Below are 267,462 nucleotides of genomic sequence, written 5' to 3' on the forward strand. Positions count from 1 at the left end.
ACATTAGTCATCTGCTGATTTCATTACCCATAAGCAAAACCTGGAATTGTGCTTGCAGCTAGAGCAGTAATATAAGGAGATTTTATAGCACAGAACAAATAATGCAGTATTGAACTACAAGTATTTTTACCAAGAACTTTTTAGAACAAGAGCCAAAGCTGAGAAAACTCGCTTGAAACCAAGTACTGACGGCAGACTGATGAGCACATCAACATTGCGAGTGTCTGTGCCAGCAATATTGTACTGCCTTGGAGTGTCTCACACAACAGCGTCAGCCTTTCAGCCCCAAAATTATCCATACAATGTTCACGTGTGTACACATTTCTGTACTTCTTGGCAGTGCTCAGAAGCTACCTATTTTGTGTTTTTACTACACCAGGGTAACACTGGGGAGGACAAAAAGACCTTGGATTTTGTTCTGTAGCAGGTTATGTATGGGTTCCTCTGGGAGCAATAGATACTTTCACATCCCTCCGAATGGGCCACCTGCTCCCTTTCCCTATGTGTGGAGCAATGTCCTACTGCTACTTAACGTGTGGCTTTGCCATACAGCTTTGCAATGCAAAGAACAGTTTTTAAGTTCAACATTTTGTGGGTTCAAGTTCCAATAGCCTCAGACTGATGTCACTCTGGGCAGCTCATCAGTGTGCTGAAGGCCCTGTTCACAGCCATAGGGGGAAGATGCTTCTTTCCCCTCTGAAATGCTATGGTGGCAACTGTCACCAAAAAACAAACCAGAGGGAAAGTGTATAAACATCAAAATGAAGTTCCAGCTCTCCCTAGTCACTTGCAAGTCTACATAAATCAGTATATTACTGCTTCCTCTTACACTTGAATCTAATGGTTTCATGCCCACCATATTATTAACTTTAGTCCTGCTAGCAGCTCTAAATGAGCTGAGCTGGGACAGAATGCAAACATGCACAAATTACTGTTTCAAAGCAATAAAACTAGCCTTCAGATGAAGGATGTGCATCTATTATACTACGAGAAATCAGAAAGCAAAACCAGAAATCCACAGTACAGTCAGACACTTTAAAATGAAATGACTGGTAATTTAGTGAGTTCATAAAACTTAGGTGTTTTTTCATATGAAGGATGATTTATCAGAAGACAATAAAATATCTTTGTTCTTTTTAATACTCCTGTTATCACCTTATTGAAGTAGTATCATATGTCATCTTGCCTTATAAGAAAAATGAGTGCTTTGACACCAGCTTTGCAAAGCGTGTAGCCGAAAGATATACAGGTGTTTACATAGGTGTAATAGAAAATAATTTATTATAATTAAAAATCTGTTTTCCCTGTGAATTTGGAAAGACAGGGAAACAGGAAAATGAGTGAGATCTTTCTAGGCCTGCTAGAATATTCTATGATTAGAGTGAAGATGGTGAAGATGGTCCAGGGCTTAAGGTCTTGGATATCTTTATCAGGAACATTTTCCATGAAAACATCCCAGTTTTAGTAGCACTGGCCTTGTTCTCCATTGCTTTTCTCTTTATGCACTTTGTGTAGATGTTTAAAATGTTACAGTCCACCCATGAAACTCCAGTGCATTTCTTTTACACAGAACAAAGTAAGACAGGAACATCCATCTGAACAGGGCAATTCAATATAAGACGTGACAACTTTCTAAGCAATATAAACTGTACTGTTTCTGGACATAAGCTGCATTCTAAGTGAAAGACTTGAAAGAGAAGTTTCCAACATAAGCAGATTATTTCAGTTATTCAGGCAGTCTTCTCTAAGCCATCTTGCACCAGTTGCTCCCAGATACAGATCTGAATACATCATTCATCTGGTCCAGCATTATCTTCTTTTCTCCCCATAAAGACAAATGAAAATCCTAGTTGTATATTCTGGGATTTTTTTGGAGGGTGGGTGTGTGGAATGAGACAAGGAGTTGGAGGATTTATGGTTTTGAAGATTTTACCTCAAGATGCTCCATACCACCTCTTAACTTCAAATGCATTACATTTATAATAGAAATAGTTTAACTGCACTGCAGGGGAAAAAAAAGATAAAATAATCAGCAAGTCCAAAGCATTTCCACCCTTAAAAGTATTGGAATTTGGAATTTAGGTACAGCAAAAGAAAAGAAAATTATTACATTGTGATAACATTTTCCCTACGCAAGTCTTGACATACTTTAAAATATGGATTCTGAAAGGCATTATTTTAAAAGAGAGTCTGACATGACAACAGATTTTGGATCCAGACACACTTATGTTGGAATTGGATGGGATCATCACACCCAGGATGCCTTTATACGGCTTAATTGAGTTGCAACAGAGCCAGAGCTATGACAGGCACCAGCACTAGCTGCACAAGCCTGCCAGAAAACTTTGATGTTAACTCCTACATCTAGGGCATACCACAATGTTTATATCAAAATTGTTATTCAGACTCAGTGGACTGAGGGGAAAGGGGGTCACTACAGTGACTGCAATGACAGCATTGGTAGCAGACTCTTTAAAGCTAAGCATATACTGCAACCATAGAAACTATAAGATTACTATCAAGGCTAGCCATAAGAGAGGGCTTTTTTATTGCTCAGCTGTGACCATTTGGCCAACACCTGAATTTTATGACTAAGACAATTAAAATGGGTATTTTTTTCTTGTCAATGTACTGCTCTGTTAAATTCCCATTACCTGGGAAGATAATTAAGGAAAAAAGTGAAGTACCAAGCAACAGATCACCATGATACCAGGAGCTGGCTGAGAAAAGACAGGCTCAGGAAGAGCATTCCCACCCAGACGGAGCTGTGCAGGGAGAAGACAAATGCAGCTGCAGAAGTGCCCAAATGGGCAATGAAGCTGGTGGGGCTGGAGGCTGCATATGGCAGATGGCGGCATTGCAGTATAATTTACAGATGGAAACATAACATTTAAGTCTGGCATAGCATCTTCCTAGTCCATACAGGGAGGGATAGAGAAAGGTTTGGAAGTTAGATGGTGAGAACAGAGCTGTGCAAAAGGGCTGTTGCAGATCTAGTCTGTAGTTGGCAAGGCCAGGGAAGGTTTCTTTAGTAGTTTTGCATAATCCCTATCTCAGTAAGTCCAAATGTTGTGGAAGGGTTTCCACATCCGTTATGAAATGTAGGCACAAATGTAGAGAATTTGAAGGAGAGAAGGTGTTGGCACATTCATCAATTGGAGCAAAATGGCACCGAAGCAGACAGCTGCTGCTGTTTCACCACAGTTAGCAGAAAAAGGTGTCTCCAAGTGACATCACAGAAGAAATGTTGTTGCGCAGTGAAAGAGATTTTCAAACTCACAGTTCCAAGTAGCCCGTGTTAACCATAGGCAGTGTAGCACTCACCACCATACTTCAGCTGCCTCTATATGAATGCACATTTGAAGAGTCCAATTAATTAATGGATATCCATAAGCAAGAGGAAGAGAGAAGCAACACTCTCCTTCTAAAACGTTTATCTGAGAAGCAAATGAATGATTTTGTAAGAGATGGAAGTACCTTCTCCCCTTATAGGCCCCATTTTATAATCATCACAGCCAAACTGCTCTCTGAAGGCTGAATGTACCATTGTGTCTTTTTCGCTAGACTCAAATAATTCTAGCCAAGAAAATATTCAGCTGAGTCACTTGAGATTGATGAGATTTCTGAGTCTTGTCAGGAAGAGATGTACCTGCTATACTTGGTGAACAGAAATTGCAGGGTCTTACTTTGATAAACAAAGATGGTCCAGGCTTCTGGGGAAAAAAATGTAACTTCCATCTCATTGGCTTCAAAACACTTCATTAATAAATACAGTTTTGAATGTAACTTGTTTCACATACAGAAGAGATGGCTTGGCAAGGCCTGAGGATGTTTAACCAGCTCCTGTCTTTGCAACAACATTTGCACTGGTGTAATGATTAGCACAGAGCCACTTGACTGTTTCAAGTTCTGATCCTTGATGACATGACCTTTACATTTAATGTGTTAGGATATTCCTCTTTCTTCTCCACAACCCAACATCTAGAAACTTGTCTAGCATCCCTACCTATAGTCTATGTTCAGTATGTCTGTTAGACCTAAGTTTGATCTAACTTCTCTTCAGAAGGACCAGTTTGTTGTCTTGAATGACTCCCTACCAAATACAAGCACAAGCCACTCCAGAGAAACACCAATAAGTATGATGTAAATGCAAAACACTTAATATACTTTATTTGTGTATGGATGTAACCCATTACTGTGCATGGCTAAATTTAATTCTCCTTCCTGAGATGAGTGAGGAAAAGTGCACTGGAAGCCAATGTTCTCTGAATAGATTCATCAAGGTAATCGCTAGTGACAACAAAAGAGAGGTTTCTTAAATACAGCAGGGAACCACCTGCACTGTGGTACTTTATTAAAGCAAGTGCTAATAAGGTGTCTAAACCAACTCATCAAGAGGCAGAATATCTATAAATTACCTTGCAGCTTTGTGATATATTCTCGGAATCTTAGAGCTATTATAGATCAAGGCTATTTTAACAAAATGTGTGCTTAAAGTAGTGCTACTTTAGGGTTAATTGTGCAAGTACAATAAGTGTCCGGTTATATACTTAATGGCCAGATACAGGTATTCTTTTAATATTGGAAAGCGTATTTGGCTTGCTTTTACATTTTTGCTGCAAGTGGAATTGCTCAACTTTGTGCTATATTGCTAAAGCTGGAGCAAAGTTATACTCCTATTGCTTGAACAAAATGTAACCACTTTCGAAATAGGATGATCAGATTTTTGTTTGCTGTCACTGAGAAATTTCAGATGACCGTGACATGCTGCATGGTGATAACCACAAAGTGCTAGGTGGACTTAGATTTGTTAAAAGGCTTACAGTTAAATGAAATTGTCATCCCTTTTCCTACTACAGATAGTTCTGTTACTTCTATCTCCAGGAGATGAAATGGTAGACTAAGTAACTTTAAGTATTTTTACCATAAAACTTGTTGGCTACCAAATTGTTAAGAGGCAAACAATTCTGAAAGTTGAGAGGAGAGCTGCAGAGCAGTAAGAACAGTGAACACGTGAAAAAGGATTATGCAATGTGAACATATGAAGATTTGTTTAGAGCTAATATAAGGCACAAACATACATACAAGAGAAGAATCATGCAATTTTCAGAAGAAGTTTGGCTGAATATGCCTCTGGGATCATAGAATCATTTAGGTTGGAAAACATCTTTAAGATCATTGATGCATCTCAGTCATTCCTCTTGCACAGTCTGAGCTATGATCTTATACAGGAATTTCAGTTCAGCCTCATTTCTTAAACTGCTACAGATATGATATGAAAAAGCATTACCTCGCACAGCACTGCTGTTTAATCTATTTAGTATTATCATTCTCTTAACATTTGGCTAACATCCCAGAAAAAGCACATAGATAAGGGAAACATTTGCAAAATGAAGGAGAAACCTTGGAGGACTTAATTCAAAAAGCTAAACTGTATTTTTTTCTGCAGGAATCTTAGAAAATCCACTTCCATAAATTCAAGCAACTTTAACATTAGGAACAAGCTGATGTTTTTACTGTAGGTATGACAGTAGCATGTGCAAATAATAGCATGTGCTAGTTTTTAATTAAATCATCTATCTGGACAACAATGGCAATGAAAACACATTAACCCTTAAACACATTAGCAGATTGCCTGTGCATACGGCAATTGCATTGGCAGAATCCCTGGGTGCATTGTGCTCTAGTTCTCAGCTCACAATAAACCCCAGACTGCCAGATCTTTACTCTGTTGTTTTCCCTACTGCAGTCATGCCTGAAACTTCTTATCTGAACACACTTGAGATCTCCTCAGTGTTGTTACTTTTACAGTGACTTCCTCTTGGAAGTCACTATAAAACTGCCATAGGAAAAATATCCATGGTTTTGAACTGTGTGCTTATAGACTTGCAAAGATGTGCGCTCCAGAACTGCATAGACATCCTCACTCATAAAACTGGCAACTCTGGAGAAAAATACTAGACTTTTGTCTAAGGCAAAAGACTTTAGGTAAAATGACATGACTCAATATAATTTTTTCCTGTGGCTGTTCCTGGAGAAGACAGAATGAAGTATTCTGTATTTTCTGCAAATAAAGAATGGAAAAGAGAAACATGTTTCCTTGTTCTTTTGAGGTTATCTGTCCTATCACAAATTCTATTTAAACAGGCTACAAGAACCCTGGTATAATAATCAGGGAGAAATGGAACCTTCAATCATCTCCTTTTCAATCAAACATTTTAATTTAGAAGCAGAAGACTGCAGTGCAGGAAGATATGGAAACTCGTTCTGCTCTGGCATATCAGATAATTAATTCATAAGGCTGCTACATCTGCTATATGCGGGGGAAAGAGGGAGTGGCATAAATGCAGAGTAAACTGCCAGCGTACTAAGTAGCAAATTTCCATGAGTGTCCACAGATTTCTATCAATCTGCATATGTAGACTTCCTCTGCACACAGCTTCTGACATTCAGATAAAAAATAAGTCAAGAGAGGTAAATGAGACCTCTTACATTTATTTTCATCAGCATCAAGTGGTTTTAAATTATCACAGTGACACTGGCATGGTATGAAAACTTCTGAGTCAATCAGGAAGTAACAGGAAGTAATCAGTAAATTGTGGGAGTCTTAAAAGTAAAAAAGAGGACAAGTTTAGCAGGAAAGTCCATGAAACTTGACATGAAGGACAACTGTCCCCTCAGCTGTGCTCAGTATTGGTAAGGACAAATGCATTGTCAAAAGTTAATCTACTTGGCTACCCCTTAGACCTCTTAGAGTAAGAACAAGGCTTTCAGACATGATGAGACAGAGCAGAAGACATACAAAGTGAAAAAAGCAATCCAAAATCTGCCTTACTACTTCATTAGGACTATACTAATAAGCACTAAGAGAAACCAGTCACCCAATAAATGTCAGAAGTAACACTTTTAATTGGAAACAAATGGCAGAACCTGTGTTTATTTCATCTGAAGACTGAGATTCTTAGAACTCAAAAACTGGGAAAAAAACCCAAACAACAAAAGAGGTTACTCACTAAAGGAATACAAGTTAGAATGCAAACAAAGAGTACAAACCCCATTTCATAGCCTCTTCTATTATCTTCCATTATCATGCTAGTTCACTGGCCCTGTCCAAAGATCTAATCTTTTGGACAGGCTTTCAATACCGACTCTAAAGTTCACTGGAATTGATGAAGATTCAGTGCCTGGAAGGCAGGATCCTACACTTGGGATTTGAACATACCAAAAAGATTAAAGGGGCAGAGCAGGAATCTTCAATAGCTTAGCTTCCCAGAAGTTCCTCATCTCATTAGCACTGATATGAAGGAAGGGTTATATCAGGTAATGACAAGCTGGTGTCACGTACTCAAAGCTATTAACATCAAACAAGTCTGCTGTTCACAGTGTAAAGCACAACGCATTTCTAACAGAGTACTTGTTGGTTGGTATCAATTGCACTGGAAATGAGAAACAGGGAGAGGAAATGAAAATAATATTAAGTTCAAAGGTAGTGACAGCCAATGAATAAAGAACAACCAGATTCACACCGACATTTATATGTGTTTGTCCTGTCTCAGCTTGGGAAGTACTTATCAGGCCTGCTGCATCACCAGTCCATTGTGCCATAGACAATGTGCTACAGTCAAGATGAAAATGGTGGGTTGTTTTTTTTTCTCAGCTAGCATAGCAGAGTCCTTCACCACCCCAGCTATTCACTAAAATAGATCACACAGAATTTTATGCCTTAGGACAAACTCTGTCTTGGTAAAAAAAAAAAAAAAAAAAAAAAAAAAAAAAGACAGTGGAGTAATGTCTACTGTGACATTAGTTATTGCCTTTCCTCTCTATAATTGTGCTAGGAAGATAGAGAAATTGAGGATGTGAAACATGCCAACCACAGTCTACAGGACTGAGTTCTCCCAAAACCTGTGCTGCAGCTCTGGTAGCTCTGGGCCCCTAGCTTTCCCTGGCTGTGCATCTGTTTCACATCCAGAGACTGGGTTTGAGTCCTACACTTACCTCCAAGTTTCCTTTAAAAGGAAGCAGTGGCACAAGTGAAGGGGGTGATTTGAGCTGCTCTCCAACAAGCCTCCAGCAAAGCTTGGTGTGGAGGAAAGGGCAACCTGAACAGTGGGACATACTAGGGAGAGCTCTTGTCCCACCATGTAGACTCAGCCTCAACAAGGATCACAGCAGTATCACAGAGGTTAGTTTTCACATAAGTACCTGGAAGCACCCTTCCTTCACAGACCTTTTCCTCACCAGTTTGCCTAATTCTCCTTTGAAATAATTTTAAAATTTTTCTCACTTACTAATTGGAGAACTTTTCAGGCTTGCAGTAACATTTTGCTAGAACAGATATAACCCAAAGAAAGTAATCCATGATCCTGTGACTGAGACACTAACCTGAGATATAGGAGTCTGGTCTTTAGAAGAATAAAAATCAGGTCTGTTCATTTATTTCCAGCAGGGATTTCAACATGAATGTTTTTCCTCCACTTAGACAAAGCCAATGCATCTTCCTGCAGCATTTGTTATCTTATACCAAGCAAAGCAGGAGGAGAGGCCTTCAGGAATCTGTAAAACACAAACCCTAGGTTATGCTCTGAGAATAACATCATTTACTTCCCATATGAGAACTGAGTTCTCACTCACCACTGATACTGTATTTGACAGAGCACAAACTCAGCCACAAGAATAGCTTTCAGAAAAAATAGAATTGAAGACATAAAAATCGTCTTAATTATAGCAACTGAGTTTCAATGAACAGAAACATCTGCCTTTTGGCAGACAGCATGCCCAGGAGCTGTCGGCGCTGATTTGATACATCACATTAGGAGGGACAAGTGTCTAATTTAGCTGTTTGCTGAGACCATGAGAGCATTTTGACAAGCTGTGCTAACATACTAATAGACTGGGTTCGAGACACTTTTGCACAAAATGGCCCAAGTCCGTGACGGGCAAATTAAATTAGAGAGCATTTAACTGACAGACTCTCGCCTCGGCAGTGAGCGCTGACTGTTTCTCCTGTCACGGGACATGGCGGGGCCTCACAGCGCTGCAAGGCAGCAGCCAGCTCCTGCCAAGCAAATGGCTGCTGCGGTCTGGGGGATCACTGGTAGGGTTTATCTGGGGAACCGAAACTGAGCTGAAGCAAACCACAAACCCTGTCATGACCTTGCTGCCCTTTGAGAAGTTCCTGCCTAAAATGGCTGCTTCTTACCTCTGCCAGCTGACAGACCCATGCTTGGGGGCAGCCATGGCCACCTGAGCTGGAGCTCTCACCCTCACCAGAGCAAACCGCGCATGAGTCAGGGCGCTGAGGGCCCCGCCGGCCCTGCCCGGCCTCTCGCACCCTGCCCATGGCCCAGAGGCCTGCAGCGGGCTGGTCGCCGGCTCCCCCTGCCCTGCCCACATCCCGGCCTCGCCTTGGCCTGTCCCCATCCCCACAGCACTGCCCAGCCATCCCAGGGCCGTGTCTGATCCCGGCTCCCTTCAGCAGGGTCTCACCCAGACCCACCTCACCCTCGGCAGGTCTCGGGCAGGTCTGTCGCAGTGCCTCGCACTTGTGCTTCTCCCCAGCCCTCCTCACTGAGCGTAGCCCTGTGGGGGACAGGCCAAGGCATACTGTTCCCCTGAGGGACTGACTAACCGCTGGCTTTGCTCCAGAGCATCAGGGGGTTGCCTGGTGCCACCCCAAAGCACCTGGAAGCTGGGGGACACACCAGGGCCTGCTTTGGGGGCTGCTGTGGGGGCCAGGCTGCATCCCCATCATAGGGTGGGAGCAACAAAAAGGCCTCTCACTTGGACATCTTGTAATCTGTGCTCATACAGCAGCTTTCTGACTTGTGCAAACACTTTTTGTGTGGTGCCAAATCCTACTCTCGCCACAAACCACCAGCCGTACATTTCTGTGCCTTGTAGCAGGGCCGCTCATCCTGCCCTTACACACTCTGAACAAGTGTTTGGAAAAAACCCAGCATGTTTCCTGATGTCTGCTGCTTTGTAGTGTTAAGCAAGTAGTCATTTTGGTCAATGCTACCTGAAAAAAAATTAATCCACGCACATATGGTAACATTGCTGTCTTTTATTGAATAGAAAAATACCAGTATCTTAATTTTCAAATAACTTGCAAACCATTTCTGGACATGAAAATAAATGGATTGCATGCTATTAATATTCTCATAGCTTCTCATTTGCAGGAGCCAAACTTGGTGACGACAGTGCTTTTTTAGGGACGGATTTTCTACTTATTGCTTTCAGCAGGCTCTACCAATCTTCATAATAGCTGGTCAATAATTGAATATCTCTCAATGAGAAAGTGTCAACAAATGAATACCTAATTAAAAAAATAGTGGGAAAATCACTTTGAAAGACTTGAATCTCATAAAATGTGAGTTTTGAATGATACATTATCACTGTTGCCTATCTTCATGGAACATTACCCTAATCCCTGATGCTAAGCTTATGTACCAATATATGCAAAAAGCAAATAGCTGTTAAAGTAGAATAAGATGATGAAATACAACACTTAAAATACAAGCTAAAAGATTCATACAGCTACATATATTAGCCACACTAGTAGTCATTTCCTTACAGGTCTTTTAATGTAAATTATTCTAATATCTAATTGCTGCAAAAATCAGAAATGTGGGCACTCCAGAAGGCTTTGAACAGAGCAGTCCATTATTTTAGTGGGAAGGAGCTGGGTGAATATTTAGGCCCCACAGTACCGAAGGCTAAATCCTTCTTTGGTGTAAATCCATCAGTTTACCCCCACCTGAAAATCTGTTTGTATAACTGCTTTGCCCTTAAACAGTCCTCAGCATTTACCAAAGCTGGAAAGGAACTTGGTAGTTTACATCAATTTGTAACAAACTTGTTGATTTCCTGAGCATTTGGCAGTGGAGAAGAAAATCTTTAAATGTTATGATATGGTTGCAGTGTATAAAAACATACATTTTGCTTTTTCAATAATTATTTTTTTATGGGATCCATGCTGCTATTAGCACGGATATATTTTCAAAGTAAATTCACTTTGTTCAAGTACTTCCTGAGCAGTTTAGTTACATGGGAACTGCAGAGGCTTATTGGTCTGGTTACCAGTCCTTAATGCAAACTGCTAAAGAGAAAACTTTCACCTACACTTCTTAGAAAAATTTATGTTTTCCAGGAGAGGGAAATTTTTTCTTAACATTATCTGCCTGGAAGAATGATAATTCTGAAGCATTACTTTATATCAGATAGCACAATTATTATTTATGTAGACATCCATTTTTTAAATTCTACTGCATTTTTACATTATTATTGTTCTGCTTTAACTAAACACAATCTTAAAAGTGCACTTTTTTCCCTTTTACTTGCCCTTTTTTGGCATTTTATTCCAATTCAATCCTTTTTAATGCTTTCAGTGAAGATAACCAGAAGGGTCCCAATATTTATCTGTTCTGTTCCTTTTATTCTGCAAGTGGTCATTCTGCTGGCCACCCTGGGACTTGAGTTAGACGTGTGAGCCTTGCTCCTGTTGTACCTGCACACAAGGGAACAGTTGCCCTCCTGAGCACCTGGTGAAGCTCATGCTGAAGGACTGGCTTTTCTCAGTCACGCCCTGTGCCCCTTGGGTTCCCTCTTCTCTCCAGCCACGGTGTAAGCAAGACTCACAATTATTTCATGATTCATCTGCAACTAGTCCTGACTTTTTGTTTTCCTATGTGTGTGCCTCAGAAGTAAGCATTTGGGGACCTCTAATTTGGATTTTTTTAATTGCTTTTCCTTAGGCTTTTTTTTTTATTTTTTACTTTTACTAATCATCTTGTTGTCAAGCTATTACAATAAAACCAGGATGAGGACATCTAATCTATATAGTACAATAACACATCTTAATACGGTTTAACATGCTACTTCTTTTTCAGTTGCTTTGTACCTTGAGCAGATGTCATCATTGAGCTGCCTTTGGAGATACAGGCAGTAGCTTTTTTACTTGCTTCTATAAATATTGCTTAGAACCCATCTCGTGCACTTTAATGTTTTCTCTTTAAAACAGAATATACTCAAGTACTTTGTGGTATTACATCTGGTAATAACACAATGTTGCTGGAGTGCCTCCGAGTTATTTCTAGCTCTATGAATGTGAAGTATTATTCTTCAGGTTTTCCACTGTCCCTGAAATATTCTGATATTGTTCCTGGAATACCCTAGTTCTAATTAGTTATTAGAGCATTTGTGCTGGCAGTTGGACTAAGTCAGATGCAGATTCCTTTCCCCCATCACAATACCTATTTAGTATTAGAGCTGTGTCATGGCTACAGCCTCCTGCTCACAGTTTTTGATGGTAATGAGCTGGTAACGCAACTGTTGGGACTCTTTGAAAGCATTTGAACCTCTCGGTTATTTTTGACCACATTTGATACAGGGGTAGAAATATGAAATATATTAAATTTCTACAAATTTTGTGAAGGTAATGCCTAGAAGAGAAGTGTGCCTGAGGGAAGGGCAGGGCAAGCTGCTACCTGGCCTGTTAGCAGCCTGCCCAGGCACTGCCAGCTTAGGATGAGCTGGCCAGGGAGCAGGGGGCAACACAGGAGACGGGTATTAAACATGTGGAAAACAGGATAACATGGTGGGCTTGCTATGGCTACAGGAGGGAGCTGAGACTATCTGAATATTTGATATCCAGTGGAGTATTGGATTAGGGTGTCATTGGGAATAGAAGGAAAGGGGCTGGATTTGTTTGCTGATGATATAGGGAATACGAGGATGTTACAGTCTTTACAGGGAACAAGTATGGGTGACATAAATTTGTATGACACAGGCATTATTAGTTCTGCTGCTCACTTAAAAAACTTGTTTATGGTGATCTTTAATAGCTATATTAGTGGAGAGGCTTTTAAAGTAAAGGAACACCTGAGCAGAATCTTACAATTTCATCCTTAAGCTCTTCCAAAACTGCCCATCCCTGTGAGCACCTGCCCCAGCAATGTGCAGGGGGTCAGGGCACTTGACCTGCTGGCTGGGCAGCGAAACCTCCATCGGAGGCCGGGCAGCCAGCTGAGGTGCAGCATTTTCTGCCACAGCAGTGCATGGACGCAGGGCTGCAGGTGGGTGCCCTGGAACGTGGTGCCTGGGAGGTTACCTGGCTGGCAAGCCCGCTCCCTGGGAAAATCACCGCTGGATAACTGTGAAAACAAACAGCAAGAGTGGGGAAATCCCTTGCTACTGCAATCACAGCAGCCTTTGTGGTATGGGGCTGTGTGTACCTTCACCCCTGCAAGTCGCAGAGGGTCCCCAGCACAGTGAGTGGGAAGCAGGTGGTGGCTGTGTTCATGTCAAAGGTGTTTGGGGTGACATGACCACACTGTGCAGCAGGCTGGTGTTGGAAACATAGACACTGTTTTAAAGTCGCCCTTAGAACGTGACTGAAAATAACTCTAATTTCAGGTTCAGGCACCTAAATAATTTAGATCTTTTGGAGATTTTATTTGGGAGGAACCCAGTCTATGAAGATACTTCAGTCCTTCGGAAGAATACTCTGTTCCTGTAATAACAACTCAGACATGCTTTGATTATCACGTATCCTCCTGCTGCAGCTTACTACAGCACCAGAATTATCAGGATACTGCATGCAGCAGGCTCATTTGCTTACACACTTAAGGACAACTTCTGGAAAAAGCAGCCCTAAAAATCTCCCACACTACCGTCCACCTGAAAGGAGACCAGTGCTTCCCGTTTAAAAGTCCCAGCTTACATCTAGTCCTCATCAACATCCAATGTCACTTTTAGTGAGTTCTCCTCACTTTCTTCTCTGTGGTGCTGTTCTACACTGTCTCTGTTGTTTACTAATACTATTAACTTATATTTGCTCCCAGAGGCCCTGTGCTGTTCTGTGCTGGAAATTGCAGTTATGACTGTTGCCAAACAATTGTGATACAACTCCTCTCATGTTGCCAAACAGTTGTGATACAACTCCTCTCATGAGCCCATTCAAAGTTTATCAAAATCAAGAGAGTGATGTCTTTACTGTATTGACCTATTTCCCACAAAGCGGATTTTGTATATTTAATATATAACTCTCCAGAGTTCAGAAAGGGAGCAGCATGACTTCTCTCCAGCAAACCTTAGCTCAGACCAGCTTCCCTGCAAGGAAGATTTCCTTACAATGAGTATCTGATGGGAACACAAAGTACATTTTACACCTTTTTTGGTTTTTTTGCTGTCAGACAAGCATTGCCAGTGGACCATAAGCCAAGATGCCTTAGGCAAACAAATAATTAACTCCCTCACATTCAGCCTATTCATTATCAATCCACAAGGTTTGTTTTGGGGATTGAAGCAAGAAAGTTTCTGTGATATGCTGGTCACACAGCTCTATTCCTGCTCTCCTCCTGCTGTTTCAAAAAGATAATCAACAGCCTCACACATCAAGGGAAAATTGTTCTTGAAAAACCTTTCACTTTTAGCCACTCAGGATGAATATTTCTAGCATAATATCACCTAAAATAGGATTTGATGTACAAACTTAAATTAAAATTGAACTCATATTTATAGAATAATATTCCGTGGTGATGTTTGATTTTTTAAATGGATTTTAATCAGTAAAACAGAAATACATGACATGGAGGGAAAAACCCAACCCAAGTCCTACTGTGTTATTGCCAAAGTACTTTTGTATTTTTCAGACTGAATTCTTCCAGGTAGTCTTTCAAGTAGTTTCACCCACTTCTGTAGCTCTGGGAACACAATTTTTTTATAAGATGTGACTGTAAAAGGACAGAGCAGGGGTTTATGCTGGAGGCTTGGCAAATCAATATTTACTTTTGTTTGATTTTAAATTTTAACTATTCATTCCCCTACTAAACACTTGTGCAAATTCATTCAGGGATCTGAAAGCTATTTCTGGCTCATATTTCACAACCTGGAATAAAAATATTGCAACTGCAGCTTACTGTCATTTACGTTTGATGAAACTAGCATGAGATGAGTGCAAAATTGATTGGGAAACATTATTTGAACAGCAGCATTTGCAGAGTGATAGTTTAGTTTCAAACTGGAGGAAGGTATCTGCTGGGTTTTGCAAAACTTTCCCTGGGTCAATATTTTTATTAATAACTTGGATGATGGAATAGAGAACACAATTTTTAAGTCTGAAGATGATCTCAGACAGTCATATATAGAGGAATGAAGCTGGGTTTATTAATATTGATAACATAAAGCTGTGGGCTGGCTTCAGGGGTGGTGGGTTGGCTGATGTAGATAAGGTGCTGCTGTGGCTGGTTCTGTTCAGTGGTGGGGCAGCCAATGAAGAGAGAGAAGCTGAGGAAGAGAGAGGAGGAAGAAGCAGAGAGAAGAGAAAGAACATGTACCCTGGATGAGAAGAGACTAGGAGAAGGCAGCAGAGGGGCTGGCATAAAGAGTATGCTGGTATGAGATGGTAAAAGACCTTATTGCAGCTGGCTAGCTTTGAGAGTGCTGTGACAGTCAGGGCTGTCAAAGATGCTGAGGACTAGAATTCAAACCCAAATGGCTATGGAAAAGTGATCTGAAAAACTAGAAGCAATTCAACAATAATGTAAGATGGTACACAGGAATAATCACCTATGTAGACTAGAGGCACTACAGTGTAGGTAACAGTTTTGCCAAAAATAATTTGATGCTAATAGCATATGACAAATTGAAGATCAATCAACAGTACTTTAAAATAGCAAGCAACAGCCCAGAACCTAAATGAACAGGTTGTTGTAAGAAAGATGTGGAAAATAATCATGCTGCTCCATGTTCCGTTAATAAAATATTTTCTGAGTCACTGTATCTGATTTTGAGCACCATATGTCAAAGGGGAAAAAAGTGGATCTAGCAGATAGTCTGGAGTACAGTAGAGCAACTATAGGAGATGTCACACGTGGAAGGGGATTTTTCTAGTCAGAGATAGTGAAGACTGAATGGAGATATTGTGAAAAATCACTTCTTTTGGAAAAGGAAGGGAATATTCTAATCTCCGTATTCAGCATGGCTAGAATGCAACCGATGCACTTTGGCTGTAGCTAGGGAAAGTGAAATTAAGCATTTAGAAATTTTTTTTTTTTAAAAATTTGCAATAGGTTGCCTGGGACAACTGTAGAATCTCTAACACTGGAAATGCATGAAAAGCACAACAAAGTTCTCTGATTTCTTGTTGTCATGAACTGTGGTCTGTGGATACTACTTGCTGTTGCACAGATCCGTGCATGGTGTCAAACATGGACCAAATCTTTTGCAGATAAGGTGACACATTTCTGTAGTTTCAGTGGTTTAAGCACAGGGCATCCAAGGAAGGTAACAGAGCTCAGGGTAGGGACTGAGCTATAAATAAAAAAGTTAAAATCTTGGCAGATTAAAGAGATCTTTTTTTTAGTGATGCTAAAGTATCGCAACACTCACTGTTCTCCCTTGGGATCTGTGCTGCATGTCTGAGGAGGTGTAAGCTCTCTTTGACACCTTCTCGGCTGACAGGATATTCAGAACATCATTCTCTTTGTGCATCTCACTGTTTTTCCCTCCTGACCTGTTTTGTGTGGCTTTTCTTGTATCTGACAGGTTGCGAGCCTGCTTCTCAGACTTTTTCTCAGGTGAGGTGCTAACATTTATGAAAACTTCCAGGATGTCAATTCTGTGTGAGACTTCTCCCCCTTTGGCATTTTTTTTTTTTAAATTGGTCCATGTTTAAAACAGAGCGGAGGCACACAGACACATATGCACAGTCTGATCACATGCAATTTGTTTCCATGAGGTTTCACGCAAAAATGCTTTAAGAACATCTTATTACTGCCTCTGGTACTGGTGCAAGAAATTGCACTCAAATGCCAGTGAAGTCATGGCTGAGAAGATGATGAGATGAAAGTCTTTAGCCTCTATGCCATGGTTGTGTTTTATAGCAGCCATGAAGATTAGTCCTCAGGGAAGAAAGTTAAAGTCAAGACTATTGCTTCCCTAATACGTGGGGAAGTCTGGAGTGTTACTGATTGTTGCTGTGCTCAATGAGCAACACAGACCCATTCGTTTATTAAAATGTGGTAAGCCGAAAGTAATAATGACTCTACCAATCAACTCAGCCTCTACTGAAGGCATCATTCGATAGTATATAAGTGTGTGCAAATTGCAGGCCAAATGGATGTACAAAAAGAAGCAGAATATCCCTTCCAGCTGCCATGGCATCAAAGTGACTTCTGCTCCTCTCCATCCCAAGTACCTGCATGTGATACTTGTATTCCAACTCCCTAAAAACTGTCTTACTACTCTCAGTGAAAGCAGGAATGAAAAATAATAAAAACACATCTTTATGATTACATTTAATGGATGAGGTAGGGCTCTGAATCTACATTGAATAAAGAGGTGTTTGTTTTATGACAATCTTTTTTTGACAATGAGTCCACTTCCAAGTGCAATGTTCAACAGAGGCAAACCCCATCGTATATTTGGCTGGGAGAAGGATTTGATGAACTGACAGAAAGATGAAGGGGGGGGGGGGGGGGGAGAAGGCAAGAGGTTCTTGCAGGTGTGGACTGAGGGAAGAAAGCTGAGGGAAAGAACAAGGTGATACAGGCAGTAAGCACAGAGCGAGACCTGTCCTTGCAGAACTGAAGGAAGTTTCAGGGAAAATGAGAAATTTGTCAGAGTTCTCCAGCTGAGGAAATGAGTGACTACTAAACAATTCTTAGATATAATAATCTGGATACTTTCAATTATAAGTAAGTCTTCCTTATAAGTAGATTATTATTTTGTAGACCAAATAATGGTCCCTGGGTAATAAGCTGGTGCAGAACTCAGTATTGCATGAGTAGAAATAGTATTTGCACAGCTGGAGGTAAAAGCAAAGCTAAAGGCTAATCAACATTTCTTTGGATTATTTTGTAAAGTGAAATTAATTCTTGTGAAAAATGTCAGATAAAGAGCCCAGTAGCAAAGTCTCCATTGATTTCAGTGGAGAAGAATCAGTTCCTGAGCCAAGAACGGAGCAAAATCCAACATGCAGAGCTAAGCCAAGATGCCATGGCTTTCTTGCCAAAGGGTAATACCCTGCCTAGAAGCCTGGGGCTGATAGACTAACTGGCCTTTTCATATAGTGCCATCTGTAATAACACCACCAACCATAATGATATCTAAGGATCAAAATACCCATCTGCTATGTATTAGGCTGAGAAAAGCAGCTGCCTAGATGCTATTTACAAAGAAATGTGTAAGCTAAGTATTTGCCCAAATGCAATAGCTGCAGAGGAAAGGCATTTTCTCTTGGTATGGGGGGCTGGCCAGTATTTCATGAGAGAAGGGCACTCCCAGCACACCGCAAGAGTGCTACACACAGCAGCAGCAGCACCCAGCAAATTACAGATATTTGCACTCATGGGCAGGAACTAGCTGGACCTGCTTTGGAAAATGGTTTGGAGACTAGATGGCATCCAGAGGCCTCTTCCAGAGTAAATTATTCTGTGAATTTCTGAACTGGTGGTTCTGGAAAGCATTATCTCTTGTTTACTTCTGGCCCAGTACACTAGATGCAGACAATACGACGCCCAGAGGTTAATAGCCAGCAATTGCTGCTGCAGCAGCAGTATGGACTTTACTGGTCACACAGCATCTCCCTGACCATTGCAGAGATGACAGCAATGGTGATTCCAGCCTTTTTAAGTCTAACAGACTTAGCACAATACCCACTATTCAGACCATCAGCTCATTTCTAGCATGTAGAACAGATGAACAAATGCAACTTTAAGGTTCTTTGATTGTATTTGTTCATCAGTGACCTGGATGAAGGGACTGAGGGTACCCTCAGCCAGTTTGCTGATGACACAAACTGGGAAGAGTGGCTGATTCACCAGCAGGCTGCGCTGCCATTCAGCGAGACCTGGGCAGGCTGGAGAGCTGGGCAGAGAGGAACCCAATGAAGTTCAGGAAAGGCGAGTGCAGGGTCCTGCACCAAGGGAGGAACAACCCCACGCACCAGTACAGGCTGGGGGCTGGCCTGCTGGAAGGCAGCTCTGCAGAGAAGGACCTGGAAGTGCTGGTGGACAGCAAGTTGTCCATGAGCCAGCAGTGTGCCCTGGTGGCCAAGAAGGCCAGTGGGATCCTGGGGGGCATTAGGAGGAGCGTGGCCAGCAGGTCGAGGGAGGTGATCCTCCCCCCTCTATTCTGCCCTGGTGAGGCCACACCTGGAGTGCTGTGTCCAGTGCTGGGCTCCCCAGTTCCAGAGAGATGGCAAAGTACTGGGGAGGGTCCAGTGGAGGGCTATGAAGATGACTTGGGGACTGGAGCATGTCCCTTGTGAGGAAAGGCTGAGAGAGCTGGGCCTCTTTAGCCTGGAGAAGAGAACACTGAGAGGGATCTTATCAGTGTCTACAAACATCTTAAGGGCGGGTGCCAAGAGGATGGGGCCAGGCTCTTTTCAGTGGTGCCCAGTGACAGGACAAGGGGCAATGGGCACAAACTGCAACACAAGAAGTTTCATCTCAGTGTGAGGAAGAACTTTACTCTGAGGGTGCCAGAGCACCGCAACAGGCTGCCCAGAGCAGTTGTGGAGCCTCCTTCTCTGGAGACTTTACAAACCCACCTGGATGTGATCCTGTGCAACCAGCTCTGGGTGAACCTGCTTTAGCAGGAGGTTGAACTAGATGATCTCCAGAGGTCCCTTCCAACCCCAGCCATTCTGTGATTCTAACGGTTGGACTTGATGATTTTAAAGGTCTTTTCTAATTAAATGATTTTATGATTCTGCAATTTGAACTGTGACTATTCACTAATAAGACCAAACCACTTCAGTGAGCTGGATGCAAACCTAGTTAGCAAAAAAAGGAGGATTTCTGCAGCCTCAAGCAGTACATGTAAAGGTTATGTAAGGTTATTTTCATTTTTATTCATGTGCATCTTTTTCTTCTAAAGGTATCAAAAAGCAAGGTTATGTTTTCTCAGGTAAGACCACAAACAGAAAACACTGACAGTGTTCTAATGCTTTGAAAGGGGAAATAGATCTGAAAGATATTTAAAAAGATAATTGAAAATTAGGCCATCTTTCCTCTCTCTGGGAGCTTCTGCGTGAACACCTAATAGAAAACCCATTTGGAATCCAGAAACTGGCACACTTGCTTGGAAAGGAAGCTCGTTGATTCTACTTTTATTTAAACTTTCCCTTTCTAAAAAGCTAAGTGACCTGAGGAAAAGGATATTTAATTTTAAACAAGTCTCACAATTGTGCTCTCAAAATCTTTGCAAATTTATATTCTTTATTCTATTATCACAAATAATTTCAAATAATGAAAACGGAAGGCAAATATTAGAGTGGAACTGTAGAAAACCAAAATATACATTAATGTATCCATCCCAAAAGGTTGTCCTTACATTTACTAATGACTTTAAAAAGCTGCAGTGTTGGAGTTTTTCTCTGGTCTGACATGAAACAGCTTTATAAACATGGGCCATATCAAAAAGCTTCTGACTACTTGGACCTGAAGCGTCATTCTTTGTGTTCACACTGTGTTTCTCTTAAATCTAATAAAGAATAGGATTGTGTTAGTCCACCTTGATAAGAAATGGCTTTAATTTTCCTAGTGAAATGTGACCTTTTAAACGGTAAGCACAGAGTACTGTGTGGGCATTGTTGCCAAGATATGTTTGGAAGATAGGGAAGAGGGAAGGGATTGTATTCTTACTTCCTAGGTTAAGCAAAAAACTGCTGTGAAAGTTCTCAAATAGACAGATTGTACTCGTATATTTGGCAGTATTTTCTGCCCAGGGCAAAGACAACACTTGGTTCCACAGCTTGTAAATTAAATTGGAACAAAATAACTTTGCTAGTTCTTAAAGAGCGCAAGAAATTATGGTATTATCCAAATGTTAGCAACTGAAATCAAAACAACAAAAGATGCAAACTTTATTGATTGAAATGCTGACCCTTCTCTCAGCTAAGGCTTGCTGAGCTGCTGTTCCCAGAGTGGGGACATCAGTGGGTCATATCAAATGGCTCCATTTCCGCAGCTGTTGGGAGAGGAGTCATCCAAACCACTTAATACCCTCCACCTCCTGAGGAACTTTATTCAAATATAATGTTAATCAGAAAGCTCTTTCCCCAACCTGATCTCTTTCTCTTGATTAATTCCATCTGAGAAATGAAGCTAGTTTGGTTTTCATGTCCAGCCCAACCTTCTCTTTTTTATTCAATTTGTAAATGTGTCAAATATAATTAAAACTGGCAGAGGCCAAGATTAAGTCAAACAAACTGTAAACATTGCTTGTGCTATTTGGTTGATGCAAAGAGTTTACCATAAAAGGCTTTTAAATAAATGAATTCAGCTATTACTGTCCAGCAGCACTGAAACCTTGCTGCAAGTGTTTGAACTTTTCAGGGACACTGTCAGGTCAGCTTAAATTCAAAACCTAATACACAGTCGGGACTCTGAAATTGCCTAAGGGAATTAGGTACTTGGTTTCTACTGAAAGTCAAGGTGAATTGAATTTCAGCAGGAATTAGATGCCTTCAAAAAGCCTGTTTGTGTCCTTGTAAAGAGAGGACCGTGTCCTTCATGGAGATGAATGTAGCTTTCTTTACAGCTACATAGCCAGCAAAGCATCTGCAAAACCTGACTAGCCAGAAAACCCTAAGGACTACCTTTACTCATTTGATGGTATTTTGGTTAGCACTAAATATTTCCTTTCAATGTGCAATAATTGTTTTGTACAATAATAATATTATTAAGGTGTGGCATAACTATAAGCCCAACTTCCAGATTACTCCATTAAGGACTTTCAGTTTCAGTCTGCCAGGCTGCAACTTGCAGTTTAACCCACTGATTTTAGTGGTACTCCTGACCTGTTAAGTGCAGATTCAGAGCATCAGTACATCCAGGGTTTTCCTTAAAACATTTTTTCAATAAAAACCCCATACCCATATCTCATTAGCCATCATGCAAATTCATAGCAGGCAATAGGGAAACTCAGTACTTTTGAAAGCAGGCTTCTGTCTTGTTGAGTGAGATTTTAGTGCTAAGCAATACAGCATTAAAATTTAGATTGCACAGCTTTGAAAATAGATCCCTGGCTATTTGACACCATTTCCTTTAATTCCTGATCACTACTTTAAAAAGTAATGCAAGAAATGTGATGTTGTCTGTATTTTTATTGTAACTAACATGATGCTAAATTATGAAGTGAGCTTTTTGGGATTTCTCTGTCCAATGCCTTTAACAAAACCCACTGTAGTAGCACCATTGGACTGGAGTCAGAATGTCTCTTTCCAATCTTAAATGTCTTCTTATTTATCTCCAGATGTTCTCTACGAATTCTAATGGTCTCCTAGGTAAAGCCACCTCACTCAGCATTCAGTGTGGCTGCTACAGAGGGAACTCAATGACAAAGTCAGAGGTCTTCTGGGGACAGGATGACACCATAATACAAGATGGCACAGTCACAGAATGTACTGGTCCATCTCTGGAATAGCAATTCACATCTGAATAGAGACGATGAGATGAAATTAGTGCACTTATTCCCTCTTTATCTTCAGTGGACATGAAATCAGACCACTGCAGAGAGATTTACAACTGGCAGACTCGGGTCATGGGGAAGCCAGTGCTTGAGATCAGGACTGATCAATGAAGGCAGAGCTAGCAAACACCAAAGGTCTCATACAGCCTTGCCCAATCTATTTGATCAAGACTACATATTAGTCCCTTGATTTCATAACCACAGATGTTTTCAGATCTGTTGAAAATAGGTGATAAAAGATTCCTCTGTGGTGACGAATAACTGAGGCTTGGTATCACAAAGAATGGAAAGGAGCAACGTAACTTCCTTATGTCTTGGGAGCAGCTGAAATCGTCTGAAGACTGTCCTAATGATTTGCTACTAGAATGTGTCATATTCTATAAGTTAAATAATCCCTGTTGAATTGACTATACAGGATGTTTATCTCTTTCCCTCAATGTATACGATTTTCTCTCCTTCTATTTGCTTTCTCACCTTTTTGCTATGAATTTTGCTCTGTGTTTAGACTTCCAGAACCAAATTTTGAAAGCTAATTACATATGGAAGGATTTGAGTGAAAATCCTATATGGAAGCCAAATCCTTCATTAACAATGATACAGAACTATATAATAAAGAAACTTGCATGTTTTGTTTGTCTAAAATGAAAATGTGTATTGCCTCAATCATCTGGAAAAGGTAGCAGTGTTGAGTAACTTCTGCCTTTAGTGGTCAGCAGAATCTGATGATTATAACTTAAGAGTTAATGATCGGCATAAATGGAGAAGTTGCACTTTTCAAGACTGTGGCTGTTCTGCCTGGGATGAGAGCCCTGCTTAAGCAACAGGTAAAGTACTAAACAATTTCTGCTAGTTGGCAGCATGAGGAATACTTCTGTAACAAAGGTATCTTAGGTTTGCAGGCAGTGAACAAAGGTATTGCTGAATGAATTTGGAAAGAAGGCTTCAGAGCGGTACTTTTTTTATATCCAAGTATTTTTATTCAGTGAGGTTGAGACAAGGTCTTGGGAGAAGAAAAAAGGTGTAACAATAGAATAGATCTTGGGTACTATAATATCACCTAAAATAACTTAGTGGCAATTTTTGCTAATACATAACCCCCCTCCTCAAAAAAACAAGTCAGACTGCTTTTCTCACCAAAGTTGGGGTTTGGGAGCCAATTCAGATTTTACACGGATGCAAATGTGAAGGGATGCTCTTAGGGGTATTCCACTGCTACACAGCTGAGTTGATATCAAAATCTGGACTAATGGCTTCAGCTTGAAGCTCTCCTTGTAAGGACGGACAGCAGGATTAGACTTTTAATCAGGACATTTTAGCTGTAATATGTCAAAAGAGCTTGCAATTCTTTTCACTAGTTAAGTAATATCTGGTTTTACTTTATCATATGAAAGGATTCCAAGAGGTATGTTTTTGTTTTCAAATTCATATATTGCTTAAAATAAGTACTAAAATGTTATTCTAAAGCATTTGGAACCTAAATAAAATAACTTTTTGGCCAGAATGAAGAACAAGGATATGATATTAGTTCCTAATACAATTAAGCTGAAGAGGCTGTCTCCATCGTTCCATATGAGAGAAATTAAGAACTGCATAATGGTGTTTTAAATTCCCTAAACCTGTAGTATTCTGCAATATTTTCTAGCTGTGAGAAAACACTTGGTCCTGAGGCACGCAGTATTCTTTTCAGGGGGAACTGGGTCAGGTCTTTCATGACCAGTTCTGCTTATTTACACCCTCATATACTGTTTAGCTTTAATGAATTGCATGGTTAAAGAAGAATCAGGAATCCAGTCCAGTCTTCCTTAAATTCTTGCCAGACTTTGTTAATTTAATCCCTCATTTCTCCAGTTACCTAATAGAACGGATGATCTCATGGTCATTAAAGATCAGCTCTTTTCCTGTTTTCATGCTCTTGTTATTATTCTTCTCATTGAAATCTCCTTTCTAGTCATAATGAACGCTTGGAGCATTTCATTGAGAAAAATGAGGAGTTAAATATTTTCTATGTCCCTAATCAAGACCCTGCCATTACCATCACTGAAAACCAGAAAAGCAGCTGAAGAAGGACAGAATTACATAAAAGGTAAAAAGGACACTGCCAAAGTGATTTTGTGATCACAGTAACTTATAATAATACATTGAATGTTGGCATGGCAATCTAATTGCGTACTAAAGATTGTTGTGTAAACTCAGTTACTACTTGCATTTCATAATGCTGATTTTCAATTGCTTCAGTCACAATTGAGCAAAATATGAACTGGAATTTGGAAGTTTCTGATTATTCTTGTGGAACAATTCATACAACTCATCAGTGTGGCAGTTTTCAATGTCATTTAATATTTTTGAAACAGAAAGCCACAGTGATTTAGTTCTAGAAGAAAAAGTAGCCTAGAAAAAAAATCATTTGTTTTGCAAATGCAGAGAAGAAAACAAAAGTAGGATAAATTGTGACAGGGAAAATGAAGACTACATTAAATTCTAAAGGCCAAGGCCTCTTCTCACTCACATCACAATAGCTCCAGAATAGTCCTACCAACTTTCATATTATTTTCCATTAAATTAGATCTACAATATCACAGAGAAAGGCTGATTCCTCTTTTGGTCTCAGGTAAGCTACTTTCAGAAAACAGGTATGACGAGAATAAGACAGAAAGCTCAGAACAATCTTTGAATTAAGAATGTGTTCAGTAGACACACTTGGTTTCTTCCCATAGCACAGATTTCTTATCCTGAAATCTGTATTTCACATAAATTGGGGAGAACAGGACATGGAAAATTGATCTGAAGGCTAAATTAGATTTCTTTTGCAATGATCTGCTTGAGGAACAGAAGGAAGGAGAAGAAGGAGGGCTGAGACTGTGCAATTCAAAAAGACATTGACAGCCCCAAAAAAGTGTCAGAGGTCTTCCAGCAGGAGGTATGCCATTCATATCCATCCCACCCTCTTGTGACACTCTTTCCCTAGCTAATTCCACTTGATTCATGTTGTTTCTATGCTTGTTGAAATGGTTCACACTGTTTCACTATCACTGTAATTCTTTTACCTATCCACACTTGTCTCTGCCAGTCTGTTATTCATAATTGCTAGGGCTCCAACCCCACCAGAGAATCCATTTTGCTTTGAATTAGAGCTCATTTGCCTCGGATAGCCATTAGCAGTTTCCGACAGCTGTTTCTGCATGATGGCCAGTGAGACTTTATTGGAGGCCAGGAAGTCTTTCATGGAGATCATCTCGCCTGACAGCCGGCGTCCGTCTGTGTCACTCTCATTGACAACATCAGTCTCGATAGAGATGTTTCTCCGGCTGCGCACATTTCCCGGCATTACCACATTCCTCCGTGAACGAAATAATTTTCTTTGGCATCTGTGGCAGCACCTGCAGTCCAGCTTCTTTAATATCCAGTTTATGGATTGTTTGATGACAATAGAGATCACATTAAATAAGGAATAGATGCAGCACACCCCCATGAGTATGAAGACAAAATTGCCAAAGCGATAAAGACCTTGGCTCTCATAGTTGATGTTCTGGCTACTGACCAGATCACCGAAACCGATGGTGCTGAAGGCCACGAAGCAGAAGTAAAGTGAGTCAAAGTAACTCCACCCTTCTATCGGTGTGTACATTGCAGAGGCACAGCAGGAAATGATGAGTGATGCTACACATAAAATCAGCATGACATAGTACACGGAGGGCTTCCAGCCTGCCAGGCTGTCCACCTCAGATGTCCCTGAGCCCCGCCGGCTGTTGTGAGGGAGAACCCCTTTCCTCCTCAGCTGTCTTTCATGGCAGGACTTCATGACATAGGCTATGACAGTGATCAAGCGCTCCAGGAACAGGTTAAAGAACAAAATGGTCCCTGCACATCCTATAAGGCCGTAAAATATCAGAAAAATTTTGCCTCCAACGGTGGCTGGGGTGGTCATGCCAAACCCTGGAAGACAAAACAGAACAGTTGAAAAAAATAAACCTGTAGTTATCGTGTCAGGAGTTTTGTCACATGCAAGACCAACGAACTGGCAGCAAATCCCTGTAGTACAGCTCAGCTCTGGGAAAAAGCAGACACTCTCCACAGCTGTTACCCACTTGTGCTTGACTATGTCCCAGCACTAAGGGGAAGGAAATTCATGTCAGCATCTCCTCCAGAATCAGAATGAAACAAAAAGCAGAAGAAAACACAGAAAAGTGTTTTCAAAGAAAACATTTAGTGGAGGTCTGAATTTTGGTCTGATTGCTAGGCTTACTGCATCCCTCTTTGTGCCTTGGATCACATCCAGGCTTTGATGTTATCACATCCACTTCCTTCTCTCTGGTGCTGTTCTGCACCATGGGTCTGACCCAGAGGTGGCCCTGGCCTTGCAGGGGTCCATTCCCACCATGTTTTTTTAATGCAAGGTGAAATTTTTCTGACCATCACTTAGCTCCTGCTGTAAGTGCAGGTGGCATATCAGCCAGCACCAACACCCACCCCAGCCCAGCCAGGGAAGCCCAGTCTGGGAGCGCACACTAGAGGGTACAGCCCCTGGCAAGGTCAGCAGCCCCTTACAAGGGTCCCCAGCAGGCATTTGAGCTGCCCAGCATCTGACCCTGGTGTCTGTCACACATTATCAGGCCTTTTAAAATCAGCATTGTTGAAGTTTTCCAATTTCTCTGTGTCCCACTCCACAGCTCAAGACTGTATGTGAGTCTTAACAAAAGTCTCCTCTGGTCTCATTTCCTATCATGGGATTTCTCAGGCCAGAGGTGCTTCAGTCTTGTCTCAAGTCCCTCCCTTCCTAAAGCCGGCAAATAGTAATTTTGTTTTGGTTAAAACTACTCATAAGACAATCTTGCTTTAATAAGATATTACTAAAGAATAAAAAGCGTGTCCAGAACATCATTGAGGAAACCGGAGTAATTAATACTCATACATACATACAGATAAATGACTTTGCCACTGTTTTATTAGGATTAATAAGGGATTACATAAACGATCAATTAAGCCAAAACACTGGCTGAGAGGACAGAAAAATCATGTTGGACAAGAGACACAGTTATTTGTTTCCTTCTCTTTGTAACTGTGAGATGCTAATTATGAAATCAAGACATTAGGCTCTGGGAGATAAAGGAATCCTATTCAGCATGATACACTTGTGCTTGGGACACACACAACTGCAGTGTGAAGAGACCACGTTTCCAACAGCCTGAACCACACTCATCCCTTCCCCGGTAACCTGCTACCAGTGCAGGTTCCTCCCTAAGACTGCTCCTGCCTCACACAGCTCAGTGACAGCCCTCGCCCTCACCCTGCCGGCACAACCCACTCTGAACTGCAGACCCAAGAACGGGCTCTCGCGGGTCACTGCATCTGTGCCTGCAGCCAGAGCCAAACCGCGGTGTCTAGGGGACCTACAGGAGGCTCAAGCCTCCCCATGACATTTCTGTGATAGAGAGAGCTGGGCTGCAGCCCTGTGTTGTGGGGAACAGCATGACAAGAGACAAACGTTCTTTGTGACAAGAATTGTTTTGCTGTTGTGCCCCTTGGCACACAAATATTTCCACTTGCTTTCTTCCTTCCCCTTCTGCTCCATGACCTGATCCCCCCATAATCCTAGTTTTGATGCTCATTTTCTGTGCAGGCTGGCTTATATGCAAGTCATGACTTCCACCCTGTGGACAGACACATAAAGACCCATGGACAAGAGGAACCTTTGCAGCTTGTGGGATCTGCCCAAAGCAGCTGGTGGGGTGGGAGACGGGGGGCTGCCACATCCCTGGCCCACCTTGCTCATTGAAGAAGAGAAGCAGCTGCAGGCTGGGCAGAGATGGAAAGGTGAGGAGCCTCTGGCACTGGGTGAATGGCATGAGAGACTGGCATGCATCACTCATGGCATAAAGCAAATGCCCTGACACGAGAAATACAGTTATGGCTCACAAGCAAAAGCAGTATTTATCCCTTCTCTTCTGCTTCAGGTACTCTAGCAGGCAAGGGACTAAAAAATGTGGATTTCCTCCTTTGCTTGTAAAATGCCTTTTTTTCCTTCCATTATAGAAAAGGAAAATGGACTCTGGGGTGCCACTACAGGATTTAAACCCTGAAAGATTGCAGATTATTTATTTTTTTTGCAAAAATATAATATGAACAAATGCCTAGCAGGTCTCTGCATAGCAGCTGAGGCTTTCTCTGACATGCCACATGAGATGCTACCTACCTGACAAACTGAACCAGAGACGAACAGGATGGAGTGTATCTGAATTACTATTGATGTGTTTGATTAAGGCAGAATTTTTAATCCAAAATACTTAATTTTGCAGCTGAAAGATGTCAGTTTCAAGTCTTGGCAGAATGGTAGGACACCTGTTGCTCAGCCTGGTGTCTCTCTCCAGTCCTTGCAGCATCCCAGGAGAATTACACTTCCCCTGTTTCCTGGTGGGATACCCTAGAACTGGGCCAGCAGTCCCCATTTCCATGCCCATGACCTGTACAAGCAGAACTGCCCCTGAACCATCCTCTCTTCGTAACTGAGTACAGCCTTAAAACCAGCAGACGCTTTCTTTCCAATCCCTTAAAATGTTAACCAAAGGCAAAGTCCTTATAACTTCAATGATTCCTGGAGACGCTAGAGAAAGAGTGTGCATACAGATGTACTGGTTCATTTTTGCTGTCACCTTGAGGTAGCTGACAGTGTCACATGCAAGTATTTCTCCACCATAATTACAAGATCAGGTTTATTCACAAACTGGATCTACGTATCTTTTATAGCTGCATGTTTATCTGAAAATGTAGCTATTGGTATTGTCATTGTCAAATCAACCATCCAAATACATACTAGAGTTGTGCAACTAAGCCTTCCCAGGTGCTTGGCTTTTATTACAACAAAGAATAATGGGTTTAGAAGAAATTGCCATATTTTTGCTTGCCACCTACTGCAGGAGGTAGGCATCCATGTTCTGTGTGCCAGCTGAGGGGTGTCAGCTGCCCTGGGATTAGAGACTTCAGCAGGACCAAGCTGCAAGGACACAGTATCACCATAGTGGGTCAGACTGCTGCCCTTGACAGTGAAAGAATACAAGAAAGCGTGAAGAAAATATGAACAGAGTGGTCTTTCCCTGGGACATCCTCCCAGCTTGTGGAAATCGGCATTTTAGAGGCTTTGAGGACATCATATTTAATAACTCTATCATCAGTCTCGTCAAATAATTTTTCAAATCATTTATACTGTTGGTTTCCATTAAACCTGAGGCAGTAAGTTGCACAATGTAATTATAATTTGTGGAAAAGTCTTAGTCTAACCTGCTGCCTGACAATTCATTTCAGGCTTCCCACTTTTTGCAGATAGCTGTAGCACTCATCATTCTCTATGCACTTTCTTACTTCACCTTCCCTCTTCTGAATTTTATAGACCTCTATTATTTCCTTCTTTCTAATTTCTTCCCCAGTATAAGGAGATCTATAGCATTTAGTATCTAGTTTTCAGTCTGCCAAGACATACTCCTGACCAGCCCTGTTGTCTTTCTTGTTTCTTTTCTACCGTAGTACAGTCTTTCAGAGGTAAAGGAGCAGGACCAGAACTATATACAACACTTGCAATACAAAAGTACTTTGAATTCATGCAGGACATACTTATGTGTTGGGCTTTGCTCTCTTTTTCAAAGGAATTCCTATTTGTCTTTTTAGTTGCTATTGACCACTGAACTGATATTTTCAGCAACCTATCCACAGCGGATCTTAGCTCCCTTGCTCAACAAGTGATGGCTGTCTTGGAGCTCTTCAGTGTCTGGCAGGAGCTATGCATTACTTTGCATTTGTCACCACTGAATCTCATCTAAATTTTTTACTTAGTTATTCAGTAATATGAGATTAGTCTACAGTTCATTACAGTCAAGTTTATAGTTGACTATGCTGAATGCTCCTCTGTCCTAAGAAATGTTATTATCTTTTTATTTATCTCTTTTCTTACATTGTTTATGACGGTTGAAATGTGCAGGTGTCAGCAAAGACCCTCAGAGACCCTGTTATTAACCTGCTTCCATCTTTAAAACTGAATATTGATACCTAGACTTTTTTTTTCTGTTATTTTTAAACAGTTATTTATCAATGGTAAGACTCCACTGTTCAGCCCATTAGAGTTTTATTTCTTTAGAGGCTTTGGTGAAGATGTTTGTGAAAAAGCCTTTGGAATGTCAAGATACACTGTAATTTTTGTGAGACATTACTTTCCTCTGCAAAAGCTCTATTGCCTTTTTTTAAGTCCTGACTAATTGTACTCCTGTTTACACTTTACTAATATGCCTCTATGGAAGACAGACTTACTGGCCTATGGTTTCCAGGAATATCTCTGCAGCCTTTTCTACAAATCATTAAATTTGCTGTTTTTTCTTCTCCTTGCAGCAAACCTGATTTTAGGCTATAAACCACACTTAGTTAAGCAGCAGTCTCATGTTTGAGCTCTTTTGTAAGTCCTGCGTGGAAAACTTCAATCCTGGCAGTTTGAAAGAGATTTGTCAAATATGAGAAACAGGGGATAAACCAACAGTCTAATATATAGAAGGGAAATGACTTAGCGAGCAATTAGAGCAGCAGTATGATCCATACAGCATAACTCTGAAAGAGCAAGAAGTTAAATTGCAGACCGGCAAGCAAATACAGAATGAAATTATGAAATCACATGAAAGAGGAAATAAAAGCAGTTGCTGACACTGAGATTATTTGAAAATACAAGATAGCTTCTTGTGATGAAGAAGCAAAACCAGGAAACTGCAGAAAAACAATGCTAGTGATTTTTTTTTTTACAGTATGAGAGAACGCTGATGAAATTTAGTGAACTTTATGTTACAAGTTGGGTGACATTTCTTGAAAAATAGTTACTTCAAGAAATAGAGATTATAGTTAATCAAGTGGAAATTTCTGAGTTGGGAAAATTGAATGTTTTTAAGGTACTGAAAAGTGTTTCAATTGATTTGTTAGATATGTCTGCAGATATGGCACTATATTGTCACCACTGATAGATATGCATGAAAAATCCTAACTTTGCCAGCCCAGCACTGAAGGACTTCTTAGTAAAAATTTCAGATTTCTGTTCCGAGATGTGTATGATACCGACTTGCCTGTGTCCCATGATCCATTGACTACTGTAAACTCGTGTTACCTTTTCTAATGTTCAGCTGAACTGAGCAACTACATTGTACTACTTGTAGTTACTATTTGTAGCTTCAATTTTCGTTCAACTATTGTGGTTTGGTTTCTTTCACATAGTGCTTAAGCAAGAATTCAGATTTGTTTGCTGACTATTCATACTAATTCTGAATTTATCTGTGGAAAAGCTATATTTTCAGAAGTTGGAAGGAATTTAAACTCTAAGTTAAGTCAGTAAAAGTTTTCTAAAGCACTGCACACCGCCTACGCAAAGCAATTTTGCAGATTTTGTCTTGGCAGCAAAACTTCTGTTATGAAGACTGTTAATGCAAAGTGGTCTAAAAGCCACCTGTGTGTTCAGGCTATATGGTGTGCATATTCCAAGAAGATAAAGGTTACTTATAAAAAAGAACAATTCAAAAGTGTAAACACATTGATAGCATATTACAATAGTCCTTCAAGATTTCCTGAAGCAAGTACTGGGTATAACCAAAGAAAAGCAAGCACCTGTAATTCTTATCAATAGTCAGTTTGATAAGAATGACTGAGGTCCAACAAGAAGTTATCCTAAAGCAGAATCCTCTGACAGAAGGTAAATATTGGATGAAATTAAGCAAATAACGATCTCAGTCCAACAGTAGCATGCTTATATTGAAATCTAACAAGTGGAAACAGGCATCAACTTTCTATAACTAATTAACTCTACAAAAACAGTCTAGTTTATTTTCTTTCCTCAATACCTTGATTTATCAACCTCTGAAAATCTAGAAAAGCTGAATTAAAACGTGCCAGCCTCCAAAAGCCAGACCCCTGGGACAAGGCTGTGCATCAGTCCTGCCCAGCTGTTCTAGCTCTGCCCAGGTCCCCCAGCCCGATCACACCCTGTTCCTCAGACAGTCAAATGGGCACAGCCCAGGGGACTCCGCCACCCATGTCCTGGCATGTCACACATGACACACAGCCTCAGGGAATCCAGCTGCTTGCTCCAGGCCAGCACTAGGTCATTTCATCTTTTCTGTTCTAAACTACTCCAGCACTACCAGTTGCTATAGGTGTTTCTCCTGGATCATTACCCACGCTTATCTCCCTCTGCCTGGTGATACATGGTTTGGCATGTGTTTTAATTCTGGATGTCCTGACATTCACAGGTTACATTAATTAAACCTTCAGTTTTCATTTCCTGGTATGATTGATGCTGTGAAAGTATATGAGAAACAGTACATCAGTCCTAATCCCTCATGAATGAAGCCTGGAGTGCTGAATATAATGTGTGTGTAGGAAGACTAGGACAGACATATTGATTTTACAGTTAATTTTGGATCGCGAGATGGGGTCTCTTTTCTGAGAGGTTTCATTTCCTTTTTGAACGTGTGCAGTTCGCTGCTCCTGCCTTTCCCACAAAGAGGAAGTGGGTAGAAAGAGGGGGTAACACTGTAGCAACAACAATGAATCATTGTGATGTTAGAAATATAAATATCATCATGTAACAGCTTTCCAGTTTAGCCTACGATCAGTGCTCTTTGTCTGTGATATTGTGGTTGTACTCCTAATGCATTTTCTATTTATTTGATTAACTCTTTTCCTTGTTTTTCTCTATCAGTTCTACTTTGGTCATGACTCACTGGGGAAATTATGAATTTCATCAGTGGAACAGTCACTGGAAAATGATTGAGGATATCATGACAGGTGTGAATCAAGCTAAACAGGGTGAAGACTTCCAACTGCAGTGAAAAGATCATCAGTAAAATAGTAATTAGGAAAGAGGAATATAGAAAGTCTTAGATACCTGCAAAGATTCTGATCCTGCTTCCCTCAGACACATTCCGAACTGTCTACATAAGGATAATTTGTGCTTCTAAAAAGAGGCACAAGAAACAACTATAAGAGAAGCTGTACTTCAGAGACTTTATTGAGAAAATGTCCTGTGCTGCGCACTGTTCCTACGGTGTGCAGACACCAATAATTGGGCAAAATTCAATTCTGCCGCGATATTTTTGCTCTCCGAGCAGAATAAGTAGTTCTAGAAAACCTCTAGTTCTGCTGGAGTGATTGTTACCTGTAGGAACTCTTGTTGGAACAGCTAAGGCACTCTCAAATCATGTCACATCAGTCCCATTAGGACTCCGAGGTCAGCAAGCTTGTAACAGAGTCCTGTTCTAGAAAGGAATGAGGGCATTAAGTGCTTCATCCCAGGAAGAGAAGAAGATGACATTTCTGTGAAGACTTTCACTGTGTGAGCGGACACATCTATGGAAGCAGACACGGTGCTGTCACAGCTACCTGACAGCAGTAAACTTGGACTTGGATCTGATTTCTGATGAAAAAAAATGTCTAGCATGGTTCACGTTGCTAAGTGTGTGCAGAAAATCACACACACATGCATGTACACATCTCTGATTTCCCATCAGTGGAAGCTCGGCATCTGAACTGTGTGGCTGGCTGGCGAGATGTGTCTGTACATGTTGTCACGACCATTCATTTCAACATCTTGACCTTCTCTCTGACGAGGAGGGGAAAATGAGCCATCCATGTCCTCAAACTCTCCTCTACTGCAACAATTATTTGACAAATAATATTTTATCGGGGACAGCCTGGTGTGTGGTAGCATTTATTCCATCGGCAATGCTATTTGCTTGTGCAGATGGCTATGTGGTGAAGGGCTTAGCCTGCCCAGGAAGGCAAGGATATACAGCTGTAACAGCATTCCTTCATGCTATATGCTCTTCTGTTTCCAGATCTTCCTGCCTGAGTGAGCTCTGTGCCTCCCACCTGGGCATGCTGAGCATTCTGGAGCTGTAAAAGCTGGAAATGTCTCCAGGGCTATTAAGAGCTGAGTCATATCTACAGATATACTGCTATGCCAAGTGATGGCTCCTTGATGACCTGGGACCCTGCCTGGAGTGCCATTGCTCCTGCTTCCTTCTGTGCCCGTCTGCACCTGCAATGTTACGCTTAGGCAGGCTGAGAGAGATGCAACTATCTGCAGAGCTCCTAGCGGGGTTAAGTCCATCCCTAAAGGGCACTATTGATGTTGAAATTGCTGGTATAAGATGCTTTGATTAAGTTAATAAGTATAAATAATAAAATAAATAAGTAAATACATAAATAAAAAATAATCATGATAATAATAACAGGTACCCACGTACAATCTATACATCCCCACATATATTGAGATATTTTTCCTCTGACTTGCTCGGAGCGTTGGCAGACAGCACTCTCACCACTGTTTCAATGATGCTTAAAGACAGGAGGGAGATACTGCTTCAAGGACTGCACGAGTCCCCTGCTCAGTCTGTGCCACCATGGGAATATAAAAGACTGTGTAAGTGATTGTGCATAATGCTTCTTTGCCTCTGAGAAAAGCCTTCTGAAAACCTGATCTCATAATGCGGATGTAGGTTAGTGTCACACCAAGTGCCTGAATGGGACTTTGAGGGTAGAAATAGCAAAATCCTGGGCTTTCACAGATTATTTTTTTTTATAGCATAATAAAAAAATGGGGGTTTTTTGTTAACGTATGTAAGGCAATGTCTGTATTTAACACAGCAAAGTTCAGCTCACAGTGAGTCACTGTTAAAACCTGTCTCTCTCATTTCACATATATAAACCACACATTCTGCCTTGAGCAGAAACCTAGCATAAGAAAAGCTTCCAATGTTAAGAAATCTAAAAGACATAAGTAAAAAGAATGCTAAAGGGACAACGTTTGATGAAAAATATAACAAAAATTCAATTTTAATAGACATCTCTATGGACCCATAGAGATATGGGTCCATAGAGATATACCTCTGTTATAATATCTACCTAGTCTTTAAATAATACATGACTCTTCGGGAGAGAGAGCCTCTGTAATTTTCATTATTAAAAGTTTTTCAGGTAAGATAATTTATGGAAACCTTGCCATTATGCTTTGTATAATTAAGGTTATATTTTATTTAAGGTTCATTCCAGGTCTTGTGTGAGAAATGTACACAGCCTTGATACAGCTCCTTGTATTAATATTCCATGTACAAATATTTTACACCTATCTTCTGGTTTCCCTTTACAATTTTTACATAGTTTTTGAAACCTGAGGTGCTATGCCCAGTGCCTTTCCATCAACCCTAGACAGAATTGTAAGTCTATACACCTTCTGTATTACTATAGGGATAGAAAACAGGGCTTAGATTTGGAAATATATTCTGCTTTGTGAATTGAACAGTCATTTAAACATTTGTGTGCGTTTTGTTTAGTCTTAAAACATAGGAACATTTATCTAATGAAATATTCTAAATTTCATTAACAAGTTTGTATTTAATATTTAATACTAATTTTATTATGTCATCTGAAAAGGTCCTTAAGCCCTACATATAGGTGCAACACCATTTCTGGTCCAGCCTGCACACCCCTCAAAGGCAGCCATCAATAGTTCAGCAGGCTTGAAAAGGCAGAATAATATCGGTAACCCTGCCAGGGCTGCAGGAGCGTTCGAGCACTCTATCACATCTATAGCACCACTTCCCAGCCCCTGGGAAGGCAGTAAAGGTTCAGTGCCCACAGCTGTTTGCAAATGCACTGCAGACACCAGCTTCCACCTCTCTCCTCCACAAAAGCAACCTGCCCCAAAGGTGACACCAAGCCCAGTGCAGCAGGGCTCAGACACCTCTTTGGGTACAAACCTGCACCTGCGTGACCCCAAGATGGTGGGAAACTGTGCTGAAATGTGCGCAGCAGCTGTTCCCTTGGTATGGGTAATAACGACAAGGGTTAGTTCTGGGGACAAGTAGCATCAACTACAATTCAGCGAGTGGAGCTCTTTAGCACTCCTGCCCCGTCTCAGCCCCTGGCAGAGGCTGCAGCCCTAAGGCTGCTGGCGGAGTCTATTGGGAACCAGTGTTTTGCTACTTCTTTTTGGAGAAATGAAAGCCCTGCGTTTTACAATGAAAAAAAAAAAAAAAAGTTCTGTTTGATGCCTCCATAAAAGCAGGATGCTAAAGCAGTAGCATTTCTCTCATTCAAAATAAATAAATTAAAAATAATTAGATTGCTATGTGCTGGAAGGATGCTCAGCCTGTGCCTTGAGGGGAGAATGTGCCTGTTTGTCCAGCCCGACTGCACCAAACCCAGGGGACTCATCTGACCCTGTCACTACACCAATGCATCCTAGAAGTCCTCTCCCCGGGGTGGGTGCCAACACACCTCACAGAGTTTGGCAAACCTGCAGTAAATAAGTGTCTCAAATTCAAACTATAGCAAAGTGTTAGACCCCCCGCAGTGGGTCAGCAGATTGTTTAACACTAACTGGTTTTCCTTAAAATTATAATAGCCACAATATCCTAAACTCAAAATTACGCACAAATTTATGGAAGGAACAATAAGGAAATATGACAGAATGAACCAATACTTTCCCTGGTTAAAAAATGTCATGGCTGACCAGGCAGTTTATATAGTACAGCAAAAACCAGCAGTATCACCAGTTCCATTCCTGTTAAAAAACACCGTAAGAATAAAAGCAAATAAAATTTTAATCACAACAGAAATATATTCAATTTGAAAGCCAAAGGCATACACTTTTGGATTGAAGGTCATTGAGAAATGCATTAGCAGTCTGATTTGAGATGTATGTTTGGTTAACATTTAGCACTAAAAGAAGTCCCTGTAAATGCTTTAATAGGAGAAAATGCTTTAAAATATTGGCCTTCTCTTACTGATCCCAGAAGACTATGTTCAGAAGACAAGTATATATATTATTTACTCTGTATATATGAGGTGTCTGTGATGTGTTGAAGAATCAAAACCAGACCTAAAGATCTTAAAGTGTGACTGAAACAAGAATAAAAAAATATTTCTTTCTCTCAGTTCTTTACAGCAAAAGGAACTTAACACAAATATATTTATATATACGCAAAACTCAAAAATATATGTAAGTCTCAGAGAAGCATGTTTCTATGTGATGAATACATATACATGTATAGAAACCTCTTTTCTGTTTAATAATTTATCTTACTAACGATATGCAGTAACTTCAAGTCATAATTCATTTTGGCAGGATAATACTTTGAATTGTGAATGTAATTAACACTGTTTCGAGGTTTTGTTTTCAGTCAGTGTAAACATAGTAACTTCAGCTATTAAGGAACACGAACATAATGTTGTGTACTAATTAAGCTATAGGTTCATCTACACTAAATCTTTCCTTTTAAATAGTACAAATCTGTCTGTATTTTAAGTTTTCAAAGGTTAGCTTAAAATTGCTTATTGTGAATTTTATTCTTGGCATACACAACTTTGCTCTGGAGTAAAGCTTTAGTGTTTCTTCTCATTTAGGGGTAAAACTATGGGAACTAAGGCAGGTTTTTTGGTTTCCCCCAATGGAAAAATGTGAGCAACTGTGATGTCTATTTGAATCCTTTTGGCAACATGACCCTGGGGAAACACTGTTAGTGGCATACTGCTGAAGGAGATTTGGTAAAATTAAAGCTCTTCCTTGGCTTTAAATACCAACACAATCAGAGCAATTTTATGCAACTGCATCACTTTTAGTTCAACTAAAGCAGAAAGACCTTGGCTGTGAGCGTTAAGCTGAAAAAAAGTAAGGAGAAGAAAAAAAATCTCCAGCATTAGAGTCTGGAAGGAATCTGGACACAGATATGGAAAACTAACTTTTGGTAACATGAAGGAAGAGTATATGTGCGTGTGTGCTTGTGTGTGATTACATTTTCCTAACCTTTCAAGCCTTATCTTGATGATGGAGAGGGAGGTTGGGAGCCATTGCTACCAGAACCACCACGTGCCAGTGCCTCAGCATTGGCTCCAAGGAGAAGCAAACATCACCTAGAAAAGTAGGTTAGCCTGATGCTTGGATACATCAAACTAAAGGACAGATCAAAGGAGCATAACATAAAAACACTGCTTTAGTTCCTTAGAGACTGACAGAGAGCCCCCAAAAGCTAAGAATAAAGACGAAAAATCCACAGTTCCCAAGCAGGTGCTGCAGGGACTGCAAATGTAAAGCAAGGGCCGTGAGCTCACACCATATAGAAAAGGCTGCTGGCATGGTACATGTAAATATTCTGTATAAAAGCAGAAATTAATATTGTGATTAAAATAAAAACTGGCAGACAATGCTGACAGCAAACATTATGAGAGATTTCAGTGAATATTTATCACTGGAGAACTGGTGACAGAACTGAAAATTCTGGGAGCACTTGCAACGAGCACATGATGACGACCTTAAGACCTGTTTTATCAACTTTGAATTTATTACCCATTAATCTGTGTCTCATGAAGGGGAAAAAAGCTACTTCTCACCCTTTTTTGATATTTTGAAAGCAAAAATTTATGCTGGGGGCAATTATAGATGGACACTTGGGAATAAAACCTGAGTTTGTGAAGTAATCATGGAATCACCGAACAGTTGGGGTTGGAAGGAACCTTTAAAGATCATCTTGTCCAGCTCCCCTGCCATGGACAGGGACATCTTTCACTTGATCAGGTTGCTCAGCCTGAATCATGTCAGGCTACTCCAAAGAACACATCACTTACAAAAGAAATATTATTGCCACCAGGTGCAAAAATGTCAAGAAAAACTTAGAACATCATAGAGAACTAAAAAAAAAAAACCAAACAAATCAAAAAATATAAAAGCAATAGAAAGCACAGTGATTTTGGGTTTGGAGGAAAGAATAAGTTTTGCTTAAACAGTGTGCTGGCTTCTATGTGCACAATGACAAGATGTATAACTTTGTTTTCAAAATGCCTGGCTTTTTCAAAAGGCGAGGACTTGCTAAGTCCCTTGCTCATGGATGTCCTAACTGTAATGCATGTGTCCCTTCCTTGTGACGCCAGAGATGCTCCTTTAGTGACAGGTCTAAGTGGCATGTCTGTAAGAAAAACCTAAGTTCAGTGACCCAGCCTACTCAAATGATTTTACAGCTCCAAACATTTATGTAGAAATGATCTATATGTAAAAATAGGACGGGAAGGTTCACACTGCACTACTCCAAATCTTCCATAGCAAGTTTGGCTTGTTGTCAAAGTATTGTGCCATTGCAAATACTAAACTAACCCACAACAGAATACCTACTGCAAGGACTGATAACCCTTCTTGACTATCTGGATCATGACCATTCCTGCTCTCTGTGCATCAGGCATACTCAAAATCTCAGCATCAGATGCCTTACCCACACAAACAATTCAACAAGAAGACGACAAGCATGCAGAGCAGGGTAGAACTGAATGAGATTGTAACAATATGTTAAAGAGTGGTCAAAAGCTACAAAGCTGGGCATTTTCCAATATAACTGGACAAGCAATGTACTAAGGTCATCCCCAAATCAGAGGATGGCTGAGACTGGAAGGGGCCTCTGGAGATAGCCAGAGCAGCCCCCTGCTCAAAGATTTTTTTAACTTTTTTTTTTTTTTGGGGGGGGGGGCGGGGCGGGGGGGCTCCCATGCACAGCAGGTGTCCAGTCAGATCGGAATTCACTTCGAGGATAAAAGGGATGCCAGGCTTTCCAGTCAGTTATTTATAAATTTGTGAAAATAAAATCATACTGTAATGATGCCTGGAAACAGAGACACTCATATATGCAAAGATAAAACTGTAGTGAGTCCTTTCAGGAGTAAAATTGTGAAACTTTCTGAAACACTTTTGATAAAAGGATTAAAGCCCAAGAGCAGCCTTTGAGAGACCCACAGATTCTTTATTTGCTTTCTCTCTGCTTTGCGAGGCTTCCGTCTGCAAGTTTGTTAACTGAATCAACAGCTGTTGTTTGTGAGCAAAAAACGCGCTTCTGTTGGACATGCAACCTGTTCCAGGGGGCTCTGACCTCTGCCCACAGGTAGCACCAGCTACCTGGCTCAGCAAAGGAGATTCCTACCCGAATTCAGTACCTGTGAGCCTCCAGGAGAGGGAAGCTCTTCTCTGAGCCATTACTTGAAGAACGACAATCACTGAGTTGAAATCATAATGCCGAAAAATATAAGAATAAAAACTTGAGGGGGGGAACGCCTGGCTGAACTTACAAGACATTCCATGGAATTTGCAGTGCAACATACCAACTCACTTTCTCGAAGCCTGAAAGATCTAACCTAGGGCTATGTCCTGGCCTTCGTGCTAAGAAACAGTCACTTAAGAAATGCCCATCATTTCAAACAGTGTTAAATAAAGGAAAGACATTTTAAAAGGCACAGAGAATCATCCTAGAGATTTCAGGTTATTTTGGAAGATAGCTTTTCCTAGTCTTCTGGAAGCGGTTAAGCCTGGAAGCAGAGAGGTTTGGCTGTTGGCAGTTTGTGTACAGCACCCTGCTTTGTAAATACCTTTTTCACAGATGATCCTGTTCGTGCTGATCAGTTAGATAACTATGTTTAATGAAAATTATTTTTCACATTCTGCTTATGAAAACCGTGAAGCTGAGAAAACTTTTGCTACATATGTTTATCCCAGGAACTGGTGTCACCTATTTAGTTCATAAAGCATTCTGCCAGGGGAAGAAGAAATACATGAATAACTTGAAATACAATATACCTGGTTCATTTAAAAACCCTTGAAAAAATGACAAAGTCAAGTCCTGAATCTTTCTAGAAGTTTTGAAGATGTCACCTGTGCTGGTAATTGGTTTAAATGCTTCTAACCACATCACTCACAGAGCTGATTCCCCAGCTGAACAGCAAGTTCTACTTTGGAAAAAGAAGCAAATAATTAAATGACAGCATTTCTCAGGACTCTAAGTGACCAATGCCATGGCTAACTGTGTGAAAATAAATCTGAAAGTTTTAGAGGCCATTTACCAAGTCCTTTCTGCAATAAAAGGATTCTGCAGTCTTTTGTCTCTCTATAATGGCTTCCTGGAAGCCATGTCCAAACCCGTTTGCCATGAAAAGGAAATAGTGCTTTGATACAGCATATAATGTACATGCTGAAAAATAGGTGCAAAAGCCTGTGTCACAAAGGAATGTCTTTTAAAATAGGAAGCCTGTCAGTGGAGTAGTTGGAGAGAGGGACTTTATCAGACTTCCATTAGAGGATCATTTTCTTCTGAAAACAAGGCTTGTGAACTGCATAGGAGAAAAAAAATAATACCTTTTTTCCACCCAGACAGGAGCTGAAGAAATTAATGGTTTCAAAGTCACAGCAACTTTCTTGACAGGTAGAAAAATAAGTGATGCTCTCCAAAGGACAGTTTCAGATGAATGGGAAAAAATTAAGCTTTTACGTTTTTGTGTTTTCAAAAGTCTCAACACATATGATGCAGAATGATGTAGACAGAAAAATTAACCGTGTTGCAACAGAATAGGCAGACCATAACTGCTGAAATCCCACAAGTGCAAAACAAGGCAAAAAAATCCCAAAACTACAACAGGATGTTGCTAGGAGTATAGTATGATTTGAGTATGTAATAACATTAAAATGCTGAACGACAAAATTGGCTGGTCCAGTACAAAAATATTTTGTGAACTAACAAAAGGGAGCTGTAGACCAAAAATTAGTAATTATTCCAGTGCACTCTGCTTCACTGAAACTATTAGAGGTCCTGGGGTGCGGATGCTTTAAGGAAAACTATGGCTGACCTAGTGATGCTGCATTTTGCTGTGCACTGAGTATTGCTGCAGTCCCAAGAGCAATGTTTTACTTAGAGGCATGACAGTGACGTTCTTTACCAGATGCATGTCTGGGCTTGCTAAAACATGTTTTTAGATAATCTTAACATGCTCATGGCTTTATGATTTATCTTTTACAAAATGCACCACTAGAAGTCCTCTTTACAGAAGCACTGGAATAACAAGCTTTAAGTATATTCAAATGATAAATCCTCCTGGTTGAGGTAAGAAAAAAAGCATCCAATGCTGTCCATGACTAAGAGGTGTTTTAAGTATCCAGAGCAAAATATAACATAAAATGCACTCTTACTTGAAGATTTAATGACTATTCTGGGACAGTATATACAGTTCAGGGAAAGAGGAACGAAGACATCCTGACAAGTAAACAGCAAACTAAACTCCATCCATCTCTGTGAATGTGCATTGACGGATGAAGTTTAAGACACCCTGCCACCCCAAAGAAATTTTCGTTTGTGTAAGATCCGGTAGTTGCCCATGCACCAGCAACGGTAAGGTGTCATCACGCAGAAGATTTGATACATTCATGTAACCATTGGCTAGCAATGGCAGCTGCTTCATATGCATGTTATAGCTGATTCATGTTCTCGTCCTTGTATCTTCTGACCTCATATTATGGTTTTGAATATCAGGATCTTTTCAACACCCACTTATCAGTCTCACAACTGACAGAGTAACATTTAAAGCTGAAGATGTCTTAGCAGACTTTCTGCTGAAGACATAACTTCCAAAAAAACTGACACCTAGCTTAGACAACTACCTCAAGATTTGTATTGCTGGTAACTGGTCCAGCTGCTCGAACATCTGCGCATCTTTACTGTACAACCCATGCAATATTTACTAGTGAGGAGGCCTAGCAATACTTTCACCTCCTTCCCAAATCCTGGTGTGGGTGCAGTCTGTAATTTACCATGTTTGGTTAGATCCTCACTAAGCAAGCAGATGAGTTTATTGAAAGTCATAATAATTTCCCCTTCTATGTTATTAGTAAACTTTTCTTGAAAAAGACCTGGTGGCTCAGGTAACTTGAAAACTATTTTTCCCACTCTGGCAATGAGTTTTATGTATTTCTTAAGTCCTGTTTCCTATTGTCCACTTCTGCTGTTATGTGTCACCAGATATATTTATAAAATAGACAAACAGAAAATTGTTAGGTGAAATGCTGATGCTGAAGTTAAGCATCAGTCTTGGCATGAGCAGTAGAGGCCACAGAAAATTTCAGAAATGGAATAGCAATATTCTATTTAAAACCATATAATTTATGTAATTCCCAGGAATAAAAATGTCAAAAAGGATTCCTGATGAACATCTGTAGTGTTAGAAGGGAAATTATCTACTTATACTTGATGCTGGCCTGCCAGGCAGCAAACTGGCACAACCCATAGAGTCACGGGGCAAAACTACACAGGTGCTAAAGGTTTTTCTTTCATCCAGGAAGTTCCCTCTTTTGCCCAGGCATCCTCTTAGACTTTCCTTAATGGCAGGTATGACAGCTTAAAGAATTGAGAAAATCAGGGGTGTCAGCATCCTCTCAGCCCAGATCCTTCATCCTTCCCAGTCAAAAAAAAAAAACCTGGGCAAAGTGATGCACTAAATCCTCAGCTATTTTGGAGATGCTGATTTTTACATGGCTGCCACTTTCAAAAGAGCTATAACGCTGGCAGGAGGCATTGGATATTCCCACCAAACACACTGATTTCAGGCAGCACAGATGGAGGATGTGCTCAGCCTTTGCTTTGCATTAGCTCTTCATTTCTAGGATCTGGAGTCGAGGTTTTGAAGTCCTAGCACACTGCAGCAACTTTGCTAAAGCAAATGGGGATGTGTCACTTCTGCTCTTTTCTGAATGATCATCAGGTCAGGGTCACATTTATTTACAGATGCAATGCAGTTTGCCATAAGAGTCTGCATGCAGCCTGGTAATGTATTTATTATTTGTTCTTTAGAGGGTAGGCAATGCAGTAGGATATATATACAAAAAAATCCTCTATAAGTGGTTGTTACTTGATTGTGTACAGAAACAACAGTTTAAATCTGTAGTAATTTTTACTGAAGATGCTGGATAATCCCAATGGATAAAATCTACAGATAATACTAAACTATTAGCTAATAATCCACTTTATAGGAATCATCACAGGATTGGCATCTAACTTTATAATCCCTGGGTTTCCTTTTATATATAATAATGCAGTGTTGAAAGGCTTCCCCACAACTGTTGCATCTATTGGATCATCCAAAATAATTAATCATCCAAAGTAATTAATGAAGATGCACTTTTAAATGGCCTTTTCTTCTCAGCTGGAACATTTTAATCCCTGCCTATTTGGGGGCTAAGTAATCCTTTAGTCAGAAACAAGAACTGTTTTACAATATTTATACCTGTATTCAAGTCTCAATCTCTTGCTTAAGATACCATTCATGATGAACAGTTCAGCAGTAAACACCTGTTCACAACCCTTTCAAAGCCACCTTTGATTATGGAAGCGGGCTCAAATGATCTGCTTTCACAAATGGGGGGTTATAGACAGGGCAAACTGTCCCCATAGGCCCTTTCCATGCTCAGAAAATGTGTAGGAAAATGTTAGTACATCTGTGACAGACATTGGACAAATTTTGTGTTAAAAATCTTGAAACTCCAACAAAACTCTTCTTCACAAATGCTGCTGTGGATCAGGAAATGCTTCTACATCCTAGATATTAATCTTTGTTTTGTTTCTGTGATTGATGATGCAAAAGCTTTTAACAAATTGCTTCACAAGTTATGAAAAATATCCCCTCTCTGTTTAAAATTTTTGACCTGTATCATCTTCTGAAAAGGCTCTGAAGAACTGGGGTTCTTCAGCAACTCTTATCTTTCAGACCTAAGGACTGAGTTACTTAGAGAAAACGTTTAAAATTTCACTCAAAATTTCAAACTGTGCTTGATGACCTGCCACCACAGATGCTTGTCACTGAACCTCCTTGCCTGAAACGCTTCTCTTTTTAAGTGTGTTTAAGCTGGTGGTTACCTCCTGGCTTGGAAACCAAGCTGTTATCTGCCTGCTGTTTTAGTAAGTGCTTTTTGGCTGCTTGTAAAAAACATTCACTACTTCAAAATTCCTACTCCATCTGAGGAATGATACATTATCTTTAAAAATGCTTTCTGTATAAATGTATCTGGATCTGAAATGTTGTTGACTAGTGAAGACATATTGATTACATAGATTACAAAAATATTAAATACAAAAAAAATCTTTAATGAGGTGATACTATATAGTGGTTTACAGCTGTTTGATAAAAGCTACTCTTTCCCAAACTATTTTAATATGGTGTTTGAGATTATTTTCACATCATTTATTTCATACTCTGTCAGGCATGACCAGCCATGGAGGGTGAACAATATGTCGACTTCTGCAGGACTGCCAGCGTGTTATTTGTGAAAGGCTTTAAAAGTCATCATCCAGCTATTGAGAACGAAGAGAAGAAACAACAATTCATCACAGCTTCTGCATTTGGTGTAGCTGATCAGTGGCTCTCCTGGCTGCACGCTGCCTTTCATTTCTAGCCCCTTTTGCTGTTTGTTATCTATTTGCCCATGCAAATTTGCTCCTTGGTTCAAACCATTATATGGATTCACTGAAACATTTCTCCAACAAAAGTTCAGGCCAAGAGTGGTCTTTCCCCTTGCTGCCTGGAATGCTGTCACTGATCATTGGAGGTAAAGTGATGAATTATTATTTTTTTTTAAGAGCTGCTTTATAGACATCCATATTTCCATATCCCATTCCAACTCCTGGGGAGGAAAATCTGTCCTTCTGTTTGAAAACTGTTGCTTTGGAGCACAGCCCCAGCCCGAGCAGCTCATTGCCACTTTCTGTTCCAAGTGACCACAGAAGGAAGGGAAAGTTTGCCAATTGCAAAATGTTTATGTTCTTTTCCACAACTTACAAAAATGCATTTCCTCATCCTTATTCCTAGTCCTTATTCTTAGCTAAAAGACTGTACAAAGACAGAACAACACACTTTGTATTCCTACATCATTTCTTATCACTGCTTGTAAGGTCTCACACCCAAAGAGTTCTTATATTCTAGATAAAGAACATAATGTGATAGGTACATGCTTCCCAGATTTAATGTAACAGAAACATCAGTGTGATGGGAAAGATAAATGAATTAAATAGGAAGACAGAGCATGGGTCAATACAACTATATGCATATGCAAACCCTTCCCCAAAAACTAACTGGCAGTAAGAGAAGCTAGTTAAGTCTTTCATTTCAACAAGAAGCTTTGGCATTAGCAAATATTTGCCCTGTGTTAATCCAAACATCAAGGAGAATTCTGAACTACTAGTCATTATTTTCACATTTGCAGCACCTTCCTTAGTAAAGCACTTCCATATAAATTGTCCTTGCCATCTCCATCCCAACCTTGCAAGAAACACCCTTCCGTTTCAGTAGGATGAAATTCAGAGGGAGTTAATCAAAATGGATATAATCAGTTGAGGCTGAAAATGTTTCTTAAAATCATGTTAAATGCTTGAATTTTGTTGCTTATTGCTTTTATTTCCAGTAGGCAGGAAAATCCAGTTGACAAAGCAGTAATTACAGAGTAGTTCTAGTCAGATTTCCGTACCCTTAGCACATGACACAGTATCAGATAAATTCACTGGGCAATCAGATTTTGGCCTTGATACAAACCATATTCTACAAATTAGACATAAATCTATTAAGATTAATGTAATTACAGTAGTTTTGCAGCAATAAGTGAGGTAAAATTTGATCCACAGCCCTGGGATTTGTTGGGAGCTACCTATTTATAATAAAAATATCTTTGCAGATAGAAGCATAAATGCTAAAAATAGAATGGTTACTTCGGGCAGCATTTTATCTTGTCTAGAATTTGGGGGGTTGCCTGCTGCTATTGATGTGAAATTCCTGGAATTTGCTACTCACATCTTACAAAGTGAAGTTTTGCCATTAATTTTTGTGATGCGAGCAAGTATATTGCAAAAACAAACTGGAAAGCGAAGGAATAATGCACAGCAAGAACCATATATACTGATGTTGTGTGCTTGCTGTTCTTGCCTTTCCCTAGGTTTATATAAGCTTGCCCAAGATCATTCAGCTTCTTAAAACCTGACAGCTGATTCTGAGGAGTCAACAAAAAACCTACATGACATCCAATGATGATTCAAGGACTCTGCATAAAGCAAGGTTAAGTAAGTTCAAGGGTAAATTTCCAATTGTATAAAATTATCTGTCTCAGTATGTAGCAACTCAGCTCATGGCTGACCGATACCAACCTCCTCTCTGGAGTAAATAAAGAAACAGAATAAAACAAAGAAGAACTTGACTTCAATAACCAAATTCTGGGTAGCTGATGAAGATGCCAAGAAGAGTCTAAAGCCAGAAAATAATTATTTAATTCCTTTCCTTCTCAGGGAAAGAACAATATATTATCGCACATCTTGCAAAGGAACAAACAGAACTTTTTTAAAGAAAAAAAGTCAAAGGCTGTCAGCAGAAGAAAGGTCTTTAAGTCCCCAGAGAGCAGGAATTTCTGGGGAGCAGAAGGAGACATGTTTCTCTAGAGGAGACTCCACAAGGAAGAAAAGTCTAAATCAAAAGGGGGGGGGGGGGGGGGATACTGGAAAGATTGTGGGCCAGTTCATCTTAGCAAACAGATACTTTATCTCAGTTTGAGTATTTCTTCCTCTCTTCAGAGAAGGCTGTGGTTGATTTTGAACATTTGAAGAATTTATGTGGGATGTGCTTCACTGTGTGGTCCTGGAGAGGTAAACCACGTATCAGAGCTCCCTGGGGCCAGAGCTCTGGGAAGGGCGTGCGCTCACGCTGACAGGTTGTCTTATAGGATCAGTGTCAGCCCTGGAAGCCATACACTGAGATCCATGAAACAGAAAAAAATGAGTCCTCTCCTCAAAACATGCTAGACAGGCCAAAAAGGTTTTAAATTCAAACTCGGGAATGCCCAGGAAGTTGGGTGCAATCAAAGAGATTTGGTGAGAATGCAAAGGAGGTCACATAAAGATAGACTGTACAAACTGATGATTTTTCTTGATTAAAAAACCATCAAACCCAAAACCAAATAAAAAAAAGCACACAACTTTTTCATTAACATTCTCTGGAAATAAACACAGCTGGAAATTTACTTGCTGAAGTAAATACTCCTGCACCGTGAAGAGCACCTTGCAGTTGGATGTATGTCGAAGAACTATTGGCAGAAGACAAGAGGATATATTGACTGTAAAGTGCATCTTTAAATACTTACTGAAGACCAAAGCAAAAATAGTACATCAGCACCTAAAGTGTGCTTCATGAAAAATCTAGGTGACAAAGTTTAAGAAAGAGATGCACAGAACTCCAGGTATTGAAAGTCTGCAGGTAATTATCCTCCCTTCCTCAAAACTTCTCTAGATGCTTTGTTTTGCCATGTGACTATAGATGCTGCTGCCTCCACTAGCCTGAGCATTCCTGGATGCACAGGCGAGGTAGTCGTCCTGTTAAGCACCCTGCAGTGCTTAAACCACTGGCTGTACTAACCATGGCTAATGTGCAGCGGCAGGACTGGTTTTAGCACAACATACAACAGCTATTGCCACTTCCACTTAAAAACCTGGCTGGCGATGTCTGCCTGTTACAGAAGTTTGAGATTTGGATTCAGTCCTCTTGACATTGTTTGCTCGTGCAAAGCACCAGGGTGGAAGCAGTGTACACGGACCTTGTGTAAAACATGGAACGGGATGCCCCACTATGCTGGGAGGAGTGAAGCCAGTGTTAGGAGGCACGGCGTCCCAGTCCAGCTGCTTCCCAACACAGCTACTTTTAGCACCTCACAGCCAAAGCAGCTGATGCACAGCTGCAGCAACTTCTTCCTCTGCCTGCATGTCATCTCAGAGCACACACATACAGGGAACCCCTACTCATGATGCTCAGAAAAGGATTTGTGGAGTAGCTGCTGCAGGCAAACCGGAACATTCCTCCTGTGTGTTGCCAGCAACCGGTAATCAAATTCCACGGGTGTTGCTGGTGAGTGAATGCTGGCAGCGGAGACTTCTTTAGAGGAACTTGGCCCCTCGTGTTACCCACATTTAAACTGACCTTTACAGCACTATATGAAATGTGTCAGGCTCCCGACATCCTCTGAACATGTCTTGAGTAGAAGGTGCCATCAGATATACCTACACACCAACTAGATAGCTTTCGTGAAGAGTAGCATGCCAGGTATCTCCAGGGACTTTAGCACAAACCAAGAATAGGGAAAGGAATAAATCACAATTGTTTTAACAAAGTATGAGGTTGCACACCTGATTAGAGGACCAGAAAAATATTACCAAAAAAAAAAAAAATCAATCATCAAATATTTACTTGGAAATGTCTCTGCTCAGACTCAAGTTTTCACTTTAGGTGTCAGGACTATGGACAGAGCCTCATAAACATCCTTCTCTAAGAGTAACATTTTTTCTTCCTATATTCCTTCTTTACTAGATATCAGTGAGTCCACCTGAACTTTCAAAGTGAAGCTGGCTTAGTTCTTTATTTTTATTTTTATCATTACATCAGTGTCAGCAAAAATATAAAAGAGAGATTCTGTACACTGATATAGACAGGAGACCTTCTGAATGCACCGATTCCCCAGGGATCGGTATTGGAGCCAGTTCTATTTACCATCTTCACCAATGACCGGGAGAAGACAGTGCACTCCGAGATTCCCCAGGTTTGCGGGTGACACTAAGTTTGTTTGGGTAATCAAATGCCACTGATAGCAAGGAAGGATTTCACAGAACACAGTGAGTCTGCAGAAAGGTAGCAGATGAACTTCAGTGTAGTAATGTAGGGAAACTTAGCAAGGGAAAAATAACCTAAACCATGCCTATACAGTGCTGAACACACACCTGGACATTTCACCATGGGAAGATGATCTTGGAGTCACCATTGCCATTTCTGTGAAATTACCGGCTCAATGTGCAGCAGCACTCAGAGGAAAAAAACTCAGGAAAAAGCACTAAAAATAGTGCATCATTTGGCTGCTATAGAAGAATCTTGCTGTAAACATCTTGAACTGCATTCAGTTCTGGTCTCAAGAAGGAGAGTGGAGTTAAAGAAGATATAAAGAAGGATGACTAAAGTGATTAAGGGAATGGATAGCTTTTTTTACGAGGAAAGAACTTCTCCATTTAGAGACTAATGAGCTGAGGCTGGGTATGATTAAGGGTTGCAAAATTCTAAGCTGGGTCGGGGTATGGTATTTTCCAGATTCTGAAATACCAGAACTAGCACACCATTTAATGGAACAAATAAGAAACGGCTTTAAATCTTAAAGTTCTTTTTTACACAAAGAGTTCTGAATGTCTGGAATTTGCCTCCAATGGAGACCATACAGGCAGACAGCGTGAGCAAACTCAGAAAGGAATTTGACAAATTCATAGGGGAAGGGTCCGTGAGGAGAGAGTAATTGGATAGGGTCAGAACATATATTCTAACATCCACATCCAATGATTATAGATGCTGAGGGAGTACAAGGGGAACAGACCTGTGACTGGCCAGGCTCACATCCCCAAATGGCATCACGTCCTGTTGGTGTCAGAACATGACACAGGACTAAAGGGACCGTTGGTCTCGCTTTGTTGGGAATTTCTTGTGGTTTTACAGGAGCCTTGCTTCCCTGCTTGCCCAGTCAGGGATTGCATGTTACTCCAACTCTGCTGAAAATTTGAGAGGAAGGTTCCTTCTGTCCTTCCTCCCACCTTGTCCTTTAGTTTTGGATTAGTTGTCACATTTCTATTGTGTTCTGTGGCATATGAAGACATGGACCCCAAGTGAGATCCTTTATTGCACACAAGTGCTGGTTACATACAATCACTTATCCACCCAGGTTCTGCCCTGGAATATGCCTATGTGCAGCAAAGCACCTTTGCAGCCAGTTCACACTCCACCAAACTGTTTTCTCCCTCCATGCTCATCTGAGGATTTCTCTTCTTCCCTGGTACTTTGGGCACCCCCCTCATTGCAGACAGGTGTGCACAGAATGGATTTGCAGGTGAGCTCAGAGAACCAGATTTAGTTAGTTGTTTCCTCACTACATTTTAAGGCATAACCACTCTGCAGTGCAGCCTGGCACCCATACAATAAACAGAGCCTTTTCTCAGAAAGGGCCCTTACAATTCCCCCCTTTCTGTTTGTTAAATTGAATAAATTAAGACTGTGTGAATTTGAACCATCATAGCTTGATGGATAGCCCTCTGTATCACGGCTCATACCAGGTTCATCAAACACAGTAGACATAACAGTGGCCAAACCCCCTAGCAATATAACAAACCCACACATCAATATTTTTTGTATCACATCCTAACTTATTCAACATGGTTAAAGCTTGTCAGTGATGTCAAGTGCAAGGAAAGAAACAGGAAAATCCACATTATTCTGACTTGTTCTTTGGCTCATCGTTGGTAAGAGGTCTATGACCAGCTAGTCAAACAAGCTGAACAGGGATCCACCAAAGCCCTCGATCTAGATCTTTCATGTTCATTAAATTATCCATTGTCTGCACAGTAGCTCAGTCCCAGTACACCATTATCCAAACTGTACACTGCATAAAGTTGAGTCATATGACACAGCCCTTTGCAGTCATATTGGGTCATTACATATCCTTCTGCAATGGCAGTGTACAAGCTCATGGTAAATGCTGATTTGAGTCCAGAAAATCTTTAACTCAGCATCTGAGTTCTTTTACAGCTTCATATGGGAGCTGTTCTCACACAGCTGGTCACTGCCTGGTATCAGACAGGGAATGCACTGAATAACTCCACATCTCCCTTTTGCATAGCCTCCTTTCTGCACTGATCTAAGGCACTGTAGTATACTCTCTCTTGCTTTCAGAACTGCTTCAGCTTAAGTCTCTCTTCAGGTCTTTGTCAATAAAACTCATAGTACAATTTAAATCTACAGATCTAGTCACACTTGCAAAACAACACAGAAAAGATTCAGGTTTTTCTCTTACTCCTTGCTGCAAACACATGAATAAAATTCATACAGCCTCTACTGGACATGATATCTTACTGTTGCAAGAGGATAAACATGATTACCAAGGGAATGTTTGTTTCAAAAGACTAATCTCAGACAACTCACCAGAATGTGATAACCCAGTTGGCTTTGCCCAAAATGCAGAATCTGTGGGTGGGGGTGATTTCAGCTGTTTTGGTCCAAAACATCCTTATGATTTTTCTGTTCAATTTTTCTATTCCAATATTAATGATTGTCCCATGGCTCCCAGCTGCTCACCTACCATCCTGCAGTGGTGATGAGAGTGTTCACATGTCCATCTTCACATATCCATCTTCCCTGGCTCAGCTGGGCTATGCCACCATTTTGTTGGGGTTTTTTGTTGGGGTTTTTTTTCCCCTTTTTCCTCAAGTCCCTGTTCAGGCATCATTTGTGGCATATGAAGGCACAGACCCCAGGTGAGATCCTTTATTGAAGACATAAGTGCTGGTTATAAACAATTGCTTATCCACTCAAGTTCTGCCCTGGAATATGCCTACATGCAGCAAAACACTTTTGCAACTAGTCCACACTCCCTCCATACTCATCTGAGGAGGTCTCTTCTTCCCCGAACTTAAGCCATGGGAGGCTTTGGGCACCCCCTCATTGCAGACAGGTGTGCACAGAATTCATTTACAGGTGAGTTCAGAAAGCCAGATTTAGTGTTAGCTGTTTCCTCACTACATTGTAAGGCATAATCACTGTAGCCTGGCACCCAGACAATGAACAAAGCCTTTTTTCAGCAAGGGCCCTTACAGTGTTCCTTGGCAAAAGTATTAACTCAGGTTCAGGAAATCCTTTTTATCTTTTGTCATTACTTAATAAAGCACATATCTTAGAAAATAGATACTATGAAAACACCTTAAAAACACCTAATTAACCAGCTTCCAGCAATTCATAGAGATCAAACATGATATACTGACTGACACAATAAAACCCAACACTGAGACAAGAGAGGCTGGGTGACTGACATCATGCACATGATTAAATTTTGGGTACCTCCTCCCAAGCAGGTTTTGATGTGAGAACTAATCTGTTTTCACAAAATTATTAAGGGATATTAGCAAACCAGGATTACTTTACTGCATGTCAATTTAAATTTGAGTACAAGATTCTATGGCTAAAGACATATAATTTGAACTGTAAATCACTGTAGCATCTCCATACATTATTAAGGTACGTATTTCCCTTCAACACAGAATAATCATGACTACACATATTTCAGTTCTGTTCACAACTCAGTTATGAAAGTACACAGTGCTGTGCAGATTACCTCCTACGTCTCTTGCCACATCTGAGGCTTTGATGCTTGTGAGGAAGAGGATGTGCAGTTCTTGCACTCTGTCTTTCCACAGAATGTTCACAGCTTCAGTTGAAAACTTTGCTAGTTTCACCTTGGAACAATTGAATCTGAGGAGATCTCTGATGATTCAGGCAAAGACACCATTTGCTTTGCAGCCCATTCAGCATGAGGAATGGTAACTACTTTCTTTTTTCAAGGACTTTGCCCACTGCAGGTTTATTGAAGGCATTGATGCATATGATACTCTCTTACTTTGGTACATGACAAAAAGCAAATTAAAAACCCCAAACTGCCATGTTTTATATATCCCCATGAAAAGCTAATGATAAAAATCTGAGTTCATCCTTTTAAGGAGACTGTAGAGTTATAGGTCTTATACTACAAATAAGTATTGCTTTACTTTTCTACTCAGATTAGTAAATTCTGAGTCTCTATTATAGCATCCTCCAAGTAATGCTATTTTAAATAGGCTGAAGTGACTGTTTTTAAACTCAGCAGTCTGAGAGCAGTAATTCAGCATAGTCACAACTTAGTGATGTGAGCAGGTGTGAGGAAATTATGGAGTTATTCCAGCGCTGTATGAGTAGGCGCATGCTAGAGCAGCCTGCTCGAGGATCAGGTCTTCCACAGTATAACGATACTGACCGACAGGGTATGGACATCTTAAAAATGACACATCATTTACCACTTTGGCTTGTAAGATGCTAGTATATAATTTAAAAACCTCTGAATTCCCCATTTTACACAGCCTTTTTTTGCAGCAATGGTCTCTCTGGAATGAGACAAGGCATACAGCACTGCCTGTACTGATCCCCCGAGAGCTGCATCAGGCATACAAACAATTTTGCAGGCTGAACTAATTTAAACACTTAAAACATGAGTTGACTACTTTGAGTAGGAAGGTATCTGTAAGTATCTGAGCTTTTCTACCCACTGCACTGGCTAAGGAAAATCTAGGTTCCCACTGCCATAAGCTTCTCCTCCAGAATGTACACACCTACTGCGTATTTTCTAAGTGTCTCTAAAAGACATGCTTTACATAACAAATAGAAATTCACTTTCAGTCTGAAAAAACTATAATACGCTTCTATTTTGCCATGTTTATTGGAGATCTGCTACATAGACTTCATTTTGTATTTGTATTTGGACATAAGAAGAGCCATATCTGCAAGAACAGAAATAATAAACTCCCTCCTATTAAGATAATTTCAGTGTAATGCACACCAAATAAGAAAATGAAGGCATCATTAGCATTGATGAGAGGCAGGCTCAAGGACTTTGGAGCCCCAGTGCCCAGTTCTGAGCTGTACCACTATTCTGAGTTACAACATACTAACTTCAGCAGTTCTTACTCAGAGACCTCACTGCATCTGGCCTTGTTAAATGCTGCTGCAGTTTTGCTATTTCAGTAAATGGAACGTGTTTAATCTGATGGATTAAAAGGTACAGATCCATGGTTTCACGTAACTGGCAGGTGGTGGCATATGTTGGGGAAGCAATAAAGAAAAAGGATGCAGAAGGACCTTGGCGTAAGGATGAATGACCTGTTGAGAGCTTAGATCTGGGTCCAAACATCCCAACTTTAAGGTTGAAAAAGTCTGGGACTTGGATGTCCAGAAACACAGACTTGACAGATGCTGGCTCCTTATCAGCATTGGGCACCTTTTACCAAATCCTTTATATTCTCAGGTGATGGCAAATTTGGGTGCAGGACTCCAGGAGAAGTGAGTCCCACCTGCCAAGTTCTGTCTGAGCCCTGTTGCTGCAGTTACACCAACATTGGCAGCATAAATACGGTTGTCAGCTATACTGAAAAAACGTAGCTTTCTCAATTTACACTGAAGTTTGATAAGCATTTATGTCAGTGGCAACAGCAGCAGAGGCAGCTCTTGCCCACTTAGCCCTGGCGTTGGCTTTCCTGTCATGCCAGTGCAATTGTCTGTGGCTGCACATTGATCCAGAGGAGAAGGTAAAAAATAACACTTTTGTCAGAGTACTTTTAACCCGATGAGTTCTTTGACCCAGCTAATTGCACAGCCCCATGAGAAGCAGGTAGGTGGGAGAGAGGACGTGGTTCTGGGTGTTGGGTGTGGAAGGGCTCCAGGGCTACGGGGTGCAGCACTGCCTCTGAAGCAAGATGCGCAGCATTAGGAATATGGTCTTTTCACCAGACCAGCTCCTAGTGAGTGAGCGATTCATCAAATGCTTTTGGGTTTGGACATGCTGTCCTTTCATTCCTGGAAACCGTTGTTTTCTGGAGGTATGTTTCCTTTGATCCCTGCTCACCAGGGGAGGCTCAGAAAGCTAAGCTCTTCCAGTGCTGCTCCTCCAGAGGACTGGAGAGATAGCACTGGGGGCCTTTTCAAATGGATGTTGCTACGGGCAACTGTATATAGGAGAACGTAGGCAGAGGCAGAGAAAGCTAGGGGGATGCAGCAGAAACAACAGCCCAGCAGGATCAGTTCTCAGAGTGGGTATAAATGCTGATAAAATGGCAACTCAAGCAGTCTGCCAGCCATTGCAAAAAATCACCACCAATGCACCAGCAGGCTGAAAGTCATCCCTGCTGGCAGCAGATGTGAGTTTTTGTGCTTCCTAAAATGAGGGTGCAGAGGTGCCTGTTCCTCTGGGGATGGGGAGCAGATGGAGCGGTGCAGAGGCTCTGCAGAGCAGCAAGCCCTGCGCCTTCCTCTGCTGTCTTCCCTCCTCTCACGAACGATGAGGAGGAGCTGACATCTGTGTAGGGAGTGTTGTCCATCGTGATCAATTTACTACCTTCCTCATATCTAGCTGGGCACAGCTGTGGGGTTTTCTTAGTATTATTTTGGATCCATTAGGAAAACTAGTGTTTAGTTTCTCTAAAGACACTTACAGAGCATCTGACAGTCACTTGTACAAGTCAGTTTGAAGTGAGCAGTTTAGCTGCCCAGGAAAAGAGCAGATAACCTTCTATGCAACCCTCCGCTGAAGAAAAACATTAGTTCCTTCCATTAACACAGAAAGGAGCAGAAACAGCTATGATACACCTTAGTTTTAAAGCTGACTTTCACCTTCAGTTGCTTTGCCATTGCACTTCCGGGTCTAAGGTGGACAACTCCATGTGTGCTACAGCTTTGGTAACTTTCCCATATAACTGTATAGCACGAGGCCAGAAAGCACTGTGGAAACAGGCTATCAGGTACGTCAGTGCTACTACTGGAAACCAGCAACAGAACTTTTTTTCCTCTGCATCCTCCAGTTCACCGTTCTCTGCTTCCCTGGTCTCATCCTCAGATACCAGCCCAGGGGAGCCAGGAGTGCAGTACTGCAGCTGCCATCTCAAAGGCCACCTGGACAATCAAGTAATTGATTTTGCTTAATTTAATAGTGCATCCTGTTGCTGTTGCCTTTCTCTTCCCAGATCCAAGATAAAGTATTACCTTGCCTGCCTGTTTTACTTTTCCTTAGGCGCTTCGCTGACGGAGGTCCATCCGGCTCAGAGGAGGGGGCTGCACCATGACACACACAACTAGGCTCCTTTGGGGGACACTCATCCAGATTAGACTCCATCGAACTCTGTTTTATATGAAAGCGGTTCGGCTAAATCAACCTTTTTTTCAAACACAGCAAATTACTCACTTTTTAACACAGGCCAAGTAAAACTAAAGTCTCCTCGGCTCTCATTCAGCCAAACATTATTCATGCCCAGCTTTGAGTTTCACACATTATGACATTTGTTTCTAAGGCAAGAAATCAATTGCAGATATACAAGAACTTATCCTGAAATTTGCAAGCAGCTTTTTAATTTCATATAATTTATTTTAGTCTTCTATTTCCAAGAGGATAAAAGTAACCTCTGTGAAGAAGTGATAGTGAAATAGCCATTGCCAGATTATATTTCATTGCCATTTTTTCCAATGAACAATGATTTTATCCAAGCCCAACTTTAATAAAATGAAATAAATCATATCAGGAACTGTCACATCTTCACATCTACAATTATTTTCGAGCATCATTAAACAGGTATGTTAAGAAGTCTGCTAGAACCTCATGGACAAAAATGAGACTTCTTCTAATTAGGTGTGATTCTACCTGAACACAACCTCCAGCTTTCCTGACCCTGTTTTTCCTCTCATTCTTCTCACATTTGATACAGGCATAGTCTGCTAGAAATGAACAATCTCACATTCTTTTCAAGCTCACCTTCCCTGCTATTTATGTACATGTAAACTAACTGGAACATTGCAAAAGAGAATTAGAGCTTCATATAGGAAATACAGATGAGGACAAGATTTCACTTTAAAGGAGATGTACAGCACATGCGCATCCACAGATGAAGCACTGTGTTTTAGCACACTAGATAAGATGCAATTGTTGACACCAATAATTAACAAGTAATTTCTAATGTTTCCCACTGTAGGACAAGTGAACAATTCCATTAATACAAACTGAGTCTTGCCAATTTAAAGTAACAAGATGCAGAAAACTGCCATATTTGCTTTTACTGGGAAGTTAAGCATATCTCCATGGGTGATGGACACTTTCGAGTCTTGTTCCCATATGCTAAAACTTCTCTTTTTCTGACAAAGTCTTTTCTTGCCTTCCAGGATGAATCCTACTGAATGTCAATGAGCAATATTGAACTGCTATGAAAGGATGCTTCCTTTTAGCTTGACAGATAGAAATTAGAGCCTTGCAATGAAATGTGCACAGATGGCATGGGGCTTATGACTTGAAAAAAGTGAACTGGTGACAGGAAACAGGAACTTCAACTCTTTCAAAAAGAAAAACAGTTGTTGATGTCACATGCAGATTAAGTGAGCATGCAACGTGTGCAGTGACGCTGAGTCTCAAACACACAGACCTCTCCTTGAGTTCCTCACCGAAGGGTGAATGACTGAAAATATTGTCACTGCTTTCAAAAACTTGAAGTGCAGGGGTCTGTCTTTGAAAGACAGACGAATAAACTGATAGATGGCCATTCAATCCCACTGAAGATTTTTTAGTGTGCTTTCAGTTACAATGAATGGGTCTGCAATTTTCTTTCAGTGATACAGAAATCTGATGGTCTGTGCTTCTTTTTTTTTTTAATGGTTTAAGCTGATCCTGATAAAATCATTATTTGTTCTCCCAGAGATAAATTTTGTTTCTACAATTCAAATCAAAACCAACTCAAAAGTCAAGTATTTCTTTTTCTTCTTCAGTGTTAGTAAGACAGCCATAGACTACTGAAAGTGAGAACAACAACAACAGCAACAAAGCATTTCAGTAATTGTCCTCTGTGGCCCTTCTGAGGGGTTTTTCAGTGATTTTGCAGTTAGTGAAAACAGGTATGAGTTCTGCTTTTATATCTGGGCAGATTCTCAGGCAGCAATATACAATGCCATAATATTTTGGCTGCAGACACTACAGAAAATTATTATTTTTAAAAAATTTCTATTAAATAATCACCATGCCTGCCACAATAAAGTATTCATCAGCATATGGGGATTAAAGGCTAGAAGAAAACATTAAATTAGCTTTCTTTCTAGGATTTAGACTGTCCCTGGAGACAAATACCTTCCATAGAACGTCTTCTCTTGTATTTTGATAGAATGCAGAGAAATATGGGGGAGTCACTTTTTTTCCCATGTATGACACAAAGTTTGGAAAACATGCCAAATAAAAAAAGGAAAAACTGTTCCTGCCTCAAAGGGAACATATTATGTAAGATTGAAGATTATGTTTAAGACAATAAAATTATTTAGATTAAGAAAAATAACACATAGTCATTTACTTTCAGTTATATCAATATTCTTGCTGGCAATTCTTATTGACATGGGAAGGTAATAAAATCTTCAACAAGCAAAAAAATCCTTCTTCATAAATTCTGAATGAAAGAACCCCTAACTGTAAATGCTGATGGATGAATTCTGCCATAACTCCAGTAGCTAAAATCAAACACTGAAAGCCTGGGCTGGCCAAACCTTACAAACCAACCTGCTGGATTGGCTATTTCTAAAATAGGTTTTCTGTTCCTCATGTGGTCACAAAAGCACCACACACACCCCTTCCTTTGTCATAAATTAGAATGAAGTCAAGACTTTCTTTAGAAAACAAGTCTCTTCATACTCCACTGTTCCCGTGACTCTTTCCTAATATCTTCTCTCCCGAGTCTTTGTATGTAGTTTGAAGTAAGAAAGATAAAGCATAGCCTTGACCAAAGGACAGAAACCTGGAGAAGAATTTACTAATATATCTCAGGTGTCCTGTGGACAAAAAATAAGTTCAAAACCCCAAGCACCGAAGCAGGATATTAAAAAGAGTCTGTCATAATAAATGACTATCAGTGCCTCAACATTACTTAGTCTCAAATAAGGTGAGGCAATAGGCACAGAATTTGCAAAATATTTCTCTATAATTGTAAACGTGTATGGGGTAAGTTAAAGGAATCCTTCTGTTGCGTTAAATGTACAAAAAACTCCTGCACAGTGTAAAATCTCGGCTTGGCTGAAGTCAATGGCAAAGCATCACCTTGAAAACTGAAGAAGCTACTGAAAATTATGATTAACAAGGCTTTAACACTGGCATTTATTTGTACTTTTTGTAACTCATAAACTCAAATATTACATTCCGTTATGTATGTGATTAAACTGAATCTCGCTGAAGTTGTGTTAGATAATAAAGCATTTTTGCCTAATTTGGCAGATGTTTAAACTGAGGCAGAGGAGAGGCAAAGCCTGTCTATTAGTTAGTGGCAAAACTTCAAATAGATGCTAAAACCTTTTGACTTCTATTTCTTTGAAGAACTTGCAGCACTAAGCAGCTTCCCCATGAGTGTAAAATGAATGCTTATCAAGAAAACATAATAAGGTACTGAATGAAACAAAAAGACTGCACAACTAATTTCATCTAACAGATTAATCACAGTAGTGCAAGGCATCTCACGGTAGTGCACAGCTGACCTCTGACTTCCCACGGACAAGTTATTCTGCATTTGACTCCATGTACACTTCCATTGTTAAAACTTCAGTACATGGCTGCTGTGGCATAAAGGATGAACTGCAAAAGGCCACAAACAGCAACAGCCTCACATCTTTCTGGTCTGTATTCATACATCTGCTCCCCAACAAGGCAGCGTGTTAACTCTGCAGCACAGTCCAGATTTCTACCTGTCCTGTCCAGGTGTGGAGACCAGTCTTAGCATCTGCCTTCACCCTTGTGTGCTGTTCCCCCATGCTGGCATCACCCAATTACAGCAGTTTTCAAAGAGACTCAGACATCGATGTTAAGATACTCTGCCAGTTACACAGTGCGAGGCAATATGCTTAGCATGGGAGCCCTGCACTGGGTCATCACAAGCTGGAAAAGATTGCAAATGGCATTAAATAAAGGCAAGAGCATGTTTTTAAAATTGCATTTGCTTCACCACTCCTGTACTACTGTTCGGTTTCCTGAGGAATATAGATATGGCATCATGGTGTCTGCATGCCCAACACAGTGTATCCTGCCTCTGAAAATAACCAGGTAGTTAGTCTTCAGAAACGGAAGGACTGTAAGACTCTTACTGTATGACTATAAAACAAATCAGTCACAGAAAGTTTCCTTCTGTCTATGTCAGATAGAAAGCAGTTAAGACCTCAAAGCATACCTATGTACACAGCTCATAAAAAAAAAAACCCAGCCCTGAAAAATTGTTGCTATGTGTGTATATTCTCATTAGCCATGCACAGATATTCACATAGAAAAATTTTACACTAGCCAAAGCTTTTTGTCTAGTGCTATGTTACTCCTTTCTTATGCCTTTGTAACTCCATTAGAAAAAAAATCTGTTTACACTGGGGAAACACAATGATGAGTCAGACACCAAGATAGCAAATTCAGTGACATATAAATGTGGTGTGAACAGCAGATGTAAAACTTTGCACAAATGACTCAGTATCTAGCAAACAAAATAAATACTATCTGATAGGGATGACAAAGACTGGGGGGAAAAGCCATCAAAACCCCTAAATAATTTTAATAGCCTAGTTGAGTAATAAGTTACATAATATTTCAGCTACATTACTTTTCTGTTACACAGAAAAAAACTGAAAAGATTTAGGATTCTGAAAGCTACTTGTTGGGCATAGCTTTTCCATTAAAATAAAGTTACATGGTATTCCCAAGTTTAAAGTGGGATCCTTATTAAATCAAAACCTCCAGCCCACCGAAATTATTAAATGAGCTAAAATATATCTTGTAGTAGGACCTGCATAACTTCTAATAAAATGTTCCTCATCAGCTCATAACATGTTTGAAAATCTTTTCCTGTACAAGAACCACATCTTACTAGAAGAGATGTTTCATAGCTGCCTCTTCTACCTGTGACTGAACATGTCCTTTCCCTCAGCGTTTGCAGTCATGGTCTATCCCCATGCCCAGCTTGGCACAATTGCAAACTTGGAAGGAAAGAATAAGAAAAGATTCGCAAGACAATTGCTTCAAACACAACAAATGAAATAACTCGAACATCTAACAGCAAGCATCTTCTAGACCACTGCTGATTCAAAACCACAACCTGAGAGATAATGCCAAATAAAACTTCCAATTTTTCCCTAATATTCATCTTAAACTTTTTCTTGCTTAATTTTAGCCCATTACTATTAATCATATTATTTTTCATGCTAAGTAAATGTACTCCTCCCATAGTACCAAAAAACTTATGTTTACATTTCTAAATATTTTAATTGCCATCAGTTTATCCTGTACTGTCAAATATTTACAGGATGTTACGTAACTGCCTCTTACTGTGCAATTAATATTTGCTTTTTAAAATCCTCTCTCATCTATCCACACCTTGACCTGCTGGAAATCTGTGTGGCTCTCCCCTAGACTCCCTTTGTTCTGTAAAAATTTTGCTCAAAGTAGAAAAAAAAAAATTATCTCAAAGGTCAAAAAAGCTATGTATGTTTACCCAGACAAAGTTGTGAGTAAACACTTTGGAGCCCCGAAAGCCTCCTCCGCTTTGGCCAGGCATGTGGGGGGACTGGTTCAGTTGAGGAGCTGCCACAGCTCGGTGTCCACCATCCAGCGCTGTTTGCCTCTCCACTGCCTGGCCATGGACAAGGATGGTGGCAGGTGTGCAGCCCACCAACACCAAAATGAGTTTCTGGGAGGCATCAAGAGGCATCGGCCTGAGGGTTTTCTAGAGAGGCTCAGCGCTAGACAGACAGTACGAGAGCTGGCACTACCTTGCTACTGAAATAACGGAGGGTAAGAGGTGCTCTAGGCAGAGCTCCCGGCTGCAGGCATCTGCAGAGCATGAAGGACATCTTTCCTCTAGCTCCTTGTCACGTCCACAAAACCCAATGAATTGACCAAGCAGTAACTGAGTTTTCTAGTTTCTAGAAGTACAATGGAAAAAAGTTGCAAAAAACAATTGTATTTTCCTTGCCATTAAAAGCATTTATCATGAGGACGTGGTATTACTGATTTTAGTGTTGGTGACTCAGACAGGGAAGGGAACTTGGGTTGTTTTTTAAAGAAAATACTTCCTGGAATACTTTCTTAGTACAGGGAGGGTTTATTTTAAAAATTCTGTAAAATTCAGATTCCTCAAAGCTCTTTCAGAATTACTGAAATGTGTGAAATATTCATACCTACAACAATTACATGAATATATTTACTAGAAAATTCATGCTGTCTGCAGCCTAATACCATCGTTTGCTCTAAAACTCAGTTTCCACTGATGTTCGTGTTCTGAACAATGATCCACTAGCAAAGTAATTCAGGGCAGCTCTAACTACCACACAGGAGAAAAGTCTGTACGTAGGTCCCTGTTAAAGCCTGTGGTGACTTCAAAATGCAAACACAGCATCAGTGATAAAATGTACATTCAGCAGTAAATTTATCCCTCCAGGTGTCCTGTGCTTTAGATTAAGTGGCATTTTTTCAGTTTTTCTCTGAAGAAGACAGGCTCTGAATAAAATCTTTATTTCCAAGCATTGATTTAAAACCACCATTGACAGGTATGCACTACAACCACTATTAAGGGCTACTTTAATAGATTGCAGACTTTCTGATTTCATCACATAGCCTGGCCACAAGCAAAGTTAGAAGACATCCTAAGTGCTAAAATAGCAATATTACAAAGTATATAGAGGCTAAGTTAATTTTACCACTAGCAATTTCGCTGTTACTATGGTAAGTGTGAAAGCATTCCCGTTATTTAAGGCAGGATTTTGCAGTGCTGTAAGTCCTCATGCTGTTATCCTCCCAGTTCTGTAAGAACAAACCATCCCAGAGATACTTAAACCCCTTTTTCATATATGAATCACTTCTACATCTACCTCTGGCTTTTCCCTTGTGGAAAAACATTGCCAGCCCATGTCCTCATATGTCGGTTGCACCTCTGAGGCTTTCATGACAGCTTCAACACAGCATCTGGATCTGATCCTGTCTAAAACTCTGTGCATTACTGGCTCTCCTTCTGATTTCATCCTCAGCCAGAATGACCTCAACTGGGCCTTGAATTTTGCTGAGGGAGTAGCTCAGTAAAGAACCCCCCCAAAGAAACAGAAAACATCATCAGACTGCGGAAAAAATAGGAAAATATATACGGAAGAAGAGGCATAAACTAAAATAGAAAAAAAAGAATGGTTAATGAACTAAATCAGTCTAATACAAACCTGTCTAATACTAGTCAAACACACGCCTCTGGAATGAATGATGAGAGGACACAGCCTTCCACAATGAAAAGAGATGCTGATTTGCCACACCAACTTTTATAAGTAAAAAGATGTAGAGCCGAGTAACAATCAAAATAGCTAACAAATGCTAGAACATAAAGAACAGGAGTTTAATTTAAAATACAGTACAGGCTAAGGTACCATATATATAATTAAAGTTAAGCACTTAATGTAAATTGCTAGAGTTGGGTGTCACGAGCGTGCAGCACTGCAAAGCACTAGTCCACATCACTGGAGCGATCTCATCATGGTTACTACTTTCAAGCTGTGGACTTCTCTCAGCGTAGGAGAAAGAGGATTCGGGGTATTAACAATAATGATGAAAAGCACAGGAAAACTGCTGAACGAAAAGAGATTGAAAAGGCTCTGGCTGTTAAATATGAAGAGAAGATATACTAAGACAAACATTAAGATACTTCATGGTGTAAGGAAAATGAAACATACTTGCTTATGTTTTCTAATCCAAGAACAAGAGGTTGTTTCTTTAAATACCAATACTGCTGAAGAAGAGAAAATATTTTCACATTATACAAATCACCAGAGACAGGGGTTGGACTTTACCACACACTTGCAGAAAGCAGCCCAGAAGTGGGTATGAGAACTCTATGTACTACTGCAATTGAAATATGAATAAACCCAAAAGGTCATCTCATCTATTACCCCATCCAGAGCAAGCCTAAGTAAGGTTGTCTAATTGCTTAGTAAGATCCAAAAAGGCACTGAAATATATTTCTGCGGACACCTAGCCTGAATTCTTCTCAGTCCCCCTAGCCCACCTGGTCCTGCTCACTGGACAGAGAGCAGACTGCTCCCTCTGCCTTTGCAGGCTCCTTTCATGTAGTGGGAGATTCTTACCCCATTTTCCTTCCTCCTTTCTTCAGCACAGTCTTAAATCTTCACTTTTTGCTAACAGATGACGTTTCAAGGCTCTGATCATTCTCAGCCATCTCCTCAGGACTCTCTCCAACTTAGTTCCACTTCTTTCTGAGGGTGCAGCGCCCAGACCTGAGGAATACTCCAGCAACAGCAAACAGGGTCCAAACAGACGGCAGCGCTTGCTTTGCACACCTCACAAGCAATGTTCTTGCTCACATACCACAGAGGGAGACCTTCCTTTTTTTCCAGCAAGATACCTTTTCATGTTCAGTTCATGATCCTCTGTAACACCCAGGTGTTGTTACTGAAAAATTTCTACATGACCTGTTGTCCAGCTCCCATACTTGCACACTTGGTCATTCTCCAGTGCAGGATTTTGCAGTCCCATGTTATCAGATCTCACCCCATTCTTGCACATCTTACCTCTCATTTGTGTTCTCATCCTGCCATTCAAAAGGCTTGCACCCATTCTACCATTACGACAGCTGTGATTTCAATAAGTAAATTATCTCCTTTTTCATGAAAAGACCTCCAGCAAAAATATATATGTACACATATCTTATGTATCTCGTACGATAAACATATACATATATCATGCCTTAAAAGCATGTAAGCATTTTTTCTTTTTATTTGCATTATGTACCTGGCTGATTCATAAAATATATTCTCTGACAATCCCTGAACGTTTGGAGTACCATCTCAGGTGCACTCAGGTTTTTCCCCAGTGCAGAGCCAGACCCGGAGCCATGAATGGGAATCTCCGCCTGGTGCGCAGCCCAGCCACAGCCGTCCCATTTCCTCTGGGAGACTGACACAGTCCCCCGGTTCAGGTGGCCACTGCAGTACTGTGGTGATGATGGGCCGCATCAAGACCATAAAGGCAGGTACTCTCTTCATTTTTAGCAGAGATATGGGGCAAGGGGGATGCAGGGAACAAACCAATCTGAGAATAGTTCCTGCTTCTCACTTCTAGCAAAACACCCTGCGATGCCTGCTTAAATTTCTATAGCATTTTCTTTGTCATACTCATATTTGCCTCCCACTGACAGTGGACTTCAGCACTTTCTTCTCCTTAGTCTATTTAACCCTTTGGAATCCCACGGTAGCCAAATTTTACATTGAAAATTTCGTTTTGGCAGTATAAACAGGATATAATTACTGAATATTTTGGTACTCTCAAAATTTATAATTGAAGGATTGTTTTGATATTAAACTCAGATTTGTTCAGTTGCACATCAGCCCACAAAATATGAGCTAAGCTTAGCCCTTTTCTTTTCAATTATAATATTGCATGGCACAAATTCAATTTTCTTCCCTTCTCCTGCTCACATATGTGAGGACTGATCGTATGGTGCAGCATGCAAGATGGTATGGTATGGCCAGTTGACATTATATAGTAGCAAGGACAGCAATTTCTGAGCTGCACCATGTGACAGGCTCTCCTTTGTAGGTGATACAGTTAACAACATACTGTTGAAATAACACCAAATACATATACTCTTATTAACAAGGACATACTCTAGCAAGCTTTAAATGAGGCAGCAATGCAAAGTACAGTGTAGTGCGATGTCTGTGACAGTGAGTACAAGTTTCTCTTGCAGAATTTAACTGCTGTTCAGCTGACATATAGGAAGAGAAAGACATCAGAAAATCTTGGTTTGGAGAAGCACTAGCACAACTTTCCTATGTGATGTAGGTATACACAGGGCTTGGTTCTTTGCAAAGAAATCTTTAGGCAAACAAGATGTGGTCTTCCGGTGAAGTCAGTCAGCCTCTATTTCTGTTTCTATTTCGAAATATTCCTGCAAGGAAAGATGAGCAGCACTTATGTAAGGCCAGAAGGCAACAAATACTTCTCCTCAAGCTGAGATATTAAGCCAATGTTTCTTCTATTCATGTGTGGTTGCTGTGGAGGTGGGGTGTGAATATCCTACAGCATTTAAAAAGCATGGGGAAGTCCTGCAGCCCCAACCACACGCCCGTCTTTCCGTCTGCTGAGGCACCGATCACTTTCACTCTGAAAAGGGGAAGCCCTGAATATCACCACGGTATGAGATCAAATTTGGAAAGACAGAAAGATCTGCTGGAAAACATCACTTAGAGCTAACTAAACACTAACTTTCAACACCTTGCAAATCACACCTGACTTTATATAAAGGGGAACTCTTTTTTTTTTATACATAAAGGTATCGGAAATTGAGATCATAGCGTAGTCCACCTTAATTTTAATGTTCAAGACCATCAGTAACAGATTGACAGCAACACCTTGGCTGCCACATCTGTCCAAGTGTGAAAACTGATTTCAGGGTCTAGTTTCTTCCACTGAGATAACCAAGACCATATGGTCCAAAAGGACAATTTTATTCTAATTTTCTACTTAAAATACCTTGTCAAGGGAGGCACCTTTGCAAGATGACACTGCTTACAGTATCGTAAAGATCTCTGTCAGTTCATACCTTTGAGCACTACCTGGCAAGCATAGCTTGTGGATTTGTTGGCACATGTCCCATTCCAAAGCACTCAGCCAATCTTACAATAATCCAGGATTAAATACAAATCACTGCAACTAACACAACTGGATGCATCACCATGAAAACATGAAATTATCCATTCCTTAAAGACATTTCTTTCCTTCCAGATGACATACTTATTTTTAAGAACAAAGCACCACCTCTCAAGGAATATATCCAGTAATATAGAGTTTACAATAAAGAAAAAAATATGTAAACCAAACTTGCATAGGTGAGAAATTGATATAATTTCCTTTTCTTCCTTCTTTATTATGAATTGACTACCAAGAAATAAAAGTGATGCTGACTTTGCAAATTCAGGACTTTCTAGACTTAGGCAATTACCTCTAATCTCTAGGCTCTAATCTAAAACAGTAGACCTGTGGCTCAAAGCACATTCAGTTCCCAGCAATAATCAGTGGCACTGCCTCTATCAGTGAGAAACTAAAATAACCATTAACAGTGAGTTTCATATCCTAGTGTCCTAAGCAAGAACATTAGCATTGTAAAATGTGCAATCACCATTTTTTTCCTAATGGCAGAGCTACTCATTTCCTTGCTGTATTGCTCCTGAAGTGAGGACAGAAGTCTTAGGATGATTTGCATTTCAATATGGAACACAGAAGAACTTGAGAGCCAGCCTCATAAACTCATATTTCCATGGGTACAGGACTGCACTAGCAGTGGCATTTTCCTAGAAACTAACAAACATTATAAGAACAACAGGCTTTCTTGCCTATGCCTGCAATACTATTCTTTCTAGCTGGCACTGTACGTTGGTTCTAAATGATGGTATCCTATTTTAAAAGTTTTAAATACCTGGGTGAATCACTGAATTGTTTCCATTCTTTACATTTCAAGGCTGATTATTTGTCCTGGATTTTGCCTATTGGGTGCTGAGAACTCTGATAATTTATGAGCCCCAGGATTATACTGGCGGATGGAAGAGTGAAAATCTCCCCTGCAGAATTTTCCTCAACTGACTCAAAGGCTGCTTTCTCCAGTAACTCTTTTCTTATGGCTGCTGAAGAAGATCCATCGTGATCTTGATTTTCATTAAATGCAATCATGAGCAATGTGTAAGAGTCAAAAATGATTCACTGGATTTTAGGCAGGGAAATCACAGCTGTTACATTTTTACCCAGCAAATTCTTTCATAGTCCCATAGCAATGAGGAGAAATGGAATTTTTCAGCAGAAAAAAAGGTGGAGGTAACAGTAATGATGGCAGATGATACTGTCTGAAAGATTAAAGTTTTGTCTTACATATTTTCATATGCTGCTCAGGAGTTTCTGAAGTTTTAATCCAAGTGTGTGTGAACGTCCACAATCCATGTCTTTCCTGCTTATCCTTTACATTCTAGTTTATTTAGAGATTATTTACAAAGCAAAAATACTCTTAGGCAAAGATTACATTACTTTGTAAAGATTAGAACTCACAGGTTCCCTGCCTAATTCTGCTATGAGAAGCCCGCCATACCTGTGTTGAACCTATGTTATGTACACATAAAACATGTACATGCAAAAACATTCTTACTGTGCCTAGCCAGGAATTAACAAAAAAGCACTTACACCCACAGATATGTTGTGAAGCTCAAACCTTTTAGAAATCTGAAGAAAAGCTTGGCATAGGACAGTCCAGTAGTGATAGCAACAGTAAAAATAAGCATATATATCGTTTTAGGGCTATTTAGGGCTTTGCAATAAAATGGAGCTTACATACCCACCTGCCCATCTCTGATTACCTGTGAGTGATATTCTGCTTGAGTAATTTTTGGAGCCATTGACCAGTCTCTGTCAAATCTGAAACAGGGCTAGAAGTCTCCAAGATAATTACAATCCTACAGGTTTTCTGACAAGAGTTTGGATAACAGACAGAGATGCTAATTCATGTTATTCTAAAAGAAAAGCAGTCTGAAAAACCTTCTACATATTCTCTTTGACAGCAACTAGCATATCTGCATTGCCCAGCATTTAGCAGTGTAGCTCTTGATAAGACATAGTATGTGCATGTGCTTTAAGAAGAACAGAAGACATTTAACAGTTACTGTAGAGTGGGTTGCCTGAGGGAATAAAAGGAATAAATTGAAGGAAACTGAGTTCAAGTAAAAATTTAAAATTAAAAAAAATCAAATTAAGTTTCAATATATCCTCACAAGCATCTGGGCCACTTGGGATGCTATACACTCCCAGTTCAGCTGAAACCTAAGTTATAACCTCAGCTTTGTTTCTGAGGTTATTATCAGATGTCCAGATGTGTGAGTGCATCAGGTACAGACAGAACCATCTCCAAAACCATCCCTAAGCTCAGTTCCTCTGTGTGGATTTCACAATCACCACTGGTCTCCCCATGACTTCGATCAGACACACACATCTTGGTGTTCAGTACAGCAGTATTACTCCTGCATTCCAATTGCTTGCCAAATACAGAAGTCAGCCTAAAGATATATATGGTTTCTATATGAAAACATGCTTTCTGAAAACAGGAAAATCCCATATCAAACGCTGATAAATTTCAGGAGAACTTTGCAGGTTTGTTTCATTTCTATTTACTACTTCACTTGTTTGTGTCTAGGTGTGTAAATGAATACAGGTCTTCTGTGGTGTGGCATGTGTCAAATACACCTTCACACAGAGGTGTCCCAACAGCCTGGGCAGCCTTACTCTGTAACTTCTGCAAGGAAGATTCTGCAAGATTAGAAATCTTCACATCTAAGTGCTGATGCACTGAAAAAAAGTAATTTCTACCCAAGCCTAAGCTAATATCGGAGCCCTGCACTCACAGATTAGCACAGTTCATCAGCACGATGGCCCTGGCAGTCAGGCTCCTGGTGGCACATCAAGGCAGTTCTTGGCAGCGCAGCAGCTCATGCCCAGACCCAGTGACATCAGGGCAGAAAGCAAGCCACGCAGTTTAGGCTTCACCCTTCATGCATCCAGTTGACTAACGGCCACAAAACTTTTATCGCCATGGTTCACTATGTTATGTCTAAGGGGACAGTAACTGTTTTTCCAACAAAATGCTCTTAATTTAGTGAAACTAAACTGGTATCAATTACAATCCAGAAAGGTTCAAAGGAGATAAGCATCTCTCAGGTACTGCAGGGTTGTTATTTTTTATTGGTAATTTGTGCGTGTTTTGACAGTAATCACTGAACCCCTTGATGTTTCCAGAGGTTCCCATGGTGCTGCTGGTAGAAGTTTTGGCAGATTCTGCAGTCCTCAGATCAACAGCAGGAGGATTTATTCAATAGCAAGTATTGGGTTTATTCTTTTACTTCACACATCAGAGCTTCAAGCCTACATATTTTCATCATAATACCTTAAAAAGATAATTGTAAATGTAAAATTAAATGAATACTAAAAACTTGAAAACTAATTGATCTAAAAAATAGCTATCTTTTTATCTTTCTGAGATTGTTTGTGGCTTTACAGAAGACTTCACGTGCTCTTCTGTTTCACCTTGCTGTAAGAAATGCCAGTATGAAGAAAACTAGCTGTATTTCACTGTCCTGTGACGAAACAAATGGAGGAAAAAAAGCAAAAAAAGAAATTTCAGCTACATTAATTATATGTTTTTAATGTAATTGCAGAAGGAAAATTTTAAACTCATTTCTGCAGAGACCTGCTTATACATATTACTTGCCCAGAATAAGAAAGTAAGTAGTTTCATCACTTCAGGGTGATTACTGAGGATGTGTAAGATTAAGCAGCCACACAAATCTGGGTTGTTTTTCAGATACTGTCTACAGTACCATCTATTTTAGGCACATTTTCAACACAGAAATTTGAGTACTATTCAGAATATTTCCCCTCTGCAGATACCTGACTTGCAAAATTCCTAGAGCCTCATTGTTCCTCCACAAAGTACCCAAAGTTTCCTCCCAAAGTGCCATGAATACTCTACAGAGCCTGACTATCCAAACCTTGCGCTTGAGGAGTCAGGCAAAGAGATGTCTAAACTCTGCATCTCTTGACTTACATTTGTTAACTTTCCTAGGCACTGGCAATTATGAATTCTGTCCAAAGTCACTAGTGGTGGTGCCTAATTGTATTGCATATAATGAGCGGGCAATGACTGAAGTAACCAATCATCTGGGAAGTCAGCAGCTTCAAATCTAAGTCCTACTTGGCCACAGGGAGGTTTCAAGCATTGCTCTCGCTCCCCTGGAGCAGTATCTAAACCACCAACTTGAACACAAGGCTGGGACAGAGCCTCTTCTGTCCCTTCTTAGGGAACCTGTGCCACAGTGCCAACGATAACAGGAGGAGAAATGGAGCAGGGATGTAATGCTGCTAGGGAAGATAATGACCATGTTACCTCTGCTTTTTTATTTTACCAGTATAGCAAAGTCCTGACACTGACTGTCACCTCTTACAGATGCTGTTAAGAGGTCATCTTTCATCCTTGCCCTAGGAAATAAGATTCTTCAGAGGAATCTGCAGCCGGAAAAACTGCTCCTGGCAGCCCCTTAGCTTATCACACCTGGCAGCTGGCTCAGGTTAAGGGCCCCAGGGGCTTCTCCAGAGCTGTGTCCTAGAAGACAACTCTTCAAGAAAGACAAGATCCAGTCCAACACAGCCTGAAAGCCTCAGTCACGCCTGTGTTGTCATCAGGGGCAAGGCAACGGTCAGGAACAAATGAACAAGTAGACAATAAGGAAAAGAGGGAGGGAAAAAAGAAAAATCAGGTGCAAAGCCTGTGGTTGTTGAAAAAGATTTATATAGAGTGGAAAAAACATCTGAATGAAACCATTCATAGCAGTGTCTGTTGGACCTCTGCTGTCATCATACCCCACAGCTTTACAGAGTCCTGAAACAAAAAACAAGACCCAGAGAGGCTCTGAGGGGGATATACTTCACTGAATGGACCAGTTGTAAACACTACATTCTACATTTTAGAAATAAACTTCTGAAATTAAAAGTCCTACTGCTAGCACTTCTATTTAACCAAACTGAATTCATGATTTTAGAAAACAAAACCTAACCAGTTCATGGTATTTCAGGGTCTGACCCATCTTGTAGCACTAATTGTGCAGTGTTTAATTATGCATCTACTCTGCTGAGCATCTTTTTCTTCTACATTGCTTAGTTTTGTGGGATCTTGCATAGATTTATTTCTTTGGATGTCCTGAAAGGGCAAGTGCTAAAGAAAGTACATTGCTAGAAAATCAGTATTCGTATTGTTAAAAAATCTTTGCCCTTTCTTTTGAAATGGCTGTTATTCTAAGTACTTTAAAGTTGTATTTGTTGTAATTGAGGCTTTTGCTTCTATCTACAGGTTTTTGATCACCTCCTAATTTATGAAGTAATAACAACCAATGATATTTACATCTAACACAAAACATATCGTTAAAGTTTGTCATACCCACTTCACATTCCTTTCTTGCATGCTGACACTATGTTGTAACCTTAACATTTTCTGTCTTTCTGCCTTACTGCTGCTGGGAGCATTACTCAGTAAAGTTATTCCATTTTAACATTTTAATTAAGTGGCAATTAAATGCAAAGAGCTCAAATGTCTGCGTAACTCGTCTCTCAGGATGCTTCTTCCAAGCAAAGCCTACAAAAGACTTAAAATGCATTAGGATGTTGTTGTTTTGCTATGGACAAAGCCTCATTAAAGCCATGAAAGGGAGCTACACACCTCTCTGCAGGGCTAAATCTAAGTTTTATCACTGATTTGAGTTATCTGTTCTCTGAGTCAGAGCCTTGCAAGAGCACGAGCCTCAGAATAGGTGGGGAAGGCCAACTTCACTTTCTAATGTTCACATCCATAAGCACCGTTGGGTTTTTTGTAAAGGAGAATTTGAATTTGTCTCTGTGGCTAAGGCAGAGGTTTCTGACATCCTCTATGGAACAAAAATGTTTGTTTGTTTTCTTTGGATTCAAGTAAAACTCTGTTGGCCACCATAGATGATTCTTCACTGGGTAGAACAAACTGGCTTCTTACCAAGTCCCATAATAGTTACTTGACGTGAAGAAAAGCCCATGGTGCCAGATGTTTGATTCATTTCTAATTTTAAAAATAGAATATTTTTTTTAAAAAAATTAAAGCCAATTAAATTAAAAGTAAAGGGAACAAAGAAAGAAAGTTACTTATATTCTAATTGTTTCTGTGTAGTGGAATTAAGTAGGAATTTTCTAACAAAACATTTTTTCATGGGGAAATAACAAAGCATCAAACCCAAGTGGTTCACTGAAACATTTTGGTTTTGACATATTTTTCCCAAAACAGAAACAAGATTCTGACAATTAAGAAGCCTCTTCCTCAGTGGTCTGCTTAGAGGCCCGGCTTCCTTGCATGTGGCTGAGAGACAGCTCCGCTCTGTGGCTTGCCCAGTGGCAAGTAACTAGTAACCCCAAAACAGCCTGTCGCAGAGCCAAAGGTTCATGACAGCCCAGCCACACTGGCGGCTCTCAGATGCACAGCGCTCCTCAGGCTCCCTTCAGCATGGGAGAAACTACCATTATTCCAGGAAAAGATCTCCAACTGTCCCAATACCAGAAACTTTCCAGAAACCACTCTCCTTTTTATATTCAGCAAGTGGAGTCCTTGGCGCACTTGGCAGCCTGCAGAATCCTTGACATTACATATCTGGCTGCTCCACATTGCTTTGAAGGAGAAAAAAAAAAGTATTCCTGCAGACAACTTTTTGTGTATGATCTGTAGAAACTTCTGGAGTCTCTGTCCAAATGGTATCTTGAGCCTGAACTAGGTCCACCAGGTCACCTGCTTCCCCTAACTCACTCACTCCCCTGAGCGTGCTGCTGTTGCAAGCTGTCCTCTAGCAGCCAGACTGAGCACTAACCTGTGTCCTGGGACAGTTCCAGAGGTCAAGGGTTCGGTGGGCCAGTTACTACCTATCTCCTTTCTTAATAAAGCTGAGCAGCTGTTTTGTAAAACAGTTCTGCCAAGAAACACGTTTTCATTTTATAACTTGGTCTGTAATTCTGAATTATGCGGTAGCGCCGCAGAAATGGAATCACAGATACTCTGCAGCCCAACTTACCATTAAAGGGTATATAAAATGATGATGAACTGTTTGGATTTACAACAGCTCAGAAAGAGGAATACTCATTATTCCAGGTCATACCATGAAATTCAGACACAGTCAGGAGGAGACTGCCCCCTTAATACCCATCTCTTGGTAGCTGGTTATCTGCACATCATGACTTTCACCTTACAGCAGAATACAGGGCCAGGGCCCACTAGACATTACACAGAAAATAAGACTTGCAGAACAGAATGGAAGAATGAGGATGAAAATATTTTTGCCGAAAGCAAGTCCTTCCTCAGCTACAAGAAGCATAATCCCCCGGCAGCTGGGGAATAGTGGGCTGGATACTGTGGGCCAGTAAGACACATCCCGCATCCCTGGTTACAGGAGACTCCTACAGCAGCCAGCACTGGATAAACGCTTCTACACACTGCTTTGCTGGGAGCACCTTCCTTCTCACAAATCACAGGCATCAATCAAAGCACCAGGGTCCAGTTTTTCCAGTTCCATAATTTGGGCATGGCTCCAGTGAATAGATAGAAAAACAGCCAAAACAGCATGGGGGGGAGAAAAGCAGACTGCATTTGCAACCAAGACACTATTTAAGATGAAATGTAAATAAATGATGTGATTAGAATGTTTCAGCGCAATCAGACAAGTCTCCCCTGCTGTGGATGCTTAACTGTTTTCCCGTAAATTCATAGCCTTTTACACTTATTCCTTTCTTCCACAGCTGTCTGAACTTAGAGCTTAGTCACTCGACATTTCTGATATCACAGCAAGGCAAAAGCCGGCTTCTAGATGCCCGCAGCCTTCTTGCTGCAGACAGCTGCACCTCGGAGTGCCGGCCTGCGCTGGGAGCAAGTGCTGGGAAGTGCTTGTGGAAGTCAGAGCAGTGCTTCTTCTCACCCGTACTTCTTGCTTTGATTTTTCTCTATGCTGATCAGGTGCGGATTCTCTGTCAACTCTAAAATATCTTAAACTAATACTTAAATGTGTTTCACACTTTTTTTTTCCCCGATTACTCATTATGTCAGGAGTTGACATGATTTTGTCAGGATTGCAAACACTTGCCAATGCTCCCCCTTTAATCTGTCAGGGAGGCAATTCTGGGTATGAGACTGTTGTATCTCACAGCTCTAGCAGCAAATAAACACATCGGAAATGGAGCTGGTATTTTTGTATTCTTACGAGCTGCTCATTTTCATGCTAGATCTGGGCTATTCCCTATTACTTCCTTCTTGCACAACTTGTTCTGTCATGGAAAATAATGATCTGTTTGCAATTGAAAGTGCTGCTGATATAATGCACTGCTCTAAGGGAAAAAAATAGATGAAGAAACACAACTTTAAGTCATTTTTTCTAGTCAGCACTTGATTTACCCTTGCAGGATCACTCCAGGGACCCCACTGAATTGGAGTAGTCTTGAATTTCAGCTAGGATTGCACAATAGACTCTGAGAAAGGATGCCCTGAAAGTATGCAGAATCAGTGGCAGTTGACACACTTGTGCCCTTTCCTCATCAGCTTCAGCGACTGCTTAAATACCAATCTGACTGCATCAGAGCAACATGACTCCTTGTCCTGCAGGAGAATTTTCTGCCACCAAGGCAGTGTCTGTCAGCAGCACTCATGGAGCATCTATAGCAGTATGATCTAGCTCTCTGCAGCAAGGAATGTGCAGAAATCTGCACAAGTCTTTAAATCCTTAGGAAGGTTCCCAGCACACTGGGACAGCATGTGAGAGGGTTCTGAGCAGAACTGCCAGGCTGAATCTGAGATAGAGGGATGCAATGCATAGAGTGAGATTGTTTTTACTCTAATTAGGTTCCTGGTTCATGTTACTTCCTTATTCAGGAAATTCTTACAATGGTCACAGGCTAGATCCCATCCCTATCCATACACATAGATGAAGTTTAAACTTCTGTGCTCTTGATTAGGATGAGATTGTGCAAATTTTTAACCTTTCCCACAAATAAAAGAACACACCAACATACCCACCCCAAGTAACTATATTTTCTACAAATGCTCTAAATGATTAAAATGCTTCCCACTGAAGTGGTGAGAAGAAAAACAGGCATTCCCTGTGTGAAATAAATGGACAGGCACCATTAATGAACGGACCCTTTCATTATGTTAAAGGTCTTTCCTCTTCAGGAATTACAGATATGCCAGTTAGCAGCAAAGCCTCAAGCTCTAAGTCCTTAACGAAGAAATGAAATGTTGTAGGAACAAGCCCCCGTACAATGCTGTAATTATCATGTGTAAGGGATGAAATCTCTCTTAGGATTCATTAAAGTAAGCAGTCCAGAATACACAAGTCAAAAGATTTTGAGCATAGCTTTGCTGTTGAAAGGCAACTGCCTATATTTATAATGTTCTTTTGCTGGATCTGTGTCTTCAAAACATCTGGAATACCTGTGAGTGAGGGACAAAGGCATTTAGCCTGGATAATATTCAGTGGCACCAAAGACAGCTGTATCAGTTCAGTTTGAGCAAGCGGTAGTGAGTACCTGTGTACTTTTTTTTGAGTAATTTTTTTTTTAAATCCTTAGGAAGGTTCCCAGCACGCTGGGACAGCATGTGAGAGGGTTCTGAGCAGGACTGCCAGGCTGAATCTGAGACAGAGGGATGCAATGCATAGAGTGAGATAGTCATTTTGAGTCATGCCACTGTTTTCTTTAGAAGGTTGTATAAGACAACCTGCAGACAGGTTGTATAAGACATTGAATTTAGCCCCTTGAATGCTGGTAAGATAAAAAATTAATCTTAAAATTATCTGCCCTTCAGTGCAACAGCCTCTCCAAGATACAACACAAACTTTTAGACTAAATAAAATGGTATTTCAAAAAGAAGTATTTTGTCCTTGATTTGAGTAGCAAAACACTTTACAATCTGTGTAGAAGTACACTACAAAAGATGGCTTTTAAACTAATTGCAAACTCACATACCTTGTTATTTACATGCTCAACTTTAAATACCTCAGAAAACAATTCCAAAGTTTCTGCAATAAAATCTCATTCAGTTCATTTCTTTTCCAGCACCCTCCTGAACCAGACCTTGAAGCAGGACATAATTCATTCTGGGGGAGTGTCTGAGGAAAAACATTGCTAACAGGAGGATTTCTCCTTATAAAAGGACAATTTGCAAAGCAGTAACCAGCTCTTGCTGCATAAATCACAAAATATTTAGCACCTAGTTGTGACAAGCCTGTTACTTGCTACCTTCTATTGCTCTCCTCTTGCCAATTCCAGACAAAAAAAATTTAGAAGGAACAAATGTAGAGAACCTTGAAATTGTCACTAATGGCCTTCAAGAGTAAATGAGGGTGCTCAAGAGTAAATGTTTTATTTCTTTGCAATACTTCAATACTAGCAACTTGTGAAACACATTTCCTTCCAAAATTATATTTTTAGGACTGTATAGGGGTGTCTTGTCACTGGCACTGAACTATAGCAGTCCTGCCAGGAAACAAGGCTGTAATGTAACAGGGAACATAACCCCACGAGGTATCAGAGAATGGTGTCAGAATACACTGTCCAGCTGAAAATGTGGGCAGAATTCCTTTTATGTACCTGTACCAGGAACATCCCAATTAAAATACGGGCAAAGCTAAAGTCTTACTCTTACAGAGAGTGCCAAGACAGTTGTAATGATAAGGGGCTTTGGTTTACAGCTCATCTGAAAGGCAGTGTCTCTTTCAGCACTAGGATGTTTAAATTTGTGGTGAAGTAGCACTTCAGAGAAAGGAATAGTCAGTACTGCTCCCTAAAGCATGTAGGACAGTCTTAAGAATTTTCTCATTAAACCACAAACCCAGCTTGCACCTGCTTACTCAGTGAACTAGGAATATTGCAGCCTGAGACGGACAGTGCAGACTCTAGTTCTTTGGGCAGATGAAAATTCCCATTTAAAGCATTACACATAAAAGATGAAAGGAAGAAGGGCAGCCTGTATAACAAAATTAACTCCTACTTAGAAAAACGAGAGAAACTGTCCAGTACAAAATCTTTTTCTTACAATAAACAGCACCACAGCACCAGTGCAGAGCACAGGGAATGGAAAAAAGGTGTGATGTAGGAAGAAGACAAACGGAAGGAATTAAAAAAAAAAAGGAATTAATCTGCAATATGAAAGAAAAGTTGCATTTAAAGAGAAGTTTCTACTGTAACAGCATTATCCTATTTATATTTTTATAGAAATAACTTCAGAAAAAATCCAGTTTCTGCTTCTAACTGGACTATAACATTTCCTTATTCTCAAAATAATTAATGGACCATGGTGGTTTTGGTAACTACCTTTAAGATTTTTGAGCTCGACTACATAAACAACTTTATGCGTGTGCGTAAGAACACGGAATTCAGTACCATGCCTATTTGGTAAGCATTATCCTCTACCAGACAGAACCAGCAAAGCTCATCTGTCTGTACAGGCTACATCTACAACACTGGCATGAATAAGAGAATCAGAAAAACAGACGTACACAAGGAACAGTCTATTTTAGCAAGAAGGCTGGACAGCTGTTGCTGTGAAGTTCTAATTACTGCAAAATACCATTGCAGAAAAGTACAAAATGGATACAAATACATGCTTAAAATAGAAAACTTCTTTTAGTCTGCATCCTTAGTACATTTAAAATCACTTTTCCTACTTCTTTTTTTACAATGTTACAGTTTTACACTGAAGTAATATGCACTTTCCACTTTTTTAGTTTTTTTGGTAACTGAAGACTACCAGATTTTCAGCAGAACTGCTTCCTATTAAAAAGTGTTATGCTTAAAATACTTGCCGTTTCTTCCGTGTGAATAAAATCACATTTAGTGTCTTACTAACATTCTTACTATGAGAACAAAACCACCTCGAACTCAAAATTGGTTTGAGGCTACAAAAAGCCTAGGCTATATTTGCAATCAACAGAAACTTCTGATATATTGAATTTTCACATGTCAAGAAGACTGAAACACTTCCACAAGCTATATTCTTCCTTCAGGGATGGAAGTGTGAAATCAATGGAACTCTTTAGCCACATGAATGCTATAAAAATCCCAATATTATAACCCTAAATATTTTTCTTGGCATCTGAATTATATAAGAATATTACAAAGAATACCATTCATGTATAAACCCATTTTTTTTCATTTTCAATATTGAAACAATTCTGAAGTATTTTTTACTGTGCTAAAAAAAGGTTTAATGTATTAACTGTTGGTGCATCAATCACCTGAACAAATGCTTCATCTTAACAGCTGAAATAATTACAGTGAATAAACAGTTCTAGCCATGTAAATAAACATAAATGGTAACCAAAGCCTTTATTTTCAGTACTTTATATCTTGACTAAACTATTCTAACATTCAGTTAAGACAGTCAGCTAATATTGGGATTTAAGTTTGCAACCCTTCCCCCCTGCATTTATGATTTAATTAGCACAACTTTCCCATTTGTTTTATATGTGGGCTAATCCAAGTCAAAATAATTATTTTATATTAATAGCTAAAATATAAATCATTATTTGAACTGACTAGTTTTTAATCACTTAAGTCAATATAGTCTTTTTTTTTTTTAATGATCCCACTATTTGGGATCAGCCCCCTTCATTCCTAGAAGTCATTCACTGGACAAATTCAGACTGCTCCCACAACCAGCGATTAATTTGTTTAAATTAGTATTTTTCTTTGCTTTGTCCAATTTATCCCACTTTGTGGCATGTCTAATGTTCTCAGCCCTGATTAGGCTTTTGCTTTCAATTAAAAAAGTAATTTTCCCTCCAGGAAACAGGAGAACTTAGTACTGCATGTTACCACTCCAGTCAGAAAACTCTCATTTGCTGTGTGCTCCAGTACATTGAATTAACCTCTAGCTCAGCCTGCACCATGCTCCTCAGGAAACGTCTGGCTTGGAAAATTATAGGTGCCTTAGAAGTAAGTATTAGGCAGAAGTGGTAGAACGATAGCGGGGAGATCTTTTCACAAGGTGAGTAGGCTGGAGAGCGGCCTGTCTGGAGAACGGAGCTATCCTTCAGCTGGCCCATCTGGAGAAAGCCAACATCTACCTGAGCTTTCCTTGGCTGGTACTTGTATGCTCAGCCTTTGCCAGGGAGATGCTAAAGCAGCCGTGACCACGGTGCCTTTCCCAACCTGCTCACCTTTCTGCAACGGGCTGCAGCGTAAGCAGGGGACACTCCGGCTCTGCCTGCAGCGTTCCCTCCACCTTCACCTAGCGAACGCGCAGAGTTCCCTTCAGACACACAGACCTCCTGCGAAGGTCCTGCTGCACGTCACCTGAAGGACTACGTTCCATTTTCAGCAGTGTTTTGTGCAAAAAATGCCTTAGCTTGGGAGTATACGGACTTCTAGAAGCTTTAATTGTGTTAAATAACTCCTGAATATAGGATCTGGCCATCCAAATCATTTAGGCCTTCCAACAATTTCATATTCTAGGACTTATCTGCCTGTGATTGAAAAGTGGCATCCCACACAGTGGCCCCAGCCATGCCTGTACGTGTCAGCAAGGTCTGGGCATGCCCAGCCACCCTTCATTTCCACTCATCCCCTGGTGTCTGCAGGAAAACAACAAAACCATATTGCCCCAAAAATGAGCAATGGTTTCTTTTGCTAGGTCTCTCTTTTCAACATGTGGGAGATGAAGAGAGCAGTGGAGGGCACAGTGGAGAACATCCACCACTCAGTTTAAATGGAATTTCATTGCCTTCATTCTTCCCCTGTTGAATATGGGTAACTGCTTTCCTCATGCTCTTTTGTCTCGAAGTCACACCAGTACATGTAACAATTAATTACAGCTGCCAAAACAGAGACTTCCAGCAAAGTACTTGGCTCCTTACAGGACCAAGTTCTTGAAAGTAAAGGGTCTGTTTATTTTTAGCTGTCTTTTGATGAGTCTTTTTCCATTCAGGTTTTTTTTTTTTATTCCAGCAGCAGTAAAGACATTGTTATGTCTGATTTCACTGGTTTTAATTAAGTGCTTCTTAGTCCGTGATCAGTTCTATTTTAGGCTTTTTTTAAAGTTTATTTAATTTGAGATTTATACTAAGCAGGGTAACATAAGTGCACATGTTAAAGCTTCATCCTAATACTAAAATGTTGCTTTCATTTCCTGAAGGTTTAAAAAAAAAATCTATGAAGTCCCACGTAAACTTGTCACAAAATTCTTTTTATCGATACTTGAAAAATACAAGTGAAAAATTACCAAAGAACAAGATTCTATATGCAGTGTGCTGAACAACTTGCCTTTTTTTTTTTTTTATTTATTTAAGGATAACAGGGATAATGAATACATACTATGAGAGAACCTGGGGAAAAAAGCTCTGGCAGAGGCATCAAAAGGTCATCTAGTCCATTCACTGCCCAATGATGGAATTAAAGATTCCAGCGTCATTCTTCCGGGATGTCTGGTTAAGCTGAGTGTAAAGGTGATGAAGTGTCTATGGCATTCCTAGGGAGGCTGCACAACTGCTTCACTTTACTCAGTGTTAGGAAACTTTTTCTCATGTACGACCTGAATCTTCTTTGTTGCAATTTAAGCCCATTGATCATTGATCCTAGCTGCCATGCACTTAAAGAACAGTGTGTTTAATCCTTCCTGCATTGTATTTTCATACATCATACTCTCCTTCACTAATTCCGTTCTTTCAGCTGTGCAACTTCCTTAATTTTTTCAAATTTTTGCGCAAGTTCTGTTTTCTAAATGCCTCATCATACCAATCAGTTCCTTCTAGACTCTGCTTCCAGAGGCGAAGCAGCCGAGATCTGAAAACTGTATTCCAGGCAATGCTTCCCAGTGCAGCACACAGCGGAAATATTACGCTGCAGTCTTCCTCCTATATTTAAATGTGATCTTAAAAGAATTTTTTTTACAAAGGCATAGAAACAGTTCTGGACCGGAGACAGGTGGCAGGCCCCTGCAGAACCCCATCTGAGATACCCTTCTGTTCCGACAATGATCTGGTGAAAACTGGTCAATAAATACAATTTCCAGCTGGTCCCATTGCTAATTCATTGGAACCACATTTCCTCAGGTTGCTTATCCAACGTGAGGCAATGTCAAAAATCATGCTAAAGTCAAGCTATCTGATATCGGTTGCTTGTTTCTTATCCACAGGGTTAGCTACCTTATCATACAACAAAATAGACTGACTTTTATGAGATCTACATTTGGCAATTTCATGTTGATCATTACTTGACTCCTTGTTTCCATTTTAATGTTTACAAATAGTTGATCTGATTACCTACTCAAGCAATGTTCAGTGAATTAAGGTTGTTTGGGCTATAATTTTGTTTTTTAATTCCTTCCTGTCATCATCTTTTTTAAAGACTAGCAAAATATTTGCTATTTTAAGTTGCCTGGAATTTCAGCCCCTTCCATGAATTGCCGAAGGGCTCCTTATAGCTTTAGTAATTTGACTATAGAATGCAGTTGAGTTGGCTAAATGATTTGAAAAGATTTGACAATTTTAGGGATTCTAACCCATTCTTATACTTTCCCCTTTACTACAAGTATTAGTTGTACCACACATCAGTTCAGAGTTGACCTTTTCAGGAGACTGATGCAGAAAAAGGCAAAAAACATCAGCCCTCTTGCATCATTTGTTGAGATCTCTTCCTCTTTTCAAGGCAGACACGTCGTTTTCTCAACAGTATTGCGCTGATGAATGAGTTCACATCACCCTTGACACCCCTTGCTAATAGCATCATGTTTTGAGAGCTGGACTTCCTTTCTATTCTTGAATTTCCACATTATTCCTTTTATTTGTCTTCATTCTTGCGACTGAAACCAGTAACTAACTTAAATTTTGGACATACTGGTCTTTTATTACAGTACCTGTCCTCCTCCTACATTTGGATCACTTAAGTCAGTATCACTCATACCTTTTGTCCGAGAAACTGCTAGCCTGCCTTAAGTAATTTTTTCTTTAGTTTTGGTTCCTCTGAGATTGCACACTGCAGATCTCTGAGTTTATTACAAGTTTTGCTCTTGAAATCCCCTGGTTTTCTGTTCTTCCTCATTCTCCTTTAAAGAATAATGAGCTCTGCCACTCTGCAGTCACAGTTGTCTTCTACACTTTCATTGAAACTAGGCTAAAATCAAATCTGGTGTGCTGATTTGGTTCTGCTACTGCCTGGGTTCCCATCTTTAGATTGCTAGGGTGGGATTTAGAAGACCTAAATTTCAACTCCAATAGTATTAGTATCTACCTTTGCACTCAGCATCTCAGCTGTTTTTTTTCCAGGCAGGGAAGAGGAACAGACACGTTAGGGCATATTAATTTATCTGACCTGTATTAGTTATCTTCTGTAAAATTGGATAACTTGAAGACTCTGGCACTAACAAGAAAATTTACGGAGGAGAACTGACCTGGCCCTTCCCCTAACCTTGTGTGTTACAGCCACATGGTTTTCCTTGTGTTTTAACCAGTATCCAAGACAGAACATGCTAGGCTATCACACTTGTACCTTTTTAGATCTTGCTTGTAAAAGAAGTTCCAGGCTGATTTAATTTTATACTTCCTTTCTATGACATGGTTTGCTTTCTTTGAATATTTCAACTTTGTTCTGCAGATAGCAGAGGCTGGTGGCCATCCTGTCATTATAACCACTGTCGTCCTTTTCACATTTTTTCCTACATCTTTGCTTTATACAGATCTGTCATATATTACAGAAAGCTTTCAGTAAAAGTTACAGTGACCCATTTACTTGAGCATGTAAGTCTTTCAAAGGTGGGGAATGTTCTAGTTTATTAACAGATGCAGTCCTAGGTTGGTAGCAATTACAAGTTAAAGTGAGTTGACAACTACTTGGTAGTCTCTGTAAAGCAAGTAAATGGCCTCAGTTTACCTGCAACTTCCCTCAAGCATCAGCCTAAGCAGCCTTTATTGGCAAACACAGAACAAAGCAGGGCAGGGGGTGGCGATGAAGGATGGGAATGAGAAGTGAGGCGCCTTCTGCTCTAGAGAAGCCTCTGCTGAGGCACCCTCCCAAGCCAAGGGAAGGGAAACAGTCCCATCCTCCTCCCACAGCATATATATCTTTCAGGCTCTCAGGGCTGTCAATGCAGGAGTATTAGAATGCATTTTAAAGATGACCTATAATTAATGAAAGACTTTTTTATATACACTAGACAAAACTTTCTTCTCCAAATATCAAAACGAGAGAGGAACATTTTTGCCCAATTTGTTTGGTGGGGTTTTTTTCTTCACTGCCAGCTCCCTGCATGTCAAATAAATTTTGTTCTTCGCTGCCTCTAATTTCATTGTTTATGGCTGCTGTGTCCTCTTGTTGGCATCAGGCAAGTCTTGTTGTTCCTCTTTCTTTTGTAGCTCCAATTTTAAGACATATATTGGGTGAGACACTTTTTATCTTTAATTAAAATCCCCTTTGCAGTCCTCTTAATGCAAATGCTACACTATTTTGAAAAAAAAAACAAACCCTGTTTACTCAATGTAGGCCAGCAGGATTGTTTCAATACCTTCTGAAAAAAACAGCCTCCAAAGCAATCAGTGTAACTATTTTTCATTTTGTTTCTCATACATCTCTGAAATATTTCAAAGCAAGATCTTCTCTTCTAAACTTCATCTCCTTGTTCAATGTTAGTTACTCAGCCAAATGCACTTTTCACTTTTAAATTATCACAATGAAGTTGTTGATACATTAATTAGCACAATTACTTTTTTAAGAAGCTGTTTCTTGCATAATGTTTATGCTCATCAGAGTTTCTAGTTTTCTGCACTGAAACTATGAGATCTTTGAATATTTTTTCATCCTGGAAAAAAATTATCATTTTTAAAGTATGCCAAAAAGGAAAGGACAGCAGACGTGACATTCGGTAACCTGTACCCCATCTTTTCAGGGTGTAAGTGGACCACGCCTGTCAAGTCAGAGACTGCAGGATGTGGTAGATTCAAAGGAAAAAAGAGAATATGTGTCACACTAACTTAAGCAATCATGACCTGCACTGATATTTGGAGTATTCCTATCCTCCTGGTCACTCCACAATAGGAGAAAGCAGGGAAACCATCAATACATTACCTTCATCAGAGCTCGTTGGAACTAAATCTTTTATTTGTAAGTGGTTATCTTAAAGAGAATCTGAACAGCGTGGTGCAATCTTTGCACTTCTGCTGGTGAGTATGGCAAGATGACAGAAACTACTTTATATCCAGGAAAGGACTCAGAGGCTTAGTGGCTCGAGGAATGTAATCCAGTCCTTGCATGCTCTGGTACTGTACGTGGTACCAGGGAAAGGCAGGCAGCTCAGCAGGGTGTCTGAAACAGCCCCCATGATGAACAAGTTCTTCCTCATAGGAATGTCTCCATCACCGACAGCAGCCTTGGTGAAAAGCATCCTGGAATCAGTAAAGGATCCATAAAACTTAAAATTATGTACACATTGCCCTCCACTAAATGTAGCCTCTATCAAGAATAGGCAGAATGTGAGAGCTGTGGTCAAAGCAGGGACCTGAAACCCAAACTCCCCTTCTTGTGGCAGAACTTTAATCACTATGCTTTTATTCAACAGCTGCATGCCACTGTTTTTAAGGAAAAGATGGATCTCTTTAAAATCAAATCTATAGGGGGTTGCATTCAGGACAGGATTCAGGGTCTGATGCTGTCTTCCAAAGTTCGCAGCTAGGCAACTGACATTCAAGGACAAGAATGACAATAGACTTTATGGGCGTAACAATGAGCTTAGCCTCTCTCAGTCAAAGAATAGTTCTGTTCTCACTGCTGGCCTGGATAAAGTGAAGCAGCGAGATGACACGCTTTATTAATGAATGAGGGGTACAGCTTCAAGCACAACTAAAAGATTCTACTTGTATTGCTTTCCTCTAAATGGCAGGACACGCTTTCTGCACATGCACAACTTCCTTGAAGCATCAGCTCACCAAGAAGCAAGAGAAGACCAGAGTCTATGATTAGAAAAACCCAGAAACTGAATGAATCTACAAAAAAGGGAACACTAGCTCCTGTAAGCTTATCTCTTTGTCCCACCTGGGATTACGGAGCTGTGGTTATGGCTCAGTGGCTGAAGCAGGTCACTTGGAATCATTAGGTCTGCTTGCGCGTAAACAATACTTAAAGAAGAAAAACGTTAGCTAGGAGAACAAAGTACCTTGTGCTGTACAAGTTCAAATAGCTCAGTATGGTTAGGCAATGGCACATCCTTTGGTCTCTGTGACTCCAGGAGCAAGCCTGGTCCTTGGCCTCAGGTGGATCGTTCAGTGCAGTTGTGTTCACTCTACACATGGTAAAGACAGGGTAATCTCAAGGCTACAAGCAGTAGCCCAGCTCTCTGGTTTTAATGACCTTGGTGGTTTGCTGGGCATTATCCCCATGCACACTTTTCTCTTGCACAGCTGTAACTCCACTCAGTAGTAAGTACTGCAGTTACGCAGGTGAAAATGAGGAAACAGGTACTTACTCCGACATTGGTCAGCACTCCCTCCTTCATGCCATTACAGACTGCTCTAACAGGGCCAGTGCAGCTGCCTCACACCATGCAGATATCCCTGTCAGCAAACAATGCTCTTGTCAGCAACCCTCTCTAAGCTGCTTGAAGAAGATGCTGTGACTCCTTCTACCCCTTCTGTACAATAGGCTCTGTTGTTGCTTGTCACTCTGTGGTAAACACCTCACCTGTCACTCCAGGAGATTTTACCTCTTTGGCCTCAGGTAATGCATCAGTGGAGAAATCTCTTTTCTCACCTTGCAAGAAGACTTTACACCTCTGGCCCAACATGCTGCAGCTTCTTGCAGAGAAGAAGGATGCAAATTTTGACAATTTCTCCAGAAAATGTGCCTTGTTTTGTGAGGATGATGCAACTTCCTCCTTCACCTCACTGCTCGTGAACAGTTCACACAGAAAAAACACAAGAGGCAACAGGCACAAATTGAAAATACAGGCAATTCCATTTAACAGGAGAAAAACCCCCTCTTTTACTGCGAGGGTGGTTGAACACCGGCACAGGTTGTCCTGAGAGCTTATGGACTGTCCATGGAGATACCCAGACCCCAGGAGGACACATCCCTGCACAGCTGGCTGCAGCTGACCCCGCCTGGAGCACAGGCTGGACTAGAGCATCTGCAGAGGATCTGCAGAGACCCTCTCCAACCTCCATCACCCCGTGAAAAGGGCAGCTGTATCATACGCCAGTTTGAGGAGTTGCTTCAGGCTGTGCCTTTATGACAAGATACATTTTGTGCCATTTACAGTTAAAATAAACAGGTTTTAATCAAGATCATAATATGGGCTGGGGTGAGCATAGGTGGGGTTTTTTTAAAAGAAAAAGGAAACACAGTCCTTTCAACGTTCTTAAGTTATTCAAAGAAAAATAGCTGCTCATGAGATAAGGGTGTCTTGAGGCATTGACAAATCATTCATTTGACGCAACTGAAGTCAGTAACAGGTTTTTTCCAATGGTTTCAAAGAGCAGAGGAGGATCTAGATGCTGCAAATATCCCAGTATGCTAACCCTCTGTATTGCTCAGGGGTCGTAGTGTCCACCTATTTCCAGTGGAACTGAGGGTGCCCAGGTGTCTGTCACAAAAGGTAGGCAGTGATCCAATGCACTGATCTTCAGACACCTGGGCAGCAGCTCCCTACCTCTTGGAGGCACTACTGTCACAAGGTACCACAGAGGTCCTTCAGTATCAAGAGTGCCTGCTGATGACTGCAACCCTACAGTCTAATGCTGCTGAACACCCAGAGCCTACCAAATGCTGTACCCGCCTCTATAAACCAAATAAACATTCACTGAAGTGCAAATCAGGACTTAGCTTGTACTTTCTAGTCTGCAGAATATTTTATCAGTCTCTGCAAAGTAAATGAGTTTCAACAGAAAACACCGAGAATCCTGGCTTAAAAATATTCCCCAGACCGGTGGTAAGGGCACTCTGCTGAGACACGAGGATGTTGCTTCAAGTCCTTGCTGAGAAAGAAGTTGCTTTGATCTCTCGCGTCCTGAGCACTACTACCACCCAATTTCTAAGCAAAAGGGACACTACACTATGTGACAAAGGGCTGATCAGAAACCAAAGTGGGCTTATGGAGGAGCCCAATACACACCTGTGGTCTCCTTCTGCAGGTTAGACTTAGGCATCTGCCTTCATGGGATGGAGAGGCTTCGACCCCATCTTTTTCCTTGGGATCACCTCCTGGCTGGTCTACAGTGTCCCAGTAGGGCAGGTATTTGTCGCTACCTTCCTACATTTCTAATAGTAGCATTAATGCTGGGTCACACCTTCCAAAAATCATCAATTTGAGCATTAGTTAATAAGCAGACAGTGCATACGTGTCCCAGAGCACAATCGTTAGTTGCAATGTATTCTTCCCCTTTAGTTAGCTAGCAACCCTGGCACAACCCCTGCCACCACTCCTCAAAACAACATTAATAGTAATTACATGGGCAGTGTGTTTTATACTAAATAAAACAGAATAATAGATCACAGGATCATAGAATGTTTTGGGTTGGAAGGGACCTTAAAGATCATCTAGTTCCAACACCCTCCTCTAGACAAGGCTGCTCAAAGCCCCATCCAGCCTGGTCTGACCATGACAAACATGTGGCCTTTATTCCATAATGGCTTACACAGAGTCCAAAAGACATATTAAAATTTGGAGTTACAGGCTGAGTACTGATAGGAATAAACCCTTTTATGGAATGAACTCTAAATTAGTAAACTAAGAAAAGACAAACTATTTATTTCTTATTAGTTCAGCTCTGTTTAGCTTTGTTATTTTCTTGACAAATAAAATTAGGCTGGTTATATTTAGTTTTGACCTCTTGACTTGAAGCACTGACACCATGCTCTGATACCTATGTGAAAAACATTTCATGTGAATCTTAATTAAAAAGACAGTGTCATTCCCTTGGATATCGCAAAACTCTCTTCTTTCCTCTGAAACGCAAAAATACATGATGGTATTTCTAGCTAAAGTACAGGAAGCAGTAGATGCTACAGGTAACTTTTGAGTGATTCTTTAGCGGTATATCAAAGTGTCTAGGTTTGCATTATTGACTGCAGAAAAAATATATTTATGCTGGTGGAGTAGCAAAATAATTTCCTCTATGCCAAAGAGAAAAAAAGAAATTTACAAAAGAAATAAAAGATGACTGCTTTTACAACAATTTACCTGCTAAATCAAAAGCTCCTATACCAGCACATAGTGCTGAGTGTAGAAAGTTAGCTGATACTAGTAATATGCCATAAAAGCACCCATTCCTGAAAAAGTGCTTTTAGCTGAAGTCACAAAATTCTATTTAGCTGTAGAAATGTAGAAATGTAGAAATGTAGAAAAGCCACCAGAAGTATAGACTGAAAACCACATGGAATAATCCTTCCACTTTCCTCAGAACTAGCAAGGTCACAAGATGGAGTAATACATGAACTTTGGGGCACTATACTGGGGCATGAAAGATGTGGACCATTTGGGAAGGGCTGACAAGACAGCAAAAATCTTGATTTGAGATGCATAAAACAAACCCTATTGTTAGGACCCCAATACAGTTCATAAAAATGAGCGTGTGGTTGCAGAGCCTGCAGGAGAACCCTCCTGCATGGCACAGCTGAGGGGATCTGGCCAAAGCACAACAGTCTTGTGTACGTCTGGAGAGCACAGCCTGCAGCACAAGCTAAGATCAAGAGCTGAAACCCACAGTCTCACAAAGTAGCAATGCTACTGAGAAGATTAAGAAAGAGGGATGCCACTGATATGACTGAAAGAGTGCAATGCCACTGACGGGATTAAGAAAAAATGATGCAATTGATAAAACACACCCAGAAAGTGACACCATTGATAAGACTGAGAAAAAGCCATGCCAGTTCAAAAGAAGGGACAGGATGTAAATTGCCAACGTCTATAGAGCAGACACAATCTGAAGCAAAAGGGGTCTCAAGGATATTTTCTTCAGAAACATTGATGGAGCTCTAAATTGTGGGCTATGGAAATCAGCAAGCCTGAGAAACTACCAGAAAGTGTGAGTGGGTAAGTGGATGCTTGTGTTTGCAAGCAGCTACAGTTAGTAAGACCACAGATACCCCTCTCTCCTCTACAATCTCATTTATATATGATAAATATGAATGTTAAGAACTACCGGCATCAGTTAATATATGAGAAGTAACTGTATCACTGCAAAGCGGGGTTACAACATTGGGGTTTTCTGAATGAGAAGACTGAAAGGACACATGACAACGATCTTTGAGTACCTAAGAGGCCATTCTCTGGGTATGAAGGATGGTAAGACAGAAATGCAAGTCACTGAACTGCAGTAAGGTAGGCATCAGGAAAACCTTTTTTTCTAGTGAGGATAATAATGCACAAGGCTGGATTCCTTGTGGAAGTTGTGGGATCTCCAACAGTGCAGGTTCAAGATGGCAGCTTGGCCAAACTTCTATTAGGTAAAAAGAAGTCACATATAATTGTCCTCCTCTGGTAACAGAGGTGGACCAGGTGCACTTTGGAGACCTGGTCCCAGTTCTCTTTACTACGATTCTGTGACTGTAGCAAAGGTTAGTATCAACATGTATTTTGCTCATACAAGAAGCACACCTTACAGGAGATGTTACAATGCCAAACGGCTACAGCAGTTTGCAAAAATGGGTTTAACAACGTTAGAAGTTATTTTAAATTACCAGTTCAGCAGAACATTCAAGCATAGTTCTTGGTCTTACAGACAAGGTCTAAGGACACAAACACCCAAATCTTGATGCCCCGAGGAAATATAAAACTAGTGTGATGGCATCTTTCACGATAAAATTAACTGCAGACCTAAGAAACTCAGTGTTTAGGGACAGGCTGAGCAGAACCACCGGAAAGCATCAGGTATTCTACAGCCTGCAGCACAAACTCTCACATGTCCTGCATAAAGCAAGGCATCTCAAAACTCTGTCGGGGAACGAGTGTTAACGGAGATTTCCTGAAGAATTGCTGTTGGTAATTAACCAACCATTCCTCAGTGTGCATTTCAAACGTGGAGGAAGACTGATGTGCATTGGAGATAGCATTACCAAGATTTAGTGACTCCATTTGCCCTAGTGGTAAACACACACAACATCGCCTGTCTTTAGCTAAAGGTCTGTTTCTCCAGGCTTTCAGCTGCCCGCAGCTGCCCGAAGGAAGCCTTTCTGTTGACACCCATGGGCTCCCTGGGGTGCGTATGTCAGTGCCTGGTGCTGTCCCTTTGCATCTTGATGTACTCTCGTAAGCCCCCTCGGAATTTCTATTCAGTATCGCCTTCCTCCCGAAGGCTCCTTCAACCTGAATAAACTCGGGTTTATTCCCAAACGAAATAAGCAGCGCCCACCCACTGGTTGATTTTGTCTCTGAAAGCCGGAAGAGCAAAAAGCCAAGTGGTTTGGAACCCAACATTTCCAAGTTGCATGCTTTGTAGCTGGACGCTACAAACCCTATTTTATGGTTCTCATTAAGAACTAACTAGATCCTCAGAAAGGTCCCTTCCGAGCTCACAACCTACGAAGCCACCTACCTCCCGATCTGAGATTCGCTATAATAAGATTTCCCAGCATTTAAAGACATACAGCATTTGTTTAAAGCTTTCGGCTCTGGGCGCGACTGTTCTCCCACAAAATCTGCCACCGCATGCCAAGGCCAAGTTGCTCTGCTAGGCAAGCGAGCCCCGGGGAGGGGGGCTGCCGGCCGGGGAGCGGGGGTGCAGCCGGGAGGGGAGGGCGGACAACCGGCCGGAGCGGGGGGGGGGACAGCCAGCCGGGGTGGGGGACAGCTGGCCGGGGAGCGAGGGTACAGCCGGCAGGGGAGGGGGGACAGCCGGCCGGGGTGGGGGGCAGCTGGCCGGGGAGCGGGGAGGGCAGCCGGCCGCCGCACGCTCCGGGGGCCGTTGCCCGGGGCGCGTCTCATCTCCGCGGCGCGGTGCTTCCCCCCGCAGCGTCTCTTCGGTGGGCGGAGGGAACAAAGGAGCAGCGAGGGGACAGGACCCTGCCCGGCACGGGCACGAAGCCCGCTGAAGCCCGGGGAAGGGGAGAGGGGGCTGCGCATCCCCGCCCGCCCTCGCCCCGCCGCCGCTCACCGATAGTGGAAACGACGGTGCCCACGAAGTAGAAAGCGCCGGTGAAATCCCACCGGGGCCGGATGTCATCGACGCGGATGCCGGCCACGCTGGCCTCCTCGTACTCCCGAAGGAAGTGCCGGAGCTCGGCGCGGCTGAGGTTGTGGCGCCGGGTGAAGTTCTCCAGCCGCTCCTCCCAGCGCTCCTTGGCCTCCCGCTCCGTGGGCAGCTCGATGGCCGAGAAGACGGCGGCGCCGCACAGCATGTACAGCACGATCAGCACCGCCAGCAGGAGGAACCGCGCGTTGTCCGCGTTCAGGCGACCCGCGCTGGAGCAGCAGCCGCCGCGACACGCCATCCTCCGCCCCGCGGGACCGGGCTGCCTCGCCGCCACGCTACGTCGGGGCCCTCCCGCCGCCGCCGCCGCTGCCGCCGCCGCCGCCGGGCATCACGGCGCCGCCCGCCAGGCGTGCGCAGGGCCGCGGCCGCAAGCTCAGGGTGCCGCGGTGCCCGGCGGCGGCGGCGGCGAGTGGCGCTCCCGGGAGCCGTCCGGCACCTCCGCCCCGGGGGCAGGGCACTGCCCCACCGCGCACGGCACGGCCCCGCGGCGGACGGGCTGCGGGCTGCGGCGCATCCTGCGGGCGAGGGAGCCGCCCGTCCCGTCCCGTCCCGCCCCGTCCCGTCCCGTCGCGTCGCGCAGAGCCCCTCAGCCCCGCCGCGCCCCGCGCCGGGCTCCCGGCCCCGCCGGTTTCATATCCCCTTCCTTCCCCGCCCCAAGCACGTCGGAGCGGGGCGCAGGGACAGGCAACCGCCAGGCGCCTCCTGCCTGCCGCGGGGGGGGGCGAGGCGGGACCGGCGGCAGGTCGCCGGAGGGCAGCTCGCCCCGCCGCCCTCCCTCGCCGGCGCGGGGCTCCTCCGCCCCGGTCCGACGGAGGCGGCGGCCCCCAGCTCCGGGCTGGCCGCGCCGTGGCCGCGCCGCGCCGCGCCCCGGAGGGACGCTCCCCTCAGCAGAGGCGCGGCCGCCGCCTCGAGGGTCTCGCCGGCGCTGCGGGCAGGGCGGGCCGGGCCGGCACCTGGCGGGGCGGGCCCACGGAGGACGGCTGCCCCGCGGCCTCCGCCTCTCCGAGGGGCGGGGGGTGCCCCGCCAGCGGCCGCCGCCTTCCCGCCCGTCGGGGCTGCCGTCCGCCCCGTCCGCTGGGGTCGCCGCGGGCACGGGGCCTCTCACAGAGCCCCGGAGTAAACACCTGCGGCCGATGAGGTGCCCCTGCTATCGAAGCAACACAAATGACCCCCCTCTGCCAAAAGAGGGCACCTCTCGCTCGGCAGGGCTGGCCACCGCTTGCTGTCGCGACAGGTTGTGGCGTCTCCGTCCTCCAGAATCGGGCAGTCGGAGGGCCGCGGAAGGCAGAGGCAGCTCTCCAGCTGCGGTGTGGCTTCAAAACGCATCGTTCTCAGGGGCAAAGAGCTCGCGATCCAAACCTTCTGGAAAAATCCGTGTTACTATAAGGAAAAAAAGCTAAACTCTGCAATATCTGGCAATTACTACAGTGATGAATTCTACTTTAAAATCATTCAGAGCTAGAATTCAGCTCTGTAAAACATATTAGTATATAAACACTCTTTCTTTCTAGTGAAAGACAACTTTTAATTTTAGAAAGCAGGTTAATGAGGTATTACTACAACAACTACCTTTTTTTTTTTTCTTCCCCCCCAGTTAAATGCAGTTAAAAAGCAATGGGAGCTAACACTAAGGTCTTAGCAGTTAGAAATCTCCCTTTGCGGTGCACAATCATACACGCTCAGTGTAAGAGTCACTGGTGGTCTCTCAGCCTGAGGCGTATTCAGGTATCGGGTCAGAGCCCTGGGAGGGGGCTGCGGGCAACTCTGTGCCGGTGCTCGAGGGAGGATCACCAGCTGCGTGGCAGCGCATCTGCTTGGGCACCAGGCACAGAGGAAAGCTAAGTCACTTCCTCACATCGCACAGCAAAGCAACAGCCGAGGATGAATGAGACTCACGCTTCCCCTTTGTTTATTCCCATTGGTTTTATTTGTTTTATTCGTAGGTAATACAGAACACATCATGTTGCAGGATTTTATTCCTCTTTCATTAGTCTGCAGCATAGACTGACATATGGCAATTAAAATTAGCAGCAACACTGGAAGACATTACACAGCCAAAAAAAAGAGGAAGACAAGATGCCAGTCAAACTAACCACACTCTGTGCCAAGTGCTAAAGGTAACCACATGCTTCCATAAAAAATGCTGGTGTATCTTAAAAACTATTGATAGTTACTATTAGAGGAAAAAAAACACACCCCTGTATTTCCCTGCTTTGCCAGAAAGATGGCTCTCAGTGAGTGCTCTCGCAGCCAGCAGAGGCAGAACTGACTGAGCACCCTCAGTGCACACTGAGGTCTTCATCCATCAAAGTTGTCCTTGGGTGGCTTGGAATAGCACGGTGGGAACAGGAACTTTAACTGCCATTACAACATGTGATTATTGATCTGCTTTTTGAGGTGTGTTTGAGGTGTATCTGAGGTGTATCATCTTTGGCTAGTGTTGGATGCCTGTTTTGGAGAAGGATACATCAAAAAGGTTGGCAGTCTACTTCTATCATTTAAAAACCATGACATCAATGTGATTGCCCAAAGGAATGTGAACAACGATCACATTATCCCAAGAATTTTCCCGGGAAAATTATTCAAGGCTATTGAGCTCCTCCTATTATTTACATACTATTTTGTTAGTGAGGAAAAGTTATTCTTGTGTTGGTCTTGGGTGTAGGGGGAGCAGGTAAGAATTAATGCAGATAAGAACATCTGGCATGGTTTTGAATGACAATGAAGTGTACTAGTGTCACTGGATATCAAAAATGGCAACTTCCCTTAATTTGTCAAACCTGATCTTCACCAAACTAAAACACTGAAGGATGTGCTGTGATTTAACCTCTTGAGAAAGCAGCTTTTTAAGGACATGCTTACTGTTAAGGGATCAAGAAAGCGTGAGCTGATATTGACTGGAATCCTGAAGTGGAAAATGAGAAGGTGGCTGTCAAATATCACAGGTGTGGCACCTTTTATTGTTTTAAGCTCCTTTTCTTCCTTTACTTCCTCTGTTTTAATTAAGGTACTTATTCTAAAGAATACTTTCTTGTATAAAAGGTCATTAATTCCATTGTTGTTGGGTAGGTAGCTGGAAAAACTGGAGTGTGTGGAAAGCACAGACAGTGTAATGATGCAGTCACCCATTAAGAGCATTTAAGCAAGGCTGAATAAAGAAAAGCAATGTATTCACTGGCATTAGGAAAAAAAAATAGCTTTTCATTTCAGGTAAAAAAAAATGGTTAAACCTGTTGCTGATGTTTAACTCCAAACCAAAGTTAACACCTTGTGAGCACAAACACTGCATTGCCATTAACCTCAGTACAGTCCCTGGTGGCATCGTTATCAGGAAACCTGCTACATGTGCCCTACCTACCCCTCAGCACCAGCAGCACACAGCTCCCTAGTGTCTATGTGTGCAGGTATTTCGTGACAAAGAGACTGGTGGTGGTGAGGCTTAGCGTGATTGTAAATAATAGGAAAAAAAATCAGTGTCTTTACTAGTTCTGTTGATAATGGTAAATGAGAACCCTGTAATTAACATATTTACAAATATCTTAAGGGCGGGTGCCAAGAGCATGGGGCCAGTCTCATTTCAGTGGTGCCCAGTGACAGGACAAGGGGCAATGGGCACAAACTGCCACACAAGAAGTTCCATCTCAGTGTGCAGAAGAACTTTACTCTGAGGCTGCCCAGAGAGTCTGTGGAGCCTCCTTCTCTGGAGGCATTCAAAACCCACCTGGATGCAACTATGTGCAGCCTGCTCTAGGACAACCTGCTTTAGCAGGGGACTGGACTAGATGATCTCCAGAGGTCCCTTCCAACCCTCACAATTCCATGATTCTGGGATTCTGTAACAAAACTACAGTCACTGAGCACCCTAGTAACGATTACCAACAAATGTCTGGTCAGAACAGAGCTATTATTAATGCATCAGCAAATTACTTGGAAGCATCACACAGAGATTTACTCTCGTTCGTTGACAGTGTTGGTACTTTTTGATTAAACATCTCCTTTGGAAGTGATAAGGTGGTACATTTAAATAAAATACACTGCTTATCTATGAGCTGCTATAGGAGAGCTGCAATTTACTCCTGAGCAAATTTTATACATAATAAAACATATTGCTAGAGAGGCAAAGGAAGCAGCTTTCTGTTACCTTTGATGCTGAACAAATCTTCTTCTGGAACTTAATAACCTTGATGTTAACAAACTAAATTGGAAAAAAATTCCAAAACCTCATGAATGTGTAACACTTGGGGCATCTAGAATACGCTAAACTTTTCAACATCCCCATTGCTTTGCTAGGAGTTTCAAAGAGATTGTATCTCTGGGGGAGTCCTACTGAATGTGAAGTAAAAAATCATAGAATCATCTAGGTTGGAAAAGACCTTTAAGATCATCGAGTCCAACTGTTCACATAACACTGCCAAGTCCACCACTAAACATGTCCCTAAGTGCCACATCTACACATTTATTTTTTTTTAAATGCCTCTAGGCATGGCGATTCCACCGTGCCCCTGGGCAGCCTGTTCCAATGCTTGACAACCCTTTCACTGAAGAAATATTTCCTAATATCTCCCCTGGTGCAAATTGAGGCCATTTCATCTTGTCCTATCACTTGCTACTTGGGAGAAGAGACCCACACCCACCTCGCTGCAACCTCCTTGCAGGGAGCTGTAGAGAGTGATAAGGTCTCCCCTGAGTTTCCTTTTCTCCAGGCTAAACAGCCCCAGGTCCCTCAGCTGCTCCTCATGGGACTTGTGCTCCAGACCCTTCACCAGCCTCATTGCCCTTCCCTGGACACGCTCCAGCACCTCTACATCCTCCTGCAGTGAGGGGCCAAACCTGGACACAGGACTCAAGGTGCGGCCTCGCCAGTGCCGAGCACAGGGGGACCATCACTGCCCTAGTCCTGCTGGCCACACTGTTTCAGACACAAGCCAGGATGCTGTTGGCCTTCTTGGCCACCTGGGCACACCGCTGGCTCATGTTCAGCCAGAATGTTGCTTCTTGCCTTTATCTAGTGTGCACATCCCTCCCAAAGCAGAAGACACTTAGCAGTAAAGACAACTGAGCCTTGCTGTATAAAAGAGATTCTCAGGAATGAGAAATGTGAAAACTTTTTCCATATCTTTCACATCAGTTACTAAAGCGTGGCTGATAAAGATAATTGTATTCCAGTCTACCTGAGGAAGACAATATTTCATTTATACTTAGAGAATACCCTATAGGTGGGGTTTTTTTAAAATATATTTGGAAATTAAATTTTACAATTGGGAGAGTGAGGCAGATAGACAGGGCTTAAAAGCCCCTACAAGGGACTGCTCGAGAGCTGTCCTTAAGAACAACTTCCACTTTTGGAAGCCACTTTGCATTTGCATGCTGTTTATCTTTCAGCATTTCAGCAGGTAAGAAAAACCTGGTCGAGTTGATAGCTTAGTTTTCCAGACTGCATACCATCCAACCACAATTCAGAGCAAAGTTGTTTATTCATGCTAGAACTGTGTCCGGTAGTGATTTGCATGTTAAGCGAGAATCAGAGACACACAAATCAACTAGTGTGAAGTCAGAACAGAGTTAGTAAAAGAATCCAGGAGCCCGCTTGCAGTCCTCCGTTCTAAGCAATGGAAAATACTTTCAACTAAAGGATGAACTTTTTATTCTGATTAATACAATGGGGTCACAATACCTTGAAAGCACTGCAGCAACATTTAGAAAGCAGTACTGGGAAATAGTCTGAACAGAGATAAAATCTTGATAAGTGGAGAAGCAGAAAAGAGTATATTACAAAAAGAAAAAAAGCCAAGGATATAGAGACTGTTGATTAACATAGGAACTTATTTGTCTGAACTTTCACATCTCCCTTCAGTCTCCAGTGCTTTTTGCTGTGTTTCTTTCTTTTGCCCTTTAGGATGCCAGTTACAGTTGCTCAGATTAAAAGAAGCTCGGAGGTAAGAGAAAGGGAATGGTGTGACTACTGTCAGTGTTCTGCTAAATTTCTGACATCCTGGGTCACAGTGATTAATTCTGCAGCTGTAAAATGTCAGCAACTTTACCGATGTCAGTAAAAATACCTATGGGATTAGGTAGCATCTAGCATTATAAAGAACATTACATCTCCATTCTAGCTTTTTCAAATACACACGTTGGGTAGCCAGAGCATGTCACACTGAATATCTATATATGACATTGATCTACCGATTTCAATATTCAGTTCTTGGTATCACATCTCTCTAGTAATTATAATTTACCTGGATTTTTTGTGCAATTATTTCTGTTACTGTATTCATATTTGTTTACTGGAAGACAGTCTGGAATATCAAAACCATAGTAAGCCTTAGCAGAAGAAAGTACAAGGAATTAACATATCAGTAACTGCTGAAAAAAGCATGTTGAAACGTTTGGGAAGGTCACCAAATGACACAGTTATAATATCGTAGCACATTTGCACACCTAACATGGAACAAAATGCATGGTACCTTCTATGCCTTTTTACCTTCTGTGATGCTGGATTTAATCTCAAGTACGGTGAAAAGACTCTAAATAGATCACTGTATCATGGTCTTGAGCAAACCAAAATGAGATCATTGTTTTACTATGTGACTCCAATAAGAAACTGCAAATGCTACACTGCCCTTGACAGAAGATTTAACCTTTTCAGAATCATAAGCAACAACCAAGTTTCCTTCCTTTTTCCAGGAGGGAGTAAACTTTTATTATCCTATTATGTTAATGGCTACAGCAAAGCAGTCCAATATTGAAGTGCCATTGTGTAACCACATTTCTAGTCGTCCACCTTGATCTCTCCTACAGGGTGTATGGCAGCTCTGCAGAGTTCACTTCCCTTCCAGGTTGTGATGTTTGTGACGCATGGTTTATAACCCCAGTATGGGACCTTGTACAGCTGGGGCTTAGGAGTCAGCTGAGCTTTTACAAAACGTAAGCAATTATATTAGCCCTTAAAATTGGCTAGGGCTTGATCAAATTGTTTGAACGATTTAGGCACAGAAAAATGCACAACTTCCTTCTTTACAACCTAATTAGCAGCACTGCAGAAATGCATGCACATTGTTTGCACCAGCACATACTAATATATATTAACAATAAATTCTGAAAAGCACTTATTTTTGAAGGGGAACCAGAACAGATTCATTCTCAGCAACAACAAGAAAAATTAATCAGCAATTTATTGAGTAAAAAAGATGTTGTACTGAATAACAATTACTTGTATAATGCTATTGCTTTTTTCCTATTTTTTTTAAATTTTAACTACCTTTTAAAAATAAAGAAGCACACAGGTCTCACACCTAAATATCACTTTAACCAAAGATCCCAGAGTCAAATTCAGTTACATGTCAGACATTCTGCTGTGGCTTGGACTACTCTGTTTTCTCCTTCTCTTTATTCAGTTTCACTTCTAAATGCTAGGGACCCTGACATGAAATAATAAAAAATAAATATTAGGGTGGCATGAAAAATGGAATTTCAAAATATTCTGCACAAGAAAAAATTTAAAATTTTATTTGGACAGTTAAGAAGTATTCTTAGGTCTGTCCTGGCACCCAAGAGGCTGCACATCTAGAAAATTGTTATTAAATAGCATTTCCTGGCCAAAGGTTTTTCAAGACCCTTCTGTCCAGCTCAAGTATGTCATGAAGCCCAGCTGTGTTTGGGTTGCACAGGACTGACTGCAAAAGACTGTTGCCACCCTGGAGTTTTAGTTGTCTTCAGTTTCTTCAAAACAAGTTTTCCTTGCAGTTCTGGAAGAGCATTGCTTAGACAGTTAGAACTACACACGTTATCTGTTTCAACCAAACTCAACCTTGATTTGAACCATTAGTTTGCCCAACACCACATATTGTCCGGCAAACCAAACCCCCACCCTTCACTCTTACCTCCACCTCTGCCACCAGCAGTGCTCCACTTCCACGCTTATACCACAGTCCCAGTTGCCTTGGGTCATAGCTGTGTCGGAAAGATTTCCTGAATTTTCCTAGCAGAACTGATCACTTGGTTTATTGGTTCCCACCAATGGGCTTTGGAAGGACCTGCTGACACTACATTCATCTGAGCCCTGGAAAGCTGAAGTTAAATCATGCCAAGTTCCTGGAAACTGAAAAATTCCAGCTGGAATTTAAGCAGTAATGCCTCAGAGCTAGTCAAACCACTCTGTGGCAAAATCAGAAACACTCATATATGGAACACTAATAAATCACATTCTTCATAATTTAAAGATACATGTCCATTAATTGTTAGCTCACCTTCTGGAACTCTTAAAGCTTTCCTCCTATGAAGATATTTTACTACTTAGAACTTCTAATTCTCATAGAGTCAAAATAATTAAAGTGATAATACTCTGTTAACAAGAAAGTACAACAATGGCTGTGAAGTTGGTAACTCAGTTTTTAGAGCTCACTGCTCCATTTTCATGTTACCTTCCCTGATCCCTGTCTCTTCAGGCTCATCAGGGGCAGAATCAAAAAGTTTTTGTGTGTAGCACAAACAGTACAGATTCTGCATACAGAATCAAGGGAAGGTGAAAACAGGAAGCAATCTTCCTGTCTGTTCCGTGGACATCCCAGCAGCACTCTGACCCACACTCAGCTAACATTACTTGCAAAGTTCTCAAAACCAGGTGAAGCAATAACAAGGACTACTGGCCTTCTAAATTGCCAACATGAACTAAGAAATGAGCGACCTAAATACCTAAGTTCCTGGTATTTGCTGTGAGGAGCAAGTGTAAAATTTCTCTGTGTTATACGCAAGGCTATTTCGCTCTGTAGTTCCATTTACTCTTCGAGTAAGAGACTGTACAATAAATTCCCCAAAAACAACTCAAAGCTGTAACCTTTCCGATTTGAAAGACCATCTGCTAACTGCACCAGAGAACTTGAATGTAACTAGAGGGTAGAAAACAGGGAAAGGATATGAAAGATGGAAAAGTAGCAGAACTTGGAGTTTCTCTATGGATTGTTCTGTGACAGTGTAGGAAAAAGAGAACTTCTCCTTGGTAGGCAGACAGATGCCATGACCATTCCTAAACACACACCATTTCTATGGTGATTTTTGAATGAAACAGGGATAAACACTAGATAAACATTAGGAAGTAGCGCACTCCCAGCGTACTCTAAACCATCCTGGGGAATGACACTGCAAAATGAATGAGATAGTACGGGAACAGCTTCCCTGTCAGATTATTTGGGATCCAGAGGGAATTCTGAACAAAGCATCACACTATATTACAAGATTTCCAGGCTGCAGGACCAGTTGTTCATACATTCCACAGCACTACTTAAGACTACTCTTCAGTACCCAAGCCCATCCACTGCAAATTAGTGTTTTTGACAGTACTTGGATGTCTGCAAAGTGGCGTCGGGGGGGAAAAAAAGAGATTAGGAAATAACTGACAAGAAGCCAAATGCTGCAAAAAGCCAAAAAAACAAATATCAGAGTTTGCATTAGAAGTGATAATTACAAAGCAAAGTTTCAATCCAATTTGAAATGCACACACTTAGAAGAAGATGGAACAAAGGATATATAAACAAGATTGACTTTATTTTTATTTAAATTTTACATACAATAGCTTCTATTCCAGCTACTGGGGCCAAATAAGTCTTGCAGAACAGAACATTTTTAATTCATTACAGCTAAAAATGCAGAGAGAATCTCTGAGAACAGTCTACACCTGTTAACCTTGAAAAGTATATTAGGAACCACAGTAAGGAAGAAGCATATAAAAAGGTATTTTAAAACATGGGCTCATCTGTAATAATGTGGTTACAGATTCTCCAAAAATCCTCCCATTATCAACATTTTTATGCTTCTTTCAACTACAAATTACCCATTATAGCAGACAATATAGCTTAAAAAACAGAAATAAGCAGTCTTGCAAGTAGCTTGGCAGGGTCAGTGTCAGTAAGTGAAATGTCACAGAATACTGGAAACATTCATGATGGAACCCACATATTTCCATGCGTATCAGGGGCATTAGTGTAAGGAATATTCCAAATCCATGGCTGATCTGTAAACCAAAACAAAAACATGCTCACGATAAATTCAGTTATTAAATGTAAAATTTTGATCCTCTTCCTCCCCCACTCCCTTTGGAGGAAGAGGAAGGTCAAAATTCCCAGTGATTTTCACATAACCCCACGTGCAATTTCAGTTTACTGAAATTCTTATTCAGCTATTTTTTAAAAGGTTACAGTTTTCAAAGGGCTTTGCTTCCCCCCCAAGTATTATTTTAAATATAATTTTCATAACCCAACATACTCCCCCACCAGCTATAAAAGAATGGTATTTCAGACAGTATACAAAGAACAGTAATGCAGCCACATTTGGTTTGGCCCACAGGCAGCAAGTTTTGACTACGTATCTCTTAACCAAATGCAATTATAAATAAGTGCTGTAACGTATTAATATTTCTCACACGGACAGCAAGAATTCAGTATCTAAGAATGACATTGTCTGAACTCTGAAATGTTCAAATTCACACCTCACTTCTTCAAACATTACATCTTTAGATGAATAACACGTTTGCAGCTGACATTTCCCTCCCTCCACTTCTCAGAATACAGAAACTATTCCCACTTTTGGGAAGGAGAAAAGGCAATGCAGCACAAGACAACTGCTTGCTCTGCAACCTGCTCTAGGCTCTTCCTACCATGTACATCTTGCAGAAAAGCAGCTGGTCTATGAAGCCAAACTATTATTCTTCCAACCCAAACATTCTATGATTCTGTGATTCTCTCAGGCTATTCCTACTGGAATACAGAGAAAACTCCTTAAATTCTTTCAGTGATTTTTCTCCAATAAGTTTATATAAATCTAGCCTTGCTTCTTTTCTCCATCTACAAAATGAGCCCTGAAGGAAGACAGTGACATTAATCTGTACGATGCAGAGATTAAACCGAAAGTACTGAGGATGATGAGTTGTTCATTTATCAAAACCAAGCTACTCATCTACATGATACATGTATACATGTATACATGACACACTTGCTAAAGAAGATTTGCTACATGCTTGTCAATCGAAATTTTAGATAAGCTACTGATGATTACTGTTGTCCAATTTTAAGTTTACAGGATCCAATGCCAGCTCTCACAGTATATGAAGTGAGAATTACTGTAGCAAGAAGAGGAGAGTAAGAAAGTGACAGAAGCAGTAGTGAAGGGATGTACACACAAATTACACAACAGCGCACTACAAGTACCGCCAATTAAACATGGGGCAGGGAAAGCATTCCTACCAAGTCCTATTAACTTGCTAACAGAGTGCGTTTAATTCTAGTACTGTAGTTCCATATGTTGTACTGAAACATATCCCAACTATGCAAAAGTTGTACAAAAGTGTCTGTTCACAGTAGTAAGAGGGTAATAGGAAAATGCTTTAAATTACAACAAAAGTGAATCTGCTTGACTTGAAGAAAGACTTTCAGTTTAGAGTTTATGAAGGCTGATAGGGATTTTACAAGTCACAGGAATGTGATCACCAGAGAAAGAACAGCCTGTGCCACAAATGCCATCTTTCATATAATGTTATTGTAAGAGGACAATAAAAATAAACATCTGTGCTTTCCCCTGATCTAAAATCATCAGCTTCTAGGTGGAACAAGTAGTTGGCTAGCCTTTGGTTACAGTGAATTGGTGACCTCCAAGCGCAAAACAATAAAAGGCATCAGAAACTGGAAGAAACTATAGCACTTAACTCAGTGTACTGCCAAAAAATGTCTCTAGGTTTCTGGGTCAATTGCATGAATGATCTCTTAAAACCCAAACCAAAACAAAAAAAATGAGTAGCACCATTATTTTCCTAAGCTGCTCCTATCAGTCTCCTGCTTGACAGCCATGGGGTTTTTTTTTTTATTTTAGGTGGATACCTTACTGCATAGTAAACATTAACAGTTATAAGAATGGGTAAAGAATAGAGCAAGTGCTGGAAAAAGCATTGAGGATTTCGAGCACACATTGAGATTTGATCATTGACCTCCATCTATGACATCTGAATAAATCCAGTCCCACTGAAGCATTGGAATCTGTCGCTTGGAGTACATTATGCAGCTTGGACCTATCCATCTTTGTTACCATCTGCAGTAACCATTTAATTCAGCAAAACATACATACAGGCAGAGGAAGACGTGGATGTACAGGAATTATTTCAGTCAACCCTTAAAGCACTCTGAGAGGCTTCAATACTTACTTTAGTTCTTTTTTATTGTGGCTATCTTAATAAAATTTTTTAAGGTAGCTATTAACATACTTGGAACTTTGTTCTATTAATGGAAATGCTATTGTTTTTGTGAAACAGTGGATATTATTTTAATAAGATGTGTAAAACTATTGCTGAAACAAATTATAATTCAGTCATTTTTAAAGTGTCAGATGCATTTAAAAATTATTTATCACTTTTAATAGGAGCTATATCAGCAAAAGAAAGACAATGACTGTGTAAAAATACTGTATGAGCACAGCTACTTACTGTTGCACACTAAAATGATAGCCAAACATTTGAAAATTAAATCCTTGGGGGGGGGGGGGGGGGGGGTAACTTCCCTATTTAGAACCCTGCTATATGTATTTGTAAAGCATCCTCAATGTACCTATCCTCTACACATTTCAAATTCAGCTCCTCATTTCTGATAATGCTAATGCCAAGAAGATGCAGTTGAGACAAAATGTGGGTATCTAGTGACCCAGTACCACTGCTTCCTTCTTGCCTCATAAGCAGCAGAACTCTAGCACTAGTTAGCACACAGTAAAATGAACGGGGCCATTCCTACCCCATTGCTACTTTAAGTTTATCTGAAATCTCAGACAAAGCACTGTTTCAGTTATACTCTGGCAGACTTTTGAAGATTCTTCCACAACCGAATAGACTATCACATTTCATATAAAGATAAAGAAGCCCTGAAGAACAAGACAAGTTATTTTTCAAGTACACCTGATTAATCACTCAAAGAATGCCCCACATTTGGAGATCATGTTACAGAATATGAAATCATGAGCTGACAATGGTACAAGAAGGTTATTTTGCAAATTTTAACAATAGTATTTTATAAATGCAGTATATTGTGTAGGTCAAAAACACCCTAGCAAGCTATCTCAAAATTTCATGTTCTCGTAAGTATGACAGATGGCAGTATGGTATGTACAGCCAAAACCTGAAAAGGCTATGAATTACAGGAACATGCCACTGAATAGTAAAGTATAAAACACAATTAAAGCATCTCCGTGATCCTCTTCCTACAGTTTAAAATGCAAGTGTCTTTTGCATTGTGAGTGGAGATCTGGATGAGAGCTATTCCTGGCTGATTTCTAAACACGGACACTGGAGTCTTACATCATCTTTCACAATATTTCATGAGTCTCCCAAATGAAAAACAGCTTTGAAGTAAAAAGTGTTCACCTATATAGAAAGGTTACTCATGAATAACTGGAGTTCTTCAAGTCATTCTACATATACATTGTAATGCAGCAAACTTGCTGCCTGCTGCATGAGGCTGGAAAGCTCTCCCTTTCAGCGCTTGCAGAAGGTGCACACCATACTTCAGTCTCTTTTCTCCCCTCCCTTTGGATAAGCATGGCATATAGAAAGGAACTCATCTTGTTCCTCTCAATGCAAAAATCATACTTGAAAGATCTCAAAGAAAGGGGAAAGGCAGACAGGGTGTAAATGTAGGGTCTATAATAATATTCACAAACAAGGTCAGGACAACGACCACTTATTGGGGAAAAAAAAAAAAGAAAACAAAACCCAGTACTACAATTTAAAAGCAGCATTTGCTTTGTTTCTCAAAGCGTTGATATGATGACAAACACACACACACACACACAAAGACCTTTGCACTTTTCTGATGCCTTTCTCAAGCTGTTCTATAATACATTAGTACATCAAAGGGATTTTTTAAGTTTCAAGTTCCTCCCATATAGATGACTTCTGTATGGGAGCGTACAAAGCAGATGATTTCCTTTACAGTCAGTAAACTGTGTAATATTTAAACCACAATTTAAGTGATAATCCATGACTACAGCAAGCAGCTTGCACCTCTTCCTATGCAAAGGTGCAAAAAAAACCCAAAACCCTGGGGCTGTATCTCTTTGTGTAATGTAAGTCTGTTCTAAGAAACTTCTCAATAGGTTGAAACAAAAATGATAGGGGGAATCAGTTCTCCAAACACTCTAAAAAAAATACTGTGCTTTCATGAGAGGATCAGGTTTTTGATCTTTGCAATTAAATTATTTCCACACACTAAGGAACTGTTTTTCTTTCACTTTGTTACATTATACAATTCTGTAACATTAAGTGTGTCTGGTCCAAGATTTGAATTTGCATGTGTACAGGAAAAAACAGCGTATTTTGGTATACCTCAGTTCTACTTAGAACTTCAACATGGCAAATATATGGCCCTGCACCTGACCATCTATTCACCGTTCCACTTGCTTCTCTTCCCTCCTGCTCCTAATAGGATTTTTCTGATTATATGAAAGTGATGTGTACTTTGTTTTCCCATGGTTAGAGGATCTAAGTTCATGGAAAATCCCCCCGAGCCTTTTCTCCTTCAATTATAGGGATCAGTCAATATGGTTTCTTTAGGGAAAAGATAATTACTTGCATTTCTGCTTCTCAAGACTTTAAAAATACAGTTATCAACTACCAAAGTCTCTGGAGTGATATAAATAGGTTTATTTTGATAAAGACAGATTACAGATTATTTTATGAGTCCATCCCATAACATGGAAATTCTTTAAACAGCTTTTCCACCAGGAGACTGAGGAACTGAAGCAGAATATTCAGGAACGAGATGTGAAAAGGCACAGGGCAGCTGTCTTTGCTTCCATTGCCAAAGCCTAAACAACTTGAATTCTGACATTTGTTCCTATCATGGGAGAAAGCTGAGATCCAAAAGCTGAACTACAGACAAATGAGTTCTCTACAGAAGTAAGTTTTCCATGCAAATAGTGAAAAAACTTATTTGGAAAAAAATCTTAACATTTAGTTGAAACATGCATAAAACTCACTGCCACAGTAGGTTAAATGGAAGACAATGTATGTAACACATTTGAGAGTGCACATGGATTCTACTTTTTAATCATTGTTTTAAATTTTCAACAAATTTACGTATGAACTTTTAGAAGAGCCTTCCAAAAATCATCAGTCAACATTAGTTAACAAGCAGACAGTGCATACGTGTCCCAGAGCACAATTGTTAGTTGCAATGTATCCTTCCCCTTTAGTTAGCTAGCAACCCTGGCACAACCCCTGCCACCACTCCCCCAAACATAAACAGTACTTCAATGGGCAGTGTGTTTTATACTAAATAAAACAGTTTAATAGATCACAGAATCATAGAATGTTTTGGGTTGGAAGGGACCTTAAAGATCATCTACTCCCAACCCCCCGCCATGGGCAGGAACGTGTTTCACTAGATGCTGTTGCTCAAAGCCCCATCCAACCATACGATACATTTGATTGTATTATCATTCCTATATTGAGCCAGTATTTTTTCTCTGGGAAAACTGAAATAGCAGTTAAGAATTCTTTAGGTAAGTAGCAAGGTCTTAAAGCAGAAAAATCATCTTTGCAAGTTACAAAAGTAACATTTAACATATTGAACAAGTGAATGTCTGTATGCAGCCGGTGCTATACTCAAGGTCTGGCTTCTATAATCATGGATCTACCTGTGACAAGCCAGGTTTCTTGGGAGCTGATGGGATTCACCTGACACCAACTGGGGCAAGAGCCTCTTTGCCAACAAGCTGGTCAGACTTGTAAGTAAAGGTTTAATCTAGACTCCTCAGTGGTGGAAGGGGATGGAGTTTTAAGCAACACAGAAGGGCCAGGGGACTGCTGATGCCTTAGGAAACAACAGGGAAACACCTGTGAAATGCTGCAAAGGGATTATGGCTTGTTCCTCTAAAAGGGTGACACAGTCAACAGCCCAGCTGAAGGGCCTCTATATGAATGCCACAGCATGGATAACGAACAGGAGCTGGAAGCCACTGTGCAGCTAGAAAGCTGCAATGTAATCAATATCACTGAAACTTGGTGGGATGAATCACATGACTGGAGCACTGCAATCAATGGCTATAAACTGTTCAGAAGGGACAGGCAAGGAAGAAAGGGAGGGGGCTTGCTCTCAGTGTAGAAAAAAGTAAACTGACTGCACAGAGCTGTGTTTGAAAAACAGCGCTGGGTTGACAGCTTATGGGTAAAAAAATCATAGGACAAGCCAACAAAGAAAAACACATCATTATTTACTACAGGTCGCCTGACTAAAGAGGATGCTACTGAAACATTCTTACTTCAACTACAGGAAGCACCATGCTTGCAGACTCTGATCGTGCTGGGGGACTTCAGTCACCCTGAAATGATGTGTCTTTACTTTTATTTACTATATAAGACTCTATAAATAGTCTATTTACTTCACAGCTTTTAAAAATTCTTTCTCCCCACATCATTCGTTAGTTCAAAAATCTACAGAAAGATTTAAATTGCAATAAACACCATCTTTCCTGAACTCTTTGTTACTCTCTATTATTTCAAACTCTGCTGCAGATGACAACTTTTCTAGATCATGGCTTCTCGAAGAAGTTAGTTACAATCTTTTAGCATTACTCAGTGTATTTTTAGGTTTTCAAGCCTTAGGTTTTCATTACCTCATAGCAGCACTTACTTATCACTTTCCTGATCTGAATGTTCTAGAGTCTCAGAAGCTGAGAAGGTTGAAATTTTTACCATCTCAGCAAGTGTTATGAAATATATCCCCTCTGCCCCTCCAAGGAGGATTCTAACACAGATCTTCAAGAAAATGGAAGTCTGAAACTATGAAATACAGAATAGAACAAATAGAACTCTTCTTTCTTCTGATTTGCAGCAATTCTTTTACATTTGCTCTACAGTATTTCTTTCACACCCCATTTTTTCCTGACACCTGCTCTTTTCTAAACATTCCTCTTTCAACACTCCTTCCCCCATTAGTTCTGCTGAAGAATATTTTGATTCCATAAAGAATATCTATTTTCCTAATGCATACAAGAATCCCAGAAGAGGAATGAAAAAATATTTAGGTTGCTGACTCAAACCTTAAACAACAATACAGAAAAAATTTGAACCACAAGACTCTGTAGTTGCTTGCTTTGAAGTCACAAGCAGAACGTGGGACTGATATAATCTCAAATGGAGTCATGCCACAAAAATGTTAAAGCTTTGGAACATCGCAGTGTTCAAATGACTCAAGAGTTACTCAAATTAGTTTACTCCATATATAACACACCTACTTTTCTTCTGAAGTCATGCCTTACCTTTGCTTCCATACTGTTCTGGTGGCAGGTCATAAGGTACAGGAAAATATTTTGCTGAATCATTACTTTCTGAATGCATTTTCCCTCTCACATGAAAGTAACCTTTGTCCAATCCCTATGAAGGAAGTGAAACATACAGAAGACAGACTTATTAGTTTTTGAGGAAAAAGACAAACTTAATCCACAATAGATTCTTTCTCAGTAAGACTTACTTTAGTAAACAAAATGTTTTGGCTCTGTTACTTAGATTAGATACTTTAGCATCTTCCTGTCCTAAGAACTCAGCTTCTATTAGTGCTACTATTTTAGGCTCTTCTCTTTCTTTTACATTCATGTGTGTGGCCCCACAGTCCCACTGGATATACTTCGTTTTCTCTGTCCCTTACGCATATATCTATCTATTTACATGTTCAATAGGTAAACACACTTGTGACTTTGTGTAAGCAATTCTATATAAGCTGCACAAGTCTTTGCTAGTACAGTATGGGCAGCATATCTCGATACAACAAGATGTTGCTTCTTTTGCATAAACTCTTATGGATGTTGGAATCAAATTTTAATTATTAAACAAAACATTAATACCTTTGGTGTTTAATATTTAACTAAAGGGAAAAGCTTTAAAAAAATTCTCTTTGTTGTTCAGTTTCATCCTGACCATATTAGTTAGATATTCTGCATCTTTCATGAACTGAATTAAAACTCAACTTGTGATACAGACACATGACTTCAGACTTAAGCTTTTTAGATAACTTGGACAACACCATCCATGTACACTAAAAAAATTTAATGAGGATTTGACACTGCTTGAGTAAAGGTTTCAAAGACTACGCTCATATTGGAATGACAGTGAACTTCAAACAAGGTTAAGAACTACCAAAAAAAAGCTGTAATGCAAGGCAATACAAGGGAAGATAGACTTAAAGCTATTAAAATAACTTTGGCAGACGATATTGCTTAGCCACTTCTCCAGAGAAATTGGATCCCATTCATCAGTTGTAATGAGCTATATAAAAGCAAATCTCTAACACTGAGATTTCCAATGGCCTATTGTCAATCAAGTACAATTAGATTAGAATAAACTGAAAGTTTAAAGGCTATCAAGCTTTTATTATTTATTTCTAAGACATTACTGAACAACCATACTTTTCTTTCTAAATTCATAGAATCATACAATAGTTTGGGTTGGAAGGGACCCTTAAAGGTCATCTAGTACAAACCCCCTGCAATGAGCAGGGACATCTTCAACTACATCAGGTTGCTCAGAGCCCCATCCAACCTGACCTTGAACCTCTCCAGGGATGGAGCAGCTGCCACCTCTCTGGACAACCTGTGGCAGTGTTTCACCACCCTCATCATAAAAAAATTCTTCCTTATATCTAGTCTGAGTCTACCTCTTTTAGTTTAAGGCCATGACCCCTTGTCCTGTTGGTAACAGGCTCTGCTAAGAAGTCTTGTTCCCATCTTTTTTGTAAGGCCCCCTGAAGTCTTGAAAGGCTGCTCTAAGGTCTCCCTGGAACCCTCTCTTCCCCAGGCTGAACAACCCCACCTCTCTCAGCCTGTCCTCATAGAAGCGGTGCTCCAGCCCTCCAATCATTTTTTGCAGCCCTGCTCTGGACCCACTCCAACAGCTCCGCGTCTTTGTCGTACTGAGGTCCCCAGAGCTGGACACAGTAGTCCAGATGGGGTCTCACCAGAGCAGAGGGGCAGAATCACCTCTGTCAGCCTGCTGGCCACACTTCTTTTGGCCTTCTGGGCTGTGAGCGCACATTGCTGGCTCATACCCAAATATTAACTTATACTTTATCCCAGCTGTACGATCCATCAGTCCAAATTTTACTGGATTACTGTAGCACAAGCAAGCTTCTTATTCACCACTAAATAATCCCATTTGAATAAAACGGGATACACACTGGCTGAATTGATAGTCACATCTATATATGGTACTTTTACCATACTGTAAATTCTTCTTTATTGAAGTTTTACTTCATCAAATGCTAACACTGTAAGCTAGAGGAAGCAACATTCATATGACCACAAAAAGCACAGGTTACAAAGCAGCCTTACACTTACACCCTTTTCTTTCATGCCCAAGAAGCACAGTAACAGAAAATAGGCAGAGCTGCCAAAGACAACATCAAGCTGTATTACAGCAGTACTAGCAAGTCAGTTCAAGAAACTCCTTTAGAATATAGATGCTTCTTTTGTCTCATGACCCAAAGTAATGGGAAGCTACTGGTTATAATCTACGAAAAAATGTGTATTATATCAAAGACTAGGTAAAAGCCACTGCCTTTTAAATGAAAGAATAGGGGAAACAAACAAGGTCCATGCTAAAGGACTGTATGAATGAAAAGCCATTTTAAACTTCCCCTTCTTATGCCATTAAAGTCAGTGGAATTTTGATTAATTTATTAAAATCAAATCAGGCTACAATCTTCTGTAGAGCTTAGCCTTTAAGTAACAAGCAACATCTTCAAAACAAACCAATGCAAAGATAAGATTATTTTTAAAAGCTCATAAATATCTATGGGTTTGAAATTGACTGAATAGAAAGATAAAAAATTAATAACTTCAGGGAAAAATGGAACAATCTAGTTGTACAGCTTTACTTCCAATTAATTTGAACCACTGATAGAAATTTCATGTAAAAATGCAAATAACCACACTTATGTCTGTAGTGGAAAGAACATGAAATATGCCAAGGATACTACAGCTCAGAAAGAACTGAAACTGTGTAAGTGGTGGTAAGAACTTTCTTTGCAACTCATAGTAGTCAGGTTTCAGCTGGTGGAACGTCTGGGTGGTGTGCAGTCCTAGATACTACTCATAAGGTCATTTTTATGTTGCAGATAAAGTGGCTTGTATGAGGTTTGATAGCCCCAAGCACCTGTGAGCTTTTCCCTTGTTTTCCACATGCTGCTATGAGAGAAATGTGGAATGGTAAAGAAGGCTTCTCTGCTGTATTGAGTTGGTTCTTATTCCATTATGAACTTCATATGCATGCCTGATCAAGACCACCAAAGCTACACAGCTGTTACCTGGCACAATCTGAGTGAAATTTGTATAATCATTGCTATCAAAACACATAGTGTAGAACACCACCTACTCAGGCCTCTACATACATACATAGTAATCTCAGTTTAAGTATCAAGAACATGCATGCCGTTCTGAAGTTCATGGCAGTGGCTGATTTTCCACACAAGACAAAAAGAAAATCCCCACCACTTGTAGACATTTTCCATCTTATTTTCCTCCCTGTTATCCATCTTTTTTCCAGACCCATAATGTTTTCATTTCTGCTTCACTTCTTCTGTCCCCTGTTACTACTTCAGTGTATTTCTTTGCAGGCATTTTGCTTCCTTCTCTTGCCTTCCTCTTCCTTGTTCTTCCTCAGTAGCCACTAGTTATATTTTCCTCTTCTCTGAGCATATTATTTCTTTTCTGATGCTGTCCTCCAACCCCACTTGTCTCATCAATTGATCCCTAAACTGTTTTATTTGTCTGTCAGAATTTAACCTGTAGAGATCTTCCATTCAGGAAATGCTATTCTAAGATACTTAGTTTTCCTTAAAACATCCTGGAGTGAGAGTCTAGGTTATGAAATACGTTCTTTAATAAGGCCCTCCAAGGAGATTCACATGCTTTTAAAAATAACTCATGTCTCTATCTGCACACAGAAATTACAAGTCACACATTTTGCCTGTTTTGAGCATTTCCTAAGTGTTCACAGCTCTCATTGCTGTTTCCAAAAGCAAACCAGCAGGCTCTTGCCTAAAAAAAAAAAAAAAAAAAAAAAAAAAAAAAAAAAAAAAAAATTCTGCCTGCCTCAAATTTTCCTCAGCCTTATTCTATTCTTTCAGAATTTTTCCCTCTGCAGCTATATTTTGTTCTTTAACTGCTGCTCACAGCAATACGTTTTGAAATGTCGATACAAATTTCTCAGTTGGGAAAGTATATTTTTTTTTGTACTTATGAAACTTCAGATGCTGTTGTGGGTTCTATTAGTGCCTTAGCATCATACATTGTAAAAGCAGGCACTGGGAGGATGAATAGAAAAAGTAGAACAGCTTTTAAAATTCTGCTTTCCAACCATTTTTGCCCCAAACCAAGGCACACCGCAGACTATAGGAAAGCATCACACAAGAGAGGCAAGAATGGCTATCCCTACATCAGTGGGAATTAATACTGATATCACTACAGTATTTTGTTACTACTGAAGTAACTCCTATAGGAAGCAGCCAATAATTCCACTGGATGATTATGGGACTATCCTTTCCCATGCTAGTAAACATAAAAAAGCCTGCTCTTCAGCAAAACTATTTAAAAACTTAGTAGTTTAGGCAGTAAAGAATTAAGGATGCACACAAACTTTGCAGTGACCATGCTCTTCTGGCCAGGAGAGTATACAATGAAATCCTTCCTCAACATTGAGGCGCATTTATTCAGAACAGTTTTACTCAATTTTATCAGAGCATTTTTTAAAAATTTTTTTCTGCAAGCAGCCCACAGTGCCAAATTCAGGTATCTAAAGCCGAAGTTCCTTGGCATGGAAAATGTGTCTCTGGGTGTCTCTACCACTGGAGTTTGGAAACCTTGTGGCCGTTCTGTGAACACTAAAAGCAAGGTTTAACGTCCTAAAGTCCATACATAAACTCTTGGTTTGCCTACACTGTATTTATTTTCCCACCCACACTCCATCTCATACAGGATAGAAGACTTCACCTGAAACCAGAGAAACTGAAGAAAGTGGTACAAAGAAAAAAATTAATGTTACAAAGAGCTTAACCTATTTATTTCTGTTCTGGTCAGAGTTGAGCTATGACTGAAGGTACTCAGTTCAGTTGTTTGAACTCAGCAAAAAATTAAGCAGTTCAGTTCTAATGATCACACACATATACATTACAGCTAGCTGTTCTCTGAACAAGATTCAGCCCATACACCACCCCCATAGGCAAGTACATGAGTATTTTACTCATTACCAGTGAGTATACACCATCAAATACAGCATTTCAGAACTTTAAATACTATTAGTTGTCTGTGACTGATTATCTAGATATAATTGTAGCACTGATAGCACTAGGTAGGCAAGCATGGGTAAGTTCTCAGTTTAATAGCAGCTACTGTATTTCTCTGAGTTTATGTTACCAAAAGGTGACTGGCTAGTACCGTATTCTTCAACAGATCTTTAAAAAGATTTAAGAATTCCACAAGCTTTTATGTTGTTTTACAGGTCAAGTTGAGTTTGTTACAGCTTCATCAGACAAGGGCTGTGAGGAGGAACTATTTGTTTAAAAATCTTTTCATTAGACACTCCCAGGCTTTTTCAAATTACTGCAACATGCTTCCCAGAAGTTCATTATGTTAGGTGTTTTACATGTTAAAGATGTAACTTATTTCAGCCTCTGGAAAGGAATCCCCAGCAGCTGAACAAGCTGAACATGAGTAAGAGTGAAGATGTAGGAGGTGAGAAATAGAACTGGAGATAGAAAGGGAAATGCAGTTCAAACACAGGACACAATTTTTTTTATAAACATTATTTTTTAATCAAGGGAAGCTTGTGATCTGTCAGCATCAGCTAATTTCTCCCTAAACACTAAAACTGTAAATGATAACAGCTGCTGCTATGTTGAGAACAACCATTCAACACATTCCTGAGAGTCTGCATCAGCACATCAGGCCAAGACCCAACCACAAAGCACAAGTACTGGAAGCATTTTAAAAACCAGACAAAAAACTTGGCAGTCAACAGATGGCAAGTGAAGAACAATTAACTCCCGAATTTGTATTCCACAGAAAACAGAATGCACAAACTGCAGAGCTAGTGGCATTTTTAAGTTTAGGAATATTAAGTGTGTGCAATACCAGTGCAACAGGGTAGCGTGGCCGAGCGGTCTAAGGCGCTGGATTAAGGCTCCAGTCTCTCCGGGGGCGTGGGTTCGAATCCCACCGCTGCCAGAAATGTTTTCACTGTCCAACTCTATTCAAGGTCTTTTCCAACCTGAACGATCCTATGATTCAAAGCCTTAACTTCTACCAGAGTGTCATTAACTTTGTGATCACAATGTATGAAACAACCTGAAGAAACAGAACTATCAGAAATTGGCAGTATTAAATTGTCCGGCCAATAGCTAGAGCATGCTGTCTCTCGAAGTCTAAGAATGCTCAGTTATGTTTCAAAGCACTATCTAGTTTGTAGTCTATTTTTAATTGCAAACAAACTTCAGAAAATTCGGTTTCTAAAAATGTTAAGTCTATTCCCAGTCCTCCATTATTTTCATGTAAGACTAATATGCCACATAGGATGTTAAAACCACGCTGAACCAACAAAACCCCTGACAACTGGACCAAGTTATCAAAAAAGTAGTTTTAACGCAGAATTAACTGCAGGGCATATACACAAGATAAGCACTGCAAAATATCAGATGACTGCGTGCATATAAAACAAGTACTAATATTTGTGTCTCTGACTACCACCTAGTTATCAGGTGTCCCTGCAGTCACTTTGCAGTGTAATGAAAGACAGACACAGTCCCTTTCCCCACTTTGCTCCTATATACACCATATCATGTGACTACTGACAGGTGACTTTTTTTCTGGTTGCCAGCCTGCACAATTAAGCATCAATATTAAGGAAACAGAGAGGAAAAGAACTGAGTACTCTCTTCAAAAATATGTATTGCTACACATTATTCATGTAAGTTTTAGATGAGCTTCAATTAAGTTGTGTTCCAAGAGGTCTGAAGCTCAAACGTAAGACTGTCTCATACACACTGGCATATTTTACTACACCCACCTGTATATGAGCACGTATTTACATGCTTTCTATAAATTTACATAAGACAAAAGTTGTGAGGTCTGTAGAGAAAGCACTGTACTTACAGAAAGTATCTTTATATTGCATACATTGTCATTATGCCATTTGACAAAAATCAAACTAAATTATCACAACTTGCAACATTAGAATTGTTTCTCATGCTATACACTTCTGTCAATTCTGAATGAACAACTTCCTCATTCACTTGTTGAAAAACAACCTAACCTATTACGTACCGCTTTGTTAAAAAAAACCAAAAAACAAAACCACCAAACCAGCACGCCAGACTCAGTAGGTGAGAACATCATTTGTCACAGGTTTACATCTGGATCTGTTTCTCCATATTTATACTTGCATCTCATGTGTGCTTTTGTCCCTCCACTCACTACCCTCTCAACCCAAATGATACAGAAGAAAAATAGAGAACAGCAGTAAGAATGATCAAACAATCTCTACCCTAGGAGCAACAGGCTAAGGACTCTTCAGCCTAGAAACAGCTAAAGTCTGCAGAAAGAGTGGTGTGGAAAAGGTGATCACAGACCACATTGTTACTGTCTTTCAATGCGAAAAGGAAAAACCATCAAATGAAACCAATTCTCACAACACTCTGCTTCATGTGACATTAAGTTGTTCTAGCCGAGTTCCACACGTTGCGAATGCTAAAAGCTTACAGGCATTTAAGAGAATACACGAGATGCTTGCAAAGGAGGCTTCTAAGTCAGGAAGTCTTCAGGGATAAACTACTGCATACATGGCTGACCACTGTACTTTTCTATAAGCATCTGCTTTTGGTCAGAGTTTTGAGATGTTCCTTTGATATGACAAAGTTAAGCTTTCTTCTTCCCCAACAATGGATATTTTAAAGTAACCACTGTGACAAAAAGGGAAAGATCTGGGGGCTTGGCTCTACCATTTATAATGCGCAATGTATTTTCCTCAGCCAGGTCCTAGCCATTTATGCCCATTTTAATTCAAAACTTCACCGACTGGCCGTCTCCATAGGCTCTGGTTCCATAACCTGGCCAAATGCATGCTATCTCAATGTGATCCTACACTCACCTCCCTGCTCTCTGCCCCCTTGAACCTGCCCTTCCTATTGCTTCCTTGCATTAGCAATCAACTCATCATTTTGTGCTGGTTCATGGAACAACACCTGAAAACTTGTGCCATTTGGTTTTGGCCAGTCCAATCCAAGCTGGTTTAAAGCACAAGAAATGCCAATAAGCACCAGTGCCAGTACAACTAAGGCAATGAAGACAGCCATGCACAGGCTGGTGTCATGGTACAGCCAACTGTTGATGCAGTTCCATGTGATAAGGTAGGTTGGAATCTGGCTTCTCAAACGTCTCAAAGGAACAGACTAGCTTAGGCGTTTAATTCTCTAACAGACTGATCTGCTGAGTGAAACAGGTACAGCAACCTACCTGTCACCAGAATGTGATCTTGAGTTGCAGCAAAGCTTCACTATATATGTATTCTTCCTAGGCTGAGAGTCTAAGCCTGCAGCAGTTGTAGGTTTAAGAGAGGCCTCGAACAAACAAAAATGATTGCCACAATCCCAGTCTTGTCAGCATCCTTTCTGCAAATCTGAACTTGCCCTACAACTACTCAGCAAGATCAAGATCTTGGCTAGGTTTGTATGAGTAACTTTTGTGTTTTGATCTGCTGTACGTATAGAAATGAGATTATTTTACTCTTATGAGTAACTAACTACAATCCTGCTGAAGGCTCCTTCTGTACTGGATATTGTTACAAAATTTCCACAGCCTTTGATGACAAAGGATGGCCCAGTAGACAAAATCTTCATCTCTAGCAGTTAATGACACCTTTGAAAGAATGATTTTTGACAGTTAGACTTCTCAAAGGTCAGATCCTATCACTATAAAGTCTAATGCAGAGTATCATTAGACTGAAACACAGCCTTAGAACAGGTTATCTCAAGTTATGGAAGCTAAATTAACTGTCACCTAAAGATATTTGGAACCACCTTCTTTAAATGCTGGCTCCTAAAGCTGCATAAAGGAAAAACTGCCAGAGGTATTGGTGTCTACTAAAACATTACAAATGTATTTAATTAATGGAAGGCATGTCACTAATGACAGCGGTTTGTATAGATATACCTCAGGAACTCTTATCTACCATGGGCACACCACTAGTACATAACATAATACTTACCTTGGCTCTCTAGTAGCTCCATTTCTTGGACAGTTTTGCCAATTTTTTTCTGAACTCCATTGCTATAACAATCAACTGGCAATTCTCAAGAAAGAAATATCTTGGGTGCATTAAGCTATTTCTGGTTTTCAGATAAAAGATTGTTATGCATGCATCATAAAGGTAAGTTTACAGTGCAATAAAACACCAGCCATTCAAATTCTTGATGCCAACAGTTAATTTGTTTCCAGCAGTACTTAAATCACTTGGTGTTGGTGATTGATCTTGCCAATATGTATGTTTCTTGCACTCTGAAAAGCTGTTTGGGTCCCAAACAGCCCCACTCTACCCCCTCCAATGCTGCTTATTTACACTTCTGTAACTATGTTAAGGGTACAAGTGGAAGTTCAGTTTTGAGAATAGCGGCCCCTAGCTTTTGCATTTGACACTGACTATATTTAATATGTTGTGTTTATTTTCAACTTTAAAAAGAAATTACAAAGCAGCACAGAAACTGTATTTTCTCAAGAAGAAAATTGTCATGAAAAAGGTGGACACTCTCAAGATGAAAACTAGAACTTCATTATTGCTGTAAGGTTGACGGCTACACAAGTGTTACATAAGAGCACAATAACACTATTAAAGAGTCTTAAAGCCTGAAATCTTTTTCTATGGGAAAATCACAACAATCAGACAGTAGGGAGCAGTGGAATAAACTGAGAACAGACAAATCCTACTCCTGTAATTAATACGATTCTACCTTACAGGCACACTGTACAAGATTACAGTTCCTGCTCCCAGTGTATGAAATTATTAATTCTTCCTCCTTTTCGCTACTACAAACAATAAAGCCAAAATAAACATTTTTTCATCTGCTTACTTAATAGTCAAGTTTTCAGCAGCGGCCCTTCACACTGCAGGAAGTTTTCACACTACTTGCTGTTTCAACTAAATAATATAAAGCTATATAGTGATAGGTTAATTTGATCTTTACCTGAACATAGCAGGGATTAGAACAGGACCACCCCTGACTATCTTTGCCAAAACACTGATTAAAAGGAAAAACCAGAATGTCAGAAGTCGAGGATTCTCACACATTTAAAACCCACGTTCTCTGTGGTTCATTTCATGAACAGATTTAGAGTGAGCGTATGACTAGAATGCAGTAAAAACTGCTGAAAAGCCTTTAAGATTCAAAGCAATGCAACCACCCTCCCACACCAAGAATTATCTCTAGTCCCTAAACAGAGGTTTGGCAAAGGAGGGAGAAAAGAGGTTAAAATTTTGCAGTGTTTCAGTGGAACTTTTTCTCTTGTTACAGCAGACCCAGCCAATGTCTTTTTTGCCTCTCACCCTGATGACCACAAGGCATAAGCTTCATTAGGAACTGTTTACCCAAAAGTATTTACCAAACCGTTCTTACAGTTCTCATTACTATTAGAGTACTCGTATTGGACTTATAGCAGAACGTATCTCTAAATTTTCTTGCATAAACCAGCCTGCAGACTTCTGCTAAAAGCTGGAGCAGATGCTTAATAAGTATCCAATGTGTTCTCAATCATCAGTAAACTTAGCTTAGACACTGCATTTAAGTTTTGGTTATTTTGATGCAACAAGAATAAAAATACACTTCTATTTTTAATAATTCTCTATCTCTTAAATGACTAGGTGGATTTTACTCCAACTGCTAAGACTGAACTACAAGCAGAAACAATTTTGGTCTAACACACCTAGAATGATAAAAAAGTCATTAAGAGCAGAAAGGTTAACTAGTTTGCAAATAGGGTAAAGGCTTCAGATTGCTGAAATTTTCTAAGGTTCAAGTGTTTCAGAATCTTTTATATTTCTGATAAGTTAAATGCTCCTGAACAAATAATTCTGTTCATCAAAATGATATTAGAATGAAACTGAGTTATAGAAAAACTCACAACAATGAGATCAAAGGCATTAAGACTTACAGTTTTAGGCACAGGGAAGAAAAATCAAGATCTTTTTACATAGGTTTTGGCCCTCTGAAAATTATTCTGGTGATGCCCCCTCCCCTGCTCCACGTGCAAGAAATCTTGTGTAGAATGCAAGCAAGATTCAGAGTGGAATGCAAGCCAAACATTCTCACAAGGTTTCAGTTCGGGTTTGTTGGGGTTTTTTTGAGGGGCGGCCTTTTTTCCTGTTTGGTGGGGTTTTTTTTTTCCTTAAAGCGAAAGTTTGGCAGATTGCTCAGATCTGAAACACATACGGTCAACTCTTGGCAAAAAGACTAACTCAATTATTCCTGATTTTCTATCTATTTGAAGTGTGTTTTCCAGAACTAGCAATGCATGGGAAGTCCAGGGTCAAAACAGGAATATTGAAATTATTTAAAATTACTGTACAATCTGGTGATCAGTTATGTTAATACAAAAAACTTCATTCATTAAGCACAATCACATCAGTACTGTATGTAAAATCTTTGCTTGACAGCATCCAGAAATAACAGTAGCCAGCTTAGAGCATTATTTTACCCCTTGATGTCAGCTGCTGTTAAAAGTAAAGTCTTTTTGCACAAATTTTTTCCTCAGTGCTTCATTATTCTGTTATTAATAGCTGTTTACACAAGTGATGTTTGCTTTTTTTCAGAGCACAGCGATATCAAAACCAATGCTTTCTACTATAGGAAGTTGTTGGATTTTTTTCTTGTTTCAGTCTCTGATCAATGCATTTTCTCTAAGTTTTCTTCCGCATAAAAACCATGCTGGAGAACAATGTCTGAAATTGTCTCTAATGTTCAGAGCATCAGAGACCACACTACTACATCAACTCCTTAATAAATGTTAAAGGAGTTGTTTACAGAAGTAATGAGTTCTTTTAGATACAGCCAGAAACCATCAATCATAATATCGTGATCTTAGGAGACTACAGTTATACAGTTACGGTAGGTAACTTTTAATATCATAATATTAGTAAATTTTCATTTGGGAGTATATCACTAGTCAACAGAAGCGAAACGTTATGTGAATATCTATGAATATTATCTAGGAAAGATGTATTCATAAAAAATATTTTTAAGGACTTATAGCATACTAACATTTCAGAGAAACTTCCAATTTCTCCTCTGGAAAAGAAGAAATTCCACAGGAACGAGTTTGAATGGTTTGTCATCATAGATTAACTGCTGTTGGTAACATTTTGGTACTAACAGGTTCACCAGAGAGAAGGAGGTATCAACAACAGGAACAAGAAGCTCACATCCCCACTATCGGGCAGTAGATCCAAGTACGACAAAAACAATCTAAACAAGAGAAGGAAGCTTTTTGTTGTCAATACAATGCACAATTAAGTCACAGGACTCACTAGCACAGGATTCTGTAGAGGGCTAAAAACCAGCAAGAGTAGTTTAATAAGGAACTTGATGTGTTAAGAGAATAAACAGTGTTGTAGGTACTAGCCATCATGGTCTGGATATAATTTTTATCCTAGAAAGCCTTTAAAGTAAATCATAGGGAACATATACTAAGAGATATTACATACATACTGTTATACCAAACCCCATGGCACCTGTCACAACTGCACTAAGACTAGACTACAAGGTAGATGGACCTTAGTTACCATGAAAACCTTTCACGTCTCCCAGTCCTCTGCTTCACACTAGAATAATAGTTACTTTGGGTCATACTTGTCTTCTACATACTGAGACTGCTGTCATAGGCCTGGAAGATACAGTCCTTCAGCTTTTAAATAGCCTTTTATGAAGATGTTCTTGGAGTTGTATCAGAGGTTTTAGAAGACACATTTGAGAACTCAAAGCAAAAAGTTTGAGAAAAGTCACATGGCTTTGCAAATGCATTTCAGGGAAAGAGCAAGAACAGCAATCAGTGCAACATTAAGAATTGTTTTTCAAATTACAACCCAGACACATCACTTCAATATGAATATGCACTCAGCCTAGTTTTAAGAAGCACAGAAGAGATTTGATCATCCTTTTCAGCAACGTTTAGTATATGTTACAATTTCAAAATATTTTTGTAATTTCAGTAACACAGAGTCAGATCAATACCAAATCCATATTTGCTGCGTAGGAAAAAAGACTGCTTCTATTTTAAAGAAAACCTTGTATAAACTCCACTTGCTATCAGCTTTCTAACCCAGAAATACAGAACCTAATAATTAGATTATTCAGTCATATTTGTACTCATCAATATTTGCATATTCTCAGTACACTCCAGGATTTATACTTCAACTATGAACTCACAAATGCTGAAGGCAAGAAAAGGACTCCGAGTTCGTAAGAACGGATCATCAACTGAGTGCCGTTTTTCTCCAGCGCTCCCCAAGCTGCCTTAGATAGATTGGCACTGCAAAGAGAAACAAAGCATTTCAGTGAGGCATAATCTTCATGGCAGAAAATGTTTAAATACCGCAGTTGTACCAATGCACTTCTGATTGAAGTGAAGCTTTACTGCTAGAACAGTTTTTTCATGAAAAGTGATCTGGGTGTTATTCCTTATTGCTATTTTTATAGCACAGTGGGAACAGCAGAGACAATATGTAGAAGGGTATCCGTACACCACATGGATAATTATAGAAGTCTATGCCATACAGATCTACAAGACAAATTCAGCCTTTTGAATCTTCCCTGCACATTTCAAAAAAGGAGGTTGATACTGGTAAATAGCTTGTTTGATGACTTTGGAAGATTAAAGGCTAGCTCAATTACGACTACCTACATTATAATACATTTAGTACAAAGCATTTTTGCAAGGGTTAAACAGTATCTTTTGCTCCTGGCATTTTGTTCTTTGAGATATTTATGAAAACAAATATTAGAGGTATTCTCGTTTTAATGTGTTATTCAGTACCATGTTGTAGATAATCCTTCATCAGTATCTGCTATGAAGTGTATCAATTTGGGAGTCAAAAAACCCCTGCAATTCTGTTGTCAAGACCTACTTCTACAGCAAAGCACAAAGCTTAAACACTACATTTAAACTGAGAGAAATACTGCATGCTTCTTTGATAGTATCAAATGATGGAATAGAAGAAACATGAGAAAAAAATAAAAGTGAATTTCTGAATTAGGTGGACTCAGCATCGCATCTGAATAACTTAAAACCTTTAAAAGCACCTTAATCACTACTATCATTGCAGGCAACTGTATTGATCAGCAATGAAATTCGGAAAGACAGAATATAAGAGTAAGGATGCAAGACCATCACCTATAGCATACAGGTTTGCACAAAAATCAGTTTTGGCAGAACTGAAACATCTGTATTTTTCATTCACAGTAAGACATTCTCCCCTCATGTCAAGAAATTTCTTGCTCCCTCTTTTGGCTTTAAAAAACAACAACAGAAGTACAAAGCTAGACTTCAAGCTAGACAGCTGAACAGCTCAGTCTAACAAAAGGTCATATTCCAAATACTAGGTATCTACATGTTTCATAATAAGGCAGCACAAGTATAAACTTTGGCTTAATACGCATCTGTTTCGTACAAACTAGCACATTCAAGTGCAGCATGTGTTAAAGAAATTTAACCCAAGGTTTAAAAATACTTATCACTTCAGTTGACGCTGAACCAGCCCAGACAAGATTTTGGTGACTACTGCCAACAGTTCCTGACTTAATCATTTCAACCTGCAGCCCTCAAAGGGGCAATAAAATGAAGAAACATTAAATATGGACAAAAATTCTTGTCACTACTTGTAATAATATTATGAGGATTATGGCAGTAATTCACCTGGACCTGCAATTGACAAGAACCTTATATATGACTTTTTTTTTTTGTGAGAGGTGTATGGTTAGTTGTTTACCTTGTAACTAAGAACCATGCAATCTTCTGGAAGTCAGGAGAGAGTCTCATGTATGTCTTAATGTGAGGCATAGCATGACTTCGACCCGAGACTTCTGCTGACCATTTACTAGGAAAAGAAAAGGAATTGTTTTCATATATAGTTTTATTTTAAGGCCTTAAAATTACCATACTACAGTGCCATGTTTTCAGTGATATTACCCTACACTTGTTGCATTTAGTCTCATTTCCCCTACAGAAAGGCTGAAAATGCTTTAACTGAATTTTTATCCTGAAATCTGATCTCAATAGTAGTCACAGGGCAGGATTTATTTTTTCTTGACAAAGCAACCATTTTCCTCAGGGTACCAGCTCTCCTAACAAGGTTTTCCACTCCTCCACTCCAGCTAGTACTCAAGAAACTGAGTCCAAACTTCCAGCCAGTATTTCTTCTTTGAAGACTACCAATGGTTATGCATTTAAACAAAAGAGCTTAGGAACAAATTAAATCTCACAAAACTCCTCAAGCTTATTAAAATTTGTTACACATGAAGTAAAGGCAGGGAGCAACGAATGAATTCTTGATACTGCCCTTCTTCCCTTTTCTATGCCCCTAAGCCACTGAGAAATTTGGGGGCTTAAGAGAATAGAGCTTGTATCTATATGTATATATAAAACTAGTTTAAAACAGCAAGCCATTGCTGGGGTAGTTCAGCATCAGTGTTACAGATCTAAACTGTAAGCAAGCAGTAAATATATGCACATAACTGAAGGGTACATAATCATGGTAGTATTTAGAAGCATTTTCCATTCGCAGCTCTTAGGTCTGACTCAGTCAGGAAGGAGGCTTTTAAATACACCTTCCTCCACCTAGAGACTTCTTTCCTCAGTTTGGAATATAATAGGCTCTGGTTCTGCGTTTCTCTAATTCAGCGTTCTCCTCTAAAAAGCAAATCAAAAAAGAATCAATCAGCTCTGAAAAGCCCTCCTAAGTGAACTGCGTTCATTTAAAAGCTTAAGATGACTGAAGTGGAAGGGCTGGAATTATTTACCTAAGTTGACTTTCAGGACTAACTTGCACATAGCTAAGCCAAGAAGCTTTGCCGTTCAGGGGTCAAGACCTACTTCAAGAACCCCATCCTGTGATGAAGGAAAGAAAACTGTTGCTGAGAACTGGTCCTGTATTCCTAAATGGCAAGAGAGGAAACACTGTATGCATGTTTGGAGCAAACAAGACATTTTTATATTTTGTTGCAAGCCACACTGAAGTCTGTTTCTGAAGAACAGACTAAGATATACATGATACAGAAACCTGTAAACTAAACTTGTGTTCCCCTACAGAACTCCACACTTCCCATACATACAGAGTATAGGGCTATAAAGAATTCTTGTTAACAGCTTTTATCTCACAACTGACAGTTGAGGCAAACGTTATCTACGAGTTTAAAGCACAAAAACCCCTGGGTAACTCCAGCAACATTGTAAAAATGAAAGCCAGGAAAAACAGTAGAATTGGGAACCGAACACAGACTTTCTTTAGCTCTATCTTGCTGCCTTACTGAGGGATAAAACTCCTCCCACTATTAACTGCAATAATTTTGAGCTACTGTCCCCGTCTACTGCCTTTCTGCCTCCTTATCTTTGACAGATACAATTAAGTACTGTGTTTTAGCAAGAGTACCACCACTTCTCTTCCATTTACTAGCTACAGTAATCTAATTGCAGTTAGTTTCAATTATAAACTGATTGAAACTGGTATTCCAGAAAGTTAAAATCAGAAAAGGGAGCATCTATTTCGGCCATATTTTCTTTGTAGGACAGCACAAATACATAAAGACAAGAAGGGAAAAGAAAGTGACTATGTTCTCCAACTGGGTTTGGGTTTATTTTTTCATTTGGTTAGTTGGGGTTTTTTTTAAGTCATTACCCCATTGAGAAACTCAGATGCTTTTAGTAAAAGCATTATTAACAAAGAAGTATTTAAGAAATGTTTTCTCTTCAGCCTAAAAGCTTATCTCCAGACTACATAATGACATTATAAACCAAAAGAACTGGAAGGGGTTTCAGATGGGTACAATATCACATTTGATTTATTCTTAATACAGCTAAATTTCAATTTCACCATGGAGCTTTCCTGGCATATTTTAGGAAAAAAAAAAAAGCCAAAACAGATTACAAAAACCCTAAAGTAAAATTCAAGAAGTTGCAGAGCATATGTCAATATAACAATTTCAGGCTACTTCTAGCCAAATTGACTTAACACATTTTAAGCAGTAAACTTTTCATCAGAATGCAGCTGGCAGATGATGTACACAGGACTGATCTCATGTTGCAGTAAACCTCAGGCATGTTCAGTCTCAAGATAAATACCGTTAATTAAATGAAACTAGCTTTGACAAATCTTACGGAGCAAAACTACAGCTTGAGGTATGTTGGTTTGTTGGTTTAGGGTTTTTTTGACAGTTAGAGGTCATGGTACCATGTAAACTAAAAGCTCAAGTGTGGGGTAAGGAAAAGGAACTAACAAAAGCAGCAATTAACAAATCATTACGCACTGCAAATCTCTCCTTATCAATTAGCAATACTGAAAGGAAAAAACAGCAACCCTATCAGAGAGAAAACTGAACAAATTGCACCATTTACACAGTAGCTAATCTAACAAAGCGATCTAGTAATCATTTGGTACAATCAGAAAAGTAAAATCAACATTATGTTTAGTTACCTAATTCTTCTGAGAAATTACAGTTCAGAGCTGCATTATAGGTTAAATAGACTCAGCCAGCAGAAGAGACAGACAAGCAGCCCACACACATTACAAAAACTGTTTGCCTGGGGCAGAGGTTCTACCTCTTTGGGTGAGACTACAGGACACCACTTTCCAACTCCATTACTCTCTCCCTGCTTGTAACAAGGAGCTATTCCTTCTATTTAAAACAGCCCTTTTGTTGCCAGAGCAGGACCCTAGTATGCCCAATGAGACAGGTATGTGGGTGTTTTCTCATTAAACAGGAATAAATCAATGAATGATCTCATCAAGTAACATTCTGTACACTAAATAAGAGACTAACTGAAAAAAGCTGTATTTTTCTTCCAACAAGATTCTCATGAAGTATATATAGAAACTGAATTGAAACTGTATGAACACCCCCAGTTTTACTGTCTCCTCACTTTTTTAATCGTAACTGAACAATCTTGAAGTCTTGAACATCTTTGTAGCTTTCTTCCTTGCCGAATGTGCTCATAGAGCACACTTCAAAGGCAGGAGAAACAAAGCCTCACATGCTTTCTGTTCCAGTTCCATTCCTTGGACATGGATCAGCAAGGCTCACAGCAGCAATCACGTTCAGTCCAGAATGGAGAATGCTCTCTGCCACTAGCAATTGTATTCTCAGCCCTCTGAATATATACACAACTTTACATGCTATTACTTAGATATGGGGAAAGTATCTTACCAGAGCAACTCCCACCTGGAAAAATTAAAAGTTTCTGCTGAAAGGAATGGGGAGCTGTGGTCTTATAAGAGGTTACCAAATTATTATTTTTTTTTGATCTGTGCAAAACAACTTTTCCCATTGTTCTCAAAACATGCTTAAGTTTTTAAAAATTCAGCCTCAGGGAGACATCTGGCATGGAATGTGCTAGATTTAGAATTTGGCAAAATTAGTAGCATGTGAAAACAGAATTCTTAATGGAAAACGTCAGGCACCTTTAAGAGAAGATATTACCATGAGAGACTGAGAATTTTTGCACTTAAAAAGAACCCAAACACAAAAGCCTTCCTAACCCTGTCGTGGCTCACTTGAAATCCTGTTAATACTGATGCATAAGTGGGAAAGTGAAATACAACTGTAAAAAAAAAAAAAAAAAAAAAGAAAGAAAGAAGAGTAACATTATTCCAGTTCAGAGAAGGAAAGCTTAAATACAGAATCCAAAGTCTGGTAGTGGTCTCCATTAGCAACAGGTAAATAGCATGTTTTGACTGTTTTAGAGATAAAACCAGCAGATAAAAAAACTAACAGCTTTTCTTTTAAGGAGTTGAAGAATATCATACTCCTGAATGCTTCCCCTTAATTTGCTTTTGAAACTCAAACATTACAGCATTGTAAGTTTAAACATACAGTCTAAGGAAAAAAAGAAAAACAAACAACAAAGCATTGAGCTCTACTTACTGAAAATAGGAATGTAGCCACAGCTGTTTCTGTGCTGTCTGTATACTGTATGGAAGCGAGCCACCAGCTTAAGGAAGAAATAGAACATGTACATTTGTTTTTTGAAAGACATACTAGAAGCAGCTTATTCCTCCAGATGCTTGCTATCTATATTATCTTCATTGCTTATTTTCAGAAAATGGTTAAATGCTCAAGTAATATAAACTAGTATGTAGTTGGATGGGGATTTTTTCCTCATTCTTGTAGTTTAAGAAGTTTCTAAACACTACACAGCAGATTTACACTAAGAGAAACAATATACAAGCTATAGAATTAAGTACTTTTATAAGACAGATATTTATGGGTAATTTTTTGTTACAATACCACTTGATATCAACAAATCAGAATCATTACTCATACAAGCTAGAGGGAATAAAACAGGCAACTTTCAGAAAAACCCCAAAACAAAGTAGACCACCAAAAAACATTTTAAAAAGCAAGAACTTCTCTGATGAAATTATATTTGTATTGATTTGGTCTTTGGCTAAGGCACGTTGTGATTTCTCCAAATGGATTTAAAGAAAAGTCAGCCATGGCATACTGAGTTATATTAGTATTGTTTATTACAAACATGATGCAAAACCTACTGCATTCAACCTGTCCTAGAAGATACCATTGAGACCTGTTACAAAAGCTTTACGACTCTCAGGAATGCACTAACTGCACGAGTCCATGGAGCTGTTCATGTGTACAAATACAGAGTTAAGTAACTCACCAAGTTATTTCACAATGTGAAAGAAATTACAGTAAGAAGTCATTGCACTTCTTACCATTTTTTTTTCCTAAAAGTTTGCTAAACAGATGCTGAGACAAGCAAAAGTATTTCAAAAGACCCTAACTAACATCTATAAATGCACTGGCTGCAGTTTCTACATTTGTCCAACCACCACTCAATTCAGATGAAAAAGAGAGCTGAAAGCATGCCTGCTAGCCCTGTGTTCAAATTCTACCAATTGTTAGAAGAGTTCAACACCTACTCTACTTCATACTACACAGGAGTACAGGTATTCAGCTTGGAACAGGAGCACGTGTTTATGAATTCACCAATGCCAAAGAATCACTGAATTGTTGAAGCTGGAAGCACCCGCTGGAGATCACCTAGATTAACTCCCTGCTCAAAGCAGGGTCAAACAGAGCATATTGCTCAGTACAGTGTCTTGTCAGGTTTTGAATATCTCCGAGAATGGAGACTCTACAACCTCTCTCTCCCAGCAACTTTAAACATCAGAAAACATTTTTGCTATAAGATTACACTGGAATCTCCTTTATCTCAATTGATGTCCACTGCCTCTTGTTCTTTCACCAGTCAGCATGTGAAGAATCTGCCTCTACTTTGCATCTTCCTATCAGGTATTTATACACATTATCAGATCTCCCAGGAAAGTTCTCTTCTCCAGGCTGAAGAATTACCCAGCTCTCTCAGCCTTCCCTTGATGCTCCAATCCCTTATTCATCTTCGTGGCCTTTTGCTGGGTTTGGTTCAGTATGTCCATGTCTGTCTTGTACTGGGAAGGCAACAACTGGACACAGCACTCCAGATGTGACCTCACCAGTACTAAATAGAGGGGATGGGTCACCCCACAGCAAAGTGCTTCCTAATGCAGCCCAGGATGCTGTTGGCCTTCTTGCCACAGGAGAGAATTGCTGGCTCATCTTCAGCTATGTGACCAGCAGCGCTCTCAGGTCTTTCCCCAGTCACCCCTCAGCGTGTACCTGGAGTTATTCTTGCCCCAACACAGTACTTTGCATTGCTCTCTTTGAGCTGCTCAACATTCTTGTTGGCCCATTTCTCTAGCATGTACAGCCCCTCTGAATGGCAGCACAGTCATCTGATACATCAACTGCTCCTCCTGAGTTTCTATCATTTGCAAACTACAGTGTATACTCTGCCCCACCATCCAGGTCATTAATGAAGATATTAAATGCCCCAATATCAATGCCTAGCACACACCACCACTACTGGCTGGCCTCCAGCTAGCTAGCCTTTGTGCCACTGATCACAACCATTGAGGCCTGGCAGTTCAGCCAGTTTCCAAACCACCTCACCATCTACTCATCCAGCCTGTACTTCATCAGGTTGTCTGTAATGTGTTAGGAGACTGTGTCAAAAGCCTTAAAGTTAAGACAAACAACATCCTGGACACTCCTGTCATTCATCAAGCCAGTCACCTTGTCATAGAAGGACATCAGGTTAATCAAGCATGATTTCTCCTATATAAACGCATGCTGACTAATCCCAATCACTAATCCTCATGAACCTCTTCCAATTGCTTTGACCTTTTGCAGACTAATCAAAGACAGCTTCGCACTGACATCAGCCAGGTCCCTTAGGATGCAAGGGTGCTTGCTTTTGAGAAACAAAAGCTTTGCTGCATCAGAATACTACAGTACTTCTTCCTCTTTCAGGCTGGCTGGGGCTATGCTTTCTATACAAACTACTGACTTTATTAACACAAACATGAGAGGACTGAACAACTGCATACTGCAATATTAAAAAAATTACTAATGAGTAGTGAAACATCTTATTCTCTATTGTATCTGATGTGCGGGATGGCACTGCAAAGACATCACAAGGAGAACTTGGCACACTCAAACCTGAATTTTCTGTCAAAATGAAAGTATGATTAAGTTAGAACAGTAGGCAAGAGCTGATTTTTCCTTACAGTGACATATGAACATGGTTATACAGACAAACATTTTACAACAATGCCCATAAAGCTTTTTCTATTCAATCACAATAGGAGAGCTAGAGTCAGAGCTCCAGCAACAGTAATAAAATGATTCTACTGCCACCTATTCTACCAGCTTCTCAGCAAGATGACAACTTCAGGTTCATTCAAAATCAACCACTGAAGTGATTTTGCAGGACATTATGACCACAAAATGCTAATAAATGGGGGTTCATCTGCTTACCGGGATAGCCTTCCAGACTTTGCCTCACATTGTTCACGGTAGGATAAACCTTGGAGAGGGGTGGGGGGTGGTGGGGGGTGGGGTGAGAAAGAATAGTTTTGATGACACAGCTCTAAATACACAAGCTCTCAATTTTCAAACAAAAAAAAATACCTTGAGGAAAACATTAAAAGCTTCATTTTTCAGAATAAAATGACAATGCAGCCTAAGAGAAGTTGTGTGCCAGTAACATAGGAAGTCTGTAATATCTTTACTGCTTTTGCACAGCTTACCAAAATTAGCTAGCAAGACTCAAACAATCCTGCTTCAACCACTTCCACAGTGTCAAAGTAAGCCCTTAACATTATTTTATGAGATTTTAGACTCATCTCTTAAGTATCAGTATGCAGGGGCAATTAGCATATGGTAAGGTCGTAGTTTGACAACATTTTCTCCTTGATTTAACAAGCTCCTGCTACAAACTTGTTTCTGCACATGCCCTTAATTGTGCTAATAACCAAATAACCAGGTTAGAAAATAATTTGGCTTAGGTATTAATCACTCAGGCTTCAGTTACATCTCAGTAGCAGATACAAGACTCAACGGAAGACAAAGATAATATAATGATAATGTAACACTCTAATGTCATAGAGATGGAAATTACAGTACGTTTCTATAGTATTCCATATACAAGTTAGTATGTAAACTAAAACACTGAAGTGGCATCCTTATGACTTCACAATGGAAAGTACATCAATGCCTTCCAAAAGGTAAAAGCAAACCAATGACCAAGATTTAAACAACAAATGAACAAGTGTTAAGTAAAGGTCACTAGCATCTAAAAGACATACCAAACGGAGTGGAACATCACATTTAAGGAGAGCTGTCATACTGCTGCCTGCAGCCACCAGGCTCTCCTGGAACTCTGAGCACAGCCATTTGGACCCATCGGCTCCCATTGAACCAATGCTTGAGAACTGTCCAACGACAGGCCAGGATTCTTGTGCTGGTATTGACAAAGCATGCTCTTTCAAAAGCTAGTGAGGGAAATCAAAACATTGTTAGACTTCAACAGGCAAAGAAAACCTTAATTAGTGGTTTGACATTGCTTCTGATATAATAAAGCCCCTATAACTCACTTCTGACAACAAAAAAAATTAACATTCAAACTATCTAACTTTGCAACAGAGAAGTCATAAGGCTCTCCAAATAAACCCACTTTTCCTTCAAGAGAAGGTCAAACATTGGAAGTTTTATCCAAAAGCACTGAAGCCCACCATTAAATAATGAGTAAAAAGAATACTAGCAGCTCTTCCTAAAAACATGAAACATTAGCTTTGGAATCACAGTAAATTAAACAACTAAAACTTTTTATATTTGGTGGTTGCAGGCCATAAAATTCCTCTCATATCCTAAAGCCCCAACTACAATAGAAGCCTACAATAAGATGGGAAAAAGAACAGTTGGAGAGAAAACTGAAATAATCCTTTTAGAGGAGTTCTTTAGCTGTGAATGAAATTTAAAGTCACATTAAAACCAGATGGATATAGGCATATATTAAATTGGATACAGTGGCTACCTTTTCCCTCTGCAGAGAGGATACAAAATTAAGTGACCTCAGTCACTAAAAACACAATCTTTTCAATCACTTAAGCATCTGCCACAAGACCATCTTTATCCTTTACAGGATTTTTCTGGTTTATTTTGCTATCATTTAGTGTCTTGCTAGGCAAAAAAACCCATGCCAACAACACATGAGAATGGGCAAGCACTTTATGAGCAAGGGGAGGTCTAAAAGAGTAGACTTGTTTTGGAAAGCACTACGATATATAGGTATTTTTTGTCACTGAAATTTGGCATGGACAGAATTAGAATGTCACATAAAATTCATGAGGGAATTTCAAATAATGCCACTTCAGCAGGAGGTGGAGGTTGAAATTTCCCCAGTTCTGAGGCACTTAACAGATGATATGAAATACCTTACCTCATTCTAAACAAATACAGAAAAGGAGCCCCATAAACCTGAGAAATACAGTCTTGTATGAAAATTAAGCATTATGGCTTGCCTAAATAAACATACAATTGTTTAGGTTGGGAAAATGCCTTTAAAATTATCAAGTCCAAACATTAACCTAGGACTGCCAAGTCTAACACTAAATCGCACCCCTATATGCACCCCATCTATAAGTCTTTTAAACACCTCCAGGGATAGTAACTCAACCACTTCCCTGGGCAGCCTGTTCCAATGCTTGACCACCTTTTCTCAGTAAAGAAATTTCACTTAATAGCTGAACTAAATCTCTCCTGGCACCAGTTCAGGCTCTATCGCTTGTTACTTGGGAGAAGAAACCCACACCCACCTCGCTACAACCTCCTTGCAGGAAGTTATAGAGCACACCAAGCTCTCCCCTGAGTCTCCTGTTCTCCAGGCTAAGCAGCCCCAGGTCCCTCAGCTGCTCCTCATGGGACCTGTGCTCCAGACCCTTCACCAGCCTCATTGCCCTTCCCTGGACACGCTCCAGCACCTCAGGGTCTGTCTTGCAGTGAGGGGCCAAAACAGGATTTGAGGTGCAGCCTCACCAGTGCCCAGTACAGGGGGACGATCACTGCCCTAGTGATCCTAGATCCTTTTACCACTTTGAGACAGGTGTACCCCATCTGTTGCCAACAGACCTGCTATCATGTGAACTGATTCATGATCAAAATACCCAAAATTCTTCCAAAAAAACAAATGGGGGGGATGGTGGCATTTAAAAAAAACAAATAAATCTATGTTCCTAATTATTCAGTTGATTTAAAAAAAAAATTTAAAAAATCAAGATCTTAGAAAGATAACAGAACAAAACTAAAGACCTGACTGAACTGATGGCATCACCTACATGCAAATTTGGTGTTAATGTGATTTTTTGTCAGGTCAATAGGAAAGAAGAAATTCTAATAGCCCTCTGCATTTCAGTAAACAAAATAAGCCTGTTCCCTATGTGCAAGCAAGTCCGTATCAACACATCTTCACTCAGTGAGTGCCTTTGAAAAAGGCTGTATTTGTTTCCCAGTCACAAAGTTTTTATGGTGTCATACCTGTTAGAAAAACCAACAGCAGACAAAGACATTTGAGTCATGGTGACGCCTCAGATATCCGTTAGTACATTCAGACCACAAGCTGAGCATGGTAGTAATTCCCAGGAATATTACGTGCAAAGTCTACGCTGTGATAAGTTGGAAGCTTACGTTATTGCTAGCAAACCGTACCAATGTATTAAAAGATTGCTGATCATAGCTGGAAAAATTGAACTAAAGAATGCTCCCCAAAATTATATTTACAGTTAAAATTATATTAACAAAAAAGATTATAGTTTTAGTACCTTCCTGAGCCTAAGATGACCCCACTTCTCTTTGTCACTACCTTGATATCGTCCAGGGGTAGAACCAAGCAGATATACTCTACAGAAAGGAAAAACACAACGCAAAGTTATTTGCAACTCTGAAGTGTTTTGGTTTGCAAAGTATTAGGGTATTTATGTAAAACCTATCAGCAAGGCTGAACATAGAAGTACAACTAGAAATAGTTAATCTTTCACATTTAAGCTTTATAATATAAAGTGGATTTTCAGCTGTGTAATTTATTATTAGCATCCTATACAGCTGTCATGCACCACCAGGCTATTCTATAGCCTACACAAGAACTGCATCTATTCCTGTGTACAAAAATGCAGAAGACAGATCATGTTAGCATAAATGCAAAGAGCTCTTATTTGGCACAGAAATAAATATGTAATTTTGAGTAAAGCCAATCTATTGCTACATCTAAATTGGAAGATTCATTCAGTATGAGATTTCATTTGGTCACCTAATAGTTCAGATGCAAAGTACACCTTCTTCAACTGTCTTCCTAGTAATGGTTTAGTATCCTGTTTGACTTTACCCTGAGAACAGACCTGCTCAGATTCAAAACAATGCTTTAAGCAGCTGTTCTTTACTGTACTCATGCCTAGTTTTATCCATAAATGAATGTCCCCTACATATTTTATCTGGCAAGGAACTGATCCTTATCTTAACAACTGACTCTTCCCTAACCCATGCATAAACGCACATCAGTTAGGGCTCTACCAACCTCTCCAAGCTCATGTAGATGACAAAGTGAATAAGAACAGCAGCTCAGGGTGTTAGCTCACTTGATTAAGACAATTATTTTTATTTTTTACCCCTTCCAATCTTCTAAGAATCCACATAAAGAAAAAAGGACTTTTTTTTATGTATTAAACTAGACAGGATTTCAGTCTCTATTTCCACCAAATTTTTTGCCAGCTTATAAAACTACTATTAAGCAGCCAAGGAGATTTACACTCTCTGAAGCAAATGCCACATTTCAGTAGAAATGTGGGATGTATCTATTAGAAGTAAATTAAGCATCCTGAATTATTTTAAGTTATATCAGCAATGCAATATTAGAGAAGACCATTTCAAGACAGAGTTATTATTTAACATAACATTGCCTACCAGACAAATCCATGCCTGTAATGGACAAATATCTATACATATGTATACAGACTGTACTTATATGGTAAAGTTCAGAAACCTATTCTTAATAAAATCCCCATTACAGTAACCTTGGCCTGTATGATCCCTCTTGCACAACAAACTAAATACAATGCAGTTTTGTCTACTGATAATTTTATTGGAGCAAATATTTAAGCTAGACTGACTTAAATGAAACCGAGTATCTATTACGTATATCTACCTTGTGTCAAGTTATTGCTGATGCACCTTTTTTCATTCCTTTAAAACATATGTTTATAAAACTAAAAGCTGGTCAGTTCAACATAACTTACATAAGATTTAAAAAACTGCCTAAAGTTAGACTCATGTTTGAAGACTTAAGTCTGTAAAAAGGTAAGCTTACAAACCAAACCCATGGTCTAATAGATCCTAACAGAGATGTTTAAATTTTTTGGAAAAGCAGCGTGCAAGTTATTATAAACACAAGATAACTTATACCTTGTTTCTGATAAATCATGTTCTTGAATCAGATCTATCCATTCCTTGAGCGTAGGAGAATTGTAAGCCATCAAGTAACTTATTAGGTCGGATTTAAAATTAGTTTCAGATTCACCAGCAGAACCAGTTGTTCCCTGAGGTAGCCTTGGATATAAAGGGCTTAGCCATATTCTAAAAACAAAGCCACAAAAATAAGGACACCACACATTAACACATGGCTTTAGTAAGTGATCAAAGCACACCTGAAGGTCCCAAATGAGTACTAGACAGATCTATTGTGATACTAACTACAAAGTGACTTGCCTTTATTTTACAATTACAGAATCACCAGGTCTTATACTCAATACCATAGAGCTAATACTTCCAAATGAAGACAATCTCACACTTATCCATACACCTGTTTACAGCTTTCACCACTGTTAAACAGGCCAGGCTCAGACTTACCAACGAACAGTCCTTTCAAAGATTTTCTGTACGATTAGAACACTGTAATGAATTCTTCCGAGGTATTGGCTTCCATAATGATATAGAAAAAATGACCAATTACAGCATTTCAAAGTTCTGCACAGTTTGAAGAGTAACCCACAGTGATAACTCGCTTCTCCAGAACTTCCAACAGAATAAAATAGGGTGGGCATTATGCAGGGAAAACATCTAGCATTTCTTTCTAGTCACACATTATTGTAGCCATGGAAACCAAAGGTTCTGCATTATCAACTTTACAACACATTGATATTATCCTCTGTAATTCAGAAGCCTATAAAAATAAGAAGCCAATGAACCATCACATTCGTGATACTGCATATTATTGCAGGGTGCAAAAGCTAAAAAGAAAAATGGTTTTCATTTTTGACAAGTAGGGCAACTTCTTAACCATCCCAAGTAGGTATTTTCATGCCTTCTTCACTTTCTGAAAAGCTAACTACCAAAAGATACTAAAGCCATCCTTAAGTAAAAGATCTGAAGGCAAAAAAATCAGTGGTTTTATTTTGCCACTCAAAACCCTTGAGACCTTCCCCCAGACAAGTGAGAAGCATCAAAACCTTGCCACATTTAATGGCAGCAAAATGGAAGTCAAGGTGAGAGTAGTTTCTGAAAAGCCATTTTCAATCACAGATTCATTTAGGCTGGAAAAGACCTTTGGATCATCAAGTCCACCTGTTAACCCAGGACTGACAAGTCCATCACTAAACCATGTCTCTAAGCACCTCATCTACATGTTTTTTTAAACGCCTCCAAGGATGGCCATTCAACCACTTCCCTGGGCAGCCTGTTCCAATGCTTGACCACCTCTTCTCAGTAAGAAACTTTTTTCCTAGTACTCAATCTAAACCTCCCTTGGCGTAACTTGAGGCCATTTCCTCTTGGCCTGTTGCTTGTAATCTGGGAGAAAAGACCGACCCCCACCTGCCTACATCCTCTTTTCAGGTGTTAGTAGAGTGATAAGGTCCCCCCAAGTCTCCTGTTCTCCAGGCTAAACAGCCCCAGGTCCCTCAGCTGCTCCTCATGGGACTTGTGCTCCAGACCCTTCACCAGCCTCATTGCCCTTCCCTGGACACGCTCCAGCACCTCAGGGTCTGTCTTGCAGTGAGGGACCAAAACAGGATTTGAGGTGCAGCCTCACCAGTGCCCAGTACAGGGGGACGATCACTGTCCTAGTCCTGCTGGCCACACTGTGTCTGATACAAGCCAGGATGCTGTTGGCTGCCTTGGCCGCCTGGGCACACTGCTGGCTCATATCCAGCTGGCTGTTGACCAACAACCCCAGGTCCTTTTCCGCCAGGCAGATCTCCAGCCACTCTTCCCTAAGCCTGTGGCATTGCATGGGGTTGTGACCTGGCACATAGCCTTGCTGAACCTCATACAACTTGGCCTCAGCCAGTCAATCCACCTGTCCAGATCCCTCTGCAGAGCCTTCCTGCCCTCCAGCAGATCAACACTCCCTACCAACTTGGTGTTGCCTGCAAACTTACTGAGGGTGCATTAGATCCCCTCCTCCAGATCATCAACAAACATATCAAAGAGGACTGGCCCCAACACTGAGCCCTGGGGAGCACCACTTGTGACTGGCCACTAGCCAGGTGTCACTCCACTTACTACCACTAGCTGGGCTTGGCCATCCAGGCAGCTTTTAACCCAGCATAGAGTCTAAATAGCTGCTTCAGATTTGTATGAAGAGTACTTCATAGCTAGGCAATTTTTTCACAAAGGGACAGCATGGCATAATAGAAGATCTTAAATCAGCCAGAACAAGTTTAAGGTAACAGCCAGCTCAGGACATAACTTTGTTTACAGTAGAAAGCAAGTAGAGTTCAGGCTTAGACACCTACCACAATTTTAGGCTTGATTTTTGGTTTTGCAAGATAGCTGTATCTTAGGAGTGTAAGACTTGTAGCACTGGATAATCCAACCTAGCATCTTGTCTCCAGCAGTAGCAGATACCTACTGAAAGTATTCAAGTAAACATACACCTGCTAGAGATTGTTGCTTACCCCTGAGTTTTCTGGTGCCAGTCTTCAGCAATAAGATTGGATGTATGTATCACAACTCGAAGACCTTCTTCATATAACAACAACATCATTTTCCTTTTAAAAGAAAAGGATACATAATACTCAGTCTATTTCAAGTGTATTGAGTGTAGAGATAAATTAACAATTCATTAAAATGCTCCAAGGTAGTTATTATCAAAACCTTGTTCTGCACAGTGAAAACAGTAAGACTTCAATCCACGTGCATGCCAAACTCATGGCAGTTATTAGACCACCCCCAAGTACTTTTGTCAGCAGCATCTTACAATATATTCTGGAGTACAGCTTAATATCTCATGCAACTGATTTCCCCAAACAAAAAATTAATACTTGCAGAACACTTTCTATATTTGCTACGTTCTTTAGATAAAATTATTCCTTTGCAGATAGTTAAAAAATTAAGGAACACTAAATGGCCTGTGCTTATAGCTGAATTAAAACCTAGTTCTTTTCTCAAACTGAGAACTTTCAAAATAAAAGAAGGTATATAGGTAACTAACCATTGGGATAGCAAAAAAGGCTATCTATCATAAATCTAAACTCAAGCTACAGCACAAAGGCATTTTAAAATTAGTAATAGAGTTAAAAACAAACATCTGTAGTTTTGGTAACATAAATGTTCAAATTTTCACATACAAGTTTTCAATAGTTGTGTAAATACAGCATATCCATGTGACCCTGAAGGATGAGATGGTTTTCATAGAAACCAATGCTCAAAAATGAAAGCTGTAAGGAAACACACTTATTTTCATTGCTGTCCCGTAGCAAGATAATGCTATGCAAATCATATCAGACTCAAGTTTAGACAATGATTTATTCAGTAATTTCTGCTTTTGATGTTAAGAGCTCAGCAAACTAGTATTCAAGTACCTGCACATTTTTCCTGTGCTTCCTGCATAGTTTATGCAATATGCAAGACTTCCTAACTATAAAGTAGTTCCCCACGTGTTATGCCTTGATCTAAGCACAAATAGAGTTGACAGTAAAATAAGTATTTTACAGCAAAATAAAGATTAAGGTATATAAGTGATAACTGATTAAAACATCACTACCTCAAAAAGGTCACCAACTTGTAATTTAAGTTTTACATCATACAACAGGAATGATGTGAATTTAAGTCTTTATATTTGATGGGGTGGAAACTGTCAAGCTTCTCTTCAAACAAAATTGTTTCATTACCCAACAATATCCAGATTTACTGGTCTGCTACACACCTGATGTTTTCCACCTGCAGTAGAACATGCATTCAGAAATACTACCCAGAACAACCCTTTAAAATATAGAGCTAAAGAACTGTAGCATTACACATCACTATCCATTACTTATCCCAAAGCATGGTAGAAGAAAAAGTTTAAAGTTGGGCATACAAGAATGAGAGCTGCTGCTTAAACTGCTTAAGTGAAAATAACCTAAAGCTTTAAAAACAATCAATTTGAAAAACCACCTCAATTCCATCCATATACCTCACTAAACCCGAGAAGCAACATTCATTTTTCAAATGCTGATTTTTCCCTTATTTGCATATTCTTCTCCAAGTAGGCAATGAGGTCAGTTTGCTTTCTACCAGAAACACACCACAAATGGCTCTTTAAGATCAATGTTTTAGCATAATATTATGTTTTATAAAGTGAGTTTATGAAAGGATTGATTAAAAAAATACTGCAGTGTCCTGAATCCAAAGATCTTTGCTGTAAGATTAAATTTGTTCTTATCGATAGCTTGCAATCTACAAAATCCCCTTTGTGACACTTCTACAATACCAAATTTAAGTTTTTTTGAGAAGACCTCAGAATTCACTCTTCCCAGATCCTCCACATTAATTGCAAAAACCGAGTAAATCAGTGTTATGTCTGACCTGCCAATGACTGATCAACTCTGCATTACCGTTTTGGTATTAAGGCACGAGTTAAGAGCCAGGACCTGCACTTCACTGACTTCAATTTTCTAACTTGTACATCTCATATATACCCAATAAACTGATTTGCTTTCTCAAACTAGAGCAAGCCTATAATCTATAAATACAAAATAATTATGGAAATTCTTCAAGACTCAGCAATTTCTATGAAGGCCAGTTTTATGGCTTTACAGTAACTTGCAGATAAATGAAACTGATACATAGAGAACATGAAAGGTACTACTTTTAAGTTTCATTAATATATATCAGGCTTTCAGAATTATGTTTTCACAAACAATAATCTATCTTGCTATGCTATAAATACTGTGGACTACTAATTAGTCTAGAGTCTTAATCACAGTAACTGCATGTACCAGCTCCACTTCTAAAGATGGCCAGTTTTCTGCTTCATAGCTGTTACTTACGTATGATGAGTTCCAAATGCTATATCCAGCTTCGCCTATAAAATTAAGAAGTTGATCATTAAAAATTCCTATTGTGCATTCCTATATGCAAGAATGTTAAAGGAGAGGCGTTTCTTCATTTTGTTTCACTTCACTGCTCTCTAGCGGACAGATCACAAAATACATTTCTTCCCCCCCCCCCCCCCCCCCCCCCCCAACACCTTTAAACATATTCCCTAATTTCTAAAAGTTAGACTTTAAACAGCCACGCAACTCTTTGCTGGAACTGCTCCAGCAGAATTTCTGGTCTCTTACCAGCAGTATTTTCAGAAACAGTCAGCTTTGCAGAGAAGGACCTGAGGTTCCTGCTGGACGCCAAGCTGACAGAAGCCAGCAAGGTGCTCTTACAGCAAAGATGACTAACAATGTCCTGGGCTGCATCAGGAGGATCATTGCCAGCAGGTCACGGCAGGTGATCCTTCCCCACTGTTCAGCACTGGTGAGGCCATACATTCAGTGCTGCGTCCACTTCTGGGCTCCTCAGTACAGGGAAGACATGGGCACACTGCAGGGTCCAATGAAGGGCCACCAAGGTAATTAAGGGACTGGAGCATGTCTCCAATGAAGAGAGCTTAAGAGAGCTGGGCCTATTCAGCCTGCAGAAGGCTCAGAGAGGATCTGACCAGTGTGTGTAATACCTGAAGGGAGCGTGCAAGGAAGGAGCCAGGCTCTTTTCAGTTGTGCCCAGTATCAGAACCAGAGACACGGGGCACAAACTGAAACACAGGAGGCTCCCCCTAAACACCAGGAAACACTTTTTTACTGTGAGGGTGACTGACCACTGGCACAGGTTGCACAGGGAGGTTGTGGAATCCCCATCCTTGTTCATATTCCAGATCTATCTGGACAAATGGATCTGAGTGACCCTGCTTGAGCAAGAGAGGTTAACCAGATGACCTCCAGAGGTCCCTTCCACCCTCAAGCATTCTGTGATTCTGAAGTATACGATGGCTGTTACAAGCAGCTTAATGGCTAACATTACAAAGAAAAGCATAGAAGCCAGACAGAAATGCTTTTTTATTAGTGCTTTGCTCTTATTAAAGAGTATTTACAGCACAATTTCTAGGGAGAGAACAAAACATGAGTTACAGATGTTAAGAAAGTACTTTTAGCCAGTGACAGCTTCAACATTGTTCGTTTTGGGGTACTAGCATGAAGGAACATATGTAAGTCTACCAGAAGAATCTGAAGGAGTTTTCCTGTCTGAGAATACCATCACAAATGCCATTTCCCCCTTCTTCCTTAATAAGACTGAGTGCAACAGATGGCTTAATTTCAGCTAAAGGATGATACAAATTTCAATTACCTGACAAAAGCTAATGTTCTCATAAGGGCGAGCCTGTGCAAGCAGTTCAGCTTTGGATTCTCTCTTTTCACCATGAACTATCAACAATGGCTTCTTCCTTAAATAAAAGGAGATTACTGTTAAAACATAAGTGAATTAGTAATCAGTCTAAACCACTCCTTAATGTAGCTATGATTTGTGGCCCCTAAATCTGATAGCCCAGCAGGAAGATAGCACTAAAAATCTATATGCCTTGTTAACTAACTCAAAAGGGCAGTTAACTACAATAGAACCTGTAAGAGAAAGATACTAGAAAACTTTAATGGGGAAAAAAAGGAAAACAGGGAACACAGTAAATTAAACATCACAAAAGAAACTAATAATACAAGATCTTGTAAGGAACTCCTGCCTATATGGAGGGAAACAAACAAATTAAAGTTCTCAGAAGTACTGATACACACACTGTGGATCTAAGACAATGTAGTAATTGTTATCTTACAGAGAAGGTGGGAAGGAAGAGGGAAAAGGAAAGGGCTAGGTCTACTGCGGCAATAGTTTCATGTTCACTTCCTAATGCTCCATTATACTGCATTTCCAGTAAAAAAAAAAAAAGATAGAGAGAAAACTGTACATCATACACTTACTTCATCTGCAGTAGGTTGCAAATACCAGAAAGGAATTTCAAGCAAACATAAAACCTGCGTTCACAACAATATCATACCCGTGATATATTACTCCGATCACTTTCACAGTTTTCTTGTGCCCTTCCCACATTCCCTCCTTTCTCCTGCATTACCTTGCTCTTGGCTCAGTAAACCGTATGGCAAAAAAGTTTGTTATTCTGTCTTTATTGGTCATCTACTGCATTGTTATCATGGCCCACAATGGGAACTCCTAGGTGTTAATTAATAAAATGGTCAGAGTTCAATATGGCTAGTTTCTGATTTAACAGTCTTGAAAAGAGTCAAGAAATCAATAGAGAACTACAACTGTGGAATAAACTTTCACGGAAAACCAAGAGTCTACACATACACAGCTAGTAACAATTTGCAAATGCAAACAAGTGTTTATCATTCACTTATAACAGGAACTTGCATGAACAGAATGATTTGGAAACTGTATCATTTCATCTTCATAAAAATACCTGAATTCCTGCGGATACTGTCTCACAAGCCATCCCACATCTATACAGTAGTTAAACTTGTACATAAGGAAAAGAAAGCAGACTTATTAAAAAAGAAAAAGCAGACTTTGCCAGAACAATGAACTACAGCAAAAAAAGCTTCCTACACAGAGTCATCAGTCAATATTACGTATCATACATAGCATGTTTTCAGAACATGTGTATTTTTGAATTTGACATGCTTTCTTTCATGTCTCAATTCAGGAATAAATTTAAGTTATTAAAAAATATATATTATTTAACTTGAAGAACCATCTCTTTGCCACATACTTATATCATGAATGATAGCAAAAGCTATGCAATAACAAAAACATCACTCCTAGATCACAAGGTTATTCTCTTTAGAAAACATATTTACGTGCATTTAAATATGCATTTTTCAGTTGCACACTCCCCCAATAAAGGGGAGAATGCCATCTTACAATTGCCTTAATTTTAAGTAGAACATGGAATGATTTTTGTATTTCAATAAATTGTACAGCTGAAAAGATTTATAGTTTCCTCTGTATTTTAACCAGGTTCCCTGCTAATACCAGTTACAAACAAGTGAGAAGACATGAAAACATTCCCTCAATTCAACAATCCTGGGTATCTTGTGTAAACATGGATTATGAAGTTTAAAGTGAAGTAAGAAAGTGAGATCAATTTGGCAAACAGAAAACTCACCTGGGCAGAAGATACCAGAGTCCCAAAAAGAGGAGACAAAATATCTATTAAAAACATTAAAACATAATTGAGTCAAAAAAAAAAAGTTCAAGTAAACTTCACATCTCAAACAGTTTGATAACTACCACAAGTGCCAGACGGTTCACAGACTTGGTCTAACAGAGACATTCACACTTAAGTTCACTATTCTGAACACACAGAATTCTCCTGTGAAACTCTTATGGTCTTATGTTTATAAAAAGTATTAATCCTCTCAAAGTAGAAAACAAATTTTAAGAAGATGGAGACCAAGATCATATGGAAAAAAGGACATCAAACTACTCTCTCCCCTATAGAGAGAGCTTGTACAACTGTGGCAGAGTAGAGCAATAGGGGCACAGGTAATACTTAAAAGACTTGTTGCAGACTATTCTTAGGATATGTGTATCATTAGCTCAATCATGGTAACACAGAAAACTAATCCAACTGAGGATTTATAACCCCAGTAACAGAAGCACAACAGCAAGTTGAGAACAAATTACAAATATGTTCTAGGATAGACAAAATATCTCATACCCTATCTCTACAGAAATCAGGTTTTGCAGGTTAAACTTCTCAGCCCCTTCACCAGCTCAATTAATCACCTAGTGGGACAACTACTGCTAAGATAGAACAAGTCAAAAGCCACAATGAATTCACAAAGCGGATACACACAGTAGTAAAGCAACTGAGGTCTCTGACACAAGGCTGCCATCAATAATCAATGCTCATAGGGAGCACATGAGGTCAAGGAAGAGTTATAACCTACTTGTATAGGTCTTCAGTCATTTGTTCTCCTTCAGAGAACTACTTTTTTTTTACTACAACTACACAGCATTCCTGAAGCATCAGTACTGTACACCAAAGACTTCATCTTGACTTGTGCTCACTTCTAATTACATTGAAATGGGCCTACGAATCCAAGCCACAGAACTTCAGCTGTACTGTCTTGTACTGCACCATATAATAGTGAACTACTAGGTCCAAACCACTCAGCAGCATAAAGACAAGTACAACTACTCAGAGATGGTTAGGCACCCAAGAAAAGCACCCCTTTAAGAACCAAAGGCATATGGTCTTCCCCAGATTAACTGACAGAGAAAGCAGCAATAAGCAGCACCATATGATTTGCCTTTGCTAAGCGCACAAGAGATTTCTAGAGCACAGTTCCGAACTCACAACAGACTCTGTATCAGCAAATTAATGCTTTATACATTATACATCTAAAAGAGACAGACAAAGATAACGGAACCAGTTCCTACAACTTGGACATTTAGAATATGAAGCTTCAGCTACAACAAGGAATACATGCACCTAAAAATAGCCACAAGCTAAAAATAAGCACTCTCTTGCAAACAAGTCTCCCAAAAGCCCACTTCAGTAGAAGCCACTTGTTCACCTTTTATGTGCAGGGCTCCAGAATTATAGCTCTGTTCAATTCCTTTGACTTTCGTGAGAAAAAACCTGAAAGGGTTCCCTCCATTCAACAAATCCCAGGTATCTTGGGCTTCATCGGGTGTTTCATTATACTCCTCTGCTTTCTCATCCTCTAAGAGTTCATCATCTTTGCAAAGATTCTGAGGATGCTCTTTGGGTGCATCACATTTTTCTTCTTTCACTGTTTCTTTGTGGGCATGGTTTTCTCGATCTTCAGGCTCTTCATCACTACTAGAAAGACACCAACCTAAGCCTTCTTGGCTAATTCTCTGTTTTCCTGCTGGAGGTATTTCTGTAGAAAAACTTTTATCACTGGGCTTCAGGGGAGAAGCTTTTCTCTTATGAGCAGCCTTCCGAGCTTCGGAGCATGGATATTGCGGCCCACTTGCATTGCCACATGCGGCACCCAACAGTGAAGATGTAGATGGTTTTTCACTGTCTGAATTCTCCTCAGTACTTTCATCACTGCTAGATACTGTCCACTTTCCATGTGCACCTTCCTGAAGCATGTTCCTAGGGATTACAAAAAGAAAACCCCGAACAAAAGTTGTGCATTTTTCCTACGCTTAAGCCTATTTCCCTTCGCAGTTTCCATTTGCTGATTACCATGGAATCTTATATTTAGCAGAATCTCCATGCAACTTCTGACTCGGGAATATTTCATAGTGTTCAAGGGTTATTTGTGTCAGTGCCCAGGAAACAAAGAAACACGCGCCATGGGAGCAACCATCAAGCGGGAAGCAGCTAAAGTGGAAATCTGCACATGGAAAACGGGCTAGGAGAGGGGCACGTACAAGAAAGCACTTCGAAAGTCAAATGAATAGTTTGCCCGACGCAGATCTTTCTCACAGCGACCCCACCGCTCCGGGCTCCGGCGCGCGGAGGACACGGGAGCACGGAGCCGAGCCAGCGCCGCTCTCTCCGGGACCACGGCCTGGAGCCACAGACCCCCGCCCCTGCCAGGCCCACAGCCGCGCTTCCCCCCTTCGGCCGAGTGCGGCAGGAACGCCGTCCGCCGCCGCCCATGTGGACGGCACCGCTGCTCCCGCCGGCTGCGACACCGCCCCGCGGGGGAGGCGGAGCCCGCGGCCGAGGGAGGCACCGCAGCGGGGCGAACGGCGGCCGCCATCCCGCCCGCCTCCAGCTGCCGCCGGCTGAGAGAGGGCGAACCAGCGCGCAGGCCGCGGCGCCAGGGGCAGCTCCCCCCGCCCCGGGACCCCGCCACCCGCCCCGCCACGGGAGGAGCGCGCCTTACCGCCCGGCGCGGCGCCCGGCAGCGCGCCCCACGCCCGCCGAGAGCCGCGGAAGGCCAGAGCCCGCCTTCGACCCGCCCCGCCCCGCCCCGCCCCTACTCCCGAGCCAATGGCACGCGGCTCATTTCAGCCAATCGGCACCGGCGCGGCGCCTGCCACGCGGGAGGTGGTGGCGGCCCAGCGGTGAGGCGCGGGGCCCGGGCCCGGGCGCGCGCACGCTGCGCGCCCCCGATGCCGCGGGGCGCCCCCTGGCGCGGCGGCGTGGGAGAGGAGCTGTGGGGCGCCCGGTGATGCCTGAGGGGTTTCCCGCCCTCCCGGGGGCGCACGGGCGTCAGGGGGCACTCGGGCAGCTCTGGTATCTCTAAGGCTGCTAAACCGGCAGAAACAGCCCCGCCTTAGTGACCCGAATTAATCTAATAAATTTGTACTTGACCTTAATATTAGTTTAGGGAAAGTGCGGTATTTGCATAATCGCTCATTGAGCTCGGTGTTAATGACTGTGTCTGAAGTGTCCCGCTAATGAGGTAACTGCCTGACGGCTACAAGAAGGGAGCGGGAGGAAAACAGGTGTAAAATTAATCAGGGTAAGAGCACAGGGGACATCAAAGCTTCCTCCCTCTGCCAACACGAACTGCCTCAGGTTTGGGGCTTGTTACTCCTGATTCACCTCAAGCTTGTGACTGCAGTTAACAAATAACGTGAGTGTCTTATATCAGCATGTGATAAAATCAGCAAGCTATGCCAAGAAATACGTTAATAAAATTTCAGCTTGGTGGTGTAATTTTATTAGTACTTTTCTGCAGAGTTGCGTGTGGTGCCTCCTGAAGCAGCCTGGGGATATACTCTTCAGTACTACGGGGTTAAACGTTTTATTATCAGCCCTTGCTGAAGGTGGTCTGTGGGTAAAAAGCTGTTAGGAAAGCTGCATGGTTTTGTATGTTATGTGTGTAATCTCTTGTCTAAGTATAGCTCTGGAAAGAGTATTTGTTTTCTAAAAGTACTTCAGGAAAATCTGATGGCTTGTGATGATGCTCGCATGGCAGTCTCTCCTTGTAGTTCCTGTCTATATAGCGACTTAACTGAGAATTAGAGATGCCTGGTATTTTTCAGGAAAAAAATTCAAGGTCTTGCAGAAACAAGTTCAGTTTCTAGAAGTCTGTACTATATATAGTTTGCAAACAGCTTTCTAGTAATAAGCACGTGAAATGTAGAAGTAGGAAATCTTTAGTTTAACCCAACAAAAATTCAAAATTAAATGGACTCAGTCCATTTTCAGCTACTGTAACAGAGTAGATGAACAGGGCTCTGCCAGAGATGCGACTAAACTTCAGCAGTTTATAACTAGCACAGTTTCTTCAGCAAGTGTCTATTTTATTCTTCCCATAACAGTTATTCAAAGTAAGAAATATTAGGTCAGGTTTATTGGTTTTTAATGCAAATCACTTTCTGTAGGTTTTTGAAGCATGTGATGAAGATAACAAAGGCTGTTTAAGCAGAGAAGACTTGAAAGTTGCTGTAGTGATGTTTGGTTATAAACCCTCAAAGGTATTTATTTTTTGATTTATATTCTGAAGATCCAGCTTATGTAGATGTCTCACTATTGATGTATCTCTGTATTGACTGGTCTGCACTAATTGGATTACTGTATGTTTGGTAAACAAAAATACCTACCAATTCTTAAAGTAATTTTCTTATCTGGGGGTATTTATTTCAAAAGAAAATAATCAAACCTCTACCTTTCCTATTACAGACTATGATGAGCAGAAGGATGCGTGTGGTATTTCAAATGTGTACGAGGTTATGAAATGTGACTTACTGAGCTTGTTATGGATCAGTTACTGGGTTTTATTAGTGGTACACTCCATTTCTTTACTCAGTGGTTTCGGTAGATGTGAAACTACTGCATGTCCTAATAATAAACATGTGTTCTCAAAAATATAGCTATTTCTGGTTTCAAGTAATAGCTGGGCATTTTTAGTCTTGACTTTTCTAATATAAATCTACAGCTGTACAAAAATCTTAACAAAAGAAAGGTCTACTGAGAGAAATCCTGTGTTGCATGCTCACAGGAAGATACAGAATAAATTGTATGGCTTAATGTAGGTCTGAAAGTTGTTCCTACTGTAGTGCTGCAAGCAACTGCAAAAGGAGTATGAAGAAGACACATGCAAGATTTCAGAATAAATACACATTTGTTTGTCTGTGAGTTTGTCTTTCTCATGGCATGTTGATACAAGCTTGACCAATATGCTATAAAGTATATTTAGCATAGAAATTATGATTCATCTTTCTTCTGCAGTCTGAGCAATCTTCTTCCTCAAGGACCACTTGTGACTAATTTAATTTTTATTTTTTTTTACTTAAATACATCTTCTAGGAAAATAGTCTTAACAAGGTCATAAATAAAATTTTGTCTATGATCGTTTAAAGTAAAAACCACAGAATTTTTTTATTAAACTGTGAAAATAGTCATCTCTACACTCCAGCTGGTAAACATTTTCTCAGTAAACTAGGGTCAGATCTAAAAACAATTTAGACTTCTAAAGCAAGTCTTAACTGCAGAATTATGAATCTGAAAATGCTCAGTTTCTCCCTTATATATCTACTGTCTATTTTTACCTTCATGCAAAAATTAGCTATTTTGTTAAATTCCACGAATGTTTCTTCCAGTAAGAGTACTCAAAACATGCTTAAGGCATTCAAACAAGAGCAGGTTCTGTGTGTAAGTCACTGATGCCTCCTTCTTGGAAAGAGACTAGAAATGAAGGACTCCTGTGAATAAAGGAGGTGCAGGTTTAGTTATTTCTTCCTGAGAAGGTGCCAAGTCACACGTGCTGTGTCTCTAGGCAGTGCCACGACCACCTGGCTGTAGACCATTTTGTCTGTGCAGCTGCACAAAAATTAATTAAAAACGGTTGTTCCAGGGCTGATTCCGATGTCTAGTAGTTTTGCTAGCTCCTTAAGTAGGCACAATTTTTCTTTGTGGCTTTTGCTAATGTGCATTAAGGATGGCTTGTGGCACAGCCACACCTTTTCCTTTTGCTGATGGCTAGGCTTTGTAAGTGTTCCTTTCAACATCTGGGTACTTTTTAATCTGGTTCTGAGAAACACACCTTTCTCTGTGCACCAGATAGGAACGAAAAGTGGTAGTTACAGTCCTAAAAGCTGCTTTTTAGGATCCTGTTCTTGAGCATATTACTGTGCATTTTACTTTGTTGTCAAAATTATTACAATCAGATAATTTTATTTCTTCAGAAGTCACTAAGAACAGCCCTGGGAAGGAGAGTACTTTCAAGAGCTTTCCCAAGAAATAGAGAATGGTGTGCACACGTTACTACTTAGTTAAGGTGAAACCGTTTCCTCAGCTACACTACACACTAACATAAATTTTTTAGTAGAAATGGCAATTACTTAGCATCATCAACTGCAATCAAGCAACTGCATTTTTAGTAAATTGTTGCTGCATCTGTTTTTTGGTCATGTTTTCATTTATTCTGTAAATTAAAAGTAATACTAACTTACCCACTAGATGGCACTAACGAACTCTTTTACTGGAGAAGCGACAATAATTTGAATCTCATTTCTACTGTTTTTTCAAAATAATTTGTTAAAACACTTCTATGTTATTTTTCATAAAATATTGTTTTTATGTGGTTATTCATAGAGATTCTGAACTTACTACTGTTTAAAATTAAGCCTTCTGAGACAAGTACTTGGGGAAACATGAAAGTAGAAAGAGATTAACCTGATTGTTGCACTGATCTGTATGTATATTTGATGTATTTATCAGCATATAAAAATCATCATTTCTGGGAACTAGCAATATTGTGGGAATAATGTCTGAGATTTATCCTTTTTTTTTTTCTCTGAAAGTTTGGTTCAATGATCCTCTTTTCCCCAGAATTATTTGAACTTATCCAAAATGCTCTCATAAGTCAACAACCATTCAGCTGGCTAACTGCACATTCAGGTGTTATGTGTTTCAAATGAAAAGGGTACTGCAGGAATAGTAGTCATGAAAATATGTAGTTTCCCCAGCTGAAGTTTCATTTCCAGTACTGTTACATTTAGATCTAACTAAAAGCATTCTACATTGCCTAGGAGGCCAAGTCCCCCAAAATGTCCAGTGTTTTCCCTGACCCTGTCACATCAGGACACTGGTAGGTTGGCATGTGCTGCTGAACAAGATGCCAGCAGCAGGGCATCCTGTCATCCAGAGTACCGACGGGCTGTCTGAGCTCAGAGCTGCTTGCAACTTCCAGCTGCTCTCCTGGCACATCTTATCAAAACTTTCTGAAAAGGACTCCCTAATCTATTTGTATGCCTGACACAGTCTATGTGAAAAGTGTTGCAGGCCAAATGGAATGCGCAGTCGTCGGTTAACCAGTCACAGTATGTTTGGCTTGTCCATTCCCCAGAATGGAGTACACTTCGGTTGCACTCGAAGCTGCTAATGTGTCATCTCCTCCCCTGTGAGTTGTCTCAGTGCTGCAGCTATGTGCAGTCTTATATTCTAATAGCACAGATGTGAGAGTTTGGACTCATGAGCGCTCAGTCATGATAAAAAGCAGATTAAATATTACCCAAAGCAGACCTCTGTGCTTTCTTGGCTATACGCTCCCTTTCTGTTCTTATATCGTTCAACTATCTTTTCCGGTGATCTCTTGGTCACCTCCTAATTCAGTTCTGAATAGTCAATTTTTTTTTTTTCATCATGTCATTTAGTTTTTTGCTTTCGTACTACTAATGAATCTTGGTAACACACTAATATTAGTGAGTTTTAGTGAATCTTGGTAATGCACTAATCAACATGCAAGTGTCACTCATGTTCCTATTAAATAAAATTGTGAGTTAAGATGCTATTGAAGGACAGTAAAGGAGATACGTAGTACATAAAATGATATAGTTTTCAGGGTAATTGTAGGAGCTGGATGATGCAAACAGATTTTTTTTCCTTCTGATTTTCTTCTCAGTTGCTTATTCTCTGCCTTTTTGTTAAAGTTTTTATTTTAGACAGATTTACCAAATGAATTTTGATCAAAGTAGGTTTCAGGAAATACTTGGTCTCCAATTTATATATTGAAAGAGAAATTTCTTTCATTGTTTAAAGGAAATAAATTTGGAGGCTGTGTGTTCCTGTGTGTGTATCTGAACTCTAATCTGTGTAAAGTTAAACATGTTTGTTTAAGCGTACGTAGTTTAAGATTTGGATTGACTAAGATTCTGTTAGGACTACATATATACTTAGTTAACTGGATGCAAGAGAGGTGGTTTTAATTAGAACAAATTTTTTTCTTACTTAAATGCCATAGGTGACACTGTTATGTAATATGTATTATTATGAGATCAGTATTTTGTGAAATTGCATACTATTGATATCAAATGGAAATCCTACAGGAATTCAGATTTATCATTTCTGTAGAAAACTACTGTGGCATATCTTCTGTGTTCCAGGTAGAGGTGGATTTGGTGATGTCTTCTGTGATACTGCAAAATTCAGTTAATATGCAAACAGCTATCAATGATTTCTATTCATTTTCATTCATAAATTTTAAAATTTTAAAGCTTAGACTCAATAATTCTCAAGAACCCGATGTATATTGATGATAACGTATCCAATTGTATGAGGTTCAACAAGGCTCAGTGCTGGGTCCTGCCCTTGGGTCACACCAGCCCCACACAGCGCTACGGGCTGTGGGAAGACCTGCTGGAAAGCTGCCTGGTGGAAAAGGGCCTGGGGGTGCTGGTTGATGGGTGGCTGAACATGAGCCAGCAGTGTGCCCAGGTGGCCAAGGAGGCGAACAGCATCCTGGCTTGTGTCCAAAACTGTGTGGCCAGCAGGACTAGGGAAGTGATGGTCCCCCTGTACTTGGCACTGGTGAGGCCGTACCTTGAACACTGTGTCCAGTTTTGGCCTCTCACTGCAAGAGGGATGTAGAGGTGCTGGAGTGTTTCCAGAGAAAGGTAATGAGGCTGGTGAAGGGTCTGGAGCACAAGTCCTATGAGGAGCAGCTGAGGGACCTGGGGCTGTTTAGCCTGGAGAAAAGGAGACTGAGGGGAGAGTTTATCACTGTTTACAACTCCCTGCAAGGAGTTTGTAGTGAAGTGGGTGTTGATCTTTTCTCCCAAGTAACAAGCAACAGGACAAGAGGAAATGGCCTCAAGTTGCACCAAGGGTGGTTTAGATTGGAGATTATGAAAAATTTCTTCACTGCAAAAGGGTTGTCAGTCATTGGAACGGGCTGCCCGGGGAGGTGGTTGAGTCTTCATGAGGTGTTTAAAAGGCATATAGATGTGATGCTTAGGGACATAGCTTAGTGGTAGATTCAGCAGTGTTAGGTTAACAGTTGGACTCGATGATCTTAAGGGTCTTTTCCAACATAAATGATTCCATGATTCTATTCTGTGATTCTGTAAATGAGTTGACCATGGCTATTAAAGAGGATCATATGATTTCATTTAGTTTTGTAATGTTTTTAGTGCTCATATGTTACATTTAGGTTGAACTTACTCTTGCTTCTCAAAGTGATATTTCTTAATAGCAACATTATATAGATTAGGGATTGAGAAAAAGAATTAGTAATTTTTAGTGTTCAGGTTGGAAGTGATGAAAAAGGTTCTGTCAGGTTTTTTTTATCCTGTTCCACTGTTTACTTGTGCAAATAGCGGAGTATTACACCCCAGTTCAATAAATCTCTTTTTGTAACTACCCTCCCATTTATGTAGCGCTGCCTTTTTTTTCCTTCTTGTCCTTGACCTTATCAATTATGCCCATACATCTGTTTTTGGGGTCATGTGGCAAGTCTTATTGAAAAAACGATTCATATAAAAACAATGAAGTGGCAAAAAATATAGTTGCTTTTATCAATAAATTCCCTCATCCCTTTTGCCATGTGGCCCCACAAGTACCTGTATCAATACATTTGAAGGGTATTGTGGAGGTTGGTACTGTTTGATCTAGCATTGATGCCCAACCCCATGTTTATTAAACCACACCCTCACTTTTAAATCTTTAATTTAGGCAAGAAATACAGAACAAAGAATTTACTCAGATTTTTTTTTTTCAGAGAACAGCCACCTATGAATGCCTGAACCAAAAATAGCGAACTAAGATGTAGAGATAGATTATGGGCTTATTAATACCTAATTGGCTTGAACAGTTTTTTAAGATGACCTTTTTGTGTGTTGAGATAGCTTTACAGCCTGTTCTAGTAGAACATGAATTGCCAACTCTCCAGATCAATGAATAGGCGGCACTTTATTATAGGAGTCATTTTGTAAAAGAAAAAATGTATACTATAATTTTCTGGGCTCGTATGTTACTCTGAAAGAAAAAATAAATGGATGGACAGCTTATATTGCTTTTTATGGTTTCAGTTCCATAGTTATCCAATTCAATGGAAAGCTGTTCATGCAGGCAAGTTCAGTATGTTTAGGCAACCTCTGTTATTAAAGAAATTGTGCATGTACAGAACCTAGCAGTTGAAAGCAGCAAGACTTCATAATCCTGGAAACCGAGACTATAACAGTTCTTAATACATGATTTTTCAAGAAGAAATGAAGAAAATAACCCCAGAAATCCGTAAGCTTGTCGTTTAACACTTACATTGAGACAGCAGGTGGAGCTGGAGGAGTTGTGCTTTTGAACCACTGCAGAAAGAATAAGATGTGAATGAATCACAAGAAATAGAAGTGCAGAGCTTTTGTTAATGTATTTGATAAAGGAAAATTCCAGCAGGATACAGTCATGTTGCCTTCTAAAGGAAATTAAATTGTTTAAAATAAGCGTAAAGCATATATTAGAAAGTTATGGGAAAAGAGTATTTGTCTGTGTTTAAATACCAAGCTGAAGTAGGATTCCCACCCACCCACCCCCCTCAAAAAAAAAAAAAATGCCCCTGCAGAATTTTTATTTCAAGACCTTTGCATGTTTCATGGGGAGGTCTGAAGATCTGTGGGGCAGATTTTTGTTTCTTAATTTTTATGATTTACTTTGATTTAGAAGAAATGGTCAATGAAGAACTTACAAACTATGTTTGCATTTCAATTTTTTTCATTTTTAATTAATTAAAAGCATAAGGTAAATGTTCAAGTAAAGACTTTCATATAGTATGCAGGGGAAAAAAAACAATCCAGTTTTACATTCAGTTTTATTATGAATTTCATAGGAATCTATATCTGAGGTTATAGATTATATCAGAGTTCTCTCACTGCTGGGAATGATGTCAGATAGATTGTTTATGCAGCATGAATCTTTATCCATAGCATGCAAGTGCTATTGACATAAAAAAGTCCATGTTTCTCTCCAGTGTAAAGAAACATGAGATGACAGGTAACAAGTAGTAGTAGTAGTAAACAGAAGCATTATATTTAAGTATAGAAAATATGTGAGAAAATTTAAATGATATTGTTTGCATGATCATGAGCTAACTTTGAAGGCTATTATTTCAGTTTTGGTTTTCTGTTTATTTATATAGTTAGAATTCATAATTAGTAGACCACAGTTATACATATTTTTAAGGAGAAAAATAAATCTGACTTTATTGAAGGGAGATTTATTTATATTTTAAATTTTTCTAGGTCTATTATTTGGAAAGTTTTTAAATCTCATGAGTGAGAAGAAGGATGCACAGTTATACAGTAATGAAACAAGACAAAGTTTTATAGCTTTTGATGTGCAAGGTAAGTTTTTTCTCCTATTTTGAGTATTAATTTAATTCTAAAACAATTAGGCAAAACAGAACATATGAAGGAAATGAAAGAGACATTAAGATGAGATGTCCTGGATGCTACAAAGTTAAGTATAATAGTACCAGACTAACAAAAAATCATGATGATATTGCTATAAATAAAGTCAGGGTTAGTAGGCTGCAGCATTTGATGGTAGCACTGGATTGTCTTTTGTTCTGTGAGCTCCTCCAGCTGTGGAAAGAAAGAAATATCTAGCCATTCACTCTATCTACTTGCTGTTACTATCTCTCATTGTTTCTCTATTACTCATACATCTCCACTTGCTTATTTGGGCTACATATTTTACAGATTTCGGTCCCTGGTGATGGCTACAGATATATCTTACTTCTTATGATAGACCAAGGAAGGGAAAGCAAAGCAACAAGGATTTTTTTCTCTTGTTCTTGTTGGGAAGCATATGTGGTGATTCTTATTCATGCCTGCTAGGCAGCAGAGGATCTCCCATCACAAACTGAAAAATGGAAAAGTTCATCAGGAGCCTGTGAACTGATGGACATTCAGATGATCCTTTTAATTTTGCTTCCTGACCTGAGGATAGGTCTATGGTCCTTGAAAAGAGGGAAAGCGAAACATACGGCAGATCTGATGTTGGGATGATCAGATAAGCATGAACTGAGCTTTTTGCATGAGCTAAAAGTGACTTTTGAAGTGTTATTTTTAGTGAATTATTTCAAAGGACCTGAGTGCTTCAAGCACTGTGCTTTTGTTTGTCTCACTCTCTGCTGTACACAATCTGTGATAGCCCTGTTTGAGATGCTTTATTTTCCAGTTGTATCTGGAAGTGAATTCATAACCTAAGTGATTGATCAGTTGGTATTATTCTGATACAATACAATGTATTCAGGATCTTAAGTCTGCAGCAGGATTAAACTGAATAAGACATTTTTTATGACAGAAAAAATTTGACACACATTTTGCTCAGAGTAATTATGTCAGTAAAAATGATAGACTTGAAATGTAATTTTGCATATTTTAGAGTCTGTATTTTCAAAGTTTTACAAATCTGAACTTTGCAAATCAAAATGTCTGCTTCTAAAGTTAAAATAAGAGAGTTGTAGATGTTGTAGGCACAGTACTTCTGAAACGGGTTCACAGTGGCAAAAAGGATTAATCTTCCTTAGACTGTTCGTCTATATAATGTAGCTATCCTAAAATATTTTGTGACTACAGTAACTTAAAAAGTATATAACCATTTCAGAAATGTGAATCGATAGCTCACGTGCAAACATAATTGTATTAAGTATTTTTTTAAAAAAAACTTAATTTATATTATTTTTCTCTTGTCTAATTTTGATTTAAAAGATGGAGGATTTTCTACTTTTGAGGACTTCAAGAGAGCCTGCAATTCTTTTTCTCCTAAGCTGTCTGAAAAAATCATAGTTGAAGCCTTCAGGTAAGATTAACAGAGAGATCCTTATTCCTGGATAGCAGGCTTTTTGTTGTATGCGTTTCAGTTAATTGAAATTATTTGATTCTATCATGCAGCTGAAGATATAAGCTTCACCACTTTACTGTTTCAATGCCTTTAATGATAAATACTATAAATTTAAGTAATGTGTAAATAATTAATATAAATTATATAAATAGAAATAATAAAAATAATAGCTATAATTAAAATAATAAATATTACCTGATACATAAAGTAATTTGTTGCCTGTACTGTTTCCTAAGAAGCCTAAAATTATTTGATTTTACATTTTCCTCCTGTAATCAGGAAATCAGCATTCAAGAGCTGTCTCTTGAAAAATTCAGTTAAACTGTAGTGCATATTGCAAGACAGTAGTGATGAGATTTCTTGCAAGGTGAGATTGGCTCCAAGTGAAAGGATAAAATTTTGAGGCTAATTTGCAGCTCATAAAAAATTGATCTTCTGCAGTTGCTAGTAAACATTATTTTAAAAATGTTTTGGAAAACACTGTATTGCAAAGGGTAGAAATTTCTTTTTGTGATGTCAATGGTTTGTTTGGAAGTAACTGAGTTATTGAAAGAAGTCCTTCACTTTTGTAGACATGGTGTCAGATAGCTTGCTCAGAACCATCTTTAGAAGGCGGGGTTAGATTTTAGGTTGTTCTTCATTTTGCAGTATCTGGAGCCATGGTACAAAGCATTGTAGCAGGACAAGAATTGGTCTGTACATATGTCAAGCCACTGACATACAGTCATAAAATCAAAGTGTAGCATGACTCATGAATGTCTTAGATGGTAATCTTGCGGTTTTGCACTAAAGATGTAACACATTTTGGGGAAAGTAATTATTTTAAGAAGGTTTGCAAAGTTGTATGGTGTGTTTTTCTTGATGTCCAAGAGATTTTACTATCACTTTTTGGTATATTGTCAATAAATAAGCAGGAAAATGTAGACAGAATAGCTGTAGGTTTTACCTTTTAAAAATACTTTATTTTAAGGACTTCTATGAAGACCCTAATGTCCAATTTTTCTGCCCTGTGAGTAAAATGTTTTTCTTGAATATTAATGCTTTTTAGGTCAGAAAAGCATATGTAGTTGCTATTCGTATTGTTTTATTTTGCATTTTTACATATATTTTTTCATTAGCTTTCTCATTTGAAAAATTGTCAAATAAATTCAGACTTAGCTTCATATTGTCAAATAGTTCTGAAAATTTGTGGCCCATTTTTCTGTCAATGAAACTCCCCAATTTCAATTTTAAATCCTAATCATGATAAATTTAATAAATTAAGGAAAGTTCAATCAAATATTATGGTATACTATGTATCTATTAAAGATGACATCCCATGATCAACAATAGCTCTTAATGCTAGCATATTAGTCTGTAAATAACCCAGTCCAGCAAATGAAACTTGTGATTGCATGTTTATGAACAAGGTATGGAACCTGAAGAGAAACACACAAAAAATTCTTTTTCAAGAACTTTGCATGTTTTTTCAGCTACTCTTGAAAAAAATTTCACAATAGTGTGGTGTAATACAGATCTCTTTATGACTGAACAGGCCAAATCTGCATGGATCTCTTCAGAATTGTAATTTGAAATTAGAGTCCTCAATACTCTTTTAGGTACACACCCTTTTTGGACAGTTCTTTTAACTGTTGGTGTATATGTTGAAATTTATGTAGGGAAACAGAGTGAAGACTTTTGTCCTAAATTGAATTATATGATTAAAACTGTATGAAAAGAAAGCCAGAGGAAATACTTTGGATATTAGGTATTTGTCAGAAGCTTCAATGTATTTGTAGCACAAAATCCACATCACAATGGATTACTAAAACAAACAGAAGATATATAATTTCATATTTATAGCTATGTTTCTTGTTCTTCCCTCTTTTTAGTACAGAGATCAAAATTAAGTTTTGCAACTGAACATAGTTTTGAAATATATTTTTGCATTAAGTGAAATAATTTGCAATTCATATACATTTGAGATGTTTAGCATCTTTAGGTGTGATGACTCTGATCAAGTGTGAGTTATAAAACTGCATATAGAGCACACAGAGATCATGTCTGTTGAGCAAGAAGTTTATGCTGGGGACCCAGTATCTGTATGACATTTGTTGAGGGAGTTACTTGGACTAATTCTAGCCTGGTCAACAGACTGAATGATCACTAGAAGTTTGAGTGCTTCGGATGCATGCCGGGAGCACGTCTTTCAGTGTAATTTCATCTGGAAGGGGTGCAGTTTATATACTGTGATCACTGTGATGTTAACCGTAGTACAATCAGTGGGGAAGACTGGGAGTCTTCAATGTTCAAAAAGAGCATTCCAAATCTTAAGTAAAACATAGTGACATATGGAGATGAAGAAAACAAGAAAGCTTAATTGGTGTATTTCAGAGCTTTTTGAAATTGTTATATGAAAAGGGTTTTTAATGTTTATAAAATTTTCACTTTGGTGGAAATGCTTTCTCCAAACCAAGTCAGGTATTGGTGGGATCCTTTAATTTGGAAGTTTGCATGTATTATTTTCTTATACTTAGAATGAATAAAAATGTTACAGCGCAAGCTAGGTCTCTGGTTAGTGCCAGAAAGACTAGAAGGAATCGAAAGGAAAGGGAAGTAGGAAAAAAGTTAAAGGCAAGTACATAATACTTAGCTTCTCTACTTACCATAGAGAGCAGAGAATTATTTTCTGCTACAGAGTGTAATTCTCAACATATTCTTACACGTAAAAATGAAAAAAAGTGTAATTCTACACTTGTAGAAATATCAGTAATTGATTTACTTAAGAATGAAGGGCCCCACCAAAGTAATTCGGCTTTCAGATAAAACAGGCTTGATTTGTAGGCGTTCAAAATGCTCATAATAAGGCATCCATACATGTTGAACTGATTTTAAGAAACTTGAGCCTTGGTAATGGAATTGCATCTTTCATTCATGTATTTTATTAATATTAAAATAGTCTTAAAATATTTAATATAATATAGTAAGAAGCTAAAGAATAACAGATTATTTTTCTAACCTACCGGTAAACAGCTGTTATGCTCAAAACCTTTTTGTGACTACAAAGGAGACACAACTGATACATAAAGCCAGTATTTGTTTTTACTATATAGTGAAATCTTAGAAGTCTAGTCAAAGAATTATTGTTAGTACAGATTTAATAATTGAAAAAAAAAAAGAAGGAAAATAACATACTAATAAAAGGATACTATGCTAAAAAAAGTCTCAATGTGGTTAAAAATATTATACATCTCCTATCATATACCCCTCTTCCTGTGGTTATTCTCAGCTTTCCACTGTCCCTCAGTCCTGAGGCTGACAAGTTCAAGACAGGCATGGTAGGGTGAATTGCCATTATCCTGAGTTCTTCACCAGAAGGAGTATGATATTCATATTGATGTTTTCTTCTCTCTCACTCTAGCATCTGCTTTGGGTCACTATTATATGTTTTCCAACACAATTTACACCTTCCTCTTTTTTGTTGGACTACAAGCCCACATTGCATCATTTTATGTATTTTAGATAACTTGTTCTTTGCTCTCTTTGTTATCCATAAAACTACTTCTGTCCAGCTCCTGTGTCTGCATTTCTTTAACTGACAATTGGCGAGTTGTTTATAGTCTTGGTCCTCCAATGTCAGCCTGTGCCCTGTATCTTAACATCCTGTCCCTGTACTCCTTTACTCTATATGCCGTGTCTTTACTTCTGAAGGCCGCTGCTATCATGCCCGGTCCATATTTCTCTACATCATTATCTTAAACTCATAAATATTTCATTTTACATAGAAAAAATTCTTGTTACTACTGTTTGTATAAAGGTGTTTATACTGTATAAAGGTAAGAAGAACAAATTAGGCATAGCCACCTGGTCCTTAAAAGAACTGCTGTTAAAGGTAAAGCGAGTAAAATCTCCAGGCAGGTCAAGCAAGTTCAGACAAAGTCTGACCAGCCTCAGTCCTCAGACCTTGCAAACTCAGTACAGAGTTTGTGGTCTATTATTAGCAATGGCTGTACTGTATTTACTGGAATACAGGGCTATGAAACATACAGTTACTATCTCTACTGTACATTAACATTGTATATTCCATTATAAATGAGTAAAGATGTAGTGAGTTAATCTGAATTGGTAATAGAGCTTCAGGATGGAGTGGTTGTGTTAAATGCTCAGTTTTATGAGAGAAAAAAGATACCTCATTCAGTAGTGTTTCTAAGTGTAGTGAGTGAGTGATTTAGGTTTTGGTGTGTTTTGTTTTGTGTTTTTTTTTTAAATTCCATGGGAATAGGACCAAACACAAACATATTTTCATCTTATATTGACAAAATGATATTTAATGTAGACATTCTTTCTCCTGAGGGATTGTTTTCTTAAAAATGTCAGTAATATACTGCACTGAGCTGTCGCTAAATTTTGCAAAATGTGGGTAAGTTTTCAGTTTATATTTGATTGTATCAACTGTCCATAATCTTGCCTGAACCATAGCGTAACATTTATTATTTCTGAGCTAATATTGCAGTTATATTGAACAAAATGCTCAAGTACTTATCATGCACCTGATTAAAATGCCGTCATACCGTAAAAAGTCAACATTCTTCTCACAGGAGTTGCAGAAATACCTGCTAAGGTAAATTATGTGATATGTTCTTTCATGGTGGGGCCCTTTGTAATGGGTAACACACACAAGAATTTCTATAATGCTGCTGTTCTGCTTGTAGCTACATGGATATGAAATGTGACAAGTCCTCTGCAGTAATAATTTGTGATAAATGGCTGTCTGTAAGTGAACATGATGTCTTTTAAAGTGGGATTCAGATTCTTAAAAAAAATATTTCAAGTACTGTTTTCCTTTTTTGTTGAGAATATGAATGTCATATTTGAATTATACAATATTATTAATTACTGCTGCTGAGAAAATATTTGTCTTAGCTGTACCATTTGTTTAGAAAAAATAGGTTATTTGTATGCTAAATCCTGAGACCATGATAATGGAAATAGTGACAGAAGTAAGCTGAAAACCAATCACATATGAATGTGAGTGAACCTATAAATGATGAAAAATGTCTTGCAAACCAAAAGTAGACAGAAAAGTCTCATACAGTTTTTAAAGCTAGCAAGCATAAATCAGATCTTAAGGAAGAAAAGAAGACGTTCATGATCTGCATTTTATGCTGCTGTGCCTTTAGATTGATAGGATCACACACAAGAGGTATATTAGTACTTTTGTATGTATTGGTACTTTCCATACAAAAAGATGACCTAATTGTCTCGTATTTCTTTCATGTAATTATCTAGTAATGAGAAAATAACCTGTTTTTCAGAGCCACCCCATGGAAGAAATCTTATGCTCCTTTATGCAAGTTTGATTTATAGACATGTACTGCAGAGCACAGTGAATATGAGACATTATTCTTCCTATGGCTAGTTGCCATGGAAACATAGTACACAGTACAATGTCATTCCAGCTCTAGTGATGCCTGCAGTAGTTTATTCCTTTGTTATTCTTGTTTCTTAAGCAACTGTCTTGCAGCCTTTCATGTTATCACACTTCATCACCTATACAAGTCCTTTTCCTTATCTCTTGAGAACCATCTCTAATAGAAAAGATCCATTTTTTTTGTCTACTCATGCAGCTAAGTGTATGTACCTTTTCTTTTTTCAAATCATGGGTTAAAAGCTTGTCCTGTGCCCACAAATAATATACCATTGCCCTAAAACTGGTAAAAGAAGATGGTAAACCAGTCTGAACATCAAAGTGTAAAGGACGTGGCTCAGCATCTTTATTTACTCTCTCCTATCAGGGACTGGAGTTGAGAATGTCTTTCTGTAACTGGTATCTCACTCCAGGAAGACAACAAGTACAAATAATCCAACAGCTCCTAGCTCTCCTTAGCTGGCATTTGTGAGTTGGACAAAAATCCAACAGCTTTCTTATAATACCCACTGTGTTTCATGCTTGTGAGATGAGAGGAACTGGAAAGGGGAAAAGGAGATCACAAATTAATCTAAGAAAGTACTAAGTGTTCAGGAGGAAAAGAGTCAAACTGAATGGTTTTTATATTGAGAAGCTGTACCCTAACACAAGTTCTTTTTCAAGGCAGTACCTATTTCATGATGCATTGCACAGGGAACCAATACACAATTAAGGCTGTATGTATCCCAGGTACTGCCTAAGTGGGGCGATACTTGGAGAGAAAACACACATGGTTGAAAACATTTTCTAGAGAATTCTGAGTTAACACCTAAAGATAGATGTATCTTTTGGGTAATACTAATAATGAGGTCTGCGTTGTTTTTTTGTATCTAGAACCCTGTAACCAATTTTGTAATCCAATTACTTAACGACGTACTTTGCTACTGATGGTGGGTTGACCCTGGGCAGCAATTAAGCACCCGCCCAGTCACTCACTAACTGCCCCCACAGTGGGATGGAGGAGAGAATCAGAAGAGTAAGAGCAAGAAAACTCGTGGGTTGAGATAAGGACACTTCAACAAGTGAAGCAAAGTTGTACCTGCAAAAAAACCCGAATATAGAATTTATTCACTACTTCTCATTGGCAGGCAGAGATTCAGCTGCTTCCTGGAAGCAGCATGCCTAATAGTTACTTGAGAAGATAAACACCGTAACAACAAATGTGCCCTCCTTCCTCATCCTTTCCCCAAGCTTTTATTAATGAGCATGTCATAGAGTCATAGAATGTTTTGGGTTGGAAGGGACCTTTAAAGATCATTTAGTCCACCGCCTCTGCCACAGGCAGGAACATCTTTCAGTAGACCAGGCTGCTCAAAGCCTCATTCAACCTGACCTTCAATACTTCCCAGTGATGGGGCATCCACAGCTTCTCTGGGCAATATGTTGCAGTGTCTCATCATCATCACTGTAAAAAGTTTCTTCCTGATAGCCAATCCAAATCTACCCTCTTTCATTTTAAAGCTATTGCCTCTGTCCTGTCAATACAGGCCTTGGTGAAAAGTCTTTCTATGGTTTACTTATAAGCCCCCTTTATATATTGCAAGGCTGCAAAAGGGTCTCCCTGGAGAGACTTCTCCAGGCTGAACAGCCTCAACTCTTTCAGCCTTTCTTTTATTGCAACAATAGGTGATGTAGGTCTCTTTACAGCATGAGCAACAAATTTCATATAGTATGGAACATTTGTTTTGTCAGTTTAGGTAAGCTGTCCTAGCTGTGTCCCCTCCTAACTTCTTGCCCTCCTCCAGCCTACTCACTAGGGGAACAGAGTGGGGAAAAAGAAAGCCTGGAGGTTGTGCAAGCACTGCTCAGCAATAGCCAAAACATTGGTGTGTGGTCAACATGGTTCTACTCACAGATCCAAAACACAGCACCATTGGTGCTACTGTAAGCAAAATTAACTCCATCCCAGCCAGGCCTAGTATACTACTGTAAATTCAAATTATTAATTCGTTCTAACACTCGTCTAATAAAAACCATCGCTAGCTAAATACTGCAGGAACTGGGCATACTGTTCCTATGGATCAGTAAGCTGTTATACATCTATTTCATATCTAGTGAAAGCACAGAGCTTTCATATTAAAAAAAAATCTGACACCAAATCATCCCAACAAAAATTTTAAATAGAATTTCTAGCAGATATGACCCTGGTCTTTTTGTTTTTCCAAACCTACAGAAAATTAATTTAAAATGTTGAAGTTTTTTGTGTATCACTTTATCTGAAGAGAAAGGGACTGCTAAAATAATTGATATAAGTACACATATGAATTTTTGCATGTTTGAGAGCAAAACCTAGCACGCAAGTGTTATACAGTACATGCATATTTATATGCCCATTCCTTCTAAATAGTTCAATCATATTAATCATTGGCCAATGCTCCAATCTATCTAGATCCTTCTGCAAGGCTTCCTGTCCCTCAAGAGTCAACAGCACCTCCCAGTTTGGTGCCATCAGCAAGCTTGTTAATGGTGCATTCAACTCTGGCATCCAGGTCATTGAAAAATCTATTGAACACAACTGGCCCTAGAACTGAACCCTGAGGAATGCCACTGGTGACTGGTCACCAGCCACACGTAGCTTTCACTACAACACTTTGAGCTCTGCCCTTCAGCCAGTTCTTCACCCAGCACACCATAAACCCACTCATCCCACAGCTGGATAATTTTTCCAGAAGGAAGATGTGAGGGACAGTATAAAAAGCCTTTCTAAAATCCAGAAGAACTACATCCACCACCTTCCTTTCATCCATATCATACCATAGAAGTATATCAAAGCAGTTAAACAGGACTTTCCCTTTTTGAACCCATGTTGACTACCTGATGATTGCACTATTTAAATGCCATTCAATACTACATAATTTTTCTAGGAACTGAGGTTAGACAAACAGGTCTGTAGTTCCCTGGGTCTTCCCTCACACCCTTTTTGTGGAAGTGGAATAACACTGGCTGGCTTCCAGTCAGCAGGGACCTCCCCAGACTCTCAAGACCTTTGGTAGATGATAGAGAGGGGTCCTGATATAACATCTGCTAGTTCCTTCAGTAGTCTGGGGTGAATCACATCAGGCCCCATGGACTTGTGAACATTAAGGTGAAACAGCTGATCCCTTACAATTTCAGTGTCTGCAAAGGGAAAATCGCTGTTCCCACAGTAGTGGTCCTCTAGCTTAGGGAACTGGGCAGCCCAAAGTCTATCATTACTATTAAAGACTGAGGCAAAAAAATGCATTGAATATAGTAGAATAATATAGTATGAGTAGTAGATAATATAAATAGCAATAACTCTTTGCAAGAGCAAAGGAGGTTTGCAAAGCCTAGGGTCCCTTTATAGTAGAATAAAACCGTGACAAAATAAAAAAGAGCCAGTTTACAGCATAATAAAAGAAAAGGCTTCTGTCAAATTGTTAGCCAGTTTTCTTTGGGTTTAGATTTTGTTCTTTTTTTCTTACAATTTCTGCTGCATTTTGAGAAAACTAATCATCATCAGAATTGCAACACAATTGAAAAAGAGATATTGTCATATTACATCCTAACAAAAATTAATAGCTAGTTTAAAGAAATACCTGATGACAGCACTTGTTTTTAACATGACAGACTAAGTTATTACTTGATTTAATAAATGCTTTTGAGTTAATTGGCAGCATGTACTGTTTATTACATAGCTGCACAGTGTCCATTTACTTCATCTTTAGTATTTTGTTTGAATTAAGGATGAAATATTATTGATAGCATTTAAATTATGTATGTGCTCTTACCAATACTTATATTCCTTAATTGGACGAAGTTTATAAAAGTGTTCATGTTTCAGCTTTACAGGAATTTCTGTGAGTTTTTTAACTGACTTCTTATAAGGCTTGTAAGATAATGGGTGTCCCCTCGCTGATACCTTTGGAACTTAGAGACTGGTTTCAGCGAAATATCACAAAGAGCTGAGATCAAATAAATAATTGAATTTCTGGAAATTTCCTAAAAATAGGTGAACAAAGAAGAAGAGAGAGATGCTGTAAGTACCTCCAACAGAGGAAAAGGCTGTTATGTGAGTTAATGAATCTTAACAGTCATCACAGAGTCTACATGGAAGCAAGACCTCATAAAGGCCCAACTGCAGAGAAGCTTCAGACAAAGATTTTATCGTAGACTCTGAAGTCAGTCAATCATAGGGTGGAAATCTACAGGAAATCAGGCATTGTTAGCTCAACTATTCACAGAATTATTTGTTTCATATGATTTATAACTGATGTATTCTTCTGTTGTAATATTTCCCTTAGAAGTTTGAGAAGTACAATGCCATAAATCCTGAAAGATAATAATCTAAGATGATTTCTGAATTTTTAAAATGTATCCATTGAATTTTTCCTCCAAATTTTGTAAATTGTGCAAATTTTCTTAAAATGAATTTAATGGTGAGAAGATTAATTTTTAATCATGGAATCCTAAAAAAATAAGTTTACAGATACCCTTGAGCATATGCTGGATCTTGTGTTATGGTACATTGATGATACTTGTCCTGGTTTCGGCTGGGACAGAGTTAATTTTCTTCTCAGTAGCTGGTACACTGCTGTGTTTTGGATTTGGTATGAGAATAATGTTGTTAATACACTGATGTTTTAGTTGTTGCTAAGTAGTGCTTATTCTGCTCTGCCAGTGAGCACGTGCACCAGAAGCTGGGAGGCAACATGACTGGGACAGCTGACCTGAACTAGCCAAAGAGATATTCCATACCATAGACTGTCATGCTCAGTATATAACGTTGGGGGACAAAGAAGGAAGGGGAGGACGTTTGGGGTAATGGCATTTGTCTTGCCAAGTAACCATTCACCTGCTTCCCTGGAGATGGCTGAACACCTGCCTGCCAATGGGAAGTGGTGAATAAATTCCTTGTGCTTGTGTGCCCAAATTTTGCTTTACCCATTAAACTGTCTTAATCTCAACCCAGGAGTTTTCTCACTTTTAGTCTCCCAGTTCTGTCCCCCGTCCTGACACGGGGGGAGTGAGTGAGTGGTTCTGTGGTGTGTAAGTTGCTGGCCAGGGTTAAACCACAACAATACTACAGAAGAGGAGTCATCAGTACACAAATTCACATGATCATGAAAAAGGGCCCCGCACAGCACAATGATGTACCATGGCAAGAGGCAATGTATACAAGTTCTGGCATGGGAAATTCTATCTGCATATGCGAAAAAAGTCTTCATTGTTGAGGGGAATTATCATTGCAATAGGTTACCCAAAGAAGTGGTGGAATCTCCTTCCTGGAATAGACAGGACCCTGTGTAAGCTAATCTGAGGCCCTTCTTTCAATATAACCAGGTCATGCCCAGAGATCCCTTCCAACCCAATTGTATGATTCTGTGCTTCTGTGATTTCTGTTGCAGCACAAGAACCTCAGAAGTTAAAGTATATTCAGTAGCACTTGAGAAACTTAACTAAGGACTAGGGTCACACATTACACTAGGCAATAGAAAAATACTCAGCAAAATACCATTTCTTTCCCAAAGATCTTGTGACTTACCACTCAACATGTGGTAATACATATGAGAGGCAGTAGATTCCAGAACCCAAGTTCTTCTCTTCTTCTTAGAGAAATGAGCTATGGTTCTCTGGGAGCTGAGGACATTTTGCAAATGCAGTACCTCCACAGTTTTGACCTGTTCCATATAGCTCAGTTAGACAGACTGATTATCCTTAATGTTTTTGGAAAATGATCTTAAGACTCAGAAACATATGCACCTGTCACAGAACACAAACTGGAATGGTAAAAGAGAAGTCAGTGTGCCAAAGCAAAAGATTCTCCTGCATTAGATAGAGTTGAATTACTGTCATTACGTGGGTCAGTAGTCTGCATCGGGCCTGAAGCTATGTTAGGTAAGATGTGTCTTCTGCCAAAAAGATAGCAATAAATGGTGGGTTTTTATTCCCAAAAAGATTGTCTAGTATGAGCGTTTGGTGATAGATATTATAGATAAAAGAGTGATTAAGAGTGCTTCACTGATGTGCTCTGGATAAAATTTCAGTGTTGAATTGTTGGTAATTTGAGTCAACGGATTTTTTTAACTTCATAAGGAGTTCTTTTAACAAACTGTGGATTTGTGGTCGGTATGCCTTTGCTTGCTTTTTTCTTTTACAAATTCTAATGTAAGAAAGAACATATGTGGCTTTCTCACAGAACTTCAGCTAGTACAGAGAAAGCTCTATTCAATCACTGATTCAGGGGAGTCAAGAGGATTCCATTTCCTGTCATTGTGAACAGTTTTCAGATATTCCAAATAAAATGCTGGCCATTTAGGATCCTTTGTTAATATCATCCTTGAGCACTTGCAGTACTTAACTGCTACATATTCTGGAGAAATATACCCTCCTGTGTTATTATTTTGTTTGAAAAGAGCTTTCCGTGAAAGGCCTTAATTGCCCCACTCTAGGCTTGCTTCTCTCAGACATGACCAGAAATTATGGCTTCAGATTTCTTCACTTTGTGTTTGTGTACTGTAGCAGTTGTAGGAAAGGTAATTGATTCACACTAAATTATCTTTTCCTTTGAAAAAAAGATCCTTCATCAAAATTTCTCACTCCATTTGTCTTTGTTTTTTAGACTCTTAAAGGCTTACAATTTCAAATCCTTTCATCCTGTCCCACCCCATCCCTATGAATTCACAGCTTTTTTTCCCCCTAATTTTCTTTCTTTGTCTATGTTGGTTATTAACTAGGAATAGGAAAAAAACTTGTTAGTGAGTGAAGTGCTCAGTAATTATTCTTAATTTGGAACATCTGATGATGCCCACTATGGTAGACAGGTAATGGGTGAGGAAGCTGTTCATTTGTCAGATACTCTGTTGTTATTCCCGTATTTCTGTAGAACAACATTCTTTTTCCTAGCAAGCATGTCATACTTTTCAAAAACTTTTAAATAATTCAAACTGTTACTTTCCCATATGAAACTTGTAGTTCCATTTCAACCAGGAACTGTCCGTGTCTAGGTGCTGTATCCTAGAATTGTGCAACAGCTGTAATTTCAATCTCTGCCTTGAACATAGACCATTCTAAATACTTTTTATGTGTTTATTTTCACAGCCAAAGTTGTTGAAGGTTTAAGTTAACAATTCTATCATGTGATATGGCATCTGAGTAACCTGATGTGACCTCTTCTCAATATTACTTATATTGTGATCCAGACGGAAATCAACAAGGCAAAATGAGCTGAGGAGCCTTTTGCCAAAAGCTGATGTACTACCAATGCTCTATGTCCTCTATTAGGGCTACTTGGCAGGACATCATCTTTCTATCTTGATATGGGAAATGCCATGTATATGCTGTATGAGTATGGCAGATGTATTCAATCTACTTCCAATTCTTACATGTGTTTAACAGACACTAAAGGTCTAAGAAATTTGTTCAGCAATTTGGATCATGGTTTCTTCTCTTTCAGGATGTTTTCCTCCAAGTTAATGATCAAGTACTGATAGGCTTTAGAGCTTTAAAGCACATTGCTGATGTCCAGACTGTTGCTTAGCTCAAAGCAGGGGTTCCCCTCCTCTTTTCCTTCCCCAATTCCAAATTTCTGCTAATAATCTAGAATTCACCAAGACTTCCTAGCCAGACAGGGTTGTGGTTTTTCCCCACTGTGGAGTCTCTTATACCAGTTAAAGTGTTTTCTTTACTGAGTTTGATTAAATATTTGAATCTTAAAGGAATTATGAAAGAATTGGTTTGGGAACTGCAAAGCAATTTGAACAAAACCAAACTTTTGCTGGATTATGATGTTTCAATCAATTACTTGATCGACTGCCTATTGAAATTATTGTTGGAATTATGTTAAGTAGAAGGCATCAGTATACATGTTCACTTTACAAACACTAGAGTACATTCCTGGGGTTGCTCAGACACATGCAGAGGTCATATTTTTTACACTCAACAAAAGCACAGGGAAACAAGTTTGGATCTTTCTATCAAGGTAACCCATTGATCCATATAGCCAAACAGCCTGCAGAAACAGGTAAAGAAATGGTTTCAAGTCTCTAATGATTTGAAGTTTTATTCTCCAAGGTAGTTGTGGGTCTTTGCTGAAAGTAAGCCAAATTCCATAATTAAAATGCAGGTTTACTGTTGAGAAATTGATCAATCATCTCTGTAATTTAACTGCTAAGTATATTTAGCAAAGCAAAAATAATGATCCTTTTAAAACTATCTTGTATTAAGGAGCTGCGTTTTTTGGTTGATTTGTTGTGGGGTTTTTTTAGTATATTCCTAGTCAGCCTGTCTACTGTATATTACGTGTGTGTCTTTGTCCTCTAATTATAAACTTCTGTACTGTTAATCTCTTTCAGAATGAAATAATTTTAGGAAATGAGTGAATGAACAACCCTTGTTTTCTTGACAGATAATTTTGATTCATCTTGTGTACTGTAACGACAGTGTCTTGTCCTTCACCTAATAAATACTAAACTGTAGTATCTTATACGTTGAAATCGCAAAGTTGGCAGAAAATTCTCTTCTTCCTCTATTGGTCTTTATCTGCTGTGTTTTTCTCCCATGAGTAACATTAATATGGTGTAGGGACTACAATGCCAAATGCAATGTTAATCCTTTACTTAAGTTAGTGAATATAAATACATAGTGACATTGTCTTCTGCTTATAGATATACATAATATTCTGTGAGTAGAATTTTTGAGCATGAGTGTTACTCCAATTTAAGGACCTAATAGTTTTTTCCTTATATTAATTCTAGAGTGAAAAGTAATAATTCTGAAAAAAATTAAACATTTTTGTGTAATTTTAAAGGGCATATCAAGTTTTATTTGAAAGAATTATGTCAACTGTTTAGTCTTTTCCTCTTGGCTTCCTGTGCTGGAAGGTTTATAAGTTCTTCAGCCGAACTTTTTTGTGCTGACAAACGTGCTTCATAAGCATTTCAAATGGAGTTTTGTCTGGAGTCATCTAGTGAAAAAGGTCAGTAAGGAGTCACTGATGCATTTAATTAACAAGACTGTAATTAACTAACTTGTTCTCTGGCCCTCACCTTAATGTCATTCTTTTTTCTGAAGATTGATTTTAGTAAATGTGTGTTATGCTTATTTTCATGTATGTATATAGCACAGCCATTCTCTTTTACAGACTCATTCTTCTGCTTTTCATACTTTTAAAATCCTGACTGTTCAGGACTGGGAGCTTTTAATAGCTGGCTCCTTAGTGAATTTCCTTTTGCATTTGCTGATATCCATCATTTAGAACAAAGTAAACAATGGTCATGCCTCACATATGCCTAAAGATAACTGAGGAGGGTATGAATTTTAGTGACTATAGCTTCTGAAGTCAAGTGACAAATATTACTGGTGTTCAGAGATCATTGATTTCCCCCATGCAGTGTCAGTAGTTAAAATTTAATGGATTTGGAAAATACTGTTCTTACACATTAACTGTTCTCCATAGTAACGGCTTGTAATAGTTCGGACATTTTGGTCTTTTGTATTGTTTTATACGTTCACTTTTAGGGGTGGAAAACCTAAGTACTGACACAGAAATTGGAAATAACTTCTTTCTGTTCTTTACTTAATACAGTTTTTGGTAGAGGCAATTGCTAATTTAAGTCCAGAGCTCAATTAATAATGTCAAGAAATCTGTTGACAATCTCATAAAAATCTATAAAAAGTTTTAAATCTGTTTATGAAACATGGTAAGGCTTTTTTCACTGGCATGAATTGGAATGATCCTGTCTTGCCGAACTGAATGTATAGTGAAGAGGAACATATATACATTGGCTTCATATTTAGTGCATATGATGTTATTCCATTTTAAAATCTTCATGACCTTGCAATGTAATAAGGTACCATGTATAGCCTCCTGGTCTCATGAATTCTTTCATGGTCCTGTGTCTTGATAGTAGGAGGCCTTTTACATGTTAAAGGAGTATTATCTACTACTGCAGCTTTAATGGGGAATCATTAAGCATTCTTGATAGTCTTTATGGTCATTCAGGTTAAATTGGTTTAATCTTCTTAAACTTCGGGAAAATCCAGCATGGTGGCAGATGTCCAGCCACAACCAGCAACAACCATGATTTGTCTTCGGTGACTAGAGAAATACGAGGTCTCTGGTCTGGTTGGTTTGTTTGCTGAGGCTGATGCTGCCAATGGTTCCTGATGGTCTGGGAAGAGTTTGTTGGCCAGTATATGCAGGGTCAGCTTTGCAGTTTTTACATATATAAAGATTCAGTCAGTTGAGACATATACTGCCTCTTACTCACCCAAACAACAAGGGAAAGGAAAAAGGTGAGAAGCATGAAGAGTATTGTAAAGTGAGAAGTCACTGAGGAATCAGGTTATTGTGGTAGGTAGATGAAGGAAATCTGTACAAGGCTAGATTCATTATTTCTCTACTGATTAAATGTCTTGTTTCTGCTCCTCTAAGTAATTTTTTTTTTCTGAAAGAGAAAATTGGATTGATGCTGACAGCATCTGCTATTTGGCAAGGCTAATTCCTCAGGACGTTATTAACCCCTTTCTACCCTGTCATAACTCTGTGTGGCTTTTTGAAGAGAATTTATTGAAATATTCCATGACTCCGAAAGAATGTAAGAGAACAAAATTGAATAGAGTTAAGGGAGGCTGAAGGATGGCGGGGGTGGTTTTCAATTTTCTTCATTTTCTACAATAGTTTATAACCAAGCATTTTCAATTTTTAGTGTTAATATGGACCCTTAAAAGTAGACACCTGTGATGCCTATATAGTAAGTCTTAAAAATGGTTCAGAGAAAGCTTACTAAAGTTAACCTGTTTGCTATTCTGTGTAGCTTTCAGGAAACATACAGGACCAAAGCTTTCGATTTCCTAATTGCTGAAGTAATCAGTTTATCCAAGAAATTCTGAGTTTAAATCCTACATTTGCTCCTGTGTCTTCATGACATCAAGTTTACACTTTTCTTTACCATCAAGACCCCACCATATTTATGAAACAAGGTCCATCTCCAGATGCTAACTCATGTTGTCTTTTGCCCTTCCTGCAGGTCCATTTTTGGTAGCCTTTTTCTCTCTTTTATTCTTGACTTCATTGCTCTGCCCAAATAAACAGATGCATTTCTTCATACAGAATATTTTCTGTATCATCTTTTTTGTTGTTAATAGAATAGAAACAGAAATGAAAAAAGAGCATCAACATTGAGTGTTAAAACTGTATCGGCTGTTGAGGAATTATTTTAAAAATTGTATAGATAAGCAACTTTGAACAAGGTGTAAAAAATCTGGAAATCAACAGCAATGTTGAATGGGATAAAGTATTGGAAAAGAATGACACAAATAGGAAGTAGAATGTGTTCAAAGATAAATGAATGTATCTCCTAATGTTATGCATGTTGCTTAGCAACAGGCAGTAAAAGTGTGGATGAACCAGTAAGTACAGAAAGTAATTAAAGGAAAGAGGCATGTGCATGACATGGTACAGTATAATAACCAGGAATACAAAAAAGATGAGAAAAGTCAAAATGGAAAAAAAACAGCTTGAAAGAATGTTAAGAGAAATATTGAAACTCTTTTTATTCTTTGTAGACTGATTTTTTCCCTGTACCATTAGCTAGAAAAAAATAGGCAGCAACTTCCTCTATAATAATGCCTTAATATAATACAGCTTACCCTAAGGAAACAAGAATTTTAAAACGTGAACTGACTATAAAGAAAAATATTTTAAACCTCCACAAAGTAATAAATTTTAAATATGATAAAAGTTTATTTTGCAACAGAAAATTAACACAGATTTTTAATTATTTCAGTTAACTAATCAGCATTTGAAATAATACTGTTCTCTTTTAGCAAGAATCCAATTTGCTCACAGTTTCAGCCTCTGAATCACTTCTTGAAAGAGTATGTTTGTGAGGTTCCTTTTACAGCTTCATTTTCTAATGCTTAAATAAAAATCCTTATAGTGGAGTCTTTCATTTAACTGTCTTAAGATATGGGTTGGAATTTATTATAAAAATAAATTTATATATAAAATATTTTTTTTATAAAATTCTACCAAAATGCATATTGGGCTTTTTTTTCTGCACCGTTGAATTAGAAGATTACAGAAGGGGCACCTAACATACACAGATCAATGAATGTGTTTAGAATTATTGTCTTGTAAGAGGAGTGAGAAGATCTGTGGTTTCTATATCTGCCAAAAGTTATTACATACTCTTCTGTGAGTTGCTGTACTGTTTGTGCCTCAGTTTCCTCATCACAAAATGATGTTACTCACCAGCCACAGTGAACACATTAATATCATAAACATAAACGCTTTGACTGTTTGACTGTTCATACAGTGATCACGTCATAATCGAGGACTGCATAATATTATTGTAAGGTATGCCTGTTATTACAAGAAACTTACTTTCATAATGTACATGATCAGTAAGAATGACTGAAAACCAGGCTACTTAACAATAGAGGTCAATCTAAATTAAATTCTACTCTGTTGTTCAGATGTAGTTTTTTAATATAAGTTATGGCTACAATAATTTGAATGGGGATTTGAATAAAGCCATGTTGTAACAAGGGGCTGAAATCTAAAATTGGTAGGAAGGACTCTACAGTAGGCATTTGGAAATTTGCACCCAAAAATATGAGACAATCTGGAATCCCCAGACTCTTGAGATTCTGTATTCCCCTACTCAGCAGGTATTTGTGACATCATTACAGTGTTTCAACTCCACATACAAGGATAAATGTTGCTAATATATATAAATATATATATATATATGTATATTCGGTTGGCTCAATTGTAGGATAGATTCCAACTCTAATCATAAACTCTCTGGATACTATTCTACCCGTGTCTGATTTTTTGAAAACCTGGAAAAACTGTGTTTTAAAAGTTTGTTTTAAAAGGATATTAAACTTGCAGAATCAAGCAATCAAGGATGGATTTGCTGCATGGTTTTATTTGAGCTATTTGGAGATTATGCATTTTATAAGGGTCTTCAGTTATGTGACTACATAATGCTGTCTTTTCTAAAGAAAGAGTTCTCGTTTAATTGTTTCACTCGGAGTCATCAAGTGAAATTGTTCAATTAATGAGCATCTGCTCAATGTTATTGCTGAGTGCGTGGCCTTGTGCCTAGTTTAATCCATACCATTCAAACTCTGCAAGGTTAATTCACGTGTGATTAATCAAACTGTAAAGCCATTTTCATGTTACTGTATCCCTGGGTACTGCACCACCAGTAAATATTGAGACTTCCAGAGTCACAGACTGTCATTCTTGAAAGAGTAACCTTCTCTAAAAAAACCCAGTTAGGTGACAGAAGCTTCTTTGTGACAAGATAGGAGGATTAATATCTATCTTTGAAGGTTTGTAAAAGAACAGTATTCAGGACTAAATTTGCAAGAAAATCCCGTTGTTAACTAGGCCCTTTAAAAGCTTAGTCCCAGGTTGCATATAGAATTTATTTACTTGATAGATTCGGGTGGCTGTTCCAGTGGTTTCTTCATTCCAGTGTTTGCCTCATTGTCTGTCTTCCACTTAGCTGGGACACAGTGAGCAACCTAAATACAGTTTTCCAGAGTACTAAGGTACAAGCAAGTCTCAGGACTGTTAGGATATCACAAATTTAAGTGTGAAGATGGCATTTATTTAAGCAGAACAGTTATATTATTTTTTTTATTTTATTGGATATAACAATGTTCTGTGTTAATAGCACTGCAACAGAAATCTTCTTTAAAATCAGTGATAAACTATGTAATACAGTGCCAAACTAAGTTGGCCACTGGTCTTCAAGTACTCTCTGTAAAAATGAATATCCCCAAAACATCAATGAAAAAAACCAAATTATTCCTGTTCTCGAGAACACAACATTACCTAAACCCAAAAGAAAATCCTTTGTCGGTTGTAATAGTGCTGGCTTTCCTTCCTCAGCCTTGATACGTTTGCATAGCTATTGCTGATTCCAGTTCTGTGATTAAGGGCAGTTCCAGCAATCCTGTTTGTAAATACCTGCAAATCTCTTTGCTACCTCTTTGCCCATGGAACACTGTTCCTAAGCCTAAATCAGAAACAGGAGCAGCTCAGCAACAGAAGGGCCATTGTTCCTCTTTTGAGCCATGAAGGCAAGAGAGTAAAGAATGGAAAACCAACCAGCTGAAAAAGATCTAAGACTCTCTGTTCACAGTTCACAGCTAGTTTACAGAGAGAAAAGAAAGAGATTTAAATGAATGTTTAAAGCTTACTGAAGTTCTCCAAGGTGTATCGGTGTTCTAACAAAACCGTCATGAATATGTATATCATTATCAACTTATGCAAGGAGCCAAAAAAAAGCAGTAAGTACCCTTCCTCTGTTACTGTTTGTGCTGGCCTTTTTAAAGGTGCACTATCAGTAAATGACAGTTCCCTTCATATTATATAATTGGTCCCTATGAGGAAAATCAACTGCTTTGTGTGGAACATGCTCTAAAATAAAAGTACTTATATTCTTATAAGATGTAGGTCTGCCTTGATTCAGCAGCAGTGAAATAATAATTAAAAAAAAGAATACTTTAATTAATCTGACTTGCAGAGCACTTGATACAATGAGCTCTGTATACAAACATAGCAACAATAAGTCTCCCAGAGGAGACAGCTCAAGCTCGTAGAGTAACTGGATGAGAATGCTTAGAAAACAGAAGAATTAGATCCAGTAGGTTCCATAATACTTTCAATCAAACACTGGAGTGGGTTGCCAAGAAAGTTTGTGGAGTCTCCAACTGCAGAGATATTAAAGAACCAACTTGCGACAATCCTGGACAACCTAGCTGGCAAGGGGGTTGGACTAGATGATCTCAAGAGGTCCCTTCCAACCTTAGTAATTCTGTGGTGGCATTGAATTAAAAGGTAGGTATGTCTTTTCTCAAGAAAGATTATGGTTCCAAAGAACATTAACTGATGTTTGAAGGCTTTTTAGAATAACCTTTTGGAGAAACTTAAGCAGTGTTAGCTATCAGTTAAGATGTTTTTCTGTACATCAGTGAATGAGAATAAAAAAGTAAGAAGAATTAGGCCAATTTCAATTTTCAGAAGACGTAAGGAAATCTTAAGGGTTTTTTCCAACCTAAATGATATATGGAACAAGAATTGATTGAATAGATTTCAGAAAGTCATTGGAAAATTATCATTGAATAGAGGTGTTTGCTTTTTGGTTTTTCAGTTATTAATAGAAGGCTTAATTTTATTAAATATTTTCGTGATTTGTCAGTGCTGGTAGAGTATGTCAATGACACTAAGATAGGCAACATAGCAAAGAACAATGGTGAAAAGGCAGTTTGAGAGTGACCATTGGAACAAATTATTAGGAGAAATAGTGAACTGTTATTTTAAAATAAATGTTGGTTACTTTATCTACATAGAAGTTGACTGAATGCAGCCTGTTAACAAAAGAAACTGAGGCATTGCAGTACCAGAAGTCACACTAGATTTGCTAATGATTCCTTTTAAATTTAAAATTTATTAATCTGTGAAAAACTGTCTTAATAGCCAGTAGTCATATTGCCTGTTCTAGTATCAGGAGACAAATAATTCTGTTTGTATTGCTTTTAGGAACAGTTGTGATCAGTCAGATTAGCATATTAATCTCTGTGATAACACTCAGACAGCCTATATGGGTATGCATAATAATGTACCCAGCTACTAAGTACATCCATATGCATGGACCACCATTCTCAGAGAATGTCTTCAGGCTACTCCTAAGGCCACTGTTGCAGGTGCACAGGATGATGTAGACAGACATAGCCAAGCCATCTACTAGCAGCAGCACCGTAAATGATGTTAGCGAGTCCGTCTAGTGAGATGCAGAATGTATCATTTCTAGATCTGGGTCAAAACCAACCACCTGCTTTAAATTCAAGGTCCCATACCAACAATGAGGCGTAACTGCCAGAGAGTTCACATCTCATCTAGCCTGGACAAAAGGAGTGAAATTTAATTATAGTTTTAATAATATTGTTTGGTTAATGAGTTTCTGAAGTGTCTGGTATTTTTGTTTGGCTCAGAACTGAGCTTTCTAAAACATTACAAAGTGCTATTAGGGTTTCTTTGTAAGTTACAGTAAAGAGTCTACTTTTTGCAGCTACCATTTAGAGGCAATCTGAACTATCAGACAATATATCCAGGCTCTTCACACTGCTATATTCTCAAATGGAATTATGCCAGAGCTGAGGGAAATGGGAAGTTAAATAGATATGGGGTTTAATTCTTATTTAACAGATAAAAAAATGAGTCATAGAAATGAGACATACAGAAGATAACACACTAAATCTGTAGGTGAAACAGAAACTAAACACAGAATTTATGAGTGTAGGGAGATACAGTGACCCCAAAGTCATTCTCCTTTCCTTGGACAGGTCTCTTTTCCCCCACTCTTCCGTGTTGCAACTATTTTACCAACCATTTCAACTTCCATTGTCTAATGCTGTAAAGAAGACATTCAATATCATAGTACTGTTACTGAATGTGCATGGGTCTATGTACTTTAGCAAAAGACAAATTCAGAGCTACTGCATGGCTACTGCCATCTTTCTGAAATAATTACCTGGGTTTTATATTTTGCCTCAGGTTTTGTGTGTGCCTCACCTTCATTAACTCTGCTCAGAAAGCAGAGTAAAGTGCCAACCAAAATTACTGCACCATAGTTGCTAAAACTAGGCAAAGTTTGCAGTTTTGTCATTGGAGTCCTGATACTTGCCTGCAGTTAGTCTTGCTACCTGGTTACAAAAAGGTGAGCACTGAACAAACATAGAAACACCAAAGACCAGCATAAAAAGAAATAATTACCTGCTTGTTATGCTAATATTGAAGTACAGTTGAAACTAGCCTCCTTCTCCTTCCATCTTCTCTTCTCAACACCAATTAGTAATAAAACATGGTTCTCTCCAGGGAGTCTTGAGTCTTAAAACATGCTTTGGCAGGGTTATAGGTGATATGGTAATTATTTAAAGATGAATCAATTATGGACACTGGGGCCGTAGGCAACACACAATTTTGACTTGTACTTCAGTATTTGCCCAATTTTCATTAAAACAATTGGTCATATAATGCCCATGATATGAATAGATTCCAGAGTTTTTAACAAGAAGTAAAACTGTGATAATTTGATCTTTGAGCTCCAGAGGTCAAAAATGTGACCTTTTTGTAGAGCTCATTAAAATGAACATGATAGATATGTGCAACTATATAAGAAGTTTGGAAGACTGTCAGTAAAGAGACTTGCTTTAAATAGAAGCCCCTACCTGCCCTACATGTGTACTTTTTTATGATTACCAGCCAGTAGTAATTATCTTACCCACCTCTTCTCTTCAATAAACATATATAAGCAGTAGTAGCAGTTCTGCAAGATACCTGGAGAAAAACATGAGGCCTGAAGCAGTTTCTTTTATGTGTGCTGGATATGACTGCGGATATTAAGTTTAATATGTGAAATTTCTAGTCCACATAAGCTCATTAATATCTTGCTTTTATGCTTTTTTTTTTTCTGTAAAATAAATACTGTGAATGTTAAGGTTCCCCAGAAGCATTACATTTGAAATCTTTACATGGTTAAAACTGAAGAAATTGTATGGAATCTGCAGGCTCCAATAACTTGAAAATCTGTGCTCTGGTTATGAAAACTAAAAACATAATGTTGTTAAAGATCAAAAGAATACCAATGTTTCAAAACCATGCTACCAGTATACTTTTCCTTACTAGTTATATGCAAAAGTTTACTGGGTAATAGTTTAAATTGAGTAATATTTTATTGTATTAATGTGTTATACAAATGAAGCAAAAATAATTCACAGCTCTTGTTTCTTTGTAATCAAACTAAATAGTCTGAAATAATTCCATAATCTCAAATTATTCAAACCAAGAGATCTCCTTATCTTGGATATTCAAGATTTTGCATGAATATAGCGAGACCGTGCTTACATGAACATATAGAAAGACTGCATATAAAATTAGATGAAAACATGTTTGATTTAACTGAATGATGTATTTATAGGTACAGTTCCACTGCTATTCTACACTGCCCATTTCTTGTGCTTTAAGCCTAGGCTGGAGGAGCCCACTGTAACAGTAAGAAAATATCCCAGTTTTACCACTTGATTCCTGTGGTTTTGTAGCTTTCAACCCCTAGTTTCTTTGCTGAGGCTGCCAGCGAAGTTGTTGCAGAGTTGTTTGGCAGAGGCAATAGCTTGTAGGGAACTAGACTTAACACTATCACTGGGTAGTCATTGGTTTTAACAGTTTTAAGAATTTTAAAGAACTTAGATATGTTTTGGTAAATTGATGGTGGAGTTCTCTGTCCAGTTATAAATCTCTTCCAAGTCAGCCCAGTTCCACAAAATACACAATTATTCAAAGTACTTACTAGTATGAAGAGTGGAAAAAAAGATAGAAATTCCATGCCTCGTTGCATTTTTGAAGTTTTTTGAGGATAATGGCATTATTGTACACAGGAATTTGAGAAGTTTTTGCTTCTGGAATAGATTCTATTTTAACATGATCACGTGATAGTTGTTACGTGTGAAGAAATGTGTGGATGTTCTCTTTCAGCTTGTATTATGTTTTCTGAAGTGATTGCAATGAAGTGTTTTATATTTTATACTGTTTCACCTTATCACAAATAAATGCAAAATTAAAACAGTAAAGAAAATGATTGAAGTTGCACAATGTTTGCGTTTTGAATTAATCACATGAATACTTCAGGAGACTGTAAATATTGTTTTTTAAGAATATATGTGGATACTTGTCTTGAAACATTATTATATTCAAAATATTTTACTATTTTTAATCTACTCCCCACCCCAAGCAACATCTACAGAAACTGAGATCAACATAGTAGGTGGGTTACTCTATGAATCAGTTCAGTTCTTCAACTTAAGAAAACCACAGCAATTTTCAGACTAATGCTTTCCTCATGTAACCTATAATATTAATCAAAAATCTTGAATTTTATGTAAATAGTAAACATTATTACTGGACAAGGTTAGTAGCAGTCTGAGGCTTATTCTTTTTTTCTCTAAGATACCAAGTTCTTTAATGTGTTTGTTAGAATCTCTATTCCTGGCTAACCTTGGCTAATAGTAAGAATAAATAATAGGAGCTGTTCAGCATTGCTTCTCTTAGTTCACCAAAAATATCAGCTCCAAACATAAATATACCAGGGAGATGCCCGCCTGTAGCATTTCTGCCCAGCAGGCTGAATCATCACCATCTACATACACACTCAGTTAAATAATTAATTCCATCCAGTTATGAATTCCTATTGGCTTTGTGGGACAGGATTTCATCCAAAGAGATGAAATGGAGTTCTAATTTGGTCACTTGTGCTCTCAGTAGCATCTCTTTAGATTAACTTGGAAAGATCTCTCCAGTTTATTTTTGTTGTAATTTCTGTGGCAGTTTCTAGTGCTTCAGAGGTCAGCTGAGAAGAGGGTCTTTCATGCAGGCAGAACTTTCTCCAATTGCTAAATCATGTTTAGTGAAGGCAAAATTAGTGTATTCTCAACAGAACCTCTCAGGTGGGGTTTTTGGACTTTCTCTTCCCAAAAAAGAAAATGACGTTTTGTAAGGTACTTCCTTTTGGAGCAAGTTCTAGTTAGACGTTTCATTATGTAAGTCTGGATTAATAAAAGAACCTTACATATTTCTACTATATAGTTCCAATCAGTTGGTCTAGTTTCTGCCACCTTTTAGTTCCTTCCTGTTCTATTACTTACTTTTATTTACTTAGTCCCACAGATTGCTTGAGATTTAACAGGTTTCTTCCTTGAAAATTCATCCTGTCATTGTATCTTCTGAGTGCTCTTCTGTCAATGAACCTAGCACCAAAGAGCTAAGAACATACGCCTACAAAAATAGATTTGCTTATCCTCCTCTTCAAAGTCAAGAGATTCCTCAACACACGTTTATAAAAAGATATCCACAAAACAGGCCCATTCAGCTTTGCTGAGTTCTGTTTCTTCCTTGATTTGACATTTCTCTGTGCCCCTGAATTTGTAAAAGGCAAGCAACGGATTTATATATTGTAATGGCTAGGGTAGTCTATTTAAATGCTTTTCCTAAACAGCTGCCTCATCAATGGCTAAAACCAGGGAACCTCTCAGTGCACATGCAGTTCCGCAGCATTCCTAAAATCCTTATGGAAAGTATTGCTTTGCTAAAAATTGTTGTTTACTATAAAATCAGTGAACTCATGTTCCTGCTGAAGCACAGCTATCCAAATAGAGACAGGCTAGTATGTGGTTTACATAGATATGCTACAATTTAGTTCTGCTCCTGAAGAACCTGTCAATATTAATATCCTCAGAATTTACATAAACAGATACAAAAGCTCTAGATCTTACCCCTGTATGTGTAATCTTGATTATCTTTTCTGTTATTTCAAATGTGTATAAGAAAGTAATATTGAAGTGCTCATTTTATTTGTACAGATATAACTCTTAAAAGCTAAGCTGGAATTCACTTTTTGATATGTCAGTGACTTGAAATTATTTATGTTAAAACATCTTATGAAGGTTTGATAGTGTAATTCATTGTCAGTACCCCACTGCTTTTCTTCCTCTTGCAGCTTTTTTTTTCATATTCTGTTACACACATGAAATGTAGTTTTCAGATGTGTGGTTATTGCAGCATGCTGCTTTCCATGCCTTCCTCATATTTACATCAAAAGTTTCCCCTCACTTGGGTGTATCAGCCATTTATGACTAGGTTGTTTCTTTTTTTTTTTTTTACTTAGTTGAAAACACAAGCAACATGTTTCTCCTAGAAAACATATTTAGTGAAATTACAGTCTTGTTTGCCATATGGTGCTTCATACAGATGGATGATTATTATGCAAATCCTTTGATTAGTGAGTTTCTGCTATTCTAGGAATCGTTTGCTTTGTATGTGTTGGCTTTGTACACATTTAGTTCCATTCTTGGGATGATCTGGGACCATGCCAAATCGTTGATAATCTCAGTGATACTTTTTTTGCAATTTAAACTTTTTCTTGTATTTATGGTTTATTCCATTTTCTTTGTTCATCAGGCAAAAGATTTAACTTTTACTTCAATTTATCGTATGAGAAATACAATGCAAGAAGCATCACTCCATGCTGACTGAAATCAATAGCAAAATTTGCGTCTTTCTGTCATAGACTTCACTTCCATGGCTATAGGCATGTAAGATTGGTGAGGGGACCTGTCAAATAAAATATTTTGTTTCATATGTAATGTTTTGTATGCAACCAGAATCTAGTCCGATGATTCCTGCTAACTTTTCTCCAGATCGCAAGTTTTGTAGTCAAGCACTGCACAGATTGATATGTAATGCTAGGGCTTTTTTATTTCTACACGGTTCATAAAGATTTTGGATAGCAATTGTATCTTCAGCTCTTCATCTATGAAAATGGAATGTTAAAAATGTATGAGAAAAGAAAATGTTACTTTTTGTAGCTAGCCCTTCTGTTAACTTTAGATTCCTTAGATCCAAGGGGCAAAGGTCTGTGAGTGATGGAAAGCATTCAGTATATGTTTAATAAGTCCTTTACTAACATTATATACTCTATTATGGTTTGTTCAGGCTGATGTAAAAAAACAGAGGTTTTTTTCCACTGCCTTCACCAGGCCTAATATTCATAAAAATTAAAGCATTCCTAAATGGTATAGTTGAGGTGCATGGACAGGAGCGTCAGATTTCTTGTTTCTTCAGAGAGGTGAAAATTAGACCTTAGTGCAGCTGAGATCCAAGGAGATATGAGAGGTATCATTTAGGCTCTCCCACAGAATGTTAATGCTGCACATCACAGTATGTGCTCCAGGAGTGGATTTTTGTAAATTAAGCTAATTTTTTATCTTTGTCATAAAACACTCTAATGATTGAGTCTACTAAACCAAAATTTAGGTTTTTAAATGTTTTATTTCATGCAATGTTTTGATGTTGTGCAAATATTTCAGACATAAACAATATAAAATGATACAGTTATAACTTAACAGTATAAAATGTTATAAAGTGATATCCCTTAACTATATAATTCAAGGTTATAGTGAAGGAGATGGTTTCCAAGTATGAAACAGTATTTTATGATCAAAGCTGTTGCCTTTCATCCATTTATCTAAATCAGCTCATTGAAACATTTAATGAATATATAGATACCTGTCCCATAGAAAGCAGCTCTTATTTCTTCAAAGCCTGTTGAAAACAAAGCAGTTTTAGCTATATCTAAGGTAACACTCTAAATTTACTAAATTGTTTTTTTGCTACCTGGAAACCATTATACCTATATGAAATAATGCTCTTAATTAACTTTTCAAAATGTGTTTCAATACTTGGTAATCTAAATAGTGAAACTGTTCCAGAAGTGGGTCCTATTTTGAGAGACAACAGAGCCATCTTTGGACCTTCTTTTTCAGTCTGATATTGTGTGTGAATAATTTTATTGTTTAATGCTAGATATTTATCACTTTGCTTTCTCTCTCTAGAAATTTTCACTGTGTCAAAATGAGATGTTAGAAAGTAAGGACTTTCTAAATGGCCTGTCCACAATGGTAAGCAGATAGGGCAACAGCTGAAAAATAAAGAAACCAAACCACTTGCTGAAAGGTTCAATATCAAATCAGCTAGAATTTAGAGAATTTCTTTAGTAGGGAAGTAGAGAGGCTGGATTACTTAGTTGCTCAGTTTCATATCTGAACCTTATACATGATTCCTTATGCCTCCTAGTTGTAAGTCTCAGTTCTATTGTCAGTTTCTCTATAATCTGCTTGATGGTCCTGTCTGTGAGTGTTAGGACCTCCAGTTTTGGCATAGCACATGTCCTACACTGAAATATTATAACATTGTTCTCTGGTTCTTGCCAAGGCTTACACATAATACTGTGTAGTGAGTGTTCAGTGTGTATTAATGATTGCTATGAATTGCATTAGTAACTGCTAATTTTCCCAGTATTAAAATCCTTACAAAAATATCCTTCATCAGAATCTTCTGATACACTAGTTTGGATTGCTCCTATAGCACTTTACTTGGAATAGTATTCTTATCAACCCATCTAAACTTGGGCAATTTCTTACCCCCTCTGAAGACAATGATTAAACACCTGTTGCTATACATCCAAAATATTAATCATTTGACTTAGACCATTTAGCAATAATTATTTTCCAACCAGTACATGACAAATTTTACAACATCATAAGTTTCTAATATGTTTTCAGCTGGAGTAGCAAGGAAAAGTGCATGTAGGTGCTACTGCTCCTGAATACAACTCTTACATTTTATTAGGAATTTAGGAAGGAGCTGGTAAGAAAGAGTAATAAAGGGGAATATATTTTCTTTGACAGTATTGAAGATTTGAGACCTACAAGGAAAGCTAAGGTAGTCTGGAAACATGAATATGAATTTAGAAATATGAATTTACAGAAAGGAAAAAATTCAAGAATGATAACAGGGGAATTAGGTTGTAAATGCCACTGTGTTAACAGAGGAGAAGCAGATGGCATATAGATTCAAACTATGTTGAGACATTACACTGATTTTTTCTTTTTTTTGTTAGTTTACATTTCTGCTTTCTGACCCATTTACATGTGAGAAAGTTTCTTTTTCTTTCTCTAAAACAGATCATACAAAAAAGTTAGTATTAAAACAATGTTGTCTACACAGAAGTATTTAATAAGTAATCTATTGGAAAATATGGTCAACATGACCTGTGAACAATGCTCTAATTGGTAAAGGCGTAGTAAAGGTTTCACAGTATTTTGTACCTTTCAGAAATGTATTTTCTTTCTGGATATGTTAGAGTGTATATGAATTTGGTTTTATTGTTCTCTTTCATAGTTATGAGGTTAAATCTGTATTGTGATGCCACTATCATTAAAATTTCAGTAGGCAGAAATATTCCTTCATTACAAACAAATTTATTGCTTCATTGGTTTGCATAGTAAAAATGTGAGGAGCTACAAATTAAAACCATGACTCTGCTCTATAACAGAAAAATGGTTGGATGGAAGGAAGATAAATACCACTTACTACAAATGTATAGTGTTTGTCTTGCATAATTACCCACCAGAATTCATAGACAGCTATACACTTTTCAGCACTTAACTTTAATATTTTGTTCTATTGGACTGATATTGGTTGAAAGTGTAATTTCTAAAACACTAAATGCACTATGTTCTGCACAAATGGATGAAGCTGGTCAGACACAGTGAAGAAAATTACTTTTGGAGAATGATGGTCAGCAAATATTTTCCTTCCATAATCCTACCACTATTGTCAGATATTGACAAAATAAATATTCAAGTGTAATTTCTTCAAATGTAATTTATTCAAGCTTAATTGAGAATTAATATCTTCAATAACTCTAGTAAGAGTTGAATAAATCAGATATAGCCAATCTTTTAATATTTAGACCTTTATTTCTCATTGTTTTTCAGAGTAGTAAGAACTTCATGTACCTTAGCAGTTTAGATGTCATACATAAAAGAGATTTCAGTGGTGGCCTCCAAATGTGCTAAAATCCAGCATGTGCTGGTTTTGTTTTTAAAAATTCTTGGTTTTCTTAAAACTGCCCTTATCTTACTTCCATTTAAATTATAGTATAGCATTTAATGTATTGTTTCTGTTAAAAAACCCCCAACAATTCATTTAAAAGAAACAAGATCTGAAGAATCTGTATGCTTGAAATTTGCCTGATTTATCCAGCTGTCTAATGAAATATATTACTTCTTCCCACAAATTTCTTAGACTATCTCAGTTGTGACAACATGACATTGATTTTATCATAACTGATAATCTGAAACGAAAAGCTTTTTGTCTTACAAAAACTGGATGTTTGAGTTCCAAATTAAAGAACTGTCTACTCATTTGGAAACACATTGAGAACTGTTCTTATTCAGAGACATGAAATTCCCTTCATAACATGCCTTTTACTTTCCAAAGTAAGAGAATTGAGCAGTCTGGCCATGCCTTATTTACATTTTCTGCCTTTTTAGCAACTGATCAACAATGAAGGAAAAAATTAGAATACAGAAAAGCTGCATTAATTTTCTATAAATATCTTTCCTTTTGTCATTGAAAATAATGATGAGCAGCTTCTCTGTAATCACAAAAAAATTACCTATGGAATTCAGAAAGTCAGTTTTTCTTTCATTTTCAATGCTAAGATTAGGCTAATATTGTCTGTTGAGACACGGCAGTCCTTAATGTCAGCTCTATGCGGTCGTCATCTAGCTCTACATCTCCTTCACACTTGTCACAGATAGTGCTGCCTTCCAATTCTTCATCTGCCTGGATGAGACTAAACCTAAAACACCTCTGAAAAGAAAGGGTACACAAATAGTATTAGTAGGAAGAAGTACTTTAACTTAGTAACATTTGTTCTACTTCAAGGGTGGATTAGAAGAACTTTTTCTCCAAGCTGCCAAGTCACCTTACAGACTGCAATTGATACCCTTCAGAATCCACGGAGTTGCTGGGTGAGCTATAAATATGCAAAAATCTCTTGTGTTTTGAACATATGCAAATAAATAGAAGACTGCATTCTGTCTTGCAGCAGGTGGTCTGTGCTACAGTGATGCTTGCCTTCATGAGCTAATGAAGATATTCACTGCAACCCCAATCTGTTAGCCTTTGCTGTAGCAATCCTTGTGCTCAGATAAGCTGTTTAAGACCTTCAGTCTGATGTTACCTACCCAGCAATAAAGTTTTCTGTTGTACTTAGCTGAACTTGGTGGTTTAGTGTTTGTATTAAAGACGCCTTGATAAAAGGTGCTGGAGGTAGGGCTTCCCAAATTCCAATGATGACTTTTCAACTCTTAAATCCATCATGAACTACAAAGCTGAGTTTCGTCAATGCAAGGGAAGATGCTTTAAAGCTCTTACAAGAAGAGAAAAAGTTGACCTAGTCTTGTCTTCAGGACCAAAATACAAATTCCTCACTTCAACTCTTTTTCATAGCTCCAATGAAAAACCAGCAAAAAAAGAATTAAAACAGAGAAAAAGATGCACTGGTAGGTATGCAAGGAGGAAAACAACCCCTTAACTGTAGCTGGCTCATGGTTAAACTACTAAGCAGCTGTGATTTTATCTATATGTTGGACAAAATGGGGAAAAAAAGGTCTTATGCTGGATATCACAATAATATTATGAATTACCTTAGTGATGAGTGTAGTAAATTACTTCAGAGCTTTTATGTCCTCAGACTAGGATCTGAGTATCTTACAGCCACTTTTAAAGTGAATAATAAGAGATTTTTGGAATGAAGTGTTGCATTCTCTCTGCGTTGTAAACAGGAATGTTGAAGCACAGAGTAGATGAAACGGCTTGGCTGGTGTCACACATGGAACGAATAGAAACACCAGTAACTGAACACAGGCCACCAGTTCTAGACCATCTGTCTGCCAGCCATATTTCTTCTTCATGATTCTGTCTGTGATTGGTTATTAAATTCATATATCAGTTTTTTAAGTGGAATGTCACATTGCAGTGTTTATGCAGTGCCTTTTCAGTTGTATATGATTTACTTTTAGAAACGGATATGTAACTTATGTACAGAGCAACTGCAAGCCTTCATGGGAGACAATACAGTATTTATATCTAAATAGTAAAATAGACATGACTTGCTACTCTGCTTCCATTTGTTTTTCTGTTTTGCTTATAGAGCTGTTGACAGTTTGTTTGCAGTATTTCAGCATAAAATAAACAGTTGCATCTGAACACAGAGATTTTATGTCATTGAGAAAACCAAATTCTAATAAAGATAATTGTAAGTAAATTTACATGTAGATCAATAATATCATGTGGTAGAAGATTTGCTACATTTTCTAAAACATTTACCATTGCAGGTTGGCTGTCTCTTTCTTTCACATGATCTTTTTGCATAATCCACACTGCTAAATAATGGCATCTCTTAACTTTCCTTGGGACTTACGGATACAGGGGACCCAGTGTACTTAACTGCTTTTATGTATTTAATTTAAATCTTTTTTTACCTAGCCTTGGCAGGTGTTGAAGTAGGAGAAAAAGCATGCTTACTTGCAGAAAGAGAGTTTAGGGTGGGGGAAAATGTGTTTCTTTCCACAAAGACTACAGATCCTCTGTGGACACTTTTTGTTCCATACAAACCTCCATGCTGATCAGAGCTTTGGGCACTTTCAGGATTAGCACTATGCCTATATCTGAAAAGCAGAAAAGTACACGCATAAAATAAAGAGTAAACTGTGAACATGAGACTTGAAAAGTGGGGTGGCATCTGATTAAATCATTTTTTAAAATACCTTTTTTTTATTTTTTAAAATTGAATTGAATTGAATTTTTTTAAAAAGGAGGTGAATACTGAAGTTACTGTTGATAAAGAGTGTCTCATTATTTATGTTGGTTGAGATTGTGTGAGTTTATCAAGACATCTAATGGAACCTTCAATGAAAAGTAAATCTGTAGCCCAACAGGAGGTGAACACCATTACCTAAGGAATTAATGATATATATAGCCAAAGGAATGGTTTGCAATAGTTATGTGCATTCTCAGTTCCAAATTAACTCAGCGACTGCTCAAGGAAATGGCCTGCCTACTGTCATAGCCATGTCACTGCATATCTCTGCTTGTATTCAGCAATATCAAAAACATATGGGGATGGTTTTGGGAAGTAAAGGGAACAAGAAAAAAAAAGCAATATTGTAATATTGTAACATACTGGTGTAAACTGCTGTTATTCCTTTCCTTTCATTGCTCCATGTGATTCAGTGGGAAGTCTCATCTCTCATCTTCTTTAAAGGATTATTTACAGGGGATGATTCATCCCACCTGTCTTAGATGCCTGTGGTAGGATGGGATGCCTTCCTCTCAGAAAGTGCCTCTCCCCGTCTCCAGCATGCAGATGAAACCAAGATAACTAGTTTCAACTAGACTGAACTTTTTGATGACAAGTTAGACCAAATAAATTCTACCTTCTGGCTGAGGAGGGCTTTGTTTCTATTGGAAAAATTCCAGAAATGGCAAAAAGTATTACAGATAAGTGCAAACTTGCATGTCAGAAGAAATTGGAAAGACCGGGATCAGTTAGCTTAGATAAGAGACTAATAAGAACATGCATGACTGAAAGAAACATAAAAAAGGATGTTAAAAAAGACAAGGAACTCCGAACTAGTACTTATCTTTTATTTTAACGGAAGTACAAACACCATGTCAAAAAAGTGCAATGAGGCTTGCATGAACACAGAACACGTTATATAAATCCTAATATTCAACAGTATTCAGAAAAGGCTTAATAATCCTTTTACTCCTATGAGGAGTAAAACCACAGAAAGTTTCATTAATAGACTTTTATTTAGGTGAGAAAATACAAACACTTAGAGTATAAGGCATCCAAATATCAATGAGCACTGGGAAGAACATTCCTCTGTGAATGCCTGTTTCAATACTTAGGACTGTTGGCAAGTACTAGTATATTTTCCTGAAGTATCTCCTATTGATAAATCTTAAAGGCTGGGTACAAGATAAAACCGATTATTTGATCTACTGTGGCAATTTTTGTGTTTGTAGTCTTTATTTCTAATGTGAAGATTTGAGATTTCAAGGTAAAGCTAGTTAATTTCAGATGCTATGCAAATGATTAGGTTTTGCATTAAATCCTGTTATGGTGTTAGAGGGTACACTTGTACCAGAGCATTTATCCATAATATGTGAAGTAGCTTTCTATAGATTGCTGTAGGAATGTACGAATTTTGGAAAAATGTGAAGTGCCGGTGAAAAATTATACTCTCTGAGTCTAATCAGATTCTTGTTTTGAAAACATCATTTTGTTATTTTTACTTTTTCCTATTAATTTTCTTACCTATGGCAGTCATATCTCAATAGCAGAGAAAAAACTACAGAACTGGTTCATGAAAGAAAAAGGAATTTTACCAGTGGGTGGAAGAATTTTAGTGTAAATTCTCTGATTTTCTCACTTCTTTAGGGCTTTTTTAAAATTAATTCATGTGTGATCCCCTATGGCAGCAAGGAACATAGCTTTTAATGAAACTCAGTATAGAGTATTGTATTCATGATGTAGCACACACCTGGTTCACAGACCTCTGCTTTCAACAATGAAAGCCTGCACTTCCCAGTAGTGGGGATTTGCAGAAACAGAATACTTTAGCTCCATAGACTGGTAAAGAGCCTTTTTTTCTGTAAAGAATTGTGAATATAGATGTATTGCTTCTCTTTCTGAGGCATAGCATATGCTCTTATTGTGCATCTTGAAATTACTTTAATAAGATATTAGTAAAACCAGTATTATTCTTATTTAGTACATCTATAAAGTCTTTTTTTAACATAAAGTCAGTTTAATGAAAATACGGTTTGGCCAGTGTAGAATAATGGATTCTATAAAATATATTTATTTAGTAAGTTTAGTAAAACTAGGATTTCTACTGAATTTATGGTTTCTATAAATCTGAAAAGAGATTTGTTTACCTCTGCTGTTTTCTCCTTAAACCTGCTTTTAGCATGCATTTGTATTTTTGTGCTTTGATGTGTATCTGTATTTCTTGTTGAATACAATACTGCTATATAGCAGCACACCTAATGAAGCATGCAGGTTTAATGATAGTTTAGTTCAGTGTTTAAAGTATATAGTAACATATATATTAATGAAATAGTCTAGATAACTGGCCTGGTTTTCTTTAAATAAATACTAAAACTTCCTTTTTATAAAGAAAAAGTATGTGCATTTAAAGATTATGTTTGTATGAGTCCATCTGTTTTTATCAAAGCAGCTTTTGAAGCAGTTTACGTTATCCAGCTCTATGCTACCCTTATGTGATGCTTCATACTGAAACAGATGGTGAATTCAGTTGATAAGCAGGGAGAAAAAAGAGAAGAATTAATCAGAAGTCATAAATATCTGAAAACCTCGAAGTAAAAAAAATTGACACACAGTTAATGCTATTTTTACCTCTTATACAATTTTTTTTTCCAATATTATTTAGTAAGTAGAAAAAAAAGAAGCACAAAAGTGATTTCAGATTCATTGTAACTACATTTTTTTTCAGGCACTCTTTTTTAAAATAGTTTCCTAAAATAATTTCCTAAGCCCTCTATTAATATCTAGAAAAATTTACTTGCTGGGTTCTCAAATTGAGATGAAGGTGCATAGGAAATATGTGGGAGAACAGAAACACTAAAATATTAAATCTTTGAGTAAAAGTTTTTATTTTAAGGTGTCTGTCATGTAATGTGCTCTTACTAGAGGGCAGACAGCATCAGTGAAAAGTGTAAATTCCTGATACAATTTTCAGAAATCAGTATTACTTCCTGACTGATGTTCCTTGAGATTTATGCCTCAAAACAAATGATATAATCTGGCCCATAGGAAGAAAATTTATGACTTGCAGAGTAGAATACAAATACTCTTAGAAACTTGCACTTTTGCATTACTTTACATTTCACAATCATATACGCAAACTCATTAATCCATCACTGGAATAAAGGCACCTCTGAGGAGACACGTGGCAGAAATGTATGGTAATGCAAGAATCAAGTTGGAATCAATACGTAAGGCCTACCGTATGCAATTACAGAGAGTTGTTTAGGTAGGCAGAATGTAGTAACCAAAGGTATAAGGTTGACTGCGTGCTTCAGTAATTCTTACTTATCTCATGGGGGGGTTATATTTCAGGTAATGCTAGTCACAGAAACCATAGTGCCTATAGTTCTGAAAGTACATAGAAGACCAAGAAGTCTGTTCTGGTTACTTTGTAGTATCAATAGCTGATTGCAAGGAGACTTTCTGATGCAAATAAAATGAATTGAGAGATATTAATATTTCACTAAGTGTAGAAATGTTTTAGAAAACATTCTTATTAAAGCTTACAAAATCTCATAGGAATGCCAATGTTTTAAAAAGGGGTCTTGATGACATTTTGCTTTTTCCAGTACTGCATGTGAAAAATGGTCACATTCTTTCTTTTTCTATAAAATATTATGGAAAAGCTGTGTATCTGAAGTTGACCTCAAAAACTGAATCTTTACAATAATATTATAGTTCATGCATAGTTTAAGAAATTAATTCTGTAAATGTGAAGGTAGAAGATGCAGTGTGCTATGTCTACCAAGTGAGGTACTAATAGCAGACTATTATAACTGTATCTCTGTGCTTCAGTAAGTCAATGGTAGGTACTAATTCCAGCTGCTGTTAACCTGTGGCAATATTAAGAACCAGAGCTTTATGATGTATACTGTTCCCTTCATGTAGCACAATAAGTGAAATTAGTTCCTGTTTTCCATTGGGTTTGTTTCATTTTGTTCTTTGAGGAAATTGTGTTGTGGTTTGAAAAGGATAATGTATGTTGAATGCTGTCCTGCCTAGACCACATATGATAGTATAAGAAGAATTTAAATTAGTCAGAAATATTTGGTAACCTGTATGCAAAACAGATCTTGGGAATCAAGTTTAATCACATATTGCTGTGCTAGTTGCTTTAGTGGTATTTTTACTAGTTTTCTTCTTCAGACTAGTCCTTTAGACTGTATGCAAGTTTGATTTGAATCACACCATGATGATAGTTCTGTGTTTACTCAGTCACTAAGTAGCATGTGGTTAAAACATGTTAAAACATTTTGCAGTAATAGACAAGCTTCTCCAAAGTATTTAAAAATTGGAATTGAAAAGGTAAAAGCAGTCTTAGCAAAAATTACCTGATAGGAAGGTTACAGTCATTTTCATGCTCTTTTAAATACATTGTAGAAAGGGAGCTCTCTGCAGTGAGTTGTTTCTGAAGTGATGTTCTGCTGCTCACCCTGAGGAAGGTGCTGGCGATGTTCCATGGGAACAGCACTAACAGTCCCTGTAGACCTCAGGACATTGCAGGCATGCCTTTCTCGAGCTATATCGTCTGTTAGCAGCAAAGAGCTCCAGCAACTTGGCAGATAGGTTGTACTTGGTCAGACATCCTTAAGGGGTCCTTGAAACTCCCTTTTGAGCAACGGCACTTCCTTTTCCCACAGTCCACATTGAAGCTGCTTGGGAATTCTGCCTGCACCTTCAGTTTGGGAGTCACGACTAAAATTTCATGTGACTGTATCAGTGAACGTACAGTAGAACTGTGCTGTCTCTCATCCCATCCCGTCCCATGTGCATATATCTTCAGCATCCAGGATTAGCAAATATGTATTAATCTCTGCTACATTAGCTCTGAAGTTACAAATCCTCACCACATCTAATGATATGAACTCGTCACTGTCAAAGACTGCATCGACACGCTCGTCTATGACACCAGCTGTTGAAGTGGCCAGTTTTCCTATATTGTTCCTTTTGTAGGACTTCCTGTTACTGTGAAAATTCTCTGTTACTGGAAACATAATTTTCCTCATCATTATGTTTCTTTTCTAGCTGGATCATAGCATACTAGAATACTGTTGAGCACAAAGTGAAAAGCTCTTCAGAATGACTGTTCTTAAGGGATTAAATGATTATCATCTCTGTCCCATTTCTTTCATCTTATAATCAATGCCTAGATGGTATTGGATAGCTCAGTTGAAGTAATTATATATTTGAAATAGAAATTATTTGATCTCCTTTTTGGTATCACAGTGTTTCAGACAGATGGATTTCTTGCCATTAATTTTAATATATTTATGGTTCCTTGTAACTGTCCCCTTACCTGAAGACCTGAGTGACATTTAGAGCATAAATCTAACAGGAACTGATATGCTAAAGGTAAGATTTCAAACTCTCTTATTTACATTGATACTAATAAGTACAATTAAGGAATTAAGAAATGTTTCTGTACCTGAACTGGGCGTAGAGAATGGGAGCTTGATGCCTTAGAGAAGGCTTAATGGGAGACAGGATCTTTCACTTGAGTAATCATCAGTTTTCAAAAGCTTTTATTGCATCATTATTATATAATTGTTAGTATTCCTAAGGTGAATTGATTATAGAACAGTTTCTGTTGATAAACCTATAATATTTTAGTTAATATTGTATGTCATCCATTTTGATGATTTGTACAGAGACACTAAGATTAGTATGCCCCTGAAGAAAATTTCATTTATATTTGTCCTTTGCTGAATAGAGTGTTTCTGGATTTCCAGTCCTTTTTTTAATTTAATCTTTGCATTTGAGATGAGGCATGAGAAGTTCAGTTTTTTATATCACCTTAAATATAGTACTGTCTAATAAAATTTAAATGGAATTATTAAAAGTGACTAACAAGACACATTACTTTCTGGGTCTGTTAGGCATCTACAATTCTGTCTCACTGAAAATAAATTAAACTTTGGTCCTCAAACTTTTTAAGCGTTTTTGAATTTTTTACATAGCCTCTTAATATTTTGCTTTTTTCCTAAATTATAATATTAGATCTGTATTTCCCCGCTCCAAGCAATTTCACAACAGGTTTCTAAAACACATTGCTCTGATGTATTTTGTTTTTTAACAATTACATTAATCATCACTGACATAGAATATCCTGGTTCATGTAAGATATGTAGTGTCACTACAGTTGGAAGAAACAGAAAATGCTCTTCTACTCAGATATTTATATGTGCTTTATTATCTTTGTAGCTGAGTCATTTCTAGAATAAATATGGGTAGCACTTAAGTGTGATTGTGTTTTCCTTCATTGCCTGCTATTACAGCAAACAAAAACTTGTTAGATGTTTTGGTGAATTTGTTTCAAATTGCTGTATTGTTATTACAAAAGAACTAGTTACTGAGATTAAGATCCAAAAAGTACATCTTGTACTCGATAGCAAGTGATGATGCTTTAGACATTACGAGCATTTTTTCAACTGTTTTAGACTATTCTCTGTCAAAGCTCTATCTACAGTACATAATAAGCTTTGTCCTTAATGGGACAGAGCTGCAGGTTCTCAGTTGATCCTTTAGGTATTCTGTTCCCAGACTACTGGATACCTTAAAGATAATGACAAAGACATAAAACTTGGCTCAGTATTTTAGAGGAGCTAGTGTGTAAGATGAAAGCAGGTTTGATGTGCTTATAGTACCCCGGGTTGCTGCGGAAATGTGTTCTGTACTATATTGAGTTTCCTAAGGGCTAATGGCTTCTTGCCCAGGATATTGCATTGCTGTAGTCCAGCTGAAAGGTGACAAAAGCATGTATGACAGAGGCCAAATCATCCACAGCAAAGACAGGATGAATTCTTGTGACTGTTTCAGAGTTACTGTCAGAGAGAGAAGTCTGGCATAGTTCTAAATTATAGACTGACTTGCCTAAATGGGGTTGTGTAAGACCAGCCAGTAGGTACTTCACTGTGCCACAAGCTCCTTTAAGTGTTTCTTCCTGCCACCAAGTGTGACTTACCTTTTTCTCAGTTTCTGCTTCCACCTTCTGCTTTTTATCCATTGGCTGAAGTATTGAGGCAGTTTGGTGACATTGTGTTACTGTTAGCAATACAATATGATAAAAGGGTGGAATTCTGTAATGCCTACATAGTGTTTTCACTGGAGTTCATGACAGCTTTCCAGGTCTTTCTGCCTCTGTGTCTGTATTTGAAATAAGGTTGAAGAAAAAGGGAACTGTGAGGTACATTTTTCTGCTGCTCCTCTCTGGTTATGGCTCTCTTGAAATAAACTGTTTCAAAACAGTCGGCCTCTCTTACATACAGTTCATAGTTCATTAGCTATGTCAGATGCTGTAGAAAGGGTGGAAAAAAGGAGCAGGGATGACTACGGTATTCATAGTGTGGATTGTCTGGCAGTGGCAGTAATGGTCTTTCAATCCCATGTCCTGCAATAAATTCAGATCATGACAGATGATTGGTAGTATCCAGTTGAAAGTATAGGCAACAAGAATACAATAATCAAGCTCTAGCAGGAATATCTTTTGAATGTGTCGTTGGATTCAGATGTGTATTTGCAGTGCTACCATGTCAAGGTGCTGTCTTAACTTGCGAAACTAAGCATAAACTTTGCTGCAACATGGCAGCTGCAAAGGGATGAGCAGATGTGCATTTGAAAGCATGAGAAACAAGCAGGCTGTCCATGAAAGGATTTAAGACATTAAGAGTGTGAGGAAATTGCATCATTCATCAAGGAGGGCATTTGTCACTTCATTCAAAGTTTGCATCGTGGGTTTGCAGCTTTGGACAAATAGGAGAGCTCAGCTCACCACCTCTCAGCCTATTCATGTGCCTATGACCTTCAATACTCAACTTTTAAATCTTTTTAGAAAGACAGCATCCTATGTCACAGAGCATCTGCTTTGTCCATGCTAGAACATCGTTTCAGGAATGACTTAGGGGAATGAGTATTGGAACACTAGTATTACTTCATTCTTTTCCAACATATGAATTTTATTTGAAGCTTTTCAGATCTGATCCTACCTACCATGGAAGATTTCAGAGTGCAGCTTTAAATAATAAGAAAAAACATGTCATATATTTTTTTTCTGAAGTCTGCAAGTTAGCTAGAGAATAATATTCTTCTTTTTCAGGATTAGAATAAAAAATATTAAAATATAATGGAGAAAAACCCTGGATACTATTTAGTTACATTTAATTGAGTTGCTTAATGGTGTTTAATTGTTTTAAGTTTTCCAGGGAACACAGGGAAAGTGCAGGTGACCATCTGCTCAGACTGGAGCTTTAGGTGGGTATGTGCCCTCCTCTGTTTCTACCAAACCTGAGTGACCGAGGGTAAACAGTTGGCACACGGGCAAGATGTCTAACTAAGCAGAGATGTCTAACAAGGCACCTCAAAGATTCGGCAGCTCTGGAAAGCAGGGTGACTGCTTGCCACTTGGAGTTAAAGGAAGTTTTAACCAAAGTTCCAGTTGAGATAGCACTTGAATGAACTAGGACTCCTCTACACTGATTTGTTTTTTCCATGTCTTCTTTTTTAGGTATAAGCTCATTTTTTCCAGGTTTTGTCTTTTGTACTTTATAGTTCCTTGTTAAATGAGACCTCAAGCCTGACTGGGGCTTTTAGGCAACAGCAGAAGGTGCATATTAATAACAAGAATACCTTACCACTAGGTAAGGTATTTCATGTTTTCAAATAAGTCTATTCAGAGGAGGCAAAAGGATGAAAATTTTGAAGACATCAGATATATCTAAACCCAATCATTTTTAAACTCCCTTTTTTCCTCATCTGATGAGTTAGTACTATGGAGAAAATAATCTCTGAGTCAACCTCAGTGCTTTTACTGAGTAATTAAAGGCAGAATTAGTAACTCTAAAGTTAGGTGTCTAGTCGTCAGCTAGGATGATGATTTTAAAGCAGTTGCACTTAGTAAAATAAGAAATGAGGAATTAGCTGAACTTTTTACTTGAGTATAGTGATTAAGGTTGTTTAAAGATACTAGCTTGAATATTTGTACATTGCAGGCTGTATAATTTGGCTAATTTTTTCCTAAACTTTTTTGGTTTATTCTTCATTTTGCCTCTTCTTAGCCTTTGCCACCGGTTCATGTTCACTAGCCTTTGATATTAAGTATCATCTCTGTAGAGGTATGCTGTGGTCATGTCAACAGTGTCTGGTGGAAACGGAGTAACTGAATTCCTTTGGGCAATTTCTGTTTCTCAGATTTTTTGGCAGGTTAGATTTCTGCATCACGTAATGTTTTAAGTCTTCTTTTCGAAAAAACAGACACCCAGGTTGAATGTAGTATTCCAGTATTGGTGTTATCCATGGCATTTTGCATCTGCAGCATATATAACACTTTTCCCTTATTTGTGTAACTAAGGATGGGTTCAGTACATGGCTTGACTGCTCCTTAAAAGCTCACACTAGGTTGCTTTTCCACCAAGGATCCAGAGCTCTTCATGATCATCTTTCTATGATAAACCTCCCGGCTGGGATATAATCTGCATTTCTTTTTCCTAGGCTTCTAGTTTTGACTCTGCAAAAAGCAATTTTGTTTGAACAAGCAAACTTAATGCACAATTCAGACTGTTGTGTCCAACTACCATGCCTTCCACATTACATGCTGTTGCATCATTCTCTGAATCATCCATCCATTATGTATTATTTATAATTATATTATAGAACATTATATAGTTATATAATGATTATATTACTAAATACTACCTATTAAGTATTATATCACATATAATATATTAGGTGCTATATATAATTATATTACTAGATACTATTATGATACATATAATATATTATAAATTCTACTTAATTCCAAGTCAGGAATGAAAATATTTATTAATGATGTTGTTCCTAGAACTGCTCATTAAATAAATCCACCAGAAACACATACATTTGGTAGTGATTCCAAATGGCAGTTCTTTCTTGAGCTCTGCAAAGCATTTCTTAACTCACTTATAAACCTAGAGATCCTTGTAGATTTCGGTAGATCTTTTCTAACAGGCAGAAGCTTAAGAACAAGCAGTAAAAAACACTGACATAAGCAAGGATCATTTATATTTGAAGGGTACGTTATTTTTCCTAAGTGAAAGAGAGTGAGAAGACACATGACAGTTGACAGTTGCACACCAAAAAAAAAATCAAGATGAGCTAGAAAATATACTCAGAGAAGTAGAGGCTCAGAAGTTCTTCTGTGGAGTTGTCCTGATCAACAGAAAAAGGCAGAAGTGATTGAGAGGAGAGGGACTGGCACAGTTTGCTCACTGAGAAGCATTCAGAGAAATAAACTGAAGAGTTACTCTACCCAAGTACCACTACTAACCTGATGTGATCAACCATGGCATGAATGATAAAGACTTCAGAAGACAGAACCAGTTAAAAAAGAAGGGACAAAAAGGACTAGGGTGTCCAAGTCTATTTCCATTGTTCAGAGAGAAAACCAGGGAAAGCATACATCAGTGGATAAGGAATACTGCAGGTAGAAAATTGGGCATCAAGAAGAAAGTATATTTCAGTTATTGAGAGCAGTACTCAGGCAGCAAAAAAACTCAGAAAAAAAGGACAGTGTTTATCCCAAGGAAGAAACAGCTGAAGGTAGTACATTGTTGGTGGAGTTCTCCCCTCAGTAATGAATTTGTTCTCTACTTCTAAAAATAAGTTTTAAAAACTAAACAGCATTGAAGGTAAGGTGAAGTGCATTTCTACCTTAGTAGTAATACAATTCTGTGACAATTTAAATGCTTCCTTAAGCTCTCCTACCTGACCAAAACTTCTGACTGCTAGTACTCCAATAGCATGTCCTATTTCAGGAAGCAAAAGCAGGAGTGTCTTCATAAATCTTCCATGTTCACTAAAGATCAGAATGGCTTTTCTCAACACATAGGTTTCTAAAGAAGTGAAATTAATATACACATTAGTAACAAAGCAGCTGTGGAGCTCTGCAGGAATCCCATCAACAAGGAAGCAAGCAGGATGAGTAAAAAGAACCAGCTGGTTAATCAGAAGAGAAGGCAGCTTGTTGAAGAAGCTGTCATCCTTGAATCTTCAATTGGTGGGTCATTTTGTCCTCAGCAGGGACTCATTGCGTGAAGTCTAATTTTTACTCTCACTGCTCAATCAGTATGACAGCTTTGGTTCTAAATGCAGGGAAAGTCTTGTCTCTGATTTAAATTATTCCCCGATGGTTTATTTAAAAATATCAAATAAATGTAACATTAATAAAATTTCGATATAATCAATTTAATCAACTTAAGCTCAGTATGTGAAAACTTTACTCTTAAACTGTTGAGATTATATACATGTGATCAATTTCTGCAGTTTGTAGCAATTATTTTTAGGTTATTTGGTGGTGGTAGTTTTTTCCTGAATAATTGTGTGAATACTGAATAAAGTAGTGAGTTTCTTGCTCAGAGCAATTCAAAGTGTGAAATACGAAATTTCAGCTGTTGTAGACCCACAAGTTTGTATGATCATTGTAAAGTTTAATGCATATTCAAGTGATATTGCTGCTTATTCTCTGGAATTACATTGTAACCATATGGAATATTTTTATGAATGTGTTTGTTTCACAGACTGGTACTTTGAAAATTCTAACAAATGTTCTGTTCTTTTCACTGCTGTTTCAATAAGCAGTTTACATAGCAGAAAATAAAAGGGCTTTTTCCAGTTAATATGACTTCCTTTTCTAGCTTACATTCTTTTTCTAGCTTACATTTTTTTTTATTATTGCCTATTGGCCTATTGGAGCCAATATTAATTTATAAAACTGTGACCAAATATTAGGAAAACATCTTAAACACACCGGTATTTGTAATTTTTTTTTTTTTTTGGGGGGGGGGGGGCGGAGGCGGGGGTGGTGTTATTATAATTTGAACTGTAATTCCCAAAGAAAGAAGTCAGGATTGAAGGTCTTGGTCAGATAGGGAAGACCTAAGAACAAATTTGGAGTCCCATGTTCTTAACATTTAATCTGGGGGAAAAGGCAGTAAAGCAGTCATCTCTGACTCATGGCTGGCAGGCAACATATTACCCTACAGATCTTTCGACATTGTTCAAGTCACAAGGAATAAGTTAAAACAAGGGCCAGCGGGCTGAGAGCCAAGTATCATTTACCCATATTGCTTTGAAGCTCAGTGCGTCAAGGAAGGTTGGGAGAACATTGTAACAAGTGGCTCTATAAAGCAAAAGAATGTGGAAGGAAAAGATGTCAGTAATAGGGTTAAAAAGAATCTGCATACAGTAGAGAAACATAATTTGGAAAATTTTATCACTGGGGTACATACAATGGATGATAAAAAACAGGAAAGATAGTTCCCTTGGAAATTGAATCACGATTTTCTGACTGAGGCAGAGGAAAGATAGTGTCAGAAATAGTAAAGGAGCAGTAAAGGAAGATCCCTGCATCACAGGGTAAGTTGCATTTCTTCAGTACTTCTGCTTCCTTGAAAATACAAGTTAGATCAAAATTTATCATTTTGTATTAGTGAAAAAAGCAGTGGGGTTCTTAGATGCCTTCTCCTCATGGAATCACCACAAGTTTCTAGCATAGGCTGGCTCCCTATGACGTTCATATTAGATTTCCATAAATAATACCATGAGAAAATTTATTTTAACAGAAAATGGGCTTTGGATTGACACAGCCAGATTGGAAGAGGGAAGGTAAGGCAGATGTCAGACCTGAATGGTGCCAGGAACTTAAGCATAAAACTACACCCAGAAATATTTGCAACAAGGACTCCAGGCCGGAGTCATTCATAGCCAGCAGTCCTGCTGGCCTCTGGTGTCTAGGTAAGATACAGAAATTGAAATGTAGAAAATATTTAATGAGACAGTAAATGTATTGTGAGAGTTGCAAGGCAGTATAGCTGAATGGCACACAGTACTTAAAAGCAGTTTGGATACAATCTAGCATGGCAATTCAGGAAACTGCAGTTCTTAGCACTTTTCTGAAATCATTTAAAGAAAATGCACTTCTCTTTACTCACAGTATACACCTGAATAATGAGATAGCAGGGAACTTGATATATGTAGATTTCAGAGATTTATGATAGAAATGTGTATGAATGCTTAATCTCATTTGTATGGCTAGAATAAACAGGGAAAGCCCACTGCTGTTCTTGGTATGTCCTAAAACCAGGGAAATGTAAATTGCAGAGAAATCAGGATTTGAAGACCCAGCCTTGTGTGCCTGGCATGCTTTTGTCTCTGATTCAGGAAGACTAATATATAATATTGCTAAGTCTTTCAATGTGGAAGAAAAAATGTGGACAATTAAGAAAATCACTCTAGTTCGTGGACTATAATGAAATTATAGTTTCATCTGTTCTGAGAAAATCGTGGTTAGATTGCAATACATAAAAGGCCATGTATTATGCCTCCACATGTAGGCATTTGATAAATTGCAACTTTGTATAGAAGGCTGGGGCCTCTGTAACTTGTTGTTTCTCATAATGCCTTTGTTAACTGGGAACTAAAATTGTTTGGGAACAAGTATTTAAAATAGCTCAAATTTCTAACTTTATTTGTAAACAGAAAGTAGTCTTTTTATATTTTATGAGTTATGGTAACTGTTAATGCTGTTTTACCCAAACTTAAATGTATCATTAAAGTTTTTAATTCATATATTAGACAATAAATTATTTGAAAAGTCAAGTAACCATTTCTATCACTGTAAAGAAATACTCTTTTTTTTTTTTTTGGGGGGGGTGGAGGGCAGGGACCAAAGTGAACCCCTATTTATGTAGAATGCTGTGAGAAGGAACCCTGAAGTTTTCATTCTCAGTGGTATATGCCATATTTATATTTCTCTTCCTGCATTTGACTGATGTAATATATCTGGCATTTTCTTCTCACTAATCTCTAGGAAAACTTCTGCATGCATAAAACAGATTAAATGAAAACTTCCTTCCCAAGGCTTAACTTCAGTTCTCTCAAAGTCAAACTGAGGACCATTCATCTTTAGCAGTATAATTAATGACCTCTAAAGTTATTTACATAGTGGAGAAATCTAAGCTAGTTTTAAGCCATCTTGTTCACTTGTATACATCTGATGTACACCCATGATATCAGAGATCTGAGCAGAGGTTAATTTATCCTGGCTCTCATGTGACTTCTAGGGTTTGTCCTACTGAGCTAACCAGTTGAAACCCAACTCAACATCAGTTTCTGCTGGCTCTGCAGTGCATTCACTACTCTTTTTTTTTTTTTTTTTTTTTTTTTTTTTTTTAAATGGAAATGATTACTTAATTCTCTGATTTACCACTCAGGACAGATATTGAATTATCTAGAGAAATACAGGGTAGAATCAAAATCTTTGATCTATATTTTTTATGTTTTGGACAGATATGATGGATTAATGGAAAAATGATGTATAAATCAGACAGATACAGTATATTTCAAATTGTGTGCCTGCTTTAAAAGGAAATGCTTATGTAACAGTCTTTCAATACAAAAAGAGAAATATGACCAAAGTATTTGTGTTTTTGTCTCAGGAACTACAAGATCTGACTGTATGTAAATTGTTGTGGGGTTAGTTGGGAAAAAGCTCAAGTGACTGATTAATACATACAGGTATTTATAAAAAAATAGGCTAGGCTGTATTTGCATTTGGATACTTTTTTGATAATACTCATTTCAGTGAATTAATAAACATGAAACTTAAAGAGGCAACTTATATTAAACATTAGTCCTTTAGGTTATTCATTTACTCTAGTCAGATTTATGGTAAAATACTCCTGTCAGAAAGAAAGTACCATTTATCTAATCCAGTTTCCTATGAAAATACACTTAGGTGGTTTTGGGAGTCTTCAATTACCTAATTGTATAAGAGAATAATTTATATCTCACAGTCAGTAACTTGTGATGCTGATTATTACTCAATTTTCAGTGAAAGATCAGGCAATCTACTTGAGGCACTACATACCTTGAAATATATATGTATATGTATTTTACTAAGAGTGTTAAATGAATAGTCACCTGTGAAATAGAGATCAATATGCTGTGACATAGTATTTTGATAATCACAAGGATGAATATATCATTTGCTTCAGCTAGATGAAAATGAGAATTTAACAGTCCAAGGTGATTCTGACTTTCAGATTACTTTTGGCAAAATTCCAAAAATCCATAACATTTAAATAAATGTTGTGTTTCTTCAGATTACAACAGCTAACTACTTACTAGATTATTTGTCATTTATTTATCACCCAACATAATTTGCTAATCTCTGCTGAAAGGTTCAGAAAGTGATTCTTAATTCAAAGAGTCATTTAGTGGCTTTCAGGGTGTTGAACAAACATTGTGTAAAGTTGAGGGCCATTTTTCAAGAGTAGCTTCCAATCGTAGTGAATATAAACATTAAAGATATGATTTATGCCCATAACTCAGTTACTTTGGGTGAAATCTTTGCCTCCTGAAAATTAATGGCAAAACTCCCATTAACTTCAGTTTAGCCAGATTGTCAGCACCGACTTCTAAAACACTCATGAAATGGTCTTCCAGAAATAAATTCTGAGAATACATCATAATATTAAAAAAATAGATTTTTTTCTATTTGATTATTATACATTCTCTCAGGTACTTAAATCTGTGCATTTTCTTTGAATGAACTAATTTACTTGCAAGTAGCACAGGTTATAATGATTATTACTGTCATTAAAATAGGCTTTTTGTTAAAAATGCTTCAGTGGTTGATCCTTTTATGCACCCTTTTTATGCAGATCCCTTTTATGTACCCTTTGATACATAGAGTCTCTGAGAAGGGTACTTAAATTATCAGGAGTATTAAATGACTTGCAGGTTCAAAACAAATAAGAGGCGGTACTTAATCACAGAGCAGGTGTTTTAGCCATGGACTTCACATTGGTTCAAAAGGCTGTTAGACAAATCTGTGTAATAAATATACATCATGAATAATTACATGCAGACATATGTGTGTGGTTTAGGAAACTCCTGAACATACAGAGAATACACCAAGGGAAGGTAAACCAAGGTAGTATCACTTCCCATATCCCTGGATATGTCACCTCAATAGCTCAACAACCTTATTTAAAAAAAAAAAAACAAAAAAACCCCAAAAAAACCCCAAAAAACCCCGCACCTTACTTAAGTTAGAAATTTTTCTAGCTTTGACTTCACCTTCAACCTATCATCATGTTTTTCCTTGTAATCTTAAAAAGATATTTACTATCTAAAATATTTTCCCTAGAGATATACTTATATGGTCTTGATTTGATTGGATCAGTTCTCCAAGCTTTTTTTGAACAGAGTATTTTAATGTCTTGTTATGAGGCATGTTTTCCAGAACTCGTGTAATTACTGTAGCTATTTTCTCAATTCTTGTAAGTTCCCCAGTATCCTTTTTGAAGTGTGGGCACCAGAAAGTAGACACAGTATTTCCCTCATAATTTTCCTAATGCTGCATTCTGAAATAAAATCAGTCTTGTATTTGTTTTAGGTATTATCCTGCTTATACATTCAAGGATCATATTCACCCTCTTATGTAAAGCATCACAGTAGGAGATAATCTTCATTTGATTACTTTCTATGACTCCTCAGTCCTTTTCAGTCACTGCTTTCCAGGACAGCATCTCCATTTTGTAATTATGACCTGCATTTTTTCATCCTTCACTGGTGAATAAGTTTGCATATCTTTGTGTTATACATGTGGTGTTTGAAAGGTTTCCTTTCACAAAGAAACTGCATGACTTGTCCATCTCCAGCTATCATGTTGTCCCCAAGGACTTGATTAAGGGTGATCATCATCTCAAACTTGTCCTTATTTGAAAAGCAATAGAATATCGTCATGACTTTGTCTTAATCTAGAGCCAACAATGAGCTGAAGGAATTAATTTCATTTAAATATTTCCATAACGATAGCATCATTTCATACATTTATGGCCCTGTAAGGTTCATCATTGCACCACAAGGCTTGAATTCTGTCTGACCAAGCCTTCCTCACAAGAGGTTAATAGTTCATCGATAGAAAAGTTATGCACTGGTACAGATTGTTTACTGCCAAGAGATAAGAGGAATCTTACCAAATGATGTTAAAAGTTTCAAAGAGGTGGGAAGTTGGTAGTTTGAAGGATTCTTGAAAAGGACAAAGTTTAATAATTTTTATTGAAGAGGGGACTAATAACATTTTAATCCAAATAGTACTTCTTCAAGGAAAGGGGAAGCATATATTCCAAATTGAGACCCTCTTCTGTGAAGACAAAATTAAAGATGTTGTGCGTTTTTCAGAAGAAATCTTTCTTTAGTCCCATGATTTGATAGTCATTGATGTCTTGAAAGCTGGATAATCTAGAGAAACTGCTTGCACGTGAGGTAAAGAGAGGCAGATACAAGCAGTTTTCTGTTTTCTCTTGTCTTTGTAACCTTTGTAACTGTGTTTCTGTATTTGAAGATGTTGTAAATAAATTATTTTCTTTTACCTTTACCACACTTTTCTCAAGACTGTGTTTAGAATAAGTGTCAAACCGGACATCCTATCCCTTTTGTGAGGCTTTCTCTAAAACTGAATTTTTTAAGGGTATAGAACCTCTTTGAAATGTCCAAGCCATTCAAATGATGATAAAATGTGTCACTGCTAAACAGCATTGATTATTTTGGAATTTTCAATTTTATCTATGTAGAAAATACATCCCATTTTGCATGCTGCAAGGTGGTAGGAATGTTACCATTGAACACTAATGGTGATGGCAAAGTTTGCAGCACTATAATTCTAGCAATCTTTGTGTCATCTGTAAATTTTATCAGTAATAATCATAAATTTTATTCCAGATTATGAATAAAATTGTGAAATGTGCATTGGTGTAAACCAGTCACAGATTTTCCTAGATGATGAGCAAATGTTGAGATCCAGCAATTAAGCAGGTTTTTGACTTTTAACTTTTGTATAAGTGTCATATTTCTAGTAAGAAGCCTAGGCAGTAGACAAATAGTTTACAGAATACTATTTTGTCAGCCTAATTTGTAACTGCATCAAATAATTTTGCAAAGTGTATTTGATAAAACTTAGCTGTGTATGTTAATGGCATTAATTGAATTGCCATCTTCTATCAGCTTATATCATGGAAATAAATATTAACAGCTCTTACTTTTCAGAGACTTTTTTTTTACTATTGGAATATCCACTTTAGCATATACTAACATACAAATTTGCTTTTTTTTCCTTACAACCACAAGGAGTAGTTCTGTTAACATGGTCTTTGTTTCAAAATAAGTTGCTTTCAGCATGTGGAAGGCCATGGAGCAATTTGAGAAATTTTAAATGTAAGTTTGCAGTATCTTCAGACCTAGAAGTCTTGGGTTGCATGTCATGTTATGGAACTTTGAGGATCTCGATGAGGTGTAAGAACTAAATCTGTGCTGAAAGTGCTAAATTTGCAGAAGTTATATTGTAATGAACTTTTACCTCCTGCTGGATACACATAGCAATACTTGTTTTTCTTTTTAAATAGTTTTGAGATACTCATATAGGTGTACTACACAAAAAGCATTTTTTAGTTCATTAATTTTTTGTATAGAATTTCAGTGATAGGACTCTTGAGCTTTACAAAAACAATATTGGCGTTGGATATCTACAGCTAAGTATAACGTCTGTTTTACACAATGTCTTTTGGGTTTTAAATACCAAATCACTTTTCTCCTACAAAGGAGTCTATCAGGATTCTGACGGCTGCATCAACTTCAAAGAGTTTGAATCTGCAATGTAGTACGGACAAGATGAAGTATCACCAGTGTACTTGGCCTAAAGAATATTCTCTGGTGAAAAGACAAAGTGAAAACTTCAGATCTCAAGATATTTAAAAATCAATGAAACTTCATTTGTTTCAGCCAGCATTTCAAGAACTTTGGCTAGAAGTGTAGCTCTGAAGAACAGCCTTTGAAGCTTTACTGTTGACAAGTTGGGTGTATTAATTTACATGTGTTTGTGTGTGTAGAATACTTAAAATATTTGAAATCTCAATTGATTCCCAATCACCCTAGTTAGGAACTGCAACTCTAATTTTCCTTTTTGACTTAACGTATGAAAAAGGAGCAACTCTGATTTCCAGTTACTGTGAAATGTATTTGTTCAGTTTTTCCAACAGCCCTTTGTCGACAAACCAAAATATCTCACATGTATAAAACTGATTAAATTTATGGCTGATAATGCCTGTTTTTTAGAAATCAGTAGTATGTTTGTTGTTCCTTTATTGTTTTGCTTTCAGATATTGTTCTTTTTTATATATTACACATTATTTTTCATTTCACATGTATTGATTAATTAGCTACATTATTTAATTCTGAACAATTATCAAGAACTGTGTATGTAAGGAAGTAAAGTAAGCATAAATACTTAGATTATTTTTAAAAAACAATTTTTTAAATGGAGATAAGAATAAATCTTTGAAGTGTACATCATGGACCTCAGTCTTGCAGGCTGAAAATTCTATGTATTCAAACCTTCAGCTGACTTTAGGGAAGAATTTGTATATATATACTTCACCAACATCAGAGAATTACCCAAGAGTTGAGGGGAAGTATAAGGTAGTATCTGTCATTGTCCGCAAAGCTATCTTCCCTTCTCTCTCTCTCTCTCTTATCCAGTAACTGGGAGGTGTTCTTGCCTGCTGTAACTTTATATACATCCATCCAGGCTGTGCTACAGTGAGATAAATCTTTCTTATTCAATTTATTTTATCTGTGATCACTTACTTCCTACTGCCTTTGTGTGTTCATATTAATAGTAACAGATAATAGAGATTTCATTATGGGCACTGTCTCTGATCCTATGGTCCACTCTATTGCTTCATTTCTGTTTACCTGGCAGTTGCTAAATTGCGCAGATTAGATATTTCTTTTGAAACTGTCTAGAAGCAGTTCCCTCCTCAAGTGAGCTTACAGACGGTAGCACGTACTTAATACTGGTGTAAATAAAGTAACAAATAATAATGATCAGTGAGAGGAAGAAAGTATCAATTCTACTCTAAAGTCAAGAGAGTCTCCAGTTTCTTTCAAGTTTTAGTGAGGCATTCCAGAGTACAGTTTACAGGTGATGTATTTATAAAATGATGTCTATGTTTTCTGTTCCCATCATCTATGTATCTCACTAGGTACAGGCAAAGTGAAATCTTTCTTATTTTTAATTCCAAGACAGATGATGTATATAAATGATGGGAGGGAGTTGCAGACGGTGAATATATCAGTAGATATATCTGATTCTGTATTTAAGAATCAGATATCCATTAGATTAAATGAGCTGTTAACTCAAATAGCATGCTTTATGTGCTAATCAGTGGGAGCAAACTGGTATTAACTTTGAAAGGTGATGGCAAGACATGGTAGTAGATTGGAGGTTTTGCCTTAGAAATACCAATTCCCAATAGATGAATGTTTCCATAAGAGAATCATCACCATGGATGTTAATTAGCAATATCATCACAGCCTCTTCTGAGATGCAGGACATTGAATTATTATCCCACAAGGACAGTTGCTACGACATCTAGACACATTAATGAAAAAATGTATGACAGTTTGCTGTGGTATTACTTATGTTGTATTTTTTTGTCAGTAGACTTCAGGTTTTATGGTGCCTAGACCCTGTATCCTTCCTAAACACTGAATCTATGCAGTATTATTTTATTATACTATATTATTTTATTATTATGTATTATTTTACCTATTTAAAAAAATATTTAGTTAATAAAGAGCACTGAAAAATCTATGGCCTCTTGTTTATATTTCTAGTCCAGCTGTGGTTTGTTGACTAAACATCTGACAATATATCTGCTATATTGTGCAAGGGTAGTCTTCTGTTAAATACTATAACAGACAGAAATGTCTTTGGGTGCTTTTCATTTTAAGGAATATGTATGTCTTGTATGTATGGCAAGGAACTCTGGAGAGGAAAGTGCTCTCTGTCTCCTTTATTTCCATATGCTGTCAATCCTAATTTTCTCAAGGACTTGAAAAGTTTCTATGAACTTGACTTACTGAGAATAGAAACTCCAGGAGAGGCCAATGAAATTATTCTACCATGCTGGAATTTTTTTTAATAAAAGAACAGAATGGTATTAAAGGATTGTAAGTGTTCTCATTTCTCCTCCCGTGGGGACTGACAGAAAGAAACTGCAGATGACCACAGCGGAGTGGAACTGAGTAGGCCCTGGTGACACTCTTTCTACTGAGTAGTTGAATAAAAATTAATTACTAGCTAGTGCTTATCTGGGTTTTGGCTAGCAAACTGCAGAAACACTTCAGCTATCACTACAGATTGATAAAATTAGGAATGACATTTATTAGGTGGGTTAGGTGGTGGCCTATTCTCAGTAATGGCTTGGGAAATACTAAAAGTAATCACTACCCAGCTATCAGATGAAAGAGACCACATGCTTTTTATTTTTGTGTGTTTTCTATTGCTGATGTAACAGCTCAACATGAAAGGTCAGCATGAAAGGATCAGCAGAGCTAAGAGCTATGATCAGCCTTAGCTTACAAACTGCAACTCTGACAACTCATGTTAAGTCTAGAGTGACATAAAATGAGTCTGTACACTCATTAGCAGGTTACATTCTTATCTGCAACATTTCGAAGCCTGTAAGGACATCAATTATATGAATGATAAGAGCCCAGATAAGTTTCATTTGTTGGTACAACCCTGGGAAATGAATTGTGGCTGAACCTCCAGCACTGGAAAAAGTGAGTTACAGTAGCTGAAGTCATAGCTCTTTAACAAATAATTATTCATGTACCTATGGAACAGCACAGAGGGGGATCTTCAGAATTTACTTACCGAATATCATACTGTCTTTTCCAAGTTTATGAGCACATTTGCTTTCTTATAATGTAGACAATTTGTGGTTTTCTTATACCTCACTTACTTAACAAGTAGGATTTCCTTGTTAAAAATATCCATAAAAAGATTATTTACTTCTCTCAAGTTTTCAAGTGAGGAATCATCTGTCTAAATTATTTGCAAATGGATTCTTTATACACAAGCTTATTGCTACCATTTTATAGCAAACAGATAGATTATATAACCATAATTACTATCAAACTATATTTGTTTTGTTCCCCTGGGGCTTCTGTAATTCAGTTTGGCTGTTGAAAGCCAGTAATCTGTGATTTCCAAAGAATGTGGATGATTTAGAATTTTTACCAAGGTCTGTAGTGACAGGACAAGAGAACGGTTTTAAACAGAAAGAGGGTAGATTTAGGTTGGACAAATTGCCCAGAGCAGCTGTGGATGCCCCATCCCTGGCAGTGTTCAAGGCCAGGCTGGATGGGGCTTTGAGCAACCTGGTCTAGTGGAAGGTGTCCCTGCCCATGGCAGGGGGATTGGACTAGTTGACCTTTAAAGGTCTGTTCCAACCCAAACCATTCTATGATTCTATTGTTTTATCCATTGAATGAACAGTTGTTGAACGATGGTCTTTGAGAAGCATAATATTCCTGGTAGACTGCACAGTGCAGCATGCTGAAATCTCAGAGAGCTTTGACTAAAGAAGATTTCAGACAACTAAGCCCAATATCAAGATTGTCCTCATTGAAATATTTTGTTTACTTTTTTCCCTCATGTATCAAATAATGAGGGAAATAATATCATCTCTTTATTCAGTAATCAGAATAATAAAAAAATTACGTGCAATACATCATAGAATATGCAATATATCCTTAAAAGGTTCCCAAATTAAAACTTCATGTAAAGATAGTACATTAGGTTTGTGACAGTGTTGCTGTGTCTTCTTTCTTTAATCAGCTGAGCGGGTGGTGGCTGACAAGTCAAACCCAGTAACCAGCTGACACACAAAATGTCATAGTTCAAAGAAAAGCTTTGGCATGACTCTCATTTACTGTAATGTACCATTTTTACATTCCTCTGGTGTTGTGGTTTAACCCCAGCCGGTAACTAAGTACCACACAGCCGCTCGCTGACTCCCTGCTCACCCAGAGGGATGGGGAGGAGAATCCAAAAGGAATGTAAAACTCGAGGGCTGAGATAAGAACAATTTAATAAGTAAAGCAAAAGCCACGCATGCAAGCAAATCAAAACTAAGAGTTCACTCATTTCTTCACATGGGCAGGCAGGTGTTCAGCCATCTCCAGAAAGCAGGGCTCCATCATGCGTACCTGGTTACTTGGGAAGACAAATGACATAACGCTGAATGTCCCTCCCTCCTTCTTCCCCCAGCTTATATATACTCAGCATGACATCATATGGTATGGAATATCCTTTTGGCTAGTTCAGGTCAGTTGTCCTGGCTGTGTCCCCTCCCATTTTCCCATGCCCCTCCCAGCCCTCTTGCTGGCAGGGCCCAAGGAACCCGAAAGTCCTTGGCTTAGTATAAATACTGCCTAGCAACAACTAAAACCATCAGTGTGCTATCAACATTGTTGTCACGCCAAATCCAAAACACAGCACTGCACCAGCTACTAAGAAGAAAATCAACTCTATCCCAGATGAAACCAGGACATCTGGCAATGAAATGCAGTCTTAAAATTAGGATGAATTACAGCTGCATCCCTGCTTTGATTCCTTAGCATGTTCTTCGGGAAGGCTGCCCAAATGTAAAAATGATTCCGACCTGTTGGTATAACTTTTTGTGTAGAGATTGCCGGTAAAAATTTGAGAAAATACAGTGCACCATTGTCTATAAGAAACAAGAATAACAAGTGGGATTTTCATCATAGTTATTAAAGGATCCAGATCTGAGCCTCTTATTTGCAAGAAATAAAAAATCAGTGATGAATTTTTAAAAAGCCTGGAGGTTGCACATGCATTAACATTTTGGCTCAAAACGTAGTGTGGTTCTGAAGTGAATCCCCTGATCTTTTTCACTTTCTGTGTATTGGTTCAGCTTGCAGAGCCATTATGGTGCATGCAAATCAAGAATCAATTTGGAGAAAGATAAACTAGAAGACCACTCTGGGTACACATGAAATGTGCTTCAGTACCTAAGGAGACATGTGTCTGAATGATGACTAGTTTGTACCACCATGAAGGTCTCAAAGTCCTCCAGCATATACCAAGCAGTCTATCTGACCATCAGCAAAACTGTCACAGCAGCAAGGCATCCCATTCTCCACACCTGATTTTTCTTTTCAAGGAAAAGCCAGTCTCACTGCCACCGCAGTGTCCTCTTGGATTTGTTTGTATGGCTCCAGGCCTTCATTAGTCCTTTCAATGAGACCTTTGGATGTTGATCAAACTTAGAGTAGCAACAGAGTTTGGCAAACAGTATCATGGTGTTAGCCAGAAATAAGCATGAACAGAAATAAAGCTGTTTTTAAATTTGAGACCATAAGCAGACAGGGCAGTGACATGCTACCGTCTTTGCATGAGACAGACAAAAGGATGGCATGGAGTTTCCTAGGGTGGAGGATCCTGTGGACCAGAAAGGCACAGTTCTGTGGCATAGCTTCTGTTCAGAGAACTTCAAACAAAATGTGTGGTGAGAATATTTCATCTAGTGACTGAGCACCAAAGGCATCGTAATACCTACTGCTTTTGCAGTGAAGTATTTGCTAATGTAGAGTTATCCATGGAGTGTGGTGTTTAGAATTCCTTTAATACTTATGCTATGGTGAAAATCTCAGCCTTAGTCGGATGAAATCTCTCACTGACACCAAGGAGGAGTATTTCTATGCACACTAGTCAAGTTTGCATTTAGATATATAATTCTGTTAGTCATTCTAATTTAAATAAATTTAATATGCAATGTGAACATTTTATTTCTTTTACCATTGACTTTACCAAATACAAGAAAATATTGAAGAATGTAGATAAAGATGGCTTACAAACTAGTTATGAAGAATAAGACACCTATAGTAGTACATCTCATCTTAGGATGAGTTGCTGTAACCTGAGAGTGGTCTGCTGAGAAAACCCTAGTAGCTGCAGAACATTTACGCTAGAAAGAATTTTGAAATACTTAATCTTTCTTGGAGAAGAAAGCTGTGATAGATGTTAAATAATTGTGAAATATTCAGTGACATATTGAGATGTAACAGATGTTATGGAATCAAGTCATAGTCAAACATTGTACTAATTTTGTAAGTGTCATATATTTGTTAGCGTTCCTATTTCTGGCTAAGGGCAATCTTGAGAGTCAGTAATATGAAATTCCAGTGATAAAAGAGTGCAAAAAACAAGTCATTTGAAGTTCTACTTACCCACTCTGTTGGGAAAGCAGCACACAGGCACATTTAACTGTCTCAAAAGGCCTCAGAAGATTAATTACATGAAATTCAGACTTTTGACAGTATTATTTTGGAAGAGGAAAGCCCTATTCCAAGAACCAATATGCTGTGCCCAAAGACAGCAGCCCTGAAGAAGGACCCCAAGCATCCTAGATTTTCCAAGTCCCCATTTGGAAACCAGGTCACTGTCTGATAAGCTAGCAAATTTATTAGCAACATGTTTTAAGCTTTCTTTTTTCTGAGAGGCTCTTGATCTGCATTAATATGTTTAATTGTTTTGGGGATTTTTGTTTGGTTTTTTCATAGTTAGCTTTGTGCAATGAACATATTTTGCTGGAGATTTTAATACTGCCATGTAGTCTGACCTACAGGGACAATTGCAGAATAGGGCAGATGATGGAGCCCAAAAGCCCCGTCTGGACAGAGATAGAATTTCAAAACATAAAAGATGAAAAGCAGAATCCTGAAACTTAAGCTAAATGCCAGATAATTGTAACTGTTTTACAGGAACAGACCTAAGATCCACCTCTTCCAAAGTCCGGTCTCCAGCAGTTGGCAGAAGTGATTAGCCATATAGCAGTAGAGACACAGAAAAGTGATGCTTCCCTAGCACGCTCTGTGTGTCCAGCAGCCAGAGGTTTATAGCTCCCTTCCACTGTGGCCCATACTATAGAAGTGATTCTGTCTTGAATCACATTTGCTTGTTTCTCTGGGTGTTTTTCAGTCCTACTACAGTCTGTTTGAGACGACTAGAACTCTGCTCACTACTGAAATTGTAGAAATAACTGTGGCTTTATATAGCAGCATAATAATGTTTCCCATTTTATGTTCTATAGCTTTCATAATAATAATCTGAAGATTCAGTAGTGAAATGGATGTATAGTTAACTGAGAAATTGCATTAGGAAGCAGTTAGATTTCTCTTTATTTTTGCCATGATCTTCATTCATACATTATATAACTTCACTACCACAAATAGAAATGCATATATATGTACATATATATATAAAAATTAGAAATAAAAATTAGAAGACAGATTATCTGAAATATTTAAGCACCTAAATAAATAAGGAGATGGCTCTTGTAATCTGCAAAATGGTTGAGGCAGCTGTGTGCTAGCTTCTACTGAACCGAGTAGTTCATGCACTAAGTACACAGATTTGAAAATCCTGCAGGAATTTATAACACAATCAGCCTGCTTTTTTAGATTTTTAAAATTGGACATTTCATATGAAAAAATAGGAAAAAGAAGACTTCTAAAAATCAGAAACATATCATAGACAGCCCCTCCTGCAGTTCACTGAAAACATAAGGTAGATCCTCAAATTCAGACTTGGCCACTGTTGTGTTTATACACTGCAGGGCAGTATCATGCAAAATGCTGCCTAGAAGCAAGGTTTGGGTCCTGTACTTTGCTGTGCTGACACAGATGTGCTGGTCCAAACAGTGGCACGCTCCTCAGCTTCTGCTAAGAACCTCTGCAGTGCTCTCCCGTGCTTGATCTGCCTTATCAGGCAAGCAGCATTCAAATCTTCATGCGGTGCCACAACCTTCATGTATTATGATCAGACAGAGACTACTTCATAGAGAGATTTTCTCTGTTCACAGGGGTGCACGAGAACAGCTGTGGATTTCTAAACTTAGAAAATCACTTAAATTTAATAGAGCTTAAGAATAGTGAGACATAGAGATTTATTGAAAAATCATTAAATACTGAAACTTATTAGATGCCTTTGTCAAAGACTGGTCAGAAACTTTGATTACATTGTTGCCATGATTATAATATTTTACTCCTAATTGTGAAGGGTGTCACAATCTGCAAGTTGGTATGATGTATGAAAATTTAGACCAGGAAAAGTCCAATTTTTAATCATATAGAACTGAGGACTGTAAGTCAAGGGTGAGAAATCATGTTAGATCTCTGGTTGAGAGCCAGTCATGGCAAAAAAACCAGTAGGATTGTAAAGAAAATATTTGTAGCTTTCTGATTTGTACTGGTTCTCCATTGCAGTGATTCATCATTGCAGTTCTCTGTTCTCTGTGGCAGTTCTTTAACTATAGTATGGAACAAAAAAATTTAGAAATGGTGTACATAGACCAAGGGACATAAAGAAGTTCAGGCACCTTTGTCCTACTGAAATCATAAGAATGTTAGAAATGCCCTGTGGGGTCAGGTCCATGGTCCATCTCTTTCAATAGCCTGTATCCAACTGTGCCCATGGGAAATACTGTTTAGAAAGAGCACACAAGCTTGGACGCTACCTGCGCTTCAGTTCCCTCATACTGCCACAGCATCCACAGTCACCAGATTAAGAAAGCTGGAGGGCACACTGCTAGTCTTAAAGACTTATGAGGGAAAAAATATAATTTACTCTTGCAAGAACTGCTAAACACAAGCTAAGCTAAACTTGAAATGGCTTGGGCCCTTCCAAGCATCATTGAAAAAACAAAACCTAGACTCTGGCATAGGAAAATGTACACAGTCAAAGGTTTTCTAAGTACATTTATGATCTTTTATATAGATAAGCTACTCACTGCTCTTTTACAGCATGCTTCTTTTTTCTAGGAAGCATACAAATGAGATAAGATTTTAACTGCTAATTAGTAGTGTTCCATAGCCTTCTGACAACAGAGGAAATTCTTCAGTGGCAGCTTTGCTTTTCGTTACACCTACTTTCTCTTGAATGACTTCTATTGTGCTTTCAGCAAAGTTATAGTTCTTAACAGAGACCTTGGTATCAAAGATGCAAGGATCCAAAGGTGGACTTGCACACAGAAGAGGTGGAAAATCCTTCAGTTATATTTTACTTCAAAACCTCTAGCTATTCGGGCTGAAAAGAAGAAAATTATTCTTTCCTGGTGGCATATGCCTGTATTTCACAAAGAAGTGCCCGATGTGGTTTGTGTACTGCTTCAGGTGTTTAAATGTGGTAAAATATTATCTGTCCACTTGATTATTTGCAAGTCTTCATTAATCTATAAACTAACACAACCTTTAAAGAACAACACACTAATAAAGAAAGATCACAAAATGAGTCTTCTAGAAAATAATTCAGAAAAGATTCCTTATAAACTCATAAATGAGGGCATTTTTGGAAACTTGAATCCCTTTAATGGATTCTGTGTTGGTTTTATACGGTAATTTAAAAATCCAAATGTTGTTTAGTACTGAGTCAAATGCCTCAGAGAGGCTGTCATATCAGAAAAACATTAATACACCAGACTTGTAATTTCACAGAAAAATCATATCAAGTTTATTTAACAGGATCGGATTTTTAAAAATGTGTTGACTGGTATAATACCATCCCGTGATTTCTTATTGACTGGGTATTGTATTTTCTCATGCATTATCTGCAATTCTTATTTATATATAGGGCTTTTTGTGTCATTCTCGCACTGTGAAGGGATGTTAGAATGAGTGTAAATGTAGTTTATACTCTTTTGAACATCCATTTATATTCCTAAAATGGTATAAAATGAAGAAATGAAGATCATAGGCATGGTTATTTTTGTGTAACTTTGTATGTGTTTCAAGTTGCGAGCTTTCTGAAAGGTTGTACAGAGTACCTCGGATTCCAGGAATTATTACATCTTCCCAAGTGAAGGGCTATAATTGAAGTACCTATCTTCCATCTCTCACTTTAGAGGTTTTCTTCACTCTTTCTGTTACACAATGGTTATGGACATGACATACTGTTGTTACATGAAAAAGTGGAGATTTCCAGGTGATAAAATCTCAATTAACGCAAAGACCCTTTGAGCGTATATCCCTGGGAAGTCTACCTGAAAATTCTTCTGAAGGAGAATCTGAAGCCAAGACAAATGTTAAACAGATTGTATTTTGATGTTTTCCAGACGTAGCCTGAATCTTCATGTTCTAACATGAATGACTTCAAATTTCTTTCTACTTTCTTTTCTATTTACTTTCCAACAACGTGTATTCAGTTTACACGAAACAAAATCTAGACTTTTGTTGATAAAATTGTTACGCACAAAGAGAAAGTTTAAATTTGATACTGCCTTCAAACAGCCCTGATGGTTATATAGCAGAAATTCTGACAGAGACTTACTAAGGACAGCATTTTGAAGAATTGAGCTGAAAAGGGTCCAGAAATAAACTAGATCAAGCCTGTCAGTGTCACGTCAGACTGACCAGAGCATCTCAGGAGAACTGAGAAAACCTTGGAAAATTACACTAGAAATGCATGTAAAGTACTGAGGGAGATACACAAACAAATGAAATTGTGGTTTTCATACAAAAGCAGTTATATTAATGTAATTTTTTTGATATATTGTTATTCCACAGGCATGATTGCAGTAGCAATATTAATTGTTTCTGCTGGTTTGTAATCCAGTTCACCCAACACAAATCCAACACTGACAGGACTACATAGGCACCAGTGGAGGTAAAAGAGGGATTTTCAAAAGTGTCTGTGAAAATTAGTGGTATGCCTCGCTGAGGTTACATACAACACATGGCTGAATACCTTAGGGCTTGACTTGGGACATAAAGATATGCATGAGCTAATTTATGTTAGTGAAAAGTAGCTGAAGTTAAGCTGTTTCCAACATCTGAGCTAGTGATAACTGCAGATGTCTCCATATTGTGCTCCACAGCAGAGAAATACCCCTGAACATTTTTTAATATCCCATCCATACTCAGTGGAATCAGAGGTGTCAGTGAAGACTTTATTTTGTTGGCAGAATCTTGAATTCTGATGATAGTGCATGAGAACAGTAATCTAGTTACATGTCAACTTCTTTTGAAAGTTTTGTTGGAAGATTTGCAACTACATGAAGCATCTTTTTACTTGCAACTTATATTTGATTCAAAAATCATTGCTGCCCAATAAACAAAAAACACCACGATATCATTTTATAGTCACATTTCAGAGCATAGCAGTTAATCTAACTCTACAGTTACAAAGTTACTGTATATTACAAAATACATGTGATGTTCACTTACCTGCAATATAGGGCTATGGTTATCTTAAACTTTGTATTTTTATGACTTTTAAAGCCTCAATGCTGGAAACTGCCCTTGATCACTATTTCAGGAATATTTACTGCAGCAGCATCTACCCTTGCACAGGATCCCAGCAGGCAAAGTACTCCACAAACATGTCTAAAGGTCTCTGTGCCTCTAAGAACAGGGTATGATAGTTCATCTTTCTTCCTGCTGAGATGACAACCATACTCCACTGTTTTCTGACTGATTTTACTTATCTTCAGCTATGTGAATACTGCATTTTTTGCATGTTTTGCAACCCCCAATTAATGATCCTTCCTGAATCAACAGAAAACCTAAATATTTCACCTCTGTGAAATAGTTTCTGGTATTATAAAAAACACGTGGGCAACAGTAGATTGGCAAGCTATGTTTGATGTTTCTCTTCCCTGTGTGAGATAATATATGTGCATAATTGCTCAAGTGCCATCTGGTTGCAACTTAAGATGTGTTGCTCATTGATAATGAAAGTGCTGATTTGGTCCCACACATGAAGTAGAAGTGTGTTTAATATAAGCCCACATGATTTTGTAGGACCCTGATATAAAAAAAGAGCAATGCCTTGTCAAAACCTTTTAAAAAATGTGCATTTGATAATGATTTTTCTAAATGGAATGAAAATATGGCTGAAATACCTGACAGTTTGGGGATTTAAATATTTATTTTTTACTATGAGCATGGAGTGGCAGTGTGAAGCCTTCAGCCCTTTTCATCACACACTGCTAGGGCTACCCTGGCACAAAGGAAATGGCAGGGAAAAGCGGGGTTCAGAGATGACTGGGTCTCAGGCCAGTGTCCACTGCAGTAAATGGCAAAACTCCCTTTGACTTAAGTGTGTATGGCATTGCCCTTGTCTCCCCAAAGCAGGGGGTGGTGTCAGAATAATTGGAAAAAATCCCAAGAAGAAGTGAAAACTGAGCAAGGACGTGGTAACATCATTCAAATGTGCAAAAAACTTGCAGATATGAGGAAAAAAAAAATCCCTTTCTTCTTGTCCATTGATAGTACAAAAAGTAATGTGATTAAACTGCAGCAAGTAAGATTTACTTTAAAGAAGGAAAAACTCTTTAATGATCAGGGAGTGACTGGCAGGGATCTATTGCCTGGAGCAGTTGTCAAATGCCCATTAACAGGGAGGCTCTAAGAACAGGCTGAACATACACCTGCCAAGAAAAGCTTAGGTATAGTCCATTCTGCTATGGGGCAGAGAGATGAAAGGGTGACCTCTGAGATCCTTCCAGACCCTGCTGTGGTCCTCTGTGTTCTGCGTGAAGACTTCTCATCTCCCATGCCTTTATACCAACATTTGTACATAACTTGTCATTCAAAAGAGCAATGCCCTTAGCAGTTCTTCCCTTTGACCCATATTTGAGATGATAAACCAGTGAAGCATTATATATTTGGTTTTCTTAAATCGGTTTTAAAATTTGCTTGTCTACCTGATAATGTCCATTTTAAACACAGATTATTGTCATTTCAAATGTGTGCAAAAGTGATAAGGGAGGTGACTAGAAGCTTATTATTAATTTGCTGCTTTTAATCTTTGGGAAATTAGCATTCTGGCAAGGAATTTAATTGGAGTTTTTTGTTAATTCTCACAGTGATGCTTTGGCTTTTCCTTTTGGGACTGGAGAGAAAAAACAGCATCTGGTGTTTGAGGATGCTAGGGATTTACACCATATTATGTGTAATGTCTCTACTGTAAATAAACAAAATTAATAATTAAGTGAATAATGAGATGTCCTGAATGAAGACTTCTCTGACTGCACCTATGGAATATTTGTACTCCTGTTGTTTGTTGTCTGTTGGGCATCTTGGGCATCACATTGCTGATATGGATATTAGCAATGTATTTTTTCAAGCAGAAACCAGAAATAATATTGATGAAGGTTATCAGATATGCAGAGAGGCTTTTGCTCTTCAGGACTGTATCTGTACAAGCAGGTAGAACATAAGAATAGTAGAATTTGTCCCTGAGGATGCTGACAGGCTGGACTGCTCCTGCCTGGCTTCCCACAGGGCTCTCCACCTGGCCCAGGGCCCCACGTCACCCCCCGGGGCCACCAGCCCCTGCCCTGGCAGTAGGACGAGTCTCCAGCTCCCCACAGCCAGGCCTGGCCATGGGCTCCGTCAGGCTGGGCTCACCTGCAGGCCCATGTCCCATCCCAGCCTCGGCCAGTCCTTGTCCTCAGGGAGGTGCCTGATGCCCATGGCTAGGGCTGCCCCTGTGCCTCAGCCCACCCTGCCCACCACTCAGGGAGCTCCCGCAGCCCATCACGAGCCCCCGGCCCTGCTGCCTCACCACGGCGTGGGTTGGCATCTTTGAGTTCAGAAGGGATGCATGGGAGGTGTTGTACAGTCTCTCCTGACACAAAACTGAGTTCCATGAATAGATGGGGTATTTTGGCTTTCTTGCCATGGGGACAGACCCAAGGGTTTGTCCACCCCCTGGATGGAGGAGGTCTCCTGCACTGGTCACCATGCACAGCGCTGGGTGGCCGCACGGTCCTGCCGTGCCACCTGAAGCAACGTCAGACCTCCTCCATGGCAGAAAAGTTCAAGTCCCCATCTTCACATTTTTAGGACCCATGAAGTAATGCTGCCATTGAGGGAATCAATGAGGGAAACAGCTCCTCCCGAAAGCTCCCAAGGCTTGGCAGCATGTTGGATATAGATGCCGTCTTCCATACGTAACCATTGTGCCGCGGATGGTGGTAGGAAATGTTCAGATCACTGGTATGTCAGTGGCTTGAAGGACAGCTCTTCTCACAGTCCACACAGCAGTTAAGGACAGAACAAGGGGCAGGAGGTGCTGGGTTCAGCCATGGAGACGCCTCAGCCATTGCCAGACAACTGCTTGTTTTATCTCTTCCTTGCATTTTTTAAGAAATAAATTGGAAGTAATCTGATTTGTTGCTTTCACTTGCTTTTACAGAGAAAATAAGGTGACCACACGAGTGAGTGATTGGTACCTCTATAAATGTGTGGCATCAGACAAAGTGAAAGCATGATTATTTTTTTTTCCTTTGACACTTTATTAACATGCTTGTGATTAGCGCTGAGCAAGCTGAGACCTGGATTTCTGCCACTGTGCTGAGGCAACCAGGAACACCTCCCTCAGCTGGATTTCAAGTGAAATTTCTGAAGACTATAATGGGGCAAGAGCCACAGGAGTCCACAAGAGAACATCCCCATCTCTTGATTGTTCTTCTTTAGGTAGATTACCAGGTACACCTGACACTAGGGCAGCTGGAAGCTGTGGCTGGAATTAATATTATCTCAATCTCAGCTTTCCACCTTGAACGTAGCTGCATATAAGTAGAATGTAAAGTGATTTTTATGCATATGTGATATGATAATTAAACTTAGCACCTTCTCAGTATTTGCTATTCAGAACTGCAAAGGAAAGCTAAATGAATTGCCAAGGAGCCATAGTGAAAATTAATGATGGGGGTAGGACTCAGAAGGGCCGTTGACATCTGGGGTCAGTGCTCTGCTGAACACCCCATTGTTGGTCAAAATCTGTCAATACCACGTTATGTGAGCACCCTTAGCTTTTCCCTGACAGCTCCACTGACTGCTAGCTATGCGCTTGTACCTTCGTTTCCAGCCCAGTGCCAGGCATGCTCTTCTCCTCCTCCCTGGGGAGAAGGCTGAACATTGGCAGATGACTGCTGCAACTCTCCCAACTCCTTGCTCTGTCCCCAGTAGCCCGTGCCCACTGTCAGTGGTCAAGCTACCTGGTCATAGGTAGTCTCCTGACTTCCTATGTGCTGCTTAGTGAGGATAAACTTTAACACCTGTGTCAGAAAACATCCGAAGTCACAACAAATAATGCCACTGTCAGTGGTAGAAAACTGCATGAATTTCCCTCTGAACCACAACTGTACAAAAACATGTCAAAAAACACTGGTGCTCTGCCACATCATCAGTAAGTTTTGATGAAATGACAGTTTTTGAAAAAAGAATAAAAGGTATTTTTGTGTCTGCCTTAAAACACAATCTTATATAACAACTCATATTCCCAGTAACATGGCATGAAACTACATGATGTGGTTTGTCCAATGTTAAACCACCAGCAAGGACAAACTATTTTTAGAGCTGTCATATATTATTGCACCTGAGCTTTATTTGTCTTCTGATTAAAAGAGGTTTTCCTTCAGAGAAGTTCACTTGAATTTTATTCTCATTTAGTAAGTCTTATGTTCCTATTCAATTTATTTTAAAGCAGATTCTTTGGGGAAAATTATAAAGCTAATTTGAATTGATTCTTTGGAGATTCAGGCTTAAATGAAGTGCCATAAAATTGGCAGTCAAAGTGAAAAAATAGAATTGAATTTTATACTTGTACTACTCAATGGGCACAGGCACCTTGCTCTTTGCTGCTGCTGAGGGTTTTGATGTAGTATATTTCAGATAATTTAAACACACGTAGGAATTATACTTCACTGAAGTTTTGGTTACTAAGGAACCAGAGTTTTCCTTCTTCAAATATATTTTATCAGTTTATAAATTTATGGCTGGCAGGTTCACAAAGTTAGTCATTATCTCCAGTTTTTGAAAAGTAATTCCCTAAACTCCTAGTGGTATTAATCCTAATTTTGGTTAAGTAAAATCAAGTCCTATACCTGTAGGACATCTGGAAGATGGCACTTCAGCATCTAGTTGTGGACTTGTCAGAGTAATGTTCCTCACCAAGAACCTCCCATTTCTCCATTTCCAAGTCTACCAGCTAACATTTGGGTAAAAATACTGAGCTGTTTCCGGTGTCCAACAGTTTGGACTCCCAGTTTAAAACATTGTGTAAAAAGTCTGAAGTTTGGGTGAAGGTGTGGCATCTTTTTTCAGATTTTAGGATCCCATATTACAGGGCATCTAAAATCATTAATGTTTTCAGACAATTTAGGCCACCATGGTAATTCATTATCAAGTGAGTAAACATTTGGTCTTACAGGTTTTCTGTCAACAGGTTAATTATGGAGGGGTTTTTTTCCCATAAAGCCTGTAGACATACCTAGAAAAATGAGACCTTCTGATTAACAGAATTTATGTTTTTCTGTTTCTGTTTGATGCATTTACAGCTTGAGAAGTTCACAGAAATAGTAGTTGCTCAGTTTCTTGTCACATAAATTACTGGGTAGATGTTCATTACTCCATCCCAGCACTGTGCTTCCAACCTAATCAGAAGCAGAAGTGAGGTTATGAAAAGACATGCTGGAGAAAGCTCTGGTCCACTCTATTATTTGCTCTGCACCCATGGTCCTATGTTAGAAATGACTGTTAATTTGTATGAGTAAATACATTAAGAAATACTTAAATGAAAAAAAAATAATATTGCTTTTTTCCAGTAATCTTTATGTGAAGCCTTGATTTCCAGGATTATTTTCTGATGTGCTCAGTTTTCCAAAAAGTACTAGTCAGGAGCAGACATGCTTATTTGCTTTGGCTCTTATTGTAAGCGTTGGACACCTGAAGTTAGATACCAAAGTTGATATTTAAATGTGGAGATTAAGGTCCCCCAATCTTTTGCACATGCTAAGCTGCTACAACCCTCAACGATCTCAGTGGGAGCTGAGGCTTCTCAGCATTTTGAAAATTTTGCTGTTTAAAGTGAGGTGCTTGGTGAAGGAGGTAGATGTCTGACTGCCTTGATAGTGCTCTACTGCTCCCTGGAACCAGATGGACGTGAGGCGGATGCGATGCTGCTCTTGTTTGTTGTGCTGCTGAGCTGATGGAAACCCACGGACTGCTCTCCCCTGTGCCCCCAGCTTTCTGAAAGCACCTGCTATTCAGAAACCTTCTTCTACCCACTTTTTGCGTAAGACATTGAGCAGAATTTGCCAAGATGCTGCCAGTTACAAACATATCTAGCTACTGGGCCCTGGGAAGTGGCACGTGGTACCTTATCTCACTCATAGGGCAGAATTCTGATAGACTGAGCTGATCTCTGGATCCCTGGAAATGCTTTACCATTTTTCATGATTACAAAAAGAATAATGCTTGCTCAAAGACAGAGACCTGTCCTTGGTTTTTATCAGTGGCTGAGAATCTGAAATTTCCCTCTGTTAAAGACGGAATTGTTCCAGAATGCTACATACATTAAGAATGTAACAACATGAAGTATGAAGAAAAAAAGAAGAAAAGTAAATTTTATCCAGTTGTGTCTGCTTTGCATTTCTGTTCACCAGAAGCCTGAGTCTCTCCTCTCCATTCAGAGTAGCATGTTGGAAACTAATGCTGGAAACCATGATGGAACACTGAGCCAGCACATCCCTCTCTTTCTTTGAAGTGAGCATGTGAAAAGACACCAGCACTGTCCAGTCCTTAGACCTTCGTCTTACTTATATGCTATAATATTAAACTGAACCAGGATAACATTTTTCAATGGATAAACTCAGCTTTCTAGCCAAAAATGGAGCACAAGGTTTGGAAACCAGCCTCCCCCCTGCCCCCATCTCCCCGCAGGGTACATCTTTCCCTCAAGCCTGGCTTTCACATCCTGTCATTCTCAGTGGCTTTTTAGGCTGAGCAAACCCATGAAGCTCTCCCAGCCTCCTGGGGAAGCCTGCTGCTCCCTGGATCCCCACAGTTCTGGGTCTGCTTCCTGCTGCCAGCCCCCTGATGTCCCCCAGGGCCCTCCCTGTGGCCCTGTCTGGTGCCCCCAAGCTGAGGAGGCTTCCCAGCAAACTTTTCTGCCAATGTACATAAAGATGTGCAATCATTTGTTAAGAATCCTTTTTTGCTCTTGTTGAATTCAGAGTAAGTTACAAGTTTCCTCTTTTCACCCAGTCTCACTGGTGATTATTTTTTTTCTTGGAGAAGGCAAGTGGCTGGCAGTTTTGGCTGTTACTCAGTTGTAAATAACAATATGTAAACTGTTATTTACATGATACTTATTAATCTGCTGAAGGTTTGTAAAGGTCTTTTAAGAACCCCGGCAGGTTTGGGGGGATTACTAAATGATATGGTAAAAGGATGGATTTATACCTGATTCTAAGGGGCAAATTAATTCCACCTAAGGTCTATAGAAAGCATACAAATAGAAGGAAAGACACTTCATATTTTTATGAAATAAGCTGCATGAGAACAGGAACTCATTGCAAATAATTCAAATAATTTAAGCATTTTTCTAATTAGATTTTTATCATTTTAGTGAATTGTCCCTTTTGCATAACTGTGTCTGAGTCTCCTTTCTGTTCTGAGTGCTGTCCCTCAAAGAGGGGGTCTTATGTCTCATTTGTCTAAGGATGAGAACTCATAGTTTTCTCAGGTTTATATCAGAATTTAGGTATAACCATCTATTTTCCAATCATTATTTTAAATAGACCCAATTGTATCTGGGCATTTGTTTGATCTTGTCGCCAGAAATAGCAGCAGTAAAACCAGGTTTGTTTATTAACTGATGGAACTAAACCTTAGACAATATAAGCTCAAACAACAAAAGAGATCTCGTATTTATTTAGCCTTATCCAGTCCTATGCTTTGCTACAAATTAAAGTAGATACCGAGTCAAGCAACAGCAGATGCAATGCATATTCTTTTAGCCAGCACAATCATTTTCATTAGAAAACCTTTTGGAAATGTTCTTTTAAAATGTTCTCTTTTTTATTCTCATCTCTTTTAGGGGCAATCTGAAAGAAGTAAGAGAGGAAATCCAAGTACAGGAGGAGAAAAATGAAGAAACTCAGGAGAAACAGAAAAATGGAAATGCAAAAAACGTAACAAACCGTTTCACAGGAAGCTGAGCAAGTACACATTGTTTCTTTCAAAACTACCTGTAGAAATAGTAGCATAAATGAAAATATTTGCATCGTTACAATCTGCCCATAGGTAATCTTACTCTTAATTATTTCACTCTGTGTATAATGCTAAGATATCATACCATAGAGATAAGTGCTTTAGAGATACCAATAGGTAGATAGGCTTTTGATACTAAATCACACAGTATTCAAGGTGAGAAACAGTACAATGGAAAAGCCTTTATTTGAGAACCGGGAGCACATCTCCATAGCAGAGCTGAGGGCAAAACAGAGCATGCATTGCACAGCACGGGGTGTCCTTGTGGTCCATGCTGTTCACAAGAGAAGTGGAGAGCCTGGCTGGGGTGCTGCTGGCACCCAGTGTCCTACCCAGCAGCTGTGGAGCCCCATGCCTTTCCAAGCATATTGACAACTCATATTCTGATGCATTCCAGGTATAATTACAATGGGACATCAATATCCAGTTTCAGCCACTGCTGCCTTTGCTCTTTTTAATTATCTAGTGACCTTGGTGACTCCGTTTATTTTATTATTTTGTCTAGCTAGCTATCAGAAAAGTAAAATCTGAAAAATACATCTGAAAAACCAGAAAATGTAGAAAATAGACAACTTTACAAAAGGCACATTTGTGAAATGACTACAGATAATTATCACAGCATTTACAAAACAAGACTTAAAAGCAAGGAAACTAATACTTAAAGACTGCAAGCCTCACAGTAAATCTTGTAGGTCAGTATACATAACAAACATAAAAGCATTGTCATGTCAAGTAACAAATTCCTTTCTCCTCATCATGTAGCAAGACCTCTGATTTGAGCTGCCCTCCAAAATAGTCTGACTTGTTCTTTGCTTGTTGTTCACATTAAATCCAGCACCTCTGTTTTGAATTTTAGGGTTGATTTGACATTTTATTATTAATGATAGTAAGCAGAAAGCAGTAACAATGGACTTTAACTTAACAGTTACTTCATTGTCCTACCTGACAATGAAGACATACATTTTTAAATACCTATGTATAAGTGTATTCCAAGATGCAGAACATTTTTAGTTCCAGGAGTCTGTTCCCTTTCTTAAGGCTAGTACAAGTAGCTGAACAAACTGATCTCCAAGGAAGCCTGAGCCACTTCAATGGTTTTACAGCAAAGATAAGTTACAGCTTCTAATCTGATACATCCTCTGAAAGGCTGAGGAGATGAAAGACATGATTCAGTAGACTAGGGTAAGTGCTCCAAGGAACGTGGAACTCAAAAAAATTATACGTTTCTGTGACAAAATGCTATGTGCTTTGTCTTTGCTTAGTTAGTAATAATGGTATAATTATTAGATTGATTCTATTAGGTATAATTATTAGATATAAAACTAGAACAATATAGAAATATCAGCATGCTTAATATACTTCATTCACAGAACTAAGTGTAAGCTGTGCTTAGGCATGTTTGAAAACTCGACCTGCCTCCTGTAATTATAATATACAGAGGATCCAGGGTGCCATCACAGGTGCCATCCCCCTTAAATTGCCTGGCCACTGCACCATGTAATTGAGGGCAGAAATGGACCAAGATCTCTCTGCTCGTATATGTCAGCAAGGAATTATCTATAATGATTCTTTCCCCATTTATCATTCGGTAGAAGATTCTGCATTACTTTCTTCAGCCATCATCTATGTCCACTACACAGTCATGTTTGCACCCTGTTTCATTGGCATGTGTTGAAAACAGTCATTAGCACACGTTGAAGACTATCAAACGGGATGTTTGCAGCTGTTTCAGAGGATTATCTTTTGCTATTCCCTCCCATTCTGGCTAATTATGTCTGTTGTCACCGAGCAGTTGGAGGATTGTGTAACAGGGGCCAAATGCAAGACTTTCCTCATCAGACAGTACTTAGGGGTAGGAAACCCAAGGGAAATTAATGCAGAGGACATGAAAAGAGCAAATGAGCACAGAGAAGGAACACCAGAGTTTTATTCATAGCTGAGTGATGTTTGGTAACTCCAGCATAATTTGGCTTTTTGATGGAGTTAATGCTTCATTCAATGCAATTTCATTTTAAAATTATCTACAAATACAAAATGGTCTTCTGACTATATCGTCTGGTCTGACTCAGACGTGGCAAATATGGCTATGAGCAATTTCACGTGGCTATGGCACTGCAGTCTGCAGCTGGGGAAGCCTGAGGCATTTCCTCAAAATCCCACTGAAGTGGCCAGGAGGTTTCCCTGAATGGGGGAAGTGAAGTGCCTGTGATCAGACTATGCTTCTTACAGCATGAGGATGTGCCAGGAGAAATCCCTTGTATCTGAAGGCTTGTCAAAAGTACAACCCACAGCACATGCAGTGTTTCACAGCTGAGAGCCAGATGGATGTTGGATACTCTTCACCCAGTCCCCTTTCTCCACATTTGTTTTTGTCTCAGGCAGGGAGAAGGGGGTAAGTAAACAACCATACGTAGGCTGGGAGAAGTGTAAGGTATTACACTCAAGGGGTAAAAACGCTCACAGGCACTTGATGTCTTGCTGCACTGAGAACTACTCACAAGTTGCTGCTCCTAAAGTCCAGCCATATGTGTTAGGAAAGCTAGTGTGAAGTGTTAATGTGCAAGTAGATAGTTAGACAAGCACATTAATATTTCATGGAGACCCAGATAAATATGCAAGAGGCTTTTATTCAGATCCAAATTTGCCTCTGCTCAGGCGCTGAATTCAGGAGACAAGGGGTTCAATATTTGATGCTTGAGTGTAAGTATCCATATGAAATGATGTTTCTCAGATAGTGGGGGTTTCTTTAAAATAAATCCTCATTCTAATATAGCTTAAATTAAGTCAGTGGCACACAGGATGTGCCGCAGGTAGGAGAATGATAAGGCAAGTATGGCTCTGCATAACACATGCATCTTTTATATTGTACTCTTCAGCTCTTCAGATTTTGTCTGCAAGAGGAGTTTGGTGCAATCAGCCACAGCTCTTACAGGAAAACAGAAATTTGTTGACACTAATAATCCTCCTTAAAACAGAGCTTTGTATCACTCCTCCTTCATCTCCCCCTCCTTGCCTGCCAAAATGAGAGCAAGCATCCGTGTGGGTTCCTGTGGGGAGCTGTTTTGGCTGGAGCCTGGCAGGCACAGATGGCCGACAAGCTGCAGCCCCCGGTCCTCCTTGGCTGAAAACCACACTGGGTCATCTAATGGATCCTCAGCAGTCAGTGAGAGAACTGATTTGCTCTGAACCACAGCTCCCTCAGCTTCCTTGGGCTGACAACAACAGGCACGTTGCATTCCCTCTCAAACAAATCCTCTGCTGCCCATTTCATGCTTGTAGCAAGCCTCATGGCTTCCTCTTCCTCCTTCCACACAGAGTCTTGAAAAAGCCTCTCCCCCTTGCATCCACAACTCAGCTTCCAGGTGCTGACCCTCTATACAAAACATAGGTTGTTAGGCTGTTGTCCTGGGACTCCAGCTGATGATAGTGCCTGCTCCTAAGTCTGTGGTCAAAACTGGCAGGGCAGGCTCATGGCATGGTCAATGCAGGTGCCCCAGGCACTGAAGAGGCTGCTAGCCCACCAGCATCTCCCCCTTAACATATGTAGTTAGGCAAGGGTGGCTGAAAAGGAAAAGCCATGGGAGAAGGGGCAGCAAAGGGAAAATCAGAGCGCTGTAGAATTAGGGGGTATGAGGGGAATGTGGGCACTGTGGTGAGGCTTTGAATATGGCAGCTGGTGACAGGGAGGGGATCAGCTGGAGACAAGGGCAGCAAAGATGGGGGAAGAAGGTCCATTCAGGGTGGAGGACATCTGACTGCAGGGAAGGCCTCTGCCATGGTGGCTGCAGCCACTCCTGGTTCCCTCTGCTGCTGTCCCAACTGCCCCACAAGCCTGCTGGGGTCCCAGAGCCAAGCCTGGGGCCAGGCTCCAGCTGGGTCCCTTCTGTGCCCTTCTTCCTGGTGCCACATCCCTGCTTTAGCCCTGCATGCAGAGAGGTGCTGAACCCCACAGGGCCATCTCTTTTCCTCTAGTTCATTCCTGAAATGTAACTTGTTGTATGAACTAAGCCTGGTTTTCCTTCTAATACTCATGAAATGAGCAATGCTGCATCCATCTCTCTCTTCCTTGTAAGCTCCTGTCCCCTCTAGATTGAGAATGTGTCTTCTGTTTATCTGGCTCCTGTCTGTGTACTCTGACACTGGGGTGTTAAATGAGTTTCTGGGAAGACTGGCTTCCTACTTCCCTTGCCTTGAAAGAAGCTGGCCTGAGGGTAGACATTTCAGTATGCAGTGTGACTCTTCTAAAATTCATGATAACTCTGTGCACTCAAGGCAATTACATCTAGGCAGTGGCTAACACTGCAGTTGCTGAGGTTTTTTGTTGCATTTCTTTCTTTCCCTATAGAGTTTTTTCTCCCCTCCCCATTTTGTACTTCCCACCAGATCCAGCCCTGCAGTCTCCTTGTCCATGCTAGAAAAAGGAGGAATCTGTGGTAATAGTACAAGAGTGTCTTGTGACTATGACACAGTGGTAGATGGCTCTGACAGCACAATTATGTTGAAGACAGTGGAATTGAGCCTTTTTTATCCCACAGCTGAGAATCTGACTCTTATTTTCAGAAGATTAATTCTTTTCAGGTTTACAGAAGTCAGCCAATGTCTACTTCTTGCTGTTGCTTTTTCTTGTCAAAGCACTTTACATTTCTGTGCTTACAACAATCTTTTTATTGGGAACAGTGAAAGAGCTTTATAAGAATAATGGTCTTGTGTATGATGCTCAATCAATCTAATTTTCTAGCCTCTTCACAGTTTGCCAAGCTCTACAGCTTAAAAATCCACACTCTGGCTTCTCACAGCAAGTGTGAGATGCTGCCTAAATTTCTGAGCAGTTGGAGCGTTTGCTGTCCTCAGGCAATGTCAATTTGTCCATTACCACAATGAGCTCAAATTGCTCTCTGTGGTTTGATTCAGTTCCAGGGGCAAATTATAAGATTTAGGCACAACTGAGAAAATATAGGTGGGAGTTTCAAAAGTTCCTCCAGCACCTACAAGCTCAGCTTCCCTTAAAACTCACGAATACTTGCGCTCCAGGTCAGTCAGTAACAACATCTGCTCACATAACACTTTATTATACCTCTGCTAAGGTGTGTTAGGAGAGCCCAGCAGGCATGCTTCTTATTTCTCAATTGAATGCAAGCTAGTGAATAGACGTGATTCCCACTACCCTCCTTAAAAGCCATGTGGGTAATTTCACCTGCGGACATGAAGATGAATATTTACTTGGTGTAGGCAAACTACTTATATCTGCTACATTATTTCTCCTGGATATTGTTCTGACATTGTCAGGAAGGCCTTTACATTTCTTGGCCAAAGCATCTCAAACAATGATTCTGTGGATAAACTGAGTATGGACAATGAACTCATCTGAGTGATTTCTGACTATGCCCCCAATCAGACTAATGAGACTACACACTCCTGACATGTGGCCATTGCTCATGCAGGTAATATTTCTTCAGAGGCACTAAAATGTCATTGAAAGAAATCCCCAACATTTTGGCATAAAACACATTAAAAGACACAATTCCCTAAAGATTATGCAATTCAAGTAATCATAAAAGAAATAACATTGGTACTAAACCAAAAATGAGTAAAAAAAAGAAAAAAAGGTTGCTACTGTGGAGCAGAGAGCTGGAGAGCTGAATTCCAATGTAATGATTTTGAAAACAGAGGCTTCTCTGTATTGCTGTGCTATGAGAAATAGTCATATAGAGCAACACATTTTAGACTTTCTATTCTCTTTTTCTTGTGACACTGCAGCTTAGAAAACTGAGATGAGGTCTTAATTCCTTTTTACTTAGCCAGTTTGTTTACTTTTTACATTTTCACATTTAGCAACATTGCACTTCTGTTTCTATCTGTTTCCTGTCAATGTTACTTCTAGGTTTTGATGTTTCAATACAATAATATATTCTGTATTCTATTAGAAAATATTGTCAGGGCATACTTACTTGTGTTTAAATACATTCAGTGGAAAGAATTAAAAAGAAAGCCCTTAAAAACATGCCTGTTGATCTCTGGTTATGTGAAACATCTTTTATCTCAATTGCACACTAGATTTGTGCCTTTAACATTGCTTTTACGAGAACAGGAAATAATACCATTCAAAATACATTAAAGAGTAGGGAAACAGCTGATAATATTCAAATGACATCTCAAGCATAAAACAAAAGGTGAAGAGTGAGTGAATATCTTGTAAAGCACAGAAACACAGAATCTATCCTTTTATTTAAAATGGTCCCATGTGTGGACTTTGCAGTGGGAATCCCAGAAATTATTCACTTATGAAAATCAGACTAGACCAGTTTAACCAAAATACCCAGGAGCTGATGTGCTACTTATACACCTTTGAAAGCTCAGGAGTAAAGTTTAGCCAGCACCCCAGAAGGTGCCATGTGGGAGCAGCACTAATTAAGGCTTTAGCGTCCTGTGCTTTGGCTTTCCCTTGTTCTTATGCCTGTCTTTGCCTTGGAGGCAAGGCTGAAATTTGGTGCATTGAGCACATGTCATTCTTTGGCCAGCAGCACCCGTGTGTCACATGCCCGTGTCTGCGGCTCACTGCTCTGGGAGCGGGGTGGGAAGCGATGCTGGAGGTAACCACGGAGGGACTGAGCTGCAGAACTTACTGCATAGCCTGGGAGCCCCAGGAAAGGTCCTCAGCACTCCAGGAAAGGTCCTTCTCCTTGCCCTACAAAAGCTTGCTGTGAGCTCCTCTTTCTAATCCCACTTGTGGATGTGCACTGTAGTGAAAGGTGCAGGGAAGAGATACCCCAAGGCTCAGCCTGACAGTGATGGCAGTGATGCTGAGCATGTGAAGCATGACCTGGATGCCCTGCAGAATCTGTGCCCATGCTTTCAGGACCAGACAGACTGAAACAGCTGTGGAGCCCTGCCTTGTACTCACACACTGGCCCTCGATGGGCGATGGTAAAGCATACTCCTGTCTCTCCATTAATCACCTGTAAAGCAGCTTTCTTCTTTATTTAGTTCCCTGGGCAAACCATGACACTTTTCTGTTCTTTTGTGCTCCAAAATATTATATATATCTGTAAACACAAGCCTGAACTCCCTGCTGTGACAGGATCATTCACCTTTGCATACCTCCACATGCTGCTCTGTGAAATAGGCCCAGCAATACCTCCCTTCCCCAGACACTGTGCTAGTGTTTCTGAAGTGCTTCATGCATAGGTGATTTTGTAAGGAGCTGTTTTAGGGTAACTGTGGAACACGTCTGTTAAGGTACATAGATCAAGTTTTGCATATGAAATGCCAGTCTATGCAATCGTGCATTAAACCATTTCTATTCAACTCTTTATGGTGTTTCTGTAGCTCTAGAATTAGCCTGAGTCAAGGTGCCAGCATCTCATGTACCCCACGCTCCTAAGGCTGGCCTGCTGAACTATGTCTGTGTCTGCTCTGAGGACCATGTGAGCTCCACTTGCAGGTACAAGCTGAAGATCCAACATGTCATCCTCCCTTGCATTATTTCTTTCCATACAAAGAAAACTGGATGTGTAGGAGGCCAGAGAGGGTTGTGGAGAACCACCCCAGTAGCCCAGGGGCCAGACAGCAAGACTCACTGCAAAGTACTCATGCCCATAGCATAGAGGCTGCCTTGGCACTGAAGTGTCCTTAAGAGCCAATATTTAGAAAGAGAGGTTTTTGCGTAGTTTCTATATAAATAGTAAGCTTCTCACACCATAACTGCACTTTGTGCAATAACACTTGCACTAAGGGAACTTGGCAACAACTCCCCGTGTCTAGGGGAGGACCTCTGGTCATTCCCCTCGTTGAGCACCCTCTAACCCTCATCCCAGTTTAATTTCTTTGTCAAAATTAGCAGAGTTATTTGTGTGCAATGTTCTTCTATGCTACTTCTTCAAGTACAGAACCTAACCCTGGGTTTACAGAGACGTTCGCTTGTGGCAGGCTTGACAGGCTAGGGCTATGGCCTCGGCACATGGCCCAGACAGGTAGTTACAACTTGACTTTTTCATATGACCAAGATAGGCAGGTTTGGGAACTAACCACTGAGCATGCAAAGTAGGTCATTCTATACACTTTATGTATGCAGTGATGTGTACATGCTAACTGCAGTAAAAAAGGTATTCATACATGTTTACCAAACCCAGCAGTAATTTATGGACCAAATGCTTTGTCTTGAAAAAGCTAAGCAGATGAACAGTCTCTCTGACTACCTTTACACTTTCTTATCAGCTTGGAGTTGAGCCAACCTTTTCCCCACAGCCCACCTGCATTTGTCATTTCTGCATATTTGGTTGTATATTGCAGTATGTTTGCAAGCAGCTAAACCTGAGCTGGTGTGCAGAAGCTGGCTAGTCCACAAGTCCCAGTCATAAGAGTGATACAAGTGCCAGCAGCACCTGGCTAGCTAGATCCAGCTCATCCACACCTTCAAATGTGCCTTCAGAGGCAACTAGAAACACTTGCCCTATTTGCAAGGTGTGAATGTGTAAGGTTCCTGCTAATATGCTGCCTCTTTAATAGAGCACTCAGGACTGAGCTCTAGTTAAGGTGACTGTGAGCTCCTCTGGTGTGAAAACCTGGGCAGTCTGGTACTCTTAATCTTCATGATGCTACTTGCAGCAAGCATAGATGCTGGCTTGTGGCAAACAAGCCAGAAGATACTGCTGCACAATGTCTTGGTTGTATCAGAGTGTGTAAAGTGGCCTGGATGTTCCCCAGGCCCTTTGAAGTGGGGCAAAGCAGTATATTTTATTTTTTGTATACACATAGTACTAGGTTCCTCTGGGCAGACTGCTACAGGTCACTGATATGTGTATGCTGCTTCTTATGTAGTTTCCAAAGCCATATTAAGTGAAAGCACTAAGTGTTTGGCAATTGCAAACACTGGATGAAATGGTGCGTCCCAGGCTTTCAAATGCATCTTTTGAAATTGCAATGGGCTGCTTCTCTCCGTGCTGGGTTTTGTCAAGTTGAGGGTAGCTGCGTTGTCTAGGGCAACAGTAGAGTCCTGATATACAGAAATGGCTTTTACTCTGAACCTTATTGAGAAAAATTGCTCCGAGATGACCTTTCAGTTAGGTACCTCTGTGTAATGGTACCTGCTCATATGGAAGGGGCCGTCTGTGCACTGAGAGGCCAAAGTGGACAGGACACTTGTAAGAGGCCTTGCTGGAGATGCAGAGCATGACACATGCTGCCTGCATGTCCTCAAAGGTCCCTGCATGCAGAGACAAGAAGTACAGGCGATGGGAGCCAGCCTGCCAAAATACTGCACATAGCAGCTGCCAGAGTGCCTGACCACAATGGTCTTGGGCCCCATGGCCCAATGAACCCAAGTCTGAACTTTGATGATTTTTATAGCCAGGAGAGATGTAACCTTTGGTGTTTCTGGGCAGAGCTATTTGCAGATTAACCTTGGTAATCTTGAATTCTAGTAATGCAGTCACTTTAGGGCTAATGTAGCAAATTTAAGTAGTGAAGATCTTCCAGGTGATGCTTGCATAATGATTCCACTTTAAAAATAAAGTATGGATTAGAAAGAACATATTAGTTCAAACATTTTGCAGCTATTTGGGACTTAACATCATAATTCTCTTGAATTAATGAGGGTTGTCTGTAATATTCTGGCAAACCTTTCCCTCCCTGTTCCTTGTTTCTCAGCTGTATTGTATATTGTCATGTTTTTAGTCTATGCTAAGAGGCTAATCAAAAGCCAGATAAAATAGACCAAAAGATCTCGGCTGATTTCAGAGGTCTCTGGAGCAGACTGTAATACTATTAATCTCTTAGAATAGGGACCCAATTTTGAAAGCGTTTATACTGATGGAATAACTGCTTGCTCCAGGAAGATACTCTGCATTTCCATAATTTGAACTCTTCCCCTTTTATTTACCTGTGTATCACCAGGCAATACAACTGTGCTTTATAAATAAGAGCGAGTAACAGACAGTGATTGTATCCTTATGCCCTCTTACAAGGACTTTATTTTCTATTAAGTTCTAAGCAGTTCTGTATGGGTAAAAGCTTTATGCTTCAGATTTACTTTTTATTTGTGCCACTTAAATTTTTCATCTATATAAAATCATTCTCCCTCTCCACTCCTTCCCAGTCCTCTCTTGCCCCTAGCTGCTCCTTAGTGTTTTAGTCAATAGGAGCTTTGTGGGTGCAAGCACATTAGGAATTAGCCCAAGAGCAAGTGTGTTATGAGAAAGGAAATAATAAAAAAACAAGAGAAGATAAAAGCAAAGGAAGGAATCAAGTATACACTGAGCAAAACAAGGACAAATACAGGAGTGAGGAGGAAAGATCTGTTAAACGTGCATTCCACTTGGTGGAAAGAGAATGGGGCCAAAACATAGTGTGTCTGCAATTAGCATACAGTGCTTTGGGACAGTGATTTCCAGTCTGCTATTTCCCATTTTGTTTAATTTTTAATTCAAATTGTGTACTAAAAATAGGGAGCATTTTGGAGCTGAAAAGATGTGAATGGCATAGGGATAAAAAACAGAAACTGCAAGAGGAATGCTGCTGTAGCTGTAACAGCCCTGCTGGGATTTCTAGCTTTGCGTCTCAGTCAGTTATGGTTACAAAATGCAGATTTGCCTTATCTGGGTCATTTTGGCTGAGAGAGCACATGGTAGTGCCTTTGTGAAATAAACAATAAGCCAGAGTGAGTGGTCATCTGTCTAACTCTTTCTGTAGCTACTGCTATTCCCTTTTTTTGTGAAGATGTTTGCATAGCTGATTATTAATAGCAGGAAGCTTTTAATTTTTTTGAAGTTTTATTAAAAATACTGGAGAATCCAGTTTTCAATTAGTATCACTGCAGCATAGCTTGTTTGTCTAGAACTAGAAGGTCAAGAGACTTTTATCTGGATAAAATTATGAAACCTTATGCTTATGCATTAGCTTTCTCTCCAGAGAAGGCTGGAGAACTTTTTGCCTGAAGTCCCAATTCAGCAACTACTCAGAAGAGATCCCTTAAAAAAACAGATATATCTCTTCTCTAGGCTAAGCGAGAAAATCAGCTGAAAAATCAGAAAGCAGCCTCATCCAATTTTTAAACAGTTATGCTTCACAAGCCTTAGAAGTCCCCCAGCATGAGTATATGCATGTGGTGTAGGAAACACTCTTTCCAGCAGTCATTTGAGGTGATGCTGCCACCTCTGGCTTTGGTCATGCAATGTGTTGAGACTAGCATCTGGCTTTCCATAAAACAGCAGACTTGGGGTGATAAAGACACAAACCAGGAAACTTGCAGAACTTCCGTCTTTGTTTTAGGTCCAAGTGACACAAAATTTTGTGACTTATAATTTATGTTTGTAACATCACTGCATATCTTTGCCTCAATTTCTGTGGACTTCTGCTTGAATGATGAAATGCATTTGCCTATGTCATATTAAATCTTATACCCAGGGAGGCTGAGAAAGAATTAATTATCCTGAATTTTGCAAAGCCCCATCCTTCTTTCTGGAGGATAGGAGCTGTACAGCTTTTCTAAGGTTCTCCAACCATGTCCAACTGGAAGGATTGTTATACCCTAATGAACCAGCTTCTCCCTTAGAAAATACTGGCTCATCCAACTAAAGCAGAGGGTATTTTAGAAAAAAATGTTCCATATGTTTCATTTTATGCCATTTTTAAATCTAATAATCAATTTTGGTTCAGAGTAACTGAGGAAAACTAAAGGGATTTAAGTCAAGGTTTGCCTGTAATTTTCTGATTTACAATGACATTGATAGAAATTGGGTACCAAGAGATACCACCAAATGCACTACCTAATGGTATTTTCCAGATCTTGCTTAGCTTTGTAAAATCTGCCCCCCTGAGTGTTAAGACTGAGAATAGTACTTGAAATTCCTCCATTGCACTGCCAGTCCACAAACTGGGTTTCTTCTCCCAGAAAGCTTAGGAAAGTTTTCTTTTTCCTTTTTCTATCATCAAACGTTGTTTCCAGTTTCTAATATGCTTTGGAACTGACAGTTGTTTTGGAGTTACAACCAACTATAAGCATCCAGGGTTGAATAAGGATCAATTTAGAAGAATTTCAGCTCAGAGTTGAACAGGGTGATAATTGTGTCCAGCCCCGGTATGACAGACCACTGGCATGTGAGCTGCAGCTTATATGGTACAAATATTATATGTATCTAGGAAGGGGTACTACAGATAGGTACCCTTATCCTTCTCTGAAATTTGTCTTTATAGGTGAATTGGTTGCCAAACCTGACAGTCTCTCTTGTTTTCCGTCACTTGTTGAGGAAGAGATAGTAGGCACAACTGAAAGCAAATTACTGGTGTGTTGTGTATGGCTGGAACCGAGCAGTCAACTACAAACTGAGCTTCAAAGCTGTTCCAATTGCATCCCGATTCCCCAGAAGCTGCTCCACGGAGGTGTCTGTTTGGACCAATACAGCATGTTGTCGCTGCGGAAGAGGAAGGCAGGGATAGGTGTGCTACATCTGCTCTTCTTGGCATCCCGACAGTGTGATTTCTCCTGCAGTAAAGTGTGTTGGAAAGCTTAAATAAACCTTTCAGGAGCACGGCTCATGACACAGTCTTGGGGCAGTGGGGACATGGCCCATGTAAGTGAGGGGAATCTAGGATGAAAAGAAAACTCTTCATCGTTCACTGAAATAATTCCCCAATCAAGTTTTATGTTTAGCACAAGTGGGGGAAAAACAGCTTGCTGTGTAGGATCACCTGAAGTAAATGCACCTTGCAAAGCAAGAAGTAACTCCTTGATATCCTGATGACACATCAGGACAGCAATTCTTTAACACTTACGGAGCGCTTTTTATCTTCAGAGCTCACAAAGCCTGAGGGAGTTACGTATGTATTGCTACAAACCATGGACCAACATGCTTCATGCTGTGGCTACCACTGCCATCAGCCAGGACAGAAATGAAGATCTTACTAAAAGGCACTCGTCTTTCCTCCCTCAACAGGTGGCAGTTAAATGAGTCTCCACAGTGATGTAGAAACTGGGATTCAGAATTAAGCTGGGCTACTTCTATCCATCACAGTGTAATACAGCCAGTCACAGCTAATGTCTTTTATCCAGCGGGCTGTGAGCAACAGCCTGGGGAACTGGGGCATGGAGCCTCCAGGGGTGTTGCACAGTCAAAATCCCAGAAAGCCCATGCCTGCTCTTACAGTGCTGGAGCTAAAGACACAGCACTGAAGTTTCATCTTCACACCTCAGGGAAATGCACAAGTATATCCATAGTAGAGGCACACAGAGAAACTGAGCAGCATTGTGGTAGCTCTACAGAAACTGTAGATTTGTCCTGCCTCTCTTGCTGCTGCTTCTAGAGCCATGATACCAGGGGTAAAGCAACAGCCTTGGAGCATCTTGCTGCTGTGATAGAAAGAAAATGTGCTCCTCCTTAGCATAGATAAGGGCCATCTGTGCATGGCTGAAGTGAGATAATGTTTAGGAGCCTCCCAGGATAATAAAGACTGCACTTTCTTTAACATCTTGTGCTGTTTGAGCTCATGGCAGTGCTCCTTTTGAACTCGCTGTGTTTTGTAGTTCCCCCCACTTGCATAAATTGAAGTAGGATGCAGTGGTTCATATAAATATGGTTCAGGGAGGGCACATGTAACAGTATACATGCTGATACAAGCCAGTTGATGCTTGGACATCACAGGTCTCTGCATAGTGTACCAGGAGGTTTGACATCTATGTTGCTACATCTGTCAGTCAATGACCCCCATGCTGCCCACCTTTAGAGGGTGTTACACGTGGAGAACTGTTTTATCTGTAGTTACCAGGACTGAGAGCACTGGGATTGTGGGCACTTGTGTGGAAACTGCTGTAGTAGACATGGCTCATGGAACAGAGCTAGATGTGGCTGCAAGGCATCAGTCTGACTTCCAGTCAAGCAGAAAACTATGTACCCTGAATGATGTTTGGTTTAGCCTGTTGCTAAAGACCTTCTTTAATAGTGATTCCACTGTCACCTCAGTGAATCTCTTCTAGTGCATTCCTATACTGTTTAGGGTTTTCCTAATATCTAACCTAAATCTTTTTTTTGTCATTGTTGCAATTATATTCTTGTCTGTTACTTCTCTGCAATTACTTCCTGTCCGATCCATCATGGGCATGGAAATTACTGTATTTCCTTTCTCTGTGCAACAGCCTGGTTGTGCTTAAAGGATGCTCTTCTGACCCAGCTTGGACTTCCCTTTGGTTTAAACAAATCCAGTTCATTCAGCCCATACTTGCAGATTGTGATTTCTAGACAGCTAAACTCTTTTGATCCTCCCATCTGGTATATCCCTGATAGTTCCAGGTCCTCCTTGGGACAAACTGGAGATGTGAACTCACCAGTGCGGAACCAACAAGCAAGAATTCCCTCATACGTTTTTAAGGTTACCCAGCGAGAGATCTCTGCCTTTTGAGCAGGTCAGTGTTTACTGGGGGCCCAGGATGGGCACGGACCCACGTGCCAAGGAGGGACAGCATTTCCCAGTGGTCCAGAAAACAGATCACTGATATATTTATCATCCTATTTTCAGTTATTCCCTTTTTTATTAGACCAAGTGTAGTAGCAAAGGAAACTTACCTCTGTTAAGTCTCTTCTTTTGTATCTTTTGAATTTAGGATTGCTGAAACACAGCAGCACTAGTGATGATATCACAGATGTGGTGGAAAATCCATTCCGAAACTAACATAACTCAAGACTCCACAAAGTGAAGCAAGCTTATTGTAATGGGTGAGTCATGACAAACTAGAAAAAAGGGAGTTCAAGATATTTAGCAGAAAGACCAAAGGTCACATGAGAAAGATGCAGAGGTCACTATGAGAATAATTATGTTATAACATCTTAACTTTTGCTCCTTCAGAAAGTAAATAATGTCATTCTAATTGTAAGTTAATTGAAAGTAAAATGCCAGTATCGTTTTGGAGGAAGACAAGCCAAACCAAACAGAGAGACACAAGTATGCAGAAACATATCAGTTGTTACCAATTTTCTGAACATGGCCAAGGGGTGTTACATTGGTGAGTTGCTGCAACTTGACCAATATTGATTTCCAAGTGAAATCAAAGGCACATTTTGACTGGGAAATGTCAAAAGGGGAAAATAAACATCACTGTAAGAGATAGGGGATGGTGTTTCATCAAAAGCAAAGTGGTGTTTGGTGACCAGAAAATTTGGCACTTTGGAAAAAGTAGAGGTGTTCTCAACAACAAGGGAGTGATCCCTATGTTTCAGGTACCTCTTCCACCTCCCCAGTGCTTGCCAAAGAGGCTGACAAACACTCCTCCCTACATTTGTCTCTACATGTTGCAGTAAGTCTTTATGGAAAGGGAGGGTGATTTTATGTTAAACAAATGTATTTCCAGTCTCCCATGTTCATTCTCTCAGATTGCTCATGTAGGCACACATGCATTTCTCACATGTCTTCACACACACTCAAAAGCTTTCTTCCATCTGTGCCTGAGAAGGCAGGGACAAGGGATGCCTTGAGCCCTCACCAGGTCTCTTGGCTTCCTCTTTTCTGGCAATGACAAACTCCCTTTTGCATACTCCTTTTACACTCTCTAGGAGTTGAGAAGTTACTGTGGTGTAATACACTGGCCTCAAATCTTGCTCAGTCCTTGCTCCAAGGATGTAAAACAAGGTTGCTCCCCTTTGTCTTTGCTTCCCATTTTAAGATTATAATCCTCTTACCTGTTGAGACAAGAAGAGGACAATGGCAAAAGAGTTGTGTTATGTCCTTGCTCCCATCTTACTGTTACCAAAGCCTTCTACTGGTTGAACCATCTCTGATGGGCCCTTATTACAGAGTAGCCAACCGGTCTTCATGGGTACGCACTCCCCAGCATTTATCTCAATTTCTGCTAGTTGCATCCTTGGTAATCAACATGGGATATTCTTTTAAACCTTGCTCTCACTTCTTGTGGTGCTTTGACACAGGCACTTCCATTCATATATCAGCTAGATTAATCTTAATATATTCATCACAAACGTCCACATAGTTGATAGTCTGCAGCCAGGACCTTGCAACTTGAGAAATGTCTCCAGACTCCCAGAAACTCCTAACCCAGGAGAGGCTGCCAGATGGAAAAAACAGCTTGATACAGCCCAAACACACCTCGCATTCCAGTGAGGAGGTGTAGAGGAATTATAGAGGAATGAAGCTGGGTTAGTTAACATTGATAATATACAGCTGTGGGCTGGCTTCAGGGGCAGTGGGTTGGCTGATGTGGATAAAATGCAGCTGTGGCTGGTTCCTGCTAAGTAGTTAAATAGCTCTAAGGGGTATGGAAGAGATGGACTGGATGAAGAGAGACCTGAAAGAAACAGAGAGAAGGGAGAGGGCCTGGGTGAGGAGAGGCTGGCTGGAAGAGTATTCAGGAAAAGGAAAAACCTGGACACAGCAGAAGTAAGGAGCAGTGTGGACTGGTCTCTGGAGGATGAAGACACAGCCCAGACAGTAGATGAATTCTTGAACCCTTGTGGGGGACTGATGGTGGTGCTGAGACAAGGCACTAGAACTACTTATTGAAGTTAACCTGGTATGTGATGGTGAAAGCCTTGCTGCAGCTGGCTAGTTTTGATAGTGCTCTGACAAGAAGGGAGATCACTGCTGCCTCAGCACTTGCTGTTGGTCCTATAACTGGTTAAGATTAGGCAAGAAAAGCATATGTTTATTTTATTTAGGAAAAGCAAGGGCCAAACATGTAGGCTGGCAACAGTGAAAGCTGTTACCAAAGAGCTGTAAGAGAAAAATGGAGTTCTGTGTTATCAGTTAAGATCCTCCTAAGATGTTTCACCATTTCCTAGCCTACCAGATTTGCCTCCTTGCCATCCCACCTGACCCCAAGACAGGAGCTGGGTCTTTCCTGGGGCCACAGCTTTCCCCTCCTCAGTGCTGAGAAATCCCCCTAGATGGGCAGGTGAACAGCTGTCCCTCTCTTCTCTTCCTGTGACCCAGGCTACTTTGTGTGTTTCCTTCTGACTTGCAGGCTTCTCGTGTTAAGGATATGGTAGTAAAACTTCATAAATTGCAGCCTTTGAAAAAAATACATTTTACAATCACTTTATTAGAGTTGCACTAGCCATTCTACACCGAGCTTTTTTTAAAGAACAGAAATTATGTGGCTGGTAGCTTAAGCATCCATCTCTGTACACCTATACAGTTAGTCTTAGGGTGACACTCTTAGCCAAGTCCATCAGGAGAAAAAAGATAGCACACTATTAAAGTTGCAATTATTGTATTACATCAAAAATATAAATCCATACACCAGCTGTTATAACCTGGTTAAAGAGCAGGGAGGAATCTGGCAAATTATTTTCGTGGAGTTTTATATAGCTACTCATAACAGTGAAATTAAATGAATGCATGTGTATGTGTGTACAGCTAGATTTATAGACCCCTTAAAATGGGTTCCAGTTCCCACTGAAGTAGCGCAAAAACAGAAGCGAGGATTGTTTCACCTGCATAGCTGGCTTCAGCTCACGTGTTCAGATATGCTTGGCAATGTTAGAGGAACTCACCTATGCTTTGTGCAGCCATTTCCTGGGGCAGTTGTGAAAATTTGGGGATATGAGCCTTGCAGCACCATGAAGCAGAAAGGAAGCTAACACTGCAAAAAGCATTTCCTTTGGCAAGTGCTTCCTCCCTTCTCTGCGCCAGGACCCCTCAGTAAACCAGAGCCTTTGGGGAGTGTGTGTGGTAGAAGCTATAACACAAAGCTAGCTACACAAAGCCCTGTCTAATATCTGTGGGGTTTTCATGTATTTTCTCTCCTCTGATAGATATTTTTGGCTAGATCTGTAGCTTTTCTGGTTTGGCATACCTGAAGATGTTACCCTCAGTCAACAGAAACTAAGTGCCTTGTTCAGCTGCCAGTATGTTCTTCAAGCTGCAGGACAGTGTATACCTAGGAGTACGCACAACAAGTGAAATAAATCATAAATATGCCAAACTTCGATATCTGGGGTAGTGGAGAGGGAAAGGAGAGATTTGAGGCAGTGTCCAGACTGGCCTGGATCCACAGCAGGGCAGGCTGCTGCAGAGGCATTTCTGTCTCTTTGCAGGAATCCAGTGTAGGCTCTGTGGGGCTTGCAAGCTCTGGCTCAGGCATCGCTGCCTTTGTGCCGCACGCCACCTCCCAGTGTTGTTGCATGTGCAATGGAGGGGGCTGCTACCCTGCGATGGCCCTGTGCGCCCACCCTGTGGGACAGGAGGTCTGCTTGGGCTTGGTGAGGCAGGTGGCAGCAAGCCCTGTTCTGAAGGACATCTCCTTGTTCCTAGTCACACAGCCCTATGAGTCTGGATGGCTTCACCTCCAGTATTGCCCTGTGCGCAACTGATTTACTTTGATATAACAAGTTGTTCTCGCTCCTTCATATTTCACCTCCTTACTGTGTTCACTCCTCCCAGCCTTGCCTTTCTTTGAGCAGAGCAGCCTCCGCTCCTCCAGACTCCCTGTGCAGGACAGGCAGACCTTGGAGCCTGGCAGAAGTCCTTCCCCATCTGTTCAGGTCTGAATTCCTCTTTGTATGTCACCTGCTACCCAAACAGTACGGAGATCCACAGGGGACTCTTCTCAGTGGCTGCAATGGCACAGACACTTCTCCAAGGATGTGAAATAACACCTCTGAGTTCATTTACCACAGTCTAGGACCATATACAATCATCTTTTAGAAGTACTCACCCTGCAGCCGAGTACCCTGTAATTTTGTTGTCTTTAATTTTCAGCTTTCCACCTTACCACAACAGTGTTGTTACCAGCCTTTGCTTTTCCAGGTAAATTCAAGCTATTTCTGTTTTTCAAAGTCTAGGCCTTTCTGCATGATATTCTGACCCTTTCCTGCACTGGCAATACTTCCTAAATTTGTGACATCAGAACATTTTATTAAAAGAAATATATATTTAAATATTATATTGTAATATAACTTCCTTTTTGGTAAATGCCTCTGATGAAGTTACTGCACAAGAGCAGCCCATGGGCATTACTTTCTTTGCTTCCCTGTGCAGAAACCTCTCTCAGCACGGTCCTTCCTTCTTCAGTAAAGCCTGTGGTCCTGCTGCACTGGCCACGTCACTGCCTGCTGCATGGTTGTGCTGTGCATCGCACAGGGTGATTTGAATGGTAATTTTCCACATAACACTACTGCAAATGCTTTGCCGAAGTCCAGATATAATTTTTTACTTTTCTTTCTCAAAAATGTGTTATCTGGTAAGCTCAGGTTACATTTTATTCCATTTACTTTAATGTTCTCAACTTATTTTATTCAGAAATTGTCCTAACAAATTGCACAGAACTATCTCAGGCAAAAGGACATGTAATTGTCCAGATTACTTTTTTTTTTCTTTCTGTAGGTGCTGCTAGTGCTGTTATCCAGGGAGGCAGTGCCCCTTGACAGTGTCATTTCTTGTCGTGGTTACTGTGCTGCATTGCTCAGAATTGGGGAGGGACATCACCTCCTCTCGCTCCCTCCTTCCCTGCCTGAACACACTACCTCAGACTTCCAGGTAAGGACCTTCTTTCCTATTGCCCATCCAGCTTTCTGCCATTAAATTCAGTATTGCTGTCATTACAGAAAAATGAAGTACTCGTTTAGATTTGGAACCGTACTTGAATTACCTTTAATCTTCACATCATTCCCATTTCAGAGCAGCTCCATTTTTTCCTTGTTCTCCTTTTATTTATATAGCTGAGGAGACATTTGTTATTTTAATTTCCTTTGCTTCACTTTCAACAGTTTCCACTGTATCTCTACACTGACCTCCAAGTCAGTTTGCATTGCTGATCTGTCTCTTTTTCCATTTCTTGTAAGCGCTTTGATTACTTAGACTTTGAGTTATTAACTTTGTTTTGTTATAAAAGGGGCATAGGGTCTTGTGGCGAGAGGCATGTCCCTCATGTTGGGGTGTGTGACCTGGCAGGGGGCTGAAGTTGTCCCTGTCTTTCTGTCATGGTGCTATTGGGGAAGGGGTCTTTCTCACTGCCTAGGGGGGAGACAGGGAAAATCCAGAGTTCCATAATGTCTCAGATTTTTGCCAGGATATATATGTAGGACAACTGCTATATTTCAGGATGGCTCTGGCAATCTGGGAGTTCTGATCTCCCTATGAATAACAGCCATTTTGAAGTGTTTATTCACCCTGCTAGATCTGAAGCCTTTCACTAGAAGCTGTTGTTTTTCCCCACAACTTATTTGAAGGTTTCTTTGATCTAAATTTCAAGCCCTTCCTAAACTGAAGACCCTGAGTTATTTGGTCAATTTATTTTCACTAGTTATTTCCTGGTAGTTAGTTCAATAAATAGTAACAGACCTATTTTTGTTTGTTCTTTGATTTAATTTTAACTGAGCCAGCCCATGCCTGCTCACTGCAAAATTCTTGTCTATGATTAGCTCTTGTGATCCTTTCCCTGCTCACCAAAACCAGGTCTTAACTGCCACTCTGTGTATTGGTTCAGTGCTCTTTGATGAAGAAATCTGAGTCTCCTGATCCAATATTAGGCCATAATATTGCTGGCAGTGTTTGTTCTGCAACCAAGGTATGGGACATAATATTTCTGTGAGAGCATTATGGAGAACAATAACTTTTCCTGATGCTGTTCCTGGGAGGTGTTAGAGGTGTAGTAGAACCAACTTTTCATGTCCTTCCTCAGACTCACTTAGCCTGAACAGATTGCCTCCCATCCATGCTGCCTTTTCTTTTTCCTTTAAAATGGTAGTGCCATGAAGTGGTTGTTCATAATCTGCCATGATAATCTCTAGTTCCATCTTTCCTGAACAGTATGTACCTTCCAAGGTTTTGTGAAACACAAGCAAATAGCATAATTTTTAGGATAACATTTTCCTTAGGCCTTTAATCTGCACTAGTAAAGTCTAAGTAGCCCTTTCTCTAACTTTTCTTAACCTTATCTTCTGCCTTAGGCCAACAGGAAATAGAAACACACTTTTGTTTGTGTGCTGAATCATGCAGAGCTTCAGTTACACCCTTTTTCTTCTTGCAGTGAAGTTTACTGTGAGATTCCAACAAATATAATAATGCTAACTTTTTTTTTCCTCTTTCTCACTTTTTTAAAGCTTAGTTTTCAGATTTAAAAAAAAAATACAACCAGGCAGTAAAGTCTTCCCTTGGAAACTTGTTTGCCTTGCTTGAGGAACGGGTATTTCAGGGTCTTTACTGGAAATATCTGAGCTGTACAAATACTATGCCAATGTTCACTGCCCCTCTGAAGGAAAGGAGAGCTCCTAGCACTTTTACCACATCATTCCTGCCTGAGGCATGCCAGAGACACCAGCTTCCCTGGTTTTTCCTCATCCTATATTGTGCACTCCACTATGTATCTATTATGAATCACTCATAAACCTAACCTAATCATGACAAATATGTGAAGAACTAATTTGCTGTTCATAAGATGAACTGAAGTGGATTGAATAATGAAGGCACTGATGCCACTAACTTGTTTTGATTTGTATGTGTTTAGACACATTTTGAAGTCGACAGGGAAGCATATACAACTTGCTGAGCTCAAATATTTCCTGGTTATTATCTTCCCTTTTCTAATAATCAAATTCATTTGCAAATAACCACAAACAAGCAACCCAATAACAAAAGATTTATACCATGTTGGCAGTTGAAATGGTCATTTGATTTCCAGTAGGTGTCTGTTGCCAGGTAGATCCTCAAGTGATTCTTATCTTCAGATCTACCTATTCACACAATCTTTATGATTTACCACGTCACAGAGTAGAATCCATTACAGGTTCTGCAAGTAAGCTAGATACTACATTAGATAACCAAGTTTCCTAGAGCTATTAGCCATATATATTCCAGATAAATTGTTTTCCTGGTGTTATGAAGTCAAAGTAAACCTGCTAAAACAGTAACACTGTATATCAATATCCTAAATTTCCTATTGAGTTCCAATTGCCTGCAGCTTTTCAAGCTGGGGGGAGAGCAGGTTGAACAGCTCAAGGAAGTAAAGTTTCTAACATCCTAATGCAAAACAGTGCAGGGCCATATTGCGAAAGGAAAGCTTGTATGTCATGAAGAAAGTAATGTTTTATTGAATCAAGAACTTGATACCCATCGTGCTTTTCAGTTGCAGAAGCCTGTTGTTTATTGCAGCAGCACATTTTGTGTAAGTTCCTTCCTGATTTACGATGATTCACATTGATAGACTTCTAGCCTATAACACTGCCATCACAAACGATAATTTATAACAGCTTCAGCTCTGCTCTTTCAGTGTTGGTTTTCAAGGACTAGAGCCAAGATCTATTCACCAGAAGTAAATCTGGGAGGAAGTTCACTTACTATGAATATTAATTAATGTTTGTATACTATGGTTTATTTTGTTAAGCAGTGTTTTAATTCAGAGCATTCAAAATGGTGCTGTGTGGGTGAAAAGAATCAGCAGCCATGTGCTCAATTCATTTCAGAGATAAACCGGGTTCCATTCATTTTCTTTTATAGTGAAACCTGAAAACAAGCTTTAGTAAATGTGGCAGGATGGAGAGTGCATAAGCCAGTGACAAGTGGTGCTTCTCTGTGCTCTGTAATTATGCAATAAAGAGAAGATGTTCAGCTTTGCCTCTAAGTCCTTCTCCTGCATTGCTCTTCCTATGCAATGGAGTGAACCTCTTTACTTTGCCACTTTCTTTTTATTCAGACTAATCGTATCCTTGAGGAGATTCTAGTGGAAGTGATTGAGACTAAGGGGTATAGCATCATCTTGACACTGAAGAGCATTCATGGAAGCTGAGTGCATGACTCCCCAACAGAATGAGAGAAGAATACACAGCAGAACCATAAGAAAAACAGGAATGGCCAAGTCATTACAGATCGCTAGTATGCTTGTATTTTTCACATTATAGCATATAATAAAGGTGTTCCCCGCTTTTTGTTTTATAAGGTTATGCTCTCAAAAGCATTTGTATCAATTTATGAGATGAGTAACAACCCCATTGGTGGAACGGTAGCTCCAACAGGTAGCTCTCTTCTGGCACCAGCTCTCCCCTCCCTGAAAGTATAACCCTAGAGGCCAGTACTTCTCATGGAAGTGGGCTGAGTGTGAGTGGGTGATGCTGTTACCACCCTGTACCAGCTGCCTGTGCTGCCTTTGTGGCTGGGTTGTGCTCCTGAAACAACGTAGCTGGCACTTCCCTAGCATGTGCTGTAGAGTGGTGTGGTAATGCTGTATATAGCCTCCTTCTCTGCTTCTGGTCTCTCGTGTACCACCAGGTGTGGCTGGCTCTCCCTTTCCTCGGGCTGCTCCACAGAGCCACCTCCTCACAGGATCAGCACAAAAAATCTGCGCCCACACAACACCAACAGGCTTTCAGTCTAGCTACTGTCCTCCTTCACAAGCCAACCCCAAGTGCAGCCACCTGTCCAGCACCAGACAGGGGTTCCCAAGGCATGCCGCTCAGCAGAGCCTCTTGGGTCCGGGTCCTCTTCATAAGAGGGTGAAGCAGCTGCAGTTCCCGATAGCTGGTGACCCTGTGCTGGAGTGCCTCTCTTCCCACCAGCCCACATGCAGAGGGCTGTCCCTCCTCAGCCACCCCTTTACAACTGGCTCTTCAAAAGGCCTCTTGCTCTCTGCTGCTCTGTGAAGCTGGCATTGCTGGCTGTCCTCACCCGGCAGGCACACCAGCCTAGTGAGACCTTTCCTTGCAATTTCCATGCATGGTATGTGTTAGATAAGCCTTAAATAGATTGCACCTACTTCAGTAAGTAGCTCAAAAGTGTAGCATGCCACAGCTCCTTATTCCATTAAATTACCTGTTAGGCATAATGTGAGCTGCATTCCTCCTTCATCTACACCCAGATTTCCTCACTGAAGTCAATTGGAGCTGCACCTTTAGAAATAAGAAAATCATTTGACCCAGTTAGGTGTCACAGAACAGACTTCAGTGGATTGCACAGACTGAAGAGAGAGTAGAATGTTGCCCATTGTATTTACTATCATGTTTGTTTTGGGAGCTAAATTATTCCTCCTAATTCTGCTAGCAGTGTAATACGCTGTCTCAGTAATGGAAAGCATATGAAAGCAAGCAGATGGTGAAAGCAGAAAAAAACGCAGCATGTCCTGATAATGTAGTAAGCAAGTTCATTTTTTTGGCATTAGGCTTTCATAACCAAGGCATGGTGATAACAAGTACAGACACATTTTTAGAGCGCAGTTCATCAAAAAATATAGCCAGTTTCATTGCGGGGCAATGGAAGATTACTTTTTGAGACTTCTATATAGATAAAAGCTAGATGTGAATGTTGTTGAATTAGACCCATAATTTATTATTGCTAGAAGATGAGTGACAGAACAGATACTGGTCAGAGTGATTCCATCAGGGCTCCTGTGATCTCTGGTATCATTAGGAATGTAGAGCCTTTCACCCATTGATTTGCAAATATGCAGCCATCCTGCATTCCAGAAATACCACAGACACTTCGATATAGGTTGTTATCACAGCGGGTGGTATTGGAAATTCAAAATATTTTATTTTGCTTTGTAAGTAAGCAGCCTTCAGTTTGAAATTCTGAAGTTCAAGGTTGTTGCTTCTTGGATATTTTTGTGCGTGTATCTGCAGTACATGAAGCTCCCAGCCTGACTCCAGCAGCCCCTTGCTTCTCCTACCCACTTGTCCCATCCTTCCTGAGTGGAAGGCAGAACAGCCTCAGTGGGAAACACTCCCATTTGTTTAGGAAGACTGAGAAAACAGACAACCTTGACTCACTGCCTGAGCAAAAGGCCTTGAAATGTGGTTTCTGGGGAGGATGCTATCCAGCCTGATGACCTCCAAACTACACTTTTAAGTCTTTCAGAACAAAACATGTGCAGAAAGGAGGCCAGATTCATTGCTTATCATTTTAAGATTCTTCAAAGAAGGGATAAATTAATCTTTTTCACAATTTTCATTTGAAGCACTGAAGCCACATCTTCATGTAGCTGCAACATGGACCTTCTTTCAGCTTCCCGGAATTTCAGTTTCAGAGAGAGCAAGGGAGGAAAAGCCACAAAAGGCACCACTGCAATTGTAAGAGCAAATGCTAGTGTACAATCGAGGGAATAAACCCAGATCTGAGCACACCAATTTCTTCTGGAGGGAAAGGGGGTGAGGAGAGATGGCCCCATTTCTCATTAAACCATATAATTAGTTTCAATACTGTTTTTTCACTGTGCAGTAACGCAGCATACTAAGTAATGCAAGGGTTTGTTTTTTGAAAAATATTTCATATGCATCTGGTTCATTCCTGACTTGAAGAAACAAAGGCGAAAGAGTATTTTTGGTTGCTTGATCCCTCTGAGGATCCTGTGCTTGCTGCTTCCTGAGTAAAGTTGTCTCCCTTTATCATTTTAGTAATGGCTTGCTGATTTAACTCTCAGCAGATAACTTTTTTTTCCTTCCAGATTGCTTTTAGTATCTCTGGGAGGTTGCGGGTGGCATCATTCAGATTTCTTTGATGTCCCTGTGTCCTCTTCATTTCATTACCTGGGCAGGACTTGGAGCAGGGAGGAAATGTGATTGACATCACATCCCCAGGTACCAGCTGTTTTCCTGCTCCTCTGCCTGTGCCACCATCTTTTCCTGATGTCACCTCCCCTTTCCAGGTCTTGGGGACATGGTACAGCAGCCAGGTGACCCGGGCCACCCTTGCTGCCAGAGCAAAGCCTGAGCATTTTGCCCATCAGAGACTCAGGCAGGGACCAACCTGGGGACAGGCCCCAAAATGCCCAGCTCAGACCCACAAGCTGGGCTGGGGTCAGGGTGGCAACAGGCTCTGCTGGGCTGTTGAAACAGTTGGTGGGTCACTGGCAGTGGGTGGCATTGGCATGTTGCTTCCTTCTGCTGCGTTGCCCTTCTGTAATCCGTGTATCTCTTAGAGCAAGAGCCTGAGGTCCCTCCTGCAGTGAAATAAGACCTTGATCCCAAACTGTTCAGACTGAGGTCAGCAAGCCTGTTTTCAAAGCAAAGCCCTGCTCTCCATGAGTAAATCGCCCTCAATTTTTGCTTGACAATCCTGCAGCAAATGTCTTTAAATGCAGTGTCTGTATGTAACTGCTCTTTTTGGTAAGTTTCTCCTAATGAGTCATAACATATGTGCTGTGTCTTTACACACCTCGGAACAATGCTATGCAAACATTAGGAGATTTTTCTAACAACTAGTGAATGTGCTGCTTTTCACAGCTCACCAAAGCACTCCTGGCTGATAAGCCTGGCCACTGAGGGATATTATCTGTATTTCTAGGATCAGAGGGAAAGCAAAAATAGGTGGAAGGCTATCTGAATATTTTAAACAGCTGACTGATGGAAACAAGTTGCACAGGGGACACTTCTCCCGTGGGGAGGCCTGAGGAGATGTGTTTGTTGAGCCATAACACTGTCCAGAGAAGAAAGTTCAGTGAGAAGTTGCAGAGAGCCAAACTCTTTGCTCCTTCCCATCCCTGTGCACCCTTGAGTGATTTATTCAGTTTCTCCCCCTGGCAAGCGCAATGCCAGTATATCCATAGCAGTGCTCCGATATTTTGATGCACAGTAAGTTAATTAAATCCCCAGCACCATGTGTACCTGTCACATGTATATACAGTGCAGGAGATATATTCGTCCCAATGATGTCCCATCTTTGTTAGGGAAGTGCAGTACACACATGGTGAAGAGCCATCACTCACCATGGCATGAGCAGCCCGTTCAGAGCTGGGTGGCTGGGGCACTCTCCCTCAGTCTGACTGCCTGCATGCTCCCGAACTAGCCCCCCTAGAAATGACCTAGCCCTAGGGCTCAGAAAACATCTTTCTGATGAATGAGATTTTTGCTGCTTTTCTGATTTGTACCTGAAGCAACCCAGCCTACACTAGCTAACAGGCACTTTTCAGAAGGATTTTTAGGCCGAGTCCCTCATATTTTGGTAACAGAGCTGCACCGTTATTCAGTGCACTGCATTTTCCAGAAGTAGACATTTCCAGGAAAATACAGTTGGATGTTTTGGCCCAGTGGTGCTTCTTCCATCTTTGGTTGTGATCACGAGCTAAAGACCTTGCATTGTCCCGGCAAGGATGAGCCCCTGAGACATGGTGTTCCCACAGCAGGAGCAAGAGGGGAAGCAATGCCTGGTGGTGGAGGACTGCAAAACACGTTTGCTGGGCAAAATACTACGTGCATCTTTGTTGAAAGATCATCTAAGTCCAATTCCAGCTTTGGCAGACACACAGCAGTTCCCCATGACCATGCCCAATGCTAGCACCATCTCCACAGCCCTGCCCTGCTCCCAGCTGGACCGTGTTACCCTGCACAGAGATTTTTGTCTGCACCAGAGTTGGGAAATCCCTAGTTGTAGGACTCACAAAAACTATAAAACCAGGTATTCTGAATGAATACTGTAAATTAAAACTCTGAAGTTACCTCCACAAGTGTTTCTAGGTGAGCATGCAAGGGGCCCACTGTACAGCAGTTGGGAGGTGCTGCCTGCAGCCTCCACACCTGCCCCTGCAAAACTTGAGCACAGCTGAAGGAGGGGCTTGGAGGTAAAACCTTTTGGCGGCTGATGCCGGGCATTGGATATTCTGGGGTAGCTGTGGAGTTTCTGGTGACCTGAGGCTACAATAATTCCATGATTCTATTGAAGAAGGTGGTGACTCACACTGTATGTCAAAGCTGATGAGCAACACCCACTCCGAAGCAATCATCACACAATGCTGTATCTTCTGCTCTATTTACCACACTTAAGTGGCCTTCATTGCTTTGGTAGCTGAGGGCTTCACACTTGTTAATGTGTTTATCTGTGCAGTGGCTCTGTGAAGTAGGGACAAACTGTTATCCCCTTTTCACAGGGAGGGACTGAACCAGCAAGAAACCAAACACCAACTCTAAGGTCTCTGAGACTCTGCAGCACAGTCCAGGCCTCCCAAGTCTGAGGGTCATAACCTCATTTTCCAGTAGTGACTGAATAGGATACAGAACCAAAATTTCAGGGTGTGCCAGCACCTGCTGGATGGAATCCACAGGCTGTCACCTCCCATCTCCAACAGCAATTGTATTTTCCTCTGCTATTTCTGTTACTTCAAATATTGTATCATAGTATTATCTTGTCTGCTCTAAACAACAGTCCCCTCTTGGAAGTTGTACTTTGTGAGGGAAAATGTTGACAAATGTTATCATTCCCAGTGTTTGGCCCCAGACACAGAGGGGTGGATGCACCACAGTCCATCCCTCTGCCACCCCAGCCTGTGCTCTTGTTACAGATCTGCTAATAAGTTAGAATTAATTGACTTTATTTGATTTTATAAAATCATTTGGAATAAGAAATATATGTTAATGAAACTTGTAGTTGCACAGCAAGAGCTGCTATGAAATCCTTTGTACAGCCCTGTACCAAGGCCAGAAGAATGGGCTAGAATCATTGTTTAAAACTTAGGTAAAAAAATTGGGATTTTACAGATTTCTTTGTATTTGACTAGTCTTCTGTATGTAGAAAGTGTACTGAAATGTCAGAATATAGAATTAATGGGAACTGGGGAGAGTCAACTGGAACAACTTGTAGTTACCTGCCAAGAAACCGTGAACTTTAGTAAAAGGTAATTCCGTCAGGGGGAGATCGCGACCACTGACTCATATACCACCTACCCAAATCGTACCCTAGACCCATTTCTGGACCTTTCTAACCTTTACTGCGCAGAATCGGATATGGGAGGAGAGTATGTTACTGATTTTCGGCAAATACTATGACTATGCATGAATACTTAATGAATATGCATGAATAAGTTCTATATATGGTGTATGATTTTGAAACTTGGTGTGCGTTGATTGTGAGAGGACTCACTCATGCACCCGGCTGTTAATAAAGAAGTGTCTGCTTATCTACATCACATTGGTGTTGATAAATTGTTCATTCCGAGATTTCAGTAACAGTTTTTGGCTACCCAGATGGGACCTCGCTGAAGGAGACCGGAGGAGTTGGGGACCTGATGGGTTCCAGCCAGCACCGAGGGTTTCTCGGGGATACCCATCAATCCCCGATCCGTAAGGCTCTTCACGACGTTCCCTGGATTTTGGTAAGACACTTCTTTTTTTTTGTAATTGTAGTAAGTGGGTTAGAGTCCCAAGTGCACTGTAGGAAGTGGGTTAGAGTCCCATTGTATTAGTCTACCTGACAGATGCAGCAAAAGCTGCGCAGGGTAGGACTAAAGGAATTCTAGTGTAAGTGGAAATTGTCTGCCTGTAAGACATAAGCGAAAGCTATTGCAGGGTTGGACTAAAAGGATCCTTGTGGAAGTGGAAGCCTAGGCGTCTGCCCGTAAGACATAAGCGAAAGCTATTGCAGGGTTGGACTAAAAGGATCCTTGTGGAAGTGGAAGCCTAGGCGTCTGCCCGTAAGACATAAGCGAAAGCTATTGCAGGGTTGGACAGTAGTATAGACAAGAGAACCTATATGCTATAGTGTTCTCTAAGGTAGCGCCTCTAACAAGAAGTTAGAAGGTTTTTTTGTGTTACCGAATTGTTTACTTTGGTTGTGTATTGAGAAGAAAATTCAGAAGTGTATAATATTGTGTTACATACCTTTGTTTAAAGTAACAATTATGGAAAAGTGTGAGTGTGGCTGTAAGGGTGAGACGTGCAATTGAGCACGAAAGCGAGTGTGGAGTTCGGATCCACGGATCGGAGTGACAGATTTGAGTGATTGTGCATTGTACTGTAAAGTGACTATACCATGGCATCTAAGTTAACTCAGTTGTTTAAAAGTAAAAGTATGGGTAATCTTGCTGCAAATGACAAAATCCTGAAAAAATTCTCTGTTGGGATGTTTATTGGTACATTGGGGAGATTTACATGATGATTTGCGAAAGAAACAGATGATTGAGTATTGTAATAATTGGTGGCCTCTGTATACATTGGATAATCAGGAAAAATGGCCCATGAATGGGACACTAAATTATAACACTATTCTGCAGTTAATGCTGTACTGTAAAAGAGAGGGGAAACGGAGTGAAATGCCATATGTGGATTTGTTTTTTTCCTTAAGACAAAGAAAAGATTGGCAGGATGAATGTAAGCTAACTATTAGAGATAATTTGGTAATGGCTATAATCTCTGATAATAAGAAAGTGAAAAAAAAAATGTTGCTCAACCTGTGAGATTGGGAAGGACTGTTTGAAGAAGAGAATTGCCTCTGAAATTGATGAAGGACCAGAATTAGATATATCCCCTCCTAGGAGAGAAAGGAATTGGGGTTGAGAATTTAGGGAACAGGAACAGGTGGAGGAACCGGACAGTAGTGGAATAGAGGATGTGGAGGAGGGACCGTCCGAGATTGTAATTCATACCCCTGTTTCCCAGAGAACTTGACAGCAGACACAAACAATAGCTCCCCTGTGACAGGGAGTTGGTAACGATGGGCCAGTGTATGTGAAAGTGCCTTTTTCAGTTATGGATTTGATGGAATGGAAATGTTCAGCAGGAGATAGCCAAAGTAATGTTTTTAGATGATTGAAGGGGACCGGAGGGGAACCCAGTTGAGCCTCTGGTTGTAATTAAGCTGGGAGAAAAAGAAGTTAAGTTTTTAGTGGATACAGGAGCAACATTTTTGGTATTAAATACCTGTAAAGGAAAAATTGGAACAAAACCAGCCAATGTAATAAGAGCAACAGGGAAAGAAGAAAACAGGCCATTCCTGCAACCCCTGGATTTGAAATTTGGAAATAAGATAATTATATATGAATTCTTGCATGTACCAGAATGTCCGATACCCTTGTTAGGAAGGGATTTGTTATCCAAATTAAATGCACAAATTGTTTTTGAGGAAGGAGAATTTTTCTTGAAAATACCAGAGTCAAAAACGAGAGAAATCCTGATAATACAAGAAAAATTAAAGGAGCAAGAAATTCCACTGAAGGTGAATTTGGCAGTGATCCCTACAGTATGGGAAGCAGATATTCCCGGAAAATCGAAACTAGCAGAGCCTGTCAAAATAGACTTAAAGGAGCAGGGACAGTAAAAATTAAGCAATATCCAATCAAACCAGAAGTTAGACAGGAACTAAAGAAATTGATTGATAATTTTTTTGAGTATAAAATTTTGGAAGGATGTGAACCTGAGTATAATAATCCTATTTTACCAGTCAGAAAACCTTTGGGTGAATATAGGCTGGTGCAAGATTTGAGAGCAGTGAATCAAATAGTTAAGGATATTTATCCTGTAGTAGCAAATCCTTATACGCTGTTAACAGCGTTAAAGGAGACTTACCAGTGGTTTACAGTGCTTGATTTGAAAGATGCTTTCTTTTGTATACCTTTGGAAAGGGAAAGCAGAACACTGTTTGCTTTTGAATGGGAAAATCCACAAACTGGGCGAAAAATGCAGTTAACATGGACAAGATTACCCCAAGGATTTAAAAACAGCCCAACAATTTTTGGAAATCAGCTGGCAAAGGAGCTTGAAATCTGGAAACAGGACAAATCAAGGCCTGGACGTTTACTTTTACAATATGTGGATGACATACCAGAAGAAAGGTTTACTTGTATACAGTTGACTATTGACCTCTTGAATTTTCTTGGACTAAATGGGTACAAGGTGTCCAGGAAGAAAGCCCAAATAGCCTGCCAGACTGTGATATATCTGGGTTTTGAAATTTCAAAAGGGCAGCGACAATTAGAAAAGATTGCAAAGAAACCATTTGCAGTATACCTGAGCCAAAAAATATTCATTAACTCAGAGTGTTTTTGGGAATGACAGGGTGGTGTTGCCTTTGGATTATGAACTATGGGCTAATAGCTAAACCGTTGTATGAGGGCCCAAAAGAATTCTCCCTTTGTATGGTGCCCACAACAGCAAAAGGCTTTTGTAGAGTTAAAAATGTGCCTTAATGTCTGCACCTGCTTTCGGACTTCTGGATGTAACCAAAGATTTTCAGTTGTTTGTTCATGAAAGACAACGCCTTGCACTGGGTGTGTTAACTCAGAAGATAGGAAACTGGAAACGACCAGTCGGATACTTCTCCAAACAACTGGACACGGTGAGTAGAGGGTGGCCAAACTGCCTTCAAGCAGTGGGGGGCAACAGTAATGCTCATACAAGAAGCTCGGAAATTGACCTTGGGAAGAACAATAACAGTCTATGTCCCACACATGGTGATAACTGTTTTAGAACAAAAGGGGGGACATTGGCTGTCTCCGAGCCGAATGATGAAGTACCAGGTGGTACTGACTCAACAGGATGATGTGAATCTAAAGACAACTAACCTGGTAAACCCTGCAGTGTTTTTAAGTTCCATACAGGAAGAAGGACAACTGGAACATGACTGCTTGGCTACTATCAAGTACGTTTATTCCAGTCGTGAATATCTGAAGGATGTACCACTGGAGTGACCAGACTAGGAATTGTATATTGATGGAAGCAGCTTTATGGAGCAAGGAGTCCGATATGCAGGATATGCGGTAACAACAGAGACTACAGTTACAGAAGCAGGAGCACTGGCGACTACCACATCAGCCCAGAAAGCGGAACTTATTGCTTTGATTTGAGCCCTAGAATTAAGTAAAGACAAGAAAGTAAATATGTGGACAGATTCAAAATATGCCTTTGGGGTAGTGCACGTCCATGGGGCTTTGTGGAAAGAAAGAGGGCTATTGTCCTCTCAAGGATCAAACATTAAGCATCAAAAGGATTATTGCAAGCAGTTCAGAAACCAGATCAAGTAGCAATCATGCACTGTAAGGCACATCAAATTGGGAACACAAAAATAATTTGGCTGACAAAATGGCAAGAAAGGTAGCAAAGAAACAAGCATTACAAATGGCAGTAATTCCTTCTAAAACAGTAACCCTTCCCAGGGAGAAACCAAGATATTCAGAAGAAGATGACAAATTAGGTCAGTTATTAAATGCTAAGAAAAACCTAGCCGGATGGTGGGTAACCCCTAATGGACAAATAGTGGTTATACCTCTTTTGATGAGAGAGGTAATTCAAACAAGACATCAGGAATGTCACTGGGGAGCGGAAGCCTTAGTAACTTCTTTACGGAAACAAGAATCATCAGTTAAAATGTTGGGAATAGCTAAAATGATAACTGCAAAATGTGAAGTATGTTTGAAAAGTAATCCAGCGATTAAGAAAAAAGTTTAAATGGGTAGATTGAAATCTGGTACAGAACCTGGAGATTATCAGCAAGTAGATTTTTCAGAGTTACCTAGACAAAATGGGTACCGGTACATCCTGGTGGGGGTTGATACTTTTACAGGATGGCCAGAAGCCCTTCCCTGTCGCACCACACAAGCAAAAGAAGTAGTGAAGTGGTTACTACAAGAAATAATTCCAAGATTTGGAGTTCCTGTTGGAATTTCTTCTGACAGAGGTCCACACTTTGTTGCAGAAGTAGTTCAAAGTATTAGCAAAGTATTGGGTATTATTTTGGATTTACATGCGTCCTGGAGGCCACAATCTAGTGGGAAGGTAGCAAGGATGAATCAGACTTAAAAAAGACAAATAAGTAAAATTTGCCAAGAAACTAATCTAAAGTGGCCTCAGGCGCTTCCATTGGCATTACTACGAATCAGGGTACAGCCAAAGAATGGAACCTCAGTCAGTCCTTATGAATCATTATATGAAAAACCGTATGAGTCTCCAGAACCAAATCCAAACATACATGTAAAAGGAAAACAGGATGTGTATAACTATTTGCTTTCTCTAGGGAAAACTTTGGCTGCAATTTGGAGTGCAGTAATTTGGAATAGACCTTTATCCCTGGAGAATTCAGTGCATGATTTCCAACCAGGAGACTATGTCTATGTGAAGACCTGGACCTCCAAACCTTTGCAGGAACGTTGGAGAGGACCTTTTTCAGATACTGTTAACCGCTTTTACAGCTATCAAGATTGCAGAATCAGGTGCTTGGATACATTATACTCGGGTGAAGAAAGCACCTACTCCATGGAAGATTGTTAACCATGACTCAGAGACTTTAAAATTGACTTTGAAACATGTCTATTTTTTTTATATCAGGTTTTGATGGTTCTTTGGATTTTATTTTGGTCGGTAGTGTTGGTAGGATCATGGACTGACTTGGTGGACAGGAACAAAAGACAATTAGAAACAGAACAAGTGATTAACATTCCCAAACAAAATTTGATGTTAGGATTGATTAAAGGATTTGCCATTTTGCAAAATGTTATGCAGATTACTGTTTGTTTACCAATACCGAAGGCAGTAGGTGAATCTATTCCATGGGGAATTTTAACTATGAATCTGACTAATCTGGAACATGAAAATGAAACCACTTATTGTGAACAAAGGCCAGTAACTCAATGGTATGAACACGTAAAGGTTATCAGAAAACAGTGGAAGTCACCAGGTAAAGAAACAGATTGTAAAAAACTACTGAATTATGATTTTATAACAGGATCCTGACCTAGTGCCATAGCTCGAGTTCTTCTTCCTGGGGGTCCAAATCCCCAGTTAGGATGGTGTTCTTATGATGAACAACTTAAAACCAATGTGAGCAAAAGTATCATGGAATGGAAGTGTAACAAAACTGGCCCAGGTACACAATTAGTAGAACAATGGGACTCTATATGGTCCATGTCCATACTTTCCCCAATTCCAGTACATGGCCAGAACTCCTTGGTGTTTTCTTTGGGATGGAAAAGCTTTTGCAGTTTTACCCTCAGTCAATGATAAAGCAACTTCACTGAGAGAGAAGGAGAACAAAATAGTGCCATGGTGGAAATGTGAAAAGGTGTACGATTGCAGCAATGCAGATTTAATAATTCAAAGAATTCCTCCTTTGGCAGCTGCTTTAAAATATGGTTGGTTTTGCCGAGGTCTTAAGAATACTCTCAATTTAACCAGCACCTTTACACCTAGGAAAGGAACTCTGTTTAGTTGCAGAAAATCTACTATTAAAAAACCAGGACATATAGTTTGGGCATTAAGTGATGGAACCTGGACAACTCATTTACCATTAGATAGTAAGGTGAAACAAATTACTTTAGGTATGTCAACATTGTGTCCAATTTGGAAAAAAATCACCATTTAAAGGACCCTTGGAAAGTTTGAAATTAAAATGAACCAAGAGGTCTGAAACAGATGATGATACTTGGAACGAACCATCAACCGGAGTAAAAATTGCCTGGGCTCTTGCATCACTTTTGAATCCTATAGCATCATATAGAAATAGAGAATGGCTTTATCAGTTAACAGGTCAAGGAGAAAAGTTAGCAAACATCACCAAGAAAGGGTTTAAGGAATTGAATATACAGTTACAGGCAACTTCCAGGATGACCTTACAAAACAGAATGGCATTAGATATGCTTCCATTTAAAAAGCATGCGGTATGTGGATATCTCAAGGATAGATTAGACCACTGTTGCATTCATATTCCAAATGTCACTCAAGATGTGGAACATGATCTGGAGTTACTGGGTAAAACTGAAAAGGAAACAGAATCAATTCAAGAAAATATGTCAGAAGAATGGCTGGGAAAAATTTTTAGCAAATTAGGATGGAATCTAAGCTCTTGGATACAGTCCATAATCAAAACTTTGTTTCTGTTACTGATTGTCTTTCTGATGCTCATGCTAGTATATGCTTGTTTGAAGAAACAGTTTACCAATAGAATTGCAGTCAATCGCATGATCATGAGAGAAGTACCAACTATTCCACCAAGATATAGTCCACCACCAAAATATGCTGAAACAAATGTTATGTAAATAATGTGAAAGTATTGAAATAGTAATTTTCAACACTTTCAAAGGAGGGAAATGTTACAGATCTGCTAATAAGTTAGAATTAATTGACTTTATTTGATTTTATAAAATCATTTGGAATAAGAAATATATGTTAATGAAACTTGTAGTTGCACAGCAAAAGCTGCTATGAAATCCTTTGTACAGCCCTGTACCAAGGCCAGAAGAATGGGCTAGAATCATTGTTTAAAACTTAGGTAAAAAAATTGGGATTTTACAGATTTCTTTGTATTTGACTAGTCTTCTGTATGTAGAAAGTGTACTGAAATGTCAGAATATAGAATTAATGGGAACTGGGGAGAGTCGACTGGAACAACTTGTAGTTACCTGCCAAGAAACCGTGAACTTTAGTAAAAGGTAATTCCGTCAGGGGGAGATCGCGACCACCGACTCATATACCACCTACCCAAATCGTACCCCAGACCCATTTCTGGACCTTTCTAACCTTTACTGCGCAGAATCGGATATGGGAGGAGAGTATGTTACTGATTTTCGGCAAATACTATGACTATGCATGAATACTTAATGAATATGCATGAATAAGTTCTATATATGGTGTATGATTTTGAAACTTGGTGTGCGTTGTTTGTGAGAGGACTCACTCATGCACCCGGCTGTTAATAAAGAAGTGTCTGCTTATCTACATCACATTGGTGTTGATAAGTTCTTCACTCCGAGATTTCGGTAACAGTCTCTGTGTGCAGCCACACAGCGTGAGAGCCACCACCAGCCGCACAGTTTTTTCCCACTCATGCTGGGGCTGTGCTCCTTCCCTAGCACATGGACACATGTAGTGTGAAGGAGCTGTCTGGCCTTGGTGGTATCATTCCAGATACATATTCATGGAATAAGAGAGGAAAAACTGGACCCCATCTTCCAAGCTGCCCCACTGTAAAGAAAGATCCAAGCTGCAATGTTCCTGCTGTCTCTTAAAGCAGGCAGCGGTTCAGATCTCTGGCTCCAATTCAGTCCTGTCCCTTTATAAAAACCCAGGTGTTAGTGAAAGTACTATCCGTGTCTGCTTCAGCATGTGAAGAATGTGTCACTTGCCTCATTGCCTTAAAAGCAATAAATCTCTCTTTATCATGATGGTCACTTAGTAATGAAAACCAGTGGCCACATCAGTTATCTGAAGGAGGCTAAATGACAACTTGCTCCACGCCCTATACAAATCAGCCAGATAGCTTCAAAGCCCTTACCGGTTCCACGCGGCTGGATATATCCAGAGTGGCTGAAACGGGCCAGCATACAGTGCTTTGTCATCCCGGCACATCCTACCCATCCTGCTGCCAGCTGAGCAAGGACACACAGGGATTTCTGAGTTTCTACTGTGATTAGACACAGCACCCTGTAACAGTTTATGTAGAAACAGCAACTGTATTTAATCATGCCTTAAATTTGGTAAATGTCCCACCCAGCTATCTCCGAGCATTTCACGAGCCTGGTCCTTCTCTTGACTCAGGTATTCCTCACAGTGGGTAGGACCCCTTCATAGGGATTTGCTTGTGTTTTCCATTTTTCACCTGTAATTCGGGAAGAAGGCTATTCAGCCACCCTTTTAAAGGGCTTTGGGAACTCTGCAAGGAGAGTGCTATTTAGGTACCAGCTATCTGTAGCAGCATGTCACAACAAATTCAGCTGGGGAACAGCTGGCTCTGTTGCTGCAGCACTCGTTGAGGACTCAACTCCCAAATGTATTAAGACTCCATGTGTGGTCGAGTCTTTTTGCGCCTTCATGCCTCACCTGTAAAATGGAGACAATAATGTTTCTCTGCATAAATGTTGAGAGGTCATACGTTAATGGTACTCAGACCATCACCATGCAAATACCTGAAACAGATAATTCTGCAAGAGCCACAGACAGCATTCATTTGCATTTGTATTCTGCAAACTACTGAAGGAACCAGGCTATTAACACCTCTGTTCTAGGGGGAAATGCCTGGAGACTCAGACCAGACATCTAAATGGAACTTCATGGGGTGTGGTGTCCAAACTTGGATTTGAATGTAGATTGCACGGCTATTCCCTAATTTATTTATAATAGCCCAAACCTCATTGTGAACTCCAACCACTGATTTACTAGAAATCTGAATCTGGATTTGGCTGCCCATTTTGTAGCTTGGGTCTGTCTTGAGACTGCCCTGTAGTCTGCTTTAATCTACTCTGAAGCTGGAGATTTATTTCTACAGGAGACAGGGAAACGTGTTATGTTGCCAAACTACTTCCAGTCTTTTCCAGAATTACAAGTCAGGGGATGGGGGGTAGGTCTTTGTGATTTCCATCCTACAATCTAAACCAGATGAGCTACCCTTGCAGCAAAAACATTTAAGCAATAAAAGCAAAAAATAGGCAGAAAAAGTTCTGTTTTCCGATTAACTGCATTATTATGACTTAATTTTTTTAATGAGATGCACATAAAGCAGGTTACAAGATAACTTGATCACTACCTTTGATTTATCCCAATGAAATATACAGGTTTTGTTTTGCCAGGGACAAGGAGGTGACCATAGCGTAATACAGTGGTTGTGCTTATTAGAAACAGAAAGCTCTCAGGCTGCAGAAGGAGACTCAGTAAAGCTCATGTTACATTAATCCAAATATACAAACAATTAAACATGATCCAGCAAAGCCATGTTACTAACGTCAGCCCAGGTGAGATTAATAGCACAGAGCATAAACCTTAGCAAGTGAGAAAGAGGGAGGTTATGAGGAAATCTGTCACCAGTTTTCTCCATTCTTCTCAAGGTAGAACAGCCAGAAGGCTCTTGTCTTCTTGCCATACAGCACTCCAGTCCTACTGCTTGTACCAGGTATGAGGGCTAATACCTGTGAGTTTTCCCTCTTTAGAAAAAACAAAGTGAAGATACATAGCCAAACAGCAGTCTTCAGCATAGCGGGGCTGAGATAGCCCGCGGACTCTGGGATGTGAGTGGGACAGGAGTTGTTACAGGCAATGAGAGTGAGGATTTAACCTGAATCAAACTTGAACGCAAAAATGATAAACCCCCAAGCCTTACACTGTATGTTATTGTTGCCACCATGTTGTTTACCTGCACTTCCTTCATTTTGATGCCGGTATCAGTTTTTTTTTTAATGCCTGAAAAGTATCGAATGTGTAGCTGGCATATTGGACTAATAGGATGGTAGTAAAAATCTCTCTCCTGTTCCTTTACTCTTTACGTACATGAAAGACAAGACAGTATCAAAAGCAGAGGAAAAAACAGAGACCCAAAGAATCAGATGGCATTCATCTCGAAACTTGAAAGCCCATGAAATGACTA

General features: G+C 39.4%; 3 protein-coding genes, 1 long non-coding RNA gene and 1 other non-coding gene across 5 annotated transcripts; 2 read left to right on the top strand and 3 right to left on the bottom strand.

Moving 5' to 3' along the window:
• Positions 1-11,760: 11,760 nt before the first annotated feature.
• On the bottom strand, positions 11,761-93,316 carry KCNK13 (potassium two pore domain channel subfamily K member 13). The gene is made up of 2 exons (XM_055717172.1): positions 92,668-93,316; positions 11,761-26,412 (listed from the first exon to the last, which is right to left on the bottom strand). Exons 1-2 carry the CDS (start codon positions 93,002-93,004, stop codon positions 25,520-25,522), a joined length of 1,230 nt encoding a protein of 409 aa, XP_055573147.1. The 5' UTR covers positions 93,005-93,316; the 3' UTR covers positions 11,761-25,519.
• LOC129736553 (uncharacterized) lies at positions 85,663-92,657 on the bottom strand. Its single transcript, XR_008733321.1, has 3 exons — positions 87,329-92,657; positions 87,045-87,132; positions 85,663-86,861 (listed from the first exon to the last, which is right to left on the bottom strand). It is a non-coding gene; the product is annotated as an uncharacterized LOC129736553 (long non-coding RNA).
• Positions 93,317-102,285: 8,969 nt separating the features above from the next.
• On the bottom strand, positions 102,286-147,693 carry TDP1 (tyrosyl-DNA phosphodiesterase 1). Its single transcript, XM_055716570.1, has 16 exons — positions 147,611-147,693; positions 146,318-146,868; positions 144,901-144,944; positions 144,196-144,251; positions 143,073-143,169; positions 141,728-141,762; positions 139,373-139,465; positions 136,881-137,051; positions 135,248-135,326; positions 132,737-132,922; positions 131,907-131,955; positions 128,955-129,021; positions 124,808-124,915; positions 123,249-123,351; positions 110,053-110,167; positions 102,286-102,772 (listed from the first exon to the last, which is right to left on the bottom strand). Exons 2-16 carry the CDS (start codon positions 146,862-146,864, stop codon positions 102,699-102,701), a joined length of 1,824 nt encoding a protein of 607 aa, XP_055572545.1. The 5' UTR covers positions 146,865-146,868; positions 147,611-147,693; the 3' UTR covers positions 102,286-102,698.
• On the top strand, positions 115,926-116,007 carry TRNAL-AAG (transfer RNA leucine (anticodon AAG)). The gene has a single exon. It is a non-coding gene; the product is annotated as a tRNA-Leu (tRNA).
• Positions 147,694-147,717: 24 nt separating the features above from the next.
• On the top strand, positions 147,718-228,437 carry EFCAB11 (EF-hand calcium binding domain 11). Its single transcript, XM_055715972.1, has 6 exons — positions 147,718-147,774; positions 149,061-149,153; positions 155,874-155,940; positions 156,189-156,290; positions 157,662-157,752; positions 228,317-228,437. The coding sequence occupies exons 1-6, from the start codon at positions 147,718-147,720 to the stop codon at positions 228,435-228,437; spliced, it is 531 nt and encodes a 176-aa protein (XP_055571947.1).
• Positions 228,438-267,462: the final 39,025 nt, after the last annotated feature.

This window comes from Falco cherrug, chromosome 7, assembly GCF_023634085.1.
Source record: "Falco cherrug isolate bFalChe1 chromosome 7, bFalChe1.pri, whole genome shotgun sequence".
Lineage (NCBI taxonomy): Eukaryota > Metazoa > Chordata > Aves > Falconiformes > Falconidae > Falco > Falco cherrug.

Excerpts from the sequence above, each read along its gene's own strand:
- KCNK13 (XM_055717172.1), bottom strand. The coding sequence starts at position 93,004 with ATGGCGTGTCGCGGCGGCTGCTGCTCCAGCGCGGGTCGCCTGAACGCG. Across the intron at positions 26,413-92,667 it reads CACCGTCGTTTCCACTATCG|GGTTTGGCATGACCACCCCA; the intron begins GTGAGCGGCGGC and ends TTTGTCTTCCAG.
- TDP1 (XM_055716570.1), bottom strand. The coding sequence starts at position 146,864 with ATGCTTCAGGAAGGTGCACATGGAAAGTGGACAGTATCTAGCAGTGAT. Across the intron at positions 139,466-141,727 it reads GCATTTGGAACTCATCATAC|GAAAATGATGTTGTTGTTAT; the intron begins GTAAGTAACAGC and ends TTCTTTTAAAAG. Across the intron at positions 132,923-135,247 it reads GTCATCTTAGGCTCAGGAAG|CTTTTGAAAGAGCATGCTTT; the intron begins GTACTAAAACTA and ends TTCCCTCACTAG.
- EFCAB11 (XM_055715972.1), top strand. The coding sequence starts at position 147,718 with ATGGCACGCGGCTCATTTCAGCCAATCGGCACCGGCGCGGCGCCTGCC. Across the intron at positions 156,291-157,661 it reads TATAGCTTTTGATGTGCAAG|ATGGAGGATTTTCTACTTTT; the intron begins GTAAGTTTTTTC and ends TTGATTTAAAAG. Across the intron at positions 157,753-228,316 it reads ATCATAGTTGAAGCCTTCAG|GGGCAATCTGAAAGAAGTAA; the intron begins GTAAGATTAACA and ends CATCTCTTTTAG.